The 288358-nt window shown below is 39.8% G+C and overlaps 16 protein-coding genes, 2 long non-coding RNA genes and 3 other non-coding genes across 43 annotated transcripts in view; 14 read left to right on the forward strand and 7 right to left on the reverse strand.

The window, feature by feature from the left end:
- Positions 1 to 25665: 25665 nt before the first annotated feature.
- Positions 25666 to 28063, forward strand: LOC106656799 (ankyrin-1-like). The gene is made up of 4 exons (XM_014377950.1): positions 25666 to 25799; positions 25860 to 26463; positions 26595 to 27260; positions 27350 to 28063. Exons 1-4 carry the CDS (start codon positions 25666 to 25668, stop codon positions 28061 to 28063), a joined length of 2118 nt encoding a protein of 705 aa, XP_014233436.1.
- Positions 28064 to 38121: 10058 nt separating this feature from the next.
- Positions 38122 to 40334, forward strand: LOC106656800. Of its 2 annotated transcripts, none has more exons than XM_023462988.1 (2): positions 38122 to 38338; positions 39838 to 40334. In XM_023462988.1, coding segments are annotated over exons 1-2 (360 nt in total). In that variant the 5' UTR covers positions 38122 to 38337; the 3' UTR covers positions 40197 to 40334. The 2 variants fall into 2 exon arrangements, with proteins under 2 accessions (XP_023318756.1, XP_014233437.1); XM_014377951.2 differs by lacking the exon at positions 38122 to 38338 and adding an exon at positions 39360 to 39429.
- Positions 40335 to 41555: 1221 nt separating this feature from the next.
- On the forward strand, positions 41556 to 47632 carry LOC106656801 (keratin, type I cytoskeletal 9-like). Its single transcript, XM_023463001.1, has 15 exons — positions 41556 to 41640; positions 41712 to 42392; positions 42452 to 42586; positions 42647 to 43060; positions 43162 to 43221; positions 43317 to 43373; positions 43702 to 43797; positions 43986 to 44111; positions 44198 to 44251; positions 44651 to 44704; positions 44813 to 44944; positions 45011 to 45130; positions 46248 to 46274; positions 46372 to 46434; positions 46518 to 47632. Exons 1-15 carry the CDS (start codon positions 41571 to 41573, stop codon positions 47630 to 47632), a joined length of 3204 nt encoding a protein of 1067 aa, XP_023318769.1. The 5' UTR covers positions 41556 to 41570.
- A 2390-nt stretch (positions 47633 to 50022) lies between these two features.
- On the reverse strand, positions 50023 to 52020 carry LOC106656985. Its single transcript, XM_014378211.2, has 2 exons — positions 50918 to 52020; positions 50023 to 50851 (listed from the first exon to the last, which is right to left on the reverse strand). Exons 1-2 carry the CDS (start codon positions 51779 to 51781, stop codon positions 50270 to 50272), a joined length of 1446 nt encoding a protein of 481 aa, XP_014233697.1. The 5' UTR covers positions 51782 to 52020; the 3' UTR covers positions 50023 to 50269.
- Positions 52021 to 53765: 1745 nt separating this feature from the next.
- LOC106656913 (cytosolic beta-glucosidase-like) lies at positions 53766 to 56216 on the forward strand. Of its 2 annotated transcripts, XM_014378097.2 has the most exons (7): positions 53766 to 53911; positions 54248 to 54487; positions 54545 to 54678; positions 54753 to 55429; positions 55514 to 55649; positions 55712 to 55953; positions 56020 to 56216. In XM_014378097.2, exons 2-7 carry the CDS (start codon positions 54283 to 54285, stop codon positions 56138 to 56140), a joined length of 1515 nt encoding a protein of 504 aa, XP_014233583.1. In that variant the 5' UTR covers positions 53766 to 53911; positions 54248 to 54282; the 3' UTR covers positions 56141 to 56216. The 2 variants fall into 2 exon arrangements, with proteins under 2 accessions (XP_014233583.1, XP_014233582.1); XM_014378096.2 differs by lacking the exon at positions 53766 to 53911 and having other exon boundaries at positions 54189 to 54487.
- A 1941-nt stretch (positions 56217 to 58157) lies between these two features.
- LOC106657033 lies at positions 58158 to 58882 on the forward strand. The gene is made up of 4 exons (XM_014378280.2): positions 58158 to 58297; positions 58380 to 58415; positions 58496 to 58602; positions 58669 to 58882. The coding sequence occupies exons 1-4, from the start codon at positions 58235 to 58237 to the stop codon at positions 58838 to 58840; spliced, it is 378 nt and encodes a 125-aa protein (XP_014233766.1). The 5' UTR covers positions 58158 to 58234; the 3' UTR covers positions 58841 to 58882.
- Positions 58883 to 63227: 4345 nt separating this feature from the next.
- Positions 63228 to 63847, forward strand: LOC106656803. The gene is made up of 3 exons (XR_002763652.1): positions 63228 to 63292; positions 63364 to 63453; positions 63535 to 63847. It is a non-coding gene; the product is annotated as an uncharacterized LOC106656803 (long non-coding RNA).
- Positions 63848 to 63890: 43 nt separating this feature from the next.
- LOC111693232 (cell surface glycoprotein 1-like) lies at positions 63891 to 65875 on the forward strand (the record flags this gene model as incomplete). Its single annotated transcript, XM_023463002.1, has 2 exons — positions 63891 to 65614; positions 65651 to 65875. Coding segments are annotated over 2 exons (1944 nt in total), but the record flags the coding sequence as incomplete, so codon positions are not given.
- A 1091-nt stretch (positions 65876 to 66966) lies between these two features.
- On the forward strand, positions 66967 to 67255 carry LOC106657048. The gene is made up of 3 exons (XR_001339502.1): positions 66967 to 67008; positions 67085 to 67126; positions 67216 to 67255. It is a non-coding gene; the product is annotated as an uncharacterized LOC106657048 (long non-coding RNA).
- A 2887-nt stretch (positions 67256 to 70142) lies between these two features.
- On the forward strand, positions 70143 to 71520 carry LOC106657071 (glycine-rich cell wall structural protein-like). Its single transcript, XM_014378353.2, has 3 exons — positions 70143 to 70310; positions 70387 to 70514; positions 70586 to 71520. The coding sequence occupies exons 1-3, from the start codon at positions 70232 to 70234 to the stop codon at positions 70634 to 70636; spliced, it is 258 nt and encodes an 85-aa protein (XP_014233839.1). The 5' UTR covers positions 70143 to 70231; the 3' UTR covers positions 70637 to 71520.
- Positions 71521 to 75178: 3658 nt separating this feature from the next.
- On the reverse strand, positions 75179 to 120672 carry LOC106657067 (tropomodulin). Of its 12 annotated transcripts, none has more exons than XM_014378341.2 (10): positions 120098 to 120672; positions 81059 to 81211; positions 80817 to 80984; positions 80497 to 80623; positions 80189 to 80409; positions 79947 to 80101; positions 79775 to 79871; positions 79553 to 79700; positions 77163 to 77242; positions 75179 to 75545 (listed from the first exon to the last, which is right to left on the reverse strand). In XM_014378341.2, exons 1-9 carry the CDS (start codon positions 120293 to 120295, stop codon positions 77169 to 77171), a joined length of 1341 nt encoding a protein of 446 aa, XP_014233827.1. In that variant the 5' UTR covers positions 120296 to 120672; the 3' UTR covers positions 75179 to 75545; positions 77163 to 77168. The 12 variants fall into 12 exon arrangements, with proteins under 12 accessions (XP_014233827.1, XP_014233825.1, XP_014233826.1 ...); XM_014378339.2 differs by lacking the exon at positions 77163 to 77242 and adding an exon at positions 78092 to 78184; XM_014378340.2 differs by lacking the exon at positions 77163 to 77242 and adding an exon at positions 78734 to 78775.
- Positions 112538 to 113436, reverse strand: LOC106657069 (eukaryotic translation initiation factor 6-like). Its single transcript, XM_014378352.2, has one exon. It carries the CDS (start codon positions 113261 to 113263, stop codon positions 112538 to 112540), a length of 726 nt encoding a protein of 241 aa, XP_014233838.2. The 5' UTR covers positions 113264 to 113436.
- A 1707-nt stretch (positions 120673 to 122379) lies between the features above and the next one.
- On the forward strand, positions 122380 to 125066 carry LOC106657065 (protein transport protein Sec61 subunit alpha-like). The gene is made up of 7 exons (XM_014378337.2): positions 122380 to 122678; positions 122793 to 122860; positions 123076 to 123141; positions 123242 to 123452; positions 123523 to 123947; positions 124045 to 124434; positions 124509 to 125066. The coding sequence occupies exons 1-7, from the start codon at positions 122675 to 122677 to the stop codon at positions 124770 to 124772; spliced, it is 1428 nt and encodes a 475-aa protein (XP_014233823.1). The 5' UTR covers positions 122380 to 122674; the 3' UTR covers positions 124773 to 125066.
- A 427-nt stretch (positions 125067 to 125493) lies between these two features.
- LOC106657068 (methylthioribose-1-phosphate isomerase) lies at positions 125494 to 127243 on the reverse strand. Its single transcript, XM_014378351.2, has 5 exons — positions 126934 to 127243; positions 126552 to 126784; positions 126263 to 126471; positions 125985 to 126193; positions 125494 to 125913 (listed from the first exon to the last, which is right to left on the reverse strand). Exons 1-5 carry the CDS (start codon positions 127066 to 127068, stop codon positions 125638 to 125640), a joined length of 1062 nt encoding a protein of 353 aa, XP_014233837.1. The 5' UTR covers positions 127069 to 127243; the 3' UTR covers positions 125494 to 125637.
- An 11476-nt stretch (positions 127244 to 138719) lies between these two features.
- LOC106657049 (longitudinals lacking protein, isoforms H/M/V-like) lies at positions 138720 to 203321 on the reverse strand. Of its 10 annotated transcripts, XM_014378303.2 has the most exons (6): positions 197778 to 203314; positions 181680 to 182227; positions 180686 to 180862; positions 178989 to 179112; positions 154654 to 154704; positions 149590 to 153870 (listed from the first exon to the last, which is right to left on the reverse strand). In XM_014378303.2, exons 1-6 carry the CDS (start codon positions 197821 to 197823, stop codon positions 153566 to 153568), a joined length of 1251 nt encoding a protein of 416 aa, XP_014233789.1. In that variant the 5' UTR covers positions 197824 to 203314; the 3' UTR covers positions 149590 to 153565. The 10 variants fall into 10 exon arrangements, with proteins under 10 accessions (XP_014233793.1, XP_014233789.1, XP_014233790.1 ...); XM_014378307.2 differs by lacking the exons at positions 149590 to 153870; positions 154654 to 154704 and adding an exon at positions 138720 to 140908 and having other exon boundaries at positions 197778 to 203316; XM_014378304.2 differs by lacking the exon at positions 154654 to 154704 and having other exon boundaries at positions 197778 to 203313.
- A 5436-nt stretch (positions 203322 to 208757) lies between these two features.
- Positions 208758 to 211109, reverse strand: LOC106656804. Its single transcript, XM_014377955.2, has 2 exons — positions 210773 to 211109; positions 208758 to 210658 (listed from the first exon to the last, which is right to left on the reverse strand). The coding sequence occupies exon 2, from the start codon at positions 210642 to 210644 to the stop codon at positions 209367 to 209369; it is 1278 nt and encodes a 425-aa protein (XP_014233441.1). The 5' UTR covers positions 210645 to 210658; positions 210773 to 211109; the 3' UTR covers positions 208758 to 209366.
- A 25444-nt stretch (positions 211110 to 236553) lies between these two features.
- The window catches only part of LOC106657108 (RING finger protein 17-like), a 155086-nt gene continuing 103281 nt past the window's right edge, over positions 236554 to 288358 (forward strand). Inside the window, exons 1-5 of the mRNA XM_014378417.2 lie at positions 236554 to 237439; positions 237795 to 238046; positions 238150 to 238232; positions 238303 to 238500; positions 238571 to 238651. Of these exons, the coding sequence (XP_014233903.1) occupies positions 237190 to 237439; positions 237795 to 238046; positions 238150 to 238232; positions 238303 to 238500; positions 238571 to 238651 (864 nt within the window). The 5' untranslated portion in view covers positions 236554 to 237189. The remainder of the gene's footprint in view (positions 237440 to 237794; positions 238047 to 238149; positions 238233 to 238302; positions 238501 to 238570; positions 238652 to 288358) is intronic.
- Positions 249433 to 253877, reverse strand: LOC106657110 (S-methyl-5'-thioadenosine phosphorylase). Its single transcript, XM_014378421.2, has 6 exons — positions 253380 to 253877; positions 252467 to 252627; positions 252179 to 252399; positions 251884 to 252086; positions 251595 to 251804; positions 249433 to 251515 (listed from the first exon to the last, which is right to left on the reverse strand). The coding sequence occupies exons 1-6, from the start codon at positions 253398 to 253400 to the stop codon at positions 251483 to 251485; spliced, it is 849 nt and encodes a 282-aa protein (XP_014233907.1). The 5' UTR covers positions 253401 to 253877; the 3' UTR covers positions 249433 to 251482.
- LOC111694528 lies at positions 266385 to 266503 on the forward strand. Its single transcript, XR_002763658.1, has one exon. It is a non-coding gene; the product is annotated as a 5S ribosomal RNA (ribosomal RNA).
- On the forward strand, positions 270505 to 270575 carry Trnag-gcc. Its single transcript has one exon. It is a non-coding gene; the product is annotated as a tRNA-Gly (tRNA).
- Trnad-guc lies at positions 274349 to 274420 on the forward strand. Its single transcript has one exon. It is a non-coding gene; the product is annotated as a tRNA-Asp (tRNA).

Genomic DNA, 288358 nt, shown 5'->3' on the forward strand with positions numbered 1-288358 from the left:
TCTCGCGTGCACTGCGTGCAGCGCCAGAAAGGCCAAGTATTATATATATTTTTTAAGAGGTGCTGCAGGTATGTTGCGTATATTTGAAACACCTACAGCGCAGAGCTGTATAACCAAAGAATTTTTCTATTCACTCTGTGCCTTCGTTATAAGCGTCATTTGAATTCGACAGGTGCGCTCGGGTACGGCACTTCTTTTGCATTCGAAAGGCTTGACGCTATATGCAAAAAAATACATAGTGAAAGATGAACGGCGCCGATTAGTAGGAAACAACTATAGCGAATAATTTTTGAATTTCAACCACAAACCTTTGCCTCGTGTGCGGTATTTTGACGTCGATTTGGCAACATTTTTTTCTTCTAACAAAGTCGAAAGAAATTTCCCACGCGGAGCATTGAGTTTTTATTATCGTCGGCATAGGTCGAACTTTGATGAGGCGTTTTAGACACACACTCCTTATTTCTCATTTCGCAGTCAGATGGATACGGGCGCGCTCTTTTGAATTAAAATTACCACTTGGTAAATTTTTCAACGAACCATCATTGAAGCCGGATGTCGTCGCGATGAGCAGCAGCAGCATCAGCTTTGCCTTCTTTGTTAGTTACATACGTGAGTTTGATTTTAACCAGCTTTAATCGTGGATATAGGCCCGACCCGCCCGCGTAAACGATTACTTTTCGGAGAATTAAGAAATGTCAATCGCTTCGTCCAGTCCAGTCGATGCGGCCATTGTGATCGTGTAGGCGCGTTCGTAATGAAAGAATCAACCCGCTCTTTTCGCGCGCGCGCAACATCATCGATCCTATACATGCAAAGCAGATCTCGAATTTCGAGCGATTTTTTGTATGTGCAGCAGCCTCGAAATCCTTGTGCACGATGGCATAAAATTAATAACGAGCACGAAACTTCAACTTCAGCTCATGCGGCACGTGTACGATATTTAATACAAAACAACGCCACGTATGTACGATAGTTCAAAAGCTTCTTTCGCTTGTGCTGCACATGCGCATGGTCATCTTTAGAAAGCAGTTTTATGCTTCAGTATGGGTTTGATGCTTTCCTATAGCTATAGGTAACTTTTGTTATAACCATAAAAATTATTCGTAAATTTCAAGTACTTACAAGGATATCGACTAAAAACAATGTTTTTATTTCATAAAATTTCGTTTCAATACTCGCATTTACAGTGACGCATTAGTCTTGCAAGTGTGTTGTAACGTATGTTAACGTATGTTCTTTTTTGCATAAGTTAACTCTAGATTCATAAGTTAACTCTAGATGGCGTTTGGCCGAATTTTTGGAGACCAAAATAAGAAAAGCATAGTTGTAGCATTAACTGCTTCATCGATCGGTGTATAATGAAAATCGAGTATTCATAAGTATGAATCTTATGAGAGTTATTAATCATGTATAAAATATAAGAAAAATACTGAGTAAAACTATACACGCAATAACAGTTACATAATAGGGCTCAGCTACACACAGTCGCGTCAATGCGATGATGCAATAAAATCGCTAATACGCGCGGAGTACCGATCAGACCGACACAATGTATCATTGACTGCAGTACACAGCTCGAGTCGAGATCGATCAAATAGAGAAAGGAAGAAATAAAAAATAAAATAGCACTCGCATACACACACACACAAATACACAGACGTGCGCGAACGTTCGTGGTTAATCATCCATAACGCTTTCCGCTCGGAAACGTCAAACTTACATGCGTGTGTGGTGTGTGACTAACGAGTCGTGCGCGCAAGCTAACGAGATTCGCTCCCTTTCTATGCCCGATCGCGTTGTTTAACATGGCCATTAGTTTTGTTACATTTGAGATTTCACATTCGTTTCACATTCCCGCGGCAAATATCAGAGCCAATCGTAACCATTTTTTACATTTTTCTAATAATTATATAATAACTTTTCCGTATACTCGAATTTTATTCGTCTGTCATACGCATAAATATAACCGTTGACCCCGAGGTAATCCAATATATTGGAGAGTTCCATCGTCGTCGAAAGTCTACGGCAGATCGTCTTGTTTCGCGTCCAGCCGCATCTTATACATAATGCCCGCACAGTCACGCACAAACCCTATTACTACTCCCTACTGCTGCTCTATATAACCGCAGTGTACGCCTCGGCTTGTAACTTGGCCCTTTGGAAATCCTTGAGTCTTTGGCATCGTCTTGTGCCCGTCCGTAACTGCTGTGTCTCTCTTCGTCGTCGTACAAGCTAATTTCAAGAGGAGTTGCTGCTGCTGCCACTGCGAATGCATAGAAATGCTGTCGAGCGCATAAGATGGCAAGACGACGACGACGACGATGCGAGCTTATAACGAGATTTTGATAGAGACAGAAGAGAATTGCGGCTCGAGCTCGAAGACACTGTATAATATAATACAATATATTAAATCTAAAGCCGGACCACGACGTCGACGACGGCAATGCTTTTCCCTTTAATGAACACTCGAAGCATGTAATAATCCTCTGCACCAGACGCACAAGCAACCTCTCTTTGGTCCCGCAAAATTAGTCCATACAAAGATCAACGTGGTGTAAATATAAGCACGAGCTGCTGCTGTATGTACGAGGAAACGTGTCGAGCTGCTGCTGCTGTGTGTCTGTATATATACATTAAACGTTATCTTTTGACTTTACAGAATTGTAAAGGGCCGAGAAGACGGCGTGCGGTTGTAAGGTATATTATCTAAGCACCGCACGAGCCGTTTAGATATGAATGCCCACTCGTTTGTGACGTCGTTGCCGCGTCGGGAGACAATGACCGTGTTCGTGTGCGTAAGTATATATGTGTTTACCCTGCGTGCCGTTGAAAATGGCTCTTTATACCCGCATATAATACGCGTACGTGACGAGATGTGCATTTTTTCTTTCGTTTCCTCTGCGTATACGCTTATAGAACGCTGGTTATAACTTTTGACCGAGCGTAAGGAAAATGATGCGGAGAAAATTCAATAAAAAATGTGCCATTAAACTTGTCCACATTTGCTGCTCGATGCGCTTAGAAGAAAGGAGCTCGTACACTCTCACGATGAAAAATTGTCATGCGTATCCTCTCTTAAAAATGTGATGACCTGACCGTATATGAATTTTAGTAATAATACCTTTCCAACATTGAGCGCGAGTTTTTAAATTCCTGATAACTCGATCGAGTACGGGTAATTTTTTCCCCTCTCGCTTTCTAAACTATCATAATGGATAGCTATTATCCGAATTGGGATTTGGAAATTCGCACACACAGGCGCAACAACAATAACGGTGGGTGGCATCGGATTGCCGAACGAACGAACCCGCGTAACGCAAAGTACAATATACATATTAGAGAGCACGGATAGATACAGGTATATAGGTATAGAGCGGGGGTGCCTACGCCGCTGCCGACGCCACCAGCGTACCGCAGTGCGGCTTTGCGTGGATGCGAATGCAAAAGGCTACATTACGCTATCGGTCGGCTTTATTTCGGGCCGGCGCCGTTGGCTACTGCGCATATACTACAACACACCATGATACAACTGCTGCTGCTGCTGCTGCCGGCGCCTACACATATAGATATAGATCACCCACACACACACACACACACACACACGCGCGCGCATCGTGATTGCAGCTGGAAAGAGGAGTAGACGTAGCACAATATGCGGCTCTTCCAGCTTTGCATGCTTTAGTCTGCTTAGAGGCGCAAAAATAAGCAGATAACGCGCGCGCGCGTTATAACGTGTCTGCGCGCAAGCTCTATCTCTCTTTCACTCTGTCCGACTGAAAATAGCCAGTCACCACCACGTTACGAGATAGAGTGCGGAGTGAGCGAGGATTTGAAGCGACTATACAGGGCGAAAGTAATTTGATGATATTATTGTCAGGCGGTGTACATTATGTCGCAGCTATGGTACGTGAGAAAAAAATTAAAATGAATGAAAAAAAAATGAGATGACCGTCGCGAATAAAACTTTTGCGGACGTTCTTTGTGTGTCTTATTGCTCTATACCTACTCTATACGTAAGATGTAAAAGTAGTGCGGCGTCGCGAAGAAGAAAGAGTGCGCGCGCGCCGACGATGAAGGGCTTCTTACCCTTTCACGAACTTAAGCAAGCGCGCGTATCCGAAGCCAAAAAAAGAAAGAGAACGAACTGCTGCAGCGTGCACGAACGTGTAATATGTATTACATATGCGAGAATCGATCCACACCGCGATCAATTGCTCGCCCAGTTAATAACGTTGCAATGATTATAAAGCGAGCAGATACATCGCCGACTCGTGACTCGTGTTGTTTGCATGTATACCGGAATTTTCTCAAATTAAATATTTGAAAATGCCAGCTAGTACCCGCAGTCGTCGGAATGCCCGTACGCAACGTTTTCCTTTCATTAAAAGCTTAATTTAATCTTGGGGAATTTCGATACGATCGTATATAATACGAGTATTGACTCGATCGCTCCTCCGAGTCTCGCATGTATACACATAATAGCCGCGTGGACCGCATCGATCTCTCGGCATGAGGGGCTTATATGAAAAATAGAGAATAGGGCGCGCATCAATACCTATATAACGTAAGGCGTGCAAATGTAAGCGCGCGCAAGTTCGTTTATTTACACTGGAATTAAAGCGAAAATCTGGCACACGCGTAGATCATTGAAAGTAATACGAGCGTGAATCATTGATTGTGCTAGCTGGCGACGCGCGAGCCACACACGTGTTTATGTATACAAAAATTGAGCTTTTAATCGTCCCACTTTATAAACGCGATAATATAATACGCATGTAGTATAAATTACGCGATCGTCGCTCACTGACGCCACCTCAAATATTTATCCGCGCGCGCAAAGGAGAAACAATCGACCGGTGTAATGACCTACTAAACGTGAAATATAGAGCACGCGCAGCTCGTGAAGCTTCTGCGAAAGCTCCGGCGCCCACGAGACCTTGAGGCGCTTTAACCGAAGTTGCAGCACACTGCAAAAGCACACGAAGGAATTTCTCGGGTTGAACTTGCTGCTGCTGCACACGTCGATCGATCGCATTCGCGTATACTTCATGTCTCGCATGCCGAGATTTATGCAGCCCCCTCGCGAAACCGAGAGCGAGAGCTAACTAGAGCTAGTTTTAGGATTGATGAATATTACCGCGAGCGATGAAAAATAAATGCATACACCTTTTGTGTGCTGAATGTCAACGTCTCTTCGAGGCTAATGAACTCTATATATAGAATCTACGCGGTGGATCGCTACAGCCACTGAATAACGCGCGCACACAATAGAGTATACGCGCGGAGCCTTTTTATATGCCACGCGGCCACACCTTTGGATTTAATACTTTTATACGGCATACGCACAAACGGCTAATTTTACCATCACACAAGACGACACCGAGAGACGACGCGTATAATAATGTTACTAGTACCGTTCAAATAAACAACGCCAGTTACACGAATCGAAATCGATCAAACGAGTAGTAAGCGCTCATATCAACTCCCTTTTATATTCTTTTTTTTTGTTTTAACGTCGTTACACGCCGTGCGCGAATAAGCCATGTATGTAATTGCCCCGCGAGCACGCGCAAGCCCAGCAGCAGAGAGTCGCTACAGGTAAGCGTGCAATTATTATATTTTTGTACACACGAGCCGGGTTATACGAGCCAGGCGGCAGCGGTAGCAGCAGCAGTTCGAGAAGATTAACTCGTTACGATGCGGCGTTGCATTTTAAACGGTGGTAATCATTTTGTCGCGCATTTGGCTTTTTGGCATTATGTTATTGTTATTATCATTATTTTTGTTACAATATTTTATTTTTTGATCCATAAATATCCATGACCTTTTTGGACATATTATTTGTACTCAAAATTGACTACTTTAATGGTAACATTACATTTGTAGAAAGTATTTTGTTTATTGTACGCCACGAGCCGGAGCCCGAAATGAAACATAAATAAACCGATTGAAAGTTTATCCTTTCGCGTGGATTTATTTCGAAAAACTTCGTATTTTTTTATAGATGTATCATATTTTTTATTTTAGATTGGTTCCAGAAAAGCTGTCACGATTCTTAACATGGGGGTATCATGTTTGGCTTATATCTATGAAAATATTCGTAATTGTTTTTTTAGTTTTCTATAGATTAGGATAAATACATCAAAAGGGCATTGAGCGAGCTATTTGACTGTTTCGCCTTTCAACTTTTTTCTCACACAATTCTATACTTATAAGAAAAAATACCAGAGATGAATATTTTTCAATAAAAAATTTGAGGCAATCAGTTTTCATTGACTGGTAACGCTTAATTTTTTCCTGTTTTCTTCAAGCATCACTCGCGGAGTGTACCCAATAAAAAGTGGAACATTGAGTTCATAACTAAACAGGGCCGAGAAAGAGAAAAAAAAGTTAGCCTATTCCGAGACGTTGCGAAATGGCAATGTCACAATTACGTTTGATTGTGAGCTCTCATTGTCCGTATACACATGTGCATACGATGCGTGTGTATAGCAGCGGCGCCGTCCGGAAAACGTATACACAACCGAGCGCGCGGATGTTGAAAATTGTTAAATCAATTCATCGGGCCCTCATAAAGCAATACATAGAAATTGAACGAACTCACACGGACACACGTACAGATGTATGTGAGAAAATATAGTCACGCAACGCTGCTATAGTCTATAACGCGCTGCTAACCATTTACCGTTTGCCATGCTCAATATACGTACTGGGGCAAATAGAAGATAGGCTTTTATGCAGATTCGTGTGCCGGGCTGTGCTGCCTGCCTGCCTGCTTCGCACGTGCGAATGTGTATGTGACAGGAAAAAAGTTCACTTTTGTCGGCATTGAAAAGCTTTTTTGGATTTCCCTCTACCACCGCAGCGGAGCGCTTATTTTGGGAAAAATAAAATATCGTTCGAACATATTTTTGTTAAAATATCGAGGGTTCGAAAATTTTTTTTCTGCGGGAGCTTTTCTGTGTTCGAAAAGTTTGAGGCTCCGTGGCAAAGAAAATAATTTACAGAAAGAGAAAAAAGATCGCGGTCCGGAGTTGACACGCTCTTTAGAAAGAAATTTTGCATAAACTGGAAAAAACGTCAGTCCAGGTATAAAGATAAGACTCGAATCGTCCTTTTGATATGCACTTTTCTTCTTTTTTTTTTGTTAAGAGGTTCTCATTGCGCTCAGATGCTATGAAATTCAAATTGAGAATCAATTTTCACTTGATTAAAAACAAATTGCCGAGGGATGAGCAAAGTAAAACGTTCTGGGTGGGAAACGACGTGCTTCGGCGAAACTGGGTTAAATTCGAGGTTGGAAGACTACTGCTACTGCTCTCCTTTCCACTTGCAAGTTCGCAATAGGCAATATAGTACCCTTATTTGCCGGTGAGCGAGTAAAATCAAAGTAACTCTCGCGAACGCAAACGGATTGGCAAACAAATTTCCAGCTGGCGATCCGATCATTTCATGAACTCGTAAAGCTCTACTTCTTATATGCGACGAGTCACTTTTTCCCTCAAGTACACGGTAAGAAATTTGTTTACTGCATCAAGGAAACTGCTTAATACAACTCGCAAACCAAAAATGTATGTCAACGTTAAAAAAAAATCTTGACAAATGCATTCACATTTTTTGGTGACTTGAAATTACATTTGAAATTGAAATTGCTGTAAACTAAATTTCTCTCATGAAATTGTTACACACTGTGGAAATACATCTCAATTGTCAAAGCTCATTGACAACACCGAATACTCCGAAAAGAAATCTAGGGTCTGGTTACAAATGATATTTCAGGACCCGACTCGAGAGCAGTGGGTAACTGAGAAGGTAATGGCATTTGACTGAGCCAAGCTTTACATGCTTTCTCACATTGAATTATGCAAACTTGAGAAAGCCCAAGCAGGGTACGCGTCTCTCTCTCCCCGAAGCCCACGACAAGCAAAATGAATACACTTACTTCTTACTCTCTGCGTGCGCGTTAAGATCGTATAAGCGAGAGCTGGGGAGAGTTTCGAAGTTATATAGTGCGGTATATGCGTGCTCTGCGCGTTAAAGGCGTTGTATTTCTCGCGCTGATGCAGATTTTATGGATACTGGATATTGTTTTATGGCCATACTGGTAGGCACACAACAGCCTTGAACGGGTCACGAGTGGCTTTTTTTCTGCGCAGCTATGTCGTCCAACAGTACACGGCTTCTACTCAATGGTCTGTTTACACACTATCCGAGCGCTCCGCGTTAATATTTTCGCCCTTTTTTACGTACGGCCCCCTCGCTACAGAGCTCTTTGTTTTTAATAACAACATTTCGAGCTTTTACGCGCCGTGAGAGTTAATGCTCGTCACTCGCGCTTACACACACATTTCGAGCGCCTATGTATGTGCGATGTCTATCGTTGAAAAATCATATTATAAGGCGTCGTATGTCTGGAAAAAAATTCTTATCCTCTCTAGACAACGACGATATATACTCCGTCAGTCGTCGTCTCGTGCACAGTCTGCTCGCAAAAGAAACCGATTCGACCTACATAATACTTCCGATCAATTTATGCCCCGCGCGCACGCGATCTTATTTCTTCATTGAGGTTAATATCGTCTCTCTCTGCTGCTGCAGCGCCTACGTAAAGGCAGCTCGGAGCTCTTGATTCTCAGAAAAATTATTATTCTTCATTTGCAGAACGACGCGTTGATTCTTGCGTCCATTCCGTCAATAAACGCAGTTCATTCGTATACCAGATCAATATGTATTATATACGATAAAATACAAAAATCGAGCCTCGAGCGTGAATTCCGTTGACGTGGCTCGAAGCGACCGTGTGACAAAGTGACACTGGTGAGCCGCGTATACGTACAACATCCGAAAAAGCCAATCGGCTCACGTACATGCATACATATGCTGTATACACAATATGCGTATTCGAGCATGCATATCAAGTGCAGCGATCAGAGCTGCCGCAGTTGCATCAGCACCGGCTAAGCTTAAATATCATCGTATAGCCCGAGAGAACGAGTGTTATGGAGAGAGAGAGAGAGAGACACAGACAGATATGACGAGATCCATTAGAGATGTATATACACCCGCCGCTCGCGCCCGTACAATATACACGACATAGTAAGCGCTCAGCTCGCGAGAGATGGAGGACGTGCACCGCTGCAGTTTGTGTGTTATAGACGAGTGTAGTACACGTATATGCGATATATGATGTGCTTCCCCCTCCCGTCGTCGTCGTACACAAACGACGACACGTACATGTACAGTATACAGCATCGCCGTGCGCACGCGGCGCGTCGCGCGGAGCGCACATATCGTGGCAAGTATAGTTAATTACTCGAGTTGATTGCCATTTAATCTCCCTAACAGCGTTTCAGAGCTAGCTAGCTAGCTTGCAGTAGCGGCGGCGTCACAACCGTTGTCTCATTAAACGAGCGCAACGACGACGACGACGACGACGACAACGACACATATACCCCCGCGCGCGAGCGAGCATTGAATTTAACCAATAGTATCTGCGAGCTTTTTTGTAAGTCATGTAGGGCGCCAAATACTACGCGGCTGTACACGGCTGCTTATATAACGAAACATTTTCAATTATTGTGCATATTACACTTTCGCGGGCGACTCCTTCGCCGGCGCGCATTGTTATTGCTCCTCGCTAATGAACCCGATTACGTATTATACAGGAGAGCGAGACGTAAATTTCAGCGCGCGCGCTCAGGCTCGAATGAATTGTCCATAAATTAATTAATCTTTCTATCCGCCGCTACCACCGACGCTACCACCAACGCTACCGCATGAATAGAGGGAGGAGCATTTGCCGATGATACTTGAAAACTGGGCTATCTGCTGAACGAATCGATATTACATTCGAGTTAAAAGCTTATGCAGCATTAATCATTAATAATTCACTTGTCAGTTCTCGGTGTTAAATGGGAGAGCTGCTGCTGCAGCGATCGCGACACTCGCAGGATATGATATATCCTATATGTAAGCGCGCAAGCACACCCGATCACTTGCACTCCGAGTTCATAATACGCCGCCGCGGCGGCGCGTCTTTATCTCTCGTTTCCGATGATTTTCGAATTTACACGTTATAATGGCTCTCGTAAAAGATTTTCCTGAGCGATAATAAGTCATATCGTAGTCAGCAGCAGCAGCAGCAGCAGCAGCAGCAGCAGTTGAGTACGCCTACATGTATGTACGAGCTTGCACAAAGGCACAAGGTACTGCATAATTGCGCGCGCGATACTTGCGGCGCGCGGAGCCCTCTCTCTCTCTCTCTCATTCCACATACCAAAATCGGAACGTCATGCGCAGAGGCTATATGTGTATAACAAGAGCATCGGGTGCATACGATATACATACACTTGGTTCGCTACTCAGTCAGTCGTATGTGTATATACTGGCATACAAGCGACACGACGAGGAGAAGGAGAGATACGATAATTGCCGCGATGATGTCTACGAACTCGTGAGTCGCGCGATGCTCATTCTCTCTTTGTCTCCCTCCATAGTGTGTCGTGCATATATGCGATTGTGTGTATGTGGCGGCGCGCCACTATATACATTATGCGTGCATCGTGACACTGCGACAACTGCGAGGAGGGCTTCGTCGTAGTCCGTGTATATTGTTTCGTTCCGACTCTGAATGAAAGCGACATCGGATGACTCTTATGTGTGTCGACGTTGAAGCTAGCGCGAGCCGCTTCTCATTCGAGCTCTATATACATCAAGTATCGACTTTGCTGCGGGCATAGGAATTTCGCATACAAGCATGACGTATACAGAACAGCACGACGACGACGACGACAACGACGATGGTTAATTGTCGCGAATAATAGTCGCGCGAATACGTCAACTTTAAACTCTTCCTCTCGATATGTGAGAGATTCAACGTGAATAAATCGCGCGCGGAATTTCGAGTATGCAGCTTCAAAACAACAACAACAACTACAACACCGACGACGACGTTATATTAATGCATCGAGAACCGCCAAAATTAGCTATCGTAAAATTTTGTCGAGTGCAGTCTATATACTCATAAGCGTGCTTATAAACATGAAATACCAACGAGCAGCAGCAGTAGCAACAAAAACGCAAGCACACGAGAGGTGGTTTACTTTGATGCCAAAGGCCCGCCGCCGCCACCCCTCATACGCACGGCCCCATTATTATTGTATACAGTATGCAACATCATGGCTGCTGCATGTGTAAGTGTGTGCTCGGGCGTGCTCGTGCTGAGCTTTTAGCCCTGTAAAATCCACGCCGCCACCGCCGCCGCTGCTATATAGTTGTTTGTTACGTGTGGTTGCAAGAGAAAGTATCGACAGATAACCAGTGTTTCACATAACTCCTTAACTCTAAAGGGAGAGAGAGAGAGAGAGAGAGCTGTATAGAAGGGTAGTAAAACTGGACACGTTCGAATTCCCCGATAAGTTTCCGATCTGCTATACACGTTAGTAGCCGTGGAAGTAGTAGTATCCCAATCCGGCTCGAGCGCGAGTTGAACCTTACCCCCTGTATAGATACATACGCGCATCAATACTACCAACTTGTAAAATTCATCGTGGTTTAGTTCACAACTATTCTATTTCTCTCTCTCGATCTCCCTTCTTCTCTCTTTCTCGCTCTTCACAGTGTATACCCATGAAAGACGTGCGCGCGCGAGGGCAACTAAAGAGGTTGTCAGTTAGTTTCTGATGCCAATCTTGCCTGTCACTTAAGTCTCTTTCAACTGGTGCGCGCGCTCGATGGGCTCTCTGTTGCTCGTTCTTCTCTCTCACTCTCTCTGCTGATCTCTCGTACTCACACTCTCGTCTCTCTCTCTGCCTCACTTTTACCCCCGCCGCAGGAGAATAGTAGCAGGATATAGTTCTATATATCAAGGAAACGTAGTCGTCTAGAGCAGCAGTTCTCGCACATCTCCGCAGTGTGCTGCTACGTGTAGTATATATAGCTATATCATGTGGAAGCTCCCGAAAGCGATGCTTTGCTTGGCCTTTTGTTCAGAAACAAGCGAACGCGTCCGATTCGCGCGCGCACACCCCCGGCCCCAGCTCCAGCACGACGACGTTGGCACAGTAGTGTATGGTGGTGGCTCGAAGAGAGAAGAGAGCAGGAGAGAGATGTACGCGTGCACAGAGGGAGCTCCAACATCAGCACCTCCACACAGCACTACCACCACTTGCTTGTACATATATCGCGTCGACTTGCGAGGAATAGAGAGAAAGAGAGAGAGAGAGAGAGAGAGAGAGAGAGAAGAAGAGACTTTGGATGTCTGGATTTCCGTTATACGCCCAGAATCGTATGTATGTGTGCATGTAGTCTCCGCTATCCGCGTATGGCATATTAGAGAGAGAGAGAGAGAGAATATGGTGTTATTTATGATTGGGAAGTTTATATCGGAGGGGGATGATTTCCAACTTATGTTCATTACGAATGTACAGCAAAATAATGGCATTTCGACCAAGTATAGAACTTGCGTTATACATTGAGAGTTAGATGCGTGTGCAGCGCGCACGTATTAACGGGCGCACACGCAAGTTCTGACAACTCGGCGACACAACACGACGAGTTTGTTATATCCGATGCGATGCGATGCTATACGACGCGTGCGTCAGGAAACAAATTGAATAATTTTATTATATAGTTTCGTACCGACATTTGCTGTTTAATTTCCACACAACTTCGACTAGTCTTTGATGATGGAATTGGCGCGGCGCGTCAAAGCGCAGCAGGGCCTAGAGCTCTTACCTGAAACACAATGAAAGGCAATTATTGAGTCGTAAACTTATGGATCAATGCGATTCATCAACGTTCGTTACATAAAGTGTGATAATAATTCTATAGTCGTCGTCGTTGTCGACGTCGCCGTGTGGAAGGGCTCGCGCGCTCGCGGATCGTTAATACATATCGTGGAAATGGAATAAGTAAGACCGACTATGTGACTCTATTATAATATACGTATCTATCTTTTGTGACTGTAGCTCCCGAGGGCTCGATACATTATTCCGCGACCATCGCCGAGAGGACGACGGCGGCGGCACACATGGCAGCGCGCAGTGACCGCCTCCGGGCTTTTACATATAATAGTCATATACGCGAAGAGACAGAAACGCCAGATTACAGATAAATATGTTACTCGACTGCAATACACATGATCGTGTTCGTTGTATGACTGTAAGCCTGCAGTCAGAAATGACGATGATTATGACGCGAAATTATCTCGGATGTGTACTCGGAGAGGATTTATACGTATTGGAATTTTGTATGCTGAAGCTCATACGAGCTTTTATGTCCGCCGAAACAAACGTGACGCACGTTTTTGAATATGTTGCTAAATGCGAGTGTACTTGGCGTCTGAGACGTAAACATCAAGTAGTTCATAAAATTACCCCCAGATGTTGATCTCGTTGATTAGTCAATCCCGCTAGAGGAAAATGTAAAGTAATACATAAACTAGCAATATACGATTTATGAACTTCGAAATCAGAGGCTGTAAATAAATTAGGTGAGTTGTTCGATTCTACTTCAAACTCAGCCCCTCTTTTGTACCTCCTGTTTGTGAGAACTTCAGCGCCTCACACGCACACACACACACACACACACACAGCCCGAAACGCCCACATACAACGATGTGTGTAACATAAATATTTTTTATTTTCATCGATGATACGAGATGATGGTTACGTATTTACGTACGGCCCCTCTATCAAAACCGCGAGGCAATGAATATTCCAATCTTTGCGCACATTTTTGTTCGCACTACCAGCGGAAAAGCGCCCGAGCTTGCACGAACTGTGTGGCTTTCAAACAAAGTATACGTCTATAGTTATAAAATAATATAAAGCGTGGCAACAGCAGCAGCAGCGTTCTCGGGGCTAACGACACGCAGACAATTCATTCGAGTGAAAATGAATGAAGCCAAATTGAATGAAATATTCCGAGCAATAAATACGGAGCGAATTTACGTGCGCCAGTTCTCGTGTTGTGTTGTGGCAGTGTGAAGCCATCGCCACTCATTGCTGCTGTATATATCGCCCGTGCGTAGCAGTACACTACACCATAGTGATATCGTAATAAACATATCACAAGCAATTCCCAACGCTTATACATTATCTTATATAATTTTCTTGTACCACGCATGCGGAGTTTCGCGGGCAAAAAACTGCACGATTTATATATGCACGATACATACACACAGGGATGAGCGACAGAGAGCGAGAGAGAGAGAGAGAGAGAGAGAGAGAGAGAAAAATAAGCGTATACGCACGACAATTGAGAATCGCGCGCGAGAATCCTTGGTTATGCATATATAGTACATTTATACGTGCGATACGTACACAGTTGGAAGCTGCTGCGTTGCTGCTATGCGTTTTCTCAAGAGAGAACGCAATAGAGTTACAACAATTCGTGATTCACGCGGGGGCTCTTTTTTTGCTCTCTCACTCTCTATACTCGCTTTCTTTTGCTGCTTGTGCAGTGCGCGCCCGCCCGCCCGCTTGCGCGTGTGCTCCCCAGTCTCGATAAACGCCTGCAAAGATCGTAAAAGCTCGGCAGTATGCAGTAGAGTAGTATACGTATGAGAAAGCGAGCAAGTGAACGCCGTAAAACGAGCAACCGCATGTATACACCTGTACAGGTGCGCGGCTCTCTCTCTCTCTCTCTCTCTCTGCATGCTATATAGTTGTATTGATGGGAAAAGAGTGGCAGCACACATACAGAACTCTCCCTCCCTCTTTCTCTCAAGGGAGAAAAGAGCAGCAGCAGCAGCAACTGTGCGCAAGCGAGCGATGCATGCGGCTTCGCGCTGCGCGCAGCACAACTCGTTAGGAATGGCTAAAGTTTGCGGTTTAATGAGGGTTGAAGAGTTCAGTTGCTGCTACCGTTGCCGCCGCTGTTGCTTATACTGCACTGCCGCCGCTACTGCTGCTGAAGTTGTACTTTTTTTTATGCACTTGCTGATACTGTGATTTTTATGAATGCAATGGGGAGAAAAAAGAGAGGGAGAGAGAGACATGTAAATATTCACGCGATTTTTAACGGGCTCGGTTGTTATAAGTTTGCGTTTTGCGAAATGTATATATTTTTTACTGCAACTCCCGCGCTATGAGTATTATACGAAGCTGTCATTCCGAGAACGTTAATGAAGACATTTTGCTGCTAGTATTGCTTATAGGCTGGTTGCACGAATTGTATATGAGGGAGCTAACGCTGCAGTGTTGAATCTTACTATAGACTAAAATTTTGCACGTGCATTTTTACGGCTAGTCTTCATAAGAGAGATAATAATTCATTTCACGCAACCACCCTGCGCGACAATAAATTGATCCGTAGTTGATGCGTCAGCGACATGGTATTTTTTTTTTTTTTTTTCAATCAATCGATCTCGTCGCGCGTTGCACTCGCACACGTACGTACACGCGCGCGTTATGCGTTACGCTACGCACTTACGAGCCCTATATACGCGGCTGTAAACAATCCGTCCGCACGTATCCGGAACAACTCGAAAACCGATCGATCGGCGGCGGTTCGAAAGCACAAAAAAACCACTATTGACTCGTTTTTTTTCTCGCACGAAGCTCGGACGCATGTGCGCTTCGACGACGCGCAGGACGTCCGGGAAGAGAGGCAAGAGTGAAAAATTCAAACAACGCCCGCATGATGCATCAATCATTCTCTCACGCGTCTCTCCGGCCGCTACACACATAAATAGTATATAGCAGCGGCGGCGGCGGCGGCGCTGTTTAGTGTTCCACACGCTGCAGGAGAGCGAGAGAGCCATTGGCGAAGGTCATCACGTGCTTTGCGCGCGTCCGAGACTCGTTTTGCCTAGGAATGTTGTGCAAGTATTAGTAGTTGTGTCGCAGTCGTCGCAGCGCAGCATAATAATACTATATACTCGTCGTCGGCTGCAACTGTGTCGCGAGCTCCGAGCAGATAAAGACTTTTCCCTTGGACGTGTTTCCGCTTTATTAGTACTTTTCTAGCGACAATTCTCACGGGCATACATGAGTAATGCACCGCAGGTATATATATGTATGAGCATAATATAAAGTAGATAATTCAGTTGGCAGCTCGTTTACGATTACACGCTCGACACGCCCGACTGTGTTACGAGTTGCGAAATCAATGTGTCGTTTACCTCTTGGAAAAGTCAGCGAGCAGATATTGCAATTTGTATTTTTGCTTATATTGCGCGCGGCAGCGGCATCAACAGCCAAGTCATGTTGTGCACATACAATAAACACATGTATATAAGTCGTTGTTGCTGCATATATGTATAGAGAGTAACTATATGTGTATATACAGAAGTAATTCGAGCTCCCTGACGTCGCAGCAGCAGTGCAGCGCGCATAAGTGAATTCGTACTGGAGCCATTCGAGATTCTTCGAATAATAGATGCTCAATTGGCAAGAAAAAGTCAACGAACTCATCAATGTTTTTTTTCTTTCTTCCTACTATATGCGCGACGCCTCATCGAGTTGCGAACGAATTAAAAAAAATATGCATATTATTGTCGCTGACAAAGAGCAAAGAAGAAAACAAAAATCAAATTAAACGTCCGAAGAAGCCCGACGAGGCTACTAACTCTCTCTCTTTCTCTCTGCTAGCAATGTGTGGATTCTGCACTAAGTTAGAGCGGAAGCAGCGAACGTATTACCACAGCGGATGCGTGTTTGCCTTGTTCTGTTCTCGTTACTTGCTCATGCACACAGCAATATTATACACACGTTTATGCACGCATGAGCGTATATCGGGAGAGAGAGAGAGAGAGAGAGAGAGACATTATGCTGCGACTTAATGAGCTTAATAAGTTGTTCATAACTGAATTTCGTTCTGTAAATGGGCAAAATCGGCTATGCGTGGCGCGTGCGCGATGCTACACTACTGCTGCGCTTGCAGCAGCACGAGACGGTTTAATGGCTAATTCAAAAGCTCGCGAATGAATCCCAAATATTAGTCCTCTCTCGGCGTGCCCAGCATTAAAGGCTCGCCGAATGTTTATTCGAATGCTAAATGCATCTGCGTAATAATTTATCGCTGCACTTGCATTCTAGTAGTAGCTGTACACCGCACATATGTGTACATGGGATGATTTTGTATGGGTTACGCGTAGTCGAGGGAAAAAAGGCGCCAAGATAAATTTAGTAACGTACAAGTGCGTGTGAGTATATCACAGAAGACACTTTTTGGTGCAGCAGCAAAAAATAAGAGCGACAGAGGAAAAATATGCATATCGAGACTCTATATGCATATTGATTGAATGTGTTATGCTTTATCAAAGGTACGTGTTTATGCTCACGTTTGTATTCGAGATGCTGTATATTCAATCGATGCAATTCTTTCTTTTTTTTTAGGTAGCGTGTGGGGATACGCTTCGACTTTTTCCCCTTATTTTTCATGATATCAAAGGCAACGTAACGTAGAAGGTAGCTTTGTTTTTGCGCGACGAGTACGATACAAGACAAACGTAAAAATAGTTTTTACTTGTGCATATTCAATATTTTGTTTATTTTATTTTTTTTCCATCCGACCATATAGATCATATACATTCAATAACGAAGTTTTATAAGAAAAATTATATGCTTTTAGTTCTTGAGGCTCGAATACCGCGAAGGCAGTTTCTGGTGCACGAAGAGAAGAATTCGGCGATAAAATCAGAATTATCTCCACACGAGCTCCAGTGGAACATGAAATTTTGAGCTTTTTTAAGCACCGGGAGCAATTAATGCCTACGTAATTTTTCATGCGGTTATAATCTACTTTTACGCCCTTCGGAGCGAGTGGCCCAATTTCTCACACTTGGCTCTCTCGTTCGTGATTTATGCAACTGCCTCGCGGTCGTCAATTGTATTTCTCGTCTAATACATCATGTCGGTAATGCGAACAGCGCGCAACTTTTTACAAAAAAAATTCTATTATCACGCATCATTTGAAAATACGCCAGAAGATTAATCTGGAAAATTTAAAGTTCAACAGTCCATGTCACCCGTATTATTTACGGCGAAGCGCCGAGTTACTCTCTCTCGTCTCTTTAAGAGAAGTTATTGCACTCGAGGAGAGCGGAAATTTCAAACGAGACGAGTCTTAAGTTGCATTCGCGCAAATAGTCACCGGCGCAGTATGTCTCTTTATTTTTTTAACATTTTTTTTGCTTTTTCTCTCCTTTATTTTTTTCGAACTTCGAACACACGCGTAATATCAACAAGTTGCTCCCGATATCTTTCTCTCTCGCTCTTGCTCGCGCAGAAGTCCATTTCCGTTTAATCGAGGAGTCTCTCGCGCGAATTCAAAGTTTTAGAACGTCTGAGTCGAGCTGCTGCTGCCCGAGAGAGCACTGCAGCCATACACCGCCATACCCGCGCGTAGCGCTTTCTGTATGACGAATGTATTTTCATGATTAATGCCCGAGCTGCGCGAGTGGGCGAAAAAGCGCAAGACAGAGAGAGAGCGAGAGAGAGAAGAACGTATTAGTTCTGTCGAAGAAATAATTGATGTACTACTGCTTTGCGGGTCAGCGAGGAGAACACAAGAAGAGAAAAAAAAGGAACGCGATAATAAAATGAAAATTTCATCCTTGCGTTGGGATACTTTTACAAATGTTTTACTATGGAAATACGTTATATGGTTCTCGATCTCTTTCTCTCCCTATCTCTCGGCAGCAGTAAAATAATATAAACAAGTTGATGGACAAATCCACTAAAAGGAGAGGAAGAAATAAATAATCCTGAAACGCGCGCGTGCGCGCAAAATGTCAATAAAATCGACAGCTGTGCAACCAGCGGCTATATGCCTCGTTAATGGACACGTAAACATTGCGACTGGCAATTCGAAAACACACGCGCACTCTGATACGCTGAAGCACAGACACTACTATCCCTATTGCTATACCTATACGCGCGCACAGTGTCTTGTAAATAAACAAAAGTGCACACGCAGGAAGTTCGGATACGCAGCAGCAGCGGCAGCAGCAGCAGGCGACCTTGCAAATAGCGCTGCATGCATATATCGCTGAACGGTATTATTATTTTTAAATCTACGTGGAAAGAGGTGAAATCGATCGCGGGCATCACACGCATACGTTTTGAATAATTGATAAACGCAATTTATATGCAATAAGGTGCTTACATAGGAAACGTACGTCACGTACAAAATTAATACCCGTGTTGTACTAAATGGCGTTGGTCAAGATCCGATCTTACCTATATCAAATATGAATTTCCATCCATGTATCATATACATATAATACGCGTTACGATATACCAATTTGCAAATAACGCACGACGCCGCTGTGTATAAGGGAGCCTCGAAGCCGGCAGGGCAGAACGACGCGAGCTGCGAAGTTTTTTAATTGTTAAAATCAACGTAAATCAATTTATGCGCCGCGCGCTATATGCAAAAGAGCGCGACATAATAATCCTCTTTATCATTCGGTATACACGCGTAGTTCACTCTGCCTCGATGTATATAACAGGGGTTTATGTGTGTAGATATATATACGCGCGTAGTATTAAATTTTGGCTCAATTTACGCGTGCTTACATTATATATTTTCCGTACACATAACACTCTCGAATTCGCGGGAAAAAATTCGTTACAAAATATTAGCGATAAAGCTGTGCGCTATACAGCTCTCTCCGAGCGCAGAGCGAAGGAAAACATTAAACGATACTTTAGCAAGAGCTATATAACGCTGCTGCTGTTGCTGCAACATCAACATCAACAACAACAACAAGAACGACGACGACGACGATGGCAACGAGGAGAAGGACGATAAAAAGCGCAAAAACCGCCACCTCGACATCGTGCCCGCAGCCACGGATGCAAATCATAAAGCGCGTCACGATTCTCTAAATCAACTCATTTTATTCGTGCAATAAAACGCGCGACGAAATGAAAAATCTCCGAGCTGTGTGTGAGTGTGTGCTGCTGAGCGCCAGACGCGACACGCAGAGTAGAGAGAAAGAGAGCTTTCTCGCTCGCGTACGTATATCGTACGACCAAAAGTGCGAGGCCAGGCAGTTGTGTATTTTCATTCTCTCTACGCGACCAGCGTGATTAATAATAATACGCAGCTTTTTCTGAAAAAAAATCTGCGTGAGTCAGAAGGGATCAGGTGCGCCCACACGTATGTGGATATGTAACGTACGTAGAGAGATAAACTAAAATCGGTTAGATGCGAGAGTTTCGATTTTGGAGAGCAACGAACTCGAAGATACCAATGAAAAAACTATCATTTATGGAAAACGTTAGCTTCGATCGTATAATAGAAAAAACCAACTATCACGCGGCAGTACTTCGATTTTATTAAACATACTAATGACCGTCCCTACAACCTACCTTCCTTCTTCGTAATAATGAGAGGATGAATTTTTTTCCCGGATTGCCTGACAGCCACGATACAGCAGCATCGAAATATCTTTTATTCATAAAGACGAAAAACCACGGCGATATAAATACCGATCATCATCAGTAGAGTCGCGCGCGATAGAGGAGCTCGACTGATTATCAACTACTGCCTGCAGCTCTCGCGGGCGCAAAATTGAAATTCTCATTGCGGCTTGCCGCGCTAATATCTTATAATAGAGGGCGGCCCCGCCGGTTGTATAGAGTATGCAAGTCCTCTCTTTTTTTTTCTCTCTCTCTCTCTCACTCGTTCTTATCGTTGAATGAAAAATACCGACGCGCGCCTTGGCACGAGGGGTGTCGGCCGCTCGCGCGCGACTCTGAAGACTCCTCTTCTTCTTCTCTTTTGTCATCTCGCACTTCTCTCTCTCTCTCTCTCTCTTATTCTCTCTTTTGTGCCGAGCGTAAAAAACGATTTATGAACGGTGACAGTACCTGCGCCCGCGTGCAACGGAGCACCGACGCCGCAGCAGTAGCAGTAGCAGCACTGCTGCAGCACCGCTTGGGCGATAACTTAAGTATGCGACTTATGTACAATGTACGTATATAGGCGGCCCTATTATCAAACGGACAAGAAGGAGCCGAGAGTATTTTTTTACGACGTTGGATATTATATTACAGGTGATCGTCCCCGTGACTTATTGTTTTACTGCCTATTGAATAATGCAGACTTATAATGTAGAGAGTTTATAATTTGTCAACGGTTAGTAGTATAGGCTTGGAGCGCGGAATCGTTAGAACCCGATGTGATAGAATTTATAAAATCGAACACGACTTTACAAATATTTTACTCGATATAGGATATGAGATTCTCAATTTTGTCTGTCCATAGTACGAATAAAATAGAAATGAAGATGGCGAATCCTGCTTCGCAGAAAAAAAATGTTTCAATTTCGAGCGAAAAAAAAATCTCTCCCGTTCTTTCTCTCGCTAAAAAAGTATACAAATATAACCGGCTACACTCAAAGAGCAAAGCCGTGTAAACAGAACGTCTTGTTGTTAACGTCCAGGATATTACTGTTTAATATTTGTACCTGGAAAAGTGGAGAAAAATTGCTCGCAAATCTCTCTCTCTTCATCCCAGGCTAATATTACGTTGCGACAAATGCTCTCTAATTACTCAACTGCGAAACTCATTACGTGTACGTCCTCTCGACTGTAATGCATTGACTTAGTTCTCGATGTGTAACGTATATACGCTCGTACGCACGATTCCATTGAGTATGTTATACGCTCGAGGTTCAGGCTCGATCAAAAGAATACTCTGAACGTCATTGCATAAAATATATACGCATTATTATACCGATGCTGCTGTAGAGCCGAGCTTATGTAACGCGCGCAAAGCATCGATGTGTCAACTGCGCGAGATCTTTTGTATCGCTCGCGTGCACACACAAGCGCGAGAGTCCGTCTGTTATATCTCTGCTCGAGGCAGTTAGATGTATAAAATCGGACGCGCTCGTTATAAGCGACGAAAAAATTGGAACGGCGTTGGGCCGAGATCGATCGTGTCGAATACTAATACGCAGAAACAACGAAATAAAACACAACACACGACGACTGGTCGCACACCGAAGCTCGCACGCTACTACACGGCTCCCGCGCGCAGAAAAAACGTTATTATTACGCGACCGGCGAGCAGCGCGTTGGATTGCTTCGAATTTGTCTGCAGTTCACGCGCGATCGCTCTCGGATTCGCGGAAAACAAAGTCGGTATAACGAACGACTCGTCCCCCCCTTTTTTGGGAGGAATTTTGAATATATCAACGACGATCTCGAGGAATATACCTTACCTGAGACAAGTCGGTGTCCTCGCGTATCTTGGCGTCGACCGATGGTTTGGCCGCTACCAAGTTGTCCTTCATCACGATCGCCGTCATCGCCAGCACGACGACGATGCCGAGGTTGCTGCTCCACATCCGCTTCATCTTCGTCGTTGTCGTTGTGTCGTCTTTCTCGAACTTTTTTTTTGTTGGTTTTGTCAATCGAACAACGAACACTGGTGTAGTATGCAACGAATATCAATATTCACCACACGATCAGATGACAATTTTGAGAAAACTAAACCAAAAAAATTTTTTAAAACAAACACCACCAATCGATGTTCTTTTTTAGCAAAAAAAGGTGACGACGCACTGGTCTCGCGATTATCTTACACTCGTCGTACAAGTTTATTCATTCATCATTTTTTTTCGTATAATCTTTTTTTCAAACACTCGCGCTACGCGGGACGATATAAACAAACTCTACATTCAGGGGCCCAAGAGAGAGAGAGAGAGAGGAAAAAAATTATGGCACGCGTGATTATAACAGCCGGCGTTTTTCAATGACACTCAAGAGAGAGAGAAGCCGCCTATCTAATAACACATGCACACACTCGGCGGCAAAAGAGAAAGGACTGAGCTGCGAAAGAGTTAAAGCGAATAAAACATATCACACAAGCGGCGCAGGTATATTATACATGTATGTATAGACAACTGCTCGGTGTATTTTATAGAATATAACGTACATATACGTGTGTATGATACGGACTCGGGAGCGCGTGTGCTTACGGCTCGGAGGATGGCGCGGTACTGCGCCCTCGAGTCGGGCCGAGCCCCCCTTACCCCCGCTCTCGACCCACCGACGACTTCGGGCGCAGTAGCAGCAGCAGCAGCAGCAGAGGCAGAGGCAGCGCAACTCGCCAATGTGTGCTATGTAGAGACTCACTGCATAGATATATAACCTATGCTCTCTGCACAGTCACGAATACAGTAGGACGGCAGCGGTTCGTTGTCGTCGTCGTCGTTGACTAGGTCGGGCTGTACACAGGTGATGCGTATTTTTGCTGCTCGAACGCATAAGATGGTAAACGAGTATTCAGCTTTTCTTATTACTTCGAGAAAATAGGAACAGTCGAGGCAGTCGTGCCTATAGATGTGTCGATTTTTTCTTTTAGACGATTATCACCGTTGGACGATTTGGAAATGGTTTGGTCGCGGATAAACATATATATGCGGGATTTTACAAGGAACGAAGAAGTCGAGTCGACTCGATATGCGGGCGCAAACACGAAGTCAAGTCGCTCGACGCGCTTCGAGATGCGGGATGAAAATCGACGATACGTGACGACGATCGCGTTCGTGGGTGAAGATGAATGATGTAGTTTTACTCTTGACGAGTCCCTTGCTCACACGTGTGTTTATTATCAAACGCAACGGGTGATTTTCATGCGCTCGTCGATCGGCTGCCGACGAGGTGTAACGAACGTTGGGCTGCACGGCATAAGTGTGAGAGTGTCAAGGCTGCGTAACTAATGATGTTTTCAAACGAAATCGTTCGAAAACGGTGACTTTTGTTCGCGGCAGAGCTGCGGGGTAGGTTCGTTTGGCCGGATGTACGTTATGTTTAAGTGATGAGGCGAAAATGATGAGATCAGCGGAGATACAATAGATTTTCATTTTCATTTGTAGTTACTTCAAGATGAGAACTATTTCGCACTAATACTCGATGCTTTAAAATCGAATTTGATGAAAAATGAATTAAAGAGTTGATTATTATATTTGAATAAAATTAGCAATGAACGTCGAATTTTTGAATTTTACAACGTAACGCTTTTTTAAATTCCTGAGATTGTATCCTTGAAACCATACTGATTAACACACTCTTAACTGTTCATCTCCAAATGCAATTTATTTATTCGTTTAAATGAACTGTTTGAGGTAGTTCAACACCTTACTACTTCATTCCGATGAAAAGTATAACATTTTTACCAAAAATTATTACTACAGCGAAAAAGAGATGATAAACAAAAATATTATATGAGGTGAGAAGTATAATTGTTATTCCTCTCTATCATATGAATTGTATCGTGTGTCAATTTTTGCGCTTTCGATATCGAATACCTTGAAATAGCCGACACTCAGAGGAGTTGTGTTTACATTAACCCATTAACGCGCAAAAGTGCAATTTTGTGCATGAATTTTCCGTTGTAAAAAAATTATAGATAAAGTTAAAATATTTTCTTGAAAATCCATACCCAGGGGTTTTTGGGTATGCTCTTTCAGTATCCGGTGTTATTTTTGCGATAAATAAACATTATCATCGTTTATTTTGCCATTAAAAACAAAAAACGTGATTTTTTGACTCAAAATTTTTTTTCAAAGTCGATTTTCTACCTTGCCTTGCCTTCGGAGGGTTCCTATTACACCAGAAATCGTGCACTTTTTCTCTGAACCTTCAAAAAATGCGCTGCCGCGATTTTTATCTTGCCCCTATATTTCTAAAATGGCGAATTTATACCGAGCAGCGATATGATAATTGCCTTATTTTTTATTTGTAAATTATTGACTTTATTAAAGAAAGTCATACAATTGAAAGTGTTCAAATTTGTTCAAAGGATACATGTGAATTTTTTTAGAATTTTTTAATAATTTTTTCAAAATTTTTCAGATTTTTTTTGGAACATTTTGGATTTTTTCGACAGTCCGGAAAATGGTCGTATTTTGCAAAATTTTCAAAGTGGTCTGAAAAATTCTGAAAAAATTCACACGTATTCTCTAAACGATTTCAAATAAGTTTTTACACTCCAAATTGTACTTTTGAGTTCATATTTAGCGCATGTAAAATAGGTTCTGAGTAAAAAATGAGTGGATTTTTATACCGCTGCTCGGTATAAATTCGCCATTTTAGAAATATAGGGGCAAGATAAAAATCGCGGCAGCGCATTTTTTGAAGGTTCAGAGAAAAAGTGCACGATTTCTGGTGTAATAGGAACCCTCCGAAGGCAAGGCAAGGTAGAAAATCGACTTTGAAAAAAAATTTTGAGTCAAAAAATCACGTTTTTTGTTTTTAATGGCAAAATAAACGATGATAATGTTTATTTATCGCAAAAATAACACCGGATACTGAAAGAGCATACCCAAAAACCCCTGGGTATGGATTTTCAAGAAAATATTTTAACTTTATCTATAATTTTTTTACAACGGAAAATTCATGCACAAAATTGCACTTTTGCGCGTTAATGGGTTAATATTGTTAAGAACCGCAGCTTGGCACGTCTCGAGAATTAAATGCGATAATACACAATGATGATGAGCAGATGGCAGCGCCACCGAACGTCGATTGTCGAATCAGTCGAGTCGGATCACGCAATTAATTCAGTGCACACCACGACGCCTCAGTGTGAACAAAGGAAGATCGCATCGACTGTCGTCAGTGATTCTTGTGAAGAAAGCGAAAAATATCTTAAATTAAAAGCGATTGTGTCCGTGTTTGTGTGTGAGTGCGCATAAAAATGGCCTGGTATGAATACGATGATGCATTCCGCGTAGAGATCGAGTATAGCCGTTACGCCGTAAAGCCTTTCCTCGAGCTGGGGCAAGATCCCAACTGCCTCGAGCAGAAATCGGACGCCAGCTCAGTTGATCTGCCGCTAAACCGCGCACTGATAAACAGAAAAAATCAAAGGGCCTAATTTCTTTTGGAAAGCGGCGTGGATCCGAACTTGGTCAACGAGAACGGAGTGACTCCTCTGCACTGTATTTGTGATATTGACGACGACAACGAGGACTTGGCGAAGATGCTATTTGAGATCAGCCACAGAAAACTTCAGTCGGTGAAAGTCAATACCGTGGACAACTCGGGTCGAACACCACTACACTATGCTCTGAGAAAAGGCTGTAAAAAACGGATTGTCGAAATTCTGCTAAAAAATGACGCCGACCCGAATGTGGCCGATGTGGATGGATCGACTCTTTTACACATTCTTTGCAACAGAAGCCGATATTGGGATAAAAATGAGACATTGTCCGAGTTATTATTTTTAATCAAAGACGGTACGCATCAACCATTGCAAGTCGACGCTCAGGACAAGTGGGGTCGGACCCCGCTGCACTTGGCTCTGATACAAAACCAAGAAGATGATCCAACTCTTGCTGAGACAAGGCAAAATCCGAATTTGGCCAATGCAAAGGAATCGACGTCTCTGCACACTATTTGCGAGAGATGTTACGATGATGATATCATAAAAATGTTCTTCGAGATCAACGACGAAAGACATGAAATGGTGCAGGTGGATGCTCGCGACAATTTGGTAATACGCCCTTACACTCAATTCTGAACTCGGGTGGGAGAAGGACGCTGTTTGAATTTCTGCTGAGAAGAGGCGCCAATCCAAATGCAGCCAATGTAGAGGGATCGACGCCTCTGCATATTATTTGCAAGGAAGGCTACGATGTGTTACATATGTTGTTCCGGCTTACCGACGACAAATATCAGCCGCTGCAGGTCAATGCTCAAGATAAGTTAGGTGACACACCGCTGCTCCTGCACCTGAATTTGGACTCACACTGGTACAGAGACAGAACCGAATATTTACTGAGAAACGACGCAGATCCAAATTTAGCCAATGCAGATGGATTGACATGTCTGCATATCATTTGCAAGAAAAACTACTATCATGATGACCAGATGATGATAAAGACGTTGTTCGAGCTTAGTAATGAAAAATATCAGCCACTACTAATTGATGCCCAGGACAATTTAGGTAACACACCGTTACACTATGCTGTGGCCGAAAGCTTTGAAGAACAGACTGTCCGAGTGCTGTTGGAAAGCGGCACAATCCGAATTTGGCAATGTGGAGGGATTGACATAATGAGCCAGAAAGCAAAAAAATTGCGTGATGACAAAAATAACTTGGAGATGTTCTTCAAGATTGGCAAAGATTTTCGACAGAAGTTGCAAGTCAATTCCCAAGATAAATTAGGAAACACAGCATTACACTTGGCAGTAGGCTTGGACGACGGCTGCAAGAACTTGGTCGAATTGTTGCTCCAGAATGGCGCCAATCCAAATTTACCGAACAAATACGACTTAACTCCTGTGCATGTTATTTGTGCAAAAAATGAAGTGGTGGTGTCTTGACGTTGGCGGAATTCATCAAGTTAATTGAAAAACTGGTGTTGGTCGATGCCCAGGACAAGAGGGGTCAAACACCACTACACTATGCTCTGCCTCAAGGCTATAACAAAGAGACTGTCCAAGTACTGCTAAAAAACGGCGCCAACCCGAATCAAGTTGACGTGGAGGGATTGACTCTTTTACATATTCTTTGCAACAATGGTAGAGATTTTGGTAAGAATGATGTTGATTTGTCCGATCTAGTTTTAATGATCAAAGATGGTACACATCAGCCACTAAAAGTCGATACCATAGACAAGTATGGTCGGACACCACTATACTATGCTCTGCTCCAAAGCTATAATAAAAGAATTGTCCAAGTACTGCTAAAAAATGGCGCCAACCCGAATCAAGTCGACGGGGAGGGATCGACTCTTTTACACGTTCTTTGCAACAGTGATAGATTTTTTGATGTTGATTTGTCCAATCTATTTTTAAGGATCAAAGATGGTACGCTTCGGTCACTAAAAGTCGATGCCATAGACAAATATGGTCGGACACCATTGTACTTAGCTTTGATCAACGAGAACATAGAAGTAGCCGAATCGCTTATGAGAAATGGTGTGAATCTGAACTTGGCCAATGCGGAGGGAATGGCTATTCTGTCCATCATCTGCAAGAGACACCAAGATGACTTTCTGAAGGAGTTATTCGAGATATGCGGCAGATACATCCAGCAGACGGTGCAAGTCGACACCCCGGATGAGTTGGGACGAACACCGCTTCAATGAGCCGTAGCGAATCTTATGCCGAATGCAAATGGTATACTCTTGGATCATGGCGCCGATCTGTCTAACTTCGTTTTTCCCACCGAGAGTTACTTCGCCATGGCACTGGAGCCAAGGTATCATATGTTTGATTTTAAAGTGGGTTTGGCATCTCGAGCTGTGACCGTCGTCGAACGCCTTAAAAAAAGAGGATATGAACTGGACCCTAGTGACGTCCTGACCATCATGCAATTTCTCGCTAAGTATGAATTGTTCAAAAAGTCCAAGGATGTTGAAAAATTTTGGTATGATGACAAGAAGTTCGCGAGAGAAGCGAAAGAAGTAATGCTGAATTCGAGTCTGTCGCTATACGACTTGATTCAATTACGAATCGAGGAGGCGGAACAACTACTCACATGTGAGGACTACTTGAAGTTCGCGCACTTGGAAAACTCATGGAGACTCCGCCTAAAATTGAGTGAAGCTTGTACTACACATCTGTGCGAGATAATTATGAGAAGATTTTGCCGCCGATGGGCACTGCATTTTTTCATGGAGCTTACACATTACCGGCTTTCAATTCTTTGCTGCGAAAAAATCATGAAACAACTGATGAATGAAGATTTATGTAATATTTGTTTGGCGACTCAACGCTAAAGCTCGCTTCATTTTCAAGTCCGTCTTGCAGACGAAAAAATTATAATCGGTATGAAAAAACGGAGAAAATGTATGTAATTTACTTAATATGTATACTAGGGTGGTTCACTTTTTCAAAAAATTTTTATATCTCGGGGGATCCATCGGAATCAGAAAGTTTGAGGTTTAAAATAAATTTTCCCGTAAACTAGAACCCAAAAAAATGATTTTAGATGGTGTTGATGGATTTTTGAAGTTCAAAAACGTGCTCCAAAAACGAAGTAAAATCGGGCTATCATTCGATTTATTTCAAACTCTGTTAAGAGTGTAAAAATAATCTTGACAATATATTTTCTTATATGTTTTTGTCTGCAAAATCGAATGCCGTAGTCAGTTTTGACCTAGGAGTACAATTTCATTCAAAAAAATTCACTTTTTCGATCGTTCTTTTTCGCAAACTCCGCAAAGTTCATTTTCGAGCGAGTGGCAAATGAACAGAAAAAATCTAGAAAATTTTTTGACACCACCAAAATTTAGGATTTTTCATGACGAATCCAATGGTATAAATTAGTATACACTTTGAAATTATTTTAATGCAGAAAAATACAACTTTATCCCAAAAAACGACATTACAAAAAATTGAAAAATCGAAAAGTGTATTAGTTTCTTCCAGGAAATGGCTAAGTAGAATCAACTATGGAAAAAATTGCATGAAACTATCTGATAGGTTTTTTTCTCACCTTTCCAACGCCGGTTTCAGAAGTAAAAAATTTGCAAGATTCGCTGGGATACAGCTATTTTTGTACGATGCATTTTTTAGGCTTAAATTCTGCTTCGCTGGTTTTTTAATGAACAGAGCTAGCTCAGAATGATTGAATTTTAAGCCTAAATAATGCATCGTACAAAAATAGCTGAATCTCAGCGAATCTTGCAAATTTTTTACTTCTGAAACCAGCGTTGAAAAGGTGAGAAAAAAACCTATCAGATAGTTTCATGCAATTTTTTCCATAGTTGATTCTACTTAGCCATTTCCTGGAAGAAACTAATACACTTTTAATAAACAGAGTTTGAAGTAAATCGAATGATAGCCCGATTTTGCTTCGTTTTTGGAGCACGTTTTTGAACTTCAAAAATCCATCGACACCATCTAAAATAATTTTTTTGGGTTCTAGTTTACGGGAAAATTCATTTTAAACCTCAAACTTTCTGATTCCGATGGATCCCCCGAGATACAAAAAATTTTTGAAAAAGTGGACCACCCTAATGTATACGCGTATTTGTATAGTTTCGAAACACATATTTCTACAAAAATAATAAATTTAAGAATATTGTGTTGGCGATGTTTTGACAGTTTTCTAAAATCTTTTTGTACAACCATGAGTATTGCAATGTCAATATAAAAAAGCCATATCTGTAATATTTCTCAATTTCTAATTCTGTGTATTATTAAAATCATTTAAATAAATATACTAAATAAATTAATGAAAAAAATCAATTTCGATTATCTTAAACGGATTAACACACGAGTGAATTTCAAACTAACTTTGCACTCTTAAAAGTATCTTTTTTATCTTCGTTTTAATACAAGAATTGACTTTGTTATAGCTACGGCCATCGGATATTTTGAAGAACCTGTCAATGAAATTTCAAGTGAATGAACTTATTTATAATTGCATTCTGCTTTGACACCAACACCAATATCGATAATCACATCATTATAAAAATTTACATTCTTGATGCGCGCTTAAAAATGCATATTACTTGAAATTCGTAAGCGCAAACTTAGACAAAGCCAAGCGAAATTCGTCACGTCAACCTGCCCCGTAGTAGTCGTCGTCGTCGTTGGTAGCACGAGGCGCCACACACAAACACATAGTTGGTCCTCAGTCCTCCCAAGAGACTACAATAGTTATATACCATATGCCGGGCGGGAAAAGGACAAGTTTCTCACTCTCTGTCACGCAGAGGTTGGAGCTTGCTTGCCTTGCGCCTCACGAGCTTCGAAGCTCGGGAGACACACTGCAGCAGCACTGTGTCGAACTTTCGCAAAACGTTCGTAATTGGTACATATATATATGGCCGATTCTCAGCCAAATCGAATGTCCTAAAAAAATTTTTTTTGCTTAAAAAACTTGTTATTTTTTATATCTATCGACGAAAGAGGATTGCTTTGAAAAATATGAGAAATGGTCGTTTTTTTAATACTATTTGATTTTTGGTGGTTGTTAGATTTGAAGTCCCATTTCAAAAATATAGGAATAATTAAAATTGAAAGAATCTGTGAAATTTTTGAAAACTTGAAAAATGTCGAGTCAAAAAGCTCGCTATCCCTGTTTTTATGAATTTCGGAACAACTTCGGGCTTTTGAAAAATGGCGATGTATAGCCTTAAAAATTCTAATCCAATATGGGAATATCTAAAACCACAATTTTTTCATAATAAGGGAAAATATGTCTTAAGGCCATTCGATTTTCCTGAGAACCAGCCATATATACATAATTTAATGTAACCGTGTGTAAATGTATGTAGGTGTGCGAATATGACTGGGCCAACTTTGGCTCATTCCATTGCAAAAGCAGATATCCTCGAATAAGGTTTCCACGTACAGGACGACAGAATAAAGCACGCCGCGATAGATTTTGCACAACGAGTCGTGAAAATAAGTTCACATATTTAGTATATGTTAATACGAACGCGACGTGTTGTTGTGAACTCCAACGATTAACTACCCTTCAAATAGGTGCCGTGCTTGGGACGTTAATTTGTTCAATGCATCTCATGCAGGGCTCATGGTGCTCATGAAATACATAATTAGTGCGTTGGTCTTATATGCAGCTCTTGCATTAGCAATGATTGATTAATATTAAAAGATTACAATAATACAAGCTTTTCATCTTATCACCTTTTATTGAGCCTCCTCGATGGACTTGACTCGATGGTGAGGGAAATGCATTTCACTCCGAATTGAACCAACGCGGTTTATTGAATATAAAATTAATCCCCATATCGACTTGAACGCAAAATTCGCCCACTTGGTTCGAAAGCAACGATCCCCATTCAGATCATAATATAATTATTATCATCAACGGTACCATCGGAATCAGCAATCAAATTGTACGGAGGATTGTAGTTGCCTGGTATATGAGTATCTACAAGAAAAAAATTGCAAACGCAGATTTTTCAATCTATGAAAAACTTTGTGAATGAAACAGATGGGAGAATTAATTTAATATAATAATAATAATAATAATAATAATAATAATAATAATAATAATATATTTGCCAAATACTCCTTCTCAGTACAAAAATTACAGGAAAAGGACCTATAGAGAGCGATATCGCCCGTACATAGGATTGGTCCAATAATAATGATAGAAATAATAAAAAATAATAAAAAAAATAATAAAAATAAAATACGAAAATCCGGAGATTAATTCAAAACAACAACATGTGTTACAATTAAAATAAAACTGTAATGTATATAACCTAATAGTGTTTCCTATATCACAGTACGAAAAACGGAAAGTGTTTAAAGCTCACGCAGACTATATAGATATTTTTAAATTTTTTATGTAATTTTTCACCTTCGATTTCACTGCACTATCACTTGTTAAGTTCTTTAAAGAATTTGGAAGTAGATTAAAAACCTTGGCAGCTTGGTATGCGCAGATTCTCTGACCGATAGTAAGCCTCTGTCTTGGAAGTGTTAAACTCTTGAATCTTGTATTGACCTGTTTATTGTTATATGCATAACTATGCTGACGGTAATGTTTTACTATTGCTTTTATCACGAAAGCTTGCCGCAGGTTGGGTGGTTTTACTGGGTCAGAATCATTTATTTGGATTATTCTCAGTATTTTTGTTTGTAGTCCCTGTAATGTTTTCAATGCAGTCTCGTAGACTCCACCCCAACCAATAGTGCCATAAGTGGCCACGCTGTGGAATAATCCATAATAGATTTGCAGCAGTTGACTTCGAGAAAGTACATGTTGTAGCCTGAAGAAAACATATAACAGATATTTTGTTCTATTTACAATTCTATCAACATGTCCGGCCCATCTTATGCAATAATCAAAAATAGCACCCAGGTACTTCGCTCTTTCAACTTTCTTCATTGCAACATTGTTTACTAGGACTATTAGCTTTTCCGCCAGTACCGTCTGCAGGACTTTTACCATGACCAGCAGCAGTGTAAGTCCACACAGAACTTGTCCATTTAAATAGATTACAAAAGTAATTGAAAAGAAAAAAAAGGACTAATTTTTGAACTGTGTTGACGATACATCGCTCTGACCACAAACTTTTCGGACATGTGGAAATTTCTGTTTTATAGATAACAAAACTGGTTTGAGATGCGCCCAAGATGCTGCTGCATCGTGATTGAGACAATCCGAAAATGTTGCAAACGATTGAAAGTCTAACTTGTTATTGTCATTTATAAAATAAAATCCCCCCGTTTGCAACAAAACTTGTTTTTTAGAAGCTCCGAAATGTACACTTTGAATTTCGCTCCCATACTTGCATAAATTATTTTGAGAGAAATCTATAATTATTAGAATTTCATCTCGTGCTAGATTCTCTCGAATGAATTTTAAATTTTTAAATTGATTCGTCGTTATAAAAGAATGTTTTGAAAACATCGGTAACATTTTATTGAAAATATCTACTAGTTCTTGATTTGTACAAAAAAAATCTGTTTGATCCGTAACCATAACGTTATAATTTAATTTTTTACTCCAGAACGAACGATCTTTTCTGTAACCCACAAGCGATACGTAGTCATAGCGTCAAGAGGAAATATTTGGAATAAATTTCTATTTTTGCATTTGTCGCACTGTCCAAACATATAATTTTTATTTTCTGTACTGCAAAATAAACTTTTTTGAAATGACGAAACCTTTTTCTCTCTCATTATGCCATTTAAACGCAATCTATTGAAAACAAAATAAAAGGTTTGTGTGTGTTTTACAGCGACAGGTATCTCTCGCTGAGCATTTTTGATGAATTACCCAAAAAGGTCACAACCTATAAAAGTGAGCTCGAGAAATTTTAATGTTTGAAGTATCGACAAACTTTTTATACAAATCATCGATATTTATCCACTCAGTCGATTTTGACTACATGCATTTTTTACCTTGTCTCGCACACAGATGTTAGTGTATTTGTTGTGCATTATGGCACAACAATGCTTAATTTAACACGAAGTGTAGCCATTCTTTTTAATGATTTTTTAAATAAATTAATCACTGACTTGACAGTACCAATATGAGTTCTCACACTCTGAATTTTGCACAAATGACATAGTGCTAAATTCAATGAGAGTACACACCTTCTATTGACCCTTTCATTGCTGCAGCTCCATCATAACCTTACCCAACAATATTATCATTGTTGAGACCAACTTTACGTATTTAATTGAAAATTGCAATGATTATAAATTTGCCTGATGCTTGTTCTAGACGGACAAATTCTACTACTTTATCACTTTTTTATGTATAGTTTACATATGGTCATTCGCTCATGACCCGATATATCCGCCGTTTTATCGTTGAAGAGTGAAAATACTTTTGCCTCGTTGATATAGCTGATAATTTGTTTTTCTATTTCATAGAAACGCAAATATCTATAATTGATTTTGAATCGTCGGGCTGGTATACATGGTATTCAAGGATGTATTTTTGTATGCATTTTTAAATTTTCATCGCCGCACTTGACTCTCACACGTAAAATTTCCCTAAAATTTTCATCATTTACAATTGGCTCTTTACCATTGAGCACTGTCGTCTGTACCCCCTAACGCAATTTCTTGACACTCGCACAGCATTATTGTGACAATGATCGAGTGCTAACCTATCTCTATTTTTTTGTACTTGATGCATTCTTGCAACATCGAAATCATTAAGCACATTGCGCGTTGGATTAGTAGTTGTACTCAAAATATCAGTGCCTGTAATCGTGCTTTTTTGTAATATACATGATTCCCGTATGATGTGAAAGTTTCAATGTCTTTTGTTAGAGGGAGCCTCCCGCCGTAGGCACAATCAGTGCGGGCTTGTCCTACACTTCCCTGCTACCCCCTCTATGTGCACGTGCTGCGTGCGCGGACCTGCCGGCTTGGCCCCGCACACGCAGAGTAACTACTACTCAATGTACGCCTGCCACTGTGTGCGCAGCGACGAGCCGCTAGATTGTTTTTATTGCCTCGCGCAATTTTACTTAATAAAATAAAGTTTTAATCATCGATACATAGTTAATCGTTTTACTCCTCGTCTACCCCTGCCCCCAGTAAACTTTACTCCAACATCTTTTTTCAATTAAAAGGCTCTTTTATTAACATCCTCAAATTCTGACGATCACTTTTTCCGTCCATGTCTCCGGCGAACCAAAACAATATTTACAAAATGAGCTATCTAGTTGAGTAATTGTCGCGTTTGAGTGAGTCAATTGAAGCGTTTCGACAAGTGTTGTTAAAATCTCAAATTTCTTTCTCCATTAGCTGGCAAATGTAATTGGGATCAAGAACTCGTGGTGATCTTAATAATTTTATTTCAGTTTCACGTTACATTTCAGAAAATGTCAAAGATGAAAATCGAACTCCTTAGAATATGTTTTTTTTGAAATCGCAACAAAAAACCGCGTAACTGCATACACGAATATGGAAGGATAGCCGCATTTACAAACTCGCTAATAAGCCAAATTCGTGAATACATAAACCGCTAATATGGAGGGATGTCTGTAATATATTTTTGATTATTTTGATTCATATTATTATAAGGTTAAAATAATCTCGAAATAACAATGAAGTTCAAATTGTACAAAATCGTTAATTCGATTTTAAAATACATCCATTTATTGGCACTCTTGTTCGCATTCCTCTCGCGTCGAGAACGCGTAATTCGGCACACTGGTCCTGAGACAATGATCCGCTTCCGGGTCGTAGACGTAGTAATCGCCGCCACCATCGGCTTGATAAGCTACTTCGAGCGGAGTATCGCACGACGCAGGTTCTGGGTGATCTTCTGAGCAGAAATGTTATTCATAATTTCCGTGATTGTTTTTAGATCGAATCAAGTATTGGGATATGAGTTGTGATGTATAAACCATACCTAATTTTGCTTGAGTGTTATGCAGCATGGAGATTGCGTAAATTACGCAGATTGAAAAAAATATCTTAAACATTTTCAGTAGTCTATATTTTATAATTTTTTATAATTTATAAAAACCAAAATTGACAATGATCGAGGCAGTAAAATTCATTGAAATTTATACCGAGCTTTAATAGTTTTTTGACTCACGAAATTTGTCAAGGAAAAGTGTCAAAAATAATAAAATTGTCATGAATCACGAAGTAAAATATTTGACTGCAATACTATCAACTCCTATTCGAATATTCAGGAAAAAACCAAGAAATTCTTTGACTAATTTCTATAAGAATGAAAAAAACATTCAAACAAATATTTTCGATGTATTTTTGTTGGTTGCGTCGCCATCTACCGATAAAACTACGCAACTGTACTGCTCTCTGGACATCACGACAGCTTTTCATCTCGCGAGCACCGATCGCATGAAGCTTTCACGTATTTATACTTGCACACAAAAACATATGCCTACGGATGCAAACCTGAAATATGGTTCCGCTGTCGCTTTGTCGACATGCCTCGCGTCGTGGCTCATTGTAACACGTTAATATATCTATACATTGCGTCGGGTAAAGTTTATACCGTTCACGAGCACGTGTATTATGAATTTATATATGTATTAACGCGCGGCGCTGATAACTTTGCGCTGCAGTTGCCTGTGCGTATATGAGCGAATCCTGGCTTTTCTCACGAGGGCTCGATCTGCATGTGTGTGTGTGTGTGTGTGTGTATGCATGCCGCGCTCGAGCTTGCACACGCGTATAATAATAAACATATGGTATACCAGCTGTACGTGTGGGTGCCATTGCCTCGTACGATCGCAAGTGCACACTTGGATTATAAGAAAATCATGTCACTGTAAATCCCCGAGCATTAATGTTAATACATCTTCGACGAGGCCGTGTAACGATATATATAACAGCCAAAGTGCAGCTGGTGGACCTGTATATGTGTAGGAGAGCACCGTGAAAAGCCACAGAACCCGAAAGCGATGCTGTTTTGCCTATTTTCCGGCTCCTTTGCTTCGCTTTCCGTTACTGCTGCTGCTGCTGCTGCTATACGCCTATGCATGTGGCGCGCGTATGTGTGGTATATTACAGAAATATAGGAAGGAAACAGAAGTTTCGTATTCACGGAATTCCGAGCGGTGCACAGGGCCATACGTTTGTATATATTATTCATCCCTGGTTTACTTTATCGCTTTTTATCGGTGCTGCTGCTTCGGCGTGGCATGCGTTTTTGCCCCTCGAGCTCTATGTCAGGCCGTTCATCCTTTTGCACCCTTCGCACAGGAATAAAAAGCATTATCACGTCGATTCGAATTTACCTGCCTTCGCGGCCAGCTTTTCGACAGTCGACTGTCGCGCAATGCGCTGTATGATAGTCGGCTCATCAATTTCCATATAAAAGCTCGTTGCGCACACGGAGCGTCGCTTGCGCATCGGGTGACGTAGGAAAATTTTGCTACGACGACGACGAAAGGACAGGTAATACAAATGTCCTGCACACGGCAGTTGTTATACAGTGGGTATACGCGCGCGAATCTCGGTGCGGCGCTGTATCGCATGACTCTCGTCGGCAGAGAGCTGAAGTTTCCCAGCAACTTTCGCGCAGCGACGTAATTATTCCTCGCTGGACGCACATCCTAGAGAGATGACATTTCTCGCTCTTTGTGTGCGTGTGCGCGTATGTACTTGTATATAGAGCTTGGTGCAGGCATATTACCCCCCGACAACGTAGCGACTCTGAGCTCGCACTTTTATATATAAGCGAAGGACAGAGAGACAGGAATATATTCCCGTGTGCATACGTAAACGCTGTATACTTGCGAGTCGCTCTTTTTTAATTTGATAATTCGGTTAGAAAGTTTTAACATATTTCGAAACGCGAGATTCTACGCGGTAGAGTAAGAGTGAAAGATTAATCAAAGACAAGTGATACTGTCTACAACGTTACTTAATATTTTTTTAAAATATTGGTGATGACATAGATGACATTACTCCAAATGCATAATTTCATTCGATATGACTCATTCACGCGCGGGTATGACTATTATTTGACGAGTAAAAGTTAGGAATTACGTATACCAGCGATGCGCTATAACGGGAAAAACCACTGCGCACTGTGGGAAGTTAACTTCCGAGTTTTCGAGCCTTCGGGAATAACCCTGATTTTTTTTCCTGCACTCTGCATCAGGGTAGGGACGATCTCGTGCGAAAGTATAAAATGCCCTGTCGCGGATCGCTCGGGGTTCATTTCTCCAACAGCCCGATCCCGTGACGGCTCTATCTCGGCGACTTGCATCATTCGCCTATTTTCATTCGAGTGATCTCGCGAAACTACACTGGTTCGAGTCGCATCTAGTCATCAGCGAGACTTCGTCATCTTATTGTTTTAATCGATCAGTCGTGACGCGCGTGCTAATTATTCAGTATAGAAACTCGCAAGCTCGACTAACTCGTGGCTGGATCTCGTAGGACCGAACCAGTTACGTTCGTCTTCGTCATCTTTAATCGTACAATTAGTAAGTGCACTACATTGTTCAAGTGTATTGTTAATGATTGTACTAGTAATAGATTATAATTAATGTAGCAAATAAAATAAATAATAAGTTATACATTGTACTGTTAAAGTTTATTATTTATTGTAATTCCTTTATGTTTTCACCTAAACTTACCTACTCCAAGTAATGCTCGAGACTCTCTATTATAATTTACATCCAGGCTTGTACTACACGGATATAAGATAACTCAATTCCCGTTCGATGTATATGCTGATAAATCAAATGTATTGTTTTCATTCGAATCCTGCAATGATTCAGCCTGCGCGTGTCGACCCAGTAAACCTTCAGAGAATTCGCGCGAAATCAAAATTCATCCAAATAAATCCTCGGTGGCACGTTCGACGATAGAAAAATTTCGCCGAAATTCTAACCATTTGTCCTCGTGCACCACCGCCGCACTATAAAAGTGCATCAATCGGCGGAAACGAGGCGCACGCGACGAAAATCGCTCAACACCTTTTCGTCGAAAATCGCATGCCCTGCATCCTCAATGAGGCTAGTAGTCGAAAGAATTTGGTTTTGCAGACTCAAAGTTAGTCCTTGATAGATGCTACTGCTGTGTAATGCAAAATGCTGAGAATAAACCGAGCTCGTCTTTAATTTCAATGAATGTGTGTTATAAGATGGATCTTGTAAAATTTATTTCTTTTGCATTTTGAAATATTTCAAAGTACATTTACTTTAGCATTTCACTTTTCTTTCAAAAAGAATTAAATTAAACTTGAAAATCATTTTTACATCTTACGATTCAAAGAAAGTTGTTTGTATGTCTCAGTTTTTGAATTGTTTTTGTAATTGAATTTTACATCAAGAAAATGAATATATTTTAATCTCAAGTAAAAACAATTCCTTGCAATGAAGCATTTTTAAATTAAACGAGCGACACTCTCTTTTATTATTCTTGAAATTAATAGTTTCGTCACGACTATGCGGGTATTTATAGGTGAGAAAGAAGTATCGAGTAAATTTCTCATATTAATATTTCAAAATGTGGCTTCGTTTATTTTCAATCGCTATTATCGTAACTTTTCAAGCCTTTCTCATTATTGATGGTAAGAGTAAACAACAATGTAAAACTTCAAGAACTTGAAAGAAACTTCGAATAATTAAATCGAAAATATAGTTGCCACTTTCGGTTGCCTACTTTCAATCACAAAAATAGTCAATTGTTTTTCTACATTAATTGGCACGTGGAAAATCTCATACTTTCTTGACGATTTTTTGATTTATTTTTGCACGTTAAAAAGCGGGCTGACTCTCATTATCGATATCACAACTTATTTATTCTTGGAGTTTGAGATTTATAATTAAATATTTACGAGATACAAGTAAATTTAATTCTAATGATTGGTCTATTTTCAATTGATTAAAATAGATTTTAAGTTAATTTTCTATAAAATCGCTCGTGTAACTTAGATGCCGATTTTTAATATAATAATAAAATTATTTTTAAATTTCAGTGAAAGCTGGAGTACCATTTAGAGGTGACATGGTCGAACCTATACCACCAGAGGTAGACGAGGAATACGCATCCGACTACGAACCTCAAAACGAAAACCCTATACCACCAGAACACCTTGGAGAGGACACAGTAGATAACGACGGAGACGATTCTTCTTCCGATGGAAGCCCCCGTGTTTCCGATGACGAAAACGCACTGGATTCTGACGACGATTCCGCACCAGGAGATGAAGGATCGGAAAATGAACAGGGTTCAAGAGTCGGACGCCGTCGAGTAATTCAATTTGAAAATATTAATAATGAAATTGGGCCATTATACATCACGGATCATCCTCAGAGACGATCAAACCATACGTAATTTCCAGTAATTATGTTGGAATCGTGAAAAAATATTTGTCTTATTCATATAGCAAAGTCTTTATTAGATTATTAAATTTAATAAATCAAAGTATTGTAATTAAACTTATAAGTCAATCAATTGTAAAATAAACATCATAAAAACTACGGATGAGGGATATTTACTTTTAAGAATCCAATTGCCTAAAATAAAATTTAAAAAAATACTAATAATGTACATGCATATTTAGTGAACGATCGATGTTCAGTTTAGGTCGTGATTATATACTTGATTGAGTCGATGCGTCGTAAAATAAGTGCATAAGTGCCTATGAGCTCGTAACCATCTGCCAATTGCCTATAATTCTAAAGTTTTTCGTCGGGTAATAAATGGTAATCCCATCTTCCATGATTATAAGAAGGGTAAACGAACACTACTTCATGAATCAAGGTCGATTTGATGATCCATTGACGAATGTATAACGAGATCTGTAATTACAGAATATTTAACACTGTTCTCACCTAAATTCCTACCTACATGTTCTTGATCCATTCCATTTTGAATCCCTTCAAAACCCCGCCGTAACACTTTTGACTAACCTCCATCCTAGTCCAACAAATTTGTCCATTCATCTTATGAGTTGTGAACAAATTTCTAGAACAATAACCGTGGAATACGGCCTTGACTCGTCCGCAGTCATTTTTGCAGAGAATAGCGTTTGTTTGTAATATATAATTTAAAATTGTCCCTAAATTAATAAAAATAAAAAAAATTGTTTTTAAAATGACGTTTTACATACTAATGCTGATTTGGTGAATATTTAACACGAAGCAAAAAAATTTTATATGAACAATTAACTAAAAAAAAAATCAGACTTTATTAATAACGACTTATAACAATAAATAAATGCCCAGACCAGTACATATAACAACGATCAACGGCAGTTCTGTCGTGAATAACAGAATTATCATACATTGTTCATATATTTATTCTGTTAAATATTCATTTTGTATGCTTATTATATTGTTTCTATCATTTTTATCATAGACAGTGAGAAAGAGGAATTTTAAATATATTCTCAACGTGGAAATCATTTACAAATTTTTGGCAAGTTTAAAAATTGTATTTCTTCGATAGTTATTAAGAACATCTAAGTTATGATTTTGAATCATAACTAGTGATAATCAACTTTTCTAGTTCTAACAATTGCTTTGAAAACCAGTTTCTGTATTGACGTGTGCGCTTTACGACATTTTTTTAGCTGCGCAAATCACGATTTAAACCAGTTAAATTTTCTCTTTAACGTCAATCACGTTCTGATGCTAAGTATTATAAATAGTGAAATAATTGAAATTAAATTGTTTATGAAGTAGAGTTTTCATTTCACCGCTAGCGATGGAGTTCAAAATAATTTTTTTCGGATTTTTAACAATTATCAGCTCAATCAAAGCTACTCATCTTTTACGTAAATAACAATAAAAATACGTTTGATATTTGCATGATCTATTGTAAAACTAACTACTGAAATATTTACAGACCGTCGTTTACATGGCGGCTCAGGTCGCCTTGGCCATTCACAGTCCAGTGGTAACTATGGAGGTTCGGTCCAAGAAACATTGCAGTATTCAGGAGGATCGGGGAATTATGGAGGTTCTGTTCAAGAAGTAGAGTATGGATCTTTATATAATGGGGGCTCGTTGCAACAAACGGAGTTCCAAGGAGGATCTCTAAATAATGGGGGCTCGTTGCAACAAACGGAGTTCCAAGGTGGGTCTTTAAATAATGGGGGTTCGTTGCAACAAACTGAGTTCCAAGGAGGATATTTAAGCAATGGGGGTTCGTTGCAACAAACTGAGTTCCAAGGAGGATCTGGAGGCGATCAAAGTTTTTTTGAAACAATTCAGTCTGGATCTGGAAGTAATGGAAATTCAGTGCAAGGAGTTGAATATCAATCTGGAAATAACGTAGGTTCCTTACAAGGAGGAGAGTATGGATTTGGAAATAATGGGGGGCAGATTCAACAAGTAGAATATAGTTATGGAAATACTGGAGGTACACTTGAAGGGGTACCAAACCAAGTTTCTCCTGGCGTTGGAAATAGCCAAAACGTAGTCGAGGTAAACAACGTACCAAACGAATTTAATGGCGTTGGACAAAGTCAAGTATCCAACGGTGGTAACATTCAATCTGTGGAAAGTGGAGGCTCTCAAACTCAAGGTGAGCTTTTTTATATTTCATATATTTTTCACACATAAGCTAATCTATGAAAAATTTAGGCAATGGTGGTCAAAATGGTCAAACGATTGTTACGAATGGTCTTTCTAAGTTGGAACAACATAGACTGAATCACAAACAAAAACTTGAAGCTCACGAAGCTAAAAAGCGCGAACATTTAGCTTCTCTTAAAGAAGGTAAAGAAACCCATTTCAAAAGCGTTGAATACTTTTAAATGAGAAATAATTTTCGTACAGCACATCAAAAAAGGCGCGAAGAACACGAAAAATTGAAGCAGGACAGAAGAGATCGTAGGAAATTAGGCCATAATCAACCGGGTCTTCAAACAGTTGGTCAAACTATAACTACAAATCAAGTATTAGGCACAGAAAATGTTCCGACGGGAAATATTATTGTTGGAAATGGCGGTGGACAAAATACCGAGACAGTGCAAACTACAACTACAAATCAAGTGTTAGGCACTGAAAATGTTCCCACAGGAAATCTTAATGTTGGAAATGGCGGTGGACAAAATACCGAGACAGTGCAAACAGTCAATCAAAACGTCAACGTTGGTGGAGGATCTCAAGGACCAACTACGAATGTTAATGGATATAATAATGATAATCCCAATTACGACGTGAGGATTGAAAATTTACCAGATAGTTCAAGTATGTTTTTATTATTTTTCCCTTAAAAACTTTCAAAGTATTGATGGATTGAAATAACAATTATGGTCAAACATTTTTTTGATATCCAACTGTGTTTACAGTACCAAATTCAAATATTAATGGTGGTGTCGATGAGGGTGTTCGCAATTTCCGTGGAGACAGTGAGTTATTATAATTTTTCCCTCAAAGCTCTTTAAATATCTATAAATTGAAATTAAAAGTCAAAATGATTTTTTATAATCATGTTTGTTTTCAGTACCAAATGAAAATGGCAATCTTCAAGGTACACAGCTTCGTGAAACTGTCACCAATAGTGAGTTGTTGTTTTTTATTTGCCCTTAATTATCTCTATTATATTTCGCATTATTTCCCAAATCTTTCTAATTTATTTTCAAAATATTCTCTTGTGTAAAATATAAATATTAATTTAAAATGAAACTTTCGTGGTATGACCGCGTGTACAATTAGATTAGATCCAAGTTAGTGTACATTTTTGTAGAAAATTTGTTATTGTTTAATTTTTTTTCTTTCAATTTAAGAAGTTTCACTTATTATAAAACAATTTTTATTCATCAGTTTTTAATTAATTTGTTAAAAATTTTTCATGAAAAATTTCAAAATTTGGACTATTGCCTGATTAGTCAATACAAACGTTCCAAATAGCCCTCAGCCAACTCAAAATGGTCAAATTATACAAAATGGAAAAATATATTTTAAACAACATATTCATCAACCAGGTAAAAACCTTTAGAAAACATGTAATGAATGTCACTTCAATTCGCTGTCTATTTTATTTTTTCAAATTCTAACTAATTTTTTCTTTTTAAATAAATTTTTTTTGAAATTATTTTTTTATAATTTTTTTTTTATACTTTGCCGGCTAGGTGCTACCGCACCTCTTGATAATACTTTATCTACTTTACAGGTTACCACCAAAAGATTCATGGCTATGTTAACGTAAATCAGCCAAATCATGGCGTCACAGATATATCGACTATCACTGACAATAATCAAAATGTTTTGGGTTCGCAACACCAAACTCTCCGAGAACGTAATTGCGTTATTTTTTTAGGAATTCAAAATCGACTATATCATTCATATTACATTTTTTATTTTATCATTCATATTGCATTTCAGGTTTAGCTGAGAAAAAAAAATTACTTAATGAAAAAAAACAAGGTATTCGACAAGGTAAATGTTTCCATTTATTTGGATGGCAATCCATGCATACTTGTAAACAATTTTGTTGGAATATTCAATTGTGGTATTTAATCGATTTTTTTCTTTACAATATTTTAGGTTTAGAAGAAAAAAAAGAAGCATTACAACAAAAATTACAACAAAAACGTCAAGGTAAATATTAAGATAATGTCAATTCATGATGATATAAATACACGAAAACGTCAAAAAAAGTTAGATTACTCTCGTCGGACATAGACGTGAATCATAACCACGACGTACATCATTTTCTCATCTGTTTTCAAGTTAAATTTACTATTCGTTGCATTAAAAAATCACTCACCATTTAATATTCGAAACGTTTTTGCTTGATGTTTTTGATTTAACGTTCTTTTCGAAAATTGATTTCAGATTTAGCGCAACGAAAAGAAGCTTTGCAAGGAAAATTACAACAGCATATACAAGGTAATTATGTTTATCTTTACAAAATGTCAATAGTATAATTTCTACGAAAATGATCTTGAAAACTCAACTATCACATCCAATTTAATATACGTTTCAAAATTATTTCAGACGCGGCTCAACGCAAAGAAGTTTTACGAGAAAAGATTCAGCAAGGAAAGGAAGCCTTGCAGGGAAAATTACAACAGCATCGTCAAAGTAATTATGTTAATTTTGATAGAGTTTCTGTAGCAAAATTTTGCAGTAATTGATCATGAAAGCTGAGTTGTTGATATACTTTATCTAATATTCGGTTCAAATTGAGTTCAGACGTTGCACAACGCAAAGAAGTTTTACGTGAAAAGGTACAGCAAGGAAAGGAAGCATTGCAAGGAAAATTACAGCAAGGAAAGGAAGCTTTGCAAGGAAAGTTACAACAACATCTCCAAGGTAATTATAATTATTTTTATAGAAGTTCATAGTATGATTTCTCAAAAATTTATCGTAAAAGCTCAATCGTTGAAATAACTACACGGTGTGTAAATATTTCGAAAGACAAATTTTAAAAAAAACATCAAAGCGAAAATTTGATTATTCGAAAAATAATATTGAAGTTGATTTACAACGTTCTTGAGAAATCATATTTTTTTGATTCTCAAAGTACGAAATCAAATTATTAAGGGCTCAAAGGGGGCTTAAATAATTATATATTTCTATTTATTGTATTAAGCTGAAAAAGTGAAAAAAAATTTTTTCAGAAAACAGGCATTAGAGCTTTTTTCAATATCCCATTTGAAAGTACTTTGTCCAGTTAAATACTTACAAACACATAAATTAACTTGTATCAGCCTATGACCCTTCAGCGAAGAGCATTGAGGATATCTAAGCTGTTTGTCGTAAGATTCTAAGTGATGGCTTGACACGACTAAGTTCTATGTCATTTCATTTTCTTCGATGGATCATTTTCCATCAACGTAACCTCAAGCTAAGCATAAGATCAACTTTGACTACTTCCACATACAATTTAATAAAATATTTTATTCATTAATGATTATTTTTGATAAATTTTAATAAAATATTTTATTAAATTGTATGTGGAAGTAGTCAAAGTTGATCTTATGCTTAGCTTGAGGTTACGTTGATGGAAAATGATCCATCGAAGAAAATGAAATGACATAGAACTTAGTCGTGTCAAGCCATCACTTAGAATCTTACGACAAACAGCTTAGATATCCTCAATGCTCTTCGCTGAAGGGTCATAGGCTGATACAAGTTAATTTATGTGTTTGTAAGTATTTAACTGGACAAAGTACTTTCAAATGGGGTATTGAAAAAGGCTCTAATGCCTGTTTTCTGAAAAAATTTTTTTTCACTTTTTCAGCTTAATACAATAAATAGAAATATATAATTATTTAAGCCCCCTTTGAGCCCTTAAAGCTGCAATTAAAAATAATGATTTCTTTAATCGCTTACTTGTTAACTATATCATGATCTGATCATGGATATTCTCTTTTTGACCCACTCAGGCAATTTTTATTTTATAAACGAATTCACTTGACTTTTTTAGGCCTGACTGGTGATAATGGAGGGCTTGGTAAATTTCATATTCACGAACACAGTAATTATCTCATTTTATTATATGGCGTTTATTATATAGCGTATGTATTGATTTTATCAAAATATGATTCTAGTTCATTCTCACCCAAGGCACGGGGGCCACCTGCATCAAACGACTCACGTCAAAGGCAACATAGGTATAACATATTCTAAAAGTATAAGATTAAGAGGCCTTTGAATGACACCTCTATTAATCATCATTAAAAAAACTGTCGATCAGGGGGATTGGGATCGCTCGGTGGTACTTTGGGATCGCTAAGAACCCAAGGATCATTGGGAACGCAACAATCGACTCTTGGTTTAAACGTCGGCGTTAACGGTGGCAATGTTCAAATTGGAGGCGGGACGAGTGGATCCCAATCGACTCAGCAACTCACTGTCGGTGGCACCGGAGGAAACGTTCAAATTGGCGGTGGTGGAGTAGATTTGAATCAAGGATCGCAATTGCTGAATGTCGGTTTGACCGGCGGCGCAGGTGGTTCCAACAGAAACTTGCAAATCGGTGGCGGTGGAGTAGAAGTAACGCAAGGATCGCCATCCCCGAACGTTGGTCTCGGTGGCGTTAGTCAAAACGTACAAATCGGCGGTAGCGGAGTAGATATAACACAAGGATCGCAATCGCCAAATGTCGGTATAACGGACGGCTTAGGCGTTGGTGGTGTCAATACAAACCTTCAAATTGGTGGCGGCGGACTGGACGTAACGCAAGGATCACAATCTCTCAATGTCGGTGGTGGTGGCGGCTTGGATTTAACTCAAGGCTCTCAACAACTCAACGTTGGGGGTAGTGGTCTTGATTTAAAACAAGGCTCTCAACAACTCAATGTTGGGATCGGTAACGAAAATGTGCAAATCAGTGGTGGTTCGAGTGGTGGTTCGAGTGGCGGATCGAGTAGCGGATCGATCACCGAGACAGTCAGAGGAGACCTTGGTGGTGGGAATTTGAACGTGGGAAGTTTGGGTTCGACTCAAGTATTCTCTTCGGGTGGTGGTTCTGAATTGGGCGGTGGATCCAGCGGACTCAATTTCGGAGGACTTCAATCGAGCGAGACGATCGTCGGAGGTGGGTCATCCGGTGGTTCTAGCTTCGGTGGTTCCAGCTTTGGTGGCCAGTCCGGCTTCGGTGCTCTGTCTTTCGGGGGTGCGGGTGGAAGTTACGAATCGAGCGTATTAGGAGGCCAGGTCGCACTCGGTCAATCGGGTTTCAAAGCTCGTCAAGTCGAGTTCGGCGGTGCTCTGCTGCAACAATCCGCATACTCTAGTAGCAGTAGTTTCTCGTATTCACAGGGGGGAGGCAGCGTAGGAGGAAGTTATTTCTCGTCTCAATTGGGTTGAGAAGAAATTGTAGAAAAATTAATCAATAAAGGTTGAAAAACAAAAACCGATCCAGAAATCATGAACGAGAAGTTTTTTTTATATATTCCATTATTATTTTTCGTTTTGCATGGGTAAAACTATTGCAAGTTATTATAGTATATCTGAATAAACTGGATACTTTTTCTTAGTGGATTACGAAATTCATTTTTCATTTATACCTATTTTTTATTTATCGCACATTGAAATTTACGATTTGCAAAGTCGACGTTGCCAGTGTTCTTGTCAATTAAATTTCTTCATCATCCCTTCAAACGGAGCTCCCAGAAACTTATTAGTCATTTAATTGGCTGAAACTCCGTCTTACATACAGCGCGCGCGCGTCGATTAATATCGCCCGAGGCTTCATTTCAGCGAAAGAAGTAAAACTCGAGAGTCGAGGATAGATATATAGATTCTTGACAAGCGAATCGCTCAAGGCCAATGATTTATTCCGTTTGCAGTTCGCGGCGTATAAGGAAATGAAAAGCGGCGCACCACCGTGGCAGTACAGTGGATTTTTATTCCTTGACTTCTTTTGAGATAGATGCGAGCGCGACGAATTTTCTAATCGATGGATTTTTGAGCATTTTTTTGCCACATTTGATCGATAAACTTGTTGTCAATCGAAAAAACAAGCAAAATCTCACAGTCATTAAAATTTTACAAAGAACAAAAAGCAACAAGAGCGAAGCAAAATTAATTCTTTCGAACTCTCCCTCTTGTTCCAATCTACCGTGGCTATGTACACCCTCGAACTCAAATTACACGTAGCTCGAGCAAAGAAAAATAGAGAAAAGCAAGAAGAAATAAAGAACGAGATACCTAAGACGAAAGAAATTGGCATAGAGCAGCGGCAACGGTAGCCGCCAGCAGAAGCAGCGGATCTTTGACTGGGTGTTGTTTGTAAAGTACGAGAAAAAAATCGATCGGAAAGTAAGACTCGGAAAAGGAAATTTCGCCATAATTTGCGCGCACACACACAGGCACCTCTTTCCTCTCAATCTATACACTATACGCGCGCTATACCTCGCGCGAGCATTTCACGTTGTTAAGAGATGTATACCAGTTTTATCCACCTCTCTCGCTGTATCTGCTACCCCCGCGTGTATCGATCCTCGCGATTCTCTAGCATCTATACAGACACTCAAAATTCATCGTTTATCGGATCATTGCGCAAATCCAAACGGCGATGCGAAAGCAAAAAAAAAAGAAGAAAGAAAGGGGATAGCAGCGCATAATATAAGAAAAATGCAGACGCGATCGTTGTTAAGGCCAACACATTTTTCCAGTGAATCGTGGCAATTTTCATCGATGTAAAAAAAATGAAGAACAAAAAATAAAAAATCATCCAATCCCCAAGACGAATGACGATAACGTCATTCACAAAGTAACGTCGCGGTATACGCACACGGGAGGCTATAGGGCAGATCATCAATGAAGAATGCGTATCATCCTACACATGTACTCGGGTACAACGTAATAAAGGCAGCACATATATACAGCAGCAACATCACCGCAGACATCATCGAGCCACCTATATTAGTCGCGCTTATGTACTCGCTCGGCAGCGGAGGCAGCAGCAGCTCGTCTAACTGCACTCGCTCGTTTGGCATTGTAACTTAAGTTTAGCCGGCTACATCCCACAATGCAATTACGCCACTTAGTAATTTCGTGGCTCGGTAATCCATTAGAGTTCTCCCTCCCAGCCAACCCTCTCGATATACCTATACACATGCACGTATGTGTATAGGCCTGCATCTCGCTACGCCTATACAATTTATATATATACGTGCTACTATGCCCCCTATAAACTGGCTATACCGCCGTACTACAATGTGCAACGTGCAAACGCGCTGCCCTGCGCACCACTACTAAGTTCGAGCTTGCACACATTTCGTTGTATCTGTCTACCTCTCGCTGCTGTATGCACACCCACACCCACACATTTGCGTAGACTATACGTGCGTGTATCAATAGGGCTAATCGCGATTTACGCCGGGATAGCTGCGAGCGATTGGTGTTATATCCTTAATACGAGGCTTATCGACTGCTCTCGTGGTCATATATTTGTGTGTGTGTGTGTGTGTGTGTGTGCGTTGATGTAGCATTGTGTACGTCTGTATTACTTGATCGGCATTATACGTTCGTTACAATAATTACATGTAAACATGGTTTTGAAACGCGATGCGCTGTGTAGCGTATATAGATACATCGATCCAAGTACGTAATAATAACCACCACAGTGCTACTTTTTTTTCTCTTTTTTACCTTCTTTTTCATCGCGCAGTTAATTGGAATTCAATTATCGTTTCGTATATCGATGCGGCCGCGAGGGGGTCGGGATGAGTGAGAGAAATTATACATTCAAATGTTCTGTCTGTGTATGTGTATTCAGAGAGCTTACGGCAGAAGCTCAATGGCTCATTGTGTTATATATTGGTTATATTAGTTATAAATTTACATAATACGTACAGCAACTAAACGCGTATGTCATAACATCGGGGATATATAGATATTTTAGATTTCTTCGCAAATCTATCATTATTATACGTCTCGCTCGACTTGTCGAGTTCAAAATATTTACAATTGTTTTTAGGGATGTAACAATAATTATTATTAAGTACGTTTATGTACGATCACTTTGAGCTTCGCGTCGTCGAAGTCCTTCTTCGCGAAGCACTTGTTGTAGAATCGCTTGAAGTAATAGTCGCGAAGGCTGGCGTAGCGGCCGGTATTGTGCAGCCTCAAGAGATCTTGCTTGCACTCGAAGCTCACGCAGACGACCTCCTCGTCGTCGTCGTCCCAGTGGTCGATGTACGCGGCGACGGCGTCGCCCGGCGCCAAGAAGCGCTGCACCCTGAACGCGTTGTAGCGCTTCTCCTCGGCTTTGCCGCGTTGGCCATCGATCTTGACGCGCCACAGCTCGTATATGTCGCGCTGGCTCTCGAGCTCGCGGGCGGCCTTGATCAGCAGGTAAAATTCTCCGTCCTTGCGGTAGTGCAGCTGGAAGGAGCCGATGTGCGTCTCGTGGTCCATCGTGAATTTTCGCGTGCTGTTCTGGCGCACGTCGATGTACAGACAGAGCAGGGACGAATTCGTTTGGTGGTGCTGGGCGTAGCAGGCCAGTGTGTACTCGTAATTAAACACGAATTGGAGATCTTTCCCGGTGATGTTTCCGGCCGGGAAGCTGAAGACTAGCTGCAAAAAAAAAAAGAACGATTCGTACAATCGTTGTCGAACGCGAGCGAGATCGATCAAACTTACATTAGGTTCCTGATGCTGGTAATCTATCATGTAGCCGTTCCACTCGTCCTGATTTCTGTCCAGCATAAAGAAGTCAAAGTAATTGACGCCCTCGACTCTGCTTCCGATTTTATGAGTGAGATTCGTCGTGTCCGCGAGATGCTTCATGAAGCACGTCGGGCCCACGTCCCTTCTCTCCTCGACGTCCCAAGTCGAGAGGCCTCTGCCGCCCTGTGGACACATATCGAAATCCGTAAAGAACGTGTGAAGCTCGCCGATCTCCTCGGCGAACACAAAGTCCTCCATGGGCTGCAGCTCGTGCTTGTTGCCCTCGTAGATCGTCTCGACTTTGCAGCCCGCCTTGTAGACGATCTGCACGGTCCTGCGCTGCTTCTTCGGGCCGGCGTCCACCGGCAGGCTTATGTTCTTCACGTCGTCGCCCACCTGGACCGTCAGCAGACCCACGTCGATCTTGTATCTCCAGTCGAGCACGAAAAAGTTCGGGTAGCTCTGCATCGCGAAGCCCGTGACGTGCTCGTACATCATGACCGGCTTGAGGTCCCTCGAGCAGTGGACGTGCTTCTTGCGCTCGACCCAGTACTCGTCGTTGATTTTGTAGTGATTGTCGGCGAGGATGCATCGGCCGATCGTCGAGTGGCACTCGATCAGTGGCAGCACGGCCTCCTCCTTGGACAGGATTATGGCGCGGCCGAATCGCGCGAACAACCTCTCGGTCGCGTCTTCGGGCGCCACCAGATGCCTGTAGTGCGCGATGAATTTTTTGACGTCGAGTGGCTCGTCGACGACGAAATGTTTGCCGTTGCAGCTCGGCCACCGCGCGGACGACGCGACGAGAAGAAAAACCAATAAGCTATGGAGCAACATCGTTGCGGCGATTACTTATAAATTATTGGATTTTACCGGCGAGTACCGTAGCTCGCGATCGTTACGGGAGATACTGAGCTTCGTGTGGTAATTGGCATATGGCTTATTACGAGCTCGGAGCGTGTGTACGGCGATCGTTTAGAATAATAAACACAAAATACTGGATGAGAAATATTGTTGTGTTACTACCGAATGTGAGATTTGAGTTGAGATTTTTCAGAGACAATAATACAAGTATATTTCATGGCTATCTTATAATAGTTTGGAGTATGCAAAAAAATCTTACGATGATTGAGTTCGAACAATTATACGCAAAAAAAATTTAAAACACAAGCTTCTTTAACTTTGCAAAAGATTTTTCCATGTATATTTAGTAAACACACCAAAATGTCAATAAAATTATCAAAACTCACTCGTCATTACTTATATAAGTCGACCGGTCCCCTGAAAACGATAACGCGAATAAATTTTATCGAGACGATCGGAAGTAAACATCCGAGTTTTGAATTCTTGGACGTTCATTAAAAAGTATTTACATGATACATGCTTCTCCCTCTCTCCATATCAGCAATTTCGATCTCAGTCGAGCATCGAAAAAATTCGTTTGTTTTTTTTTTTCAACGAGTTTCAAAGTTGCTTTCATCGTATTATCCGTCGTACGCGACGAATAGATACATAGGTGGCAGCCGTATTATACGCAAGTTCGCACATATACTACCGACGTAATCATTGTAAAGAAGGCATTGGAAACCTGGTGATACACTCCGCTGTATTCCGTAATAAAAAAAAATTTCGCTCGAGCTTCAAAGTGACACACAGTACGACGGCTCGCCCAGGGACTTTTCGGAGTGTGTGTGTGTGTGTGTCATGTGTGTGTCTATCTATACAGAAATTTCGTTCTCTCGAAGGATTATTAACATTGGCTCTCGGCACGTATACCTACATAAAAACTGCACGCGCGCCTCGCCTCGTTGTTTGTGTATGCCGGCGATGATATTATCAACGAGAGACGACGACGACGACGCTCCCTGGACCGGAAGTTGAAAGGTTCGAATCTGCATGGCGTGTACACGTCGTGTTGCTGCTGCTTCCTTTGAAATGCTAGACTTGTCAAAGCTCTCTCGCGCGTCTATATATTTCGAATGTGCATACATCAGCTTCTTTGCTCTGCTGCTGTTGCAGTCAGTATGTATGGTATATAGTGCCATCGCGAAGATTGACGCACTGTCAAACGAGACAATTCCTCCTTTTTTTCTTCTTCCTCTTCTTTTTCTGCTTCGCTTTTTTACTTACTTTTTTTTGCACGTCGTGCTTGCGCGGAAAAAGAGGCGCTGCTACATGCCTCGCAGCACCGCACAGCAGCAGCAGCAGCAGCAGATGCTTTGTCGAGGTGCTGCTGCGCTTCTCTTTTCTTCCCTCGCCTCCTCCTCCTCCTTCTTCTTCTTCACTTTCTATACCGGTATTAGGATGACTGAAGCGTGAAATGGACGTGCGGAGTCGAAACGCGAGTGAAATGACAGCCCGAGAGCGGCGGCGAGCGCGAATGTACGTATACGAGCGTACCGAGAGCTCGACTTTTGTATATAGTGTACTGCACATTATGACCCGACTGCGTCGACGAAAACTTATCAACGGAATTTATCGCGACGTAAATACTTGCTTAAAATGTATTTATTCTCGCTAATCACGATGTAACTTTAAATAATTTCATGACTGTCAGAAAAATATTTTCATTCTAACATCTCTCCGTATTATACAGGCACTTCCCGTCTTAATCTTTTTAACCTTCGACTACAAAGTATCAGTTTTACATGATCATTCAATCATTCAAGCGGAGATATTCAAACGTTCTATACGTATAAAATAGTAGACAAATAGTTCACATGGGATATCGTGTGCGGCAATAAGGGTTGAGTATGTGTGTCAAGAGTAGAGAGGGAACTTCGACTACGATTCCGATTTGCGACGCGTGAGCGCAACAATTGAAAATTAATCTCGATCTAGCATCAGTCAATAGCGGCCACGGCGTATATGAGCTGCTCTTCTTTCTCGTACTACACAAACTACTGTAGTACGAAGCTGTGCGCCGAGGTGCCAAATTGAGCCTAGTCAAGTTCGAATAGCTCCAAGGTAATTATTAAAACTTTTTGCTTAAAGAATTCGAATAATTTCTTTGTTTATTAGCTAATTTAAACGTTTACATTATCGAGATGGAATTTTCAATTAATTACTCTAATAATCTAATGAAGTTTAGTCTTGACTAAGATTATTGCATAACCTTAGATGCGCAACCGCTAGAAAATAAATAAATTAATGATAAGATTATAGCAAATCAATAAATGATAATATTTGCCTCATACCTCGAAATATATAAAACAAATGATAACTACTTTGTTAATTAGTTAGCAATTCAATTTTAAAACGAATTAACCATCAATCAATTTTTTGTTTATTAATTCTAAACAGGTTTTGAAACACTGAACGAGCATTTCTCGCTGTACATGTTGGTTTTTCTGGCTGATGAATCGATCATTATGTTGAAGATATTGATTGCAATTTTTTGTATCCTCATCGGTATTATCAAACATGGTAATTGCAAGCTCAATGAAGCCGACAACGTCGATAGCTACAGTATTTTTCCGGAAAAGTTTCTCTTTGGCACGGCGATGTCTTCCTATCAAGTCGAAGGCGCTTGGAATGTAGACGGTGAGCAAAATTTCTGATTATAATTGACGATTTAATTTATATGAGCATCATCTTCAGGTAAAAGCGAAAGCAATTGGGATCACTTCACTCACAAGTATCCTGAAAAGATAATCGACAAGTCGAATGGCGACGTGTCGTGTGATTTTTATCATAAGTACAAGGAAGACATTCAAATGATCAAAGAGGCCGGTGTACGTGTATTTCTTTCCTTTTGATGAATAAGTGATCAATGCATTATTTTATCACTGACGATTTGATTCAACAGTTCCATCACTTTCGCTTCTCTCTGAGCTGGCCGCGTCTGCTGCCCACCGGCTACACCGACAACGTCAATCAAAAAGCCGTCGATTACTATCACGACATCCTCGACGAGCTGGAAATCAACAACATCATTCCCTTCGTCACGATCTACCACTGGGACCATCCCCAAGTGCTCGAGGATCAGGGCGGATGGCTGAACGAGAGTATGATTGACGCCTTCGCGGATTATGCCCGCTTTGTTTTTGAAGAGTTTGGCCCTAGGGTGAGGGTATTCACGACGTTCAACGAGCCCAACGTCTACTGCTTGGCGGCCTACGGTACCGGAGCTTACGCGCCTGGATTGAAGCAGTTGGGACGCGGCGAGTACCGGTGCATGCACAATCAGCTGAAAGCTCACGCGCTGGCCTATCACGCGTACGATAAAAAGTATCGAGAGAAGCAAGGCGGCCAGATCGGCATCGTCTACGGCTGCAGCTACTTTTATAATAAAAACAAGGACGACAATCTGTCGGACAAGATCGCCTGGGAGTTCGAGTGCGGCTGGGGCGTCAATCCGATTTTTTCCAGTTCCGGCGATTATCCGGAACTGATGAAGCAGATCGTCGCCAAGAGAAGCGAGGAGAGCGGCTTGAACGAGTCTAGATTGCCGTCGTTCACCAGGGAGTGGATCTCGAAGATAAGGTTTAGATTCAATTATGATATAATCTAATCATTTAATTTAGAAATATTCACGAATCGTTGCAAAACATGTTGTTTTCTGATCAGAGGCTCGTCGGATTACTTTGGACTGAATCATTACACGTCGAAACTAGTGGAGCACGATGACAGCGACGAATCCGATCAAAAGCTTCGCCTGTCGTACGATCCAAAATGGTTGGATTCTGAAAGCACGTGGTTAAAAGTAAGGTTTTGTATTTGTAGCGTTGAATCTGCCAATTGTCTGATCATATCCAAATTACTCAGATCGTGCCTTTTGGCATCGGCGACGCGTTGAGAAAAATCAAGACCAAGTACAACAATCCACCGGTTTATATTACCGAAAATGGCATCTCCGATTCGAACAGTACCAGTGACCAATTGAGAATTCACTACTTCAATACGTACTTCAGAGAGATCATCACCGCTATCAAGAGAGATAGATGCGATGTCAGGGCTCATACAGCATGGAGCTTCTTGGATAGCTTCGAATGGGAGACCGGATATACGTACGCTAACTAATGATGAATTTTTATTAGGAATAGATATTGATATTTTTTCGTTCTTTTCCTCAGGGCTCATTTCGGTTTGGTGGAAGTAGATTTTAAGGACAAAGATCGCAAGAGAACACCGAAACGATCGTTGGCGTGGTTGAAGAAGGTCATTGAGAATCATAAGCTTCAGAATGCGTTTTAATGTAAATGTAAAAAAAAATATTTATTATTTTCAAGTTTTTAGTAAAATGTATCATAAATATAATTATGACGTAAAAACATAAAAAAATTGAAGCTCGGACGATTGTCGAGTAACTTCGATTTTTTTGATATTTACATGGCCAATTATTATTACCATTCGATAGTCAAAAAAAATTATATTATGATACACTTTAAACTATTTTTTAGATGATTAATCTTCGTTAATACAAATTTAAATATAAGTTGTCAATTGTAGGGAAAACTGATTGTTACATCATATTGTTGACAATATTACAATTTTTGTTGTTAAAGAATAAAAAGTTACGTATAAGTCTTAGTTACATTATATTTATAACATATTAACTAACTATGATTTTATTGACCTTCGGGTCACATCAGAATTTTTGATAGCCTAATTTTCAAAGGTCTAAACTGTGCGCTTAGCTAAAATAGCACCTTCACCTCTCATGTACTTTCGTGTACGTAATAATCGTTTTTTCAATTTATAAAAATTGTGAAATCTTAAAACTAAATATGAAATGTTTCGTAAACATCACAAAAACTCGAATGATAAAATAATTTACAAATTAGCATTCATTGCATTTACAATACTAATCCAATCATGATTCAGATCGATGCATTAAGACGTCTTAACAATAGATAAAATTAAAAAACCGTTGGATTAGTATTGCAAGTAAAAATTAATATAATCTATCCATATCATAGTAGATTATCATACAATTTTCTTGATAATCAATCGTTCGTAATTAAACAATACATTCAAACATAAGACGTACAACTGTGTACATCGCAGAATCACAGCGTCCAGTATAAGTACGACCATGACATACAAACACTGTCTTCAAAATTCGATCAATTTTTCGTGATGAAATGATATTTAACAATTTTAACAACAAATCACCGTACGATTCACGCGTGATTTTTTTTATAACAACTTAACAAAAATAAATAACAATTAAAACATTGCGCAATGCGCAACAATAACAAATAAGCACAGAGCAAAGAGCGCACAGCGAACGACCAATTCGATTCTGTCCAGAATTTCGATCAAGCTTCTCGTCGAGCCGTCCGACGCTCTCTTCACGAACTTCTTGTTCAACGAGCTGTCCTCCAGCGTACGCAATTGCACTGCGTAAGGGTGCCGAAGGGCTCCCGCGTCTTCTCCGTGGATCAACCAGTGATTCGGGTCGGCCGCCGCGACCAAATGGCACGGCTCGACATCGTCGCTCAGCAACGCGTGGACTCGGATCATGCTGTCGCGATTTCTTCGCGCGCACGCCGCGTAAAAAAGTGCAGCCCTCATGGCGAATTGTGATTCCGTGACGACGATCGACGACGACGGTGCGTGCGTGGGACTTTCTCGAATTAGGTTTATACGTTCTTGTTGCGGTCGAGCTTTTCGCGCGCTTTGAGCGACTGCTAAGTGAAATAACGATCGCGTATAATGCGCGATGTGCTGTCGTCGCGCGCGCGCGATCTGTTATCGCAGGCTGTATGTAATAGACGTCGTCTACAGCTGATCGACGGTCGATGACCCAAACGACTCTAATACATTTTTCAATATTCCATGTAAACACATGGAAACTTTTCGTTGCATAAATTATGTTGCGTCTGTAGTAAATGATATGTGGATAAAAAAAATGTTGGATAAGCGTTGAAGTTATATAAATGAAGTACGTTGTAACAGAAGTTTTTATTCGATTTTTTTATGATCTTTGCTTTACTCCCTTGATTGCTAAAGGTTTAAATCAAAAAAATGTGCAATTAAAATACTCCTCATTTATACGTTATTACTGTTTGTTTACCGAGTATTTTTAAACTCATCGTTAATTTAAGTAAAATATTTACTTATATTACAAATAATTACGTAACAATCATTTAAAAGATGATACTAATGCCCTCGATAATGAGTATCAACTTGCAAACGTCCAAGAGTGTGTCAGTAGATAAAAGAAAGAAAAATACGAATTATGCATAGATTCAAGATTCGCGCACTGCTCTACATAAAGTATTTTTGCCAACTATCAGTCGTCTTTCTATACTCAGCTTAGCTACGTCTAAATTATTCACTGCCATGAACTGTGACATAAAATTATTCAAATGCAGTTTTTTCATCGGATTAACTCTCTTATTTTTGGTAATTTGACATTATTATTGAACCCAATATCGAATCAATACTAAACATGTAATTGTGCTTTTTCATTCTTTCATGAACGAAGGTACAACATATTACTGCAACTAATTGTTCCATTGAAGTGAGTAAAAAATAAAATATTATTAGTCCATATATTAAAATTAAAGACGGAGACCGCAGCTAATCGTTAATTTTATTTAGGTCAGTCAGATACAACCATCAGTAGCTTTGAGTGCAGATGACAATAAAGAATACACGATAATTCAAATTCCAGGTTTTATTCAAAAAGCTACCGTTGTCAAGTGCAAGTACGGATTGTTTTCAATATTGTTTCATAATTTGTTATAAACATTAAAAAAACCATACTTTTTCAGCCCGAAAGAATCTTGTGAAGAAGGAGGATCTTGTGAGCAGAATTATAAACTTCATCAATTTTTGAGTTTACCCGCTGATAAAAGAGTTTTTGAAATAGATGATCTTAAACTTCGATTTTTTAATTTACCATACCAATGTAAATCTTGCAAAAAAGCTGATCAACAAAGCTAACGTAAAAAACAAATAAACCAATGCTAAATAAACGTTAATGAAGCAAAATATTAATTTACATATTCTTTTACGTTATCTCATTGAGCGAATAAATAAAAATCAAGGTAAATTATTGTTCAAGAAAGTTAAACGATCAATTAAATTGTCTTGTACGTATAAGTGAACAAATTTGTAATTTTCTCGTGAGCTCAAGGCAACATATCTTTAATAGAGCTGTATGTCTCAGTTTATTTGATACGATAATGATTCATAAGCACGCGATATGCAACGCTGAACTATGCTGAAAGTGCATCGCAATTAAGTACAAACAAAATATCATAAATTTAACATATTTTATTAGTACGTAAATTATTTCTTTTTTAGTTATAGAATCAAGAACCATCAAAGTATTATCACAAAAATATTATAACCGATTACATAATTTTTTTTCAAACTTGACAGGAAAATAATTTCTGATATTTGTATACTTTAAAAAGGTTGAAATGGGTCTTGTTTACTTTGTGTGACAATGTGGGCAATGTTTTTGCTATTTCTTTATAATTTATGAATTATAATTTTTCTAATTAATATTTTCGACCCATAATAATCAAAATAGTATCACACATGCAAGACATACCGAAAATTTAAACAAGAAAGTCAACTTAAAATTCATATCTACGGCATTCTTTAGAAAATAGCTCGGGTTTCCAGTAAAAGTTTTTGCCACGTTTTACTTACTTCGAAATCGTTTTAAAAAAAAGAAACATTTTTAAATCATTATGAATCATCATTTACACCAACCATATGCAAAACTATTTTAGAAATATAAACCAAATGGGTAGTTCTTTAATTTTTCTTCGTGATATAACCCCCACTTTCAAAATAAAAACATAACATATCAAATGCTCCAAAACTACCCACGCCATTTCTTTGGGCATTGTTAAAAATAGTATATTTTGTAACAAGTGCGCGAAGCAGTTGACTCATCCAAGAGTTGTTTTCACTCGAGCGTAGCGAGGGTGCAAAGACTCTTGGGTGAGTCAACTTCCTCGCGGACTAGTTGCAAAATATACTATTTTAACTCTGCTTGCGAGAAACTAGAGTTTTCTGACGCTTTAAGGTTAGAAAACCCGTGTTTCGCGCACGCAGTGTTAAAAAAAGAGATTGGAGAATACTTACCAAAGACTTTGACGCGACCACCATGACATACTATGATTACTATGACAGAATGAAATCGATTAGTTAGGGAAATAAAAAAATTTTTTATTAAAAAAATGAATATCTAAAAATCAAAAAAGAATTATTTTATAGTTTTAAATATCATTGCAAGTTAGCTTTTCGTTAATGATCCTACTCCATTATTTTCTCAGGATTTGAATTGCTTAATTAATGTTTTTTTATTTCAATAAATAATAACCTCAAAGGGTAAATGAAAAAATGGAAATCTTCTGTAAAATAAATCCAAAATTTATTGTTATAAAAATATAGAACTAAGAATTAAACTTCTTAATGAAAATATACATAATTTGAATTTTAAAAAAGTCAATATTTAACAAATAATAGAATTATAATAATCGAGTCATGTTAATTACTTCTACAAGAAACTTTTCATTGTATTTACAGTTCATAATTATATTAATAAGTTAGTAATATTTCATACTAAACTATAACTTTTGAGACATTTCATTGTACATTTTTTCTTCGGCGTAATACTGTAACATTCCACGTCTTCTTCTACTTTCATGTTTAAATTACATTCATCATCGACTTTCATCCATAATCCATTTTCTTCATCATAATACAGGTTGAAAGCAGTTTTAAAAACATCAACAAATTCGTTCCCATTTTTCACTTTTAAACCTCGAGAAAATGACGCAATGCCGACTTGATTTTGAGTCAAAACTTCAGCATACTTCGTCATTTTTCCTTGCTCATCGAAGAAAAGATTATAAAAATTTATGAAATTTTTAGAGGCATTTGATCCGGACTTTTTCAGTACTGAAAAAATGTCTGTTAAAGTCAAGCCGATTCCAAACAAAGCTTTCAAATGGATTGATTCTTCTGGGTTTACCGCACTCTTGAACACACATTTGTACATATCCATAAAGGATTTTCTCACCATTTTTGAAACACCAATGAAAATTTCGTGAATAGTATCAAAATCAACATCATAATTTTCTAATACTAACAAATGTTTTTTTTTTGCTACCGTCTGGATTGAACCACAAACTGAATAAACTTACTATTAGAGAGATAATTTTTCCTTGAGTACTACGAATAATTTTTGTAACACTTCTAATTGTGGCAGGATTATTGAGATAATTTGTAATGTATAAGCTCGGATTTCCTTCATGGTCAAAAAATAGTTTGTATAGTGAATTAAAGATTGAACTAATAAGTTTAGTACATGATCGTAGCAAACCCTTTGAATGTAATATTTGCCACAAATCATTTGGACGACAATACCATCTCCAAATTCACATAAATAGAGTACATAATCGGAGCAAACCCTTTGAATGTGATATTTGTCACAAATCATTTGGATACAAGAGTCACCTCAATCGTCACTTAAACAAAGTTCATAATCGGTAGCAAACCCTTTGAATGTGCGATTTGTCACAAATCATTTGGATACACGACTGGCCTCAATAAGCACATAACATCAGTACATGATCGTAGCAAACCCGTCGAATGTGAAATTTGTCAAAAATCATTTGGAAATAGGAGTAAACTCAAGAGGCACATTAAAACAGTACATGATCATAGCAAAAGATGAGCGTAAGATTTGTTCCGAGCGTAAGACATTTAGATACAATAAAGACTTTTATACTCACTCGAGGACGCCATATAATCTTGGAAAATTTTTCACGCGAATGTCCTTAAATTTTTTAAAGATCAATAAAATATTACAAACTGTTAGTAAACTTTGTTGAATTCGTTCTTTCAAATATTGCAATAGAACTGATCTTTTGATATTTTAACTGTCAACCGATCGTTTTCTTTAATATCTTTTTCCCTATTGGTACACAAGTAAAAGTTCCTGTCTTTGAAGCAGTAATTATTCTTTAACATCGCTTAACAACCTCTACAACTGATTTTCGTACATGTGGAAAAAAATACAATTTTCGATAAAAAAGATTTGCAAACAGTGACAATTCAGCCTACCCAATGCAAAATATAATGTGAAACTAACAATGCAAAGATATTATTTTGGAATTATAGCGCATACAGAGCTCATATGTAACTAAAAACAACGAATCTTTGATAGAAAAGTAACTCTCTAAATCTTGATCGCAATTTAGACAAAGCGCAATAAAGACAAATAATATAATCAAGACCCATCCAATGCGTGCTGCACGACCATAACTTTCTTTTACTTCCAAAAATAATAATTTTTTGTGGATTCATAACGTATACCATCGATATATTCTACATACATCTGCATAATTCTAAGAGAGGAATATTTTTTTTATTATCTCGTTGTTTACATATTTTTCTATTGCAGATTTCGGTAGTCAAAATATTTTCTTTGTACCAAGCATCACTTTAACAATTTAAATGAAAATCTGACACAGACCTATTTTTATTACCGTGCTCACATCGATATATTCAATGACAAAAGATTTCTTTCATCGGTGTTTTGTAATTGTTATATTGTGTAAATTTTATTTTTAATTGTATTATTAATTAAAACTGTACAAAATTAATGCATAAAAACAGCATTATAAAATCAAGTAAGTTAATAGCTATTCTTTGAACATTTAAATGTTTTGCATTTTGTAAAGTAATGAATTATTGTTATAAGTACGTTGCTAATCGTAAAATATGCTAACCACGATCAAATTGTACTGAAATTTGCTTCAACAAAATTACATGCATACGATGAAATTGAATTTTAATTTGCTATACAATTATTTTCTCCACGCTCAGCTTGATAAAACATACTGTTAATTTGGTATAGTTAAAAGTTTAAAAGTATTATCCCAGATTTGTATTTACAGAGATATTTCACCAAACAATGCCGCTGCATGTTTGTGATAAAGAATACATATATATTTATATCCCACATTTAAGACAAATAGAATTCCTGAGTTTCTAGGATTTTATTTTTCAATAATTTTCATATTATTAAATGAAGGGTTGACGATGAGAGCAAATGAAAAAGCGCTTTCGTGTGTAAATATTTTTAAACGGCTTATCTTGACATGCTAATTTTACTATTATTTCCATTTGAACGATTTTATGATTTTTACGTGTTTGTAGAAAATCACGATCTATAATGTCTTCAAATATGTCTTTAATGTGTATAATGTCTTTAATGTGTTTCAAAAATTTGTCGAACTGAAAATTAACAGACTATTCTTCAAATGAATTTCATTTAATACTATACTCATTCGACAATGAATAAGTTGATTCTCTTTGTTTTATTAAATGCATTCATAATACAGGGCATTAAATCTAAAATAATTTATAGTAAGTCACTGAATAGAAATAAAATTTCGAACTAATATTCCATAATCGAGAAAAATTGATTTACATTTTAGATCCTTACATATCAAATGATCAAATAAACGATTTACTAAACCAAGTAACAGCAAAACACGAACATGAAACCTCAGAAAAAAAATTAGAAGGTAACAATATAAGTTATTTCTATAAATATACTGGTAAAAGATAATGTATAAAAATAATAAGTATTGGGTGATAAATTTTAGAACTGGATTGCGCATATTGGCTTTTGCAAAATATTGTGAATATTCGTAAAAAGATAGCTGAAGGAAAAAATCGTGGTGATATACCAGATTATGAAGAACCAGAGCTTCAGAGTCCAACTGAATATTTACCTAATGAACTCGTTACTCTTACGCCAGTTCCACAGGAAGAAAAACCAGAACCTCAAACCGAAAATGTACCAATTGAAGTTGTAACTCCTTCTCCAATATCAGAGGAAGCAGAACCAGAACCGCAAACTGAAAATGTACCTATTGAAATTGTAACTCCTACACCAACACCTCAGAGTCCAACTAAAAACGTACCAATTAAAGTCGTAACTCCTACACCAATACAGGACGAAGAAGAACTAGAACCTCAAACAGAAAATGTACCTATTGAAGTTGTATCGCCTACTCCAACACTAGAGGAAGAAGAAACAAAACCACAAACTGAAAATGTACCTATTGAAGTGGTAACTCCTACACCAACACCAAAGGAAAAAGATCCAGAACCTCAAACCGAAAACATACCTATTGAAGTAGTATCTCCTACGCCAGAACCACAAACTGAAAATGTACCTATTGAAGTGGTAACTCCTACACCAACACCCGAGGAAGAAGAATCAGAACCTCAAACCGAAAATGTACCTATTGATGTTGTACCGCCTACTCCAACACTGGAGGAAGACGAAACAGAACCACAAACTGAAAATGTACCTATTGAAGTGGTAACTCCTACACCAACACCAGAGGAAGAAGAAACAGAACCACAAACTGAAAATGTACCTATTGAAGTGGTAACTCCTACACCAACACCAGAGGAAGAAAAACCAGAGCCTCAAACCGAAAATGTACCTATTGAAGTTGTTTCGCCTACTCCAACACTAGAGGAAAAAGAACTAGAACCTCAAACCGAAAACATACCTATTGAAGTAGTATCTCCTACGCCTGAACCACAAATTGAAAATGTACCTATTAAAGTGGTAACTCCTACACCAACACCAGAGGTGGAAGAACCAGAACCTCAAACCGAAAATGTACCTATTGAAGTTGTATCGCCTACTCCAACACTAGAGGAAGAAGAAACAGAACCACAAACTGAAAATGTACCTATTGAAGTGGTAACTCCTACACCAACACCAGAGGAAGAAGAATCAGATCCTCAAACCGAAAATGTACCTATTGAAGTTGTATCGCCTACTCCAACACTAGAGGAAGAAGAACCAGAACCTCAAACCGAAAACGTACCGATTGAAGTAGTATCTCCTACGCCACCACCAAAGAAAGAAGAACCAGAACCTCAAACCGACAATGTGCCTATTGAAGTGGTAACATCTGCACCAGAACCTTATACTGAAAATGTACCTATTCAAGTTTTTACTACTACGCCAGTACCAAATAAGAAAACTACTCGTTCACCATCGAGTGACAGGAATCCAGGTTCTAGAACTTCAACAACTTCTTCTCCAGCAAGAAATACATTGATTCTAATATCGACAATTCAAGATATTGGGAACTGCGTTGGATCTTGTCCTAAGTTCAATGGTTGCAATTCAGTTTATTTAGCTCACCGTAATTGTGAAAAATTTTGTCAATGTTCTAATGGTCGTCCGATTGTGATGGATTGTCCTGCAAAACTGCATTTTAATATTAGACTTAATGTGTGCGATTATCCCAGAAGAGCTGGTTGTCCAGAGATTAAAACTATACCCCCTACAAATAACTGTAGATCGTCACCAAAAGTTACTACTAGAACACCTAAATATCAGGGAATTTCCATCATTCGTCAATCCGAACGTTTAGAAACACCACATAATTACAACTTTAAGGTGTCTACAGAACAAGACTCTGATTATTGTAAAGGATATTGTCCCAGAATTGATGGTTACAATTCGGTATATTTACCTCATGTCAATTGCAGAAAATTCTGTCAATGTTTCATAGGTCACGCGGTCGTATTTGATTGTCCGGGTAATTTACATTTCAATACCAAGCTAAATGTTTGTGATTGGCCTCAAAATGCTGGATGTACGGGAGTGCAAAATCCGAATAATCAATTCTCTGTAGAATCGAATATTAGTTTGAAACCGTTAGTCGTGGTCAAAGACTCAAATTCACCAAAATATTGTCAGGGAACGTGCTCACAATTTGTCATTTACAGTTCCACGTATATGCCAAACGCATTCTGTAATAGATTTTGCCAGTGTGCTAACGGTCGTCCCCACGTGTTTGAATGTCCTCAGCATTTACATTTCAATCCTAAGCTTAACGTGTGTGATTGGCCTCACAACGCTCAATGTACTGGTATTGGTGGACTTGGTAAAAAATGGTATTTATGAAAGTTGAATAATATTGACGTAATACGAAAGAAATATATCTAATATGAGTTAAACTAAAAACAAATATTTCAATAATTTTTAAAATCTAGTAATTTACAATGAAACAGTCTATAATAAGATATAATTAAAACGTAAATAAAAATAATTGTTTAAAAAACTCTGAAAACAATTTAATGAATATTTTCCTTATACTCCATTCAGCATAATGTCACAGTCATAACTATAAGCATTTATCATCGATATTGATAAAAAACAAATTTTTTTGCAATAGTTTATAATAAAAAGTGAGTATATAGTTTTGTATATCCCTAGGTAAAATTATTTGATTATGTCAAACGTGCTGTCACCGCCACCAATTCTACATACTTATATTACACCTTAATAGCCAGCTAATGCGATGCTAATTTCACTACGGTACTAAACAATAATGATAAGGATTTAAAGGCATCTTTATTGATTAAATATTATTACAGCTTACTTGAAAAAATTTTTCGACAAGATAAGTCTTTAAATTGTAGATTCGTAAGTACGAGTTTTTCGGAAATTTCACGTTCAGTCAGCCATTAGTATTCGCCACAGGAGAAAACTTGACGTTCACCGTAATCATGATTTCATCTTATTCGTCAATAATTTTTGTTCTAGCTTTTAATTTCATTCTCATGAATATCGTTGCTGGGCAATTAGGTAAGTAACATTGCAACAAATAATTCACATAAAAACCCACGAAGAAAAAATAGTAAATTTAAAAAAATCAGAGTGTTAATGTTATACTTTAATGATGTAATTAATCTTAAAATAGTTAATAAAAACTCAATTTATAGTATTTTTTTCAATTTCAGGGGGAGTAGTCAATGGGGTGTTAGGTGGAGGGGGAAGCAAAAAAAGTAGTTCATCAAGTAGTAGTGCGGGTAATTAAATCATTATAATTTGAATAAATAATGTGATTTTTTTCTTCTAACTGAATTTTTATCATAAAATAGTAGGTGGTCTTTTAGGAGGAGGGAGTAGTAAAGGCGAAAGTCAAGGTAAATATTTTATTCATAGACTTTTAATAAACAGTTAAAATATAGATATTCATACTAAAATTTTTCCATAGGTTTAGTTGGGGGTCTTATTGGAAACAGCGAAGGTGGACAAGGTAAAAAAATTAAACAATAAATATTTTAGTAATTATTGAACATTAAAACAAGGAACATGAAAGCTGTTTATTTAAGGTGTTGTCGGCGGTCTACTTGGAGGAAATGGAGGAAATCAAGGTTAAATAATAAAATAACACTAACTTTAAGTTTTATAAAAAATTTATTAAGAATTATGAAAAATTGAATTATGAAAATTTGGATATCAGGTGTAGTTGGGGGTCTTCTTGGAAATAGCGAAGGTGGACAAGGTAAAAAATTGAACAGTTAAAATTCTACTAATTATTTAATAGCAGAACAAGGAACATGAAAACTGTTTATTTAAGGTGTCGTTGGCGGTCTTCTTGGAAATAATGGAGGAGGTAAAAATCCTATTCCATCAACGAGAACTGTTATTTGAAAAATACATATTGCTTATTTTAGCTGTCGGTGGTCTTCTTGGAAATGAAAAAAAAAGTTCCAAAAAAAGTAGGAAAAGTCAGTGACATTAATTACTATAATTCTTTTTAAATATCGCGTTTACTCAGACATAAAATTTGATTTATATAACAGACAGTTTGTTGACATCGCTCGGACTCACTGGAAAAGGTGACTCAGGTGTAGTGAAAGATCTTCTACCAATAGGCGAGGACCCAACCAACAGCCTTGTAGGGAGCTTGACCAAAGGTTCCATACAAAGTGTAGCAGAAGGTCTTGGAGAAGGTCTAGTGAAAGGAACTGTAAAGGGTGGCTTAAAAGGGGTAAATCTTTTATTTTTTAAACATGTATGATGAATCTGTACTTAATTAATTTCAATTTTTAGCTTACCGGTGGGTTACCCTTAGTAAATGGCTTGTTAGGTTGAAGAGATGGAAATGCATTCATAAATGATACTTTAGAATGGGAAGTATTTTTGACTTTTTTTGTAATAATTAATTATTATTAACAAAATAAATGATAATACTGCATAACAAGATTTTTTATTGTCGTTGAAATATAACGATATTTACCTTAGAAAAATTAATAACGGTAATAATTAAAACATTTAATGTAAGATTAAATTTTTAAATGCGTCTTAAAATTATGATTATAAATTTTCGTAATGATTTTAGTGAGATAAGGAAATAATGTGTAATTTTAATTATAGTGACAAAGCCTTGAATGATAAATATCGTAACAAATTTTGTTGTTTTCATATAGAATAAATTATTTCACAACATTTTAGGTAGAAAAGTTCAACATCCTATGACAGGACTTTGGCAACCTTATGAAGGGGTCAATAGATCTGAAACATATCTCCGTTCTTTTTTTAGCTACTTAATGACCATTTTCCATAAAATGAAAAGTTCGTGCAAATTAGCATTTAGACACATTTGCAATAGTTATTTTTAATTGTCAAAATTTGAAATGCAAAACTTCAATTGGATAAATTAAATTTGTCAATTACGAATTTAATACAATTTTCATTAACTGTACTAAGAAACGTGTACGTAGCAATAAATTTAATTACGTCGCATATATTACCAATAATGATAGTGATTTCAAGAGATTCAGTATTTTATCCCTGAAAAATTGTTTAACGGTGTTTTAACTTATTCAATTACTAAGGGGTGAACCTTCATAAGTGGAAGAAAAATCATAGAGTATAAAATATTCTATGTTAACTCCATAGCAAGATATTATAATGATTTGTCCACATAAAAATTGTGTGCTTATATTATATAATAATAATAATTATTATTATTATTAAACGTATACGTTACAAAATTGATTGTAACAAGTCCGACTCGATAAAACGTAAAAAATGTTATACACAAAACCTTCTAATTTCATGTATGATAGTTTTGTATAATTTTCACATATTGTATGTATAACTGATTCAATTATAAACGTTGCTATGGCAACAATTCATAGACTAGCGATTTTTTCACCAACAAGTACTTACCTCAAAATTGTTACATATATAAATACGAAGGTATTTAATTTATTAACTAGTTTTTCATTCACTTTTCTCTGTAAATTCATAGGACACCACCAAGAAAATTTTGATCTAGTGAAAGATTTTACTTAATTATAAATACAGACTTTTCTCACATTAAATTTATTTTAGGGTGCTACAAAACTCATTAATTAGAAAAAGTTGTATAAATTTATATTAATATATTATTAAATCCGGTAAAAGCTCGGAAGAGAATGATTCATAATTCCAATAGTAGGAAGTAACAAAAGTTCATTCAATATGCAATCAAGTCGTTTATCTGAAAAATAACTGTTTTTGGAAGTAAAAGAAAAGGTGATTGAAATTTTCATTGAAACTAATATTTGGCAAAATACCGATAAGCAATGTTATCTTTTCAGCTTGAAAAATCATAATTTTATGTAGATTATAAAGGAATTTTTCCAGCAAAAAGTAGTTGAGTAAAATTCGTTACATGATAAACTTTTTTGTAATATTCAATGAAATTGTTTCCAAAGTTATCTAAAAAATAAGCATAGAATCAATCAGATTCAATTTTGATTCGCTAAATAAATAAAATGTGCACTCATCCGCAAAAAGCCTATGCAACATTCAGTTATATTTACCATATTATAAAGGTGGCTTAGAGCGGAGAATAAAGCGATAACATTGTTTATCAAATACTTGAAAATCAAATCTCGAAATCTGCAGTGATAGTGCAATATAATTTTTCTCCCAAATCATCACCGTTGCGATGATAAAATGAACTTCAAATATTATTACTAACTTATTAATACAAAATAATATATCCTTGGATCAAAATATGACAATTTTATTAATGATCTGTTTATAAAATTTAAAATTGGGGCAATCATTGAATGTAGATAATCTCGAAACTTTACGAGTACAATCGAGTAACCAGAGCCGACAAAAACAAAACGTCTTAAGCGCAACCGAAACGCAGTAGAAAAAATGTTATTTTTTATTGTCTGACGCCTTTGCGCAAGAGCATACAGATTTTCATGATATACGACCCAGTGATTTACTTATAATGCACATTGTGCACTATACGTATATTTTGTCACACGCAGTTTTGTTGCTCGGATATCATAAATTTATAATGCAAAAGTCGTTTAAATATTATTACAATTATCACTCGACCCGAAATTCGAGCGTCAATAGTATAAAAGTAAACGACTTTGCCGCAGTCTGGCAAACCGAAGCAGCAGCAGCAGCAGCAAGTGAATTCATTGTGATTTTTAGCCGTGAAAAGAGCAAAAGTTTCAATAATGAGGTCCATCGTGCTTTTCGCGTTCCTCGTCATCGCCGTGCTGAGTTTTCACTCGGAGCCCGTCAACGCTCAGCTAGGTCATTATTGAGAGATTCTCTCGTCGAAAGCTTATTGGACAGTGCAAATAACGTCGTATACATTTTACATTTGCAGATCTGTTGGGTGGACTGTTGGGAGGTGATGGTGGCGGTCTCTTGGGCGGATTGTTGGGCGGCGGTGGTGGCGACAGCTCTGAGGAAGGAAAGGGCGGCAGCGAGGGTGGACTCGGCGGAGTTACCAAGGTAAAGGTTTTTTTTACATCAAGTATCATGCAAAGCTTTACATGAAAAATAAAATGTGAATGTGATCGTAGGTTTTGGGACCGGTGACCGGCATTCTCGGTGGACTGGGAAAGAAAAAATAAGCATCCTGTAGGATTTTACAATTTTTACGGAATTCTTAGCGCCTTTTTATTCATTACAATCATTTTAGGAAATTTGCTATCAAGTTTATATTACGTCACAGACGTATACTGAAATTTTCATCACATCGTCATATATATATCAATGTCAGTTACTGAACATACAGAATAAATATTACACATAATTTACAACAAGTGATATACCTTTTAATTTAATTTAATACATTTTCCATTTTTTTCAAACTTTGTATCATATGCGTATTCGATAAAAATGCATTTAAGAATAAGTCATAGACGGATCCTGATTTATTGTTCATGATTACTCGTAAAATAAGCTAACAATTAATTACAAATAAAATTCCTTTTTTCGAATCAATCGGTCTCGAGGCTACCTCTGGGCCTGCTAAGATGTCCAATGGTACAATTTCTCGGTGCTCGTCCCGTTCTGCGCATTCGGCCTACAAAAAATCAAAATCAAAATTTGTGACATCGATACATTTCGTGATAGGAAAACTTTCCAAAACTAAAACAAAAAATTTATTACGAGAATAGACTAAAAAAATAAAAGAATCGACTATTCGACGAATTTTCTCTTGCAAAAATCGTAAACTAAAATTTGCGTTTTTCGAACGAGGACGACGACGACGCCCCACGCGCGTGCATAAAACCGTATCGCAAATTTTTGTGCTGTCGCAGAGTCGTAATATAGCGTGAATTGAGTAGTGCGACGCGATAAAACAAACTCTGCGAGTAGCTTCTATCATGCGAATGCGTATACGTGCAAAAGAATAACGAATGCGAATTCGATTCGTATTTTGCTTTTTTCATCCTTTCAAACGACAAACTGCGTCAGGTAGCGGCGGCAGTGTGTCGATGATGAAAAATCTTGACTCGACGTTGGTCTAGTGCTCTGCGTGTACGGTAAAATTTTTGAAACTTCGTAACAAACTTTTTTTTGGGTAATAGAGTACGCAGGCCTCTCCGCTTATCCGAGTAATGTACAATAGGTTATTATAAAGTTTTTAGGGTAAAATGAATTCCTCATTTTGCTTCATAATAGAAAGAAATAATGATGGACTATTCATCGGTAAAATAAGGTATACAATTTGACTTTGTTTTCTTTTGTATTATGAACATTTATAAACAAGCGAGTACTGTTCCTAAAAAGTTGATAGATGGTGTATCGCGTTCGAAAGTTCGATGTAACCACATTGAAAGCTCCATTGCTCGCACTTGTTTTAAAACTGATACCCGGTGGTGTAAAAGAGAATTTACCAATTTGTAAATAGAATCCTGTACTTTTTATCTGCAGGGACATGGCTATAGTAAAATGAATTCTTGTAACTAATGGAAACTGAGAGACAACTGCGCGAGTTTAACTTTCCGACGCCCTTTTTTACCTCAGTTTGCACGGGCAAAAAATACATTTTTACCTGCATATAGTACTATTTTTCAGTTATCCTTGGTACATACGTACATAACTTGAGTTTATCTATTGGCGCGCCTTTTCCGGAATGCATAAGAATGTCGGCATGTGCTTTTGTGCTATCCATTTTTTCTTTTTTCTTTTTGCATCATGTAACGGAAATTTTTCATGTTCTCTCCCTTATAAGCTCGACGCTCTTATACGCGCCGTTTGACAAAAAGAAAAAATTTTTAAAAAAGATCGCTTAGTTTCTGTTTGGGACAAAAAAAATATCATCTCTGCATCGAGGAAAATATTTATCTTGCACTTGTGCGCGCCCGCCTCAAACCCGTCCTGAATTGTGATCACGACCCGAAGAACCAAGCTCATTACGAAATGTTATTTCTTTTGATAAGATATAGTACGTCGTCGATTTCGCGCTGACAATGCGCGGGATCGATTTTTTTCTCTCTCGTGTTATGCATAAAGACACCGAGACACGTCAAAAAAGTCTGAAAATTCGCCCGATACGTATACGTTCTCGCGCGTCTAAGGAGTTAACTTTTCTCTCTCTCTCTCTCTCTCTCTCTCTTGGCAACGTATCATCACGCAAAGATCAGCGCCGAAAACTTTCCCGAAATCTAAAGCGATCGCGTGTCATTGCTGATTTACCCTTCATCGCCCGGTATGCCCCCGCGTCTGTGTATATGCACACTCGCGTGTTTTGCCTGATGCACCGCCGTCAGCGAGTGACGACGACTGCGACTCATGCGACGACGCGATTACATTATACATATACTTTGCCGGGGAAAACGAAACGGTTTTACCGACAGACAAAAGCTATGAATTCCGAGATATATATACCGAACAATAGCCAGTCGTGTGCACAGGGAGGATCGCCTAGTTTAACACCCGTTTCCATGCGTCCATGCGAAATTCGCCGAGATTGCGATCCGAGTAAGATATCGCACGGATGTATAAACGTCGATGTTTTTTCGATTTTATACAGCGAACGAAGGTAATACCCGACAGTTGTACGTGTTGACAGGGGGGATGCTATGTTGTATACAGTAAACGAATGAAGAAATAACGCAGTCGAACGTCTTTCGTTACCATGTTCGATTTTATTGTATCGTTTTATTTTTTTCTAAGATATATAATTTATACTATTCTACTGAAACTTTGGTTAGTCATTCTTTTTTTTGTGGAAGTTTCTATAAAATCATGAACTCATGTATACTTATTTCAACGTTTATTATTCAATCTTTTTTTTTTCATCTATTTATCTGCGCACATGAATGGGAGAGAAAAAAAAATGAATCGTAACAAATCTACGATATGAACAACTTATAATGTAAATGTATACCTGCAACAAAGTGTTAAAAAATTTCTGTCTCCCTTTACTTTTCGGATATTACAATTAAGAGCAATATATTCACGCAACGAAGAGTAATCTTAGATGTAATAAAAAGTATAATAGTCGTAATAATGAATAATAATCATAAATCGTAAAATAAGTAATAATGTAAACATTACAGATACTCTCTCTCTCTCTGACTTATATAAAATTAAAGTGGCGCATCCAAGTTCCGCAAGTATTTTTATTTTTGCATTATGCAATGAATACGGAATTAAAATGAGCTTGTGACGCTTTCATATTTCTTAGCAATGATGATACTTTTTTTATATTTTACAATTATAATAAATTTATAATATAATATTACGCTTAATGTTACGTTCAAAAGTAGGCGTTATTACATCATGTACTTTTTCTATTATAATATGTATTTCGTTATTTGTGTTTAAAAATTTTTCATTTTCCAAAGCAGTGTGTTGTTTTGTATCATAATTTTTCATTTAATAATTGTCTCTTGAATTAAAAGTTCTGATTAGGTGGAAAATACCTTTGTACGTCAACGTACACATAAAACATTTTTTCTGATGCAAGATGAAAATATTCTCGTGTGTAAATATTAAGCTTGGGCGAGCATAAAACATTGATTTAGTCGTTACATTTTCTTCGATTAAACATTTAACAAATAAAAAATAAAATTTCTTACATCGTAACAAAAAAAAATGAAGTGAGTACAGCAGTAAATAATAATCATGAGGGACGTTACATATCTCACGGACGATTGGCAGTCAGCAAATATACGCTCGACACAATTGACACATAGAAAGCTGCTACAACGTTAATACTCTTTTTTAAATATGGGATAGTAAAAAATTGTTACAACGTGTTGTGTGTTTCATTTCTTTCTTTCGTAATTTTTTTTTAATTCGAGCTTATTATCGTTGCATGTCATAAGCTGGGTCTTTTTTTTGTTTAAAAGCGCAGTTTCTTCATTAAAAAATCGAAGTAACAAGCACAAATTAGTACAATCGATTTGTGCATATTGTGGTAAAACAATTTTGACATCATCGGTGCATTAAAAAATTTCGATAACATGTGATATTAATTTGTTCTTTCAACATTGACAAAGGCACAGCCTGATTATACACATATACACTCAACTATGATATATATCTTTTTTTCTCTTTCTATGTCACCCTCTATCTCCTAAATATTTCGTACAGCAAAGCTCAGCAGCACATGAATCGCTTATCTTGTATACACGTGTACATAAACATATACAATCACGATACACCTGCAATCAAGCAGCACGCGTGTACGTGTATGTGAGCCTGTGTGTGTACGTGGGTGAGGAAGAGAGTGAGTGAGAGAGAGTTAATGTCAGAAACGATGCGCATGTAAGGCGTTGATTGGGCTACATTATGTATTCCATGGTAGATACATTTAGTCTAGCATACATACATCAGGTAGACCCAAGCTTTGACGTCGTCAACATCGTCTTAAACTAAAAACACGCCACGTATATATTATGGTGCAGTAGTAGATATGCATAAACACATACATACTAGAGCGCACACGTAGACCGACACACGTACAAGTAAACTTCGAGGTTTGGTCGATCAATAATTAAAAGCTGATTTATCGCGCACGAACGCATGAATATTAATCATTGTAAATATAGATATATTATATCTAGTTAATCCAATTATTTTTCGGTATTTTTTTTCGATATTATATAATGTATATAAACTATTTTCGTTAACCGTGTGTAATTATAATATTTTTTACGTGTTTTCAACTTAGCTTTTTTTCTCAAAAGAACAATATATAGCATTTCATAATTATTATAATAATATATAATAGTAGAAGTGTGCTAAAATTGAGTAGTTCATAATAATTATAATATATACAGCAATTCAGGAGTGTTTCGAGTAAAAAGTTTAAGCTTTTTGCTTGTCTCCTTGCAATTATTACACAATACAATATATTCTAGGCGAGTGCAATTTTTTTTCTTAGCATAATATAACTAGTCATAGTGATAGATTATATAGATAGGACAGGCAACAAATGTGTTGTGTTGATTGTTGTTGTGGTGATGGTGGTTGTTTTTTTCTAGATTTAGGATGTCGCAACCTCGAGCCGGGACTGCCGTACTGCAACAGATACCCCCAATTAATTAGAACAGAAAGCTTAACTTGAGAGATTAAAGCTTGGTTTTTTGTGCATAATCAAAAGGCAAAAAAATATTAATTTTAAGCTGCTTTAACAACGTTTTATATTTAATTGAAACGCAGAAAAGAAACTAACTTAAGCTCTAGTTCAACATTATAACTCAATCGGAAAGAAAAATATCTTTAGCAAATGCGGAAAGAGTACATTTAGTAAGTCATTAAAAAATATAGATTTCAAGTTGTAAATTTAATACATGTCAAGTTAATGAATTTTCTTTTTTTTTTTTTTTCATTTTACTTTGTTGTTGAAGCAGTTTAAAATATATAATCGTATTACGAAAAAATATACTATAATGTATAGTATAATATTTTACAAGCCTGGAAAATTGCAAAAATCGTTAGTATTATTATGGTAAATCGTAAACATAACACACATTTCATGTTATAATAATCAATTGTTATTTTCATCTTGGTACTCATTCTAGAAAACAGATGCTGTTAATTAAAAAACAAACCAAACTGTTAATTTGGCCAAACATAACAGGGGTTGAATGAAGTAAAAAGCTGTTAAAATTCGATACAAGTTCTTAGTTAGTACAGCATGATAGCTAATAATTGTTCGATGCAATTATTATCTTGCTATCTTGGTTCGAATATTTTACCTTTTCTAAAGATAAAGTGAAGTCGACATTCGAATGAGAATTTTTTAATTTATAAAGAACAGAGCATGAACATCGGAACACAAAATATAACATCTCCAGTCAGCGATTCTTGTTTATAGATACGCTCGTGCTATTTATCGGTCGAATGTAACAAAAAAATAGCGTAGAAAAAAGTTAAGAAGCTTTGTATACTGTTTCCTTTTCTATGGTTCTCAATTTTATGACCCAACCATTTCCGATTTTCATGCTTTGTAGAGAATAACATTTCTCGCATGTGCTCCGAACTAAATAGAGTTTCAGTCTGTAAACAACGGCAAAAAAAAGATAAAGAAAGAAGTTTTCACGCAGTACGAGAGCTTTCCAGTCTCGAAAATGTTTGTTACGTAAAATAAAGATAATCTCATTTTTAACGAATGAAAGAAAAGTTACAAAATCGAAACTTGAAATCAAAATATTATGATGATTTTATCAATGATTTATTATTGGTGAGTTTTCAATTTTTAAAAATTTTAAAAATAAACAATAAATAAATTTCAAAAATATTGGATGTGAGTTGTTTTCTTTTTTTTTTTTGAAATTGCATAGATAGAGAGAAGCTGCATGCGAGTAAAAAAACAATGATAGAACAATTCATCAATGTTCGGATGAATTCGAAGAATTACTTTACATGAATTTGAGAAATTCATAATGTCTCAAATGTTTTAATTACTGAGCTAATAACTCATAAAAAGTTTTATAAATAGCAAATAAAGAATTTTTGAGTTTACATATGGTTTATAAAAAGAGCAAGATTTATAAATATCAAAATAATCATCATCATAAATTAAAAAAGTTAAAATATCAGTTATAAAATCATAAAAGCATGAATGTTGTCAGCGATAAAAAATACAACATAAAATATCGAAAATCTCAAATTAAGCAGGAGTTTCATGAATACCTTCGTTTAATAACGGGCAGCTTTCCTCCGGTTCATGTTAAAGAATCGGAACTGCAATCGCAATTGTAGGTCTTTCCGTACTGTTGGGAAAGAGTAAAAAAAAACAAAATGATGGATTTTGGTCTTGAAACGAATGTAAGCGATTTTTTTATTTCAAGTAAAGGAAGAAAACTTGATTTTACGAGAAAGTTTGATAAAGAGTTCTAAGTGTTAAAAATAGATAGTTATTGTTAAGTGAAAGAATTTCAACAGCTTGATCTTAGCAGAATGTGTATATCAATTACAAAGACTACATTTGCTTGAGATACAAATAACTTTCAACTAAACGTTCAGTTGTTGCTTTTGAAATCCTTCCAAAGTACTTTTGTTTTATAAATATATTATACATATATTCATGACTTGTTGACTATGTTTAATAATTGTAAGTAAAATATGTGAGCATCTGAAAAAAATGTTTGTGTCTCCTATCCATGGTAGTGTAGCGCGAACTCTTGATAGTTTATCCTCCTATTTTGTTATGTGTACTTAAAAACTCAAAATAAAAAATTATGTTCTAAATCTAATTGTATAACTATATTATCTAAAAGTAAAAATAAACGGCCCTTACTTAAATAAAAATTAAAAAAGGAAAATTAACTTATTTTGCTAAACGAAACTTGCTTATGCGAGCTCAATCAAAAAACATAAAATGAAAAATGTTGCTTTTTGACCTATTGGACGAACAATTATTTTAAATTAAAAGATGCATTAATACTTGCCACTAAAGAATTAATTTACGTAACAAAAAAATTTGTGACTAAAAAGAAAACAAAAAATATGAGGCTTATTAACTGGACATGAAAAATTTGAACAAGTCAACACTTTTTCAATCATTTTACAGTATTATGAAACTGACTTCAAATTGTATATTTCACATTTATTCTACTCACTGCCATTCCAAACTCATTTATTCGTGTCAGCTTCATTTGCTTCATGTCCTTGTAATTTTTTTTGTCTATAACTTTTTTTCTCAACGCGTACAACTAAACAATTTTAAAAAGTAAAAAAATATCCGAATCAGTAGATTTCATCAAAATTATGATGAATTGTTGATTAGTCGTTATCTTAGAATGCAAAATGAATTTTTTTTTAGAAATAGTGAGTAAGAATAATTCTTTAAATGCATTGAATTTGAATGAACTTATTTTGCTTTTTAATCAATGGATAACTATTGTGAAGATCATTTTTACAAATGAATGAACAAGATGTTCAAACTGAACAAACCATATCAGTCAAAATAATTTTGACGAATATATGATATATTTAAGCCAAACTGATTTTTTGAAGTAGAATTGAAGGGATACATGAAAGTAAGTTTTAATATTGGAGAATATCGACATAGATAACAGGGGAGATTCAAAAAGCTCGAAAGCATAAGCAATTCTAATACTATACCACTGTGACTCGATCAAAAAGTACATATAAATTGAGAAGTATCAGAGAAAAATCGGGTGGATTTCAGGATAATCACTTGAAAGCTTGAAAGGGGGAAGCAAAAATATATTTCATATAGAAAAAAATTCGTGTCCTACCAGTATAACTAACGGTATACTCTGGATTTTTCAATCGTTTTACTGAAATAAGAGGAAAAAATTTTATTCCAGTGTAAAAAAATAATTTACGTCAATAATTGAAGATTATCAAAATGCCTTCTTCTTATTAAATCAGGATAAACCTATTGTTTTTTATAATTACTTGGTAATTAGTCACTTCATTCTTAGGAGAGCAATTTCAAACAATGGTATTGTTTGAATCAGAAAAAAATTGGGTCACAGATATTTTGGAAGAACATAATTTGGTTGTGGGGTGGGGCACATGCCATTCCAGGATTATATAATTACCTCCAAGTCGATAGAAAAGTAATGGAGATGAGATAGCGGGATGAATTTGCAAGTATAGTGAATTAAAGCTCAAGGTGTGGTGACTACGAAGCAATTAAATGATTCAGAAGACTTAGGAGAACATTTTGAACATGATATCTTCGTTTTCAGCCATACAGTTGCTTCCATCTAGTAAAAAAATAGTTTCAAGCTTGTATTATAGAATGAAGTGAATCGATTGATCAAGCTTGATATTAATAGACTGTTTATGCTATTGAAATGCTTATAAAAATAATGACTATAGTTGAAATGTATCCTGTAAATAATAATGTCATTAAAACGTAATTTAAACACGATTAAGATGAATATTCAGCAGCTCTCCAGCCAGGCTATATCTAAAATGTAAGCTTTGAATTGTTATGAATTATCATAAAATACCTTATTAATAAAGTAAAATAAAATGTTAAACTTATTATTAAAATTCATTAATGATTTGCCAATAAATCGATTTAAGAGAAATATAACACTTACTCCTATCAATGTTTCGCTGAAGATGCGCTGCCACTCTGTGTCTAGCATCGTTGAATTCTAGGTGGAGTCCAAGTCTAAGTAATGTTGGATTTTGCTCTACCAGTTGTGTGATTTCCATTTCAATTTTATTGCCCAAAACTTGAGACCTCTGTAAAAATAAATGAAAAAAAAGAATTACTTTTTATTCTTCAATCAAAAAGTAATAAATTATTTAAACCATACCTGATTTGAGCATCTGAACTCTTCAATAGCCTTTGTATTTAAAAGAGACTTGACGAGTTTAACTATCACAGGTGGGCTTATGAAATTAGTTTCCACGCTAAAAAATTAAAAATTATTGTTATTTGAAGTTTCATATTTACTTGATTTATAGCATGCTTTGTTAAACACTTACTTAAGAACACGCAGAGTAGAATTCTTTTCTAAAGCATCTGCTAATCTTTGAGCAGCCTTATCTGTAAGCCCTACATTTGTTAAACTGAGTGTTTCAAGATGTGTATTATTCTCAATAGCTTCAAAAAGTTGCATGAATTTTTCATCTGAAATATTCTGTAACAATAAGTAAAATATTGAAATTATTATTTGTTGTGGATAAATATTATTATAAAACAATAATAATACACCATTCAATAGTACCTTAATATTATTCCAGTTAACGTCAGCCAATAAGTGATCATCCTCACGAACTCTTCTTATAGTGTCATCAACATCTGTATCATTAGGGGGATCCATAGGGAAAACTTTTGGTTGACTTGCTTTTGTTATACCATCCCAACCCATACCCAAGGGTTGCCCAGAGTTTAATAGAGATGCATGGTATTGATCTTGGTTCATCATCGAATGGAAACCAAGAATAGCTAAACAACACAATGGAAAGAGTAAGTTTCACTTTTATAATTATTTCAAAATTTAACTTTTTTTTATTTTATAATAAATTAATTTACCGGCAAGATCAATGATTTCATCTTCAGTGGCATTAGATAGAGCTTGCTCATATTCATCACCCAAATCAATGGCAATTTGTTCGTTTACTTCTTTTTCTTTCAAACTTTCTGTGACAGGTGGTATCCACTAAAAATAAATCAGAATTTTAGTATTTTAGATAAGTATTAAAAATATTATATCTAATTTCATATAATTTTGAAAGTCTTATAATAACAATTTGAGTTTAAATGCATTGATAAAAGTAGAAAAGATGTGTAATTTTATTATATAAGATCTGAGGTATGGTTAGAAAATATAAGTCAATTTTTCTAATACTAACTTTCTTTCCTCTAACAACTCCTGGTACATAAGGCTTTATTTCTGGAATATCAGGTGTTTCCAGTGCTTGTTTATTGATGTGCTCAATCAACTTTTTTCTATTTAATGGTCCTGTTGGAGTCTTAGTGCACTCATAGCTACAACGCTGTGAAGGTGGCATAAAACTGTCCTGAAATTATAAAAGTTGAAACATTAGTATAACTAGCATAAAAGCAATTGTAATACTACAATAAGATCACTTACATCTGGATCAACTTCTTTGGCCAAAATATTGATCTCTTCAGGAGTGAGCTGAGACAATAGCTCATCTACGTCTACATCATCGTATTCACTCAGATCCTTGCCATATAATTTTGCGGCTGTCGTCATGGTGGTTTTTTTAGTTGAAGATGATGTCTGAAAATAATTAATTTCATTAATAAATCAAATCTTTAAAACGAATCATGTAATAGATCTAATTGATGATTATGTTTAAGAGTTTGAAAATAGATCATTTATTTTGGCATCAATTCTTATCTATTTGCCAAACATTTTAATTATCAATAAGACATCAATGTGTCATCATTTAAATGTCAATTTGATCTGAAAACTAAACCATTGACACAAATTGGTTTTAGAAGTAGAAGATTGTTTAAAATCATTTTGTGTAAATATAAGTCGTTGGATCTGATAAAAAAAATAAATTGAAATTTTTGAATCCTTAATTTTCATGAGATGAAAAAGAGGCGTAAACAAGATTCAACGAAAAATCCTTTACATATAAAATTTTTTAAGAATTTTAGGTAAACTGTCAAACTTTTAATGTCACTGCACTCTCACGTCGAATAAATATACTATATTCCCCAAGCAGAACGGGATCACCTCTCAGCAATAAAATCAATCGTCGAAGTTCACGTTACGAAGAAAGAAGAAAAAATAGGTACAACGACCGAATCAACAATAAAAAAATGACTGTACTCGATAATCGATAAGAAAGAACTGACGAGCTCTTTATCTCAGACTGCTATATGCGAGTGTCATTCGGGACTCGAGACGTCGTCGTCGGTCGAATCGTCATCGATCGTCGGCACCTTATAATATACAAATAAACGACGAGGATACGTAATGTTGTTGGGCGTATAGATCATCAGCTCCGAGAGAGAGAGAGAGAGAGAGAGAGAGAGAGAGAGAGAGAGAGAGAGAGATCGGAGCGCGCGGAATACCTCGGGCGTAGATCCAAAAATTTTATTACGGCGTGCCTCGGGCTGATGCCCTTTGGCCTCGTATTGATTTTTCTCGCGTATCGTCAACACACAACGCACAAATAGTATACACACAGCCCTCTGTAGCTGTAGCAGCCGCCGCAGCCGCCACCGCTGCTCTTCGCGTGTTTCCTTTATGTAAACTGTTTCTGAAAGATGCTCACCTAATTAGAACAACAAGTTACGAGATATCGTTTGTGTAACGCAAAGCTTATTTATGCGTTTTATTATTGGCACTCGACCGAACTGATAGAGAGACTACACGAGAAACACAACACAGAATAAGACAGCAATATCGTAGCACTGCACGCACTGACACCGACAGCGCCCTATCTCGCCTCGGATTTTTGATAGTCCACCGACTGGTTTTTATGCGTCGATGACAACGCTCTCCTCGCAGATTTTAAGCGTCTGTGTGTGTGTGCGTGTACGAGTGTGCACGAGTGTGCGTACTCTATGACTCATAAACTATCTAGCGCACAAAAACACCGTGTCTGTGGAGTATATATGCGTGCGTGCGTCGTCGAGCCTCGCTCTATGGAGACGAGAACAGTGAATTGAGCGAGGTTAGGTAGGGCGTCCAAGCACACTGCAATATTATACGCGAATGTTTGGCGTATTTTATCTACTATATGTATACTAGTATAGTACAGTACAGCAGAGGCTCTCGGTACACCGGTGCGCGTGACCGTTAATAAACCCACGTTCGCATGCGTCTTTTTACCGTCAACCGGTGTGCGTGCGTAAATCGATATATACGTAGTGAATTTCGTTTTTTTTTTTGCTCTGCAGACTCGCTGCGTGGGAGGCAAGACGATGATATCGGAACTTGGTCGGTTTTTCATAAATGAAAATTTTCGTCTTGGATTTTTCGAAGATCGATATGCTTATGCTCATATTACTGAAAATGCAATCGTAACGCACACCTGAGTGTACACATCATGACCCGATATTCGATTGCGATCGGTCGACTTTTACCCGCTCGATCGACTCGATAATCACGAGTGCAGGCGTTGCGAGATAACTTATGCACGGATTTTAATCCTCGCACACATGCGTACATGATTAATCGACGTAGGCTATATCATTACAGAAATCGATCGATCTGCTCGCCGTGCTCGGCTCTCTTTGGTCGCGCATCGGAGCGCAACCGATCGCTACATACAATTTTTAAGTTAAAATTAATGTAAGAGTCGAGAAAGGCGATCTTTTGTACAAAAGTTCTTCGATTAAACCTCTTTGATTTATACAATTATTTTGATTTTGCCATTTACAGATTTACAGATGAAGGTACTGGCCATCTCGTGGAGGAAGCTGGCTTTAATTTTGATCGAATTATAATGGATTTTTCAAAGAAAAACTTTAACCAAAATGTTTAAATTTTACGAACAGAATTAAATTTTTTGGTTTATTTCTCGTTTAAAAATAACGTATTTGATTGCATTTTCCGATTGAACTGCTCCTCTTGTATACGAGCGTAACTTTGCGTGGGCTACTTCCGTATTCAATAATTAAAAATACTTTATGCAACTTTTTTAGACATTGGCGTAACAAAAGATTAGAGTTGAAATTTCAATGAAATTTCATAAATTCATTTATTAATACACTTTAATGGTGTTAAAAATTTACATCATCACACCGGATATCGAGAAATATTGTTGACACAATTTCTTTATTTTATTAATTTCATTACTATCGTCGTAAATATAATCATTATTTACATATTTATCGAACATATGAAAAGAAGCTTCAAGTTCTGAATTCATGTTTCTTTCGTGTAGTCTCATATACGAAAACGCGTGTCTCGTTGCAGCTTAATTTTTTTGGTGTCCTCTAAGACGTTTTTTCATCGGGCAACGAAACGGCGCGATTATTATTTTTTAAACATATCGTGCTCGACGAACCATTTCACGATCTCGAGACGTCGCTTTGTTTCAGTTCGTATAATATCCTCTGTTCTCGAGACTTTCGACGCGGGTCAGAGCGCTAGACGCCAGCCTGCCGATATTTGGAAATACATTACTATACTTATTAACGTGTTTTAAACTTTTTTGTTACAATCATATTACAAATGTTAAGTGTATTTCAAATTACTTAAAACAACAATTTAACTGTTTCAAAAAATTTAAACCGAAAACGTAAACAATACTTTGAAAATTCACCACTAGATGGCGAGTACCTTAACCTGTAAATCTGCAAGTGGCAAAGCAAATATAATTGTACAAGTCCAAACCACTTTTTCGGAACGATAATTAAAATTACAAAAGTTTTGGAAAAATTGTTTCGAACTTCTCTAAATGACGAATACGTCTCAACTGTCTATGTTACGTAAATTAAATTAAATTATCGATAGGTGGCCTGAACTTTCATGCAAGCTAATAAATCTTTTTTTTTTACGTTTGATTTTTGTAAGTTCTCAAACTGCACGTATAATAGTACACTTATGTGTAAAACTCAAGCTTGTATCGTATGATATCACGCGCATGATCTTGTGTCAATAAAAAAGAACGACAAACCCCTAGATTAATAGACGCATATACAGTAGTCGATTGTACAATTTGTGCGCCGCGTGAAAAATACGTGCCAAGGTCTGTTTGTGCCTTTAAAGTGAGAAAAGATGCCGCGCCGAGTCGTCTTATTATTATTATTATCATACACCTATAGGTATATATGCTCTACAGCCGGCCGTTCGAACTTGGCGTGGCGGCTGCTACTGTTGTTGCAATTATATACGGCATCACCCGCGCCGCGAGAATAAATAAATAGCAGCAGTCTCCAATTTAATACGTATAATTTAGATAATCGCGTCTGGAACGAGGTAGAGGAGTCGTAAGTTACATAATACATATAGGTAATGATCGCACCATTATGTGAAAAATCATTTTTTGAGTTGTCTCAAGCTGCCAGGGGATAAAACGACGTGTTTTGTGTTTACGACGCGCGATGCATATCCTTCATATGAGTATAATAATATAATACATATAATTATGACTGGAAAGAGGTCGTTCAACTGGCCGATATTTTGGATGAAATTTAAAATAGAGATCGAGTTGTGCGAGCTCGATGCAACGCCTACTTTTTTTTTCACGAACGAAGCGCCGACATTTTGGGCATGGAATTCTCAATTCGTCCTTTAGGATACTGATCCCAAAATCAAAGAGCCTCAACGAAACACACAGCGCAGACACGAAGATATCTATATGATACGTTCGTTCTTTCGTTCCGTATTACGTACGCGTAAGTTACTCCGCGTCGGTACACGAAAACAAAAATAAATATTACCTATTCTCTTACGTCTTAAATCAATCATCGCCGCGCGCGCGCGGCTCTATCGCTTCCGAATACATACATATGTATCGGCCAATGCAATTGATTGATAATCTGCACCAGCAGCAATGACTATACTAGTAGTGCAGCGAGCTGTGCACGTTATAAACGGGAACGCGGAAGTTCCGCAATGCAACGCAACGGCAGCAGCGCGCGTAGGTTTGTGCATGTGTATAACGCACACGGCTCGTATCATAATGTGATTCACGCAACGAGCGACGATGTGTCTTTCGACACCGTCAGCGGGTTAATGATCGTAATTTCTTCTCTTTTTTAGCTCTCTCTTACACAATATCTTAATGATCGATATCATAATATCTGAACGCCTTCGTAAGGGCCTTCGGGTAATACTGCTGCGCATTGCGTGGGTACTGCACATTGGCTTTTGCAGCGCCAAGTTGATCTTGGAAAATCGCGACTCGTTCGGCGCGCGGAGATTTATTTATTGGTTCGTCGACGTTTTTGTGTATACGCATGTCGCGCGGTTATCTCCCGCGACGAGTCGAGCGAGCGGATAAATAACGCGACTCGCGCCTCGTGGACGATTCCGATGCTGCTGCTGCTGTTGAAGTTTGCTCTGCCCGCACACCCGCCCACGCAGACGTAGACACACGCGCAAATACACGTGCAAATATCGGATATTTTTGGCATTTTATATACTGCGTGCGATTATTTACACTTGAAATCGCCAACGCATCGTGCCTAATTTTCTCTTGCGTTTTGCATTATACATACGTAAATATCATACACGAACGGTGCATCGAATGGCGCAAAATTTCGGGTCTAAAAATAAGTACAATGCATCACTTATCGCATCGACCCGCTCGCAATCTTACAACGATTTTATATATAAAAGAGATTCCAACCAGTTTTCGCGCGTATATAACGCTAGAGCTCGTCCAACCGGCTAGACTCGAAATTATATGTAGCTCCGATAGTTTTGTAAAGAAAAACACGCGTTAGGTATATAATCGTTGGGCGCGCGCACGCACAGTTGCGACGTTCTCGCGCGTCCACCTTTTAATACGACAAATAACAATATACACCCACGAAATATACATACGAAACCCGACGTCGTGTATAGAGGTGTGTGTGTCTGCGAGGAATGTGAGCGAGCTGCGACTCCGCGAGATCTCTCTGTCTCATCAAGGTTGGCGTTTTACACGCGCGAAATATATACGTGTATATATTTTATATTATATATTGCCGTATAAGAGAAAGAGAGACAGGCCGATGGATGGATAGACGATCTCTAAGAATAGTGTAGCCGACTAACGTGTGCGCACAGCACAGCACAGCACAGCACACAGACGTGTATGGCACATACTTGCGCGTAGTGTATAAAAATTTTCCGATTATGTGTCTTTTCTCGCTGAGTGCAAGAACTGCATGATAATGCATACAAATACTCTATACACGCACGATAGTTGATTCTAAGCATGACATGCACGAATTTTGGCGTATGTACGTCAAACCAGATTCGTCGTCAATTATTTTTGGGATCAACTCGATTTGCATGCTTTAATTTATAATAATATTATGCGAATTGCGTAAGACTCGATGTACCCCGGGCAACAAAGGGCTATTAAGAAAGATTTACACTGCGTTCGGCTATTTTTCGTGAACGATCGTGGGGCAATTCCACGAAGATGGTCGAGAGTAATAATAAAATTCAACAAAGCCACGATAATCCTCCTCGAGCTCGCCCGCGCGCACGAGTACGTCGTCTTTTTCTCTCCTTTGTGCGCCAGACTCGCATACACAAATATGCACACATGTAGTACACATGACAAAGGAAGACATCATTTTTAGCTGGTGCATGCAGCGCGCGACAAAAAAGGGAAATAGAGAACGTGACGCGCTTGTGCGATTCGATATACATAAGAGCTTTTTTCCCTCTTTTTCTGCTTGCATCCTTAACGCTGCATGCATGTACAGGAATATATAATCGCGATTGTTCCAGAGTAAGTAATGCCATGCAATTTTTTCGATTCGTTTCGATTTAGCACTGCCATATTTATTAACGTTTATTATAATTATCTCCGCGAGCCACACAACAGTAAGTAAAAGCAGCAGCAACTTCTCGTCGCAAGCACGTGTTGAGTGCGGTGCGCTGTTAAAGTAATGGCTTATACATTTTCTATTAACGAACTCGAGAACATCAAACGTATACAGCAGCCGACGCGAACTCGCGGCGTAAAAATAGACCCGCGCAAAACGTCGATGGATCGCGTCCGAAATTATACCTTTTTTCACCCATAATAACGTACACGACTATAAGTGGATGAAAGAATCGATTTCTCTGCGAGCGCTGGAGTCATGAATACATGCCTCGTACGTAGCTGTATACACAGGTAAGCTCAGCAAGCGAGGTCAAATTTACGTTTTAATCTTGAAAATGTTTCAATGTCATCTCTCGTTTTTTGTTGTTGCTGCTGCTGCTGCTACTACCCGCGCATCTCAATGGATCGTTGGTTCATCCTCTCTTTGGCTCTGTGAATCTCAAATTCGTGCGGGGGAATCGGTAAGCTCGCGTAGATGGCGCCCCGCTCGCGAATCGTGTGTAGATCTCACCCTTTCTGGCTTCTGTGCGATCGGGTTCGGCAACGGGCTATAATACCAGCAACAACGCGGGCGGCATCGGCAGATACATCTGCAGCTCTTCTCTCTTTCGCGCGAGCAAAATCTTCAGCATTGCAATACGCAGGAACGAGAGAGAGAGAGAGAGAGAGATGCTCGCTAATGTCTATAAACCCCCTCGAAATAGCAAAGCAGCTCGTCGTCGGATCGGCCTCGTCGAGTCGAGAGTTGCTGCTGTTGCTGTACTTATGTGAGTGTATGCGTGTGAGTGAGTCGGTGTTTGTATACGTCTGTCTGTGTGTGTGTGTGTGTTTCGCCGCTCACTGGCAACGTACCAACGGTCTATACTTGGCCATCGTCGTGCGCTGCGTATAATTATTTATAGATGAAGAGCAGAGCTATAGGTGCTCAACGCACACACACACATACATGTAGCGAGAGAAAGAAAGAACGAACGAGAGATGTATATATTTGCAGAACTTCATAAGTGTATTATATAGCCGCACACAGAGAGCTCGGCCACTGGCCTTCCTTTTCCTTCCCTTGTAGTGTGTGCATCTCATGGCGAGCTGCTGCTACCGTTGCTGGTGCTTCTGTTAACTGCATTGCGTCCAAGCAGCAGCAGCAACAGAAGCAACGGAGAGCCTCGGCATTGCGAGTAGTATATCGCGCATCATCGCGCGCATAGAGAGAAGAAAGAGAAGAAGGAGCACTACTACTGCTCGGCATATAGGCAGAGTAGTGTGCATATGGTATAGCAGCAGCAGAGCACCGCCCGTGACCTAGGCCCGTATTAATAATGTGTAATAGAGACGACGACCACGACTACGATGATATCTCGCTGCATGTATATAGCTGTATATGTATTATATGGCAGTGCTACTCGAGATCTTGCGAGCTGCCATATATTACCGAAATTTAAGTCTCTTCGCTTTTGAGGATATTATGGATCGACCAATAGTACCGTGCGCGTCGATCCGGGCGAGCGGATCTCGCCTTATTTTCTTATTTTCTGCCTCTTTCGGCATGTACAACCTTATCCTACGAGTCCGTCGAGAGAAATCGGTGAATATAATCGGGGGCCTCGAAAGACGCCCGAGCTTTTCATCGCGGTCTTCGTTTTTGCCGACGCAAAGGCTCGTCTCGCGCACCGATCTCTTTGTGTGCAAGCTCTACCCTCGACACAATGGTGCGCAAAAAACGAACGTGTCCGTACGTATACACGCACGCGAAACATTTCCTTTTTCATTTTTCTCGAAACGCCGAGACACCGATAGAGACAGAGACAGAGACAGAGAGAGAGGGACTCAATCACGAGCTTTCGAGCCGTGCGAGCGCCGAGACGCACAGACGCGTGTGTGCCAAAATACACTTTTTCTATTTTCGTTTATTTTGATATTATATACGCGTACGCGCGGGGCCTTTGCGAATACGTTATATACCGCGCGGGATATCATCTCTTTGTGCATTAGCGCGCGCAGTGTGATACGAGAGCGAGAGGAAAAGAGAGTGACACATCTCGTCGACTGTCGCTACTATACCGCAAACCGTATAAACGTAGAAAGACCGCGTATTCCACGACGATTCTCGGCTTCGCTTTTGGAGTTTATATATGGATCGAATTCGATACAAGACATTTCCAAACGAACTACGGCCGCCACGGAATAGCGGAAACTGCTCTGCCTCTGTGGATTCGGTTATTAAGAACGATCACAAAGTAAGCCTACAATGCATCGCGCAGCACGCGCAGAAATTAATCCGCCACTTTCATCTTTATAATCGCTCGTCTCGGTCTACTTCGCCCTCTCGGCTTCTCTTCTGCGCGGCTTCTCTCTCTCTCTCTCCCTGTGTACAGCCGCGTAAATGTCAATTAAATTTTATCCAATTGGACAATTTTCGTACTTGCTACTGCTACTGTTTGCCGCAGAGCTTGAAATTCCGCCTCGCGCGCGAGAAAGACGTTCATCGCTCGAAGCTCGTCTGCGCGCTGCACATCGAAATAGATGAATGAAGTTATGTTATGTACTTGCGGTGGGGGGCAAAAATTGTTGGATCGTTCGCAAGTGCACACGCGCGGACACATGCAGTCGAGCTTTGACACGAATCCAATAGATATAATTCTCTATACCGATGTTTACGACTAGAGTAATTTTGCACTTTAAAATTGATGATCTTCCCCGCGACTCGTTTTACTGTCTGATTTAGTTGCGAGAGATAAGTGTGTAAATTCGGACAAATTGTGTTGTATTATAATTTTTGCTGTGACACTTTAGCCTTTTTTGGTTGTTCATATATTTTCCAACGCAACGAGCCATGTCATCCTTATTTTAATTATGTATCTCAACAGATCGTTAACACGTTGAAACGCAGCAGCGATTCGATCTTTCATCCTCGCGATAATTAAAAGTCAAAGCCGGCTCGACGACGACGACGCGTCGCGAAGAAGAGTTGAACGACCGCAAAACATCCCCGATCGTCTATGGTCTTTTCCGGTGATACATACAGCAGGCAGTGCTCCGATACACGGAATTGCGACGCTTGCGTTTCCACTTCGGTATACGTAAGTGTGTGCGTTTACGACTTCCTTAAAAGTGCACGTATGCACAGAGAGACTCGACCAAATCGAGCGAAGTACTTCTTATTTGTACGCGCGACGTTGCCTATTTGCAGAAAGATACTTTTTCGAGAGACACACATCCGAGCGACCGAAACTTTGAAGGTACTAAACCTTCTACACCGCCGATCGAACCGCGAGGTTAATTTTAAAGACCATATTTATAGTTTATAAAAGAAGTAAAAATAACTCCGGGTCCCGTGACACGAGGTCAGTGCACTTCATGGTGTACGAGCTTGCTCCGCGCGTGTGGATCTCTGCGTGCGTACGCGTAGTAAGTACTATATATACTTAAATTTTATAAACTTGAAGCCTAAGAAAAAACCTCGAGAACGCTTATTGAAAAGATAGGCTAATCGAAAGTATGACTCGCGTGAACCACTTTAATGTAACTATGTATGGGTTCCCACTTGCCGGTTTACATGTAATATGATCCTCGCCACCTTGCGGTGGAAGTCGATATCAATTATTACTAAAATTTCATGTCAAACGATCTTGAGTAAACTCATTTATCGGTATTTGAAATTTTTTTAAACTGAGCAATCGTGCGAATTAATGCATTTTTGTAGATTCTAACGTAACATATTCTAATATGGAATTAATTAAATTGAAATTTTTGTCGAGTTTTAAGTGAAAAAAATTAAAATCAATTGTATCGTAATTGAATTTAATACGCCAGTTTATTAATATCAACACAAGAAAGTGTATTAATAAAGTAATAAATTTAAGACAATTTTGATCGGTGTAGGTAATCATTAACTTTATTTTCGTTTTCATTTTCTTTTATTGCAGGCGCGCGCGCGTGCGAGCGAGAGATGTTCGAGTGCAACGAACCGAATCCGTTGCGCAACATATTATAAATATAGAGCCACTCGGGGCAATTATCCCTGTATAAGTATTAATTGCTCGCGATGCTTATCTCGACCGATACTTTTCACGATTCGCGTGTATAGCCGGCGCGCCGCTGTATTCGGTACATTTTTCTTTCCCGATGGATACATGCAATTACGTGTATTTTTACAGGCTTTGCTTCGATATTCTCTCCAACTTACAAGTGAACATATATATATAAAGCAGACGTTGCACAATGGTGAATCATACAATTTATTATATACACACGAAATCATGATGTAAGACTTTCGATGGAATATTTACCGAATGCAGGTCGAGTTGAAGTGGTTGGTTAAAGAAACGAAATGAAAAAAATATATCAAAATGACCACGGGCTCGCGGCAACGTACTGCGTGGTGTAACGAAAACAAGAACAACCTCAAGTGTCGTGATTCGCTCGTTACCGGGCATTTTAAAAAAGGAACGATCGAGTGATGCGTTACATTATATTTCAACGATGCGATTGAAAAATTCGAACCGGTTGTTATTTTTTTGTTCGTATTTCTCTCTCGTAACTTGTGTCGATTGCTGCTGCTGCAGTACATGATGTATCATGTATCCAGCATGGTTATCGACCTCCGCATGTGGCACGCAGGCCGATTCGTAATTCAATCATTTACGCGTGTTATTCTCCTATAATAATTATAGCAATAATCGGCCGAGCAAAATCGATTCTGTAATTTGCGTATTATAATGCAATACGCCCTGAATTTGCACGGATATCTTCAAGCAACGTTCGGATAGTTTAGTTACCGATCAGTTTTGAGGTGAATTTCTCAAACTATGGTATAAATGTTCAGTATATTTATATTTGATCATATTTATATCTTCAGCTTTACACCACAAGACTTCGAAAAAAATTCTCAGAGTTGATTTTTCACAAAAAATTTTAACGTTTTTTTTTGTTTAAGCAACCATTACTTTTTCACGAAGCATCAAATCTTAAATTTAAGCCCAGATTCGAAAAGGGCATTAAATTTTCCAAACAAATATTTATGTGAGAAGTATTTTCAAAGCTCAAAACATGGAAAAAATCGCATCGATCAAGAACAAAAAATTTCGTCTATCTTAAATCTACAAATAATCTTAAAATTCTGACTTATATTCAATTATTTTCATTAGTCACTTGTAGATTTACAGGTAAAGGTACTCGCCATCTAGTGGTGGAGACTGAAAATTATTATATAGTATTAAGAGTAGTTGAAGGCTGGTTCCCATTTTTTGAAACAATTAAATTGTCATTTCCAAATTTTCTCAATTGATCATTTTTTGGTTATTATGCCATTATTAATAATGAATATTTCTATAAAAGCTGCATCGATACAACAACAGTAGCAACAATGAAAAAAAAATCTGCAACTAAGCTGTCCCAACGATTTACGATGTTTATCTCATCGTCATATATAAATAGCTGCGCGTACGGCTGCAATTGCCTGCGATGTGTGGCATACTACTACACAACGAGAGGCTCTCTTATAATTGTGTACCGCTATAGCATAAATAAAACTCATGCATAGGCGAGAATGAGAAAGAGAGAGAGTTGCGCTTAAACGCGCCCATTAGAAAATCTTTTAATATTATAATTTACGAGACTTTGTCGCCGACACATTCGCTCCGCTGCTGTGTTGATGTTACTGCAGTGTAAATGTACCCACAGATGAGGCTCGCGAGAGTACCCCACGACGTTATTATAATGCTATAGAGAGGAGCTAACCCACAAACCCACAAAATCAGCAAGGCGCGTACACTCGCATGGCACACAGGTCTCTCTCTGATACTCGTGAGATACACAGGCGTACGGGCAACGAGAGAGAGGAAAGATAAAAAAAAACAAATCTTTTAACGCCGCGTCGTCTAACGGTTTATGTTTTACGCGCAAATCGAGACATGCGGTTCGGCGCTAAGGAATATTAATACATGCATACGTAATACACGTATATATTTGAAAAAAATCTGCAGTATCGATCGATCGATTGCAGGTACGTATCGCGCGATATTCACGCATCGCGCTGCCCACTTGGAATTGAAAAAAAATCACTCACGCCGCGAGTAATAATGCAAATGTAAATTATAATTTCATATTATATATATACGCGTAGCCCGCGGAGCGGAAGTACGGCTCGCGCGCACATGCCGCTTGGAATAATAATATAATATATCCGAGGAATTTTCGAAAGCACGCGAGCGAAAAACCGAGGTGTTGCGGTAGTAGTGCCGCACCATAAAATGCGAGTATAACACATCTATTGCGGCTATTATATCGATGTGTGTATATATACGTACATGTATATTCAATGCGTCCACGGGGAGAGTCAACACACAAGCCACAATTGCCTGCGAGCTAGCGCGATTTATTTATTGTTTATACGATCAGCGGTAAAGGTATAAACTTTTTGCGGGTCGAGAGAGAGATAATTAAAGCACGCGTATGTATAATAAAGACAGATACATGTCCCTCTCGTGCGTGAGAGAGATCGAAGACTCGGCAATTTAAGAGTTTTAAACGGTGGTTGTTTTACTTTATTATTATTTTTTTTTTTCAATTTCCTTATAGTTAACTTTCTCGGGCATCTTGTGGCAAATGATAAATGCGCAGTGTACCTATATGAGACGGCGCAAATTTTCACTCGAGCCGTAGTACGGTTTATAATCGATTAAATTGGAAAAATTAAAAAAATTCGACGATGAAGACCTACTTTGGGTTTGATCTCTAATATATATCGGTACATAATGTAAGCGAGAAACACTCCTATATACGCCGGCTTATATACAGTCGTTAACTTTTACCCGGCGTGGAAAGTATATCGCGGACGAAAAAAAAGATTGATTGTGTGCAAGTATACGTGTGTATATCGCGTAGATATATCAAAACTAAATTAAAGGAATCCGAAAGTTTTCCTTTTTTTACTCTCCGTGTGTGAAAAATTCACATCCGCTTAGAGGGATATTTTGTTTTTTGTTTGTCCTTTTTTTCACTCCTAGAAATTTCATATTTGTTTCCAATTGAATATATCTCATGCAAAGCGCGTTGTTCTCTCTTTTATCTTCGTTTCGATTCCGAATGGCGCGAATTATTTCTACGCTCGCGCGACACGCTGATCTGATAAGAATATAAAAAAAAAAACGCATGGAAAAAAATAGTCCGTATTTTCTCTTTCGTTGTACGGTTTCTACTGTTACAAAGAACTCCCGTACCTTTTACGCGCGTTCGAACCTTGGAAAACGAAATCAGTGGAACTAACTTCGAGTATTGCGAAATGATGCAGTAGTAAATACTGGTAATGTTTATTTCTTCTTTTTTTTTCAAGCTGTCTCTCGAAGAAGATGAACGATCGATGTCACGATTGGAAACTCGACGGATGGATATAATATAATACGAGAAATGATTGTAGTTCATCACGAAGATAATATATAATCATCGTTGGAATCGTCGCGGCATGCCGGCTCCGCCAATACCGCAATCATCAATTCTATTCCCATTTTTTCCCCTCTTTTTGCAGTACTAAAGCACAGAACTCGCGGGAAATGTAAAATAAATTCAATGTACGCGTATTATTAATTGCGAGTCTATAAATTTCTGTCTCGACGTGGATCGGTCGAGGCGTATTACAGCCAGAGGCAACAATGAAAAGTGTGCTTACAGAAAGACAATAGTTTCGTACGCGCCTCGTATCGAGGTAGAGAAAAATCGTTTACCCACACACACACAGTACACAGCACCATGTCAAATCACAGATTTGATAAATAGGTGACTGTGCATGGTACACGAGAATACGAGAAAACAACGGCTACTCGATATATCCTTGCGCTGCAGCGAATCGCTGGGCACACGTAACGGTGTCTATCACAAAGAACAGCAGCAGCAGCAGTAGCGGTGGCGGCTCTAGGCCACGCGTTGATAATAAAATGCATGCGAAGCTAAATTCTTTCATGTGCGAATTCAAGCCGACAGCAACGCGGCAATACCTGGTATGTGTGTGCCATTAAACGTCCGCAGGAGAGCGTTTAATTTGAATACGTTTGTGCGCAAAAAATCGAGACGAAAAGTAGAGCTGGGTTATTTTCTCGGGCTTCTTTTGTTTCGCCGGGCCTACGATACAGCGTGTATCTAGATATCTTTTGCGCAACGTCGATACTTTTTATACACGTATATCGTTTCTCTTATCAAATGAGCCATCGCGGGAAATACACTCAACATCGATTCCGTGCCCCGTTTGAGTCATTCAAAGCAGCTGAGAACTTCGTGTGGCTCTTTCTTACGTACATACATACATTGCAGAGCTTATCGAACGATATATTTCTTATAAACTCCGATGTCACGATCGCAGATTATATATACACAAGTCCGCGCCCATATGCCAATGATTCACATTTAAGCCAAATCCGCGGCATGTATATTTATACAATTGCATAATAGCGACACGATCTGCTGGGCGTCGGGAAATTATAAGTCGTCGCCGTCACCGAGTACATCATCATTATTATTATTATTATTATTATTATTACTCCAAGATGCGCTCGCACAGCACGAGGAGAATGATATTTTCACCGAGAGCTTACGTATGCGTATGTGTGCACAGCTTTGAAAGTGTAATATATAAGCGTCGGATCATGTCAATGACCTTATACGCTGGTCATCGTCGTCGTCGCCTCGGTGATTGCACCGTCGCACCGTCTAATTGTGCGAGGCCTTGTTAGCGTGTATTTATCCGATGTATGTATGCATATGTACCGCAGCATATATCATCACGCTTGCCCGAGCGCAAAATAAAGAAGACGGCCGAGCGAGCTTAATATTCTATACTCGTTGTTTTTAAATTGGAGATTTTTAAAAATGGTGATTGGCGTATGATAAAAAAAAACATAAGTTAAAGAGGTCTGATTTTTTGTTCAAGTAAAAACACGTCGAGTACGTAAACTAAAACGTAAACCCAAATTTTGAGCCATGTACTTACCGATGAAAAAATGTTTACGTGAAATCAAACAGCGAGGAAAATGTATCGATACGGACTCAGCAAAATTCACGATCCCTACAATCGCACTCACACTTGCAACAAATTGACAACAACAGCAGCTGCAGCAGCAAAAATCACTCTCGATCGCGACTTGCGCGCAACAGGACGAAATATCGCATACAAATGTTATATAGCGGGACGACGACGAGGAGCGCGCGGTCAGTGCGTTGAAAGCCAACTGAAGGCCGAGTCGCACACGCTCGGCGCGCGTACAGCCGCTTACAACTCGTGTGTGCGCGATAAACGCTATGCACTTTTCGTATACGTATAGGTTCCCTTCTCCGCCGCGTCTGGCATATATATACGTACGTGTATAAAAGGATATATACCTCCGGCTCGCGGTAGTGGCAATTCTTTTATGTGTGTGTGTGTGTGCTGTATACTTTCACTCCTCCTGGCGACGTCACGTGCCTCTGTATACATATATTTGTTGCAAGAAGCTCGGCCAGAGAGAGAACAGAGAGGCAGAGCGAAATTTGATTGTACGTTTAAGCTTGTCTCGATAATATCGCAATAAGATGCGCGCGTGAGCGATATATGTAATAATAATAAAAGGATGCGGCCGTGTCCTGCGCGGACGCCGGGGACGTGCTCGAGTGATTTTTCGTCGCTCGGCCGTCTCTTATCTCTGTTTCTTTGTTGACTCGAGTATTACCAAGAAATTGCTGCCGCCGCTGCACCAGAGTGTGGGTGTGTTTTGTACGTTCACAAGTTAAATGAACTTAGAACCAAGTCCGTTAAATTAGAACGTCCTAAAATCGTTAAGGTGCGAAGTAAAAAATTTCGAGGCCGTAATTAACGAAATTAAATATCGACGCAAAACATCTCTCCTTTTAACGATCGTTTGACCTCGTTGACAAAATCATCATCGTCTGCTCGCGCGGCGCGTTTAATGAACGAACATTACAACAACGGCCGTTCTGTGTGCGTATGTATAGAATGTGTTTTCGTTCATGAAAAAAAAAAAACTTTATTCATCGTGGCTCGTGTACACTATACACACACGTTTGTCCAATCAAGCGAGTTCGACCTTCGTATACACTTCGATGATACAATTTATACACGCAGACGCACACGGTGTGTTACACGTATTTACACACTCGACAAGTTCGTGTGTATCCCACATTTAAAAACATTACATCAACGGATGAGCATCGGAGTCGACTTTTTATTCTTGCGCTCGAGCTCGACGATCGTATTATATACAAGTGTGTTTTTATTTTTGTTTTTCGATATTTCTGTTTACACAGAATCATATACGCGTGGGTTTACAAAATTATGCAAAATCTTTGGGTATTTATAAAGAACCTGCCTATAGCGCCGAAGTATTATGAGCCTTGCATCGATGCTCGACGCTTATATTTTAAAATCACGTGTCGGTAATGATATAAATAAAATGTTGAGATCCAATTGTTTTTTCGACTCTTCACGATGATTAATATGGTTTTCATTGTCCTCGCGAGTACGAAGGTTGAATCCCGCAGCTTCGTTTCAAACTGTTTTGTAGCGAAGCAAGGACAATTTCAGGCTTCTCGCGTGCTCGGTAAAAACGACTCTGATTTTTACAATGACCAATGAACAACCAAAACCCTCGACTAATTCCTCCTTTTTTTTCTCTCGAAAACCCTGGTAGAAATGCTTAATATCAATAATGGCGTAATGAACGGAAAATGAACTTTTAAAATTATTCCAATTACCTAACCATTAATAGGTTTATTAAGGCGACTTTTCTGTTAAAATGATGTTACAAATATTGAGCGCTATATTAAAAACCTGAAATAATAATTTAATTTCGCCAAATATTTAAGACCAATTTTGAACGACATTCAATACGATACTCCTACTTTCAACCTCCACCGCCAGATGGCGAGTACCTTTAATAATTAAATCTGCAAGTGGCATAATCAAAATAATTGTATAAGTCAGTACACGACAAACTGAATGTAATCACCAAAATTACTGTTTAACAATTAAATAATGTTTAAAATTGTCGGATAAGGCAGCATGTAATTAAACAATCTGTATAAGACTAGTGGAAACATAGGCACCTAAAACAAGCCATAGAAACTGTCAATGCAACTGCAGAATAACTGTGCCGCGCACGCACTCTGCTTGTATCTCCAGAAATCCAAATAAAGAAACTCTATAAAAGTAAGTAAAAGTGTTATGAGTATTATAACATCTTATTCGTCTACATTAAAAAGGTGCGGTCAATTATATCTAAGTGAATCCAATATGTTAATTTAAAACTTAATTCGATTTATCTGCTAATCGACTATTATAGAAAATTGAAAATAACTATCGCAAAAAGTGTCTGATTGGTAATAAATTTACACGAATTTTGAACTCATGCGCAAGAAACTTTTTCGTAAGCCAAAAACTAGCCACAGAAAACCTTTCAAGATTTTTCAACGCCCAGCCCCAGTACGAACGAGTCGCGATCAAACAATTGTAACGACACAATTGTAATTCGTGCGCTGCGACTACGGGCAGCCACAAGTACTGCGCTTTTTTGTGCAACGCACGCGATTTCGACGTAAGCGAGTACAAAAAGTACCGTCGCGTTTGCTCGCGTGCACGCATGCATATTCTGCACGTGCGAGAGTCGTGGCTTCTCTTTAGATGAACATAAATCATTGCAGCTCGAGTTTCGCTTTTTTTCAGAAGGTGAAACCTCAAAAGTTTTGTGCGCACGTGTGTGTGTGTGAGTATGCACACGCGATGAGACTGTTTTTTTCGCGCGCGAGTCTCACTTACACGTGTGAGAACGCAGTACATTATTGTACACGGCGAAAGTGCGAGGATATGCAAGAAAACAATATGCAACATGAGTTTTCACGCTATAATCAACCAATTAAGTGAGGTATCCATCACACGAAGCGATGAGTAGGTATGTTGCGTTGACATATTGCACGAGCTTTGGGAAAATTAAATTCGTCGAAACGACGAAGCCGTTCATTTTCACGGTAGTGAACGAAAACGAAAAGTGCTTACTTTTATGCTCTTTAGAATGCACGAAAAGGTATTGCATTACGTGAAAAACGAGGAATAGCAAAGAATACACAATCGACAATCGTTGGGTAAAAAAGTTTTTCGAACAAATAATTCATTGGTTTTTTAAAAATAAATGCGCAAATGTGAAACTTGATCAAAATTTAATAATTTTCCGCGTTGAAAATTTCCATAGACTTGCGATTTCTCGATACAATAATGAAATAAATCGTATTTCAGCGAGATTTTGAAAATATACAGTCATCGTTATATTTAACGCTACTAATGATCAATAGATGCCGCATGCCTTTCCGAAAACGATTTAGTCTACCTGCTCTAATATATATCACTTCTTGGTAGACCCCATTGTAAGGTAACAATACTTGCGAAAACCCTCCGAACAAAATTCCGATAATGCGCATACGATATGCTCAAAAAATGAAGAAAAAACGTATATCTCCCTTGAAGTGTAAAGTGTAAAAAAAAATGCAAAATATACGAAATTGCTTCACAACTTCCGATTCGAAAACTCTTCTTCTCTGTGAGGAGGCAGACAGAAAAAATTGCATTAGAAATATATCAGCCGATCGCACATGGTACCCTGCACACAATATATATATATATATATATACAGCCATAATGCAATATTGCAATAACGCGTAACCGCGAGCTATTGCGCAAACGAACGCGAAAAACGATTATAAAGAAAGTATATACGTATTATAATGTAGATTCGATCGAAGCCTATATAACCCGTTGCGCTGCGCACACGTCGAGATCCATGGAAAATAACTGTTAACTCACTCGCGAGCTCGAGCTGTATGTAAGTGTACGTATTCGCGAGCGCACGTGGCTACAGCACTTATGAGCTGCTGCTGCTGCTGCACCCATCTAGACTTTAAAAAGAGAAAAATCACGACAACTCGCGGCATTGTGTGTGCATATATTCATGTAGGGAACTTTCAACTCTTGGGTATTTACAAGCGTGGGTCGCGGTGAATTACAATGAAACGAACGTAGGCAGTTTCAGGAATTGTGCGGTATTTATTGTAAAAACGTCAATTATGCCATACGCTGCGATTCTGTGCGCGAGAGTCAACGATTGTTACGGTTTTCAAAGTGTCACATCCTTCGCGATTGTGAGACGATCGTATGCGATATATAATAGACGTCGACTTTCGCGCCGCAAAATCTAGGCTCGACGTCGCATAAATTTGAGCATTCGAACGATTTACTAATGAATATATATATTCGCTGCAAGAGAGTTGAGATACACACACACACACATTGACGTGCGCGAGGTCGCTGACCTTTATTCGTGAAATGAGCATATAGCAACTGTGCGAGTCTCTTTGTTGTGTCGTTTTTTTTCATTATTGTATGTAGGTTGGGAAGAATTACGGCCAAGCTGACGCAGATGACTCCCGGACATTGCGCACCCAATACTCGTGCAAGAAAATTAAAAGGCAGGAACTTCGCGCTCGGCTTATCGTCGATGCAAGATCGAGGGAAGGGTCCGAGTTTCTTTGTTTCTGTATCGTGTTGTAAGCACAGCTAAGTGTATAAGGAGGTCGTGGCTCGTAGAGTCATCTATATATCCTTGTTAAAATAACTAAATTTATCAAGTTTGACCGAAAAAGAAATTCATCAAATCAAAGCTTTGAACAAGTCGAGATTTTACGGGATGACAGTACGCGTCGTTGTTAGCGAAAGATGTACGAGGTTCTTCCGACAGGACATTTTGCGCGCTTGGACTGATTAGTTTATAAATCGTATATCGTTGAGATGTGAATCACATTGACAGGCCTTGGCTTACGAAGTGACGATTACTTTGGCATTTATGCACGCTCGCGCGAGCTTTTTAAAAGGCGCTCGAGCACGTCGGATTATTGTGTATCTTGGCATTTGTGTTACAAGAGCTCGCGCGTACTTGCGCACGCAAAAAGTCGTATATTTCAGATCCGTTTATCGCGTGGCGCACTATATTCTTCAAAGTCTCTCTCTCTCTCGAGAGAGAGAGAGATCGGATACAATCGTTCTCTTTCATCGAAATCGTCGTATTATAAATATGCTATTTCGCTTTTTTTTCTCTATTTCATTTCGACGTAAGAAATGGCGTCGTTTACCGACAAACGTGACTCGCCCGCGCGTCACTGCAGCGTATATCCCCTTTATCCGTCGCACCGAATTCATCTGAAATTAATTCATATGCGGTACAACGCCAACGTGCCAGACATTTTTCGCCCCGCACGCGGGTTTTGCTCTCTCTCTCTCTCTCTCTCTTATTCTCGGCAATTGCCAAAATCGCGTCGGAGCCCGTTCCAGGAGTGGATAGAACGCGTGTGTAGAACAAAAAGCTCGACATTTGCCAGCAAATTTCTCTCTCTCTCTCTCGCGCGCAAGCTCTCAAGCTCGCTTCCAAGTGTATACGACACACATATGTATAAGGCAATTATATACGTTACACAGATCTGCAACAAGGAAACATCTGATTCGAATAGCTAGCAGTGCGCGCGCGGGGCAAATTTTCCCACGCGTCGAGCAAGAGAGAGAGAGAGAGAGAGAGAGAGCTTACGTCCGCTTATAAACTCTCTTTTGGCGCGCTTGCTTTACGTACGTGTGTAGTTATAACGCGCGCGGCTCGACCTCGACTCGCGAGCGCGAAGCAGCAGCAGCAGCAGCTCTTTGATGGTATATATAATGCGTGTACCTCTCGCAGGAGAATTGCAGCCACCCGCAAGCTCGCTACGCCGATAAGCTTAATTCGCGACTTCTTCTTCATCTTTCATTTTTTTTCTTTCTTTTCGTTATACTCCTATCCCAAACGTTACTTTATTTATCGCTTTGATTCGTGACAGCCGCGCGCGTGCTATGATTTATGATGCACGAGGAGGCGTGTATTTATGTGGGTATGTGTGTGTGCGTGTGTGTTGTGCCGCGTGTGAGTGCGCTTATTGAATCAGTTTATGATTAATTAGCCATGATTTTACGGCTGTTTGTTTCGTAAGCTCTCTCTCTCCCTCTTTCTCTCCTGCCTGCTCTTCTCTCTAGCGTGCATAATATCATGCGTTTATTTTTGAATGCGACGAAAATGTTCAAACACGGAAAATTCGTGTTCTCTCTCTCTCTCGCAAGCTCGGCCGTAGGCACACTCTTACAATAATAATTCGCTAGGCTGTACGTGTATGATTTTACCGAGAAAATTTTTTGACCGAGACAACACAGGTTGAGAGTGTCTCTACGTGTATAGAGATGCGATAATGCACACGTGCATTATATATTTTGAAACAAACATTCGAGCGACGTGATTTTTTTGCCGCCGTGGCTGCTGCGTATGCGATGTAACAAGTGCAAACAAAAGTGCAAATCGACAAACGAAAACTTCCGGTGTTCCTGCTTCGCGTCGAGTATGACGCCCGTGCATTATGTTACTAGGCATTTTGTTTCAACGAAAGCTCAGCACATTATTATGATTTCGTTTTGTAAATAATACACGAGCGAGGAGAAAGCTCGGCATAATGATGAAAATATGAGGGGAAAAATTTTGAAATAGTTTGAAAAAGTTCGCGTGAAAAAAACCCGGCGTATACGCAAGCTCACGCACAATCGCTCATCATCGTTAAATGTCCAAACTTACATAAAGCCGGATTTAAAAAAGAAAATCGAACACGACCGCTCGCGCGCGGCCACGTTAAAACATCATCACCTATCGAGAAAGCTCGTGTGTTATAAAAATACTCCAAAAGCGCAGTTTCATCCACTCTACTCGCTATAAAACACAACAAAAGTGACATTAAAATTCAGTTTTTTTTTTCGCTACCCTCTCTCTTTCTCTGCAAAAGCTGCATCTTGTCTCGCTGAGAGAAGAGCTTAAAACTCTCTCTCTCTCTCTCGGTGTATCAAATTTCATCGCGAGTCGTCCCGCGAAAGCTACGCACAATATTTTCGTGAGCTTCTCCCCGCCCGGCTACGCTGCGTTGCAGCGCGGAGTGTAGATTTATACGATGAAACCGGCTATTATAACAAACGCTTGCGATGCCGAGGCAGCCGATAATAGTCGCAAGCTCGGAGAGCAGAGCAGAAACTACATTTACCTCTTCTCTGCTGTCTTCATAAACATCTCGTCGCGTGGTCCTGGTCCTGGTCGTGGTTCGCGTAGTTTTCCGCGAAATCGACGTGATCTCGTGCGGATTGTCCCAGTCTTGGAAAACTTCCGTTGTCGCCATTTTTGCTTATTTGTTATGTATGCACGCCGCAAGCTCGTAGAATATAACTCGTTAACTCACACTTATTTATTTATCTATATTTTACTTTCTCTTTTATAAAAATAGTTATGCAACTTCTCATGACACTGTAAACGAAACAGACGCAAAAGAGAATTCCGTGTAAAAGCTCGCAAGCTTCGTTTGCGATACTATCGCATCATCGGAGAGCAGTGGCAAAGTGAGCTTAATGCTTTTGCCTCGTCGTCACCGTCCATCTCGTTGCGGGGTACAAAAACGTAAATGCGTATTCTCGGTAGTGAGAGCCAGCCGAGATATGCGCTTATGTTATACGCCTGTACTCGACGCTTATGCGATACTTTTGCAGCACTGTACACTGGGTATATAACGCACAATTTATTCAGAAATTTTCTTCTCGTGCACAGAGCGAGAGCGACGGAGCTACGAAAAATCGTCGACAGTCACGGCTTTTTGGAAAAGCTGACAAATTGGCAGAGTTACATAAACGTAACGTTAATCAATCGACGTCGACGCGCGCGACTTTCGCAGTTTTATTTTCTCTCTCTTACTTGACCGCAAGCACGAAAGCACGTACGATTTGCATCACACTTTTCGATCAAAATCAAGTAACGCCATCAATAACAATATATTATTACACATTTCAGAGATTCCTGTTAACCGATCATCACACTGGATAAAGCCGATTTTTTGAATTTTCAACAACGATCTTGGACACAAATAATAATATTAATAATAGCGTGATGCTACGCTATCTCGAGTCGAGATGTTAACAGCGCGAGATGCAGGCGAACGACTAGCGCACACGTCTCTACCCTCAAGATCTTTTGCATCTCTACACGCACACACGCCACAGTGAGAATCTACCGGCAAAAGCGTAACGTTGCGAGAGGGAAAGAGCGAGAGAGACGCGCTGAGAGTGCCCGGTCCAATTTCCAGAAATACGGAGATAGAATCGCGCGAGAGAGGGAGGAGGAATATGCCGCGAGCCGCGACTAAGCTCTGCGCCGTAGCTATACGCGTATGCGCGTGTGTGCGTGTGTATATGCACGCTTGCATACGTGCACACGCAACGCAGCAGCGCGTTATAATATTAGGACGCGCATATAGAAAGATCAGCGTTGGTGGTGGCTGCAGCAGCAGGCCGTTGACGTCGTCGTCGTCTTTGTCGACTTTGTCTCGGAGGATGCGTCATATTGCATGTTTGCACATCTATCTTTTCAAGCTTGTACTTTTTTTTGCATACACAATGGATTTTTTTTTGTCAAGAGTAATTTTCGTACGTCAAATTTTCGATCGTAATCTCGTAAACGTATAAGAATCGCTCTCGAGCATCGGTCAACGATTATAAACATGACGAAACACGACGAAATTTCGAGCTTTACAATTGTGAACAAACGCGCTTATTAAAGTCGGCCACGCTCGAGGTGCGTTAGACGCCACATAGATCGTTATGTATGTGACACAGCAGCTGCCATTGATTATTGTATACCGAATCGAATCGCGTTATTGCGCGACGCAAGATATCGTCATCGTTCGCGGTTGAAGGAGAAAGAGAGTTAGCTATACGAAGAGCTAGCTATACGTAGCGCATGCATGTCGCGAAGTAGCAACTGAGCATGCCAAAATTTTACGCGCTCGAAGCAAGTTCAAGAAAATTGAACCTTTGGAGCGTGAGAAAATGCGCTCGCAGCTCTTATACCTGTACTCGGTTGCCCAACAACGATCATCGCGCATACTTTGTCTATCGTGTACGCGTGCTCGAAAACTTCCTACACCCTCGACATTGCCAAGGTGTACGTGTACGCGCGTGTAAGTAGCGGCAGATGTTACATGCATGATTACCTGAAACAGAAAAATAAGGTAGCTCGTTAGTCAACGTTCTCGCATTGGCGTGAGGATGAATTTTCGACGAAATTAAATTATGATAATTTTATGCGCGCGTAAAAATATCGCCATCTATTGCCAACGAAATAATACAATGTATATGCGATCGCGGCAGCGAGCTCGAACACCTCTGTGCGGGCAACTTGCATCTCGCTCAACGACCATCGTGCTCGAAACTTCGGAAACAATATTCATTTCGGGGTAAACAACGTTGTCAACAGCGTTTACATTCTGCTTTTTAATTCAATTAGGTTGTCAATTCATAAAACTAAAACGCAAACTTCGTCGTACGGGGATGCTCTTTCTGCTCGAGCACTACATTCAATTCACGAAAGTCACGTTCGCAAAAGGGCGCATATATTGCGATTGATATAATTCAACTTGACATTTCAAAAAAAAAAAAAATGGCTACAAAAAGTAAAGTTGGATCTGTATCTTTTTTCGTTCGTTATTATTATCAACCTATCACGCGCACATGTATCTCTGCCTGAAGCATCGCGAAGTAAAATACCTAATCCTCTATTTGTCGCAGGTTGACGTTCCGTTGAAAGAAAATCACGTATATTTGGCACTGCGCGCTTGTACACTAGACTCGCGTGCATATACCTCGGCATATACATATGCGCGCACGTACACCAGGGGTTATTAAGATGTTTTATCGTGTTTTCAGTTCCGCGTTCCAAATTTCGTCATAGCTGCAGAAAAAAGGAGCATTATATATATTACAATATAATGTCCACATAAGGACACTCGATTGAAATCACGATCGAGAAAGTCTCATTATAGAAAAGTCGATGCTGATTCGACTGCATAATATAATCTACAGAGATTTACGTGTAATCACGCGCGAGAGGGTCCGCAGTAACCAGTACCATAAAGCCTGGCGCATAAACCGTAAAAGGTAATGTACTTCTTCCTCGTTCCGGCCTCGTTCGTCGCAGAAGAGCACCGTAAAAGTAGCCGCTATACGGCGAGAGAGAGAGAGAAGCGGCATTACATATACAATCGAGGAACTAACCGAAGCCGGCTTAGAGCTGCGCAGATCTTGTATAACGATCGCGGGACTTGACTCGAGAGTGCAGACCACGTCCGATTGAATACTTTTGCCGCGCGAAATTTTAATTAAGCCCCTGCACCCGCGCGCGCTTACAAAGTTTGTTATAGAGTTCATAAATCTTGAGCGGACAACGGACGTGTGCGCGCGCTAGTGCAGCACACAATAGCTCGTACATATAGGTACACGCACGGCTGGATGACAATCGAAAGCGGCGAGCGATCTTTAATTAAAGCACCCGCAGACACACCTCGAAGTCTGAGCGCGTATGCGATAGTGCGTTGCGAATTTGCATCTCTTCGGTTTCCATACACGCGTATACGAGTGCGGTGCAGTTTGTAATATAGGGAATACTAAAATAGTTTGTGTCGCGCGCGCGGGCGCCACTCGAGAAGCGACCAAGAGAGAGAGAGAAAGGTACAGAGTGAAGTTTTGCATACTACTACGTATGTATACAGCCATCCCTGAAGTGATGAATTTACACACCGGGCGGAGGCGCATGAAGTTTTGGCGACGCGGCGCTATATATATTATACACATTTGGGACGGAAATTTTGCGTGCACGAGAAATCACCCATGGATAAATGGATTGTGCAGTTGGGGACTAGGCTGCGCGTGTACGAAGTCGAGGTTGCTTCTTTCTAATATGAATGCCTTTAACTTTGTCATTGTGTCTCGGCGGTGCACGATATGTACGAAAAGATGGATTAATGGAAGAGGGCCAGTTTGCTACAAACTTTTATGCGACGAGCCTATAAGAAAAAATAGTCGATTCTTCACTACTGATGGATCCGAGAAGGAACAATCGCATTGATAAATTTCAGAGATCTCTCCGTTACCCGCGGCGAGTTTATATTATCGGCGGTTCACGCGCGATCGCAGGTGGCAGCACGCGAAATGATCCCAGATCCGTGCCGATCTTCCGCCGCTCAAGCTCCGTGTGCAGAATTCCGTAATCGTAGCGCGTTCGCAGCTTGCGACTTCATCCGGCAGATGGAGTGCCTCTCGACGCGTAGCCCGCAGCTTTTTGTCTTCGGTCCGACAGCGCGACACATTTAAATGATCTTTTGTATGAATTGAAGATTTTGAATTACATCGTTTTTTTTTTTTTTTAACAAGAAGAAAGAGGGATAACTACTGTATCGTGTTCGGCTTCTATTGTTCGTGACTGAGATTTATATCGAACATACATACACGCGACTAAAATCGTCAAACTCTTTTGTGCTCATATTCTGGATTTTGTTAAGACAAACGCTGATTTCGCGGAAGCGGCTCGAACGTCATGCATGACACGGTCACACGCAGAACCTCGAGCAAGATTAATCCTCGAATTCTGAAAAATTCATTGAAAAAATCTCTAAAATTGGTTATCCCCGTTAGGTCCCGAAATCTTGCCCGCGCGTAAACGTACACATGACGCTCGCGTATCCCAAAGAAAGAGATAGAGGGAGAGCGAAACTCGCGGGCGGCGGTGTTTACACGAGCGACGACGGAAAATTTTTCCAGCTCTCGCGCCACTACACTACGCGCGCATCGGGCCAAGAAAGTTAAAATTAGCGCTATATAACAGCGCGTGAAATAGTGAATATCGCCCCCGTGTTCGATTGTAATAGACGTAAGTATATAGTTTTTCCGTGCGCACTTTGGCTTGTTCTGACATTGTCAATGCGTTGAGATAGAAAGAGAGAGAGAGAGAGAGACGAGGCACGATTATAAACAGCTTGTAAAAAGCTCTCGCGTATACTTTGTAGTTTTGGTTATAATAGAAAAAGCTGAGGAAGTAGCACGTGCTTATATACCGAGAACGTCGTGGGTGGGTGTCAATGTATCTCATTGTTTCCGTTATCGAATTGTGTATAAAGTTTCGAAAATAGTATTTTATCGCGAGTGGAAACGCTTTGCCAACTACATACAACATGCAGTGAAGCTGGCAGTTAAAAAAAGATTTAAGTGCATTCGTATTTCCTACGCACTTTGTATGTGACGCTTGATTACAAAACTTTCTCTCTCTCTCTTCACGTAGACGATTTTATAATGAGGATTTCGGAACATTTTCATTTTTATTTACTCTCTTGTACGTTTGACTGCTTCTTCATCACAAAGACCCTATATTTTCACAAGTACCCTGAGAATCAGCGTTGAGTGCTTTTTACGAACCTACGACAGGGGAAGACTGCTCGTAAAATTAAAAGTATCATATTCCGGACTCTCTCTTTCTCTTTCTTGTATAAGCTCGTGCAGGAAAAAGTAACAGCGGCAACGGACGCGCAAAGCTTAACTTTCTGCTTATATCTACTTTGCTATGTTGTAACGCTTACGTTTTCTGCAAGCTCGTTAAATGAATTCGCAATGTCGCACGAGCTCGGCCGCGCGTATATTTCATTCGTTTGTTTTCAAACACATCCTCCTCGTGTGTGCAGGTGCAGCGCGGGCGTATGCGCACACCTCGGAGAGTGAAAATAAATGCCATCTCGATTAATCAAAAAATCCCCACGAAAAAAGTGTGACGCGTAATAATATAAGCCTCGGGGGAGGGCGAAATTTGGGTCGTTGACCGCGGAACAGGCGCAATATACACCCAGAGATAAAAAGAGTTCACCGCTGAAACTGAAAGAGTCGACTGTTCGAAGCTAGCCTAGGTTTCGAAGCGGCCGATTTTCCGCGGATACTTCCCCCGAAAAGCCCGAGCTCTGTTCGACGCAAATGGCCCGTAAAAACGTATATACGTGCGTGCGCTGCAGTAACGGCCCGACGTTGCGTATACGCGCGCGTGTTGTGTCTTCGGGCCGTGCATTTCTTTTGACTTGACGCGGCGACGACGAAGATGATGTCACCCTGTAACTACCGTATACGCGGGGAGATTATTAGTGTGCACGTGTGTGCGGGAGTATTTAGGCTGAAGTAATGATTTCGTTCGAATTCATCGTAATGTAGGTCGGATAAAGCACGGGTATTAATTGTAATTGTTACAAGATTTTACTACTTCTGGATTTCGACTCGACGAAACTCGACTATACAGCGGATGTATAGGCGCAGGTGCGTGTCTGTCTTCGAGTCGTATACTCGAAGAGAGCCTAGCACGACTGGCAGCAGACGATCGACGTAATCTATTAGTACCTCGTTCGCAGTCTGGGCACAATTGTCGTCCGCGCGCAATTTTTCGCACGGCAGCGACGATCCTCGAAAATTTGATTACCTTTGCTCGTGCACAAGTGTTCCCCATTTAGAGCCAACGAGCCGCGAGAGAGAGAGAGGAAAGTGTCTATGTTCTCTCTCTCGCTCTGTGTCGCGCTGCACGCGAGAGCGATTCAATTAGCGAAAATGTAAAGCTCGAACGACGATGACCCGCGAGCCGTGCATGCAGTGGCTGCAGGCATGGTTAGGTATACGCGCGTGTCGGCTCGGCTGCGCGCGGCCTATACGTAAATATAGATAGAGGCATCGCGGGCCGGCACTGTACGCGCCGCGTGTATAACGTGCAGTCGACCGAACGATTAATTTTGATACGTTTCCGCGGTGGCAGAGCTTTTATACGTGCGTGTAACTTTATTTCGAGACATTTTCGTCCACTTTTTTTCTTTCTCCTCGAAATCTCTAACGCGCGCACGCAGGCTTACGCGAATGTCGAGCGAAACGCGCCCCTAATCCCCTGCACGCAGCAGCAGCCGCAAACGCGCTGCACACGGATAGACAAATTGCAACGCGCGACCGAAATCGTTCGCTTTCCAATGGGTATATTCGTGTGTATACGCGCAGCTTGCGAGAGAGAGAGTGTGAAAATCTATATTCTAAAACGAGCGGCAACGAGCGAAGCAACGCAGCAGCGCGCGCGGGTAAACGAGTTTAAAGCTCATCGGAGCTTAATCTCCGATGTTGCGCTGACAAGCGTATGAATCGCTTCGCGCGTTTATAGACGAGTTACCGCCGCGCGCCGCGCATATCCTATATAGCGTACGTATATACGTACGACACACGTGAAAAGTGCGCTACAAGAGATTTTCGATGTACTATCCTCGTGAAAGCTCGCGCGTATTAGAAAAGGAAGATAAAAATAAACGATTTTTTGCCCACGGTACGTGATTAACGCAGACAATGTGAAAATACGTAGTAATTAAAGATGATCTGCGCGAGAATTAACGGGGCTTGCAATGAGATCCCGCAAAGCTCGCACCAAAGCTCTCACTCTCTCTCTCTCTCTCTTCTCTCTCTTTCCTCTGATGCTGCGGCGCTCTGAAAATGTCTCTCAGAGTTTATATAATACTTTTTGGAACACGCGGACGCTAAGCTTGATTTTCCTAGCGAGAGTAGGCGAATTACATCGCGCGAATGGCTCTTCGGGCCGCGTATTAGCCTAAACGCTGTGTAATATCGCTCTCGCTCTCTTCAAAAGAGTTAATTATGATTGCCGTTTACTCTCCTTTTTCCTCCGCACACACGCGACACCATACGACTGCCGTTACGTGCGTGTGTGTGTGTGCGTGTGTGTGTGCACGCGAGCGCGGCGACTTCAAAAGTTTTCTGCGCGACGGTATAAAGTAGCATCAATCTCTCGCGATTAATTTATGCTCTAAATTTCGATGCTTACGAAGCGTCAAAAAAATCTGTCTCAACTGTTTATTAATTCAGGTAAAATAAATAACGATAAAGGGATTGAAGATTGAATTTTGAATAGGTCCCTGCACCCAAAAAGATACCGATCACGGAAGCTCTCTCTCTCGCAAGCGTCGAGGCGGTGGCGAGTGAGCATAGTCGGCCGACAGATAAGTCAAAGATATTCCGGGTGGCGTAAAATATATATTATATGTCCCGCGTATACCTATATAGGCGCACACTCGCCCGATGCATTTTAATGGCAGAGAGAAAGAGCGAGAGAGAAAGTCGCGAACGTTTATGTATTGCCGGACAGCTGCAAGGGAGCCATAGAGTCGCAGCCGAAGCAGCAGCAGCAGCAGCATCAGCACGTAACGGGCGCGCTGCAAGCCGAACGAGAAAGACAGAGAGCCGCAGCGAAAGATCGAACGGGCTTTTGTGTAATATAGCACATCTCCGAGCGACTTTCTCTGCGCTGCACTGCGGCGACTGCTCCGCTGCGACGCGGGCGCAGCTATATATTATATACCCGCCGCGCTTCTGTTGCTGCTAACTAGTACTTTGCTGTTGAATTAATCTTCGTCGTGGCGGCGTTTCGTTTCTAATTATTTTATTGCGTCTGAAAAATGTCCTTTTGCATTCGAGTTCTGCGCCTCGCGATTTTTCGTAAATGAATATAATGCCACAAGAGGCTAATGACTTTTTGTCGGATCGTTGCGGGAAAAAGCGGCTCGCGCTATGAAAAATGCTCCAATTTGGACGCCTCGTTTTATTTGCCGCTCACCGATAGGCTTGTTTTAAAAATTTTATTTATTTATAGGGCAGTGATGGAAACCTAGCGAGAGTTTGATAGATATACGAATATAAAGTTTAAAGCGTTGAACTGTGTACGGAAATCAATATCGCGTTGTTACCACTGCGGTGCGCATGAAGCAATGATAAATCAAGAAAATTAATAAGCTTAAATTGTATTCAATTGTGCCCAAAAAATTTTCGGATCAAAGTTTCGGATCTTTACAAAAATGATTACTTTGTAAAGATATAGTGAATACTCATTATTAATATTGTGTACATCACTTTAATAGCATAGTGGGATTTAAATGTTGATAATGAATACTAGAAATACAACAACGAAATTATTGTCTAATTTGTTTTATTTATTAAATATCAATTCACTTAATTAACATTAAGTATGATAATCAAAACTATACTTATTATACAAATTTAAAAATTATTTTTCAGTAAAAATATATTTTCAAAAACTAGACTATGTTTCCAAAAGTAATGTCAGTCACAACATGCCTTCAATGAGTGCAGCACGCATACAGGACCCAACTGGTTCTTGCAGCTTGAAAATATTTTCAATCACAGAGATTTCTGTTGCTGTAGTGTCCATACCACAGAAAGAAATCCAATCGTTTACAAGCATGCCACCTCCAATGACTTCGCTACCTCTGTTAACTGTGCCAGCAACCAATGGAATTTGTAGCAGCGACGAGAGCTCATCTTGATCCTGTATGGATGTTTTAGGGTGAATCAAACCACCTTGATTCGAAAGTACTGAATACGAGCCAACGAGAACATTACTGGCTATCGTCTGTTTGAAAACATCAACCTGGAGCGTGTCAGCGATGATTTCTTCTGTCTCGGCATCCACATCAGGATGTACCAAGGCTACGTAGTCATTGCACGATATTACATTACCCAGTGCAGATAATCTGTCTTCCACTCGCCGGACTCTGACTGAATCTGGCAGGCTGTATCTTAAGTTCTGCAGCTCTGAATCTGTCGTGGTGTCCGGCACGAGCAATCCATTTCTGTTCGCCACGCACATGCGTCCGATTATCCTGCAACCGGCCAAGGAGGTGTGAATGACGGGAATGGCCTCGTCCAGCTCGGCCTCGAATGTACTGTAAAAATTTTCACTGCCACCGATTGCAACCAGACAGTAGGTGTTGGTTAATTTGGCGAACACCCCGACCTCGTTGTTATTTTCAAATTGCACGCGTACAGCCATGTTGTAAAATTCACAATGTAATACAGAAAACAGTCGAAATGTAATGTAATTTAATAATCAAGCTGAATGACACACGAACGCGGCAACGACTCTTAAACAACTGTTGTTGTAACACGAGCACATGGCGGGCGGTGGTAGCGTAGTCTGCCACAAGGGGGCGCCGCCGTGATAAAACGATACCGCCACGCCGCTTGGCTGTCAATTTGCGTACTAGACGGAAGGGGGAAATTTTGAAAAATAAAATGTGTTTTCATGTGAACATGAAAATAAATATTGCAAACATCCAGTTTGGTATTTTTATCACTTTTAATTGAAAGTTCATACCTTCATATGAATTTAACATAAATCGTAGGTGGAGTACTTGTGTACGAACGAACGATTTACTTTATTAGAAGAGTTACTTTTTTTAAAAATGTAATAAATTATTGATAAAATAAATAAAGTATTTGAGGGTATCAGGGATCCGGCGAATGGCCCTATATTTGTATTATGAACTATGCTAATACATCTGCGGGTACAAAATTTTAAGCTGCTGTACGCCACCTATTGAGCATTTCTGACTAACTAACGGAGATCACGTCTACATCAGCAGCAAAATATATTGTATAATTATGAGCATTAAAATGATCAATAACATCTTTGATTGACTAAACTTTTGCTTGGTCGGTTATTTTATGCAAAGAGACAAATTGTTGGAAATGACAATTTGAAAGTACAAGAGATGACAAAATCTGACAAGACTTCTATCGCAACGTCGTACGCTGTGTATCACTTCATTCGAGAGAAGCAAGATAAACACCGAATCAACAAAGGGTACAATCACAAGTGTAGACAAAAACAAGACGTCAAAGCGGAAAAAGACGGCAAACCGGAACTGCGATGACGCAATAATTTACGCGCGCGAAGCTCGTATACAAGATGAGATTCGCGAAGCGAGTGCAAGCTGAGCTTTATAACCACGCGCGCTCGCTCGAGAGCAGGTAGCACAGTATATGTAAAGAGCGAGAAAGAAAGAGAGAGATGCTCATCTCGATCCTCGCTCGAGGCTTTTATGTAATAAAGCGCGAGATGACATATCTTATAAAAATATGTTACACGTTGGCGCGCGTGAGCGTGCGTCGTATTTTGATTGTTTTTATGCCTGATTATAGTTTCCGGTACATTAATCTCGGCTTTGCAGCGAAAGAGTTTCAGTGCAAAGATTTGCTTCTAGTTATGTATCGGAATTCAATTGTGTTTCACCAAAAAATTGAGTCATTACAAACAAAATTGACCTGTCGATTGAACCGATGTGCGCACCCGAGATATCTCAGCTTTTCAACGCAACGATATTTTGAACGTTCGCACGCGTATTTGCTGCATCTAGACAAGCGCGCGACTCGACTCTTCGTAAGCAATTTCGTATATTTAGGAACTGCGCAGACGTGTGTGTGTACGTACACGTTAGGAGCCGTTTCAGCCGTTTGTGCGTATATACGTAATACAATAAACAACGTGAATTTATATACGTCGTTTTCGAGACAGAAGTCGAGCTCATGAGTTGCGGTCGAGTTCGTTAACGCGTACACGGGCAAATCTTCCGTACACGAAACTCGCTAGCCCACGATGATCGATTTCGTCGCTTACAATGATATTAGAACACTTTTTTCTCTGCACGATCGTCAATGTACCGATCAGTCTCGCGGAGACGACTGCAAGAGACGATCGCAATGACTCTCTTGTGCAGCGCCAGCCAAAAAGAGTCTATCATTGATGTCCGAGAGATCTTCAGACGAATGTTCGGATCATTAATTTTGCCATTAACTTGCAATATTTATTTCGCAAACGATGTTTAAGATTTCTGCCAAATGTCATGTTTTGCCGTCGATTGGCTGTTTGAAAGAATCGTGCCATTTGTTATCTTTTCGAGTGGCGCACGGGTATGTAAAACGTTTGGTCATAAGGCTTAGAGAGCAACGAGAAAAAATAATCGCGAGCATTTGTCTAGCTCGCGCGGTAATCGTGTTTATATTACCTCGAATAACCGTGATTTATCAAGCTCGAAATTAAATTTTAATTTGTCTATAATACTTCCCGATGCTGCGCATATTAAACTCGTTAATAAACTATCTCTATACGCGCATGTATGAAATTTCATAACGCGCCAGGCCTCGCGCGCGCATTGAAACAACACCGAAAAAGGCGGCAGCTTGTAACTGTACTTCAGAGATAGATAAAGAGGAGGAAATCCAAATATTCGCACACGAGCGATGTATAGATATATAATAATAGTTTATTTGCCCGTCGGAGCAGAGAGTAAACGTATATAACGAAGTAAGAAATCGCGCGGCGAGCAAGAGAGAGAGAGAGAGATAGAGGCGCGGCGCCAAAAATCAAGGAAGCTCTGCTCGGTATCCGCCGCTGACAGCTTTTTCACGGTCAACCTGCGATCTGCCGCTGCAGCACCGAAGATTTAATAACAATCTTAAATTTTCGATTTAATTGTGTTAAAAAGTTGTTTCTAAGATATAGAGAGATGACAATTCGTGAATAATTTTTGAGTTACAGTTTTGGCCCTGTGTACTCGATACACGAATTGCTCGAGCTTTACGAGCTACCCACGCGAACATTTCAGCTTCAAGTTTTTTTTATTCTCAAATAAACAATCGCGTCAAAAATTTCGTTGTTGTACAGTCACACGCATTAGTCAAACCCTTTGACCTCCGAGAAAGAGAGAGAGAGAGAGAGAGACGAAGACGACGTCAACGAAGAGGAACGTATTGCCGCTCGCGAGATGCGTACGTGTGTATATATGGCCACGAAGCCAAAAGTTGAGCAATTCTCGCTGTGCAGATCGGCATGACCTGCCGTTTTACTCTCCCGAGCTGTGAAGCACACGCGGCGGCACGAGCTTGTGTGTTGATGCGGTATATAGACCCGCGAGAGTATAACCTTTGCGCCGCCGCCCGCGCGAAATATTATGCTATTCTACGTCGACTTTGAAAATTTGAGGCCAATGCTAAGGCACGCGAACGCTTATACGGCGGCGCGTTATAACGTGCGTTGATGCCACGGGCAAACCTATGATGATACGCGAAACGATGAAGCTTTTTGATTTATATCTCTCTCTCTCTCTGTCTCTTGCCCACGCGAGAGAGAAAACATCGTGTAGAGATGTGTGGACACTCTTTTTTGTTGGCAATTGCGAGCTTATACACACCTTGCCTCAACCATGACTCGCTTACGAGCTATTTACCTCGACGGTGCGGAGGCAATTTGCACGCTCAACGGTATGTCCCCCCCATGCGTGTGCTTGCGCACGCGGGAAAAATTGATTAACTTGCGCGCGGAAGCTCGCTAGTGTGATGTATTATTATATATGCCTGCCTGCCTGCCACAGTCACAACGCGCAGAGAGCTCGAGATCGTATATAAAAGCTTGTGCTGCGTGTGCTTGCGTGCGTGCGTGACTCGGTATGATATAATGTCCAGAAAGCTATAATAGCGATCGGCTTCTCGACCTCAATGCTATTTTAAAAGTTTCTCTTTGGATCGACTTCGATTTCGACTTTAGCGAGCTTTCCTCGTGTTCATGTGTGTGTGTGTGCTGCCCTGTATTGTACGGTGTTCTGCCGCGTGTATCCGAACATTTGACGTGCGCATGTATTTTCCAGATGTGTTGTGTTTAAAGCTCGTAGCAGAAACAACGAATCCTGCCGATATTTATGATTTTTTCGGCCATGCGTTGCTCGATGCGTTTCGTTTCGTAATATTTATACATAAAAGCTCGATCGCACTGCGCGCATCTGGCATCTTTCAATCCCGCAATTATCAGGGCTATTATTGTACATCTGTGTACAGTCAACAGTGCGCGCGGCCGAGTTATTTTTTCACCGCAGCACGAGTCTATATAGTACTGCGGTTGAACATAAGCGATTATCTGGAAAAAAAAACTTTCTACCGATTCTCGATGACTTCTCGAGCATACACACTCGCGCGAGCACATGCTGCAATAAATTGAAAAAAAAAAGAGGAAAAGAGCTTGCACATAATTTTATGCATAACTTCCAGTATATTATAAATCAAGCACGCAGAGCTTGCGAGAGAGAAAAAGAGTGGCATAAGCTTGCGCGCGGCACGTGTCGCCGCCACCGCCCGTCGCGAGATTTGTGTTATGTGTTGTCGATGACGACGACGACGGCAGCGACGACGATCATAATGATTTCTCGAAGTCGATGATGTTCGGAAACCCGACGATATTCTAAAATCGTCCGCTGACAGAGAGTGACGTCAATCGCGAGCGAGCAGCACACTCGCTCATATTATAACTATATACTGCCCAGTAGTATACCGCAAGCGAGGCGCGGGTCTGTGTATGTATGCGTACACACAAACACACACTTACATTACGCGCACACACGCACGTACTCTGAGATTGTGAGAGCTTTTTTCGATTTTTTTTCATTTTTTTTTTTTTTTTTTTTTTTTTTTTTTTTTATGTACAACATCGTCAGTGGCGACCTTGTGCGCGATGGGTAATTTCCGATGTTGAAATGCACGATTATTTTAATTTATTTTATGGTACAAGTAAATCGTTGGATTAACACCATTGAACGACATTAAGAATTGAATTCTTGTCGAGAGAAGGAATTTTTTTTACACGACGTCGACAAGCGATTAACAATAATCGTTAAGCGCGATTATCGTCATTCAACGAACGGAGCGCGGTGCGATGATATACTCATAATTCGCGCAAGCTCGAAAAATGTAAACAAAATCATTTGGCATGAGGAAAAATATAATGAGATCGCCCCTGCGTGTCCATATACGCAAATTCGTTCAACTGTTTCTTTAATCAAAACGTACTGCGCAGCACAAAGGTGGAAAAATTTTATTTTCAAACAGCCACAAGTCTCCACTGGGGGGTACATATAATAATAAGGCGCAGCACACGATCGGCTGCGCGCGCGCGTGCCGATGTAGTTGGCAAGGCACTGCGTCTGGTGTGCGCTTGCAACGGACGAGCTTCTGCAGAGAAGAAAAGAAGTACAGTTTTAACTCTTTTTTTTCTCGCAGACTAGCTTTATTTTTCCTCCGCTCATTTTCTCTTTTTTTTCTTCTCTTCTCTCTCGTTGACAAAACAATCGCTCGTCAAGATTCTATTTTTATTGCGAAGAATGCGCAAAGGTTGCAAGTATCAAAATGCAAAAAACAATGAATTCGCTAATTAGATCGGGACGAGAGGAAAAAGCACGAGAGCTTGCGAATGTTGTCGCGGTTTTCCGAAAACGCATGCAAGTAATATACGAGCTGCGCATCATACGGAAAATGAATGAGAGCTTCAAAACCATCGATTCGCTTTTTAAAAATACAACGTTTTTTGGAGAGTCGGGTACATTCGATATATCTAGGTGATGGGTATTTTCATCAAAAGTAGATCTACAACACTCGTTCGCATATGACTATTATATCTATATTTTGTTTCGCTCGGACTGTTTGTAGCACAGTGTAAACAAGCTTAGAAAAATATTAACTTATCAATTTGAAATACAGAACCTCATAACCATAAGCATATAAAGCTATTAAAGCTCCACCACACGATTTTCTCTCTCTCTCTTTCTCTCTACTCGAGGCTAAAAATTTGAAAATCTTTTTTCGTTAAAAACGCGATCGTTGTTGAAAAATAAAAAAAAAAAAAACATGAAACACGCGCGCGTGCGCGCGCGCAAGTATATCTTCAACTTTTCTAATTAAAAACCGTACCGACGACTGAAAACGAGAGCTAATGTTGCACAAAATGAGACTTCAGAATTAGCGTCATTCTTTGCTTTATGCTGCAAAGGAGCGGAAAAACCTTAGAAAATTTTTTTAATGCTCTTACACGACGATCGAGCTTTTTTTACTCGGATCTCTAATTCCGCGTGGAGCGATCTACGAGAATCAGTGATGTGTACACAAGGACATGCGGCTGTCTCGGCGCGTCAAAATTGTACATCATCCGCTTTTCGGTGAACGAAACTCGTCGTATTATAATAGTAAACACGCGCGTTCTTTATTGACGCGTCGTCGTCGTTGTCGTCGTCCCCGCGGTACATAATAGCTCTACTCGGTTCCGGTATCAAACTCTTCTTCTTCTTCTCTTTTTTTTTTCATTCGAGGATTTTGCTCACAGCGGTGGCGTGCGTGGGCGGCAAAGGTCATGAGCCTCTAGTAGATTCGTAGTAGAGTAGCGATACTAGCTGTAGTATGTAGCAGAAGCGGATGAGAATCTTTTTTTTTTTATCCAAAGAGTTTCTATTCGGGCGCGCGGCGTCCCATATCTCAATGTCAAAATAACGTGTTAGCGGGAGATTATGCCAGATCGGCCGAATTTAGACATTTTTCGGCAAACGAAAAGAAAACGATCAATTTTTCTCTCATACATGAACGTTAATTTTTCACTTCACTTATTTGAGAACAAAGTATATAATAATAGGTACGAGGTAGGTTATAGTCATTATTAAAGTTGGTAGTTTTTTAAATTATATATAAAATGTATAATAGGCGCGCGTGTCCAAATCGATGCCGTTGAAACAACAACGTTTTGGTCATTTATTTGTATTTCTTTGGGCACGCGCTCGCTAACGCACACACACCCGCGCCTGTCCGTTACAAGACTGATGCTCTCTGCCACGCGAAGGTTGAGCTATCTTCGTTTTACAGCCTCTGCCTCGTTTAATTAGTCCGTTTTTCGCTGCCATTCATACTACACGCATACGCTATATATCGCAAGCGCGTATCTTTTGTAATAGAACGAAAAAAAAAACAGATTTCCTCCCCGTAATCGAGCTCCAATTATTTTTGCAAAAATACCGACCTCTTGTATCCTGTACTTGGTCCGCGTGATTTTTCGCCTCCTCGTGGTCATGGTGATGTCGTCGTCGGTCTCGGTGATGACCGGATCGTCGTACTCCACCTCGACCGTCGGCTCGTCGTAGATGATCTCTACGCCGCCCGAGTCCTCCTCCTCCTGGTCCTCGCCCTTGTCGGGCACCACCGCGTCCATCACTTCCATCTCGATGATGACTTTTTTCTGTTTTTTTTTTTTGGGGGAGGGTTTTATTGGGGTTTTCTTACGCCTTCAGTCCCATAACGAAAGTAAACAACAAATAACAACAACAAACAATTTTCAACGAAGCACACTGATGATGATTTCGTCCGAGCGACAAAACTCAACACTAATTCTTTTTGTTTTTTTTTTCCTTATATTTTTCTCGCCAACTAAAATTAAAAAAAAAACAAGTAAAAACGTCTCGTCGCACACTTTTTCGTGTCGGGGGACCGGCCCGAACTAAAGCGACGCGCGAGATCCGCGGAGACTCGTGCGCATGATGATTCCGAGATAAATATATGTGCTATACGTGTCTACGACGAATGGTACACTGCCGCCTAGCCGCAAAACTGCCGATGTTGCTTCGCCGAGTTTTCGTGAGTGTTTTTCTCGCGTATGTGGAAGTATATAAGTATGTAAAAATGTATGTATGTGTGTGCGTGACGTTTTTTGGAGGGGAAATACGGCCGCGCGCTCGCGGAGGAGAGAAACACGCGGGTAACGGCGGCGCGGGTAGCAGCTTATTCTATCTCGCTCTCGTAACTCGCGCGCGCATATCCCGAAAATAACTTTTAGAGAGCTTTTAATTTTCCCCGCGACTCGTGCGCGTAAAAGAGAGATAGAGAGAGAGAAATATAATATATACGATGCGTAGCAGAACATATGCTGCGTTGCAGAAGCTCTGCCCCGCTGTCCGTTTCGTACAAAATTTTCTATAACTCATGTGATTTCTCATTCATTTTTTTCAACGTATTTTTGATTGATTTCCAGTGCGCTAGTTGGACAAATTGCCACGAATCGAGCCAGATCGACAATTGCTTCGCGGAATACGATTGCGCCAATCGAGTCCGTTAACTTTTGCGATCGTCGCGAAATTCGAGAACAGAGCAGACCCTTTCAGCGGCGGCGGCAGCAGCAACGAAATCGACATCGGTAGTGGGTACGATCGATCTCTGCATTATTCCCTGCGATGCGGCTTTGTATTTTCATCGTCGCGAGCCGTCGTGATACGTTACGCAAGTGAAAAAAAAGAAGACTTTGCAAAACGCGAGATTAAAAAAAAAAACAGATTCGCGCATAATTTTCGCAATGTATTCCATGCCGATATTATAAAAGTGAAAGTTCATGAGAATATCTAAAGAGGACAAAAAAAAATTGGTCGTTTCAAAGTCGAAACGAGAGCGAAGGAAATAATCTCGTATTATGTTTAGATGAGACGCAGTAGCAGCAGGTGCACGATTCCGAATCAAATTTCCAAAACATCGACGTGTCAACTCGGTGTGTTTCGTATACATATACAACAGAAAGACGCCCGCCTCCACTCTACAACGGAAAAAATATGTCGAATCTCGATAAAACCCGATTGTTTTGTTTCGGATTTAACATGAATGTATACTATTGTGAGTCTCGTTTTTCGAATAGAGATAACGACGACGACTCGCATCTCGACGGGCCGAAATTAAATGGAAACACAAACAACGACTTGTCTCTTTCCGAATCATGGCGCATCAATCGTGAAGCCCACACTGTAAATGCACCTTATCTCTTTGCCAACCTATGCAACGAGACTCGAATCGCATAACCGCTGCCTTTCTGCTGCTGCCCTGACTGGTGCGCACACGGTGCAAGGCCGGCCGCGCGGCGCACAGCAGCGAAAATCTGCACACGAGTGCACCTTAAAATCCACGCATACACACACATATATAATACAGGTCTCTCTTAACACGTGTATATACACCGTGACGTGGTAAGTATGCCCGGTTCATACCGCGGCACACCGGACCAATGAGATAAGTACTGTTATAACTGTGTACATCGCCAAGCGAGAGAGAGAGAAAGAGAGCGATTGTATTATTCGCGCTCCCATACACACGTATATCGAGGAGAAAGAGTCGAGACAATCTTGGGCCAGATATATATTCAAGTTTTTCGACTGCGGCCTTTGGCACGTCGTCGTCGTCGCTGACTCGCTCCCACTTTTGCTGAATCGTGCGGCGCGTCTACATTGCTCTCAATGTGTGCGTGAACGCGCGTACTTGTGCCGCTCCGTTTGTATATGTGCGTGTATTATCCCCTCATTCGCGGATTCGAGGCAGCAGAGCCACGTCAGTCGTAAACAGCGTTCGCGGACTGTGTATCGTGCTCCGCACAGCGCAACGAGAACTCCACTGCTGCCGCTGCTGCTTCGTGTGTTACTTCTTATCTGGGGTGCTCCAACGCAGCATGCCACAGGCGTGAGGGACACCTTTTCTTTTTTTAATCTTCCGACAGTTGACAATAATTTTCCCCGATTTTCACGGCTGATCCTCGATAGACCCTGAGCAGGTCTTCCACAGCATCAAAATGGGTGAGTCGGCGACCTTTCCAGCTTCATTCACATTTTTCGCTTGACTCTCTTTTTTTCTGTGTGCGTGTCTACCTACTATCAACTGACTCCGTGCGATTATTCTCTCTGTTACAGTCAAATTTCTCGAGATTATCCAACCTTTCTGCCAGATCCTACCAGAGATCGCCAAGCCACAACGCAAGGTAAGTCCATTCCATATGTCTTGCAAATTTTTAATTCATTTTTGGCAAGGTGATTTTCATCGGCACGTACCAGCCATATGGCAGTGTCTCTTTCTAAATTTTGGATGTACTATGCGCGCAACCATCTGTTGTGCCAAGTTCGGCCAAGCCGCTTAACCAATTAGTTATGGATTTTCCCACATTTATTTATAGAAATTCTTGATTTTATCTTGCAGATCCAATTCAGAGAAAAAGTTTTGTGGACAGCGATTACTCTTTTCATCTTTTTAGTATGTTGTCAGGTAAGATTGAACTTTAAAACATCTACTGTTGTGAACATATGTGCTATTTATTTCTTTATGTGTGAGTGAATGAATTCTCATTTTGACTTTTCTTTCATAGATTCCACTTTTCGGTATCATGTCTTCGGAGAGCGCGGATCCCTTCTACTGGATCCGTGTCATCCTGGCCTCCAACAGAGGTACGCTTATGGAGCTGGGTATTTCTCCAATCGTTACCTCAGGTCTGATTATGCAGCTGTTGGCTGGTGTCAAAATCATTGAGGTTGGTGACACGCCAAAAGACAGAGCCCTCTTCAATGGAGCTCAAAAACGTATGTTATCGAGTCTAACTTACTTTTTGTTTCATCTCAGATTTTTTAATAAATAAAATGAATATTTCAGTCTTTGGTATGATCATCACTATTGGACAAGCCATTGTTTATGTCATGACTGGCATGTATGGTGACCCATATGATATTGGGGCTGGAGTTTGTCTGTTGATCATCATTCAACTTTTTGTTGCTGGAGTAATTGTTTTACTTCTTGATGAATTGCTCCAAAAAGGATACGGTTTGGGCAGTGGTATTTCACTCTTCATTGCTACCAACATCTGTGAAACCATTGTCTGGAAAGCCTTCAGTCCTACTACCATGAACTCTGGCAGAGGAACTGAATTTGAAGGAGCTGTCATTGCTTTGTTCCACTTGTTGGCTACTAGACAAGACAAAGTTCGCGCTCTGCGTGAAGCTTTCTACAGACCTCACTTACCCAACTTCATGAACATCATTGCTACTGTTTTGGTGTTCGCCATTGTCATTTACTTCCAGGTATGTCAAAAAAATTTATAACTGATTAATAATATAAACATAACTTGAAATTATTTTTTATTTATAATGTCACATATTAATTTAATGTTAATTTTAGGGATTCCGTGTCGATCTTCCAATCAAATCCGCCAGATATAGGGGTCAACAAAGCAGCTATCCAATCAAGCTCTTCTACACTAGCAACATTCCAATCATTCTTCAATCTGCTCTTGTTTCCAATTTGTACGTCATCTCCCAAATGTTGGCCATCAACTTCAATGGCAACATTTTGGTTAACTTGCTTGGTGTATGGTCTGATGTAAGTGGAGGTGGTCCAGCTAGATCTTATCCAGTAGGCGGTCTTTGCTACTACCTCTCTCCTCCTGAATCTGTTGGACACATCCTTCAAGATCCAGTCCACGCCATCTTGTACATTGTCTTCATGTTGGGATCTTGTGCATTCTTCTCCAAGAGCTGGATTGAAATCTCTGGAAGCTCTGCCAAGGATGTAAGTATTTTTTCGCTAATATTTGACATTAAAAACTACTTCTGTGTTAACTTGATTTTTTATCCTCATTTAAGGTTGCCAAGCAATTGAAGGACTCGCAGATGGTCATGCAAGGTCATCGCGAAAAATCCCTCATCCACGAACTCAACCGTTACATCCCAACTGCAGCTGCTTTCGGTGGTCTTTGTATTGGTGCCCTTTCCGTACTGGCCGATTTCCTCGGTGCAATTGGTTCTGGCACTGGTATTTTACTTGCTGTTACTATCATCTATCAATACTTTGAAATTTTCGTGAAAGAACAAAGTGAAATGGGTGGAATGAGCACGTTATTGTTCTAAATGCTCGTTTGATTAAAGACTCACATTAGCGACGGTGTCTCGCTCAACAAAGCTCGCTCATGCATAGATGTACATTATTTGTACGTTTATTGTATTCAGCAGCAACAAATAGGAATATGTATATATATGTTTTGTATTTAAATCTTTTTTATTGTAAGAAAAATGTAGTATTTATACATTTTTATAAAAAATTCCATCAGTTTCATCAAATCTTTTATTGCATTTAAAGAAATTTTTTCAATGACCGATTGTTCAACAGTCAATTGGGTTATAATAAATGTTACAAAAGTTTAAGTTACAGTATATACAAAATTTTATTTCAAATCCTTTCTTGAGAATAATATTATACCATTAAATTTCATAATTTAAAAAAAATTATAGTTCGATTTCGAGAGTAGCTGTGATTATTTTTCTTAAAATTAATTTTCAGATTAATTTTCAATAAATTTTAGGTATGTTGATGATAATATTGAATGATAGATATGAGTTTAGAATGTTTTTTGTACTTTCAATCTCATTTTTATTTATAACAGTATAAAAATCTATGAACGTAGTATGAAAAAATCTTCTATTCAAGTAGCATCATTTATTAAGTATAATTATATTATACAATAATTATAATTGGATTTTAATATGGAAATAATTGGTATGTAAACTTATAAAATACATTTTTTATAAATGTTTGATCTCTGGGTATCTGTATGCAATATAAAAAATAAAGTTTGTTTAGTTTTTGTTTAATTATTGAGTTAAAATTCACTTTTTACTTCAGCATAATTGTAATACTTAGTTTTAAAGCACAATTTTATCACATATATCAAGATTCACATGTTTTCAAAACATTATTATAAAATTAAATAAAAAATTATTCTTTCGCCCTTAGATTTGTAAGTTCACTTGGTTTGTACACTTTTTTCTCTGTGATAATACCCGTAATAAGTTCCGCTGGAGTTACATCAAATGCAGGATTCCAACAGTTTATTCCATCAGCAGCGATTCTTATACCGTTAATATGAGTTAATTCGCTTTGTGGTCTTTCCTCTATTTTTATATCATCACCGCTTGTTATTGAGAAATCAATAGTAGTAAAGGGAGCAGCAATGTAAAAAGGGACCTTATGATATTTTGCTAATACAGCAATCTATAAAGAAAATTAAGAATTAATTTTTATGCTGAAAATGAAGCATTTTATACAAAGAAAAGAATATCAACCTGATAAGTTCCAATTTTATTGGCTGTGTCGCCATTCCTTGCAACTCTATCAGCTCCGACAACAACAGCAGATATATTTTTTTGTTTCATAAGCGATGCGACCATATCATCGCAGATGAGAGTGCTTGGGATGTTATCATGTACCAATTCATATGCTGTTAATCTGGCACCTTGATTGTAAGGTCTTGTTTCAGTGCAGTAAACTTGTTCTAGAAGATTTATAATATTTAGATTTTGATAACAGAGAGTTACAAACAAGAATCAAGTTTATTAAATACCTAATCGGTTACTGTTGTGGAGAGATCTAATTACTCCCAAAGCAGTGCCGTATCCAGAAGTAGCTAAACTGCCAGTATTGCAGTGAGTGATGATTCTCAATTGACTTTCTTTTGGATGTGTCCTCATTATTTCAGAAGCTCCATGATTACCAATGGCCATGTTATCCGCTAGATCCTTTTCCAGCATCGAAACAATTCTAGTAATGATTCTGCAATGGGTTGTAAATTTACATCTTAAGTAAGATTTAATTGAAAAAAAGTAACTCAAGAGATTGTATGTGATCATTACCTTTCTTTCATATCAGAAACGCTGGTCTCTAAGTTGCTCACTTTGGTAGTAAGAGTTATGAGTTCATCAGCTGCAAGCTTGATATTTACAGCAGTTGGCCTTGCTGTCACAAGGTATTCCAATTTTTCCTTGATATCGTGAAGTAAAGCCTTTTTATCTGCGTAAGACTTGTGCTGAATTTCGACCACCAAACTCAAGCATCCGACGATTGCGATCGCAGGAGCTCCTCGAACCTATTGCAACAACAAAATAATAATGAATTTGACATTTCAAAAAACTCACGAAAGAAGGGATGAATTTTCATAAAATCAAGCAAGTATAAATTTGAATTAAATAAAATGTCGAGAGGTCCTTGAAATTAAAACTTGTTATCACAAAGCACCTGCATATTTTTGATCGCGTCGTATCCATCCTGAACTGAACCGATCTCGATGTACTTGGTGACATGGGGCAGCAGCAGTTGATCGAGAATCTGCAGTCGGCCCTCGCTCCATTTGATGGCTTGCAGCAGCGACATTTTATTTTTATTGTTTGTTCTCGCGAGAGCTTGTGCGCGATCGACTCCTCTGTTCGAGTACAATTGGCGCTATGCGCCGCTGCGCGTCAATTTAAAACATTTAGCTCGCAGCGTTTAATGCGCCTCAGGCTTGAACGTAAGTATAAAATACAGTATAATAGCAAACGCAGGCGCGCTCGCGATAAAGTGACACACCGATAAGCGCACTTGTTTGCCATCGGAGCAGACGTGACGCGCGACTTATTTGCCGACGACTTTTCCTTGCGCGCGCGCGCAGACTTTTCGCGGGCAATTTCAAAAAAATTCGGCAGCTCTGCCCCGTCGAGCTCGAAAAAGAGAAGCAGAAAAAAGAAAATATCCAAATCCCACGGTTTAGTAGAACGAACGGATTCGAAGAAATTTAGAATACCCGAAACTCACGTTAATGATGAAAAACACTTAACGCGAGACTCTCCCGAGTCAAGCCGCCGAGAGTGTGTAACTGTATATCGTGGCAATATTATTATATAGCAAAGAGAAGACTCTCTTGATCAAAAGCTCGGGCAATGCATTATTAATGTACATATATGCGCTTATAAGCAGTCGCACCCGAGCTCCGTATCATACGTACCTATACACATATATCTACAGTTGAATTTATAATGAGTTTTAAAGCGCTACGGCGTAATATACGCTTCGTTATATTCCATACTTATACACATGTGCGTGTGTGTGGCTGCATTATATATATTATATGTATTACGTATATGACGAGAAAGAGAAATGGATGAGAATACAGAAGGAAAGTCGCGAGAGGTTTGAGATTTTCCAAAGGGAATTTCAGGCGTTATATTCATGCATGATGAATCGCAAGCGCGACGACGACGACGACGATACGGCAGCACACATATCGCAACTTACTTTGTGGTGTGCGGGTGATGTGCTGCTTGCGAGACTGATTTCCAAGGAATATTTTTTGGGGTTGTACAGTGAAATTTAAAAAAAATTGGCACTACGAGGTAATGATGGTTGTGGGTAAATAAAAATGATCCAAGTTTACACAAATTCATTAATCATTTTAATTAAATATAATCTATATACAATATAGGTACACCATAGTACATGGATCGTGGGAGCAATAACTGTACAATATTACAGCGCTTGCATTTAAATTGTTTGGTTGTCTTATTAATTATTGTTACATCATTTTGTATATTTTATTTAATTTTTTTAATAATAATCATCCGGTACTGGGCACAAAAATACATCGTTACTTAGAGCGAGTAAATAAGTCACCGTACATTTATTTTGACCCATCAGCTCTATGATTTTACGTGACTGAGGTAGGGTTCAGCAAAATTAACAATAATTTTTTTTTGATCTAACAGAATTTTTTCAGATGATTTTTCTTTCCTTGGATTTTTTTTATTTTTCCTCGGGATAGAGAAATCAAAGCAAGCTTTGTTGTTGTTGTTGTTTCTTACTGCGATATACTTATTAGAAACTAATTACTTATTCGTTCACTATAACGCTCGATACGATAATTCGGTTGCTTTCGTTCTTTACAGCTCGTTTTGTTTTATTTTTGTTCTCGTTTTAATTAATTCTATATACTTTATTTTCTATAATATTTTTGTATGTATTACTGTGAGTGCATGTTTGTGTGCTTCCGTTTTCTGGGGGTGTTATTTTTAATTTCTGTTGCTGATTAATTTTTTTTACCATTAATTATTCGTGTAATCGATAAACATCCAGGCTTCTTAAAAAAGATTAGATATTAATTGCAACGGTATTTTCGTTTATTCATAATTACTTTTATTTTTAGTTACTTTGGGTAATAATTGTTTAAAGTGAGCTCCGAGCTATCAAGAGAGCGGGATGACTGCATTTGTAATTTTCTTCTTGTCTTTGAATTTTTCATTACCAATTCATTGTACGCGTTTCGAATTGAATTTCACAAATTTTCTTATAATACAAGAAGGGTACATCCAGCTATCTTGGCGCCTCTCGAATATATTTCAATCATTTTTTGTACAAAGGGGTGCACGCGCCCGTTTTATTCCGAGTCTTTGCGCGCGTTCAAGATTCTCAATTGGTTTGTCAGTTAATAATTACTTTTTTTTGCTATCTTTGTAAAATAGTTGTAACGACGGGGACGGGAGTTTGAGTTTAGGAAAACGACGTTTAATTAAGTATACCACCAAATAGACATGATATTGACATTCTACTTAATTTATTTTCTCTTTTTTCCCCTACTTTGACTGACTATTGAATAATTTTATTTTTACTAAGACTTGTGTACTATATAAGATTTGTCTCTTTTTTGTGTGTCTGCATAATCGATTACATTACTTTACTTTAATTTTTTTTCTTGTGCTGAAGAAAAACAGTTAAATTGGTGAAACGTTATTTTGTTTATAAAGTTTATACTTTTATAATTACATTTTACAACTATATTTGTGTTTTTATATTTTTATTTTTTATATTCATTTTCGTAAAACATGTAATTCGGTATTTTTTTTCTGCTTCACTCTCACGAATAGCTCAAATTTGTTGTAGCCTATTACTTTTCCATAAATAATGTACGGAAACGTTGATGCATACGAAGAGAAAATTTGTAATGTGATTCGCAAATTTAAACTGCTATACTGGAGCTAACTAACTTCTATATCAATGCTGCTGCTCGCGCGCGAAACTTTAGTGAACATTTTCTAACTTTTCATTTTTTTTTACTCTCTCCTTAGAATCAGCTGACGTATTAATCAGTCTTTCGTTTACAACAGCTAATTAACGCGGTTTATAGTCGAGCAAGACTTTTTCAGAATTTCTATAAAACTTAACTTTTCAATCTCAGGATTTGTTTTTTGTTTTCTGATTGAAAAATCGAACAACTCTTAGAGATTCGTATTGCGAGCATCCAAACTTGCATGATAATACAATTTATTTTTCAAATAATTCCGAAAAATTAATATTAAAAATTTAGCTACTAACGTCTTGCGCGTTTGAAACGATGTATAATATAATGATTATAAAATTGCTTTAAATATTTACACTTCGTATAATGTAATATATTCACGAGCGAATGTAAAAACGATTCGTTTCACTTTTTTACTCCGTCAGTATCAACATTTTGCTTCGTATATACAGTTTTCGGATATGCCGATGAGGACGGCCTTACACCTTTCATTAGTTTTTCCGTTTTTTTTCTAGCTAATTTAAAATCAATCATTTAATTCATTTATATTTTGTAATACTCTATTGTGGCTTATCAATAAATATCTCGATAACGTACGTTATTTTCTATTTTTGTAATATATTTTGAAAAAAGTGCATGAACAGGTATAGTAAGTTCTCGTTATCAAATTTTCACGTGTGCTTCGATGTGTTGTTTTCGACGCAATCGAATACTCGTCGCGAACAAGAGTTGCATGAACGTGTTTTTCTGGTCTCGAGTCTTGCTAAAAAATAAAGTGTACACAGCTTACATTTACAGGTGTATACCAATTTGTAAAGGTGATATTGATTTCGGATTGTCGTCAAATTTTCAATAGATCCATGCAACACTATTGAACTGTGTTTTTTTTTATAAAATTTTTTATTAATTCATCACGATTTTCAGAAAAAAGAAACAATTTTTTTTGTTTAGCGACGACTAGAGCACGCGCGCAGATAACATCAAGAATCTTACGATTAACGTATTACGATTATTTATTTTTTATTTTTTATTACGATTGACACATATTTTTTCTCGTTAGCCTGTATATAATTAATAAATCGATAAAAATTCTTGAAAAATAGCGATCATTTTAGGAGACATTTGAAGTTTCGCAGAAAAAACAAGGATATATCTGTGAGAGTTCAAAGATGTTCGTCATATATTAGTGTAAGTAATCAATTTATTTCAGCATCCACGCTTTAGTTCGATTAAACGAATTCCAAGATGGAACTGTACTCTGTGTTTATGTTTTTCTTTTTTGTAATTTAATAGAAATAAGAACCCTTACAACATTATAATGCTTAAAATTTGTTGAGCTTCGAGGTTTTGTTTATGATTCTATTCCTGTTTTTTCCAAGTTTACATCTATATTTATTCACACTCTAAAAAAAGTTTATCATACAGAAAACTCCTGGGCAATCGATAAATTGCCTCTTCTTTTTTTTTTGCTCGACGCACCATTTTCACACTCACTATTTTTTTATTTTTATTTTTTATTTACAAACGCAACGTTAAATAATATTGAGGATCATTGTTCGTCGGTAAAACAGGTGAATAACATTGAAAATCATTGAGTATAAGAAAACAAGGAAGAACGAGTTGGAAAGCCTCGGCCGATTTTTCTTTTTTATTTCCATTGATAATAAATTCGAGCGTCGAGGGCACAAACGCGCACATCAATTTAAAGTCTATAGACGTACATTTATTATATCACTGGCCCGGTGTACACACACACACTCACCACCATGCAATATACATATATATAATGTACCTTTCATTTTCTCCTCTCTTTGCTTTAATTTTTGCATTAAAAAGTTATTAATCCATTCACTGATTAGATTAGCCCTATACTCTTTTTCCTTTAGCGTGTGCTGGTGTTGGTGCTGTGCTACGCGCCAGGCGAACTGCTGCGCGCGAGAGCTTTTTGCCTCGCGCTCTCGGGCGTTTCACGTTCATTAAACTCACATTGCCTCTCTCTCTCTCTCTCTCTCTCTTTTCCTCACTCTCTTGCTACAAAAGATACTTTGTAATTCGAAATTCATTGCCCGAGTAATTCTTCACGATGAAAAGGGACAAAGTTGGAAGAGACCTCCCACGCGCGAGAGAGAGAGAGAGAGAGCGGAAAATGCAGTACATTATTTTTATTAATACTAATTTGGTATCTCATTAGTATAGCAAAGTCTTCTTCAAACATTGACGAAGAGTACAGAATAGTTGGGGAAGGATAATGATTAATTAATATGAAACAGTCGTGTGTGCGCGGCTTTCATCATCGATCCGATGTGGCTTCTCCCGTGTTTGTGATGTATTCTCACAGTTCTTAAATTATAACGAGTTAAAAAATATCAGATCCTCTGAGTTTAACAATAAATCGGAAGACATTGTAAAGTATAAATGTCGTAAAATATTAATTGACGTACTTAAAAGTAAACTATATATAATAATAAAACATCGGGAAGCCTCCTGTTTTACCGATTATTACGTTTTTTTCCTTTCTTTCATTACAAAAAGTCGTTAAAAATGTGTACAGAGTATTCGCATTTAGGTAACTGAAAACAGTCGAAAAAAAAATTATCAACTACTTGTAAATACAAATATAATCCACGTGAAGACTAGCATACAGTTTTATAATTGGGCGCAACGACAACAAGTGCCACCTTTTGTTTTTTTTTCTCCTTTGCATCGCGCGCAACATATATATTATTTGTATAATTATTATATCTATACGATTTTTTTTCTCCTTTCTGCATTCGACTACATATAGGAACCGCAATTGTACATTATATGCTGTTTTTTAAGTATATTTTGCAATCGTAAAAACACACAGAACGCGCGACCAATTGTTTATATTATGACTCATTATGTAAAATTCATCATATCGATTTTCACAATCGATTGAAATTTTGTACGAGTACAAACACACAAATGCGATCGTTAAAAATTTTTTTCATTTTATTGTATGGATGAATTAAAAAATAGACGTTGAACTCAATAACTCGCACCAGTGAGAAAACGCGACTTTTTTTTGGTCAAAAATTTTTCTCTTTCAATTCTTTAGTGTACATTGATTTATTTTTTTTTTTTTATATTATTTCAAATTGGAAGAAATTTACAATTATTATCGTATGACTCGCTAAATTACACATCGAATACGGGCTACGGTGTCGATTGTTCACCTTCGACTATCGGGATGACGCAAGTTTGTTTTATGCAACAAAAATCAGAGAGTCACTACCATACGATTATTTATTTTTTATCATTCATACGCTACTGTTCGGCCTAAAAAATTGACAGAAAGAACAGAACGATTGAGAGCAACAATGGGAGACACTTTTGGATTTGATCGGGTTACATTCGCTTTTTTTCTTTATCTGGAATTCATTAGTCACGTGCAATTGAAAAAATAAAAATAAATAAATAACGCGTTATACGATCATTCGAAAATCAGTGAGAATATCTAGCCTCTTTTCTCTACCTCTCTTCGTCGACGTCGTTGCCGCCCGATACCCCACTTGTGAATATTCAAAAGCTTCGATCGAGAGGGAGAGAGAGGCAGGTCGGTTATTGTGCACCTCATAGAGAGAAAAAGAAAGAGAGAGAGAGGATGGATGGAGAAGAAATTCGAACGAGAATCTGTTTTCGTTATAAATCTCTCTCCCTTTTCGATTCTCCGCGTCTTTCCGATCCCAAGAAGAACTCGCAAAGTAAACACGGCCCACTCTAAAACGTACGGAAAATCCACCCACGCACACGCACACATACATACACACTAACAGAGGTATATCCAGTCATCGATTAGGTCGAGTAAAAATAAATCCTTTCACGAGGGCGCGAGAGGCCTCGAATAACCAAGTATTATAAAAAATTCGCTTCGCATAACCCTTTCATTCTCTCTCTCCCTCTCTTTCTCTCTCTCTCAAGCGAATGTATTCCGTGTAAGTCGAAAAAAAGGGAGAGAAACGAGGAAAAAACGAGAGAATGAAAAATATGGCACATACGATTACTACGGTTGCGCAAAAAAATTGTTTTTCGACGCATGACGCGATTGTATATATTACACAGAGAAGGAGATATAATATGTAGAATCACAGCCGCTCGATTATACATTGAACGGATCAGTCTAAACGAATAATCATATATCAATAATATATATCGATAAATGTACAGAGACACGAGATAACAAAATTCTTTTCTTTTCTCGCAGCGCGACACACATAACTTTGCAACGTTATACATTGTTATTTAATAATAATATAATAATAGAGTTTCGGAGCCGCAATACTGACTAAAAGTACAAAAAATCATATGTAAGCGGGAGAGTATAATAATCCAAATTTTGGCTCATCAAGTCATTGCTCTCGCGACGTACAATAAATAATTATAATATGTTTATAACATATATATATATATATCACATTGACATGATAACTAGGTAAGAAAAAGAAAGTATACAGCAACGAACTGCAATCGCTGCGATTACCCATATGCATGAGACATTTCAGCAGCATAATGACGTTTATGTCGTGTATGAGCATCGTACAGTACACATGTAGTAGTACAAATGAAAAAATATTTCACACAAACTTATCTCGACGAGGGACGCGGCGGTGGGGGGAGGATTATGGGAGACAATGAAAGTAAAAAGAAGACGACGACGACGACGACGAGGAAGGGAAAATTAATTTAGAGAGCCAACTGCAGGCGTCTGCGCCTCCTCTCGGGGAACGGCAGGCCGAGCGTGCTCTATAAGGCGCCCTTGGCGAAGAGCATCTCTCGATGCTTGGCCCTGATGTGCGAGCGCAGCGTGTCGATGCGGCTGTAGGTGGCCGGGCAGTACGGGCAGAACGAGCGCTGCGCCGTGTGTATGTGAAAGTGGTGCCAGCGATTCGTCACCTGCTTGCCGCAGGCCCGGCAGCGCCACATCGCCGGCGAGCCCAGCGACACGGCGAACATCTCGTGGTAGGACAGGCCCACTGCCACGCTCGGTATCGCACCTGTGGGCAGCAGATGATCAGCGCCAGCGCCGAATTTTTGCGCTAGTAATTTTGTTCGTTATTATAAAGTAGATGATTTTTTGTTGTCGTTGTTGTTGTTAATTGAGAAAAAATTTGAACGAAAAAAAAAGCAACACAGATGGTCGTCGATTTTGGAAGAGCAGATAATTTTTTTGGGGTGGGGGTGGCTTGGGAACTTTTCAGGAGCAATGCAGAGGGAGCACACTTAAAATCGAATTACCCCCTCGTCCTTCCCATACTCAAACTAATAAAGCTCCGCGCGATCAAAAATGCAAGCTCATCGAGTTTGGCAGAAGCCTTTTAAATTTTGACTATTCAAAGCTTCCGCTACCGCTACAACGCAGCATGTAGCACTTCAAATATTTACCACTGCAACTCCGCACGTGCATATATGTAGCGCAACGATTCACTCCCTGTCTCAAGTTTGGGTATATATGTGTGTGTGTGTGGTCTGGGCTTGTATATGTGTGTGAGTGTGTGGGCGAGCGAACGACAGATATGCAGTGTAATGACAGTATGTCGATACGTAGTTATACATCATACCAAACCCTCACTGCTGCTGCTGCTACTGCTACTGCTGTCGCTGAAAGGGGTTCGCTGGTACTGCAGTGGTTATATAGGCAGGTACTACTCTGATTGAGAGGGCACAAATGTATATAAGACCAGATGTTTATCGACATAGAAACGACATATTTCCCTAAAATAGAGTGCCGCATGCCGCGGCGGCGGCGCTGAAAGGACGCACACATGCACCCAACCGGCTGCATGATATAGTTCTATTTAACACTTTAGGAAGTTTTCTTTTTTATTTCAAATTCCCTCCGGTTGCCATGGGTAACACACGCAGAAGGGCGCAAGGGAGATTGAAAAAAAAGTTGGTACAAGAAAGTTAAATGGACTATACAGTGGCGCGAATGGGATTGCATAATTGACAGGTCGATTGAGAATCGTCGCGATAAATTATTCACAATTATTGTTTCTATATTTATCCAGTACTATATAAAAGCTGCGAGCTTGCAGGCGTAAAATGAAATCCGAAAGGATCATTTTGAGTTAATGATTAATTTGTATTTTATTGTGCATAATCATGATTGGCAACTGACTTTTCACATGTCGAATGAGAACGAACGTCATTCATTATGAGAGCTGGCACGTGAATGTGTGTGTGTGTTTGTTGAGCTTTGAATTATTCACGCTGAACGAAACGAATTACATATCCTATTTTTACGACGATGGAAAACGAGGTATATTTTTTTCAGTGATACAGTCAAAAATATGGTCGCACACGTCAAGTATCTCACGCGACTCCAGTCGTCGTCGTTGTCGTCTCACATTTTGTGCGCGTGGAATTGTTGTTTTTTCTTTTTTATATCATCGCCTACGTAACGCAACTTTTCTTTTTTTTCCTTTTTTCTGTTATTGTTACCGTTGTTGATTCCCTTCACAGTTGCCAGTGAGAGAGAGCGAAAGGAGAGAGAAAAAAAACCAGCACGAGGAAGAAAGCAGAGGCGAAAACTTTTTTCCGTTTGGACTACGAAAATACCGTGATACATGTGCGCGCCGAGGCACGGCGTAATATGCGTAAATACATTGCGAGCCAACTCACGTCGAAAGGAGAAAAAAAGACTTGTTTTATATATAAATAGGGACGACACGTACCATGTAAACGCATATACGTATGCACATTTCAACATTATAACGTTGGACTTTTTTCCAAGCAGCTCTCTTGAAAAAATTTAAAACGACCTGCGAGCTCTCTCGTTTCTTTATATCTAAAAATCACATTCCGCGACCCTTCGGACAAAAAAGATATACTTATAACGATGGCACTCGCTGTGTACTTCGCGAGCAGTGATGTCTTGGTCGAGTGCTCGAAGTGCGAGAGGCCAAATGTGAGCGTTACGAAAGACTATAGTATCGATAACGTCCGGAATAAATGAGAATTCACATGCGTAGGTGCTTTGAGAGGAAGTTATTTTCTCGCGACGTCCCACGTGCTTTTAGCATTACTATTACCCTTCTTTATACGAAGTTCAATACTGACGTAAGCTATCGGTGTAAGCCATTATGATACTTGCGATATGTACGGGTACGTTAGAATGAAAAAAATGGTCTGCGCGAGGACACGTGGCTATGCAGTCATAGTAATTTGAACTTTGGCCCGATGAGCTTTTTCTCCCCCTTTTTTCTTCTCTAAGAAAGTGGCAAAAAAAAAATGATAAACGATATGTACTTGAAAGTTTTTCACTGGCATTCGTACACGAAGCAGACGCTCGCACGCAAGACTGTGAGAGAAGTCCCTGGTTATATAGCGCCGAGCGCGCGCGCGGAGGAGAAACTTGTTTGTCATGTGACACTGACGCAACTTCGGAGTGACAGCAGCAAGGCGCGGGGGTAGCTGCAGCTAGCTAGCTTGGCGTATGGCTTGTAACACCAGAGAGCACAGAGCCCGTCGTGTCGGGAAGAGTGAGAGAGAGCGCAAACCTTGTGTGCCTTGCGAGACAGAACGTTGGAAATATTTTGTCAGACAAATCATAGTTTACATAACAGTTTGCGCGCGAGCTCCTAAGCAATTATGCCCTGACAAACTTGACTTTTAGAACTTGCGGAGAAGGCAACACTACGATGTTTAAAAGAAGGCGCCGCTCGGGAGCTTTTTGGCGCGATATTCGTCAAGATGTGTGTGTGTGTTTTTTTATAATATATATAGCGCGCGCGATGGATGCCAGCGAAAAAAAGTAGAGAATAATAAAAAAGAAGCCAATGATAACGAATTGAATTTTTACGACGCGAAACGCCGATGCGCGCACGGGAAAACAGGAGCGAAGAACGATGCTGCGTATACAGATACGCGTTTCGAGCTCTTTCTCTGCGCCGCGCTGTCTGTACGACACACAGATTCGGTAAAGTAAAATCAACGAAATGGAAGGTCAGATAATGGAATACGCTTTGGTTTGGCCTGGTGGTGTATATATAGCTCGAGCACGAGTGCGTATACACACGCTTCGACTATTCAAAGGCTTCGAGGCAATCTACCCAGTTTCCAGAATGTATTTTACATCTTGGGCTCTCTCTCTCTCTCTCTCTCTCTCTTTCTCTTGCACGCAACTCAAGTTTAAATGGGAAAACTGTGTCGAAGTGTGTATGTATCCGTGTGTGAGTAGCGTTGTTGCTTCGCACCGACAAACCGAGAGTTGCATTGTTGTGGGAATCACTTATTATACTTGTGTCGACAACGATGCACCAACGATTAAATGTGTCTTGCGAGCTTTTGTTTTTCTGCTCTCGTAATTTTGCCAAGTAATACGGATAATTCTTCTCGGTGCCGTCGCGCGCGCGCGTTAGTTACAATGTCTATATGGGTCGCGAGAGCAAATTTAAACGTGTATACTTTCCTGGAGGAGTAGAGTAACACAAGCGATTGTCTTATTGAAATTCCGCGAGCATCCGCGGGCACCGCAAGTTTGAACGGAGAGTAGCGGGGCGGAGAATAGAGAGAAAAAAAATGAAAGAAAAGTTCGGAGCAGCAGCAGCAGCAGCACTGCAACTATAGGCAACGTGTGGTGTGTTCAAGGAAAGAGATATAGAGAGAGAGAGAGAGACTGAGCCGAAGGGAAAAAAATCACATTCCATCCACGTTTCGGTATACATGCATCAATCTTGTTTTCTGCGCCCGTACACAAACCGTATTATTGTAACATCGCGAGGCGCAAAAAACACGCCGCCGCTGCTGCTGCATCCACGCGTGTAACGAGATTGTGATAGCTGCATATCTGCACCGCCGCCGCTGCTGTGGTTGCTCCACTGACGCTATGTACGTACGGCTAAGCATGTATAATGTGTGCGCGCGACATTATAAGATCATCTGAGCTTGAAAATTTATACATTATAGGAATTTTTCTTGCCAGGCATAATATTTTTGTGAGATTCTGGGGAGAGGGGTTGACTTTTACGTATCGCTGCTGTTCTTCTTCCCTTTCTTTTTAACGAAAAAAAGAAAACAAAATTATTATTTTTATGTTAGATGATCACGCATGATAAATCGTAACCTTCGTTTATTTGTTATGCTTTCAATAACCTTACACAATAATAATAATTAAACAGATAAAACATTACAATAATAATGATTATTATTGCATAATATTCAATAAGATTTATCATCAGTATATTGGAATGATTTACTTCTGAGCTACCGAAAACGTAAAAAAATTAAAGCGTCACTCATTTTTTACCTGCAACAATGGTTCTTATTACATACAATAAATTTTTTTTGGCAATATAACGTACATTCAGCTTTTAAATCATTTGTACTTTGTCTTACTCTCCAGCCTAATGAATCCGTTGATTGAACTGTAAAATCTAATCGGCGATTATTTGTAGAGTAAAAGTTTTTAACTGATTATTGAACACATTCGAAGAATCACTATTTACAAATATAATAGATACTAAATATATAATGATTTATATAGTTTATCTTTAAGCTAGAAGTAGACGGTGTCCGAAAAGCTTTTAAACTTTGTAACAAGTGACATTAAGTTTTTTTTTCCTTTAAGAGACTAACATACGCTTATCACATTATTTCATTTTTTAACCGAGATAGGTAGTATTCTTTTAGCTTTTGCTCGTTCAACTTCATACAAGACAGTTTTTATTTTTTAATTATTGATTTTGTGTGCTCAGGAACATTTAAAAAATCGCTAGTCGTCACAAATTCACCTAATGACTGAAGTAAACAGATTTAAACAAAAATCATATCTTAAAAATTAACAAAATTCTAAACATAACAATAGGTTTGATAACACAGTACAGCAAATAATTTTCCAGTAATGTTGTAAATATTTTATCATGATAACTGTTTAAGTATTCATCGATGTTACGTTTTATAATTATAACAGTAGTGAGATCATAAATGCTGCTTTTATTAATGTATAATGAAATTTACGACGAAAATTGATTTTTGCTGCACTGTAATATTTTTGGTTTTACAAACGGCAAATTATAAGTAAAACAAGTTACATAGTTTCGTATAGAAAAAACGCAAAAGGTAAAAACAGAGTTCAGAACTATACATAAGGTGAAGGTTTTTGGTCTAATGGTAAAACAGTAGATTAAAAATATTGACAAGTATAAAACCAAAAAATTACGCCTGCTTAACACTTTGATATATAATAATATATAATGTCGTAAGGGATATGAAGTATTCACTATTAAACTAAATCAATCACCACGATAGGTTTTCTCAAAATATGAAATGAATAATCACTGGTCAAAAACTATTAACTATACAACAGCCACAAACCAATAACAATTTAAAGTCAATAATCAAGTACTCGAAATGGTAACTGTAAAGTCGTACTTCGCATCCCTTTTTTGAAAGAAAAAAAAGAAGTAAAAATTAAGAGAAAGTTAAAATGTAAAAACAATAGTTGTCAAATAATGAAGCCAAATTTAAAACAATACCTACAATACTTATGGAAAGCATCAACGATAATTGGCAAAAAAAATCTTCAGAGACGACATCTCGCGGGGCTACAGAGTTTTCCGTCTTTTTTTTTATAACTCCTACAGTTTTTCTTTTTTGTGTGTATCAAGCAAACTTGATGACGACCAGCTTAGCAAGTTCCTGCCGTTAAGTTTTGCCTGTACCAACGTGTACTAATGTGTAAACCATCCACGCGCGCGTGCATGCATGCAAACAAGATCACCGATTTTTTTATCCAAGATAAAAAAAATCTCCACGTTTTATTACAACGAGTCGACAGCAATGTTCATAATTTTTTTTGTTTCTCAACTTTTTGCAAAATTTTCTCTATTTTCTTCTTTTTTTTTTGTCGGTCGCGATCGTTCTCTCCTCGTGTGCCTCGAGAGTTGCCAAAAAAAAAGGTGTGCTTTTGACCGCGCCACGCGCAAGATCACGGATACTGGCCGTGCTTGGTGCGCTGATGCGACAGCAGCGTGTCGCTGCGCGTATAAACGGCCGGACACTTGGTACAGGCGTACTTGCCGGGAAAGTGCACGTAATAGTGATTGCGCACGTTGGTCACGACCTTACCGCACAACGCGCACCGTCTCCTCTCGTCGGTGCTACTGTGCCGCACAAATATCTGCGATATCCGACGATTTTTCAGCTCTGCAACAACAGAATATCATTGATTTTGACAAACAGTCGACTTTTGAATTTTGTTTGGTTTGTTTTTAAGCTCAATTTTGTTTGGTTGCCGTTTTTTGTGTCTTAATTTTTTTTTGTTCATTTCGTCAACTGAGCGTCTGTCAGAGAGTTTGATTAAAGTAATGGAGAAGATGTATTATTTTAATGGAAACACCATGTATAATAATTACAGCTAATTGAATGATGAATGTAAATTAATGATTTGCTGGAGTTAGTCCACGAGTTCGCTTTTGGCTAATACAGAAACTACCCTTCGCTCCGACGTTTGTGCTGCTGCTTTATAGCGTATATACCTTTGCTTTTGACCAGAACTTGATGATGAAAATGTCAATGATTTTAAGTATTATTTATGGATGATATCGATCCTATCGATTCCATTAAATGCACTTTGCTGCTGCCACCCAGTTCTGCGTGAATATTTTGTATGTATGTAAGTATATTTTTTATATTTTATTTATTCGCAAGCTCAAGCATTATGTATATATTATGTATGTGTTTACCAAAATGAGAGAAAATACAGATGGCGCGGGTAACAAAAGAACCCGAATGTTTATTATGATTTATCATGTGATTACGCTTTGTCATTTATTCATCCAAATATACATAACACACACACACACACACACACACACACACACACACACACACGATCGAGAGAGAGAAAACACCCTTGAACCATCTCTCCCCCCGGCCTCTCTCGCCCCTTCAATATACCGCGAGCGCTACTCGATGTATATAGCGTATACACGTAAGCTCCTCATTTCCAGTTTAAACATAATAGCTAACTGCGTGCCAATTAACGGCGCTCCTTCTCGCTCCTCCTCGCTGCCTGTATACAACCTACTGTATTATATATCTATGTACGATCGCACGCGCACATAGCCGGTGAGTCGACGCATTCCGAGCGCCTAGTGTGTGTGTGAGGGCGGTAGTAGCTTGGCGGCGGCAACGGAGCTGCTTCGAGACTTCGGCACGAAGCTTAAAGAGCCGATCTGCCGAGCGTTAGCAGCGCAAGGCGCATACATTATCGATAGAATGCATGGCTCGTGGCATGTAGATATATACCTACATACATAGACATATAAGAACGTTCGTGCGCGTATAGCCAGCAGCAGCAGCAACTATCGTGCAGGTGGTGTGTCACGCGCGCGCGAGAGTATGTATGTGTGTGTGTACTTGCTGCAAGCTCGCAATCGCTAGCAAGGGCTGCCATATTGCTGATACTATGCTGCTGCTGCTGTTGCTGCATCTGCGCGTGGTGGCGCAGTGTTGGTTTATTACTTGGAACTTGAATGATCTTCTGTCTCTCTCGCGCTCTTACCCTACCTACCTACCTCGCTCTCACTCTCTCTTTTTCGCGATGAAATATAATCGTTATATTCTCGCGCCCCGCGTATATACGCATATCGTATTATATCTATGAAGGAGTGTGTGTGTGTGTGTGTGAGCGAGCTCAAGTGTCTGGATTGAAGGGCCGTCGTCGCGTTATACACATATACCTTATGCAGTACTACCTATATCCCTACGAGCCGATATATATGTATACGCCTCTGCCGAGGCATTCATTCGTTTTCCAATTAGACTTGCCGAGAACTTGTCGTTCTCGTCGAGTTGCAATGGCTGCTGCTACTGCTACTCTGCTGCTGCTGCCGTTGGTTTTCATGAGCTTCGCAGAGAGAGAGAGAGAGAGAAAGGCACGAGGTACCTGCAGCACTATAGATATGGGAGAGATATATAGATTCGCGCGCAAGCTCAAAGTTGATCGGTGAAACTGACAATCAGATTCTTCCTTTTCTTTTATATTTTAATAATGAACGAACGGTGATGATACGTCGAAGTAGCTACGAGATTGTACAATAATAAGTGAAAAGTTGGTTGTTTACACTCCAGTGTCCGAGGCAAGGCAAGAGAGAGATAGTACATAAACGAAACGCACAGGGCAGGGTCGATCCGAAGGCAACAGCACAGTTCTCGCCCGGGATGAGTTGACGTTAAGTTTACATTAGCAAAGTTTCGTTCCTCTCTCTCTTTCTCGCTCTGGAATAACGTTCGATTGCAGCTTTACGCTCGATATACGTGGGCGTTTATTTATTTGTCTTCAGAACGAGCGATGGAGAAACGCGCTGACCTTTACATCCGTGTGTGTATTATCTATACGAATGCAGAAATATTACAGGCGTGTTTCGTCGTTGGCGGTCACGAAAGCTCCAGAAATTCGATGTATATACGTAAAGCTCTACCGTTGTTATTTCTGATGTAAATGTCATTCGTTGTCAAAATTCAAGGATCGGATAGCTGATAACTTGTGTGGGGTCGAAAGATACAATTTACATACCCGAGCCATACCTGGTATAGAACACGAGAACAGAAGAAGCCTATTTCACGATAGATTAACGCGGAAAATTAGTTGACTCGAGCTGCTAGTGACTGTCGAGCTTGCACATGTATAAACGTGTTTGTGATTGCAAAGAGTGGCGTACGGCGAGAGAGAAGGACACACACTCGTACACATATACAATCAGACACGCTATATAGTGGATGCACTCGGCGAGCGAGCAAGAGAGAGAGAGAGAGAAATAACTGAGCGCTCGCCTGTGTGTGCGCCACGAGGCAAAAGAGCCCAAAGGGACCCGACCCTAGGACTCGCTTTACATTAAGTGTCCATTCACTCTCACTATATGGGAGCTTTGAGCGCCGCGCAGCACTGCGCTTGCTTGCAGCGACGGCAGTAGCATCAGAGACGCGGCAACTAGGTTTATAGAGAGAACTCGCTGGGATACGCTTTTAATTGAACTCGTAGAAATTAAATTCCTCCTGGCGGGCGAGAGTGAGAGAGCAGCAGCTAGCGCAAGTGCGAGCCAGAGAGACCACCAAGCTGCTCCAGATATCTTGACCACACACACACACACACACACACACACACACACACACACATACACCGTTGCTGCTGCGCCCGTTGGTATGATGGAATTGCAACTCGTATGAATGTTAATTTCGAGAAGCTTTGGAATCGTCTATTTTATGATCGATGGAATGTAATGAGAGATTGTGATGATGAATGAAAAAACAACAAAAAGCAAATGAAAAATAAAGATCTCGAAGCTCGCAGCTTTTTTTGCGCTCGGCGCTACTTTTCAACGGGTAAATAAAATATATTTTAAGAGTATGCTCGGCGTGTAAACGCGCGCCTCCACCCCATCCCCGCGCAAACATCGATTTAGATAAACAAACAGTGATTATCGGACGGGCCGTGGATAAATAATTTAGCCCCGCTAAAGCGGAAACGCTAAATCATGCGGACGACGCTGCTTCCGATTTGCGGTGGTGGTTTGTGTATATGTGAGTGCGCTTTAGCCACAATATATATGCGCGCGTGCGAGAACTAATCTATCCGTCTCTCTCTGTCTCTCTACCCATAACCGTCGTGCACCATAGTACGGCACACGCATACACAGCTCTACGCAGTGGATTTGCAGAACTGTGCGCCACTTGTTGCGCGCCATTTTTTATTCGCGACATACCAGTGTATACGGGCGCACGAGCTTACTGAAGCGCGTATATATGGAGTGAGAGAGAGAGAGAGAGAGAGAGCCGAGGGATGATAACGAGCGCTGCTCTACCGTCGCATACCTAGCGTAGTTTTACGTGAACCCACGCGAACTGCTGCTGCTGCTGCGCACGCTGCGCACGCTGCTTTTTTTCACATGCGGCGGATGGGATTATAAAAGGTTGGGCGGTATATTATGCCTCCTGTAAAAAGCTACGTGCAAAGAGGGGTGAGATAGAGATTATGCGCGACGATGAGAGAAGAATGACCTTTACTTACGGGCAAAAGATGCGTTTTTCTAATTCCTTCGCTACGCGTACGTGTGCGAGCGAGTGCGAGTGTACGCTCGAGATTTTAATTAGATCAAAATGTTATCTTTTCATTTTAGAACGAAAAATATGAGACGAGTAGTAGAGGGGATGTATATGTACATTGTGTGTACCCAGGCAGAGAACATGCGTGAAAAAAATTAAAATTAAAGTCATACTCGCTCGACGTCGAGGACCACTACAACTACGACGTCGACAACTACCACGCTTAATTGCTAAGTAAAGAATGCTTGCGGACAAAATGAGAGTCGAGACCAGTTTTTTTTTTTTTTTAAGTTTTGTATTACAGAATTGTTTGTTTAATTGCAACGAATATGATTCAAATACATTGAAAAAAAGTACATGATCATACGTAAAATTTTTTTTTCCAAGAGTGTCGTTATAATTTACACATTATATATCATTATATATATATACGTGGCGCGTCGTCGATCAGCGGTGCGATCCACGTACGAAGTTCATTATTACACACTCATACACACCATTATATATAAGAAAAAACGCCTCTCGGTGGAGAAGATCGTGTCTGGCACTCGAAAATAAATTAACCCCCATATTTGTTTCTTTTTATATTACCTGTTCCCTAATATACACGGTGTTATATACACATATTATTTACGAATATTTTTTAATGTATGTATATTTTGAAATGACAAATCGATATTTATATCGTTTACTATATAATGATTTTTTTTTTGTCTCATACAATGCGTTATTATAGAAAATATAATCATTATATGAGCTTATAGTGGAACATCGCTATTGTTTGTTTTGTATTTTTTTTTATCATAAATCCTTGATGCGTGCGCATGATTATTTTTTTCGCATGTGTGTGATTGTGAATATATATCATAATATACGTAATAAATGTGCACGAGCTTTGTTATTTTTATACATCGATTAGTTACAGCGAATTCGGAACTTTATTATTTTTTTTTTCTTATCTCTTTGTAAATCCTACTTTAATGGATTTTAAACGGGACTTACAGTACAGAGAGAGACGCGTCATTTGTGTAGCAAATGATCGTGCTTCAAAGAAGCGCGGCGCATCTGCCCTCTCCTTTATGTATCGTAGAAAAATGTAGAAAGAGACGTTTTACAGTGTAAAAGAGAACAAGAAGTTACTACTGCGTTTTTATACGTAGAAAATAGAATAGATCGACATTGCACGTGAAAAAATGATAAGCAATCAATTTCTTTTTCTCTTCTTTATCGTTTTTTTTACTTTTCATTTTTTTTCGTTTTCATTATTTTAACTATAAAAACATCTTATAATCATTATAATCTTAAAGTACAAACGCAACATTTCTTTCTCCAACTATTCAATAATATGATATTAATAGCAGAGATAAAATAATTCGATGTGGCGATGTTGTTTAACGACACATACGCAATGTCGAGAAAAGCTATGAGTTACTATCGAGACCAATTTGCTTATCCAATTAGTTTTGCTCGTTCCAAAATTTTTTAAATTCGGATTCGGTACTATATTAGACTGTAATCATAAACACTTTTAAAACAAAACAATCGATCCTATAGGTATATTTATTTATAATTATATCATCTATATCATAAATCCCTGTTTGGCAGTGCACGCAATGAGCGATGATTTTTCTATATTAATATGCAGAATAATCATATTATGTACAATGCATTTATACACTTTTTTCTGTTTAATTTAGCAAATTGTTTCGATTTAGTTTTTAAATACCGTGCTACGATTGACAGGAAAACAAACGAATGAATCTTTTCAATTCATTTACTCGCTGTGCCTCCACGAGGAAAGCTATATGAGAGAACGAAATATTTATACTTATGGTTGGCATGATATCTATGTCAATCAGTATGGTCGGAGAAGCTCCGAACTTACTGAGACCTGTACATTGAGAGTCTTTATTCAACGCTTACTTTCTCTTTCTCTCCCTATACCTTATGCGACGGTGTTTCGGTCGATCGATAACCAAATTACCTTTGCAAAATCTCAACCGACCTAAACAAACACGAGCCACAATCTTCCGGATTTCGGAGGTGCCCTCTAGAAATTTCTCATCTGTTTGTACAGATAAGTCAACATCGATTGCTTGCTCAAAAGTGAAAATAACAAAATATAGAAATTATGAGATAAAAAATAAAAAAACTACTATAAAGGGATCAATATAGAACAGTGCAACGAGGTGTGCATTATCATTAAGATGTTGTGTATGTGTGTTTGTGCGTCTGTATCAAACTAAAAAAAATTGAACATATCACCGAGATGAATTTTCAGTATAAATTTTTTTTATTTTGCAAGAAAAAAACATTTTGCAGGTTAATCAACATTAAAATACAAGTATCAATTTTTTGTATGTCGTTTCATTTATATTTATAAAATAATAATCCGTACCTATTCCGTTATTATTTAAAATTTTTATATAATATATAAAATAATTATTATCATTTTCTTACCAACATTCTCTCCTGGTTTCACTCACTCTTTGCTCACGTGCTAAATTTAACTACTTCTTTTCTATTTATATTTCTCTTTCGCGGCTCTAATTTTCTCTTTCTTTTGTTGTTTGTTTTTATTCTTTTCTTTAGTAAAAGTTTGGCATTGCAGTCACAGCATGTAATATATGTAATTGCGTTTCACGACGACGGATTAAAAAAAATATAACCATATCACGATTATTTTGTATTTATTAAAAAAGATAGAACATTCAACTAACATAAGTATGATAGAAATTACTTAAGTAATCAACTGATTCGAATGATTTTTAAGTCATTTTCAAATGGGCGGTAGTTTTTATAATACCATTCCATCTTGCAAGTATTATTTTATCGTATTTATTAAGCATGGTTTACTTATGTATTTTATACAATTTCAATTTTTTATGGTTCATAGCTGACTCTTCTCCTCACTACCTTTCTTCTTTTTTTATATCTTAATATTGCACGATATAATTGCGTTTTTCTTGATCATAAGTTTTTTCGTCATTAAATAAATTAATAAAATTCACGATTTAATTTCAAAAAAGGTGTTAGCACCAATCTATTATATCACAATATTTCACTCCACACCACGCAATTGTAAATTTATAAATACCTATAAATAATTGTATAGCAATAATTCATTTATTTTTTGTTTATTAGTATAATAGTAGTAAGTAGTAGTGGTAGTGGTAGTAGTAGTAGTAGTAATAGTAGTAGTAGTAGTAGTGGTAGTATGAGAAGTAGTAGTAATAGCGATAGTACTTGCAGTAATAGTTGTAAAGTTTCGTCATGTGATTTTATTTTCAAGACAAAGTGTATTGAAAATTTGTCAAATCGTAACTTTCAGCCTGTACGTCATTTGATATTAATTTTGTCCCAACTGATGTGTCAAGTAATACGCGTTTTTTTAGTATATTATAGATGTACACGACCATTTGCATTCCAATAACTGTACAATAAATTTTTGATCTTATCAACTTAAAATTAAAATTTTGTAATGTATAAAAATAACCAAAATTTGTTTATGTTGTTAAAATTTTAATGAAATTCTAAAGATAACGATGAATTTTCAGTGAATTATAATTAAAGTGAAATTTTAATTCGAATTGCAATCCTGAGAGTGACTTGCGCATAGTATTAAAGACACAAATCTCGGATTCAATTATCATCTACGTTTCCACCGCGATACACATAACTTTCGTGAATCGTAACTTAAAAACTAAAATTTTTGTATAAATTATAAGTTTTGAAAAAATATTAAATTTTCAAAATAATTAATTACATAAAATAATCTGAAATAAAACGCCAGCTTGTATAGTCAAGGTAGATACATGCTCTTTTGTCGAATACAACAAATAAAATCGTACATAAATAGTGAACGTCAATAATTATAACAACAATTGAAAAAAATTTTTTTATGAAAATGCACAAACGAATTGATTTTTATTATTAATTTAAATAATTTTACCTGTTGACATTTATGTAGTCTAATTCTAGTACATAATTTTGTTGTGATAAATACATTCGAATGTGCGTCATCATTAACATAAACTTAAATAATTGTCAAAAGAATTTTCAACAAAAGTGATACAATAATAAAAATAAAATTTCCTACGAACTACAAACGAATCATTGCAACGCTTGTTAAGCAATCATTCTGATTGACAAACGTAACTCATCATTTTATATACAATTCACATGAATTTTTGTGCTTGCAAGTAGTTGAAATCAATATGAAATCAGCCACTCCTTGTACAATCTTCGCAACAGGGTACATATTCAGAAAGTTACGCGCAATAACGTACGAATTAAAATATCATCTGCGTGAGTAACTTCGATCTCGGTGGAAACGTAAAATGTTTATTTTATTGTTACAGAAAGTACTGCTGCCCTTACTAATCAAACAACGCTTTACACTTCGCTAATATTAATCATTGCACCGCCGTACCCGCAATTACAATATTCATGTTTATCTATACTTTCTTCCATTAAGTAAGCAAAAAAGACTTTAATACGAACGTTAAATTCGTTTCTTTAAGATGAATTCGTAAATCGCTCAGCGATTCGTTTCTGTTATTTCTTTAAAATATAAAGAGAAAAACAGACAGATATATAATATATCGGCGATAAACTCTAAAAATATACAAGTAGCGTAAATGTATAAGTAATAATAAAAAACGACAATAATATTTGCTTTTCTCTTATAAGTAAATAATAATTATAAGGGCTGCAGTACAATAAATGAATGTCCATAATTACACAAATAATTACAATAAAATAAAAAGAATGAATAAAAGCACACGGCCGTACTATACATTCCTTTGTATTGCTGATAAGGGAGCAATGAGCGTTGATATTGACTTGCGGTTCATATTCAATTAGTCAATTATTTTTTATTGTCGGCAAAAGAAATAACGAAATATTAAAGCTATACATTTACGTAAATTAATCAACATTGCACAAAAAATTTAATGGATACTACAAAAAGTGCAGTATGACTTTCTGCATATCCTAAGTCGCGTCAAGATCATAGGCCTTTCATGTGGTGCGTAACGGTAAATTATTACTCTTTTTCATTATTCTTTAATGTAATTCATTAATATTGCAAAAAATATCGACATTGCCTGATTATTTTTGCGCTTACTTTACTTAGAATTATTTACAATGATAAAAAATACAATATAATTTAGAATTTATGCAAAAGTAAAGAAATATAAGTGTTTATCTAAGTGTAAGCACAAAAAAGCAATATAGATGGGTTTAGCTGTTGTCTATGAGTAATTATAATTATTATTAATATAAATCCTTTTTTTTATCATTTTATATTCTCGTCAACCAGTAACAACAGTTTATATAAAATCATTAAAACGGTAACATAAAATAAAATAAATCCAATTTGTAATATATATTGTATATAAAGGGATTAGCGAATAAGAATCTGCGCAATAAATATTTCAATAAAATCTGTTCTGTCAATTATTTAGCATTAGTAATTAATTAATTTATATCCACAATTTCTTTCGATACTCCTACATGTACTATTACGCTTTAGTTGATTAGCATACTTTTTTTTGGATAGGTGATATTTAAAAAGTGTGCAGAGAGAAGTGGGTTTTTTCGAATACATTTAACTTCAAATGTACTAAATCTTTTGGATCAAGAATATAAAACAATGACAAAATAATTTTTTTTTCAATGAATCTACTTTTGAAGATGCTGCACGTTAACATGATTTATTCCCTCTTTAGAAAATTCAATTTTTTTCGTCAACTTTTTAAGAATTCGGTACCCGCACTGACGACCTATAACAACCACGAACATATACATTAATCGCGCTTTTTATCATCTACAATAACAAAAAAAGCTTTGATGATGCTTTTCTTCGTGTAATAATGTAAGTGTAAATTATGTATGTGTGTGACTATTATTTTGTCTTTTAAATGTAATATATAATATTCAATAAATTAATCTTTAAGAAAAAATATATAAACAAAAACAACGGATTGCACCTTAACCGATGGAAGTTGAACAAAATATTAATAATTATAAAAATCAACGTGCAACGACATGTTGTGACTATAAAGTTTAACCTCCCCTTAGATAAAATGATATTCTGTCGATAAAATAACTCTATCGCCAACCAATAATAAGTTATTTTTCTTTAAATAGCTTCTGATTACATGGTGTATAAAATATATTACTATAAGTCATCTTCCAATAGACAATTAGAACGGAAACCATTTGTATATTAACGGTGTTCTTCTATATACGCACATTTAAGTCCCCGGTCGTGGAATGTTATTATTCTTCATTTCCACTATTATTTGCGGTGTGCAGTCAACATAATGTTTTATCCATAATATTTAACGTAAGAATCTAAGCGGTTATTTCATTACTATTATCGTTTTTTTATATAAAAAACTGCATCAATGTTTTTTTACTGACAACTTTCAAATTATAGTTTAAATTACTAATAATTCAAATGTCTGAAAGATGAATCATCTAAAAAAACATACGCAAATACAAAAAAAGTAACAAAGCGTAGTTTTAAAATTCGTTGCTAGGCGAATAACACCCGTGATTGTTTCAACTTTCATTTGCTAACTCTTATTAATTTATTCATAATCATATGTCATCTTTTTCTATCATTTTTAAATGAAAATATTTACAAATTTCCAAACTTGTGCGAATTTGTCATAATCTGAAATTTCCTTTCAAGCTGAAATCTATTTGAGCAGATTATATCTCAATTGATTAATTTTGTGGCAGTTTTTCAAAGTATCAGAAGTACAAACAAATGAAAATTAACTGCAAAAAGTTATTTTATTTGTATGTTACGATACCGAAAGCCAATAACCACAGCGACTATGTAATATAAAGTTTAGATTTGAGTTTTAGCAAAAACAAAATGTACTCAGCTCAACTTGTGTATTTGCACGAGAAAATGAATGTTAACCTACTGTTAAGAACATTAATATAAATAATTAATATATTACTTCGCTTTTTTCTGATTTCTTCACATAACGATTTATATTAGTAATTAATTCTTTTTTTTTATATATAAAAATCTGACAACTTATTCACTTTCAAATCCCCAGTAAATATATTTAAGTTTCTAACTTAGAAGTGCAACCGAGAGGAATTGGCACCAAGTTTGCTCCCGATATATTGCGTTCTCCGCTTCTTACTTACGTCTCTTATCGTCTTCGCCGAAGGCTACATATTTAATGTTCGCGTCAAAATGAAAGAAGAGAAAATTATTTTCCTCGATTAGATTTTCATCGAGATTTTGACTCTCGCATTTTTTTTCTCCTACTACTACCTAGATCACAAAAGCTCAAAAAAAATTGACAAAACTCTATCTACCTAAGTGTGTATAATTAAGAAAAATAGCAGCGATCAATCGATTGATAATCGCTGCTACTTTTTATTTTGGCAACAGCGCTTCGCGAACCGGCTTTACAGCAATAACAAAAACTATATAATCAATCCAAATACAACAATTAAATGCATCCTTATTTATACGGTTCGCTTTTCCACTATTGCTATTCTAAAAACATTTTCATCTTACTCGAAAAACAAACAATCACTCCTTCTCCGCTTGGGACAACAGGAATCAACGCAGTTGGAAAGAAATACCAAGTAATGAAAGAAAAATTCCTAACTAAGCGCAGCTTTTCGCGCGTACACGTTCTTAAAAGCTTTCGCCTTTGGCGCGGAACTTGCAGACTTGCCGCCTAAAGAAGGACGAATCGGACTCTGACTACTAGCTCGGCCAGGAGGAGACCCGATGAAGACCAACAGTGCTCGATATTTCGCTCGTATAGGTCACGCTTCAAATATTGATGTCTCGATTGACATACGCTTAAATAGGCACATCACGCATATCAATATTCAATATACAATACATTCTATACAATATACAATAAATCAAATATCACATTGTGTACTCGGGACCAGCGTGTCCCAATCGACAAAGTCGAGAAAGAGAGAAAGAGAGAGACTGAGCCCAACAACGATTTGAGAATCTGTTTGGTGATTTGGTTGTTTGCAACGAGCCGTTGGGCTCGAAAATATCATGATTGCTGCATGTGTGCGCGCGTGTGCAAGATATATAAAATAATATCATTAAAAAACAAACAAAATAAATCTTCAATAGATCACGATTAAAATTCAATGATGAGCCCCCTGAATAGTCTTCTTATGTTAAGAAAAAAAACTATTAATATCGTTCTCGATCTCTATCTTGGAGAATCGAGCACCATTGAGTAATCATCGCGCACGCATTCGTCCATACTTGGTATTTCACTCTCGTCAATCGCACAAGGTTCTTTCTTTCTTTTTTTTTTCTTTTAATCATTCTCTATTTTTCTTTCGGATAATTGTTATGTTATTTCCTCACGCACCGAAGTACTGATGGTAGTAATAATAATAGTAGTAGTAGTTATGATAGTTGTAGCAGCTCGACGAAGAAGACGACGAAGGCGACGACGGCGACGACGACGACGAGGGTGGCGGCGGAGGAAGCGGCAACAACGGCAATGACGGCGAGGAGGGCGACGACAACGACGACGACGACGCGCCTACTAGCAGCGACGACGACGTTGCACGACGACGATGATCAGCACCGCCTAGCGCCGCCGCGACGTTAACGCTCAGAGGAGCACTACTACTACCATGATTGTTGTTGTGTTTTTGTTGTTGTTGTTGTTGTTGTTGTAGTAGCATGAGGCGTCGTCGGCGACGGCGTCGGTCACGGAGAAGAAGACGGCCTTAGGAGAGCGTGTTCATGGTGTCGTTATGCGCCGTCGCGGCGAGTTGCAACTGAGCGTTCGCGTGGTCTTTCGTGTCGGCGTTTTTTTCGCTCTCTGCGCTATGTTTGAATTTAAAGTGCGTGCGAAGATTGTCGCTGCGCGTGTAAGTGGCACGACAGAGAGGACACTCAAACCTGCCGGGGTAGTGGACGTGGTAGTGGTTCCTGATGTGCGTCACGTGTTTGCCGCAAATCTTGCACCTGTGTAGGTTGCAGCTGCCTGGCACCTTGTCAAAGGTCAGCCGCATGTGCCAGGCTTTAGAACCTGCAACATCAACACAAGACAAGTCACTAATTTTTCGTTTTTTTAAGGCTTTTAGTTTTTTTTTTTTTTTTTTTTTTTTTAAACCACGCACCATCNTTTTTTTTTTTTGTTTTTTCTAAACCACGCACCATCGCGTTTTTTCTCGTGTTTTTTTTTAATTATGATACGAGGAAAATAGCGAAGTTGAAGTAACAAAATTTAATGAACTGCGATTTTGCGGCACTCTTTGATTTCAACTTCGCTACTTTCTTTATTGAGATTTGAACTATTCTTTGGGAAGATTTTCTCGAGCTTAATCGTTTAAAATCGTTCAAGTTTTTTTTTTTGGTTATTTATCGCGACGCAACTGACGAAGCGCGTTATTAATTTTTAATTTTTTTTTAAGATAATTTTAAGAGTATCTGAGTCAAGTTTTTAAGTGTAAACAATTTTGTTTCAACAGAAAAATAATACAAAACAAATCTCGTATGATAAATTTTGATGGTGTGTGTTGTGAAAATGTAACGATGAGAGAGAAGTGATTTCAATTACTATCTTCCATTTTCAATTCATTAATAAAATGTATTGTTCATTTTTTCAACGACAAGACTTTGACAAAGATTTATGTAAATGGAACTACGTATTGTAATGAATAATGCTCGATTGAACTTTATGAACAATTTGATTAACAACATGTTTTTCACAAAAACAATAGTTAAATATTTAAATTAAGCTCACTTTTCTCTCAACGCAAAAAAAAATTGATATGTGTAATAATGAAAAAGATAAAAAAAAATTAATTACAAGCACTATCACGGGGAGAGGGATCGTAGATTCTTTCAAGGTGCCTCGTCACTATATATCCAATAGATTTCCATGAAAAAATAAACGGTGATGAATTAATTTTTTGGTAAAATAAAATTAACAAAACAAATTATATTGTCCTAAAAAAATGATAATTGGTGATAAAAAAATTGTCAAAAAAAAAAATAAATAAATAAAAATTATCGAATAAAAAAAGTGTTGTTAATAACGATGAATAAAAAAAAACAGAATAACTGTGCTCACGAGCTAAATTAAAATGGCATAGAGCTTTATAAAGAACAAATCACTTGAAGAGTTAAAAAGAGTAATGTAGCGTTATTGAAGGTCTGGCAATTCTGAATTGAACGTTTGTTGTTTTTCCCGACTGAGAAATGTGTTTAGTATGAGTTCACAATAGCGATAATATAATTAATTATCGTGATGATCATCCAAAATCCATTCAATCGACGTCGCAAGCACAGAAGAGACGCTTAGAGGTATTAAAAAAGAGAGAGAAAGAGCATATTTTTATGCACAGGAGAGAAAAGAAAAAGACACAGAGATCCGTGTAAAAGCCAGCCGCGTGTCGTCGACGTACACAAGATGCACCATTGCAAACGCGAGCGTGTCTGTGTGTAGTACACGATTGTGTGTGCAGCAGTGTAAGCTATAAGGTATATATTATGTGGATCTTGAACATGAAATTTACAGTCGAGAGAGCAAAATTCCAAGCCAAGGAGAAGCGACGCTCGGCCGACATCCGACGCTGCTGTTGCCTCGCATCTAGGTATATGCGAGAGTGAGTACGCCTCTCTATGTCTATGTGTGTGTGTGCAGAGTAGTACTTCGGTGTGTGTATGTATGCGTGTACGTGTGTTTATATTGCTCGCTGCTCACGAGTATGAAATATAACTGCAGCGATTCGAGAACGACGATTTTATTGCATTTGACTGGTGTGTATGTGTGTACGTACGCGTAATAATATTCGGTTGCCGTACGCGCGCCTGCATACAGTAATACATGCACCGAAACGAAATAGAGAAGTAGAAGTATCAAAAAAAAAATTGAAGAGAAGAGAAAATGGAGGCACGGCACTTCATTTCGTCCGTGTACGCGCGCGCGCGAGAACGGCCGAGCGTCACACGAGTGCGCAAACACATGGAAAAGCGCAAATATTCACCGGTGCATACATACGCGCGTATGCATCACGACGTTTATATGATTGCACGTGCATATCTAGGCGCGCGCGCGATGTACATTTGCCAATTCTTTAAGTTCGCGAGCCAATAGATGGCGCTGAGATGTGTATGTGTGCGCTAGGAGGAACCTTCGAAACCGAAGTTACGATGCAGCAGCAGCAGCTAAGCAAAACGACGAAGCGAGGAAAAACTGCCGCTGCAGCAAAGCCATGCAGTTCGCGCGCTGGCTCGACCAAGTACCGTACGTTACGTGTATATGCTATGCCGCGGTTTATAACTACTATCAACCGCTAGTCGACTCGCAAAGGCTGGTGGAAATATGCTCGGCGCAACGAAGGCGCTCATGATCTCTCTCGCTCGACACGGAGCACTTGGCAAAAAGAAAAATACAGGAGAAACACAGAGAGAGAGAGAGAGAGAGAGAGAGAGAGAGAGAGAGAGAGCAGGTAGAAGAAGTGTTGTTCGTTATAATTATTAAAAATCTAATGCATAAGAAAATTTTTTACATCCGACTTTGGTAATCGATGTGTTTCTACGAATGCAACAATTTATTTATCACCAACTGAACTTATTATATAATATTTACATTGTAAAATTTCTCTTGCCCAACAGTTAGATTATTTTATTGTAATTTTTAGGTGTTAGATAAAGTAGATAATATAAAACGTGAATTAATCACAATTTTTTGTATTTACACGATATCGTATTAGCCAATAATTAGTGGTTATAAGAGAGAGAGAGATATGTTCGATTGTCCTTTGAGCGACAATTCCTTATCATTGATAGGAGTATAGAAATTTGTACTTAGCAAAAAAAAAAAGAAGAATAAGAAGAGAGACAGAAACCCATCATATAAAGAGTAAAAAAAAAAAGTAGACAAAAAAGAGAAACGAAGAATACGCTGCAATTATTTATATATAACGTGTATTTTATATATTATTATATGTATGTATATATCTAAATATGGTGAAAAAATTCTTCTAGGCAGGCAGTGTTCGTGCTTTATGCCAGACGCCCTATACACAATAGCTCTGTACAAGTTTCAGTTATTTTTTCCTTTTTTTTGCTATATATACTATACACATCTTTTTATATATATATATATATAGATATTCTTTTAAGAGAGGCATTTTTACAGATCCCCATCGCAGAGCTCTCGTAGCGCACAACAAAAAAGGAAACGAGACGATTTCCTTTGCACTTTTATAATATCTCAAGGTACACTGCAGTAACAAACCAAAGCTGTCTCTCTCTCTCTCTTTTTCGCTCTTTCTTTCTCGTACACACGCACATTCTTCGCTATTATATTTTACTTTATGCACGAAAGCTCGAATGACGGTTTATATATAAAAAGTAAAGTAAAAAAAGAAAAAAGTAAGAAAAAGGTAAAGCACACTTTCGCTCTTATCTATTCTTACTTGCCATCGCTCTTCGTGCGATTTAACTTGTCATTCTCTTGCTATACACTTAAAATTACAGGGGAAAATGTTGATTTATTTTTTTTTACTTTTTTTCATCTAATTTATTCGATTTCACTGGCAGAAGATTCCTGTGTTGTGTTTGACATGCTACCTTGCGCACACGCATACATCTACACACTGCACAGAGCTTAATGCATTGCGCTGCGCCGCACACATCTGCATCGCGCGCACAAATACAGTAGAGTAAAGAAGTTACTTAAATACTTAAATCGCAAAACTGTATTATATGTACACGTCTCGGTGTCGCGTGCAGGGTCCATAGAGTTGAAAATTACAAGTTTAATTTGATGCGCGCGGGCTCTGCTCTGCTTTCTGCTCTGCTCTGCTCTGCGCGCGGGGCATTTCACAAGGGACGCCAAATGTCGTCGTTTCTCTGTCTTTTTCGACGTCAAAATCCTGTGTGAGTGCATTATTAGGTGCGCGCATATTTCGTATGCACGTACACACATAAACAACACACAAATACCACCAAAGTGTACGTATGTACGAATGCGCGCATGCTCGTGAACTACTGGTAATTAAAGCCTCGAGAGTGGTGGCGGCCGTCACTGCCGCTGATGCTGTTGCCGTGGCTATATGTGTGCAACAATCGCGAGACGGAAAAACTTCGTGATTAACAGATGTTTTTCTTCCAGCGTACATATAACACACACACACACTCATGCACACGTTATATAGCATTTATATGTGTTTACGCGCGATGTGGTGAAAATCCAATTTAAGGACTATCAAAACAGTATTGCTGCGGAATAGTTTTTTTTTCTGGCTTCACGCGCGCGATTGGAAAGGGTTGCAGTAGAGAGAGTAAAAAAAAAAAAAAAAGAAAAGCATAGCAACTTTTCCACGTGATTACGCCGGTCGATTTCTCGATTCCGAAGTAATTTTATTATTGCTCGTTTTTTCTTTCTCAGTTCTTCTTCTATTTTTTTTTTTCAAGGTTTTCAGCAGCAGCTTTGAATTTTCCGATGAAAACCGGTCTCGTGATTATTACTTATATGTTGGCACGTGTCTCTGCAGCAGCACAGCACGGCTCACACAGCATACATTAACGTGCGAAACGTGAAACTCTCGGGCCGAGGCACGAACGATGTGGCGGTGATGGTGGGGAGGGATAGTATTAATTATGAAAAGGTAATAAATACCTTTTTCTTGTTGCATAAAGGCAATCTAAGTTATATAAATAAAAAAAGAAGAAGAAGAGTATCGTCGGCTGTCCTTCAACTTTTTCTTCTTCGCTGCTGTGTATATTGTGGATTTTATGGAGTGATTACATAAAGATTAGATGAGTTAAAAAAATTACATTTTATTTTTATCACGTCTCTGTACACACATGCCACTACTATACATGATAATCTCGTATTTTATGCGAAAGGACAAAAAAAAAAAGCACGTTTCAAAAATGCACTTCGATCGATCGACCAAAAAGAGACGACGAGGAAAAAAATAGAAAAAAAAATGGGAAATGTCTCTCATAGAGCTAGTTCGCGTTTTTAAATCCTCATCCTCGTCGACAAATATTTCGTCCTTATAAGAACCAATATACAACATCTATATCGCTCATAAAAGCCGTTCGCTGCGCTACCGTTGCTACGAGTATTTTTTTATATATATACCTCTCTCTCTCTCTCTCTCTCTCTCTTGCAGCTCAAAGGATATTTTTCATCTAACTTTTGGGATGTAATTTTCAAGTTATATGCGCGCAGCAGCAGCAGCAGCGGCAGCAGTAGCAGTAGCAGCACCGGAATATAGAGCCCGTGTGTATATCCATCAAAAGGCTGAATTTCGAGATAAGTGAGTGCATGAGCGATTTATTTCGTATACAGTTACATGACTCCTAGGTAAAGACTGATCTTTGCTCGCGCGCGTCGTGCAGCGGCAGCCTATCATATTTGCTCTCTTCTTCATAAAATCTGTCGCTTCTCCTCACAATTCATTCGTCCTTTTTCGCTGCTGCTGCTCCCTCTCGGCTAGGATTACAGAGTAAATAATCGAATGAGGCCGGGAGAGAGAGACAGACACACAGACTTTTATTAAAAGGCAGCTGCGTATCAGTACGAGCGACCGTGGAAATTTAACCTTTGTACTCCGAACTTTGCGTGCCACGCATCAACTTTTTATTTTAGTAAAACTTCGTCATTGATTATTATCGCATTTAATTCAATAGTTAATTAAGTATACAAGCATTATCGCTGTAAGCTCGCTGCGCAAATACACTTACACGGCTAGAAAGAGAAAAAAATGGGAAAGTAATGCCAACGCTCGTTGAATGAAAGAGTAAAAAAAATGAAAAAATCGACATTAAGCAAAACGAAGCGAATGAAAGAAAAAAACTGCTACCTCCACAGAACAGCATGTATAGATGCGCGGTTTATAATTACTCTTTTACGCTCTTACGCTTGGAGATGAAGAAATAAAGCTAAAAAGGAGGAAAAAAATGAAACCAGAGAATAAGGTAGAGAGAAGTCGATCTAAAGGGTACGAAATAAGAGAGAGAAAGAAAAAAAGGCGAAGAAACTCTCTCTCTCTCTCTCTCTCTCTCTCTCTCTCTCAATTGATCGATCGACTGTAAAGAAATTGCGAGAGTGAAAAACTGCAATCTACAGTGTAATTTATTCAAATGAAGAGAGAGAGAGAGAGAGAGAGAAAGAGAAAAAGGTAACAGGCGAAGCTTCAGCAGTCAGAGAAACCACGCGCGCGAACGAAGATATATCAAAGTAAATATCGAAATGTTGTATTTGTGCTTGGATAAGCTCGAAAAGGGAATGATTGTTAGTCTCTTCAAAGGGCACGCGCTGCGAGGCGGTGCGCATCCGCGTTTACAAATTGGCACCACGTTACACGCGCTCGCGCGTTTACGCCCGTTTTAACGCGTGTTAAAGAAGAAAAATGTCTCTCGTCGCTTTCGATCAAGATCGAACGATTGAACATTTAATAATAATTTCGTACACTTTATCGAGTGCACATGCATATATATCGCGCAAGTCTGCACGAGAGAGCTTACGAAGCAAGTGGAGGAGGAGAAAGATGAGGAAGAGAGGAGGTGTGTAGGAGGAGCAGCTGAAGGAGGTGGGCGAAGAACGCGAGAAGAGAAGAGGCCAGAAACTCGATTAACCGTGTATTTGAGCTCTGCTGACAGAGATTTACTTTTATTGTACCACAGAGATAGATGAACTACTGCGTTGGGTTGTAGAGTCGATTCTAAGTCAACAGTAAAATAGAGCTTCTATAAACAGCGCGAGTAAGAGAGAGAGAAAGCGGGAGAAATGGGCGAGAGTGTACCAAGTATGCCCGGAGAAGCCACACACACACACACACACACATGCACAGACAGACAGACACGGTGGTCCTAATGTGTGTGCATAACGATCGCGCAAAGTCAGTGTTTATACTTTTATGATTTTAGATATGCATTTAACGTGTATCGGAGACAGAGAGCGAGAGAGACACTCTCGACGAAACTTTCGTATGCATCCTATATATAAAACCGAGAAGAGAGAGATAAAAAAAAAGAAAAGAGAGAGGAGAGGGAAAAAGTTTCAATGCCTTTTCCTTTTAGTGACATCTGTTGAACGAAGGGTGCGCGTCAGAGCTCGCCTCGTTGAGAGAGGGTGGAAACCATCGAGATTGGAGGAGAAACGAGAAGGATATCGAAGCAAAGTGAACGAACGAACGTACGAAAAAAAAGGAAAAAGGCGAAAGAGAGAGAAAATATGTGCCAAAGTGTAGCGAGATGGCGACACTATAAGAGATTGACCCACTCGCGCGTGTGTCTCTCGCAACTAGCTTGACAATAAATCGTTACACCGCTGCTGCTGCTGGCCCGTCATAGAGAATCCTGTTTTTCACCCGTCATATAAGGCATCTCTTGTTCTCTCTGGAGCGGTGCTTTTTATTTTTTCATTTTTTGTCTTTCACTTCGAGATCGTGAGTACAACACGCGCTTACGACAAACAGTTGTGGATATACATAGGTGGTGCCCAAGACACGCAACGTGAAATTATGAATATATAAATTCGCGCGGCGCGTATGCATACTTTGTGCGAGAACTGCACTGAAAACGTGTGTGTGTACTATGTGTAAGTGCACAGGAGAAAAAATGAGAGGGAGAAAGCTACGACGACTACGCATACGGGCAATTTTTTGTCTGACGAATCGTCGTTGTGTTACGTACACGTATACGGATACACACACACGTGTGCGCGTACCAGAAGCAGCGAGAGGAGAAGAGAGCAAGAGCGAGAGCAGCGTCGAGAAAGAGATTGGTAGTTAAAGTGTAACATACGCAGGAGGGTGAATGAATATTCTTTCGTGCGACGCGCACACACCCCTTGCGAAACGCTTGGTTTAACGGTCTATGCGATTCTCGCTTCTTTCTTTTACTCTCTCTCTCTCTCTCTCTCTCTCTCTCATTCTCTCCTGTACGTATACGGTACACACACATATGTGTATATGTATGAGTGTGTGCTCGACTGCAGCGTAACGTCTCGAGTGAGCGAGACGAGAAAATATTTTACAGAGCGCTGCGCAAATGATGAAGATGCTGTGCGCGTATTACGCAAAATAAATTAATAAGGATTTTTTATCGTATTATAGCAGAAGTGATTCGGATAAAGGTATTGACATGAAGCAGCAGCAGCCGCCGGCCAGCGAAGAGCGGATATTATGATATGTGTTCCCAACAGATGACGGTACATCAAGCGCAGTAGTATAGTAACGCGCGAGGCTGTCGGGCAGAGATCAGCGATTTCTAGCGTACAAGTGCATAATATCGAGCGCCTCGATGTGTTTACACGGAGCGCGTCGAGCGCCGGCGCGCGAACGAACGAGCGAGCAATAACGATAATGATGTATAAAACGTCGAGTTTTCCAATCTCATCCCAAGGCAAACGAGTTTTCCTCCCGCGGCTCCTCCTGCTCCTCCTCTCTATCGGCGCACGCCGGCATTTATAATCGCGGAAAAATTGAGGCGCTTAATAAGCATTCGGTATTTCCCATCGTTTTTACACAATGTAAAGCTCCGAGAGAGAGAGAGAGAGAGAGAGAGAGAGGGAGAGCGAGAGCGAACGGAGTTTATTAATGAAGAAGCAAAAAAATATATAAAACAATGAAGAGAGCGAGAGAGAGAGAGAGAGAGAGAGAGAGAGAAGAAATAAAAACAAAGGATGAACGATGCACGCGGCCTGGTATACGCAGTTTACACACAGGTACACGGTAGTAGACGAGCATCGCAGAGCGAGAACCGGAGCGTTGAGAGAGAAAGAGAGAGAATCATTGGAGAACAGATGAAGCCACCCCAACCCCCCTGGATTTTTTTTTCTAACTAGTCGCGCGCGCACGGCACTGCCTATATATAGCAGTATACGACGACGCGCTAGCCAGTTAGCCAGCCTCTTTCTTTCTTTCTCTCTCTCTCTCGTTCTCATCGAAAAAATTTTCCCCCTTCGCGCCGAACACCGGCACATACACACGTGAACACATACTCAATAGCAGGCCGTGCTGCTGCATTTATATGGTAAGTCCCCAAGCGCGTCCTCCTCTCCCCGTTCTCCTTTGCTGCTGTTGCTGCTGCTTTCCTCCCCTTTATAATATGCGCGCGTATGTGCATTGCACACGGGGTACACATGTCCACAATCGATCACTCCCTTACGCAGTGCGTACGTACGCGCGCGCCAACGACGCACACACACACACACACACACACACACATGAACACATTTGCGCGTCGTCGAGAGTCGTATTATATGAGGGAGAGAAAGGAGACGACTACCACTGCGCGCCGCTCTCGCATAATGCACCCGCGTTCAGCGAGTATAATCCTTCTCTCTTTCTCTCTTATATACAGAGCCTGATATGTTTGTCTGGCCTTTGTCTGTGTGTTGCGCGCGGGACCTTTAACCCTCGGCCAGGAGAGAGAAAGATAGAAAGAGAAAGATAGAGCCAAAAGCACTTTTTCTCGGCTGTCGTATATAGTATAGCAGCGGTAGTAAGAGAGCGGGACGTTAAAAGAGTTTGTGTGTGTGTGTGTGTGTGTGCGGTGCCAGTCCAGGACCCGCAAATATTCAATTTCTCGGTCAATTTTTTGCGACTGCCAAACCATTAGGTCGAGTCGCGTCCCTGAAAATCAATTTTGCTCTTTTTTTCTTTTTTCATAAAGCGCTTGCTGCTGCCGCTGCTCTCGACGAAACAACCTCGTAGTTTTCGTCATCTTTTAACCCCCGCAGGACGTCGAGTTACGACCAACAATAACAATCAGAATTAGCAGGTTGGGCGCTAAAACGAATTTCCATATAAATTGTTTCGTCACCCAAACTCTGTCTCTCTCTCTCTCTCCTCTCTTGCATCTCTACATCAAAGAGGTCAAAAATGATAATCGTGCATTCTCACTCGCTCGCTAGCACAGCCGACCACTTTGCTCGACTACCTAAAAGTATTATATATATATATATATATCGCCGCGTGTACGGTTGCCTCTTGCCACACACATACAACACGTAGCCTAGCACATAGAACAACCCACCCAACCTACACGTTGTCCTGTAAAATTTTTCTATTTTGATCGCACAAAGCAAAAGCTAATGGAAAATGAACGAGAGCTAGAGAGAGAAAGAGAGATAGACCGAGAGCAGTGTAAGAGGAGGAGAGAGTGAGAGGAGAGAGCTTGAGAGAGAGTTAAACCACTACAGCAGTACACCGCACACCATCAACGCTGCCGCCACTGCCAATGTCGTCGTCGACGTCGTCGTCGTCGTTGGCGTCTTCTTGTGCGCACGTTGCACAGCGTTACTTTGGCTCTGCATAATGAACCAGGCGAGAGAGAGAGAGAGAGAGCGAGGCATGTGCGAGAGAGGCAAAAGTCTCACGAGCGCACGGATTCTCTCTGATGCACTATATACACATATATCGACTATAGAGCGAGCATGTTCACACCTACGCATACGCACACAGATACACATGTATACGCGGGGTTCTAACTTACTTATTCAAGTGTGAAAATGGCCTTTAAAGTTGAATAAATCATATACATAATAATATAAGTCCTGTAACGTGGCGCGCTGGCGTAAATTTATCGAATAAATATCCACATTGAAAATTTGAATATAGTTGCTCTATCTCTAAAACGAGAGCAACAATTACACCTATCGAGATATTTTATCCCTTTCCCTCGCGCAAAACGCATACGCATACACGTGTCCCATAAATATCAAGTAGAGAGAAGATGAGAACGGGGCGAGCAGAAATGTTTTTTTCAGATGAAAATTGAAGTTTGACGTAACGCACATTTTTTTTATGGCCACTCGATCCTGCGCGAGCAAGTATAAATCAAGCAACAAGCGCGCGAGCGAACAAATTACATTTTTATATGTATCCGTTTCAATCGAGAATTTTGAAGAGTGGAAAAAAGCAACAGCATCGCTCTACTTACAGACAGAAAGAGGTATAATTTTTTTTTCATTAAATTGACGTTAAATGGCGACACTCGTACTACTGCTACTACTACTACTACTATAGTGGTATTAAAAATCTTCGGATGATCATAACTCGATCCATCCTATGGGCCAGAGAAGGCGATACACCAGTGTACTTGTCGCGCGCGCGCTCTCGAGCGTCAGAGAAAATCCGAAATATATGAGGGGAAAATCTAATTTCCAGTTTCGCCAGAAAACCTCCGGTACTTGCAGCTAGCTGTAGCTGCCACCATTGCGCTCACAACTCTGCTGCTGCTGCTGCTATATAGTACACGGTGCTGCTGCAGCAGTGCACGGTTATATACAATAAACGGGTTAATGTCATGATTCATTATATATGATGCATCTTGGTCCTTATTATCATCAACGGGCAACAATGTACTAAACTCCAATCAAGGCCTTTATACTCTCTGATACACTCTCTACACGTACACCTCCTCCTCGCCGAGGGACACACACACACACACACACACACACACACATATCGTGGGAGTATATATGAGCTGCGAGGCAATGTGTGGAATATACACATTGATAATCAATAGGCTGCTAACGACTATTTTCGTCCCAAAGAGCTTGCACACACGAGCGCGCGCGCGCGCGCGTATGTGTGTGTGTGTGTGTGTGTGTGTGGGCTAGTGGATCTATATAGAAATTTTGTTACAGCAGCAGTAGCAACGCGAGAGTATATGGAGCGCGTGCCTGTGTACCTTAGGTCAATACAGAGCTGCTGCTGCTACCGTTCGTTCGCTCGCGTTTTGCCAGCTGACTCGGGTTCGTGCACACTGCAGCACTGTGTGTGCCACCGCGCCACAATGGGCAGGAAAATTTAGGAGCTACGAGAATTCAAATAGAAAGTGCGTAGGCAAAACACAGGGCAGAGAGAAGGATTACCGATTGCTGCTGCTACCTCTGCACTTCTTGGCTCGCGGTTCTGTTTGTGTTGATACTAGCGAGTTTTCGGGGCTGTACTGTATATAGATGAAGCGTGAACGTTTTAGCACGTCGTCGACGTCGGGGCTCTCTTTCTCTGTATAAATCGGAGTAGGAGGAGAGAGACCTACAGAAGAAGAGAACATAAAGTGTGGCACATTGAAGAATAATAACTTGTTGGCATGTCCCACGAGAAAAATGAAAGGCTCGTGTGCCGCTGCTGCTAGCTGTTCGTATATAGCTCGTGTGTGGCAAACAGGAGCAGCGTATAATTGACCACGTGTCCGCATGTGAGAATATATAAAGGCAGCAGCGAGCAGCCACACACAGGCCCCCCCGCGCACCCTCTTTTCTATATCCTATATAGAGACGTGTGTCTAGGCGTTATAGCCACCGTCCAAGTACGTGTGTATACGTGTGTGTGTGTGTGTGAGTCTGTCGTAGGTAAACTCTGTATACATAGATAGTTGAAGCAAAAAGAGAAGCATTAAGTATTTGTGTTCGTGTGTGTGTGTGCGTTATACTGATATCTACAAAAGAACCTACCAAGCATGTAACAACTCTCGGCATCAGTGGTAGCAGCAGTGCCAAGCAACCTAACTACATGTACTAGTAGTAGTGGTAGTACCAGCAGCACTAGTAGTAGTAGTACGAGTAGAGTGAAAATGAATCGATCGATCGAGGGTGGTTTTGAACGTAGGTTGCTGCTGCCGCGCGCGCCGTGTGCTTCCCTTTGATTCACTAAGCCTTGTCTCTCTCTCTCTCTCTCTCTCTTTCTGTTTTAGCCCCCCGCCTACCCTATCCTCTCTCCTCTGTCTCTCTCACCCTTCTTCGCCGTCTTTTTTTTTTTTACTTTTCGTTGCACGTGAGTGCGCAAGGGTCTCTCTCTCTCCTCGTCGTTCGTTCGTTGCTGTATATAATGCTTATACGTGTGTATGTGTGCGTGTGTGTGTGTGTGTGAATGTGTGTCGGTTACAGGCTTCGCACTTGGTTACCTTGCGCCGCAGCCGCCACACTTATGGATGCGCGCGAGTAACTGCTCTATGTGTGTGTGTGTGTGTACGTACGTGTCCTCTTAGTCGTCGTACGTTAAAGCAGACACGAACTATACCACACCAATGGTCGTATTACTAGCGCAAATTTTTAAATTTTTCATTAAACGTGCTTTTTTCGTTGTAGTTTTTTTTTTACGTGGTACGGTGTACCTCTTTTCTACTTCGATGTACATGGTAACGTTTATGGTGGATGATTAGGCGCGCGCGCACATAAAAAGACAGAGCTTTTTTTCTATATAAAAATTAGAAAAAAAGAAAACGTTCCCAAGGCTTGATCCTCTTTTCAAGAGAACAAGAGATATGAAATAAGGAGCGCGGAGAAAAAATGGTTGAAGCACAATTTTTTTTGTAAAGATGGAATGAAACGAATGATTTTTATCAGATGAAAATTGAATCATCGATGAATAATACTTTTTTTTCCTCGCTGTAAGGGCTGCCGCGAGCCATACAGGCGAAAAAAATCGTTGGTAGTAGATATTTTGAAGCTAATAATCCAGAAGGTAAAGGGACTCCGCTGAATAGCTCGTGCGGAGGAGAGAGTATTGATGTGAACTATTACTATAAGGCAGTGAGCCTCCGTGACGCCAACGACAGTGTACATAAGAGGCTTAGCGCTTTTCCACTGCCGCGGAAAACTCTCGGGTATGGCAGAAATTTTACATTCTCCCATTTCTCTATTGGAGCTTACAGTTTTCTTCCCTCTCGTTGCTTGATTTTTTGCAGCACGAATTTAGTCGCAAAAATTTCTCCTACGGTGCACACTGCTGCATTTGAGAATCCGTGTGCGCGCGCGAGATTTTTGTTGACATCGGCTGTCGGGTCAATTTCTGGCGTTAAGCAGCAACGCACGGAAGGATGCCAGCAGTACAAAACAATTTCTTCCGAAGAGAAAGAAAGAGGAAAGATGAAACCAGAGTTGGAGAGAGAGAGAGAGAAGTACGCAAGAGACAGGAAAGAAATTGTGTATAATATGAGCGAAAGAAATAACGTCGCGTAAAGGAAATCAAAGAGGACAAACACACGCTATATACGTGGCTAGGAAAAAAGGGCTGACGTCGGACGTCGGACACGCCGCGGCGTTGTGTGTTTTCGTAGTAGCTGCTGCTGCTGCTGCTGCTGCTGCTGCTGCCGCGCCCGTTAAGAAACGGACAACAAGGCAACAGTAGAAGTAAGAAAAAGCCCCGAGACTCCTCTGGCCGATGCACTATTATACGGAAGAAAGAGAGTCCAAAAATTCTGCACTTTTTCTCGCGTATGTAAGACGGCTCTCTCAGGCCATTATGATTGGCTCGGGGAAGTTTTATCGCGCACCTCTTCTCTCTCTCTCACTCTCTCGTTGTCGCGTCGTCATCGTTTCATGCTTTTAAGTTTCTTTCTTGCTTCTTACTCTACTCTTGTGTGCTGCTGCGCGCCTGCACGCCGCCCATGTTGCGAGCCAAGCGTAAATATCAAGTTTTCAGATATAATTACTAGGAAAATAAATGGATGAATTGCGAGAAGAAGAAAGAGAGGGAAGACACAGTAGTACGGCTGGCTCGTGTGTGCGACGAGGAATTTTTGAAAAATTTCGAATGTGTGAATGAGAGAAGGAAAAAATCAATAACGAACGAGCGCGGCTCGTGTGCAGCTGGCCTCTCTCTCTCTCTCTCTCTTCCACGTAGTGTATATAAAGTGTCCCTTCCTCAATAACACGCCTCTTTCTGTCTCTCTTTTTGCGCCAGGGCATGCATGCATGGCCCCGCACACAATTCACAGATATACTGTATATACAACGCAGAGAGGCGTGCTTCGTTGGAAAAAAGGAGGATAGAGAAAGAAAGAAGAGAGAGAGAGAGGAAAAACGTTGTATACGCTTACATCGAGTGGTGTAGTAACCGTTAAACCTACTCAGCGAGAGAAAGAGCCCTCAGCTGCGGCAATGTATCAGAGTAGTATATATATGAGTGCGCGCACACGTGTGTATACGTGTGTGTGTGTGTATTCAGTCGCTAGCTTATAACAAAGGTGCAAGCAAGCTGCAAGTCGTCTACACTACTGCTACTCTACCTACCTACCTACCTACCCCCCTAAAGACCGGTAATCTCGGGAGCCGGAGCCGAAGCAGCAGCAGCAGCAACGGCCCTATTTCGAGGGTTAAGCTTTTTTCAACGAGCGAGCGAGAAAGAGGAGTTTTGTAAAGACCCTCGAGGGACGGATCTTGAATTTCGATGCAAGCTGAGAGCTCATTGCCAGCTGGGATTTCTCTCTCTCTTTCTCTCTCTCTCTCACTCTCCACCGGCTTGCAGATGCGCGCGCGAGAGTAAGAGACGTCTCGCGAACGATTTTTTTTCCTTTTTTATAAATAACTAGCTCGTGTGAGCCTATGTGATGCGCGCCAGACAATAACGCTGAATGATTTAAACGCGAGCGAGCTTATGAATTTTTTACATCGGACACACGTATTTTTCTTTTTTCTCCTTGATCTCTTGGTGCGCGCATCAACATCGTTGACGATCAGCCGCAACGTATTTGTATGCAGACACGGTGGGATAATGTACGTGTGTGTATACACAACGGCTCTTATCGAAAACTTTAGATCTCGCGTGTGCTGCGTGCGCGTCGATTATCTATGCATAATGGCACTGCAGTCGAGAGATTGTTCAAAAGTTAAAATCAAGCGAATTAATGTTGCTATTTAAAAATAATATTTTATTATTGGCATTCATTGGTGTGGGTCCTGTCCATTGTACAATTTACTAATAAAATATAATTCAAACGACAAAATTTTTCACTCGGTACAGACAATAAAATGTAAACCTAGATTTTTTTCATTCATATCTGATTTATTATTGATCAAAGACAAATACGTATAATCATACTTATAAAAAAATTTTTATCTTTCAATCATCATTCCTATCAAAAATCTTAGTCGTACAATATATAAATATATCAATAGAAATTCTTTGCATCGCAAACAAAAATTGATTGTGTCTCGAACCCAGCTTCGATGCGTGATTTGTTGAAAAAAAAATTATACACTTAGAAAATAAAATTTTGTACAAATCAAACTTATTGAATAAAATCTACGTAGATAATTTCTTTTTATGGTGAACCTAGGAGCTTAGAACGTAATTATTTCAGTACATTATAACGCGAGATCAGTACATTTTTTTAAAACTAAAAATAAGAAAAAAAATTTGCTACGACACACCATCGCCTCTCTCACGCCTCTCGAAGTAAACTCAACACAGTTACGTGTTTATAATCGCTATTTACTTGTATATGCATGTTATAATGTACGAGGGTCAAGCCGATAAACGACTTGGTTGGGGTTATGGACCTAATAATGTCTTCGTTCTATTTTATATCGTTTTATGCTCATCTAGAAAACTAGACATGTACGAGAACGAGAGAGGGAGTGAGAAAGAGAGAGAGAGAATCTGCCGCTACAGCTGATGCTTGGAATGAAGCAAAAATGTTGGCGTGACCTACTTTTCCACGTACGAGATCTCTCTCTCTCTCTCTCTCTCTCTCTCTCTCTTTCTCCCGCACTCGCTCTAATATGCCTGATTACTTATTTGAATTTGCAACTGCTATAAATAGTTTTGGGTAGAAATCTTCGAAGTTTTGTGAAACGCGTATAGAGCTGAAGAAAATCTTGCGTTAGAAGCGTGCGCGCCCGTAACGACACGCCACTGCCGCCGCGCTTCGGCTTTATAAATTTGGCTTCGCCAACACACAATCGGGAGAACTAAATATATTCACGTAACGTTCCGAACTCGAAATTTCATCCGAACTCCGATAGTGTTTGTGGGAGGTTCAAAAAAAAAATGTCAATAACACAATAAAAGTATGGTTGAGTGAGTCAAGATTTAAATTTAATGATTGAGATTTTTCTATTCATACATTTGTTATGACACATTACAATTGTAAACTTGTACTTATAGGCGAAACAAATTAGAAATCTAAGGCACCATAATCAGGACCTTAGTTCAATTTTCACTGTTTTTTCTTTATCGAATATAAAAAAAGTATCGCAAAAAAGAAAAGAGATAGCTAGTCTGTTGCGGACTCTCGGACTAGTTTAGTATGACTACAAATTTTCCGAGCCTCCACGACCCGAAATTTTCATGATCAATCTTCGGCTCTACTTAGGTTCCCTAATTAACTTCGTTACGTTACAAAACAAAAAATTTTACTATTTGCTAGCTACTTCGTCGCAAAGAGTTACAACGAAATTCGCAAAAGTTTCGTGACGTGAATTATGCCTTAATACTGATTTATTGCTTGTTTAAAGTCCCAAGAGAAAAAAACTTTGAGTGTTATTGATTGTCGTTTTGTAAAGTAAAGAATTGATGAACTTCAGGAACGTAAGGCGAAAGTTGGAGCTTATATTCTGGTCTTTTTTATTTTGATATAAGCACTGCTGAAAAATATTCTCTTTTTGAATTTATAACAGGAAAATCAAGTTGATGATGATATCAAAATAAAAAAAAGGTATAATCTCCTAATTCCCGCGTAGAGCCTTCCGACTGATGACGAATTTTGAAAGCTCACTTATACTTTAATTTCCTTAAACCTTAGTGGTAATAAATTTGGCACCGTTCATTCGATCTATGGAAATGATTGTGGAATGCAGCGCAATTATGATTATGATTAATTATTCAAAACGTAGTTAAAATTGATATAAAAAGTGTAAAAGTTTTTCTTTGTCAAGAAACCCCGAGATTGATTGATTCTACAATCAAACGTTAGAAATTTTTTTGGTCCTTCACAGTTCAACGTTCACCGGGGGATACTTATAAAATGTAGATATCCGAAAAACATTTTTCATATTCTTCTTATTATCTAAATATAGATAAAATGTTCGCACCTATCAATGGTATGTAAATATATTGTTACGTTTTATAATTTTTTTTTTTCAAAAATATCTCTGTGATCTTTTAAAAGTTGGTTACATGATAAAAAGCTTTTTATATTTTTTCACATATAAAATAGAACTCTTATATAGTTGAAATTTAACCGCCTCTAGCGCGATGATATTTTAATTCATTATCTTTTTTTTGTAAAATCTCTTTAAGAATTTAACTTTATTTAGCGAGCACTTTAGAAGGAAAAATAAGATTATTCTGCACGCGATCCTGTAAGACACTGTATTATTCATGAATGAAGGCCTCTTTAAAACTTTATACGTTGTGCGATACATACTATACAATTTATATATTTTCTTTATACGGAATGTGTATTATTTATCTCGGTTTACTAATCCGATCGAACGTTGCTTTTTTCGATTTAAATCTTTAATTAGTTTAGTATCTTGTTTATAACATATAAAAAATACGAGCATCAATTTATTAAATATTTTTTTCAACGTTAAAAGGCTGAAAAAAATCTTCAATTTTTGAACTGATGTTGCTCTCCTTTATCGAGAAAAGCGATGAAGGGCGAACTTTCAAATCAACGCACAGTAATCTGTTTTTCGTCAATCAAAATATTCATCTCATCTTTTTTCTCATGCGTCAGAGAACAAATATGACATATTTAAAATAGTTATTAAACACTACCCTAAGTTTAATATAGAAAAAAAGACAAACTTGCACACATTCCTACGATTAGATATAAGTTTATAATTAAGTCTTGGAATGAATCAAGTCAATAATACACTTCATCACTCGCCAAGTACTTAGGTGTACTTAAAAAATAAAGAAATAAATAATACTTTTTTTCACATTCGCAATAATCACGCTCATAACCCGCAATAGTGTCACACTTAAATTATTTTTTAACTTAATTTTTTAAAGTAAATATATTTTTATATTTATAATCGTATATGAAAATATATTTTATCTCACTTTATCGCTATTCTATCATTAAGATATAGTTTTATTTTTTAAATTTATTGAGTATGCGTCGAACTCGAGTTGAAATTTTCATCCAAGCTTTAAATCCCTCGTATACACATACGTCAATGTAAGAAATAATATGGCACACAGATTCTCCCTAGTAAAGGCGGGAAAGAATCTCAAAAAATGTTAATGTATACAAGAAGAGAAGGTGAATCGGATGAGGTTCAATGATGCAGCGACAGCAGCGACCGTTGCTGCGCCATTCAAGCAAGATAAGGTGGCTCGGACTTGGCCAAAAAGTGTTTGGGTTCGAGGCTGCGCATGAAGGACGCGCTGAGAAGCGAGGCCGCCGACGCCGAGCAATCCATGCCGTGCTTGAGCTTGATGTGGCGCTTGAGATTGTCCGAGCGCGTGAGCGAAATCAGACAGATGTGACACTGATACTTGTCGGGGTAGTGCGATTTCATGTGCTTTTTAATGTTGGCCACACTCTTGCCGCACAAGTGGCACTGGCCATTGGCTACCTGCTGTTGTTGGGACTGGTTCGAGGGATTATTATTTGTGGACTCCTTGCACTGATCTTTGTCCTGCGTGGAGGCGTTCGAGCTCGCGACGTTGATGCTAGTCGTGTCTTTCGACGAGGTTAGATGATGCGACGTCTGGTGATGGTTGTTTAAAATCGGCGTTGATGTGTGACGGCGTTTAGAGTGTAGATGCAACGGGGCGCTTCCTCCTGCAAATAACGCAAGCAGAAAAACGAAGCGTTTCCGCCGTTTAGTGATGTCGTTTTCAAACACGTTTTTGTAAAAAAATTTTTTTTGTTGTAAAGTTTTTGGAGCTGAAAGTGGCACGCTGCACTATGAGCTGTTCACTAGCGAAGGCTCGTGAATCTCATTAACTATGAAAAAGTCACAAACCAAGAAAAACAAACTAGAAACCTTGGTAGCAATGAAACATTTTTCGGGCATGAGTGTAATAATTTTTCTAGCGCTCATCGGTCATTAAATGATCAAAAAATGTTAGAAAAATCTTTACACAAATGCCCAAAAATATACCATTTCTACCAAGGAGAAAGAAGATAGAGAAAAACCAACAGGCAACACAAGCAACTCTCGAGTGTTCAATCTTCCGAGCTACTGTGATTCTGAATACTGATGCACAAAAAGTCATCATTGCACTACTGAAGTTGGCACACATTAGATATTTCTATCTTCATATCGATGTCTTTTTTTATGTTGTTGGGTGATTGCACTGAGATGTGCCGATAGAAAAATAGAAGAGAGCACACACATAGGCTGGTTAGTCGAAGTGAACCGCTGCTTTTATATCAATTTATATTTTGGCGTCACATTATTTCGAAGTTGATACGCTGGTGGTAGTATTGTGCATCGCGACGTTGTTTCTATCTTCAAGATGATCATCCTGTTGCGACGATTGTCAGTTGCAGTTGGAGTTTCGATCTTTTTTTTTGTCAAGTGAGCTATTTAATTCCTAAATAATTGCAATTTTATACGGCACACACGAGAGAGCAAACTTCAATCAATTACTATACAAAAAAAAGCAAAAAACAAACTCGTAGAAGAGTGTGTCCAAATCAATCAATCTACTTTAGCCTAAAATGATGTACAGAAAAGCTGTCACACCAAAAGTCGCAAACTGATGCCTTAATTTCTCAACATCTCTCTATATAGGAGCAATTGTTTCCAAATTTTTACTTCAAACAATACACTCGGCACCGCATTTGCGACGCGCATCAATGTCTACTTTCAAAAAAGATTATAGAAGTAAAAAGGTATAGAAATAGTCTTCAGAGAGAAAAAAAACTTCGTTTCGCAAGTACATAATACGCGTTTTTTTTGTAGAGATAACGTAATAGAAAACATGGCAAGGTACAAAAAAAATCCAGAATATATCAGTCAAGGTAACTCGGCTGCTTATGTTTTCCATATGCAGCGCGCGCGCACGAGGTATCTGAGTTGTAAATCATGACGAAAAGAAGGTATATGCATAAACGCCTCTGTCGAGGGAAAGAGATAAAGAGAGAGGGAGAGAAAAAAAAATTAAATCAGATCGTATCTAATAACGTATCGCATGTTAATCCTCTCGCATATTTTGTAACGTAAATAACCGATCATCGCTCGATCGATGATCATGTGTACGAGAAGCCTCTCTATATAAGACTCCTTCGAGAGATCTCATTTATGTAACGCAGCATGTGTCAATGACACATGCACACACACACACACACACACACACACACACACACACACACACACACAAACGCACATAATCGTGTGCATAATAATGCGCAACGCAAAAATTCAAAAAAAGTCGAGCGTTTATTTTTTTTTAAGTTAGATCTGACAAATTCATCTTATTCTCCTTCTTTTCTTTTCTTTTTTTTCCATACATTCACGTACCGGTACTATTACTGTACAGAGAGCACTGCGCGCATTCGATTTAAATTCGAAATTTCTCTCTCGGCACGAGGACGACGAACAAAAAGAAGAAAAAAAAAGAACAAGTTATATATTCGGTACAGATGAGTCCGTGATGCACGTAGTACATACATACTCGGTATGATATTTTACCGATCATACTTCCTTGCGCGAGCGGAACGGAAAGTATTTTGCGCACTGGCAAACAAAACACTCGCGTTTGCGTTATAATATGCTACGTACAGAAGAAAAAAAAATTGACACGTGTCTAGAATTCTGGAATAACGGAGCTCGATGCATATAATGTAATTACTCCGCCCATTGGATATATGTGTGTACCTATGCATGTGAGTATCAACATTATCGAGCAGTCGAAAATATCGACGCTCGCAGCTTTCAAGCTCTCCGAGAGTGTAAGTAATGATGTTTCGCTCGGCTCGATATAAGTCCTTTATGATAATAATATAATACAATACGCCGGAGAGTACGCGCGTTAATTATTATTATGTGGAAACAGTGATTCGATAATGAAATAATGCACTCACGAGCTCTCGCGCGCGCTCTCAGAAAATTAGTCATTCTCTCTCTCTCTCTCTCTCTCTCTCGTCGCTCGGCGGCTCGTTGTGTTACAAGTCGAAGTATAAGAGAGTCGTTGGCTTTTTGTACTTCGAGAAAATCGGCTCGCTCAATTTTTTTTGTCGATAAGGCACGACGACGCGTGTGTGGCGCGCGTCGTAACAAGGAAGAATTTTTCCTAGAAAAATAACAACAAGCCTGCAAGCTTACGCAAGTTTCGCTAGAATAAAACAAGAAGAATAACAAAAAAAAAAAAAAAAAAACAAATTTTACGAAGGGCGTGTAATCCGCGCGCGCGAGGCTAATTAATTTGCAAAAGCGCGTCAATAACGATGAGTCGATGAAATTTAATCAAGATTTTTATAAAACTATTATTCCTGCCTTAGAGGTGTATACGTATCGCCAGGCATTATCATCATGATAAAATCATCGTATTACGTCGTTTATAATGAGAAAACAATTTTTGCTTCTCCTCGCTGCTGCGCTGCACACAGCACACAGCACAGCACAGCGCAGCGCAGCCTTTGTAATGATGAACGTGATCCGAGCGAGTGCGCTCACACATGCGCACATGCTTACGTACGTAAGTACGACAATTGCAAGGATAGCAAGAAAAAATAAGGACGAAGGTCTCCGTGTCTCGCTCTCTGTCTATGCGCTATGTACAATAGATAATGCATGAAATAACAGAGTCGTCTGACATGCCAAGTATATGTGCGCGAGAGCCGCTTATATAGATGGAGAGAGAGAGAGAGACGGAGAAAAAAAATCTCGGAATAAGCTGATAGAGATTGGTCTATAAATAAAAAGTAATTAACAGATGCTGACGAGATGGTGCTGCAACTTTGCTGCAGCAGCGAAGAACTGCTGCTGCCGCTTGATGATGAATAAAAAAAAGTTTGTAACATTGAGCGTAAAAAATATCGTTTCGTTTTTTTTTCTTTTTATTTCAAACTTTTATATACCCGATGTAAAGCTTTGCTCGCTCGCGGATCGAATTGCAGCAAGCAAAAACGCTCGCAGCAGCAACAACGGCTCGATTTGTCACCTAAGATATTTCTGTCTCATCAGCAGCAGCACCACACCACAGGCCGCCGCTGCCGCGCGCGCGCATATGAATTATTAAAAGAAAGAGAGCGAAAAAATGTCTTCGGATGCACATTACATTTACGAAATGTACGTAGTTAAAAAAACTTGACATGCATATATACAGATATATATGCACGAGTGTGTGTGTGTGTGTGTGTGTGTGTGTGTGTGTGTGTGTGTGTGTGTGTGCCTACTACCTACATGCACGCGCGCGCGCGAATTGCGAGCGTCTGCTCATTTTTTCACCAACGATTAAGGCAAGTTCAGCGACCCCTTTTTCTCAAACTATTCTCTTTTCGCGTCTATGTGTGTTCGTATGTGTATGTATGTGTGTATGCGTGTATATGCCCGAGGAAAAATTCCATGCGCTGCGCTTCTTTTTCGACTCTTGAATATATAGCAACACACATGCGCTCGGTAAACAGCACAATAAGCAGTACTAGAGCAGTTTTGTGTGTCTGTGAGTGTATGTGTGTGTGTATATGTGCTGTACTTCTTGCAGCATGGGTTTTCTTGCCTGCCTGCCTGCCTGTCCGCCACGCAACACAGCAGCAGCAGCGGCGGTGACGACGACGAAGACTACGAGTACGAGAAACGTGTTAATCCCTCTCCTCTCCTTTTTTTTTCGTCGTTATAAACCAAGTATATGTGGTACACAGGCAGAGCGAGCAACCCTCGTATTTTTCCACGTACAATAGACGAATGATTCGTGTACATGTGCGTGTGCAGTAGTGTACGCTAGCTTGGTTGGCAGCTTTCAACCCTCTTCCCCCCGTCGACCCTCTCCCCCTTTTACTTTTTTTTCAAATCGTACATAATACGCGCGTCTAGTTTGAATGTTTTTAGCACGTATTTCATATTTTAGTTTTTAACACGAATAACGGAGTAATTCTACGGAAATTTCGTTGTTTTTTACGTTTAATTAATAATTTTCGATGCGCTCATTTGAGCATCAAATACATAATATTTATGTATGGTAACGTTTTTCCATTACGCTACATTCGCTATCAAGAACTTGTCTGTGCGATGAAGCAGATTTTTTAGGGGTCCTGTATATTTTTGACGGATAACCCGTTGCATATGATCGCTTTCCATTGTAGCTATACACGTCCAATGTGGAAAAATAAGCCAAGAGAGCAAAAAAAATTGTTCTTTGTCTGCCTACAGGCAGAAAATCGAATTGTTGTTCCAAGTTTCTCGACCGGGTCTTTTTTTCTGAGTGTTTAATATCGTTGAAATCCACAAAGAAAAATCTTACAGCTAATATGTACGATCTATATATACATACACGATAAAAAAAGATTCCTTTTGGTTGGTGCATAATATTTACACGGAACATATGTAAAAGACCGTTCCACATATATACAATTGTTAATTTAAAAAAGTACATCTCAATTGTATATTTATAAATACCAGGTCTACATCATTTTGTTCGCAATGAGTATTCGCAATTTATTCTGCCCCCGTATTTCTATATGATACTTTTATACACAATATGCTAGGGCGGACATTTTTTAAGAGAAGGAAGAGACCAAATGCCTGTTTTTTTGTTTGTTAATTATTATGGATTAAGTGCTCCGGCGATTTTTTGTTAGGATAGAAAATTGAAACGAAGTGAAAAATGAAATTAAATTGGAAGAATGCAAACGAAATTGAAAAAAAAAGAAATAAAAAAAAAGAATAAATCCAAGAACATAATAATGAACAAACTTTCACACTCACTCGTAACTTAAGAAAAAAAAAGTAAACTACCACACAATGACAATATAGAAAAGAATGCACGATAGTTGAACTACCACCAAGTTTAAGAAAAAAAGACCAAAATGAAACTGAATTATATAAATAAATACTGAGGACAAGAGATATATGATGGAGTTAATCAAAAGTCGGATTCAGTAACTTTACTGAAAATTATATTACATTATCTGCTCTTCAGGTACTTTTTTTTAAAAATCGACTAATGTAAACAGCTTTAGAAATAGAGGGACTAAAAATGAAATTCAACAAAAATTTTTTTTAATAACCTCAATGATTGAATTAGTTCAAAGCCAATATGAATTTAATTTGATATTTTTTTTCGTTAAAAACCGATAATTTCCCTCGATTTCTTTATTATCATACACTTTTTGTAGAGTATTACCGAATAAATCTGGCGTATGTAAGCTACTTTGAAGAAAGCATAATAGCAAAAAGATGTTAAAAAGTGTATGATACATATCGTATACGGTGAAGAAGTAAAAATTTTCAATTGATAAGTAAAATTATATTCTCACCATCAAGTCCGTCAATGATTTCTCGAGGATTGTGATGTTCGGGCGCTTCCAGACTTGCGTTGCTGTCGTTGAGCTGTGGAGGTGCAGGACCACTATCTTCGTTTAATAAACTGACTGGGTGGGTCTGTGATAAAGGAGCAAATTGTGAATTTAACTACCAATGTTGGATTAACTTTGATAATTTTCTAACTAAAATTGCAACAAAATACGCTGTCCATTTCAATTCATTTCATGACCTTTATTGTACGAATTACAATACAGTGCTACAATTTGATACAAATTTTACTACTACAAAGACTTACATGTAATACTTGTTCGCGTATGTCAATATAAAAAAATTAGGGACAAGAACTTCGTATGGTTAACATCAATGATAATCAATGACCAATTAGACACGTTCAGTTTTTTCGTCTAAAATTCGCTTAAAAACAAGACTATAATATTCTCAGTAAAGTATCAGTCGATAAAAATAATTTAAAATTTACTGAGTCCGATATTTAATCTACATTATTCTTTTTCTCCTTTCATTTTCTCTTCGAATTGTACGCTCGTCTTATGTACACGAGATTTCTCGTGATGAACGATAACTTCGAATCTATAATTTGGATTGCCGCGCACGAAGGTACTTTTTGCCGGTTTAACGTGTTTGAGACAAGCTGTACAGAACATTTTTTCGCCGTCATAGCTTAGCCATGGAAATTCTTGCAGCCAGCGCGGTCGGAAAATTCTGCTGCGCAGACTGTTACTAGGCCGATTCAACGATACGACGTTGTTAATAACAATATCGGAAGTTTCACATTCTTTCGGTTCATTACTAACAATATTAGAAATTTCCAATTCTTTATTTTCATTTATAACTTCCATCGGCACTGGTTCATCGATTATTAAAATCGAGCTTGAGTCCGAGTCGTTATCATCGTCCGAGTCGGTCTGTTAACAAAGAAGGAAAGGAAAGGAAACGAAAGGATTGTTTCCGCTTTATTGAACGTTAAAATTCTAATTCTCGATTTGATTGAGATTTTTTGTCTTTAATTAGCGATTTTATTCCTTTCCTCCTCGTTTAAAACCGACGAGGAATAACCGAAGTCTAAGCAACGAGACAAAAACCTATGTCTACAACGAATTACTGTGTTAATGTACTAACAGTTGTGCAGTTGTTACACAATAATGAATGAGAAATCAATAACATTATTGGTCTGTTATAAAATCAATAAATGCTGCATTCATTGTCAATTATCACTTTTTGTAAATCCATTGTTACTTTTCAGTTTTACAATTGTATGAAACTAAGAACTTTCGTTCGAATTTCCAATAAGAAACAGCATTTGTGAATTTACGGAGAGCAAAGATTATTTCGAACTATTGTAATTACTGTCAACTTCAAGTAATAAAATACAAAATTAAAACAGCTCAAATTGTTAAAAAGACAAAAAAAGTCAAACAAAAATAATTACAACTAGAAATTCAAACATCTACACAACTATTTGTAAGAGAAACATACTGCAATTTACAAATTAATTGTTAACATTCAAATTTAGCATTTTTCAGTATCTTAAGATTTTAAAACATGCTTAATTATTTAAATGATTTATGGTTGTAATCAATGGCAGTATGCTTCTTGTATATCAGTGAAAATTTGGCATATATTGGAAAAACCAACTGTACTATATTAATGATTTTAGTAAACAAATACTTACAGGTAGCGGCAAGCTTTCATGGAAATCAGATATTTGATGTTCAATTTCCTGTTTTATGGAACCTTGATTGTGTGTTGCTGGAGAAGTTGAACGTGCACTATCATCTAAATCTCCTGCCAATGTGTTGTTTGTCTTTGGAACTGTAGGACTTGATTTGTAGCTACCTTGAGAAGATGCCTAAAACATAAATAATAAAAAATTTTGATTATTCATTAAAAAAAAATCAGTTAATATTGAACTATATAATAGATGAATTTTTGTTAAGACATTTTTATTTATTTGAGCTTGAAATTTCACCCAAAGATCTCTCGTTACATTGATTTGTCCGTTACTGTTTTTTACTGTGGCACTTGAATCAGAAGCTTTTACATGGATCATTTTTATTTTAGTGTTACGCAAGATTTGATAAAAAAAATTTCAATAAGTAAAAATGTGAAGTTTCAAAACATTCTAAAAATTTATGACTTTACATGAATGCATCACAAAATTAGGTCAAATAAAATGCATACAGCTTATGAGTGAAAGTTTTGAAAGTTCTAGTACTAGATATAAGTAAATAAAGCACACGATGCCACAATGATGAGTTGAGACATTATGATGCATGTTCTCATAGAAAAATGATTGTTGGCAATAATATTTAGTTATTTACACAATTGAAGAATAAGCTTATTTTCATTTTTTATGTTAAAATATCATGTGCTTCTATTAATTAATAAAGCCTAGCTTCTAATTTGTCAGGTTGCTATTCTTTGTTACACAAAAATTTTCTAAGAGTAATTATATCATTAACACATCTGTATAGTTCTATTTTTATAGTAGTTTATTGCAAGGATTTCTAATTTTACATTAATAATAGAATTTAAAATAGTTATAGTACAGCTTCAGATTCACTTATTAGTGACAGTTTGTTCAGTTACCCTAACCTCTTTTAAATACGATTGTCAACTTTCAAGTCAAAATTGAAACTATCAATGAAACAAACAATTTTACATACCTGAGAATCTGAATGGAATCTGTCTCCAGGTATTAGCATTGGGTCATAATTTCCAGATGTTCTTCGTTTTCGCTTTTCATTTGTACTATGGCTATGCGGAGAGTCTGTGGGCCTTTGAGGAGGTTGTGTTTCAGGTTCAGGGCTTGGGCTTTTGCCATCGCTCTTGTTTTGTACACCATTGTCAGTGAGACCTCTAATTTGCAATGCTTCAGCTGTTTTGAGAAACATGGGTAGCAAATTTTGACTGACATTGACTTCACCCTTGTACATAAAGTGCAAGAGTGCCCTCATTTCTGTGTCATTGACATCCTTGAGGAAGATTATTGGATGTGGATGAATGTTTGATAGGAAGATATTTTCGAAATAAGGGCTGCATGCTGACAAAATTGTTTGGTGAGCTTTGAAGGTTTCTCCGACACAGGCCAAAGTGACATCGCAAAGTGCTTCCCTAGCCAGTAGCGAGCTCAGTACATCAGTTAAGTTAGCTGGATGATTGTTCCAGCGGAGGCAATACTGCTGGTCCATCTTGTTTATCTCCAATCCCGACCCTGGAACATAATAATAAAATTTTACTTTTCCATAAAGTCATCATTTTAAAATCTAGAGGGACATATTGAACATTTTGGATATGAGAATAGTAGTTTTGTTAAAGAACATATTATACACCAGTTGGTTATTGCTTGTGTTATTTCTCTTTTTGAAATAACAAACAACAATAGGCATAAAAAGAATTGGCATAACATTGAATAGTTGGTAACTTCCATTTTCCTCTCTACTCTTCTGAACTAATAGCTCAAGGTAAACAAAGAGACAAACAGTGTACCTTGAACGAGTACTCATACACAGAATTATGAAGAGGAAGCAGAGAAGTGCAGAATGAAAAAAAATTAAATAAAGTGTATACAAGTGAGCCAGCAGTATACACATAATGGTCACTGCAAAAATAGCAAATGTAAGAATCGAAGAAGTACGTCTTGTTAATACTCACATACGCACATGCGGGAGGCGGGGTATAAAAAAGGCGTAGTGTAGACAGATTATTATACAGAAAGAAGGAAAACGTCTTATTGGATATACGTTGCTGCTCGCTGTCGGCCGATTATTATTAGTAGATACAGAGTTTATTAAGCGAGAGATACGAGAAGGACTATATACTATTCCAGCATCATCGGAGCACAACAGTAGTAGCAGCAACAGCGATGTGTTTAGCAGCAAACATCAGCAACACATAGGCGCACTATATGCCACGCTCTCAAGGACGCTAAGTCACGTACACGCACACCAGCTCATGTATACAACAGCAGCGGCAGCAGCCCAGCAGAGAGGCGCGCATACGCCAAGCTCACAACATATATATAAATGTAAACGCGAACACATGTACTTGTGTTCGAACCTATACTACATGTATATGTATTTCGCGTCGTTGTCGTCGTGCCGTTTCTGCGCGCTTTTATACACACGTATTTGAACGTTTGTATGTATTCGGCTGTGCATGTATATAGAAGTGCACAAGTAAGCGCGAGTGCGAATGGTTCGTGCTGCTGCTGCTGCGCTGATCGTCGTGGTCGTCGTCGTCGTTGCGTCGTTTAATATCATCAACACACAAGCGTGCGCAGAACGTGTATACGTATGCACATTGCACGCGCGCATGTGTGTGCATGCATAACACAGACGTAGACGTATATAGGTAGGCACGCGTGTGCAGTGCAGTGGTGTGGCGTATAGGTTCTTATACTCTGCGCCAACACATGTATCATTTTCCACCTTGGGCATGTAATATAACCATGTGAGCGCGAGGCACAGTTGTGTATGTAGTGTGTATGTGTATATGGAATATATAAAACGCGCCTTGTCTCTCTCTCTCTCTCTCCTTCTAAACCTAAGAATTCGCGCGACGGTATCTATCTCTATCTCTGTTTTCCCTCTCCTCGTGCTTGGCGCTGCTACTGGTGGAAGCTCTCCGACTCGCACACTCGCACAGATAAAGCAGAGACTCCGTTTAACGTGCAAAAGCGTCAGCGCGCGGCCAGCTCAACTCAGCGCAGCAGCAGCAGTACACAGTATCGAGGGAGAGCGAGAGAGAGAGACTTAGGAGGCAGAGCAGCAAGAGAGGAGTATCAGCAGCAACAGTACTCATATCTCTATCTCGCTCTAGCCTTTACCTCCGCGCCTATCTCTCGTATAACTGGTGTGTATAGTACTATCCCTTCTTTTTAACTAGACTCTCCGTATCTCAACGCTTATACGTTCGACGAGCATGTCTAAGCTATATGGCACAGCAAGCAGTCATACACACTCACATACACACACACACACACACACATATCTATGTGTACGCTCGTGTGCAGAATATATAGATGGGCCGCGCTGAATAACTCGCGGAGCAAGTGTAGCGTAGCGAGGCGCGCAGGCAATTTCTATTCCTTCGCATTAATAAAACTCAAGAGAGTAAGAGAGAAAATGTGAACCTTCGTTTCTGTGCGTGAGCATGTGTACCGCTGCGTTAAATGCCTCGCTACGAGTGTAACATGTACGTACATACCTACACGAGAGGAAAGAAAGAAAAAAAAGAAGGGAATCGCACGCACCCAAGAGAGAATGACCGTTTGTGGCTTGAATTCGAAACCTTTTGCGCAGGTATACCCACGCGCATACACACGTATGCAGCATATAGTACTGCACCATGACACAGCCCACGAGGGCATCATATCATAGAGAGAGAGATGCTACTGCTGCTGCGCGAGAGGAAGTCGGCATGCCTGTAAAGCGGAAATCGGGAGCTGCACATCAAACCGAGAGAGTAGGTACAGCTGCAGCTGACCTTACGCACTCTGCTTGTTAAAAAAAAAAAAAAAAAAAAGGTTAAATCGACTCGCGCGCGTGGCTCGTTCTGCGTGCTTTAAACGATGCGTGCGTGTGCTTGCGCGAAGTCGAGGGAAAGAGAAGCGGACATTTTTTTTCTCGTCGTGGAAGAAAAAAAACTTGCCTACGTAACTGAGCACACGAGTCCCTCTGACTTGTAACGAATGATGTAATAGAGTGTATAGTACCGAACCAAAACGAAGAGGGCGAAACTTGCCTTATGGCTCCGGTTCTACTACCGCTATGTACTACCATTATAGAGTCGTTATTAAATCTCGACGTTTGAATCAAACACGCTTCCAAGTGTGTATTAAGGAGATAGAGAGGTAATTAAAACCCGTTGAACTCGTAGAATCGTATGAAAAACCGATGCAGAGTGAAACATTTCAAACGCTAACACGAAAAAAAAACAAACAAAACATCGGCGCGAAGCCTATATCTAGGGGCAACGACGATCGACGACGACGACGATGACAATCATTGCACATATAATTCACACCATTGCGACGCGATCGTGCACGCTAGGAAAAAGCGCGACGTCGACGATTCGTCGTCACATATATTCACAATAATATAAATCAGCACTTTGAACGACGACGAGCAACGACAACGATGATTTTCATTTTGCACACGAGTCTCCTATATAAAGAGAGAGACAGAGAGAGAAGAAAAACTTGCCGCTGCACTTATACGAGCGCGAATCGCGGTTATATCGCCACACACACGCTCGGCCACCAACTTACTTAATTTTATATGCACATACACAGAAATCGATGGGAGACGATCGGTGGAGAGATTTTTGTGAGAAACCAACTCACGAGATATAGACAGAGAGAAAGGGTCGAAGACACTGTAATTTATTTTTGTAAATACTTGAAACCAATTCAATACCTTCGTTATAAAATCTGTTCACTCGTTCGCGCGAGCATGAAATTCGCGCCGCACCAGACAGCGTAAACACGGTTCTTCCTCGCACACAACGCACTCGTCGTAATAATAAAGGTAAGAGAGGCACACGACACCAAGATAATGTGCACACTTATAATGATACTATCACAAAACGGGACGATGCGCGTCGCAGCAGCTGATGTTGACGACGATGATTCTTCACACCTTTTTTGTTTTTTTTTTCTTATTGCATAAAAAAAAAAACAAAAAACGAAACAAAAAAACACAAACACACAGAGAGACGACGAGATCTTGTGAGTCTCGTTTCGCGTATACGTGCGCGGCACCGACTGAGCGAGACTGTAGGCCGTGTGTCGAGTGCAAGTATGTGTGTTAGCGCGATATTAACTATCCGCACTATATAGACGTCGTCCCAGCGCGCGGCGCTATATGGGCTATAGGTATAACGTACAACAGCACACACGGAGCTGCTAAGACACTCGCGAGCACACTTACACAGAGAGTTCAAGTGTAGTAGTAGTCACGCACACCAGTGCAACGGAGTGAACTGCCTGTATGAAACACCAATGAGGCTCCTTCTATATCTAGCTGCCAATGTGCCACATTGGCCAGCAAGAGAGGCGGGCAGCGGCGCAGTGTAGGTATTAGATGTGTATAGTCGCAACGTCGGCGAGTGAGTGTGAGTTATTCTCCGTACCTATATAGATATACTATAGACACGCGCGCACACAGACACCGAAGTGGGCCCCTTTAAGATGCGTGCCAAGGTGCGCAAGAGGTATAGTATAGGTAGGTAGTAGTGGTAGTGGTACTAGTAGTACACAGCCCGAGAGGCAGCAGCACGTTATAATAGTCCGGTGTGTAGCCTGGCGTGGTAAGTATAACTGTAAAACCCTTCGGAGTTTTCTTCTTCTTCTTCGGAGCAGCGGGCTCTTGGTCGCTTATAGCAGCAGCTAAGGCAGCGGCAGCGTCAGCGACGACGAGAGAAGAGGAAAGAAGAGGCAGGGATAATGTGTATAGCGCGAGCACAACATTCAGACTACTACTGCAAACTTGCCGGAAGGCCCAGCGAGAGTCGCTAACGTAACGTTTCTCTCTCTCTCTCTTAGCGCTGCGCTGGACTGAATGTAGAAAGAAAGAAAGAGAGAGAGAGAACTATATGTTCCTACCTTACGAACTACTGAGCTACGCGTGCATGTTATAGGCCGAACTTTTTTTTCTCTCTCTCGTTCCCTCCTTATATGCCATCAATGGCCCCTTTGATGGGTCTCCCCACCCTTCGCGGGGTACCTTATGTGCTGCTGCTGCTGCTGTCTCGAATACACACTCTTGTGTATTGTGTGCCTGCCATACATCCCCCTCTGCCCCTTCCCCCAGCAGTAGCAGCAGGCAGGGGACCCTAGGAGAGCGAGACTCGTCGCATTCGCAACGCGCGCGAATTATTGGCGACGTTACGCAGCAATAATACATATATACATATATATATATATATATCGGAGAGAGCCCTAACCTTCTGCTACCGTTGCTGCACACGATTATACGCCGTATGCACGCAGGAGAGCTTATAAGTACCCCTACTCCTCCCGTATAATATACAACGCCTCTCTCGCTCGATGTTGTTGTTTTTTTTCTTCTTCTTTTCCTTTCTATAATACATATAAAGAGTTGCACATAAACGCATAGCAATAGCGCATATGCATATGCAACGCACTTACGCATGTGCATGTGCAGCGGCGGTACTGTAAAAAAGGTTAGGTATGTGTTGCGACGAGTTGAAAGATTTGTATGCGCGCACGATGGCATGGCCCGAAGGCACACATATATATCGTTAATACGTATTCGAAGAGCCTCTCTCTCTCTTTCGCTCACTCCGGCTCGCTAGCTTGGCCTCTCGCATGGGCGCGGTTGGATGTTTCTCTCTTTCGCTACTCTACAGTCTCGGCCCTTACGCAAACTCACGTGAGTCGCGACTGCCGCCGAGCTAGCGATCCTGCGATGATGTCACCGCGTGTGCGCGCGCCAACTCGTATACACCGACTGTATTAAATATATTTCGCTCGTGCTTCAGATTGTTGCTCCGAATAAGCCAGCGGCAGGTTATGATTTCCGCGAAAAAAGATTCCTCTTTTCTTCATACTACCGCGATGGTGTACTACAAGCGCAACTCTAAAAAGTGTCATCCACGCGCGCGTGTGGCTTACACGCGGTAGCATAGTAGCATGAACGAAACAGCATCGTGTCACGGAAATTTTACTCTCTCTTCTTCTTCTTCTTCGTCTCTCTGTCTCTCTCTCTCTCTCTCTCTTTCTCTTTGTTGTGCTCGCTCATTTCGTCCCGAGATGTGCACTGTATGTAGGCAGCGGCGGCGTACGGCGAGTGAGCTTGTATTTAGCACGCCGAGCCATGGTACTTGGTAGCAAGCACGACGACGATAGGGTCAGGGGGAGAGAATAACAGAGAGAAAGAGAGACGAGTAGAGAGTGGAGTAGAGTTATAGAGTGAGCAGATGGCACGCAGGGAGTTGTCGGCGATCGGCGAAGAGAAGCAACATATATATACACGCGCGCGCGTGCGACCGACTCCGTTGTTCGGAACTTTTGCTTTGCTGCTACTGCTGCTGCTCTGAGGGGTGAGGGGTGAACGTGTGCCCGCTCGCGCGCGCGCGTATATTTATATTATATATCGTACCCTAGCGGAGGATCAGCGCTGCGCTGGGTTATACCCCGATAGCCGAGTGTGTAACGCGCGTGGAAAGGTTACATTTACGTATATGTGTGAGCCAAGGGAAAGAGCAAGAGCACACACATATACGCGAGGGGGAGAGAGGCTCTCTTTGATGATGATGACGACGACGACGAAGATCGTAGTACCACATGCACATTGGAATAATGTGTGTGTACTCTGTATACACAAGCTAAGGTTTTGGGAGTAGTATTTCGAACGAAGTAACGCTTTTTGGAGGCAGCAGTATATTTATTACGAAAAGGAAAAATCATGAGGAGGAGACGACAAAACTCTCTCGGCTTTCGTATATTATATTATTCAGGAGATAATTGAGAAAATCGTATACGAAAATCGATAATGGGCTAACTCGCACACGTGCACGTGTTGCTTTCCGAGAAGTCTTTTGACGAATTATGTTCTGCCATCGTACTCCGGCTACGCGTCGATTCTTCTTTGTTTTTCTTCGCTTCCCACTTCTTCATTGTACTTTTTTTTCTTCCAAAAATCAGTATTTATACCCAAACGAGGTAGTATTTTACACTTATGAAGCGATTAAAAATGAGCGCTCTCACTTGTGTCAATCGCGAATCTCAAACAATAACATCATCGAGCCCAACTTTCGGGAGTGAGAGAGAGAGAGAGAGAGAGCCACCGATTATCGCTATACAACGACACTTTAACGATTACAATCGTTTAGATAGAAGGCCTTATACATTGACGATGCCTTGAACGACCGATTGTCAACGAAGAATTCGAGCGATTTTATATCAAAACAAAAAAAAACGACGAAGAAGAAAAAATTTGTCGATGATAGTAAAAAACCGAGTAGCTCTGTGTAATAAGTACTCGGGGCTTCGAAGTAATTTTTTTGTTTCATTGGCCTGCGCAATTAAGTCGGCTGCGAGTTTAGAAGTTTTCGATAATAAACCGTGAAGTCAGCCTGCTCATAAGTCGGCCCTGATGATAACGACATTATAATACTCGTCCGAGTGTACACAATATCTCGTACTTTAGAAATTTTTTATTACCCGCCCATTTGGCCGACGTGAGTAGTGAGTGGGCTCAAAAGGCAGTATAGGCTCGAATACGACTCCACGTCGGTACTGGTCACGATGTTCGACGTTCGACGTGGTCATGATGAAATATGGAAAGATACGATCAATTCTTAGGTCGTTTCCTCAAGTTCGTAATAAAATTTTTGTCTTTTGGTACAATTGTAGGTAAGCTCCAGAGAATTGAGTTCTCAATCTTGTACTTGAAGAAAACCATACAGAAAGTAAATACGAAGTCAATACGAAATCTAGAAAGTGTTCCATAATCTGAGTTTTGATCCCTTTGAAAGTGATGGAATTAAGAAAACAAAAACGCCTATGCAAGGCCGTTCCTGTGCTGTATCCAGTTTTAAGTGGAAAAAGATGCATCAGATAATTTATAATGAATATAGTTTTTTTGATTGACTTTACTGCGCACAAGAACACATCTGTGTGTAATTATTTGGCTTTAAAATGAATGATGCGTTCATCAAGGCGTATGATACATAGGCATTTTTTAAATAACCTACTAATGCATTTGAATATATGACGTTCGTTTCCAAAAAACTGGATGATCTTTTTTCGTCTCCTGTTCAATTCGAATTAAGAAAACCTCATTGTTTCACACATGCTCGATCTTATTTTCGATAAAGGCGAAACATTTCGACGTGGACTTAGAAAATCGAGCCGAGCAGTAATAATACGTGCTGCTACGAGTACGTTGAACTTCTCCGCATACACCGTTGGGCCCTCCGTCGTCGCTTCGACACGTATTACATACGTGTGCACAGAGCACGAGGAGGAAGAAGAAGAAGAAAAAAAAATGGTTCCATGCATCGTTTATGCTTACAACTGCATCTTTTTCCTCGCGCGCAAGGTTGCACATACTTTTATACCATACACACACATAAAACGTATAGGTATATAGAATATATATATTGCAAAAGGCGGTCGCGTGCGAGCATTTCACCAGCTGACTGCTTCCGCGTGAATCTACCGTGTATAACAGTGTATATGTATATTACACATATTTATAAGCGTTCGAGTGTGCGTGTTATAATACAGAGAAGAAAACGTTGCGAGCCGCGCGGCTCCGAACGAGGGCGCACTTCGTCATCCTCGATTCTAAATTTGCAACAAGTGCAAAACGATTGCAAATGCTTATATATATGTGCTGCGAGTGCATACACACACACACACACACACACACACACACACAAAAACACAAATGTGTTATAGCCCCGAGGCGTGCTATACTGCTGCTGCTGTGCTCACACTTCGGCCACGAAATGTTTCCAAGAATCTGAATCTATAATACTCTTTCTCTTTCTCTCTCTTTCCTACTGTTTCGACTCGCAAGTCAAAACACGAGAGACACGTATTTGGGCTGGTCATTTTTCGACGATAGATGAATTATATATCTTATGCACACACGAAGTACGCGCATTATTGAAAGCATAAGTGAAAGAGAAAATATATGTTATATATACAAAGTACGACGTCACGCGCTTGCGAGCCGTATACCGATTAGTGATAACGGACGAGAGAAATAAAAGTTCAAGCGAGAAAAGACCCATGTATGTAAGCATAGTGCGTCGTATTATAGTCTCCCTCCCCCTCCTGCCTTTTTATTTTTCCTTGTCATCGTTGATGCTGTGGAGCCCTGTGTCTACACACATACATACATGCATGCGTGCGATCCCTCCACCCTCGAAACTGAGAGAGAGCAAAAAAAAGAAGGCGCACACACAATGGAAGCTGGCATGCCGTGAAACATCAGTAGGAGTGTATATATATAATATATAAAAGCAAAGCTGGAGAGAGAGAGAGAGAGAGAGAGAGCAGAGCAACAACTGCCCTATTTGGGGAGGGTGAGATCGGAGCAGCTAAGTAAGAAAACGGCATGTGTGTATATGTGCGTTAGATGCTACGGCTCGACGCGTGCCCGGCAACGGGTCCGTCGTCTCTCTCTCTCTCTCTTCTCTCTTTTCTCTCTTTCGTTCTTTTGATTAGTCGTAAAAATTGAAACAGTATTATGTGTACTGCCAAAGGTACCGTAATGCGCAACCGTACGTTTCTCGAACGGTTAGTACCTTTAGGTGTGCGTTTTTACGTTTATATCATGTTGTTTATATAATATATATAAAAATAAACAGCTCCGATTATGTGCATACTCGGTACGTACGTGTATATAAATACATGCATATACGAGGTACCGCAGGGTAACGTATTTATTCAAATATACTTTTTAAAGGGACATAGCCGCACTTAACGGATCTGCGCTCTGTGTGTGACGGTCTCTGCAACCGTCACCACGGCGCTCACGACGACACGATTTTTTTTCGCATTCTATACACATCGCGCATGTAAGTAAGGTGAGTCTGCATCTTCTCGCATCGTTCAGCTACTGCGTCGCACTGGTATACATGGTTATATATAATATGTACTAGCTCTGTACTAGACCTTCGCGAACGTTCCGTCGACACCTCTAAAAACGACGTTCTCTCGCGTTCGTCGTTTTTTTCCTACGCTCGTACACTATTTTTTCTTTATTTTTTCGTCGGAGGGGTTATACGCGGAGAGAAAGAGAGACGACTACGACTTGAAAGAGGAACACGAAGAACGTCTTGGTAATAAAAATAGATCCGCAGCTACAGGTGGTTTATGCATATGTTCGCCGCACCCACGACGACTAAGACGACGACGACAACAACGAAGAGCCACGAAAACGACGCACATACATGCTGCAGGAGGGCACGATGCATATTATGCTCACGAGTAATCATTTTTGCTTACTCACATGCACTTATACGGTGTACTATAATACGAGTTTAAAGTGCGAGCCGTGGATGCACAGATTCGCGGGGCTCCATATCGGAACAAACGTTGTGTCACACACATGCAGCGCCTTATTTTTCGGCGTTCGTGCAGTATGCAATATACGTTCGGCGAAAACAGCTGTTACGCCGCGAGAGCAGCAGCGGAAAAAGAGAATAAAATCGGAGCGCAGCGCTCTTTAATGGGAGCCACTGACATCGGCACCAAACACGTGATATATATACGCACATATGACTGTATTTCACGCCCGAATATGTAGCTGTATGTATGTGCCTGTGATACATACACACTTTTTGAGCCATGTAAGGTGTACATTAGCCGCGCTCGAGACTCGAGAAAACATTAATCGGCGACTCTATGGTAGCTCGATTCTTCATTATACGGCACACGAACGGTGCGCGCCACACGCTCATAGTAGCCGAACGTATCACTCTGTACTTGTCACAATTAGTGTATACGTATGTGTGTATTTAAGCCAATACGAGAACGCGCGAATATGTGTGTGCGGGTATGGTTTCGTGACGGTCAAAATCGAGCGCTCGAGCTGCGCCGAGTTGCGCCGCGATGTGGCGCGCTTTACCGGTCATGATATGCCTGCAGTATATAATAGGCAGCGCAGCCAGCGATATTCGGCTCGGGGCTCCACGTTGGGCGCCATTTGCCACGATACGTACGTGCGCACAACACCGAGCGAGCGAGCAATGATGATGACGATGACCGACCGTAATGTTACTGACTCTGCGCGTGTCCGTGTGTTATGTATACGTGTGTGCGCGCATATGTATACACAACACATACGCGTGGGGCGACGAGTGTATGCGTGCCCCCAAGAAGAGAGAGACGTACATGATAGATATAGATATAGACAGATATATATGAGAGATTTGCAAGGATTGCGAATTATGTGCGCCTTTATAGATCGGGCGCAGTTATGTTAGAGAAGTTATAAAGGTGCATGGTGATGGATAGAGTGATCTTTTGCTGGAAGAGATACGTTATCACACAAAACTTTTTGCACACACAGCGAGAGAGACTTACCTCGTGTAAGCCTTTTGCCATTACAATACTACACACAACGCGGCACTGCCGTCCCTTAACGTCCACTGGAGTGCCAGCGCGAAGAGCGCTGGTGCCTCGCGGATCACAGGCACACTTCTCTCTCTCTCTCTCTCTCTCGCTCTTTTTCTCTCTCTCTCTCTCTCTCTCTCTCTCGCGCGCTAAGGCAGTTCTCTCTCTCTCTCTCTCTCTCTCTCTTTCGCTCGGCTCGAGCGTATATACGTCTCACTACATGTATGTATATGTATATACGTGTGTGTACGTATTATATATCGTACCGTATAGCATAGCATACGGCGCGGCCTTATTTTTAAAATACTTTTGACCTTCGCGCATCTGCCGTTGGTCGCGCGCGCGAACGAGTAGTAGCCGAGCGAGAGAGCTCGAGCTCTGTGCGCCGCTTCTGCTTGCCTTGCTGCTGCTTAATATTGCTATACGGCACACTATAAGTGTTCTGCGCGCTGTGCTTCATGGAATGCCCGACTTAGAAGGCGCCTTTATACTTTAATACACACATACACTCCGAACGCAACGCGATGACGACGACGACGACGGCTTCTCGCTCTCTCGCTCGCGTTGCGATGTGTTATAATTATAAAAAGGTGATTTAGCAACGCAAAGGCCGGAGAAGCACTCCGAAGAATCGAGAGGAGTGCTGTTGGGCTACTCAATGAAGAGACGAAAACAAAAAGAGCTTATGCCATCATTTTTTTTCCAGTAATACAAATATAACCATTCGATATTCTGGACATAGGGCCATTACGCAGCATAATGTAATTTCAATAAGCATCGAATTCCAGTATTTACTTCATTTTCTCTCTAATACAAAACGTGATCGCGCACGCATCACCTACGCATGGAAAAATTTTTTATGAATCATGTATTCTCTCGTAAGAATTTGAAGTAAATAATGAGAAGTTAACTTTAAGGTTTTAGGTGATGGATCGCACTCCATTCAGCTGTACTGACCTGAATTGATACTTTTATTCAGAGAGTAGCAGCCCAGCCCGGATGCACACAAGGCAGGGTCTATATAGGAGGTACAATACAAGCGCAAGAGCCAAGGCAGACTACTAATTGTTCATTTAACGGATTACTTTAATTTCTATGATAATGAGCCGAGAAGGAACGAAGAAGAAGAAGAAGTTCGTTGGCTCGTCTCATGGTCAAAATTAAAATATACCGATCTGGGAATTGCCCAAGCACATCGCGATCTTTTTCATTAAAAAAGAAGCGTAAAGGCGAAAGAAAAGGTCTAATGAGATCTTTTTCCGAAATGCTACAAAATATATGAGTGTATTATTTACTCTCGCTCACTATCCTCTCCCTCTCTCTCTCCTCGTGTTTACGCATCATATTATAGATGTAATAATTCGAACGAGAAACAGAGGTCGTGTCGCGTTGGTCGAGTCGAGCTTTCGGAGCTATTAGATCATTAAATTACGCACAGTCGAGCTAATTCGCACCACAACTTCGTAGTTTATAAACTACGTAATTGATTGAATTTTCGTATATTAAGAAGCTAAGCTGCTGGGCACCGGCAAATCTATATATACATAGTCATGTACTCGTGGCCGTAAATGAGTAAGCTTTCGTTGCACAATTTTGCCCAAGCAGTTCGTATAAGAGGCCGAAATCAAAATGCGAGCGAATGAAATTCACGCGCGCAGTCACAGCCGAGAAGCTACTTGTCCAAACGCGCGCGATGACTATCTTTTAATCGACCTGCTGCTCGGCTGCATTTCTCTCTTTCTCTTTCTCTCTCTCTTCCTTACTTGACCGGAGATAAAATCAACTCGACGCGAGGCGGCGAGTAGGTACTTCCTCGCCCGATCAATCTTGTATGTACGCAGGGCGCTTATATTCGAGAAATGTAATGTACTCCTCGCGTGATTTCCGGAGTGGCTTTCATGCCTCGACGAGTTTAAAAATGCGCCTCGAGTGAGCGAGGCAAATAAGGTAAAATAAACGCCTTTTTCACTTCTTGGCTGCTTTTTTTTTATCGTTTACGACCGATTAGTCATGCATTCTCTATGCGAAAAATGGTCTCGTATCAGCCAACGGCAGTAGCAGCAGCAGTCCCTTCTCCCCCTTAGCGCACGACAAAATACGGTTTTTGTGCAAGAAAAAGATGGTGAAAGGAGTCACCAAAAAACATCGTCAGCAGGACCGGTCGGAGAAGCGTCTGGAATGTTGCGTATAGATTACCTTACACGTTGGTATTTATTTATCTAAAATTGAGAGAGAGACAGACGTTGTATCAAAACTCTCTTGGGTCGAATCGATTTTTTTGTAAATATATATACCTGGCCTATACCTTGGCTCTTTTGGGCTATTAGCATACGCGATAATGAATTATTCATACTTCGGAGTTCCATCAGGGACATTCATTATGAGATTCTAACATTTTTCACTTACTTGCGATGATCATTTTTTTCGATGCGCGCGCCATTCATTGTTACCTAATGCATAAAGGATATTTAGTGTGCTTCGAGGCGTTTTTCGTCGACAATTTATTTTTTGTTTCAGTGACATAATCCTTCCTTTTTAAAGTGTTATATCAGAATATTTGTAAATAATATACCGATGCATTAATTTTTTATGACAAAAAGCTGCTGCTCTTCCTTCAAAAATGCTATCTCGATTTTTACTGTGCAAAAAAATGGCATAGCCCAAGGACTGATTTCACCTCGAACTCCACGGCGGGAATTAAAAATGCTCGGGACAAGACGTTAATGTTTCTGTCTCTCCTTCGAAAGGCATTAATAAGGGATTCCAAAACCACAGGGAGATAAATTTAAAGGACGATAAAGCCTCGCAGACGTCTTGAGAGTAAAAAATTCTCTTCTGCTCTATGAATCATTTGCAATCTTCACTTTCTAAATATTCATCTGTTAATTATAGGATCTTTTGAAAAAAAAAAATTACGTCAAGAACTCGATGATAGCTTTTACCCTGGCGTACATAGCCCTGGCTTCAACTATATAAAGATAAAAAAATTAATTAACAACGCTATTCAGCATCGAGAGATTTACCCAAGTTAAACTTTGAAAAAATAAACGAGTACAACACCGTGTTCAAGAAATTTTTTTTTTCGTTCTAAAAAGCAATTACCGTAAGCTTTTACCTCAAATCGTTACAAAATTGATCCTTCGCAAGAGTTTCTAATTGTATCGCTCGAGCCTTGGCAAAATAAAATTGCTAACTTGAATGACAGATGAGGGCGCACTGCTGCGTAACTCAACTTGGAGAGGAGCATTTTGCTCAAGTTTGTAATTTGTATCAACTCAATTATTATTACTCGCATGTTAATTTTGGAAACAAAAAATGTAATTTACCTCCTTCAGCGTATACTCGCGTGAATATTTCGCAAAGGCACACTCGATGTTTCTATTAGTTTTTCTATATTCCTTTTTTATACTTTTCCACGAACGAGCGAAGAATCGAGCCAGGTCGAATTTTAATTAGAGTTCGGGGCCCGAGAGAATGGATCTGTCTTGTCGGACCAAAAATGAATTTATAACTATGAAACGATGAAAAAAAAATGAAAAAAAGGAGTGAACGAAATGTACTCGAGCGTTTGTACTTTCTCATTTCTATTATCGACGTTTAATTCCGGCTGTACAAATTTATGTAATTACGAGATCCGAGATTTTAATACGTCGTAGTCTCTCACTATACATCGAGGATGCGTAACTCATCTAAAGGGTTTTTCATCAAACTGCCGTTGCGCGATACGCGTTTTTTTTTTCGAGGAAAGCCTTTTGAAATTAATTGTGAGATGGAAAAAAATATATATAAAAAAAAATCATCGAAAAAAACTGAATTTCGAAAGAGATCAAAGCGCGACAAAGACAAAAAGCTATGCTGCGCGTGGACTGAATGCCTTGCGGCAAAATTACTACTAAAGCTATTTTCACGGCAGAAAAATATTCTCTAGTTTTGTAATCTCTTTTACTCTTTCTACCTAGTAGTACCTATGTAGTGAGCGCGCAGCTCTACGCGAACAGTTGCGCGGCACACGCGCATGGGTATATGACGTTGGGGTTTTTCTTCTCTTTTTTTTGGTGGTACTAGAGAAAACGAGTGTACTATGGTAGCTTTCTCTCTCTCTCTCCTAAAAAGTTTGAGTGTCCCTTGGCATGCCTGCTCAATTTGTAATTCAAAAGGCTCGAAGAAGTACGCATGTAATTGATATACTTTTGTGAAAAAAGATTTTTTTTCCATTTTTTTGCAGAGTTAAATGGTTGGGAGGGGTGGGTGGGTATGATATATTCCATTGTTTCAGATTGCACGTATCAACGCTTGTTGCTTGTGCGGAGAAAAAAATTCCAAGCGTCGCGTTTGAGTGCACAAGGAAAATAGCATTTATGTCGTTTTTATAACAACGTTGTAAAAGCTCCAAAAAAATGTGCGGCGGCAAAACTTCGGTCTGCTGCTGCCGCTCGACGGAATAGATTTAGGGTAACTGCAAAGAAACGCTGTCGGGGAAAACCACTGATGTATACATGTTCTTATATATATATATATATATATATAACANTTGTTGCGCAATAAAATTATGGACGCATACCATGGAGCATATAAGACACATTCCTATGTTGTATAATTATGAATAATTAAAATATGATATAGTTAATGAAAAAGTAATGAATATAATATATGTATATATATATACCTTGGTCCACCAAAAGGGAATGCGACGAGCACGTGCAGTGGCCCATAAAAAAAATATATCGAGCTTCACAGCAGGTGGCATCGTCGTCGTCGTTTCGATTTGTCAAATCTTCAAATGATGCAATTATTTTCGAGTCGCAAAACGCGGCATCCCGTCGTCGCTCTTTCGTGCCCGCGAAAAAATAATAATTTTTATTTTTCCAGCTTATTTATTTTTCGCTTTGCAGCTTACGCTCACGCGATCGCGGACGCGCGCGCGCCATACGCAGATCGCTCGCACAACACACGACGACGAGACGAGGGTTAGAGGCAAAAGTGCACATGCATGCGACGACGACTCCTCGACCTTGTTTCACCCTGTCCGTCGCACACACGTCGCTGCCGTTGCTGCACTGCGAGGAGAGTTTTTACCCCCTCGCTTATATGGTGGAGACGATCGATATGTGTGTGTACAGAGTCTCTTTCTCTCTCCGGGTTTCCCGAGCTTTTACAGTAGCATTTACGATTATGCACAGTTTTATTTTTTTTTTTTCAACGTTTTTTTTCATTTTTTTTCTCAAGAATATATTTAGACGTTAATTGAACGATTATTGGTCCCATACGCTTTTAGCCACGGATTACTATTTAAGTATAAGAAAATACGAATGATTTGTCGTGCATTTTTCATACGGATTAAGTCGGTAGCAGAGGGAAAAGGGAAAAATTCGCAGTTCAGCGCCCAACACTCTGCTTCGGCTGCTGCAGGGTGCGCTGGATGCATAGATATCTTCAGTGACGACACATTGGATGGGCGACATACACACACAAACACAAACTCGCACATACACGGGCGCACGCGCACACACACATGCGCGCGCGATGAAAACGTGCATGAGCCATCTTCGAAATGTCGTTGGATGCTTTCGTGCTTTTAAGTGTCTCTGCTGAGTGCCCTTTTTTCTTTTCTTTTTTTTTCTTTTTTTAAGCCTTTTTTACTCTCTTACGCGCGCGAAGCTTTCTCTCCGTATTGAGCTGCTGCGCACAAGCTACATCGCGCGATCATTGGACCCATGTTTCTAGCTGCTATTTTTTCTGTTTATTTATTTTTATTTATTTTTTTTTTTTGTTTTACTTCACTACATGGACGTATTTTACCGATTATCTTCATTGTTTTCTCAGAAAAATATACGTATTATGCCTCGTTCGAACGCACAGAGGGAGGATTCACGGATTGTGGGGCCGTTTCTCTCTCCTCGCATATTTATACACACACACAATTTTGTAGAACGTTATGTAGTATCAAGAAATATACATAAAAATTCCGTTCGCGCTATATAGTAGAGTACGCTAATTCCCCTTTTTTTAAAAGTATACACAACAATATGTAATTGTCATAGATCGACCGCAAGTACTTATTAAAGAATGTAGTAAGCTCGTTTCACAAACACGTATGTATAATAATAACGCGACTACTACACGATACATAATTGAACGAAATACAGTACAGTACACGTTGTTGTAATCGCAACAACTCGCGCTCATACACAAGCTCATACATATCGAAACGTACGCATACACATACAAATATATACGCGCGCGCAAGCTCACACAAATTAAACACGAGCAATTAACAAATTCGTTGTTCCGCCGAAACTTTTCCCCCGTATAACTGCATCTCGTGCAGAGTATTATATTTATATAATATATATAGAGATGCTATATCATAAACGCATGAATATGTACATATCACAGCCTATACATGACTTCGTTGTCGTTAATGTAATTGTTGTTGTTTAATTGTGCGCGGGGCGTGTGCGTCGCATCGTCATCGTCCCGCGCGTCCACACAACTGCTACTATAATACTACGGCCCACGCGCGACCCGCTTGCCCAAATGAGTTACTACTGCACATGCACCGGCGGCGGCGTCGGTGGCGGCGGCACACGAGAGAGAGACGTATGCGTGTTATGAATATCATAGTATATTTCTGTTTTTGTATGCCGCGTACGGTGCAGCGTATCCCAAGCTCGTACACCCATAAACGCGCTGTACTAATTGATCTAAACCCCGAGAATACGCGATTCGCGCGGGAGGGCTGCAAAAATAGAGTGGTAAGAATTTGGTCAGGTTTTTTTTTTTTCAATTTTTTTTCGAGATTCGACTGTATTCCAGTCATATTCACGTACACACAGACACGCACACACACTCGTTCTCTAACGTGCATGCAAAATTTATGCTTTTTCTGCTCTCCTGTATATACTGCTTTACCTTTTACCAAAATGTGTGTGTGTACTTACAACTCGGCTGGGAAATCAATGTTTTCCGGTTTTGCGCGCGGTACAGTACGGTACAAGCAAGAACCGAATTTGCCACGACCCGAGTACTCGAAAAGCACACCGAGTCGTGCTTGCAAGCTCTCTCTCTCTCTCTGTCTTTCTGTTGCAAAACGCGCGTTGCGCCCCGCTCGCTCACTCGTTGCTGCTGCAAATATATGTAAATATACACAAAACGAAGTTGATCATTTGGATAATGTTCTTATTCGGCGTTGGCAGTTTATACACGTGTATACTCGGGATGCTGCTGCTGCTGCCGCACGCGCGCGCGAGAGAGAGAGAGACCTCGTCGAGCCCCGAGAGCTGTTACTTGGGCTCTCTATCTCTCTTGCTCTCTCTCCTGCCCCCTCTCTGTCGAAGCTCTAAGCGCCCTGCAACTCCTTCTCTACGCGAAAATCCGATGAAAAGTTTCATTTGCTCTACACTCGCACACACAGCGGTAACCGCATTATCTCTCTCACTCTCTCTCAGTAGAGAGTTTAAGCTCGGGCTACGTATATATAGGTAAACTCGATGCAGCTCGCGCGCGCTCGCGTTATATTAGCCCCACGTGCTGTACGTATGTAGGTGTGTGTGTGTGCGAGCAAGGCTACGAATTTTGTGCCCTATAGCCTCTCCAGCAGCACGGTATACCGACGACGAGTAAAAAGAGCCACGAGTTCTCGTTGAATTGAATTTTCAGCTTGCCGCGGAGTCTCAGCAGCAGCCGTCGTTGCTGCTGCTGCTGCTGCTGCGACGATGACTGATTCAGCGTCCCGCCCAAAAGAATGACGCGTTGAATAAATGAGCGCTCCATAGCCCCCGCGAATCAGTGAGAGATAATAGACGCGAGTTATATATAGTGAATCTTCCTCTCTTTTCCTCCTTTTTTTTCAACCAACCGCGTATACGTATATTTTCCAGCCGAGTAAGCTCACCTCATAACTCATTGAGTTATTTCAGTGCAGACACGTACGTTAGGGAAAATTTTCAGGGGAGACAGATAGATAAGACCTCGCGCAGAGAGTAGTAGTAGGTAGGTATAGTTTGACGGGGAATTAATTCCCAAATCCTCGAAGAATTAGCTCGGGCAAGCGCGGCCGAAGGAATCAGGTAAGAAGAACGACTGTAACAGCCTCGTGATGGACTTTTAGTTTGGCGAGCGCGCGAAGAGTTCGAGAGAGAAAGAAAACCTTGCCCTTTCTCTCTCTCTCTCTCTCTCTCGTCATTTAAACTTGTTGAGTGCTTGCGTCAACAAAACTATTACACATTCATTGCTCTCTGTGTATATATAAACGCTAGCCCATATACGCGCGCGCGAGAGCTAGGCGAACGCGGACGTGGATACATTCAACTTTTTAAAGCTTACTCTTCTTTCCTTGACTTGTGTTTGTCGACATTTATTTCCGACGAGGGACTTGAAGAGTCTCTACTTCTCTCTCTCTCTGTCTCTCTCTGTTTTTCCTCCCGTAATTACGTGTCTGCACTATTTTCGCTCTTTCGCTATGTACAGAAGGATCCAAATTTCGTATATACTGCTACAGTATCTAATATGTAGATTTCATATCAAAAAGTTGAGCGTAATATTATTAATTGTTATTGAAAGACATGCTGGCGGGGGTGGTTTCATAAATCTAATTATAATGTGGGCTTTTGCTTTTTGCCTCACTTTTGACCTCAAGAGGCGTGTCACAAGATTTGTCGCGACTCCGAATTTCTCTTATTCGCGTCTTTCATTATGAAAGCCCGTCACGTACCATGAGTGATAATGTTTTATACGATCTTGAGGCCAAGGTAAATTTATACATCATTTGGGATGCAGGATGCAATGTTAGTATGAAAAAAAACAGGGTCTAAGGGATAATATCTATCGAGCAGCTAGTAACGGAAATTCTCGCATGCACGAGTATCAGAGCTTTTCCAAAAATTTGAATCGCGTTCGAGGTAAAAAGATTAATTTAAAAAAGCTGCACCCAATTCAGCTCGGCACAAGCATTTTCATATACACATGCATTTTGCGCAACTGATACGTCGCGCGCGTGCTGCGAGAATTTCCACCACCACGGCTCGCGAATTTGACGAGTGCAAAAGTTTAATCTACGTACTTTTCAGCGTGTAATTCAACACATATACACATACATGGAGAGAGAAGAAGAAAAAAAAATAATAATCCGAGTAGTATATCGATTGCTCTTTGGCTCGCTTCGCATGACAAGCTTTAGCTCGGCGCACGACTCGCTCGCTCGCTCGAGTTCGGCGCGCTCCGCTGTTTTTGAACCACGCGATCAGCTAGCTAGCTGCTGGTGTGCTGCTGTTATACCGCTGCTGAGTGCATGGGGCAAAAACTCATTGCACACATACGTACAAAGACACACACACACACATGCGAGCGCGAGTTGCCGTCGCCGCGGCTGCTGCTGCCACTGCGATTAGAAGCCAAAAAAAAGAACACAAGCAAAACCCGCAGCCCCTGTCATGCATAAATCATTCATATGTATATACCATTCTCGCGTATAGTCGAATCTCGAATCAGAGGAGAGAGAGAAAAAAAACCATAACACGGAAGAAAAGAGATACATCGCGCGCACGGCGGTGGCGGCAAAAAAAAAAGTTTTAAGAGTCAAAAAAAAAAAAGAAAGAAAAAAAGAGGAGGAGTGAAGGTGAAAAAAAAAGCTCTCCCGTGCCACGAGAGAAGAGCAAAGCGCGGCGCGTCGAGAGAACGGGGCGATGGCTTGTGCCAGATTTTGCAGCCCGACCCTACGTTTATATATGTATGTAGTACAGCACGAGCGTGTATATAGGGCCGCACGCACACATATCACGCCCGCGCGTGCTGCTCTCTCGGCAAGAGTTAAAGCTCTCTCTCTCTCTCTCTCTCTCTCTCTCACTCGCTCCTCTCGTCCCCGGTCAAATCGATTCTCAATCTCTGCCTCTCTCTCGCTCTATATAGACATATATAACGCAGCACAACAGCCGCGCACCGCATGTGTGCATGAGGCGGCTGCTGCTGTTGCAGGTATTGTAGCTAGTAGTGGATTTCACATATACAGAGTTGTCGGTTAATACGATTATCATCGATCGTGCGAGTCGCGTAAACGACGGCTCGAAATTTGGCGACGACGAGAACGACTACGATGGACACGACGCGCCCGACAGGGATGACGTCGATAATAATAATAATAATTATCGTGATCGAGTGCAAATGACATTTTTATGAATTATACGAAATTATAATTTTTGGCTCTTTGCTAACTCTGATCTGAGTAGTGGTCGATTGCAAAATCGTTACCTGCTTTACACCTATGCATGAACATGAATTTTTGTCAGCGGCCCCGCAGGACGGTGCCGCAGGACCCGGTAGTACGGAAGGCGTACGAAAAGTGCGTTATTTGTTTTGGATTGGGAGGCTGCTCTCGATCTTCCTGCTGATGATATCTTCGACTGATGATGACGAAGGCCAGAAGAGATGAGCTCTGCTCGCAAACTCGATGATGATGATGATGATGATCTTCGTCCTCGCCGCCTTTTTCTCTTGATTTTGCGGTTTTTTTTCTCGATGAGATTATATTATACAGTTCTAGTGTGATTTACGTAACACGTTCATATAGATATACGGTTATAACTCGCGCACATGCGGGTGGAGCTTTTACCCGAAAAACAGTTTGAAAGCTCTCTTATACTCTCGCTCGGAGACGATCAACGATCGATTTATTTTTTACTTTGTTTTGATTGCTTCACTCTGTTTATTCATTTATTTTTTATTTTTTTAGTGGTCGCCAATAGCTCGAAAATAATTGTCAATAATCGTCACGCTTATCAAGGTCTCGCAGAAGACTGCGCACACTTAGTCGCCGTTTCCAGTCCATGCGTAATGTGTGCCTACTGCTGCTGCTGCTGCTGCTGCTCGATGACGTCTGCACGTATAATGTATATCTTCTGCTGCTGCTTGTGAGACTGCAAGACTGCTATACGAGCGTGCAACTGTTAAAGTTTTCAAAACAACCGCTCGATAATGTTGTCAACTTGCTGTCGAGCTTGCGGCCAATAGATCTCTCACTCACTATCTCTCCAGGGCCCCCGTAGGAGCAGTTTCGCTTTGAGAATCGTTTATACAAGTCCAAAAGCGATTCGATATACTGGCAGTACTAGCCGAGCTTTCTATGCTGCGATCGATGCTTGTTTACTTGGCGCAGTACTTTTGGATCGTGTGCTACTACTGCTGCTGCTACTGCTGTACTACTGACTGCAGCAGTGCCTCTCAAGAGGTACGGAGGCGCAAGCACAGAGATAGCACAGAGGAAGGTTGGTTGGTTGGTTGATTGGTTGGTTGGTCGGTCGGTTGGTTGGTTGGTGGAGAGATAGATAGATAGTCCTGCTGGTGCTGGTGCTGCTGCAAGAGTGAGCGCTGCTCTGCTGCTGGTGTGACGTAAGCTACGCGAGAGCGACCACCTTAATGAATACAGCGGGCACGTGCGAGGGATTTTATGTTGGGCCACCCTCCACAAAACTCGCGCTGCCGTGAACGCGCGGCTGCATGGAAACGGAGGCGCCGACGTGGTGGAGAGTAAGAGCCGCCGCGAGCGCCAAAGCGCAGCCGCGCGCCAGAGCTGCAACTCGCACACGCACCCACACAGACGGACGAGAATTTGCCAAGAGTATAGAGAGTAGGTACTCGGTCCTGAAGAGAGGGTGTGTTGGTGCGCGAGCGCCAGAGAGAGAGAGAGAGAGAGAGAGACGGAGAGAGACCGATGTACACCCCTCCCTTGCAACTACTACTACTACTACTGCTGCTGGCAATCCCCCTGACTCGACTCTAACGCTCTATTATATGTGCATGCAACCCGTCGTCGTCGTCGGGGCTACTACCACCATCGGTGTGGTGCAAGAGCAGTACTGAAGCTACTATCCCTCCGTGTGCAGCAGCCGCGGAGTTTAAGCTGTAGTACTCAGCGCCGCCACCGCCGCCGCTGCTGCTACTGCGCTGAGCTATTACTACGGCTCCTCTCTCCAAGTAGTACATACATCCTCGCACAGGCACATATATAACCCCGCGGAGAGAGCGGAGAAACCAATCGGCTGCGCTGCGGCACGCGCGCGCACCCCCTGCCCCTGGCGAGAGTAGAGCTTGCAGGAAGGCGCGGGAGGGATACGATGTGCTGCTGCTGCCTCCCGCTGTGCGCACGACGTATACGTATACGTTAACGTGGAGCATCCCAACGTTGTTGCTGGCAGCAGCAGCAGCAGAAGGGGTAGTAGTGCAGTGTTGGTTGGAACGTATAATAGTAAGCTCGACTACTACTACTACCAAAGCTCTGTTACCGCTACCGCTTGAAGCTGCATCGTGGCGCCCTCTCGACTCGCCCGTGAAGCATTTTCGCGTGTAGCATACTACTCCGGGGCGGCTCGAAGATTGATCGTCGCCGACGCCGCAGCAGCAGCAGCAGCAGCAGTCGCGTTAATCCCTAACGATCAACTGCTCATTTGCTTTATATCGAGCTCCTCTGTGTGTATATATGCCAAAGGCACAACTGTGTGTGTAGGTAGGAGGCTGGTTGCAGCAGCAGCAGCAGCAGCATCACACCGAGTCTTGCCGCGCGCTACAAGTTTGCCCTCATGTAAGACTCGTTAGGGAAACTTACGCAGCAGCAAAACCGATCTCCCCTGCCCTTTTCTTTTACTTCTCGTCTTCTTAAATATACTTTTTTATGATTATTTTGCAGTCTAGAATCGAAGTTATACTGACGATGATGACGATGATATAAAAAAGAAACGAGCTAGTAGAACTAAGTTGAGCTTGCAAGCTCGCGAAGCCGGCGGGGGTGGATAGTATAGCAAGGGAAAATGTTTCTCACGAAATACACGCAGATATATAGTTTAGAGTTCGTTCGAAGACGATTGTTATCCTGTCTCTCTCTCTCTCTCTCTCGCGCTCCTCGTCAAATAAGATAATTATTATACTCGCGCGTTAGGATGAAATTACAGCGCGCGCGCCCGAGACTCTCGCGTAAATTTTGTTCTGATAAATGATTTATAATGTGTAACTTCCTATTTCTCTTTCCTTCGCTTTTACTTCTCATCCGTTTCGCAAAGATCGCGCGTACACTGCTGCTACTCGCTAGCTAGCTACAACTACTACTGCTGCCGTTGCTACTATTTCAAACTAACTTTAAATAAATGTTGCATGTACAATACAAGAAAGAGAAAGAGGATGGAGAGCTGGAATGGGAGAGAGAGTGAGAGCGTTACACAATTATTTACTTAAAACTTCCAAAATCCTTGTGAATCTTAAAAGACGATTATAGGAGGATATTATACTGGGTACATATTATGCGAGAGAGTGGGAATGCGCTTAAAGTACTTCAACTGTCTATTAATACTTATATTAAGAATGAAACAGGTACTAATTTTGGAAAACTATTTCAAGTTTCTTAAAGGGTATAAAGTAGCTGTAGCTTGAAGTTGACTAACGTGTGATTTGTCTTTCGAAATAGTAATCAAGATTGATTACAGAAAAAATTACAATCAACGTCTATAAAAATTTTTTTAATTACTCAGCGTTCATAAATTACAAATAAAATTTTCATCGAGGTAGATCCATGCACTTTGTGTAAACGGTATCGTCGCAAATAGCCACGAAACAGTATCTCGAGTCTCTGCCCATGTAAAAAGTCTGCAGCTCTCTTATATTGCAGAAAATCCGTCCGATCAGCGACTGTCTGCCGAGCTTGTAATCGGCGTCGATCAGCTGGACGAAAACCGACACCCCGACCCGATAATTGAGCGGGTCGACGGAAAACAGGACGACGGCCCCGCCCTCGGCGCGATTGATCAAGCTGAACAGGTATCGGCGGCTGAACTGATAGCCGAAGAGCTCGTTGCGCACCGCCAGGTAGCGCTTGATCCTCAGCTGGTCGTTCAGAAAGATGCAGTTCAGCTGGGCCCTGGCCTCGATGTAGTGACAGGTGGTGAAATTGCCGTAGGCCGTCGAGTAGACGTCGTGGCCGAAACGATGATACTTGCTCGGCTTGAGGTGGGCCGAGGCGAGCACGCGAAAGTCCGGGCCGACTTTGCGCACCATCGCGCTCCCGGTCGGTGGCTTGACGTGCACGTAATAGTAGCCGGCCGCCGGGCTGTGCGGTCGGATGCTGTAGAAGCGGATCGCGTCCGACGTGTAAAACGGCCTGGAGTCGATATCTGCGGCACACGATTTATTTTCACTCAAAAATCCCTTCTGGATAAAAAAGCTGAAAAAAGATGATTACCTCGCATGGTGGGATTAACGACGGTGGAATCGGGCTCGCCGGCGTCGTCGAATCTGTAGGCGTGATTGTAGCGCACCTCTAGGCCGTCGTCCTCGGTGTCGTTCAGGCTCGTCAGCAGCACGTCGAAGGTATCGTAGTACGGCACGACGTCGATCACCTCCACCGGCTGCGCCTCCGTGTCCTTCATCCTGAAGCTGACGGCGGCTTGGCAATCGGTCGGGTCGACAATGGCGAAGACCCACTCGCCCGTGTGTTTGGCCTCGAGAGGAGTCAAGCGATAATTAAGCAGCCACACGACGAGTTTGCCGTTGCCGAGGCCTACGGCGCGCCTCGACTGTCTCAAGGGATGGCCCAGCGACAAAGGGACGCTGCAGCTTTCACCACGAGCCGATAATACCAGCCGCAAGGGATGTTTGTTTCCATCTTCGTCGTCGTCGTCGTCGCCCTGTACGTCGACTATGTGAATCAAGCTGCCGCCGACAACACTGCTGGTATTGTTGGTGCCGTTGAGCTGCTGCAACTGCACCACAAGCGGCAACGAGGAAGACCGTTGAAAGTGACGGACGATCGACCAGTCGCGATCCATTATGGAGTCATTGTCGCTTACACTCCGAGACTCGATTGTTTCGATTACTGCTGCGAATAACACGAGCAACAGCAGTAGCAGAAGTGGATACATGCTTTCGGTTCGAGTTTGTGGCATTGTCGATAGAGAGAGAGAGATAGAGAGCTAAAAATAAAATCGAGACTTCGATTAAGTTTCGTATAGTGTGCACGCGAGAATCGCTGCTGTGCAATATTGTATGTTGTTGTACGTCGTTTACTATACCTTGTGTACGAAGGGAGACGTTAGCGTCGTCTATGAAGCTCGTTCCTAGAGTTCCAATCGGCGTCGACTGCCCAAAATTTCCATTGCTCTATGAGTTTAAAGAAACTCGTCTCTCTCTCTTTCACAAGCACAAACACGGTCACGCGCACACGAAATCATAATATATCGCCTGGCAAAAATTTTTGAGCGAATTTCTTTCCTACTCTCTTTCTCCGGTCGTCGTCGTCGTCGTCCCCGATAAGCGATAATGTAGACTCGCTGTCTCGAAAAGCTTCGAACCAAGCGTAACCGTCTTGCTTGATAATTTTTCGGCACTGGTGTTGTGGTAGCGAGATTGTGAAAAATGTGCGCGCCGGCCCCAGAGCAGCAACAGCACAGAAATCGACCCGATAAAAATGATGATTAGTGCGCTCGTGATGATGACGACGACGACGACGACGACGATGATGATATGCGCTTGTATATGTTATAAAAGTGAAAAGTCCAGAAATAGAAATGACATATCGAAATTTGAAATGATATTTTTTATTTTACCTCCTATGAAGACTGTACAATAAATATACACAATTACACTGATCACAGTAAATATATATCGGACACATACAGGGGAAAAACCTTAAAAATAAAAATTGATATTTAACATTACAATTTTTAATATACTAAGCAAGTAGTTCGGCCTCAAACCGATCAATACTAACAAAAAAACGTCTGTACAAGTGAGGCTTTTTACTTTTTAAAAGCTCATGTACAATTACTCTGCAGTGTAGTGAAATCATGTCAAACTTTCAGAAATCAAAATATAACATAGTAATTTTTATTTATTATCTAAAACACTATTTTTCACTAATGAAGTGAATTTCAAGCAAAAGCACACAGCTACGGTAATCGATTTTATATTTTTCCATTATCGTCAATAACATTTTGAAAAATCGATCCCTCATTGTTAGTAGCGTCTAGTACTAATTTTTGACGCTACACGACGTTAACAAAATTTCGGTACGATGAAAGTGTGTACATTCGAAATTTGCAAGCAGTCAAAATATGCTCTTATAATATATAAGCATGCTGTCCCTTAAAGTATAGCATATATGTAAGTGAACTTGACCAGGAAATACTTGAATAGATAAAGTTCTTTTCACTAACGCAGCACTACATTGATCTAAATAAAGTACAAAAAAACGTAAAAATAAATAGCATCATCAGTAACGTCAGAGAAGTTTGGGCGGTACAATACACTTGGTCTGGATGGAGTCTCTCGTCGACACGGACACGCAATAGGACTCGTCTCGCATCTCGAAGTCGTACACGCCGTATACGCCGCTGGAAACTTTGCCAAACTCGATCAGTTTGCCGACCACCGGCTCAATCGGAGCACTAGCAGCAGTAGCAGCTCCTCCCTGTCCTCCTCCTCCGGAAACTCGAGGAGCGGCAGCAGTATCAACGAGCTGCAGGTAAACCGAGCAACTTCCGTCCTCGTGATCGGTCGCGTAAACAATGACGACGCCACCCGCCGGCCCGCCGAGATTTCGCACTCTGACGAAGTGCACGTCGCGGTCGAAGGCGATCCTCACGCTCGAGGCGGGCTCGGCGGCGTTGTTGTCGTCGCTCGAGGCCCGCAGATCGCCGCCCACGAGGAGACACTGCAGACTCTTGCGCGACTCCTTGTCGAAGTAGCAGACGGAGAAGCGGCCGTTCAGCACCGAGTAGGCGTGCTCGTCGTAGGTGATGTACTTGGAGTGCTGGAACTCGTAGCGATTCGTCACCTCGAAGCGCGAGTTCAGCTGCTTGAGGACCGACGAGCCGCTCTGGGGCTGACTGGTCATGTAGAAGTAGCCGGCCTCGGAGTCGTACTCCTTGGCCATGAGGATCTTGAGGATCTCCTGATCGGGCAGCACGGGCGCCTGGTATCCGCCTCGAAGGACCTCGCCCCGGTCGTTGTAGCTGACCACTCGGATGTTCTTCGGTCCCTGCCAGCTGTCCATGTTCTGGATGAGCAGGTCGAATCCGTCGCGATAGGGCAGCAGGCCCACGAGCCGCTTGCCGGCACGGGCCACGGTCACGCTGCGGAAGGTGCAGTCGCGCGGGTCGACGATCACCGCGCGCCAGTCGCCTTTGAGAATCGAGATCAGCGGACTGGTGCGCGGCAGCAGCTGATTGATGAGGAACGTCACGACGATCTTGCCGTTGCCGAGGCTGTGGGCGCTGCGCCGACTGATGGACTTGTAGACGAGATTGAGGGGGACGCTGCACTGCTTGCACTGCTCGTCCACGAATTCCAGCTTGACGCTGTTGGCGTTCTCGAGCGAGCCCGACACGTAAATCAACCGATCCTCGGCATTCTTTACCGGTATCGGCACGTGCTTGAGGCCGTAGTTGCGCGTCTTCCACGGCAGACTGAAGTTGTAATGTTCGAAATGCGCCGCTTCGAGACTGCCGATCAAGCTCGAGACGAGCAGCGTCGCGATGATCCCGAAATTCAGTGTCATCTTGATGAGGGATCCTGTGCGACACAACAAGTGTTGATGATTGTTGATGACCTTTACCGCGCATGTATAACACCGAACGAGCTCGATGAGCGGGAAACAAAAAACAAAGAGAATAACATTCGACTTACCAGTTTTGCAACAGCCAAAGACGAAACGCCGAGAAGAGCCAAAAGTTGAAAACTAAACATATACCATCGACGTTGATCCGCGCAGACACAGCGACGACGCAAAACGGCGCAGATCGTAGTAGTAACCGATCACGATCGAGAGAGTGTATGTTGTGTTGTTGAATTTGTTTCAATTGTCAGTCCTAATTCGGCGTATTAAAAAAGTTTTATTATCAACGAGGCCGCATGTGACTCGCGTCGTCGTCGTCGATGCTGTTGTCGTCTCTCTGTCTCACTCACTCCGCAATCTAACTATATATATGTCGTGTGTGCACCGAGCCAAAGAGCCAACTATTCATTTCAATTTATCGAGTGACACTGCGTCGAGCTGCCGCGGCGTCTTCGGCACGTAACGTATCGCGAAGCGCTCTCAGGCGCGCGCGAGAGAAAGAGAGAGATCTGCGTGCGTATGCCTGTACGTAAATTATGTGTATGTGTATAGCATCTTACTCTGGAACGCGTGTATCTTGCTGCCGATGAGCATCGCGTCGTTTGTGCTTGTGTGCGAGAGAAAGAGAGATTAAGTGTGCGCGGATTTTTTTCTCCAGATTTCGAGTATTATAATGCCGCACTCGTGCTAATGTGTGCGTGCTATACGAGCGCCCGAGAGAGGACGGCGGCGCGCTCTGTTTCCGCTGTAAAAGCCCACCCGAGCGAGCTTCGAAACGGAAGTTTTTTTCGATGACCGACCAAAATTTTGCTGAATAATCGTTTTTGCGCATGGCCCACTGGCCAATGATTAATCACTTCCTCGCCGGAGATTCCCGATCTTCTTATCAATGAACTCAAAACATGCGTACATTATAGGGTCAATTTCTTCCCGAATAAATTAGAATCGATAGCGTAGATTTTGGGTAAATGATCTCATTTATTATCGCACGTGCATGTATTCAAAATGCAGGAAAAAAAGGTCTGCGGAGAGAAAAAAGTACGTGACAATGATGAGGCAAATATCGTATTGACCATTAGCTATATTGTGTATGATTATATAAATACACATTTCCGAGCGAACCTTGAACTCTCGTCGATTGATCGATTTATACATTTGTTTTAAAGAGAGAAAATACGATTGTACCTTGTATCCTTATCTTTACGGTATACGCATTAAAGACTTACACTCATATTCACATAAGAAAATACGATAGGTCGCACACAGAGAATCAATGTTTTTTCCTCGATCGATTGTTTTTTTTTCTCCCCCCAAAACAACAATGGCAACAACAAACAAGTCCGAAATCGCGCGCGCACTCGCGGCGTTGCAATTATCGTCTGTCAGATTATAAAGAGCTTTATTGCTCTTTTTCCCTATTTTTTTCAACAATTTTTTCTTTTATTTTCATTTCTTTTTGCCGAACATTCTCGCGTGCGCTACGAGCTTGATATCGAGCTAAAATTTATCGAAAATAAAATACTCTCTCTCCACTGCTGCTACTGCTGCTCGCACAGAAAAATCCAGACGAAACCATCGCATCGAAAATAGTATTTACGAGGAGTAAACTCAATGTAAGAGAGTTGCATTGTAAGCCCGAACGAGGGCTTGGGGGATGTAGCCTTCCATTCCAATGGTAGAAAAATGTGCTTGGGTAGTACATTTTCCACTCCCAGCTCGTGTGTGTGGGTGTAGGTACTCTATACCTGTGCACACTGTTCTATACACATACGTGCCAAAATCCTGAAATCGTATACATAGCTTTTTGTTATATATACGTACGTACAGTACGCCAACGAATTGAGTTATGCATGAGTTCGAGGGAAAAAGTTTTATTTGATTCTTTTTGCCTGGTGTCCTTTTTATTATTTTTCCTCCTTTTTTTTCGTTGCCTGCCCCCGTTGTTTCGTAGAATACTAGACTATACAACGCGCGAGCCCTTGAGCGGAAAAATCTTGCTAAAAGCTCGAAGAATTCGCTGTTTTCTCAGCCCAGCCGCCCCTCAATAATATGGCGTAGAAGTTGAAAAATATATATAACGCGCGCGTATAGGTGTCGATCGATTGGTCAATAGATCAACTTCGTGAACGGTACGTTTCTTCGTACTCCGACCGCATACATCAGGGCAGCGGCAGCAGCAGTAGCAGGGGGAAAAATTTCGCAAACACCAAAATTGATATATAACGGGCAGGGAGAAAATATTCAGCCTCCGGATTTTCCGTGGGGACTCCCTGTTCTTACACACACACACACGAAGTCAGTACGATGCAACAAAATTTCGCTAAGGGCTAATATACGATGTATAAAATGGCCAATACACGTGTTCGAACTGTACGCAGGTATACCGTTCTAATACTCGTACTTGTTTCCATATATCAGTTTCTCTCTTGTCGCGCGCAGTGAACGTTTTTTTTTCACGATGTACTACGATGTATGAATATATATTTCTCTACCGAAGGGTATCTATTCCGAAACGTTTGTAAAACACAGGAATTGCGCAGAGGGTGAATCTTGGGATATCGCTTGCCGTCACATTCGGTCACGCAAATACTTCCGTTTTTCAATCGAAAATCGTCTCTCACTACGTATACGTATTATGTGTCATACGTATAGAAAGAGAAACGCCCCACACACGCATCAGAAGTCGTAATGTAAAAAAAGCTCAGCGCATATTTATCGAATCGGATGTGTATAGCGCACCGAGATTGTTACAAACGCGTTTGTGTGCGTACATGAATGCGTGCGTGTGTGTGTGTGTATGTACCTCTCGTTCTTTCTCTCTCTGCGCTCGACGGTAAACAGCATCACCGCCACCGCCGCCGACTGAAAAGCGAACACCGAGCACAAAAGCTTTACAACGGGCCCTTGTACAGTTTCTATTGAAAGCTCATGTATATACTACACGCACACAAACACACTACACGCACATAAACACATGGCGAACGAGCTTGCACTTGTGCAAGATATACGATGCGCGAAAAACCGCAGAATTGCGAAGTATTGTCTTTCTTTCTTTCGTTTTACCTCTATGTGTGTGTGTGTGTGTGTGTGTGTGTGTGTGTGTGTGTGTGTGTGTGTGTGTGTGCGGGTGTGGGTGTACGTGAATGGGAATAGAGGGAGGCTGGGGAACAAAAAAAGTATAATAATAATAATAATAATGATAATAATAAAAGAGACAAGCTTCCGGAAGTTTTCCACGCGCGGCGTTACAGCGGAAATTCGCGCATGATGTCGATTGTTGATGAGGATGGAGAAGCTTTGTTGTGTGCGTGTATACAACAAACCGAGGCTCGCCGCGCGCGCGCGCATGTGTCGCAAATAAAAACGGAGCTCGCGTATTACTGATTTCTCCTTTTTTTTCTGCAGCATTTTTTTTCTTTCTTTTATTTTGTTGGGCTTTTTGCGCAGGATTTTGCAGAAGGTGACTTCATCCACATCGCTCGCGTAAAATAGATTGCAAAAATGTAAAAAAAAGAAGGAAAAAAAAGGAAGAGAGAGAGAGAGAGAAAAACGTAATTGCATCAAATAATAAAACGGTCGATTCTCATTTACGCGATTATTTCAATTACTACGTGGACTGATTGATTTCTCGATAATTTGGCGTTTCGCGAAACGACTAATTGAGAAAATATTCGCTAGATATGAAGTACAGGGATTGCCCATTGCGTTGTACAGAGCTAGTCAGCGAGAGAGAGAGAGAGAGAGAGAGATCTTGAATTACGAATATACACTCGATAACAGAGAGTGAGAGATGTAATAATAGAAATGCGAGACGAACTTTGCAGAGAAAGAGAGAGAAAAGAAGTAAACGAAATGAAAAAAGTTGAAGGAGGTGTACGATATCTAGTTTTGTCGAAGTTTAGAGCTTTTATACGCTGGCACGCGTGTAAAGCTATACTACTCAGAGAGAGAGAGAGCGAGGCACGAGCCCGCGTTTGACGTTTTTTTCCATTGACGTCGACGCAATATTTTGAAATGCAATTTTTTTTATAAAATAACTTGTAATTTCAGGCTTTTTATTCGTAGCAGCGGCGAGAGTGTGTGCGTATACGATTTCTTGTTTAAAAATATGCACTGGTGCAAAATCCTAGTTCACGAACGAAAAAACTGTAGTTGTCGCACAGCGCGCCTTTTTCTCACTCTCATGTAAAGTGTGTACACGAAAAAATGAACAAAACAGAGAAGAGAAAAAAAAGAAGAAAAATGAAATTAGTATTATGCATGAGAACCTTTACTTGTGCGCAAGCTCCCGTCACTCTCACTCTCTCACTCTCTCAAGAGAGAAAAAAGAAAGAGAGAGCCTAGAGAAGCACATACACACGCGATGCGAAAAATAAAAAAGCTCCTGTGTCTATGAGTTGCATGAGTGAAAGGTGTAAACGACAACAACAGTGGATGACGTTTTCTCTCTCTCTCTCTCTCTCTCTAACTCCCTTTTTTTTGATACAAAAAAAAATGGTTGTAAAGTAAGACTGCGTAAATATCACGTTTTCCCACCGAAGCGCATCCTCCTCTGTACGTCGTATTTTGACTCGTCATTATACAGAAAAGAGAAGCAAAACAAAATTACAATAAAACTTGAAACATAACTGCTTTTTTTAGAAGTAGAGTTGAGGAAAAATTTTCCCTGGCAAAATTTTTAATGAAAACTTTATGAAAGAATTTGTTTAATTTATGAAGACAGAGAGAGAGAGAGAGAGAGAAAAATTGCATACACAGATAGATCTCGCATATTATATACAGACGATAAATTAAACGTCCACTGTTTATCATATTCAATGAGCAAAGATTTTAATATTATATCTGATCAGTAACTTTTGCATCGCTCAAAGTTTTTGATTAAATATCATTTCGATTGGTTCTCTCTCGCGTTATTTCTCTCATTTTTTTCGTGAGCATGCAGAGAGATAGCAAAAGTTTTGTAATACAACACTCTATGACGCGCGGTACGCCGACGCGTTTATTAAAAATGCAACCATTAATCAAAGCTTTTACCTGCGTACATACATACACCGCGCGCGCGTATGTATTCATAATTGACGCTCGCATTTCGAAATCACGAAATTTCAAAGGGTTTCGAAAATCGCTCTCGGTCAAATTGCCAACTCGTGCAAGCGAGCAGCAAAGACACATTCTGGCTCTATTTTTTTCTGCCTATCCCCTTGCTTGCCGGACTTGGCTATTAAAGCGCTAGCTAGCTCTCGTCGAGCTTGGTTAATTCACCCTTTCCGACGTGCGCTCAAGGTGCGGTGGTTGTGCGTTGGAGCCGTGCTGTATACGTACTTGAGTTTTAGATATTGCGAGGCTAGGGCCTAAATGCCATACGCGATTACGCGTAGGTTTGAACGAAGAGAATTCGATATGTATATCGATGTAGTGTATACAGGCGCTGGTGGCAGCGGCAGCAGCAGGGCTGAATTTCTGCGCTGCTGCTGCTGCACACACACAGACTCGCGTATACATCACAGACAGATATAGTAGTAACGCAACGAATTTATTCACTGAGCGAGAAAGCATAATTAATGAAGTGCATAGTCAAAGTATCGATCATCGCTTCTCTCTCTTTCTCTCTCTCTCTCTCGCTCTTTCTCACTCCCTCGCAGCAGCAGTAGTGCACAGCAGCAACGGCACAGGGGGTATATAGCCCGGCGCGCACATCGCTACCTACTGATGTTGCGCAGTGCCAGCCCAGGACTCTCTCTCTCTCTCTCCCTGGTAATTGAATTATCATCCTGCAAGTACTTGGATGTGCAATATTGCATGTAGAGGAAGAGAGAGGTGAGGCGAGGGGAGGGTCGGAGGTCTGCGCGTGAATGAGTTTGGTGTAAGAGAAAGAGACTGTGTGTGTGTATAGGTGGCTCCCACTGGTTTAGTCTCGTGCACCGCTTGTAAGACGCTGAACTTTGTGAAATCAATGTTCCGATCGAACTGATATATACCTGTATACATTCGAACTATTTACGGTCGAAGCGCTTAAATTCTGTACCGTGCAAAATATTATATTTACATGGGAGGACGAAAAAGAAAAAATCATGAGAAGAAGAAAAAAGAAGAGAGAGAGAGAGGGAGAGAGGACGACGCAGCGCCCAACAGCTTTATGAAAAATGCAACGAGAGAATAGAATATTACATAATATCCGGTACGAACGGTAGTGCGGAGAGTCGGAGAAAGAAAATTCGAGCTTTATAAGTAGACAGAGCGAGAGAGAGAAAGAGAGCAGGTATATGCTAGGGCAAAAAAAGAAAAAGCCGAGGATGAAAAAAAACCGCGCGAAGGATAGTTCAAAAAGAAATTAAGACTTTGCCTGCTCTAGCGACCCTTTTCTATTTCCCTTTTCACAAGGATTCCTTTTTAAATGAACCTTATCTTCGCATTGATATAGATATAAATATGGAGACAGCTCGCGGGCGAGAGACGAGCTTTTGCGCAAAACCTGTCGCGCGGCTGCGTTGAACTCGAAATTGAAGCTCGGTTCAGCACCTCTGTCTCACTCTCTCTCTCTCTCTCTGGTTGTGGGCGTGCAAAACTAAAGCAATTTCCATGACTTCAGTCATCTCTACCCCTGCGCAATACGTATATAATGTGTCAGCGGTACAATTCGATCATCTCTAGCTCTGTGTCCCTCTCTCCTAACGTCAAGGTCAAGAACTTGGTCTAGAGCTGGCATGCGTACGTGGACAAATACAACACATTTGAGTTCTGTTACATGGTTCATTTTCGAAACACGTTTAATTGAGTATTTATTTTGGACCTCGCCCTACCTGCGTAAACAATCATAACATATGCACAATAATGTGTACACTCTTTTGTCACTCTTCGACTAACGACATCGCGATCTAAAGTGCTCGCGGAGAAGCGCTTACAAATGTACGCATATGACATAAGCGAATAGACGCAAAGCTATTCAAATGGTTTTGCTACGTGCGCGAGGGCTGCTCCGCCGTTGCCAATTAAACTGCCAGTTCTCTCGTCGAGCTGCTGGCTACTACTACTACTCGCTTTTCGTTGATATTATTGAGATAACGCCCGGTTTAGCAGATGCAGTACGCCACGTATCATTATTCGCGCATGCCAGTGCTCTAACGTCGTGCGTAATGCGCGCAAACAACATTTTCTTGCGCTTTTACTTCTGCCAGTTAACTTTTTCCTTTTCTTACATCGCACTTCGTGTTTATGAAATCTCATCGAAGTAAAATTAATTCACGCGCAATTCCTTTTTTAACGAGTAGTAGGCAGAGAAGTCGAAAACTTTTTCAACGCGCGCGACCGTCCTCGCGTAACTGTAAAACTTCGGAGTGACAACTTTTTTTCCGGTTCGGTACGCGGCGGCGGTGGTGATTGGTGCTCCTTATTATATGTATCTGTAAGCGCGGCAATTTTCGCATCGCGAGAATCAAAGAAATGAACGAAATCAAGCGAAAAATAAAATCGAAGAAAGCTTCATCGAATCCAACGCGATACTATCACTGCTGGCGTAAAGCACGCGAAATGAAAGAGGAGGAGGAAGAGTAGGTATACGAAAAAAAAGACGTACGTATATACACGCGAGTCGTATCTGTTCGCAAGCTCATAATACACCCTTACGGCGGATCAGAAATGTATTTACTGTTATGTGAACGTTTTTTATATGGAGAGATAAAGAAGGTGGAGCGAGAGAGCGGTAACCAGCGGTTGTAGCGCGTAGCGGCAGTGGTGGCGAAAGAGCGAGCGAGCGCGACTCCACAAGTGGTGATAAATAGTCGGAATAAGCTTATTTAGCTCGAGAATTTGCTCTCTCTCTCGCCGTACTCGGGCCCGGCGCACCCCAGCTTACACAAAACAAATGAAAAAAAAATTGCAGGCATTCTTTGCTGCACGGTGCCTTATCTTTTATTATTATTTTTTTTTTCATATTTTTAATAACAGTGTACATTATGGAGAAATAATTAATTGGATTTTAAAGATACTTGAAAATGATTTTTTCCTTTTTTTTACAATCAAGTCGACAGTTATTTTTTAAAACGAATTTTTTATACAGCATTAAAATCATAATTATTTTAGCCACGTGTACAGGGTACACGCCTGTGGAAATTGCAAAATTCTGCTGCTGGATAAATCGTGGAGGCTGCATTATCGATCGATGCGAGATAAAAGATAAACACAGGAAAAAATCTGGAAAGTCTCTTTTTTCGCCCCATCACGCGAAGTACGTAAAAGAGTTACACAAAGTAATAGCGCCAAGTACGCAGAGAGTAAGAGAGAGAGAGAGAGAGAGAGAGAGAGACACACGTGTGCGCATGCAGAGAGATATAGCTGCAAGTATGATGGAGTTTGCTTTGAAGCAGGACAGAAGGCAAGGAAAAAAACGCATAATGTCGACTTAGCATAATACCCTTGTGGAAAATCAGTCGGTGGAGTAAAAAAAAATAGATAGGTAGGTAGGTAGAAAGAGAATGAGACCGAGAGTGAGCTCGGAAGGTAAACGCTACAAATTTGAGAGCCGAGAAGAAATAGGAGGTAATACACGGCAGCAGCGGTGCAGCCAAAAAGAAGTGGTGTGTGTGTGGGTCGGCGGAAAAAATCTGGTGCTGCGCTTCCCCCGGGCATCGCGATGATAAATTTTTCAACATTTGCATGAATTTTCGAAGACACAGTGCGCGCCGTTATAAATAGGTACAAAGCTGCTGCAGCTGCGTAACAACGTATTCTAACGAAGTCTTCCACGATTCGAAGTGTATAGCTCGATTTTAATTTTGAGACACTTCCCGCGCTCGACTGCGATTTTGGAAGTGGTTTATTTTTCAAATGCGTCAGGCGCGCAAGATACACAAGCTGCGCTCACTGCCTCGTTTGTGACACCATTGCGGCTGCTGCTGCTGAGACGGCATGACATTCAAGACGCCCGAGACAGAGAGAGAGAGAGCTGAGCACGAGAGGATAAGACATATTTGAGATTCAAATTTTGCCAGCCTCGCCGCGGCCTGGCATGAATCATGTAACAGGAAATTTGAATGGAAAGCCCTTTCCAAGCAAATAATAATTCTGTTGCGTGTTATTCTCTTTCGTTCGTTCGTTCCCTCTGTTCTGTCCTGTCCTGCTTGCATCAGGTCGAGCAGAAAAGGCTAACGAGATGTAAGCGCTAAAAACATTGCATTTTCTCGAATAACCGCAAAAAGTAATTTAATTGAAAATGAAAATTCATGAAACTGTAGCAAGATTACAAAAAAAAAGAAACACGTTTTATGCTTGTTCTAATTATAATTGAACGCGAAAATTTTTTTTTGAAAAATGTATACCGAAATATATAAATGACCGTTTACAATTTTTTTTTTCTTTAGAAAGAAATATAGATCGTACGTTCGAATTGACCGATCGCGTAATCAAAGATATATCATTTACACATTAATATATTGAAAACTGTGTAATTTGGGATTCGTATAAGAGTTGCGTAACGGTTGAAAATTTATATCTGCTCGAACGCAATGAACATTTTTGCACCTTACCTTTTTTCTCTATAAATTTCTGCTATTAATTACGTTTGACCCGTAAAAAGGCGCACAAAAAAAGAGACAGAACCATTATATTTTTCCTCGCGTCCGGAAGAGCTCTCCTCTGTGCGCCCTTGTAAAGTCAATATCTCGTCGCCCACGCGTAACGGCGCGAGTAAATTACATAAATTCATCCGGGCGAATAAAAAGGACCTCGTGTGCGAGCTATTTAAGCTTCATCGCGCTCAAGCGCAGGAGAGAGTTGGCAAAAATTTAAAGCTGCAACTGTCATCAGAGCTGAGCTAGTGCGTATGGACCACTGTGAGCAGCAGCAGCAACAGAGTGTGTGTATATGCCAACTAGGGTCACACGAGGGATTACGAAAGTTAGAGTTGTGAAAGCACCAAAAAAAAAAGGAGGAGAAGGAAAAAAAGGAACAGCAATGTGCAGTGTGCGAAAGTTTACTTAAGGGAAGAAAAATAATTTTTACATAGAAGAAAGACTATTCAATATTATTTCAATTGCCCGGAAATGGAAATGAAGCTGGCTAATATTTCCCAAGCCCGTAAGAGCAAGCGAGGGAAACTGCCAGTTTGGAAGAGTAAAAGAAGGTGAGAAGCTCAAGCTCTCCTCTCTCTTTCTCTCTCTCTTTCGGAACGTGATAACGGAGTATGCGAGATACTTACAAACATATATAGACGTGGGTGTTCTACACACACGGCTTCTACTACTCGCAGACTCGACTCGCCTCGTACGTACATCGAGGATCACGTTGAGCAAAGTAAGTGAAAGAAAAATGGCCCTTATACCTATTTCTCCTTGCAAACACACGCACACACACACACACACACACACACAGACACGTGTGTGTGCGCGCGCTGCAGTTCAAGCTCTCTGCGCGTATACTCAAGCGGCCGCTGCTCCATAATGCGCATCACGTACTCACCGGGCGCTGCTGAAGTTACATAGAGAGAGAGAGAGAGAGAGATACGCGCTGCTGCCTGCCTTGGAGCCGCGCGCGTACTCGCGGATAATACAAGACTTTTTACCCTAAGCTTTTTCCTATATATCAGATTTCTTGACCTCTCTCGGCATACGGCAAGCGGGCCTCTACTTCCTCAGCGTGCGAGAGATGCGAAAAATTTAGCTCGCTGCTGCTGCTGGCTACTACTACTCGAAGTACACGAAAAGAAACTTGGTATTTGCAATGAGTTATCAAAACACACGTCGTATATGGAGGAGGATATCGTCGGCCGCACGAGAGCTGCGCGTGCAGCGCATGTGCATGCGTGTAAGCGACGCAGCCCGATGCCCCGAATCGATCTATATATCCCCCTGTATACATAGTCAATTTGAGCGCGAACGAGCGAGCTTCGAGCTCTCGATTATAAAAGCTCTAGGCGATACACAATAATGCACGAATATAGCGCGTCGATCCAATGTGGAGAAGGTCCAATTTGGCAAACCTAACGAGAGTATATATGTACGCTATAACTCGTTAACTTGCGCGCCAGTACTTTTGCTCTCTTCTGAAAAGCTTGATTTGCTGGAAATATTTTCTGGCTAGCGCGTCGCAGTAGTAGTAGCAGTGGTACTCTTTGAAGTATTTGCGTTGTAAGGCAAAACAATTCGCCACTACCGCTACTGCTACTCTCTTTGAGGCAGCTGTAATGGCAATAATAACAACGAGGATGATTAGGAAAGTTCAGCTCGGCTCTGGCGCGCCGGAGAAAATGTGATAAGCATAAGGCGAGGAAAAAAGATATCCTCTCTTTCTCGCCGCTATACGTCGACAGTGATGTAGCCGCACATTTTGCTGGGTGACACTGGCTCTGTGCTCTGCGCTGCGGCCGTAAACTATATCATGTGTGCTGGGCGCGCGCGATACCGACCGCGCGTATACCTATACAGTCGCGATTCGTTCCGACGTTAGGTTTAATTAATTAAGATGAAGTTACATTTAATTAGTGCTGCTGCTGCTGCTGCTCTCGTGGACACACGTGCGCGACTCGACGCGCGGCCTACAGAGAGAGAGAGAGAGAGAGAGAGAGAGAGAGAGAGAGTAGAGCCACGGTGAGTGTGTGTTTCGGCACGGGGATCACTGTGCTATATATATGCGACCGGGCTTATATTAAGCAAGATGACCCTTGCGCTGGTGCTGCAGCTTGATCAATATAGTTAGCCTCCTGCAGCGAGCGGGGCTTTATATTCGCGACGTAAATTTCACGGGCGTATAATGTACGAACAGGGCCGCGCGCGGACGAGAGAGATATATAGAAGGATGCGAGAGCGGAGCTAAAACACAGCGTATTAAAGTTTCATTCGCTTGTGTGCAGCGCCACGAAATTTCTGCGGGCGCGTGCGCACGTGCATGCATGCACCGGTGTCTTTAACCCGGAGAGCCTCGCCGACGCGCATCTGAGCGTCTACATTCTTATAAACCGGAGCCAATTGCACGCGATCGTGTGCCTGGCCTCGCTATCTATCTATGTGTGTTCATGTATAGGTACGAGTGCAGCAGGAGCAGTTTATGTGTGTGTCCATTTGAATGAGTAATCCAGCCAGTGGCGGCGGCGGCGTGGGTGGCAGGCAGCGGTGGCAACGGTGGCGGTGGCTGCTGCTGCTGGCGCCCAAAAGCCGATGAAAATTTAAGTCCGCGGCTTTCGGCTCGATCACGCCTCTCGCATTATTCAGTATAATATACCCACTCATCGTGTCTGTGTATGTGTACCAACCTGCAGCACACACACACACACACACACACACACACACACACACACACAGACACACAGATACGACATTCATATATTATACACCTGCTGTGGTGGTGGTAGTTAAACCAATTGACGAATTTATTTTCATTTGCTCGGCGGCGGCTGCGGAGGCGCGTGTCAAAAAGAAGATTACGACTCCGAATGCTGCTCGAGAACTGCGCGAACGGCTGCAGCTTCTCTTTCTCTCCCGCCTCTCTATGTTTTTTTTCTCTTTTATTCTCTCATCGACGCGATAATGTACGAAGAGCTCCTTTGTCGCCTAGCTCGAACTTCCCAGCGAATGCCGAATTATTGCAGATACATCGCACAAAGCTCTCTTCTTCTTCGTCGTCGTCGAATTTTAGCATAAGAAAAGAGAGAAAATTGTAGCGTTTACCGTATTGTCACGAGCAGTAGTGTACTAAAGTACTACTAGTAGTGGTAGCAGCAGCAGCTACACCAAAGTCGTTTGTAGCGATGCCCGCGCGCGAAGCTTACCTACTCTCTGCTGCACCAAGTCTCTCCAGTTTTCCCTTTTCCCCAAGATTTACACGAGTCCCGCGTGCGCGCGTACCCCCGGGCCGAGTGCTGCGCCACGCTGAGTCTCGCGAGTTCAAAGCGCCCGAAATGTCGACGAATTTGTTTTTCCTTCTGTTTTTACCGTTATATACGTGTATACGTATCGAGCATGAACGCGCTGGCGCGAGTTTCCCTTAAAGTGAACATTTACTTTTGCACGTCGCGGTGGTGTATACAGAGTATAAGTATAGACGAGAGAAACATCCACTTTTTGCCCTCGCGCGCGCGTCGCGTCGCAAAAATCAGGCGTGTACTTTCCTTCTGTTCTGCCGAGGCATCATAATACTCGCGCACGAGCAGCAGCAGCAGCAGCAGCATCAGCATCAGCAGCAGTCTGAATGACACAAAAGAATATATTTTACGGCTTATAAATTCAATTTCCGCTGACCTGATTTTAGAAAGCTTGGCACGCGCAATATGTAAAAAACACACAAGCCCAAGCTCTGACATACTCCTCGGCGCAAAAAAATAAGGACGTTTATGTCTTTAAGGGTATATGCATACGTGTGTGTGTGCAGTGCGCTGCTGCGTACGTGCCACGTTTATGTTAAGTTCAAGATTTTTCTCAAAGAGTCAGACAGTTTGATGGATTTTCAAAGAAATCCCGCGGGTTCTTCCTAACTGACGGCACACACCCACACCCGCGTACACACGAGCAAACCTTGAAATAGTACTTGCGCGCATGAAAGAGGCTCTATACGTATATCCATGTAAAAAGTTTAGAGAGTAAGTTTCTTTTCCTTACTCTCTCCTACTCCTTCCTACTCCTCATATTTTTTTCTCTCTCACTCACTCTCTATCAGACAAGGGAAGTTTTTTAGCGTGTTGAAATTTTAGTGTTTCCTTCATACTTTTTAAACCCTATGCTAAAAAATTTTTTAATAACTTACCTCATAGTTTTTTACGCAAATCTGCTCTTTCATTTCTCTCACTTACGACCGCTGCCGCGCTTGTTTTAATGCATCCAGCGATTCTCACCATTTCTTCGAAATTAAATAGCGGGGTGGCGGCGGCGGCGTTTCGATGTTGGCGAAAATGCGCCAGTGTTAAAAATCGGTAAATGGTATTTGAAAGCCGCACGCGCGCGTACGTATATAATACGCATAATACTTTTCGGAATCTTACAGATTTTGCACCGCCACAGCCGAACAGGAGTGCTGGATCAAGCGAAAAATTTGACATTTGATGAGCAAACTACTAATATTACCGGCTGCGTCGAAAACGATAAAAAAAAGGAAAAAAAAGATGAAAGCTCGAGCCATATAAAAGGACGTAAAACTGCAGAGAATCTATAAGAGAGGGAGAGAGGGAAGAAATTATGCGCGCAGCAAGGCAATCGCTCTTGCTCTTTCTCTCTCTCTCTTTCTCCATCGTCCGTACCACTTGCGTGTCGGTCTTTGGAATTTATTCCACGAGGCTCTTTAGGGATCAGAAATACGCGAGGAAAAGAGATGAAAACTTTCCCAGAGCTCGTGGCGGCGGCGGCGCGAGCGATTTCCAGGAGAAGGTAATAGCTCGCGAAAAGAAGCCGGGCAAGGGGTAGAGGGTGTACGAAGGGGGGAGAAAAAAAATTTTTATGGACAAATCGATGCCGCTGCTGCTGCCACCGCTATACAGCCTCGGCTGCAACAGTCACGATGCATTTTCGCTGATATGACTTTTACTCCTTTTTTTTTCATTCTGTCGATGCTGCGCTGCCCACACGTGCTCAAAAGCTCACGAGCGAGCATACGTATTTTGTAATAAATATAAGTATAAGTATATAGCATATATAAAGCAACACACATTGGCTCTAGGAGTTACTTAAATCGTGAAATCGAAAAAGAGGGCGTATGTGCGTGGAAAATTGAATGAAAGGAATAAACGCCCGAGCAGTGAGTGAGTAAAAAAGAGAGCAAGCGAGAGAGAGAGAGAGAGAGAGAGAGAGAGGAAAGGCAAGGAGGGTAAAAAACGCGGCTCACGTTGAGGGAAACAAAAAGGATTTAGCTTGGGTGAGAAAGAGAGAAAATAGAAGAATAAGGTGGCAGAAAAAGAGTGCGTGTAAATAGTTGAAGGAGGTTGGGTATGCGGGTGTAGCTCTGTGTGTGTATACGAAACACATAGCCGAGATATGACTGTATTGCAGTGGCAAAAAAAGAATAAATAAAAGAGTAAAATACACAGGCAGCATATATATGAACTACTTATATAATATAATGCTAAATGGAGATTAAAGAAAACCGAGCGTTAAAGTAAACTAGAGGGAGGGAAAAAAGAGCCAAGGTGTCGAGAGACAGAGAGAAAGAGAGAGAGAAAGAAGCAACGACAATGGAGACCGTATTGTACTTTTCAATTGTTTGGTTTTATTCGCCTTAATGCAAGCGCAAAAATAAAAAGACACGCCGTGAAGATGACAGGCTGATCAGTCAGAGCCGTGGATGAAAATGATGGTGTGAAGATTACAAGGTATAAACAGAGAGAAAAAGATAAAAAAGGATAAGCTGCCGATACAGATAATTTGTAAACAATTTAATAAATAGAACGAGGTTCTAAGAATGAAAGTATATTCGCACCTTCGAGTTTATAAAAAAAAAAGAATGCGAGGAACGTTATATAAGATACGAGCGAGAAAATGAAGCAGCAAAAATGCAACTGCGCGCGATGACGAAGAGCGCGGGGACGATGTTGCGATATGCATATCTTTACGCACACATACACGCAAATGGGCTCTCAATGTACCTAATAACTCAGGTGGAACTTTGGTATTATTTGTAAATCACTTGCTCTTATGTAAATATTTTGACTTTGCCACTTGCAGATTTACAGATAGAGATACTCGCCATCTATCGGGAAAGGCTGACTTTAATTAAGATTGAATTTCCATGAACTTTTTGAGCAGAGTATTACAGTATTACAAAGTATTACAAAAAAATAGTTCAGTATTTATATTCGAGTATAAAATTAAACTCTTTTCGTTCACTTTTGCAAAAAAGTAAAGTATGTGATTGCATGTTCATGAATTTTTGTGCGGTTTATGTAAAAATAATAAGTCAGAATTAATATATTAATTTTCAAAGAAACTTTCGTGTAAAAGTACGTTGAATAAAATTCAGTATCGATAATTTTAATTTTAATGTCTGATTTCACATTTAAAGTTAAAAAAAACCCCCTTTTCGAGAAGAGTCTTTTGGTAAATCGTGAGATAAGAAAATGTTCGAGCTTTTCATTAACTTATAATTAATTTTTTGCCAAAATCACTAGATAAAACCAAATATGCTCAAGTTTAGAAGTTGCACTTTACGGATAGGCATGAAAAAAGAGTCGAGCTCGGCCATCAGCTTGTATATTTTAGAGAGATGTAATGCCACATTTTCGTTGCTTGCCCTGCTGCTGCTGCTGCTAGTGCAGTGTGTGTGCACGGCCGTCGCGCAACTGCTGTTGCTGTCTGCCGTCCTCACTGTAACTAGTATGTGTGCGTGTATATGTGTGCATATTATGAAATATGCAAATATGCCCGGAGGATATAACTTGCCCGAAGAGAGAGAGAGAGAGAGAGATAGACTTTATTACAGAGGGAGAGAGGACACACGTATATATAGGATAGGCGTTCACGTGCAACGCGTAACTGCTGTACGGGTCTATATACACGCACGCATCTATATAGAGATAGCTGCGCCCAGCCAGCTGCCATGGGATGGAAAAGACGAGAGAATTTTTAGTGCACAATTGACGGAGAAATTAATATTCCGGGGCTGGCGGGCGTCAGCGGAGAATATAAAAGGGCGCGCGCGCGGGCGGGTGGCAGCATGAGCACCGTAGTACCTAGGATATGTAGAATATGTATATCTATGTTTAATCATTATGTGCATTGTTGTACATATTCATTTTCTTCCTACCGCGCACATATAATACGTGTACGTGTGTGCACTGGGGGTTCGATTATTAATAATGTAATCTACGCGTTGCACTTTGAAAACGATTCAGCTCTTGTAACTCTGACCGTGACTGCTGCTGCTGCTGTTTATGGATGAGCCTGATTATTTCATCATTTTCCTCGTCGTAATCCCTCCAGCGGCAAAAGGAATTGATTTTCGCCACAGCTTTGTATATATAGCAGTATAGTATCCGCGGCGGTGGCGTGGCGCGCGCGTTAATTCGTTATTAATCATTTTGCAATGATGGCGATTAAAAAGAGGCGAATAATAAAACGAGTAAAGGGTGTGTACAGCTGCAACGTGTGCGGTTTATAAGAATAAGAAAAACACGCGGGAGCGCATTAGAGCGCGTATATAATAAACGTGGCTATGTGTGTGTATGTGTACGTGCACGAAAGCCACGAGTGCAGTAGTGTGGCCGAGTGTTTGCACAGGCAAAAATGGATAGATGAGCCTAGGTTGCTGCTGCTGCTGCTGCTGCTGGGCTGCCAACGGAATTCGATAATGCTGCCAGCGCTATGTGTCCGGGAGTAAGAGAGACAGAGAGAGCAAAGAGTGGGCAAGAGAATATAATGTAGAAACGATATGGGAATAGCTACTGCTGATTTTCTATGAGCAAATGATGAGGCAAGAGGCGAGGCTGTACCCAGCAGTATCAGCAGCAGCAGCAGCAGCAGCAGCAGCAGCAGCAGCGAGAAAAGAAAAAAAAGATATGTATACGTACGGAGCAATGGAGAAAGAAAAAGGTACAACCTTTCTATATCTAGCTCTCCAGTACTACCTATAGTATAGGTCGTCGAGCAGCAGCCGCAACTGGAAAAAAAGTTGACAAGAGACGCGCGTGCCACCGAGAGAGAGAAAGAGCAGTAGTGCCTGAGCTATGCAATGTTGCGGGCAAAACCCATTAGTCGTTATAATAAGGCATATAATAAAAGATGCAACGGCCGCGCGCGCGGGCAAAAATAAAAAAGTATACTGCTGCTGCTGTTGCTACTGCTCTAGCTGCGAGAGTAGAAGTAGCAGCATAGCGCTTATTCGGGGAAAAAGCCGCCGGGTTTTAATTAGTTTCTTGTACATAACGCGTCCATATATATGTATATATAGAGGAGGAGATACACAAATCAGCAACAGCAGCAACAGAAGCAGCAGCAGCAGCTGGAGAAAGTGTAATTATGATCGATCGCGTGTATATACATAGCAGCAGTAGCAGCTAGAATGAAGCTGTAAAGGATAAACTTTGAAAGTGACACTGGCTCTTGTTGCCGTCGCTGTCACTGTGTGTGCATTATACCTACTACGCGATATTGAAAAAGATCTATAGATATTATATATATATATTGTACAAAGCCCTAGCAATCGACCGATCGCGATCGCGCGCGATTAGAGAGATAGATATGTATATTATGCGCGCATACCTGCGCTCTACCTCGGCCACTACTGCTACTCGAGAGTGAGGTAGGATAGCGAAGGACGCCCAGGCAAAAGAGTAGAGTAGTAGCAGCAGCGGCGGCGTAGATACATTTCAAGCTGATGATTCAATTTAATAATGCGCGCATTGGCCATAATATAGGTATTATTGTATATAAAACTCGAATCTCTTTTTCTTTTCTCTCTCTCCCTCCGGATAAAAACGCGACTTGTGAACGACATCCGACGTCTTTATCGTTTGTCTTTAGCTATATAGATTTACAGCCTTTACTCAAAGACCAGATTGCTTGTCGTTGTTGTTTTTTTTTCCTTTTTTTTTTACATTTCATTTAAGGTTCTTCCTTACGACACATTCGTAAATTATACTTTGGAAATTTTGAAATCTCTCCTGTAGCTGCTACGTTGTAGAGAGAGGAGAGCTTTTTGAAGTTAAAATACGCGCGCGCGCGTATAATATTAATAAATATTCTAGCGTGTATAGTACCTGGGCATTTTGAAATGAAACTTTGGAAAGCGACGTCGCGGGCTCTCGGGACATCTATTCGTGTGCAGCACAGCACACACACACACACACACACATACTCTTACCTATCCCTTCTCTGGCCTTTTACAGCTAGGTTGCAACAGCAGCAGCTCTGGCTGGCTACAGTACAGCAGCACTAGACAGCTGCTTGGCACAAGTTCCTTCTTGTATATATTACAAAAAAAGCTCAAGGCACAAATTGCTCGAGCAACAATAACGACAATAATAACAATGAGTATACTTATTTATGGTTTTTATGAACGTAAAAACGGCGGAGGGCATCGTTCAATACGAGTGAAAAATTTTACAGAGAGCTGCTGCTCGGTGCTAGTTTAATTATGCTGTAAATAATGATTCGTTTCGACGTAGCCAGCTATGGCTGTCGCGCGTTTCGCTGCTGCTACCTGCGCCTCATGGGCGATGCGCAAAAGAATCGAGACGCGGAGATAGAGAGAGAGAGAGAGAGAGAGAGAGAGAGAGAGAGAGAGAGAGAGAGAGAGAAAATGAAAAAGAAAGGTCGTTGCTCACAGTCGAGCTACATTTTTATGCCAAGCAAAAATATATAAAAGAGCAAAGCAAGTTATATATGTACACCGAGTGTTGCTGGTAGAGTCCTAGCGATAAAGCGCAGCTGAGAGAGAGAGAGATTCTTGGGTCAGGCAACGGCTGCAATATAACGCCGCCGCCGCTACTGCTGCTGCTGCTGTGGCTAATTCAATTTCCTTTTACAGTTATTATTAACTGAATAATAAATGAAGATGCTCTAGAGGTATGTACGTGTGTGCATTTGCGACAAGGGTAGCGCATGTATAATATATAATATAAGCGAATGTAAATATATTTATTGGCATATCGTTACGAGCTATAGCTCTTTTCTCTCGCTCCCGGAAAATGTCAATTTGCGTTTATTGCTTCGTTAAACTTGAAATCGTCTGCGATTAATTACCAATTACAAATCGATATTTTGGCACACTCTGCCAGGGGTCGAATACATATTTTAGCGCGTACGTACACACACACACACACAGACAATATCTTTTCAAGCTTGTGAATCTTTACACAAGCAAAAACTTTTCCGATCCGTTACGAAGGTAATAGCAGCAGCAGGTCGAGTATGCATTATGTGCCTGAATACATATACAGTACAAGAGGCACACAGGCTTGCCTCCTCGCGCGAGGCTACGTCATGCCTTTGCCTCTATGTATACGCGACGACGACGATCGCGTTGGCAACGCAGCATCGCAACAGCCCGTCGCGGTATCTAGATAAGATATAGACGCGCGAGTTTAGCAGGCAGTAATTCGCCATATTTGCAATATTGAGAGAGAGAGAGAGAGAGAGAGAGAAAGCAGCAGCGCACCTGAAGTCGCGAGATTAGATAGCTCCTCGATATAGCGCACCGCTCGTGTACTCGGCGCGCACACAGGTGCCAAGTCTAAGCGTTCGAGTCGCCACCTGTCAAGAGAGCTCTACTACAGTCTACAACACAGCACACTCTCAAGCTCGCGGAAGAAATCGGCCGCCGTCGTCGTCGTCGCGTAGGTAGCTATATGTATATTTCATATGGATATAGTCGTGGCTCAAAGCCGCGCGCATATTTTCAACCAAGTATCCGGATGGGACGAGTAGCTGACGCTGCTGCTGCTGCTGCTGCCTCAAGGTGGGGGGCAAAAGTAAAGGGCGCGCAAGCAACGGCACTCCTTCGAGGCAAGCCGTATCAGCAGCAGCGGCACATATATAGACATCTATATGGAAAAGGAAGTGGAGGTATATAATAGGTATGCGGCACGATGCCAAGTCTCTGCTGCTGCTGCTGCTACTACTGCTGCTGGTGGGGGCTGAATACTAGCGCGACCTTGGATAAAAGCTGGACTAGCCTAGACCTTGAGGATGTAGATGTGTATATCGCGTACTCACTCGCGCAGCACAGCTCCGCGGCACTCGCTCTTCGTCGTAGTCGTCGTAGTTGCATAGCTATACATAAAGTGCATAGGAGAGGGAGAGAGAGAGAGAGGAAAATGTTATGATGTTCGGATGTATACCTGTGCACTATGTATGTGCGCGAGTGTATATATAAATGATTCTAACGGAGTCGAAACCGCGCCTAGACCCAGATAAAGGAGAGGCTCTCCTTGCTGCTGCATGTGCCGTAGGTATGGGGGATAGACCTGCATGCCTGAGCATTCTTCAAGTGTATACACACACACATACATGTTACGTCGCGAGCATGTGCTCGTGTATAGAAGGAGAAGAGGAGGAATACCTGCGAGAGAGAGGAGAGGGACAGAAGAAGTCGACGCTGCTGCTCGGCGATGGTCCTACTTTGCGCTCTCTCTCTCTCTCTCTCTCTCTCTCTATATGTGTGCCTGCGCCTTTTGCGTTACAGGGCCTCATAGTTATATATAGAAAAGGATATATAAAATGTATGCTGCGCCGCGGAATGGCATTCACGCACACAGAGCGAAGAGAGAGAGAGAGAGGAGAGTAGTTGCTTCACTACTTCTCTCTTTCGACTCTCTTAAAGGAATGTTATGATATGACCGAGAGCTATATATGTAGCCGAGAGCGAGCCATAGGCCTCTACGTATAAGCTAGAAAGAAAGAGAAGGAAGCAATGACTCGGTGTATTTTAAATGAAAAATAATCCTTTTCGAGGCTAGGTGGACGTGTATGCACTCGTATACGCGAGGAAAAAGAGGGACTCGCGAAGGACGTACCGTTATAGAGCTGCGAGCTCGCGCGACTCTTGCTGCCTCGCACGCATATTATATACGAAAATTTTCCTATAACTGCTGCAGCACACTGTTGCGCTGCGCGCGCGCTAAATAATTAGCAATTCTCGAGCTGTACTGGGCACGCGGGCTAGCAGCAGCAGCAGCAGCAGCACACACGCGTCGAAATTTCTCAATATATGTATGTATAACGAAACGCGCGATATAACGAAATCAATTGTATGCAGGTTGATAAAACATGTTCGTTCGGCCGAAATGTGCTCGCGGGGCGACACGCGTCGTCGTCGCGAAAGCGCAGAGGCACGTTCATACGTACACACGTCTGTGTGCGTGTGTTTGTGTGTGCATTATAGTGGCGATAAAAAAAAATCAGCCTTTGCCAGAGCGGTTTATTTTCAAGTACCGCATAATAATACTTTCAAAACTTATGAAAACAGGAAAAAAAAAGAGCAAGACGACGACCGCGACTGGGCGCTGTGAGCGATTAAAAAAAGGAATGGTAATAATAATGATAATAAATATATCAAGGAGGAAAGAGGGAGAGAGGAAGGACAATAAAAAGAACGAAAATAACAACGCATCAGCGCGAAATCGAACTCCGGCATATGTGTGTGCATTAGATAGATATATGCCAGTCGGCAAATTTTTTTTTTCTTTTAAATGGGACACACGTATAACACACACACACACACACACACACACACACACACACACACACACATAGAACTTGCGCGAGCGATAGCAGCTAGCAGCTAGCAGGCACCAGTGGTATTATATATAGGTAGCGTCGTTGGGTTATAAAAATGAAACTTTTGTTTTTTAACACACACTGCGGGCTATACACGATTTTGTTTATTCAACAGCGTCTGATGCTGCTGCGACTAATTAAATGCACTTTTGCCGCGGTTCGTCATCGCGTCTCTCGATCGCGCGCACTATCTCTCACGTACTAAAATTCCGCGACCATCTAATTATTGATTTCTATTGTTTATTAAATGATGAAGCAGCAGCAGCAATAATCACAGGTACAGACACACGTGATGATGAGAGCGCTTCGAAGCCCAAGTAAATGCTTAATAATTAATAAGCGTCCGATCGAAAAAATAAAGGATTTATGGTTGACGGTCTAGTCGGGCTGCAGAATAGTAATTCTCCTATCCTATTAAATATATCTATTCTCTCTCTTTTATTTTTTTTTATACTTCATCGTATAAGAATCAACGATATCGTGCGCTCGCCGCAGCGTTTTTTTTATTTTAGAGAGAGAGAGAGAGAGAGAGAGAGAGAGAGAGAGAGAGAGAGAGAAGGTATATCGTACATTATGCATATAAAAAAACGGTAAAGGCTGCGCGCCGTATACCTAAGGTTTACTCGGGCGAATCGAGAGCTTCCGTACTGCACACACATGCTTTTTTTTCTCTCTGCCTATCTTCTGCCTATGTGGATGCGTTTCGTTTTCTTTGCCTCCGTATATAAGGCTCGTATGCATTTATAAAAAATGTGTGTGTGTGTGTGTGGATATAGTACACAAGGCACACAGCCAAGCGCGCACGTATCTGCAACGAATCAGGATGTGCAAGTACGCGCGCATTTTATGATTCGCCGTTAGGTAATCTGTCGAGGCCGCCTCGGCTTGTGAGCGCGCGAGCCGATATAATACATGTACGCGGATACGGAGCTAAGAGTGCATGTGCACGGCAGTGATAGAGAGAGAGAGACTTCCAAGATGATGATTGTGCATAGCCGAGTGCTCGAGAAAACAGACTCGGTGCTGCTATCTGAAGGTGGAATTATGCAGCGTTGCAGATCGGTATGGATCTTGAATCGAGGCGACCGACGTTCGAGACAATTTTGCGAAGACCTGGACGTAATGTTTTTGAACGACAGCTATAGTAAAAGAAAACTTATGAACGAGGACGGTGAATTATCAAGCTTGAGAAATCACGAAGATGATGGAAAGTACCAACGAAAAGTACAACGACTTATCGATCGAAACAGTCATCTGATTTTCCACGTGATATAGCTACAAGCCGAATGAGCGCGACCACCAGCAAATATGCACGCGTGAAGTTCGTTTAGCCGGAGCTGCAGGGGTTATCGTAGGTATATACAACGATATATACATTTGCGACTGATCATTTTCAGAGAGCAAAAATGAAATATGAAAAGTAAAAGAAGGTTCATTTCCGTTTAATAAATTGCCGGAGCTTCGTCCAAAACACACGGTACGCTACATTATCAAATTACAGCTCGGAGCAAACATTTATAAAAAAAAAAGAAGGGAATAAAGAGAAGGAAGTAAAAAATATAACGTTGTAGCAAACGTCGATGTAGCGTATAGTCGCAAAACGGGTCGTTTTTAGTACTACGAACCTTGGCTCTTTTTCCCTTTTGTAAATATACAATATACATCTTTATTCTTCTTTTTCACTCTTTACGCGCGTACCACACACCTCGTCGTCGTCGTCGTCATCGGCGCACGTAGCCCAGCTTCTCTCCCTCTCAGGCTCTTGCCCGGAATATGATGAAGAGAGAGAGCGAGTTTCAAGATACTTCGTGAATATTAAAATTCCCTTAAAAAGGTGAAGGCACGAGGATAGAGAGAGAGAGAGAGAGAATAAGGTGGGTGCCGGGCGGTGCGCACACACCACCGTAGCCGTCGAGGAGAGCTCTAGCTGCCGGCTTAGATATTAAATACGGATCCCACGGAATCTTGTTTATCACAGCGACACGATCTTTTTTTCGCGCGCAAGCAAGCAAAGGATGAAAAATGACGCGCGAGTCTCTTCTATATGTGTGTGTGTGCTTGCGCCGAGGCCGCTTTTAGGATATGCCGCGCTTCGGAAGAGGAGAGCTTCAGAAACATTGCCGAGGCACAGAGAGCGAGTTGGGCTCGAGAGTGTATAGAATTTTTGGTGTGAAATTCCTCCAAGCGCTATTTTCCATCCAACACCTGCGGCTCCTTTTTCTATTATATACATGTGTCTAAACACAAAAATTTCGAGATAAGAATTTTCCGTAGTTTTTATCCTTTTTTTTTTACCTGGGACTACGCACGAGACGAAAATGCGTAAATACGCGCGCAAGACGCGACGCGGAGTTTTCATCAAGGATGCAATGAAGTGAGATTTTATCGAGTCATCGTGTATAGCGGGGACGTGATACATTTTCATTATTAAGAGAAAAGAATGTGACCTAATGCGATTGCTGTTCAGCAAAAAATAAATAAATTAGATTACAACATTTTGATTCGTCGCGATAAGAAAAAAACGTCTCATTATATTCGCATAATATCACAAAACATCCCTTCTTGCATGCACGATGATTCAGCGCAAAGCCAACTTGAATTTTCCCCGATACACGCTCAGTACGGGCTTGAAAATTTTTTCTAGTAAATTAATTAACACGATACACGTACAAGTGCACGGGGCAAAGCGCTGCTATAGAAGCTCGAAGCTTGCAGCCGCGACTCAACGGCATCGCGCACAGCACACGAGGTTGCTGCCTCTCTATCTCGCGACTCGAACTGTTTTTTCTCAAGCGTATATAGCATCATTCGTACATTACAAAAAGGTTATCAAGTATCCTTTGATACATCGCACGCTGTATTATGTACGTAGAGGAGCGTAGTTTAGAATACACAAGCCCCCCGCGCGCGTACGCAAATGGACGAACTTCGAGGCTAAAACCATTGAACGAAAAGAGGATCCGCAGCAGCGGCAGGAGCTCTTTACGCGTATTATTAATAGTATTTATAAATACGCCAAGGCATAATATGCACGAATGTTATAGACTGCTGCTGCAGCTCCGACGCGTCTTCTAGGTAGGTAATATACCTAAGGCTTCGAATGCAGCGAGCAAAGCCCGCGTTAATTTGCTCTACTCTCTCGGTGCTGCTGCTCTAAACGCTTGATGTTCTGCTGCATCGAAAACTATACACTGCTAACTGCTGCTTAATACGTTGCTGTTTACCCGCATCTCGCGAGATAAAATTTATAGAGACGTGTTGTTGTTTGCTCGGCATCAACGCCGCCCATCATCGCATCGACTCTCGCAGCTCAACTGCAGCGCAAGAAAAACAACTTTTGCTTCTTTATAAGCAGTGGCAGCGGCAACTCGACTTCGATAACGTCTGTCTAACGTATATTCGAATGTCGAAGAAAAAGGACCTATTTCTATAATAATAATCCATTAAAACTTGACTCACCTTGCCGACGTATCTGCGTGTGTTTTATTTCTTCGATAGGGTCGTTCGAATCGAACAGCATTATACCGTTATAATTCGACACTTTACGAGACACATCGAGAGAGTTAATCTGCAGAGTTTTGTTTACATTCCTTTGTCTCGGTCACTTGGGCAGTGGGTTATAAAATACACACTCGCGCGCAGTACAGTCTGAAGTCTCGTGGCGCGCGACGTTGCGTTACGCGTGCAAATTCACACCGCTTCGAGCGTTCGAAGCCCTGCGATTGGACGTCTCGAATCATAAAATTTAAAAAGTCGAACGTCTCGCTCGCTCGTACACCAACGCAGCACACGAGTACGATAGACGACACTCAGTGTTGGACCAACGAGTCATCTGCACGTCCATCTAGGTATCACGCATTCGCACTTGAGCAGCTCAACCGTACTCAGCAGCAGCCGTGAGTTCGGCAAATTTGTTTTTTACTTGGACATTGGCGCTGTTTTGTGTGTGTGCGCGCGCGTTCGTCTATGTGTGTCTGTCCATCTATGCTTCCGAGCACTACATGCGTTGTGTTCCTTCGTTGCCGGTCCTTGCCTGCACTTCGTCTCTTACACAGCAGCAGCAGTGAGTGAACCTCGAGACGTGGGCATTTCGCTCTTTTTCATTCGGTGCAAGATACAGTCGAAAACTTTCAACGTTCCCGTAATCGTGTAGTGAGGTTTTATCCGTAGTTTTCTTCAATCGTTTTTCTTTAATCGCGAGTGTTTTCAGTGCAGTAGTGTATATATCATTCCGAACAAAAGCTTTCGCGCGTACAGTAGTCGGTGCGACAAAAAAACCACCTTGTGTGTTCTGTTCCGTCGTCATGTTGCGGCATTGCAGCAGCACGAGCAGCAACGAGGTGCCCTTCGGCCAGATGAGCAACGCAACGGCCACCTCGACCATGTTCAAACATCAAAAACCGCAGCACAAGCATAAATCCAAGCATCTGAATCATCTGCAGTACCATTCGACGAGCCATCCGATAAAATATGCCGCCACCATACCGAGCGTCAGGCCCAAGGATTTGACCTGCACAGTTTGCAATTACAAGTTTCACTTGATCACTGGAAAAGGTAGTAGAGCGTTCGATTTTTCGTTTGAAACTCGTCGTTTCTTTGTTTTCGAACACTGATTAAAGAAAGCCAAAGATTCCTAAAGTTCGCGTTCTTTTTGAGTTTCTCTATGCTCGTTGCATGTACATGTGTAAATTAAAAAAACAATCGATAAGCGAGCTATCTGTAATTCGAATGATCGTTGCAAACGTTACTAGCCGCGTTCGATCGAATCATTTGAATTTGCATTTAGCGGATTCTCTGCTTTCGTTCGAAAAATCATGTCTTCGAACGTCATCAACTGTGCATTGGATTTGGTTTTTAGATTTCCTAAGATACCCTTATAACGTCATCTCCTTTTTATTTTATGTTTCAGATTTGAAATTACAATCCGCACCACTGCTATTGCCTTGCAGTCACGCAATATGTATAAAATGTGGAAATTCTAAAACCCCAATAATGTGCCTTTCGTGTAACATCAACTATGATCCAGCAGCCATTAAAAAATTGCCTTACAATGTGCACATGATTGGATTATTGAATGTTGTTAAAGCAGCCCCACTCTTAAATTACGAAGAGCCAGATGTATCTTTTTCAAGACCATTACCAACTGTGAATATTCAAGATGGTTTGTATATTTATTCCTTATATTCATTTCATGAAGTTAATGGATTATTAAATGATAAAAATTTGTCACCGAATAAATTAATTATTACAAATGATTTTTACAGGATGTTGTCATGAATGCGGAATGCCAGCTAAAAAAAATTGCATTTCTTGTGATAAAAATTATTGTCGCAACTGTGCTGCAAAGGTTTGTATTTTGAAAATTTTTATTGTTTTCCAACTCAAATTGTTGATATTAATTTTTCTTTGCATTTCAGTTACATCGCGTTGCTTTGCAGAATCATACTATAGTCAATTTAAATAAAAATTTCATTGAGTTGATCGATAACCTATATTGCCCTTGTTCAGATGAAAAAAAAGCAAAGTATCATTGTAAAAAATGTGACAAAAATGTATGCTCTGACTGCGGACTAGATTTTCATAAGGATTGTGAACTTATATCCATTTCAAAGAAGGTAATGATAATGTATTTCTTATATGTACAGCAAATGAGTAGAGCATACTAATTTGATATTTTTCTCAAAGAATGAAGAATTATTGCCTGACTATCAGGACGCCTTTGATAGTATGCAGGACACCAAACAAAGAGTTCATCTAGCTTTAAAGGTATGTGGTCTTATAAAAATTTTTTAAATTTCATGTGTTGACATCTTTTATTGATAAGTTAATAAATATTTATAAACAATTTTATAAATACTTTGAAGTTGAATATTTTTTTCTTAAAAAAAAATTATAATGACTTTTTTTTACACATTACTTCATTTGAATGTATGCATATTGGTAAAAATATTTTCATAAAAAAAAGTATCGCTAGATGAATAAACGTGTTATTCACATCTCTCAATGTTATAAATTTTTATTAAAGTCTAAACTCTACAGTTCTTTACGACAGAATTAGTTTTAGAATTGGGCATAAAAAAGTTACTTAGTAATCAATTCTAAAAATAAAATGACTAGAGGTCTAGTGAAAATGCGTTCTGTTGCATTCAATCTTAAGCTCGTGAATTGCATCCAATCTCTTTCATTCAAGCTTATTAACATCTATTACACTTTTACGCATGTAAATGGCAAAATTTTCAATTATAAGTTACGAAGGTATTTTCAAATCATTAATTTAAAAATTAATGATATATCTTAACTGATATAAATTAGTTGCATACTAATTGCAATAAATTTTCAAACTGTTATAATGAGATTCAGCTGGAAAAGGAAATTACTTATCAAGCTACAGAAATTATTTTTTTGAATCTTCAATCGACTGTAAGGTATTGACAAAATTTTTATCTTTATCTTCTTCTTGAGCTTTTTGTTTTTTTTCTTTCATCTTTTCTTCCATTTCTTTGAATTTTAGTTCGAGATACTTATCAACCTCTGGTCCCATAAAATCTTCAGGAAATTTAGGCATTATTGGTAGAATGTACTTGTAAAGTCTTTCGTTCAATACATAGAGCTGCATCGTTGATTCGCATTTGACATTGAACCACCAATCGCATGTCAATGCAACTTGACTAAATATTGTGCCATTTGGGCACAAAAACGACGATTTTCCTCCATTCAAATCACAGTAGTGCCAAACCTGAAACGTTTCAAAAAGTATTTCGAATAATTTCCATACCTTCATTACGTTATTACATAAACATTGTTTACCTGGCAGCCAGTATCCGGATCGCCAAAGAATCCTTTGTACCTTTGCTTCTTGCAACTGAAGTCGGTTTCTGGGATTTCCGTATAAGCTGGATAGTCAACATGTGGCTTCCCTCTAGTAGCTCCGTACTTGAGTAGTGGCGGAATGTTTTGAACTTGTATAGGTAAATTATATTGTGGCCTTTCCGCGCTGATTGGTATCGTATATTTCTCGTCCTCTAGTATTTCGTCATTAGCCTTGGGAACCTCGTAATTATTTCTCGTTGTTTCCGTTCGGATAGGAGAAATTACGCGTTCCTTATCTGATTAAAGAATTAAAAAAGGCATTTATAATTTCGTTAATCAGCAAATTACTTGACATTATAAAAAGTCGAAATGTACCTGCGGAATAAGTAACACCCTCGTCTATGTCCTGAACGACTGGCACGTAATACTCGACTATATCCTTGCTCTCCGTACTGGGAGTTTCAGTTGTTGGCACTACAGCGGGCGGCGTCGCCTGCGCCACGGCGGTGGTCTGATTTTTTATTATCTGCGCCAAATACCTATTGACAGGTTTAATCTCGACCACTTGCTCCGCTTTTTCTTGGGGTGGTAATTGTACGGCGCTGGCGGCCAGCGTAACGTAACGATTGGCCGGCTTAATCTCGACCACTTGCTCGCTGTTGCTGCGCTGCGGCGCCGCCGCCGCCACCACCACCGCTGCCATCGGAGATTTAATCTCGGCAAAGTAGGGTCTTACAGCGGGCGACGACGACGACGACGGTTGCTCGCCTCGCGACGGCAGCAGAATCGGAACTTTATGTTGGCTTATGTAACGATTCGCTACTGCTGGAGAGTGCTGGTGGTGATGGTGGTAGTGGCGGTGCGGCGATTCCATCAGTAGTTCGTTGTGAGGTGTCACGGCGGAAAACTGAGTTGCCTGGTAGTTGGATTCGGTTATAACTTGAGGTTTTGCGTGCGCGCTACTTCTGTATTTGTCATGCACGACGGCGGCGTGAGCTAAAAAGTTTCAATTTCAAACGCATATAATACTTGGACAGTTGTTGACAAAGTCAACACAGAGAACGAGAGAAAAACTACGTATAGACTAACCTGGTTGATATCGATCTCTCTTGCCCGCGTCGAGTATCCGTAAAATTTCCACGAGTGTTTTTATATTGCCGTCGACATTGTCTTTAGTCAATACTTCGGGCAATCGACTAGTCAATCTCAGCCCTTTGAGCACTTGATTTATGTCGAGTCTTACTAGAGCTGGCTGCTGCTGTAGCTGTAGCTGTTGTTGTGGCCTAAGCACCGGTGCCGGATAACGTTGCAACAATGGGGGTGCCTGAGGCAACGGCAGAGGCAGTCGCGATTTAAGCGTCTCTACTGCTGCGGGTGGCGGCGGCGGCGGCGCAGGACTCGACGAAACGTAACGCACCGACTCGAAGTTTTCCACCGGACCGTAATCTTCGTGCAACAGCTTAGCCGGCGCCGCTGATACATGTTGCGGCTTTTGCGAGCTGGTCAAAAAAGCCGCCGGATGAAAAGCTCCAGCCGGCGTTGCCTGGTGATGCTGCTGCTGCTGCTGCTGCTGCACGTAACGAACTTCGACTGGATTTCTGTAAAATTAAAATTTCATTTTCCCGTTAGACCACTGCAGCTGCTTCGTGCGAGGGTAAAAAACGCGTTACGGAGCAAAAAAACTCACGCGGATACGGGTGGTCTGGGTGTCGGTGCCGCTACCTCATACCCATTGTAAATCTGTGGCAGCGGGGATTGTTGTTGCTTCTTCGCGAGGCTACTATACCTCAGGGGCAGGAAAAAATCCGACTGCTGCTGGGGCGCAGGTCGCACCTCTCTCGGGTCGTACTGCACCGAAGGCACAAAGCCGCTCTCTTTGTATCTGCTACCGCCGCCCTTGTTGACTATTTGAACGGATTGACTGTGTACCGCCGCAGTCGCAAATTGATGTTGTTGTTGCTGTTGCTGTTTCAATGGCTGACGAGGTCTAGCGGCTACCGCCACTGGACTTCCGTCGATAGCCGACGACTGCTGCTGTTGCTGCTGCTGACCATTGATGTAATTGTTGAGCATGTAGTAAGTCATGTAGGGTATCAATCGGCGATATCGCTCGTGCGCGAGCTCGAGCGCCTCGGGTGAAAGTGCCGACGCGTCGACGTCGACGTCGCTTTGTTGATTGATGGTTTCATTGCTTGCTGCCTCTGCAATGCTGCTTGTTGCTGTTGCTGCTACTACCAGTTTGACGCTGCTCGCTGGTTGACGCCACACGACATCTGCAATACACAAAACGTGACGTACGCGTGTCAGTTTTATTTTTGTTTGCGAATTGTTGAAGAGTTATTGAAAAATTGAAACTGACGCTTTTTGAGTAACATAGACCAAATTTCATCAAATTGTAAGGTTTTAAATAGAAAGATAGTTTATATGTTTTTTTTTAATGTAAAGGTCGAAAATATAGCGGGGGCGTAAAGTAAAGTTTCTCTTTGACGCGGTCGTACATTACACAAAGTGTTTATAGAGTTTCCTTCAGCTTCTTTTCTTTTCTTTCTTTTTTTTTTTTTTTTTTTGGCAAACCAAAGTTTCCCATCGATTGGCCGGTATACGTACGTCGAACATTATTCAATGAATTTCGCTTCTATATACAGGACAAAGTCACGGGGGGTGGGATGGTATTTTTTGTCGAAATCGCATAGTTTTCCGGAGTCGATGGCTTTTTATGAAAAACAAGCTTTTGCTATAGAGCTATTGCTTTTTTTTCGCACGATTACAGAACTTGTTTCTAACTTAACTCTGCACGGCGCGTCTGTGCACTTTTGAAAGTTTTTCATACTATTTGGGATAGCTCGTGCAAGTATGCGTTTTTAAATATCGAGTCTATATCGTGAAATCACGAGCGATTTACGCGTTTGCGATAATTTACAATTAGGTAACTTGTTTCGTGAGATTTTATAAAAAAAAATGAAGAAAATAAAAGGAAAAATATCGTGCTACTTGCACGAGTTATATCCTTTTGGCAAATGTCCAGCAAATTACGATAGCCTCTCGTCGATACATTGAGTAAATATCCCACTTACACTCTACCGTCTTTGAATTTTACCCACGTTTATTTGCTCAAGCTCAAAAGTTGATTTTTTTTGTCAACAAACCTAATTGCAGCCATGTAATACTAATTTTCAATCATGCGATTAAAGGTTGATTTTTACAACCATTACCGGATGCGCGGCATTTCCAAGTACGTGGAAATTACCGTAAAAGCATTCTTGCCATCGTTGGCCACACAGGCGTGAATTGTTCATTCGTATCGGTCGTAAACTCGAAATAAACGAGCACTACAACGCAGCATTCAACGACTTTTTCCGCATGTCTTTTCGCGCGTGTAGTAAGCTTACAACAAATGTGCCGCACGGGTTACAGCCGCCGCAATGCATATAGAAGGACGCGTTTCGGTGTGAATTTTGGATGCGAAGAAGCAGCAGCAGCAGCAGCAGCAGCCATAATACGACCCTCGAGCAGCTCGTTCGGAGGCTCGGGCCATAATAGCGCGCACTCGTAACGTTGGCGTAAACTCGTCGCTTCGCTATCTACTCGTTTCTGGGGCGCTTGAGCGCGCGCTTGGTTATACACCTATATACGTATACGGCGTACGTACTGGCGCGATGTCAAAGGGATGTTTCGCGCTCGTGTGTGTGCTGCCTGCGTATGTGTATACAGATCGCAGCAAAGCGAAAATTCATTTCAATTCGCTTGTAGCGTAGCGCCGACCAGAACGAAATAAGCGGCCTTATTAATATCCCCCCACCCGCATTTTCATCGCGTATGCTAGTTCTCATTACCTTTTTATCCTGCTTCTCTTAAATACGTTTCACTTTCTTTCTCTTTCTCTCTCTGTCTGCGTGTACTGGGTAACCTGATTGAAAATTGCCGTGCTATGCAGGTCGGTCGTTTAGCCCGATCGTCTTCGTTGTTGTGCCGTGTGTTGTCGCGAAAAGCGTAATTTTTATTTTTTTGCTCTCTTTCCCTCTCCCTCATGCAATATGTATAATGCGTGTCAAAGAACTCGCTATATAGCCGGCCTCGTGTGCGCCTTCGTATATATAATAAAATGAGATGTGTTATGCGCGTGGTTGGTTTTCAGCAATATTTTCGTAGTTTTTGTACACTCGCCTTTACGTCGGCGTGTGCGCGGCTCTCTGTATCCGTACATGCCCCAAAATCGCTTAAACTTGGTAAATTATGTATATAAGACTACAAACGCACGTCATTTTGCCGGGGCTGTTTTACGCGCGCGCCTCTCGCTCTCTCTCTCTGCGATTACGCGTTTTGGTGGTGTACGGCGTATAGCACATACCTGCGCGCCCGCACAAGTATGTGTAAAAGCAGAAATGCTTTTATGATTACAATTTGCTACGCTTTCATGTAGATTCGAGAGAATCACGAGACTTGAATATGATTTGTATGTGTCCCCGTAAATAAGTTTAACGAAGATGTTTTGCTACGGCAAACCTCTCTAAAATACTTTTTTTTATCAGGGATAATGAAGGTATTTTTAATCAACTTATGGAAGATCGAAAATTACTTATGTTCAAGGTACAGCTCTTTTTATTTAAACCAAAATACCAAAAAGCAGTTTGTTGAAAAACCGTCAATAGGTAAAGCTTTATATTTATTCTAAATTTTTATCATAACGAAAAGTTTCGATATTTTTTATAAATACGAATACAACTAAAAGTATGCCGAATAATGAACACGAGGGTTGCTTCACAATTTTGTTACATGAATGTTCAAAAAGTATGTTAACAATGATTTATAGCAATTCCTGCTCTTTTATTCTTTCAAAGATTCGGCTTTCAAAGTTCCCTTAAAAGCCTTTACCAGTTCTGCTTTTGAAGCATAAACAATCCTGACGTATAAATCATTGTTATTCCACAGATCGGTTAGTACTCCATATGGAACGTTCACCGCGCATATCTGTCGCTTTTTTTAACACGCCCTTGAAGTCGATCAATTTCACAACCACTCGACGCACGGATGCACATCAAACGGAAAAAAACATTTTTACATCGTGGCGTGTAAAGAGAATATCACAGATCGGGTAGTGCGAAGGTGGAAAAGGATGAAAGCTATTGACGACGCATTTTTTGTTTTCATAGATATTCCACCCTTTCCGATACATTGCTCGAATGCAACATTGCAGAAGCGAATGATTTTGTTTGTTTGAAAATAGCCTCGTATATGGCTTGAGCTTCATTGTTTTGTAAGGTTTAAAAAGTTTATTGACAATGTTCACTTTCACTGTGGACTTTGCAGCATTTTTAACAAGTATTTTATCGTTGAGAATTTATTGTATTTTTGGAATTGCAGAAATATAATTCTTGTATTAACCGATTAAATATAAAAGAAAGGTTGGATAGGAAATGAAAGAACTGAAAAAAAATGACTTGAGAACGCTGTGTAACATTGACTCCTATCTTTTTGAATATTTCCTATAAAATAGAAATAAATCTTGGAACGCGTGGATAGGAATTTCACACTTCAACTCGACTACTTCATGATTATTTATTGAAAATGAAGTTCTTCTTGTATCTTGTTTTTAATGGATTAGTTAAAACGAAAGCATACCAATTTAAATTCATTATGTATTGTCTATTATTGAGAGGAAATGGTAATAGATCTTGACAAAAACTATTACTTTGTGAATTAAATTTTTCTATTTTTACCTTTTCGCCGAGCCTCTAATACCATGAAATTCATGCACTTACTGCTCGAAATACGCCGACTAAGTGTCATTTGAATACGTTTATGTGAATACACGTTATGCCGACGTCGTTACGTTATATCATACATCTATACAATTCAATCTTAAATAAAAAAACATTCCTTTGAGGCGACTAGTATTCTCTGCTGAATTTTGCCTCTATACATTTCAGCGCTATTTTCGCTATTTTGACGGGTTTTAGTGCGTTTCGTATATTTGTGCAGCGTGACATTCTAGCGCTTTTACCACGTATTTTGGGTGCACACGAACTGTCATTTAATCTGCGTGCGCCGCAGCGAGGCCGCCGCCGCGATCACGTAACTCAGAAAAACGTTAATTATCTCTCGGATTCATTAATAACATGCGATAACGATCGATTTCGAGCTCGAGTGCCATTTCTTTTTTTGTCTACTCCTACATTAGCGATTATGATCATTTACATATACTTATTTTTCTACCGAGAATACAGATCAAAACGAATGCAGGCAAGCGTGGCCCGATTAAAATGTAATTGCTCTCATCTCTCTGTATCAGGGCGTAATCCACCGAGTTTTGTACGTTCTCGCGCGTGCACCCGCGCTGCAGGCGCACAAATGCATTAATATGCGTGCATAAAGTCATGTGCCCAGCGTGTATCCGTGCGCGCGCGCCGAAAACTTTGTGCGTTGTATATAAAACGATGCAATGTTTTCTCTTTTCAATATTCCGCGTCATTGGTCCGAGTTTAATGCGATTCATGCAAAATACTGCCGCGGGGACTATAAATATTAAATGTCGAGCCGAGTCTTGCGCTTTTGCCGCATTAAGAACACAACAATGTGCGATGGAAAGTATTATAGATGCGTCCATTATGGGCTTTTTTTGCGTTGCTTCTTTGCCGCGCATTGTCGTCGCCCATATGCGTGCATATGCGCCTGTATGTTGCGTTGTGTGCCACGCATGAACGAACGATATTTACTTTCGTTTGGGTATTGATGACCATAAGACGCAGACACCTGTAAAACAAGCAACCGAGAGCTTTTACTTCGGCGAATGTTGCACCGCAGCTTTACTTGTGGATTCGCAAAAATCAAAGAGTACACGCATCGATGTAGCAACCTGCTTATAAGTAGCTTATGTAATTGTGTGAATTTTATTTTTGAATTAACGCTTCTCATTAAATCCACAATTGTTAATTTTATGATATCATAACAAGCCGCAGCTGTATTTGTGCTCTAATAAGTTGGAAAAATTCAAAACAAGGCTTATACATCGAGTAAATGACCGCGGTTTTCCTTTTGCAGTTGAGCTTATTCATGGCCGTAAACTCGAAAAAAAAAAATCTTTATGTAAACGATAAATCGAGAACAATGGACTTAACATTGTCGAAACGCGCGCAACCACGCAACTCTTGTGCATGGCATTGTAACAACTGTGCGACAACATTCATGAATTGTGAAGTACCGAGTCACTTGAAGTAAGGGTTTTACTTATAGTAGAGATCGGTACATTTTAAGCCATGCATACCATGTATTTATGGGCGTATTGTTTTGTTATGATTAGTCATATTAGCGCAGCATACGTTAGATTCTATTTTCGACGACCGCAATGACTTTCTTGAACGAAGATTTTTATAAACTTAAGGGGAGCCATACACAAATTCACTCCTTTTTGTCATTTATGTGATATAAACCACAGTTTAATGTCAATTTACATTTTCAACATAAAATTGACATCTTTGAGCCCTAAAAAATGTGAAAAAATTTGCAGAATAGTCCTTCGCACCTTAAATAGCTTATTTTTGCTATTTTAGCCTTTCGGCACTGTGCGCAAGGTTCAGATCAGAGTTATTCAAGTGGGAGTCCCTGATAGGTATCAAAGTCTTCAGAAAAGTATCCTTTATGGGCTGAGTTTTGTGGAATTTTGTCAATTTTATGTTGAAAATGTATATTGATATTAAACTGTGGTTTATATCACAAAAATGACAACGAGGAGTGAATTGGTGTATGACTCCCCTTAATGAAAGTCAAAAAAGTTAAAGTTAAGAATTTACATAAGGAAATCCAACTGAAAATACAAACTCTGAAAATTTCTTGTTTGTTTTCAACTTTTACGCTGTTTATGTTTGATTCTATAAAATATTTAATAGAAAAATTAAATTCTGAAAGTTTAATTTTTTTTTCAAAGTTTGTCGCTTTCTTATCTAATATTTTCTCGCGTTGTAACCGTACGTATTGAATCAACCTGTGAAAAATTTTGTTCTCTGAGGAGAACTATGTAAACTTTGTCTGCTCAAACACGACCGATTGCTCACTTCAACTTTTTTTTCTTAAAAATGAAAAGGTTGATGCTTGTTAAATTTCATGACTAATTTCTATTGAATTAAAAACCTAAAATTACTTTTATACTTATTCTTAGGTTTCATTAATTTTCATTTCAATCTGATATCAAAACATTGTCAAACCAAACAAAGATACAAATGACGCATTGATAAAAAATTGAAACAAAACAGATAGGAACAAATGATAAAAACATAAGGTTTCCTTCTCACTCCCTGTGCCTGTGCGAATATCTGGTAAATCCTGATTGACACGCTTGTAGTCGAATAACTTAAACAAATCAAAATCGAACAGCTAAATCGACAGACATATGGACCAAAGCGAATGCTCAAAGAGAGCGAGAGGGAATATGGACCATGTACATACAGAGAGAGAGTGTGCAACTCACACACTCTGCACGTAGAGAAACAGACAAGTATACCCCCGGTGTATAACTGTTCGTTCGGGCGCGTGCACGCACCGTAAACGTAAAAAATCCACAGTTACGTACGCTACAGAGGATATATGCAGAGAGCGAAAGAGAAGGAGTGAGAGAGAGAGAGAGAGAGAGAGAGAGAGAAAGCTGTCAAACCAAACGAAGAATCTATAACCAAGTATGCTGCGCTGCTGCTGCCTGCTACCTTTTCTCTGCTGCCAGTTGAAAAACGCCAATCGCACATGCACAAGCTACAAGCACACGGACCATCCATATAGCCCGAGATATTTTGTGAACATGGAAAATTGCATTTAGATCCAGGGGTAGAGCAACTTCTCTCTACCTACCTACCTGCTGCTGCTGTTGCTGCTGCTACGTCACTTGGGGCTATATTCGTTTTTGGAAAAATCACCGAAACATTGCGCGCAGCAAGAGAGAGAGAGAGAGAGAGAGAGAGAGAGAGAGAGAGAGAGAGAGAGAGAGAAAGAGGGACGAGAGCCGGAGTGCACGGGGTGTACAACCGCCCACACGTGCACACACACACTCACACACACGGTTCATATGTCTGCAGGATATGTACGGGAGAGACTATGATTCGAAGCGGGCATAACGAACGAGGATACACTGTACACATGATAAACACAATACAAATGAAAAGAATTTGATTTGTTGAAAGAGAATAAATTCTTGTAGTGATATACGCACACACGCGTGTAGAAAGAAAACGCCATGTATACGTTTCGTAGAATCTAAGTCAATTTAGATACTTTAGATAAACATACTTGGAAAGGTAAATTTGACTTGCTCTGGAATCAGTAATTATGAAAATAGTAAAAGTATAGGATATACAGCAAAATTGAAAATTCAGTCAGTACACAGAGAAAAATACCTAAAAATCTATGTTCATAATAAATGGTACCAGTTTACTAAGTCAATTTACTGTGTACCATAATAAAAATTGCATGACACACTAATTTTTATGAGAAAATGTTCATTATATTCCACGGTTACTTTATTATGAGATATTTTTTCTCATCGTATAACTACGCGGATATTGAAGAATACCGCAAGCCATGATATGGGCATCTTGTGTATACGATACCAATATTTGTAAATACTCGCTTTGTTGGCGCTCAGCCATAATACACATCAGCTCCGGCGTAGTGGTGTACAGGTGTACACTGCACGAATTTCAATTGTCGTTTTGACTCGCGCACGTATATAATCGCGCGCACCGCGAGTTCTTCAATTGTAAGAGAGTTTCGAGCGAGGTAGATGAATGTACCCCCGGAAACTCTACGACTGTCAAATTAATTCTCGGTGGCTGAAATTGTATTTATATAGTATGAAATGGGTATATAAACACGTGTATATTGTCAAATTCTGAAAGGACGCATCGATGGAAACGCGCCTAGGCAGCAGCAGCAGCAACAGCAGCAGTAGCACCACCGAGAGAGCAAGTCTTATTGTACCATGGGGCCGCCACGATTTGTGCCCCGTTACTTGCAAATTTCACAAAGAGCCACGGTGGTATAGATAGCGGTTGCAGATGTTTACACTTTTGTCGCATTAAAGCTCTATACCCGGCTTGCGTAAATGAATACTAGGAGATTTCACACTCGTGGACGTAGAGATAATTCCGGGGGCGAATATTTACCCTCGCATGCGTGCACGTGTATTGAGGGGCGAAGAGACTGAAGAGTATACTTGCAGCGTGTTGTGTGACACCTGCATGAGTTGAAAGAATCAAACGTTCTATAACCTTTAACGATATCTGTAAATTTATATTGATGATTGGTTCACTATTATTTATTTTTATGACTAATACTCTATGTTTTTATTGCTTTAAAACAATCCGAAAGAACTAACATTTAAACGTACTTTTTTTTTATAAAAAGTTCATACCATACCGTCAGAGCAAGGAAAAAATAAATAATAAGTACATTCGAAAAAAGAATAACGCAAGTACAAGGAACTGAGCAAAAAAGCATCGAAAAGTCAAATGAATGTCTACAGTGTACATGGAGTTTCAGAAAAATTTATTACGTTTATTAATATTTACAGAGCAAACAATTTCGTCACAGTTTTAACTATAATAAACTCAGCGACTGCTAAATATTGAGGCTCGTTCTTTTAAACCCAGCAGCAGGCTTGTCACCTCTTCGTCGTCTCTGTTTTCACTACCTTAAATTTTAATTTAAATCTGCATGACCATCATGTGTGCGTAAATATGATATTTGAACATGAATATTCGCTAATTAGTCTTTTTAATTATGCAAAAAAACAGCCCTCCTCGTTGAATGAGAATTCCTATATCCATCGTTGTCCTCCAGCTATTTTCAGTGTAGTTGGTAATGTTTGGTTGACGTTTTTTTAATAATTCGATTGTTCGAAAAATTGTGCAGTTCTAATTTTACGGGAATGTGGAATAATTTACGACACAAAATACTGTTCGTTCGAACATTAAGCTTAAGACTTGTGCAAATACACCCACTTGTCTCTTGTATTCGTTGACATTAATATGCTTCTTTGTTTTCCATCTAACTTTCCGTTCCAAATATATAACTTGTTCTCGAGGTTTGGTTTACATAGATATGGGATGATAGTCAAGATTTCCTACAATTGGAAACTATATCCAGTTACCAACTAGTGTGACAGGCTAACGGCAGCGCAAACTAATTAAGGCAGTGAATCGCGCTTAACGTTGGCTTTCTACGCATTTCTATAGAACGCAGGGAGAGAACGTAGAGCCCGGTGTGTTTATGAAAATTCATCTTTCTGTTTCTTCCTCTTTCTTTCGTTCTTTCTTTCTTTCTGGGTTGTAGTTAAGAAGAAGCAAACGTAAGTTGCTGCCTATAAAACGACGTCATTAATTGGGTGTTCAATTAGACTGTTCTCAGTTGAACGCTGTCATACTTGCAAGAACTGTTTCTCGATTGGTCATAGGAAGATGCTATTACTAATTAATACTGACGAAAAATTCTATGGTTCGCATGCTAGAAATATAGTATATAAGAAGCTGTGGAGCTTGCACACACTTGATAGATTGTTTATCAACCGTTGAAACTATAAAATATGTACTGAAGTAAGTGATTGATTGTTGATTTGACACATTCGAAATATGATTTTGTATGTTAATAACAGTATTTTTTCAAATGTAAAAACGATATTTTATTTTTCTTGAAATTTAAAGCTTATCATGAACATTTTTAATTTAAAGTTGCCTAATAATAAAAATATTAATCAATAATAAAGTCTACTTCTATCACATTTTATGGTTTAGGAGCATATTTTTGCAATTAATGAGTCACATTGCTATTCTTCACCAAATTCTGAAAAAATAAAACTCATTATTAAGACTTGTTTTATAGATTATAGATTTATGTTCTGTTTACTTTTATAAATCTATACCTTAGCATTAGTAATACTCTGAGTCCAATCTTCTTGGCCTATCAACTCAACACTTTTGATTAAAAGTGAGGTCACTTTTTCAACATTTTGTTTAAAAATTGCCAAAACATCTGATACACAGACATTGTCTTCTGATTCTTTCCAACAATCGTAATCAGTTGCTATTGCTATAGACGCATAAAGAAGGCCTGCTTCTTTAGCTAAATAAACCTGTAATTTTTCGATGTCATTAATAAAATTCGAAATATGAACCGTATTTTTCTTGACCTGTTAAATTATGATAACCAACCTCAGGACAAGTAGTCATATTTATAAGATGACCACCCCACTGACGGAACATATTGCTTTCTGCTCTCGAAGAAAAACGAGGCCCTTCGATGGTTACAACAGTTGCTCCTTTCATGACAGAGATTCCGAGATTTTGTGCTGCTTGTTCAATCAAGTCCATTGTTTTACAATCGAATGCTGGGAACATGGGAATATGTCGAACTCCTGTAGACAAAATTCATATTTTAAGTAAAATTATTTTGCAATAAACAACTTGACGTAAAAAACCGAACATAAATATTGAATCAAAGCGTTACCTTCATAATATTCAGAAGTATTGTCATAGAAAGTATTTTTACGATGAATAGTTCGATCGATGAAATCGTTAGGAATAACCAACTGCCCTTTAGTTATGTTTTCGGCTAAAGATCCACAAGCAGTAGAAGCCAAAACGTGAGTGCACCCGAGATTCCGGAATGCCTCCAAGTTAGCCCGGTAGTTTATTCCAGTGGGCGAAATTTTATGTCCTGGACCGTGTCTATAAGAGCATTTAAAAATTATACATCTCTACCAAAAGCAAAATAGTCTATGATAAATTGACTTACCTTGATAGTAATACCACTTCGACACCTGATATCGATCCTACATATAAATGACTTGATGGTAATCCGAAATCGTTTTTTGCATCTTCTCTCTTTATAATATTTCGTGGTTGGAAAATTTGCTTTGATGGGTCGTCTAATCCAGATCCACCAATAATTCCAATCTGCGTTGAATATAAAATTATTATTATCCACTCAAATTGATATCAAAATGATTAATAATCTTCGATTAAATAGCTCTAAATATTTCAGTTGAGTAAAATTAGTGAATATTGTACATCAAGTTCTGATAACTACCTAACAATTAATAAATTTGAGATATTTTTATAATTATTGAAAGATATTTTTAGAACTCTTGAATGAGTTTATTTAAAATTTTTTTTAAATTTCGAAAATATTTTGATTCGTTTTGCTAGTAGCGCCCTCACATATTTTTTCACTGTTGGTCCAATTAATGCACGTGGTCGTAAACTTATGAAAACAAAGAAACTTCATCCCACTCAAACGATATGACAAACAAATGACAACAAAGTGTTGCCAATTTTTGATTGCCTAAAATGTATCTACAATAAAAATTATAGTTTCCATCGATAAAATAAAAGAAATATCTTTCTATTCACTTCATGTAAAGTCACTGATAAATTTTAAATAATTGTTTTTTCATTTCGTCCGACCGATCCTATAAAAATCAGCAAAAATGACATTTTTTAATATCTGTTTCGTAAAATGTTTATCAATATTGACTCAATATAAAATTATCAAGACAATTAAGCATAATTTTACTCTGTAAATTCCAAGAATCTGAAGAGGTTGGTAGATATAAGTATACGATATGTTACAATACATTCATTCTAAAGGTCATCTTTACACTAGTTTTAAACACAAATATTCATAGTAACAAGCAAATTGTACTTACTTTAACTTTTGGCCCCGACATTGTAGTAAATAGTTATAGAGTTGTGCAACGTGAAAAAATATCAATCATACACTCATACACAACAGTTCACGTTCTCACCAACTGATGTCTGTTATTTTTTGAGTAGCAACTGTGTAAGAACACGAGAGAGATCCCCTCCCCTTGTCTTGTCTTGTCCCCTCTCTCAGTTGATCATTATGGCATTAAATAACTTGATATTTTGTAAAGAGTAGCAAATTAGTAAACTGCTTATCTTGAAAAGTGTATCGCAAATTTATGTTGAGTACAATTATTCTGACAATGTATTATTAGATTATTAATTTTTTATCTATCAACAATTTAAACACTCGAAGAGGTATTGAATATTATTGTAGAAAAAATTGTCGTTTTCTTTTGATACAATTCATATTGATGCGTTGCTTGGTAATTCATGTTGTTCTAGTAAGATAACTTGATAGAAGCTAAACTGAAATAGAATGCACAAAGAAGGAAGTATATCGCATGGCAATCGTGATGCCAATTAGATTAATTGACGTCAATTGCATGTGAATAAATGTAGATAAAAAGTCCACGTTCTCACGTAATAAAATGATACTTACATTATTTTTTAAAGTATAGTCATTGATTATATGTTTACTCACAATACTTAAAATACGTCTAATGAATTTCAGTCGGTAAGGTAGGTGTTAGAAAAACCATAGTAAAAACTTTTTGAAATTTGTCGAGTAAAGTCGACACTGCAGTTTTTTTATGCATATATAGCACATTCTACATTTGAAGCAGTCTCTCGTTTTTGAACTATTGTAATTTCTCGTCTCTTTCTTCGAAGAAACCTGATTTAAATAACTTCAGCAATTCAACACGCGAACCAAAATTGATATACATTACAATAAGCACCAGGGGGCTTGAAAGAAAAAAAAACGCATATGAAAAAAAGTAAAACACGTTTCGACGCTGATAGCGCGACAGTTTGTTCACCAAGCGTGTGCTCAACTCTCTGCAGCGTACACGTGCACATATACACGCACGGGCGAGTTTTGCAGCGCGCCTAGGCTCTAAATTACTGCCTTGCATACATACATGCATGTGCGTTGTTTGTCGTATGTATATGTGTTAGTGTGTGTCTACTCTCTTTAACTCCTTCAGGACTTGTCACTCTGATATTAGATTTCATTTCGCCAACTTTGTTTTCCTATAAACTTTTAATGTCGCCACGTTACTGCCTGCGTTACTTTTGTTTAATGCCGAAGAACTTCTTGCCATGCTGTTGCTGCTGTTGCTGCTGCTGCTAGCGACAATTATGCGCATGCAATGAAGTGTGTAACAATGCCGTACATACTTGGGTTCATGTATATTCCTATTGTACGTATGAGAAGTTTGACCAATCACAAGAATTATATATACACAATCGTAAAAATTTGCATTATATCAGTTCGCGTAGTTTCTCCTGCAAAAATTGCCCCGATGCAAATCTTATCAGGACTTGATGAAGCAGTTGTCGCCGAACTTCAAATTTCATTTTCTTCCGAATGCTCTCGACGAAAGTATTATATCGCGCGCGTCTCGAGTGACCGCCAGCAGCAGAAATAATCTCATCGTTAGCGAGAACGAATATCAATTGATAAAATATTCGCTCCGTTCGAGCCGTGTATATATAAATATATACACGCGATATAACTTGCTCCAGTTCCGGTATATGTATACCATGCAGGGACAAAAGTTCGAAGGAAAGCTCTAAAAGGCGTGAGGGGGGAGGACGACGACGACGACAACGACGACGACGACGACGACATGGACGACGAAAGGCACGAGATATATTAATTAGTACTAGTGCCACCAAGGAGTTCTCTTCAGCTTCAATATATCAGTAATTGGCGCAAACCACGCGTTAGTCAAGTTACTCAAGTTCGTCGCGCGCGCATACGATGGCAATGGAAAACAACTGCCTGCCTGCGAAACAGCTCTCCGCGCGCAACGCGGCGCTGCAGCTCGTAGCAGAGAGTAGTTTGACCCCAATCTCGTCGCCCGCGTCGACGGCGATGTGAGCTATCTCGTCGCTAGCTAGCTCTCTCACAAACTGTCATGTAATTTGCATTACACACGATGTGAACTTTGCAACACAGCGTACGGAGTACGACGACACTGCTGCTGCTCCGCCCTAATGGGATCTTGCGCGAGACCCTTTTTTCTGTGCATGTATAAACACGCGCGCCCCGTACATTTTCCCTCCCTTAGCGCGCCAACACAACTGTCGCTGAGCTCGGTGCAGCTTGCGGAGTAGCAGTAGTAGTATTAGTAGTAGTAGTAGTAGTAGTTGCAACTTGGAAAACTGAGAAAATGATTGTCAATGCTAATAAAGTATAGTTACTCAAAGAGGGTTGGAGAAGTCTCGTGGTGCAGTTTCTCTCTCCGAGGCACTAACGACTCGCAAGCAGCACACTCGCAATATGCGCGATACTTCTTGTCCTCTCTTCTCGCTCTCAACTTTTGGATCGTAAGCACACTCTGTTCTGCTGCTGCTCTTTATGCGCTCTTGTAGCTTGTAATGCCTAGTAACCGGCTGAACTTTTCTCTAAACGCCAAGTTCCGACGCTTTACGTATGTGCTGTGTTGATCTACGAGAGCTCACAAACGGGAAATTCGGCTCGAATTTTGCTGGAGTAGATAAAAAAGAAAAGAAACGTTTGGTAATTCTCAATTGCTCGTTCATCAAAAGATTGAAACTTAACGTGAAGAACTGAAAAAAATTCAGCCGGAGAGCCCAGAGGAGGTTAAGAAAAAGAAAAGAAATTGAGCAAATATATCTCGTCTTTTCCGATTTTTTATGACTAGCTCTCTCTCTCTCTCTCTCTCTCTCTCTGTACGGCTCGGTAATATTTGCGTTGCAGAGGGTAAGGGGCACGTACTGCTTTTAGCAGCTGTACGCGCGCGCTAGCCTATAGTAGAATACTATATACATCCTAACAAACTGTCAGAAACGAGTAAAAGAGCTCTTTTTCGTAAAAAATTTCAATTATTCGCATCGTCTGATTTTCTCGCTCGCTAAATTACGCGGCTATAAAAATCTCGCTCTTCATTTTCGTGCGCAGTTCTAAACACGATAAAAATTCACAGGGTAATTGTGTAGAAATAAAGTCTCGCTGTAGCTCTTTTTTGGCGTTTTAAGGCCGTGTCATTGATATGCTGTAAAATAACATAACTTGTGAAATTCTTATTTAATGTTTCCGTGGTGAAAATATTTCATTAAATGAATTGCCATGACATACGTCTTTTTAAGAAAATTAAATAAATTTAGTAAACTTAGCATAGTTATTCACGGTTATTATTAAAATTTAAGCAGAGATTTAATTTATCGCTCTGATTTTAACCGAGTAAAACCAAGAGGCACACAAATCCAACTGTTATTTTTCTTTCTATCGCGAAAAGAGTCTCCAATATCAAATTTTTCAAAGGTAGACTATACTTTTTACACTTGATCTTTTTTCTATTCTTCGTCGTATAAAAAATGAAGAAGAAGGAAAAAGAGTAAAAAAAAACGTTTTACAATCCATTTCTCGTTCGAAACTTCACTATTTTTATTCTACTTTATTTCCGATCTCTTCATTCTTTTCTCATTGACCGAATTCAATTTCGTTTCATCCTACTTTCTTCACTTTCTTCGCTCTTTTCAGTACTTGTATCGGGCGCGCGAATGAGTCTCTTCTTTCCAACGAAGGAATGCCTTTTTGCTTCTGCATTCGGGTTTTAACTGTGGATAATCTTCCTTCGGATTTTGAAACTGCAACTCATATTCTTCATTGAAATGTTGTGAATTTGAACCTTCTTTTTCCACGAAGAAAATGTACTCTTCTTTCTTACTTGATTATCCTTGTCTATTTTTTCGATTAGATTTGATTTAAACAATCAAAGTCACAGCAATTGTTTAATCCATGTACAACGGAGTGCATATTGTGATTTTTCTGAATCATCAATAAACCCACAAAATGCATGTTATTTTATACATCATCCCTCAAAATAGGTATATCGAGGGAGAGAGAGAATTGAAAGCTGAGCAAAGCTCTGGTAGTACCTACAGACGGTCAGCCAGAAGCAGCGGCAACGTCACAGCGGCAGGCAGTATCCGAGCCGGAAGTACCGTGGGTGCGCGCAACAGGTATACATAAATATATACACGTTTATACTCATTGAAACTAGTCGTCAGGCCCTATGCTGCTGGCATCAAGCCAGAGTTGTTGTTCGCTTCCACTTCCTTTCTCTCTCTCGTTCTCTCTCTCCTCCTGCCTCTTATTCGAGCATAATTGGCAAAAGCTATCGGCATCGAGTACACTAATTATTCCTCCTCTTTGATGCGGAGATTTGGCTTTTCGCGTTGACGCGTGAGGATCGATGCTGCTGCTGCCGCTGCTCCAAAAGTGGAGAGTTTCCCTGTGCCGTTCGTTCGGCTAATATAGAGAAAGAGAGAGAGAGAGAGCCGAAAACAATTGAATAAAAAAATCGAAAGACGCGCGCGGGCGAAACTATCGATGCAGAATTAATTAAGGCCGTGAACCAAGCGAGCGCGTGCGAAGAAGAGCCCCGCGCGTGTAACGACGCGCTGTTGCTGCTGTGCGCCAGCTGTGTAGCTGCCACTGTTTGACTTTGATTGCTCTTGAAAAGTTGTCGTCGTCGGGGATAGGCGCGTCGTCGCCTGCTGTGCGTATATATAATGTATATACGTGTGTTGACTTTCGAGAACACGAGAGTAGAAATTGTTTGTTGAACTTTTTTGCGCGCGTGCACATTTCGATAGCACGTACGTAAACTTGAACATTTTATAGCCCAAAAGTGCTCGCATGCTTTCGGTTAAAGATTCGAAAGATTCAAGACGACGACGATGCGTGTGTATCGTATACAAAACAATAATTGCGCATTTCACACGCTAGCGATTCACTTTCGATTTCGTTACTTTTTGCCTTGACGTTTTTTTTTACCTCATCGTACGGTTCTCAGAATTGTTATCATCCTGTATGGAAAACACAGGAAGCACTTGAGATCGTGCAAATGAAAGCCTTAGAAAAAGACGATAGGCCACAAATTGAAAGATTGAGGATTTTTTGCCCAATGGCGGGGGAATGCAACAGCTGCTGCTGTTTCCTACGGTCTCTCTAGCTGCAGATATATACAGCACTTAATAGATCGTACGCAAATAGCTCGGCCTCTGCGTTTCACTGGGTTGTGCACGATTTTGTAAAATTTAATTGCTACAAGCTCGTTCATGCTACGGTACATTCAATGAGAAATGCATACGTGTGTACACAGAAGCGACGAAGAGAGATAGAGAGAGAAAGAGGAGGTAGGATAGGTAGGAGGAGGCACTTGCGTCGTTGAACGACGTGTGGAGTGCAGCAGCGTTATATAGCACACACACACGCGCGCGCGCGGGCGGCCGGCCGACGGCGGCGGCTTATTGTACATGCGCCGTGATGAGAGCTCATTTCACTCTGGGGAGCTTTGCGTGAAATCTTCAACTGTCCGCTGGTGCTTGACGCGCTTTAACTCTGCGATGGACAGGTTGCATATTATACAGGAGGCTGGTAGGCCTGTGCGTCCGTGCCTGCGCTGGCTGGCCAGCCGCTGTCCGCGCGCGCTCCGAACGCTGACGGATATTTTCTCTCCCTCCGCGCGTTTATGTTTGCCTTTGAGGTTTAGCCTCGCCCGTTTAGGATTACGCGTGTATTTATCATGTATAATATTGCGCGCGTGCTGCACATCGACGACTGTGCGCAATGCCAGAATGAATTAACTGATAAATTTTACCAACTTGAGTTAATATGTTGCACACACATCCGTGGCCGCGACTCTGGGATTCGGTGCGCAGGTATACGCTCGCGACGATATAATGAGCGTACATTAATCGAGTGTGGTTTACGAATGGTCGGGCGCGCGCTCCGAATTCGCGCGGGCTACGCACGCACGCGCTCGTACACTACCGTGCAATTCGAAAAGATTTCAAAATCGTGCTGGAAATTATCTTTGCACCCACTTGATGGCTGACCATAATGTGAATGGATATTAAAAATCAATCAACTGCACTAATATTTGGTCTACAATGTACCTCTGCTGCGCATCCTGCAAGCAGCAACTCGTCCCAACTATGTCAATTTCGTTCCACAGTTTTTTGTTGCGATTTCGTTTCTCGCTAGCTATTACTGTCCGTCGATGCGCTCACGTGTGTGCAGCGTTGCACTTGTATCTCGCGGATATAGTTTCATAATTCCGTTTCCTTCTCGGGTATCTCTCCCGCGCGCGTGTAACACCGTTTCACGAGTTGAGAACTTTTTTTTTTATATTCCGTAAAAGCTTGTATGTGTGTACGGCTCGTCAAACGCTTTGCAATTTTGCGTGGACTTTCACTGAGCAGCGCGCGGGGCGCTCTCTCGGTGAGCTGCATACAAACATTCATGTATATATAGTGTAATTGTATAAAAAGATTGTTCGTAATATTAAACTTCATCCGCGAGACAATGCAAAAAGGTAATGACTTGATTTGTCCTCTACTTTCTTCGGCGCGCGCGCGTTACTTTACCTATTCTTCATCGCTACAAAAGAAGTGAAAGTTTTAAATCTTTCTCCCTCTCGAAATAAGTTCAAGATTAAAATGAAGATAATGCAAGTATTTTAATAGATTATTCATAAAGAAAAAATTGGATAATGAGATCTCGTTCCGTGGACTAGTTTACCATAGCGATGTAACGCGTCGATAAATTAGATTATAAAGTTCGTCCCTCCAAAAAACTTATTCGAATATGAGAATACTATAGCGAGTCCTTTTTTTTTATTAATGACGAATAGAAGCGTACAAATGTGAGTACACATTGCCCGAAGAATAATCTGTCGCGCAACGCAGCGTTTCCATAAAATCACATTTGCATTCATTACTCATTCTCTCCCCGCATCCGTCGGTCTATTTTTCTCCGTATAAATCACTCTCTCTCTCAAAAGTGTGTACTTGACTATGTGCAGTTTGGTGCTTAAGTATTTGTGTATATAGACACACAGCTATTTCTCCGCGGAGCTTATTACGCGCGGGGCCAAACTGAATGATCACACTCGTTGTGCTTTGCGAGCAGCCGCGTTGTGCATATACACATCGCAAAATCTCAAATGCAAATTGATGAAAAATGCAGTTACCAATCTCTGGCCCTCTCTGCTTAATGCGAGCGTCAGCCTGTGTGTGCTTTGCGAAATCTTCAGTAATTTTGCCTTATCAATCTTCGCCCAGCATTTCGCTGACATATTTTTATCTTGCGCTTTTGAAGCAATCTCTTGTGTCCGCTTGAGAGTGTAGCGAACAACAAGCCCTTCAATTTATCTCGTATCGGTTGTAAAACAAACATGCCCCTTTGATTGAACCTTCCTGCCTGGATCTTCCTACAGCGAAATTACGTTTAATCGAATGCGGGACTGCGGACCTCAGTCGTTTCGGGGAGATAGACTCATCTTCTTAGCAGGTGGTTAATTGCGCACACTCATCGATTAATAGGTTTCTCCCCGTTCCAACGTGCGTACGTTAGCCTATACGTACTGCGCGCTTATTTCGCGCTACAGCATGATCGTCGTCGTCCTTCTGGACATGTCAGGTGTTGTATTATATATCACACGGTCTCGCCAATATACATACATACATGTATAAACGTGGGAGCTATTATACAGGAGGAAGGTGTGCATAAGCTTGCGCGCGCGCTAGCGACGGAGTACTCCGCTACGTCGAGGAACAATAGGGCGCTACGAGCTTGTAGGGGCTATTCAAACAAAGACGACGACGAGCGACACGCGTGCGACAAAGAGAGTGAGTAAATCATCAGATTATGTTGGTAGACTAAAGAGGTGGAGAGAGAGCGAGTGAGAGAGAGAGAGAGAGAGAGAGAGATGGAGAGACAAATAGATAAGTCGGGAAACACGGCCAGCGATACATAATTGTTGTGAAAATTTGAAACAAGACGGGAGATCAGCGAAGAAAAAAAGTACAATATATCTTTTTCCCAGTGATTGAGTGCTTTTAAAATCTTGCGGATCATGATCCGGCAGTCGACCGTGAATGCATTATCACTTACTTAACGTTCTGTCATTATTCAACAAGTGAACCAGTCCGTACATGCACACACATGCGGGTACTGCTGCGTCATCGCCAAGATCAATTGATTCTTTTCCATGTACATATTCTTCGCTTGTAAAGCTCCTTGTCATGCATATCCGTTCGACACATTATTTGATCCCTTTTTTCTTTTATTTTTTTTCAATCGAAAGCTCAGTTCATGTAACAATAAGCAAACCGGTAAAGCAAAAAAAGTTGCTGTGCACATTGCTCAAATTACGCAAAGGAAATCGAGGGAGCTTATTCTCTCCGTACCATATTATACAACGGCGCATCAAAAGCAACGTTAAAGTTTCAATCTGCCGAAGCGATTCCGCGTTGTGGTCAACACTTTATAGTTGCGCCCTCCATAGAGTGAGTGAGAGAGAGAGAGAGAGAGAGAGAGAGAGAGAGAGAGAGAGAGAGAGAGAGCGAGAGCTCATAGAACAGAGCTACAACAGCGCGCTCGGCAGCAGCAGCAACGCCGGCAGGCAGGCAGGCAGGCAGGCAGGCATGCAGAACAGCCCATCAGCACCAGACTCGCCCACCTGTCTGTGTATATAAGCATTAACTGAATTCAGCTTTAGGTTTCGCAAGCTGCAACAACAGCAATCCAGAGCAGGAGCAGCGATACACACACACACACACACACACACACACACACACACACAGTGTTATTTTTCTGTACATGTACACATAGGCGAGCGCGCGCGCAAGCTCGTTCTCCTCTGTGTGTTGTGTACGGCGGCATGGCCACGGTGCGGCGACCACCACGTCAATCAGTTGAAAATTACATTCTGATTGGTAGATAGAAAGAGACAGACAGAGAAAGTGGCTATCTCTGGGAAACCTGGAGCTGCTAGGCTGTTGTACGCCGCAGCGGCAGCAGCTTTTTCGAGGCTCGCTTACAAATTGGATGAAAAAAAATGGAAGAGTCGAAAATAGATATAATAACTCATTCCTTTATTTTTCAGTAATCAAGTACTACAATTATACGTTTCAATGTCTTTTAAACCATAAAATATAAATACTCGATAAACTTGTAGTTAAGAAAATGCATAAATGTATGCAAGAAACGAACATGAGTTGTCAATTCTATCACCTTTTCTCGTCGCAAAGTTGATTCGATGTGCGATACATATAAATAACCAACCGCTAGTATCACATCAATTTCTATTTTAATTGCATGTTTCACGGTACATGAATGAAAAAATTGTTTTAAATCTCGCCTAGCGGAACAATCGCTCCTAATCCTTTTTTTTTCATTTCATAACTATTATCCAAATTATCTTGATCTTCCTGTTTCAATTACTCAGCGGCAATATTACCTCGCCGAATGCATAACTTCGTTAATCAGGTGTCAATAATTATCGCATTGGATAATACAAGCAATCAATCAGTATCTAAAACTTGTTTTTTATAATTAAACTTCCTGCAATTTCGTAATGTGGAAATACCGCATCGGATTCTAATTGAATTTATTTCCATTTGCATTACGCGCGCGCACACAACTCTTTATAACGTAAAGGCATAAATTTCTCCTACTTGTGGCTCGTGTCCGTCACTGCCAAGATGCTACAACAACAAAGCTTCATTTCCATAGAAAGTAAAAATACCCGCGCTCCCGCAATGTTTGCGGCGCAATGCGCGATAATGTTAATAGCCTCGCGCGCGCGTTTACTGCGCGGAGCAAACCATATATCCTCGCAACGCAGTGTAAATAAGGTAGAGGCACCTCTTTTCGCGTACGCGCGAACGTAAAAAAGCCATGTCATATCATGATCGCGCGGGGCTTCTATACACGTTCACAGCGGTATATACGCGTGCTGCGCGTCTCTTCCACTTTCATCTATTCGACATTCTATCATCGTCTCAACGATCTGTGCGATGGCACTACCGGCATGCATACGAATGTTTATGTGTACATTGAGGAAAATACAACTTACTAGTTATAGCACATTGAATACCTGTGCGTTTCAAATAATAATGAAAAATATTCTTCTAATACTTCGTCTCCTTTTTCTCTCGGCGCTAAGAAAAAATAAATAAAAAAATAAGCGAACGAAAATAAAATTGTCGCACGCACATATATATAAGTTGTGCAATGCCTCGCTGTGCACGCTGCATGTTGTATGTTGTATGAACGCGGCAAGTGCAGGTGAAAACGTGTTATGAGAGCGCGTCGGCGCCTATATCATATTTTTATGGCTTGCCGGAGAGTAGCGCGAACGCGCGCGCGCGCGCGGAGAGGCGAATATATTGCGTTATGAATTTGAGAATTCCTTTTTTCATTTCGCATTATACGATGTGTCGGTGAGCCGCGCGCGCGCGCAGGGCAATGTGCGTATGGACCCCAGGACTTAATATAGCGATACGCAATATTCTTAATCTGAAATATATTTTGACTTATATACTGGGTAGTCATACCTGATCTCGCATGACTGTGTAATGCGTTTAATTTCCAAGGAAAGGAAATGAACGTAGGCGATACATTTCAATATTTTTGTCGAATTCAATCTTTCGAAGGTCGTGATAAATTGTAAAAAAACCTCCAAGGCTTAGTAAAAGTAAATACGAACTCGCCTTTAATTAGTAAGGAAACAAGAAGTTTAAAAAAAATATAGTTTCAGAAGAGTTTTTATAATGTAATCCACAAAGTAATAGTCATGTGTAGGCTCTATATTGCATCACATAAAAATTAATACAGAAAATAAATCTATAATAATAAAATATAACTTCGTACACACGTGTGCAATTGTACCCTTTTTTGTTTCAGGTAAACTTTTTTGTTTATTATATCCAGTTATCATTAGTAAGTTATCTATATTTTTTTCATTAAAAAGGTTATTTAAAAATACTTTTATATTATAAATATATATATTTCTATACATTCTCTTTTGACGAGATCAATACTTCTTATACAACATTATAACTATGGGTAGCGTGTCTATCCGCGTTAGATTAAATTTTGTACGTACAAGATTGCTGCAACTTTCGAGCTAGAACATTGACGCACGTTGTTGTTTGAGTGAAAAAATTTACGACCTTATAGAAATATCGTTGTCACTTGTTGATAATAATACATCAGCATAAAACTATCACAATCACAACTTTCGCTGCAAAACGTGCAATTTTCTAATTTTAAAACATGCGGATTCTGAACATTACCTTATCACGCTACTAATTGGTTTTTTTTTATTTTAAAACTCGATGAGCCAGACACTTCCTGTACCTTTTCCGTCTTCAACATTTTTGATATACAATCTTGGGACCAAAAATGCAGTAATGAGATTTCATCGTCGTTTACGTTTACTTGATTTATTTCGAGAAGTGACTTGTTTAAGCGTATTAACTTGTCTCAACAAGTGTATGAGTATTATATGGCTTTTCTATGACCCTTCAGTGACAATCAAAATGAGTTTGTTTAGACTAACTGATCGCGTAATACGGTATTCATTCTTCATTCAATATTTATGTTCTTAAATGAAACGTATCTTGATTTAATTGGACAGTCTTAGGCCGCGGTTGATCGGGTAGAAAAACTTGACTTGAATCAGCATTCTCTTTATACATTGAATTTAATTGATGAATATTCCAAACCGCACACATTTTTCTCAGAAGCTTGAATTCTTTTCTATTGGTATGCACTAACGAAAACGAGACTTCTATGTCCCTGATTGCATCTAAAATCAAATAAGAATTTTATTTTTCTCTTTTAGTTTTCGCTTGAAATTAACCATGAGATTCCGAAGTATAAGTTAACGATAACGCAAAAAAGTTACTAGCTTGTACAATTTTTCACTTATTTCAATATTTGTAAATATTGAAGTATAATAATCAATTAGTTCCAAATTTTTGATTTGTACAACAAACTATTATAATTGTGAAGTTATTGGCTTACTTGAAAGTGTGTCGAAAAGATTACAAAAAGTACCAAAGAAACTGAAATTTATCTTTAAAGTATTTTCGTTCAAAAAAATCAGCGGCGTTGAACTTTTTATCGTCCAGTTATTTTAAACTTGTGAACTTTTTCACATATCTTCTTTGCTGGACAAATTCGACTGAAATTTTTTTATTAAAAGACATCGGTTGGATATGAAATCCTTGAAATTCGAAAAATTCCATTCGCTTTTGGTGCTTTGAGATACACAAGGTCGACACAGGGGCTTGCGTGCTCACGGGCGCTAGATTTTGCGACAAAAGAAAATGAGAGCTCGCATTGCCTGGGCAACGAATGCTTGGCGTGGTAACCTTTTTTCCCATTGATATTTTTAACATCTTTTAAGATATGGTGGTTCGATATTCGTTCACTTTATCCCTTGCTGCTAACTCTCCATGAAAAAATGTATTGGAAAACAGCCGAGCTCATTCCACGCGAGCGTGTGCAGATTATATCTATGAATATTTTGAATATTAAAACTCGAGAGAGAATAATATAAAAAGTACAATTTTAATCGATTCGTAATTTAAGACGCTAGAAAATTTTGTGCGTTAATGGTATGATTTTTGCCAAGAAAATATTTAAAATGAAAGCCGTAGAAGACTTGCAATATGAACAATGTCCATAGTAATAAATACATAAAGCACATTGATGCATTTTGGCATTAAACTTTGCGACTCTTTACATTGTGTTCGTATCCTTATTGAAAATTTGGTAGAAAATTGAGTAGTTAAAATATTTAGGTCAAAACTGGACATTCATTATCATTTTACTAATCAATTCCACCGTTAAACTGCTAAAAAAGTGTTAAATTTATGTAAGGGTGAACACACATCGCAGGCTTACTGGTTATTACTTGCTATTTTACTATTTTCTTAGAAATATGTTATTCATAAAGCAGTTTCTTCTATTTACATTGTAAAATTTGGACTTCTGCTCGAAAATTGGGTATGTCTACGTCCATATCACTTTGAAAACTACGGTTCTCGTCCGATCACCGAATATAAGCAAAGTTGAGCGCGGTTAGTACTTGGATGGGTGACCGCCTGGGAACCCCGCGTGACGTAGGTACTCCTCTTTTGATTTTTTTAAGTAAAATATTTCATTTCGTCATTTTACCTATTATTTTTTTTCTTTAATATTCAAAATGTATGCACTTCATGAATCGATGCCCTCTGCTCCAAAATCAAATTGTCAGATTTTAACCTAATTATCGTTGTCTTCGAAGTCTTTTGAAATTTCATTTTAAAAAAATTTTTGAATTAGAAAAATATTTACACTTTTCATATGATTTATAGTTATAAGTATTTAAAAGCATGGTTTATAATCTCATTCTTCAAGTTGACGTGCACTTTAACACTATTCGATTCTATACGAGTCACGGTCTTGTTCTTGCGCTCGACGGCGAACACACGCGCTCTCTATATACGGGTTTTTACGCCACTTTCCTCTTTGTATTTGTCAATACATATACTTGTAGGTAAGCAAGTTTGCTTTTTTGTCGTTCTGTAAATCAACAAGCACGTACGCACGGTTGACTTTGGCGCTGCGGCGATATGACTCTCTTGCTCACGACTGTTCGCGATGGCAATGAACTATTGTAATCGTATACGTTCTCTTTCATATCTTATTTTTTTTCGCCATTTATATCGTCGGATTAGCGCCAATGTTCTTAATTGAATTTTCATAAAGTTATGCGACTCAACTTTCTTCAACGATAGTTTAAGCGGATTCTTGTTCATAGTTCTAAAGCTAAACCGACGTTGTCAAGGATAAAATCAAGAAGCGACAGGTACCTTATAGTTATGACCACATCGGCGTACATTGTTAGAGTTACAGGTTCCCCAGTAAACCGCCATAGTTCACCTACGCTGTGTCAACGTCGCAAGGCTACTTATCGTATCACCCTACTGTTCAATTTTCTCAAAAATAATATAGTAATGTTTCAATATTTAGTAATAAGTATTATAACTTGAAGTTCATGGTCAAGCGTTGCAGAGTATTTTATCTTCAAGTTCATTCTAATCTATAAAGAGTTTGCAAAAAACTGGTTTATATGTTTTCGTTTTGCATGTCATTAAGAAAGTTTGATTTTGTTTATACATTTTACTTTTAATTTATTTGCTCGAGTTTTAGACTAGTAGTACTTCGTTAATGACTAAAAGAGAAAATTAGATGGGTAATTTATTACCATTTTTATTACGTAAATCAATTTTTAAAGAAAAGTCGTGTTCTATTTTTTCATATTGCCGCAATATGAAAAATTGACAAGTATCTTGTTGAGCATTATATCAAATGCAATACTAGTCTTACTTAACATTTTGTCGTATAAAAATAATTTTACATGTGGAATTTATATCAATTTAGCATGAACAAATTATGAGTCATTAACACTCGATAGCCATCGGTACTAAAAACGTTCAAGCATGCGAACTCATTAAGTCCTAGTGGGGTAAAAATCGAGTCACTCGAGCTATTGTGACAATCGACTATTAAATGTAGATCATCTAATTTATCATTCATTACGTTCGTACTCGAACTTTTTGTATATGTATTTAGTAAATCAACTATTACTGCACGGCATCAATGTAATTTTTTACGAAATCAAAATCGATATATGTAATTCGCAATAAAAATCAAGGGCGTGTATGTGTAACAAATGAAAGTAAACGTTGCATGACGTTCTTTGCGACCACAGACATCTATGCTAATTTCTATTTAATACAATTCTATGTCCATTTAATTTTTGTAATGCAACGATTAAAAAGTCCTTATTTACAGATATTTAAATATTATTCACAAATTGCCCTGTAAATTTTTTTCCCAGAGAAATTTATGAATAACGATTTGTTTTCAAAAAATAGATTAAATAATAAGCTTAAAAGATAGTAAGAACTTACTTATGGCAACGATGATTATAAAAAGCTTGAGATGTTTAATCATGGTGCCTTCATTTGATTCCTGCAAGTTCAGGAATCATAAACAGTCACTTATTTTGCTGATAATTAAAAAACAACACCAACTACTGAACTAATAATACAAAATTATTTTAAAGTATATTGTTATCTTTTTTCAAAACTGGAAATGCAATGACAAGTTCGACAAATTTCAACTTTCTATAAATACTTGTCAATTTGAACAGAATTGACCTATTTCTATACACTGTTTTCATGTAAAACACTTTTATTTCTTGCACATTTTTCTCACAAAATAATAACTTTTTGTAAACACCATGTAACTTCACTTATTGGCATCTACACGGAAACTGAATTGCGGTGCAAGACCCAGACATATAAGTCCCATAATGCAAGTCGAATGCACTGATCTTGTTGAAAGAGGTGGGGAAGAAGGAAAGGACGCGTGTCGGACGCCCCTCTCTTACTTTGGATAGCGGCCCACTTCTTTGGGTTCCCATAACATAATCCTGCAACAGCAGTCACTCTCGCTCTCTTTTGTTCAAGTCATCCGGAAGCCACGCGTGATGAGCTTACAAATCCATTTGAACTTCTTTTCATACTTTCATTACAAATGCAATGAAGTTTACATTTCGAAGATCAACCAATGCTCTTGCTTTGATATTATTTTCATTATTTATGTTCAACCCGTTAAAGAAAACTTCGAAATTGAACCTACCAAACATCTTAATGTTATTATGAAAAATCCTTTCTTGAAGAAAAAGCCTAAGCTTTAATAATGTAAACATTGTAAAAAATATTAATGTTTCATCGGGAAAATTTTTTTTAAGGCCTCATATTTCACAATTTTTCAGAAATGATTCGGCTCATGTTTATATTTTATGATTGATAAATAATAATTTAATTTTTTAAAGTTTTAAATGTATAAGCAGCTTTGATTTACAAAAGATGTCTTCATCAACTTCATGATTAAATTTTTGAAAATTCGTAAAGTTCTCTAGCAGATAAAAAAGGAATATTATTGAAAATATATATCGTTAGTCACATTAGTGGTAGTAGTTGTTTAAAATGTATAATTCGGTGAATGAAATGGTTTTATGAAAATATTTTACCATTTCGCCCTTTGAATAAGTAAAGGGACTGTACTGATAACAAGCGAATAAAATTTTCTTCAATTATATTATTGACCTTACATAAAATAACATAACTGCCCAGAGCTTGGTCAAAATATTCATTCATAATGTTCTATTGCATACGACGAAGATTATGAATACAAAACTTTCATAAATTAGCTAACTTATTGTTAGAACATACTCATTCGTTTTAGCTTTCTTAAAAAAATCGAGTGAAAATTAATTAAAATAAGTGCTACTTAAAATCGTTGCAACAACATTCCAATGCGAAAGAATATTGTCAAGAGGGTACGAATTAATGAAAATCCTTTCAACACTATCTGCATTTCATCCCACGATGAGTTACATTTTCCGCGCTCTAAGGTCTCAGTTACACGTTTTACTTCTAATACAATGTGTTGGTGCATTGTATAATGTTGTTTCAGACTGTCGAAAGGGTCTTCGTGTGAATCTTGGCATTGCCACACGTGCATTCCACGGGTATGCACAAGATTCATATTAATATAATATACGAGAAAATAATTGAACACATTTTGTAAATTTTTGTTGGAATCAAAACTTACTGTTTTCCAAATTTTTTTGTCCTACCCAACTTGAACTCCTGTATTTTTTATTACAGTTTCTTAACTCAATAATATGTGCTATTTATATTTCCATTTATTTGAATTAAATCTCATTCGGCCTACAAATAGAACTATTTATATGCTATATTGAGTAAAATTGAAAAAGTAGTTGATACTAATAAATTTATAAAAATATAATAGCTAAAATTGAAATAATTCAACACTGGACTTTTAACTAATGATTTTAATGGTTTTTTTACTCGGGTATTTTGAAATATTCATACGTTTTTTAGTATGATCTTGACTCCATGCATGACATTTATTTCTATTTTCGTATTTAATATTTCGGTCACTTACCCATTATCTTAGGTATAACTTCTTTTAATGCTTTCTCAGCGCACAATAAGTATTGAAGTACTGAACTACTTTTCTGAGATTCGTGGAAGCTCTCTTTCATATCAGCATCGGTGGTTCAATGGTAGAATGCTCGCCTGCCACGCGGGCGATCCGGGTTCGATTCCCGGCCGATGCAATCTTTTGCAAAATTAAATTCAATAGTCCTTATTTGACTATTGAAAGGCAACATTTGTTTCAAACAAAATGTCCTTTAATAGTTTCGAAGCTAAAAAATTTTAGAGCAATTTTTTTTCTTTACTTTTGGAGTCGAAATTGTTTAGAGGCTATTTCATGTATATAATTTTGGAGCAGATTTGATGCTCTACTATTAATAGGAGAAAGTATACGTTTCGGAGCAAATTCCATTGCACAATTTTACTATAAATTGTTAATATTTTACTACGGAGAAATGTGAAATTTAAAATACAATTTTACAGACGCGCAATTCAATTGTTTCTTATATTTTATTAATTCATAACCGGAGAATACAAAAATCTAAGAAATTGAATAAAATTCACATTGTTAATATAAAAATGAAGAAAAAAAATGTCAAAAAGTTTAACACCAACGTCACGCGGGGTTCCCAGGCGGTCACCCATCCAAGTACTAACCGCGCTCAACTTTGTGATCGGACGAGAACTGGTGTTTTTTTTTTTTTTTTTTTTATTAATAAATGTTTATTTTGTTCAAAAACTTTTACAATAAAGCTGGTAATTAAACATTTACACAAAACCAGTATAGTTACTTTTTTTTTGACACAGAATGGCTTAGCGTTAGCACTCGCTGTGATATTACATAAGGCTAGGTATTACAGACATTTGACGATTTATGCTAATGTGTACATTAATAATAATAATAAGCCTCTTAGAAAAAATAACATTACAAAAACTAAGCTTTGGCTACAATTTAGTTGGAGACTAAAAAAGAAAAAACAGAAGTAACAAAGTAGAAAAACAAAAAATGATGACTTATTTGGTATATAGTATATAGTATCTTTACATATTTAATGACATATAATTTATTTACTAGATTTTGCATAATAGCTAAATTTTGAGAGTAATTCGTAATCATACTTATTTGTACATATGCTATATTTACGTGAGCTATTGTTAGGAGTAAACACTATTTTTTTACTGTTTTTTTATCGAGGCACGTGATATAGAACATGTTTTTGATTTTCGTCAATTATATAATTTGATTCATCAAGATGTTTGTAACTCTCAGGTGGCAAAAAACCCAGTTCCATGGAGGCCCTATAGTAACTTTCACGGGGGTAGTACGCTCCCCAGATTAAGTAATTTGATTTATTGCTAATCGCATCTTTAACGTAATTTCTTATTAAATCGATGATAAACGTATCAATTCTTGGGATCATAGCCTTTTCATATAAATATGAATTTTTGTATCGTTTTGTGTAGTCACTGCTCGACGTATAATTTATGTGAAGACAATCTCTTAATACTTTGCGTTTGAAGATTCTAAATCTTTCCATAGTGCTCGCTAGTATATTAAACCACACTGGGCAGCCATAAGTTAAAATCGGTCGGATAATGCACATGTATGCTATAGTTTTAGCTTTTGGTTGTAGGTGTGTAGAGAAGAATAGTTCGCTCAAAGCTCTAAATACTCTCATCGCTTTTAGGAGTTGTGTTATGGTGTGCACTGAAAAATTTAGGAGGTCATCTAGCCATATACCTAAGTATTTGACCGATCTTTTGTATACAGCAATATTATTGGTTTGATCATTTATTTGGAAGTTTCTCCAGTTTTTTCTCTAGTAATTCTCTTCGTCATTTACTGGTCGTCTAAATAGGATCGTCTCACATTTACTTGTATTCACTGACAATTTCCAATTTTTATAAAATCGTATGATATTATTAAAAAATTTTCTAGATCACTTTGGATGATTTTTTGGCTGGTATGATGCGTATATAAGATCAGGTCGTCCGCCAACGCTAAAGCTGATATTTTTCCCGTATTGAGTTTAAACAATCGTAGTAAACTTGCTGTGTAGATATTAAAAAGTAACGAAGAGGTCACCGTTCCCTGCTGAAGACCTTTGGTGATGGTAAAGGTAGATTGCGCCGTTACTCCATTCATTTTGAGTCTGAATTGTCTGTTTGAAATCATGTTGTCAACCATGTTTATTAAGTGTAAGGTCAATGGGGGTATATTCGCTCATGTACCTATATTCGCTCACTTTTATGATCAATCAATTATATTAATTTTTAAAGTGAGTAAAATGAAGAAAAAAAAATATAGGCTTATAAATAAACATTTCGAGATGTACACCCAATATTTATATACTTAAATTAAGTTCTACAATTTTAGAAAAAAAATCAATTCGCAATCAACTTTTGCCACACGAGTTATAACTACGGGCATCTTAAGAACTAGGCTAAGATATGAGCAATTTTATTTTATTTTACTGTGCTTTAAAATAAATCATATCGTTAATGTTAATGTTTTATCTGATTCAAAACATGTTTATTAATGTATCTGAACATTAATTATTATTTTTTTTGTCAATATTCTTTATTAATTTAGCTGAGCGAGAATAGGTACACTAATATCTACATTGTCGGTATTTTCGCTTACCTCGTTTCGCGTGCAAATTTCACAGCTGACAGGCCAACATAACCCAAGAAGCATAGTAAACACGCGTATGTATCTCCGTCTTATCTCTCCTTTTTCGATTGTAATATTATTATAATAATAGTAATTTTAAGATTAAACATAATAAAAAGTTCGTTTTTGATTCTAGTAGAATTTAAAATATGTTTGACGCAAAATTTATAGGTAGGCGAAAATGTGAGCAAAAGGTGAGCGAAAATACAAACGGGCATTTTTAGAGTGAGCGAAAATACCAGCACAGAACTCTTAAAGTTTATATTTATTTTTTTATTGTAAATATATCGAAAAAATTTTTTTTTACTGTGCAGTTATTTAGTTTAAGGTATGCTCTATCGTATTAAACAATCAAAAATCTCGATTTTACAATGAATATTTTCTTAAGTGTCATTTTTATTGAAAGTTGGGCTTAAGTGGGCGAATATACCCCCCCTTGACCTTAAGTGTATGCCTGATTTGGAGAGCTCGAATAAGAGTCCTTGGTGCCAAACCGAATCAAATGCTTTTCTGAGACGAGAACTGGTTTTTTCAAAGTGATATGGACGTTGGCAGTAGGCGTATTAACGAACGAACTTTTTCGGAGCAAAACAATATTTGGAGCTATTTTTACTATTTCAATTTGGAGCTAGTTTGATTTTTTATTTTTGAAGTTTATTTCATATTTAATTTTACATCAAATTTCATTTTCAAATTTCGGAGTAGGTCGGTCAAATCGAGTATTAAAAACACGGTAAGTTATGAAATAAGAAATGTTATTGCTCTTACTCTACCAAACAATGATTGTTCCATTTTTTACGGAGTCGCAATTGATGCAAATTTTTCGATATACGACTCCGATTTTCAAGTCTTCAGTAGTGTATTTAAGCCATTCTCTACATATACATGCTATTATATTTAGACAATTTGTAATAAAAAATGAAAGCTGTGTAAATGAAAGCTTTTATTGCTTTTATTGCTCCGAAATATATAAAGTATGGCAAATGCTCCAAATTTTATTTTATGCTCCTGAATTAAATAAATCAAATTTACATGAAAAAAATGCTGCTCACATAGACACTTCAATTTTTGACTCCTAAAACAAGAAATCGCTCTAATTTTACTTAGTTGCAGTTGCTCCAAATAATTCGGAGACCCATTGCTCCGTATCTGATCGAGTCGCGATAGCTACGAATTTCACGAAATAGCGATTTTTCCGTGTTTTTTAGCGTCGCAATCACTCTAACTAGATCGGAGTCGCTTCTGCTCCATATTATCCGGTATAAAACTCCGTTCTCCAAATCTTCAGTAGTATAGTGGTCAGTATCCCCGCCTGTCACGCGGGAGACCGGGGTTCGATTCCCCGCTGGAGAGTATATTTTTGCCTATACTTTATTTATCGTGAATAAATAATTGATCGCAGCATTTATTGTAAACATCCGATCTAACTGAAAAATTTAGTCTACTTGATTGAAAACATAGAAAGTTATTTCGCGACAGCATAACACATTAAAAGTACTAACATAATATGATCAATTATTATATTGAAATGTGACTGTCTGTGTAATTAGCGAAGATTATTAGGCTTTGTGGTGAATTGAGTCGTATGGTCAACATTTTATAACCAATATTTTATTTTTATAGTCCAAATCATCATCAATATTATTTATAGTTTTTTCATAGTCAAATACCAACATAAATTTCAATGCAACACTGCAATATTGAAGTTGTTTGCGTTAGTTCTATAATGCGAAATCAATTAATAATCATATCCTCCAATCACACTTTCATCTATACGAAAATACCCAAGAGTCGTTCGAAGTCTAACACGTGCGCGCATGCGAAACACGTTGCAGTCCAGTTGTAGCCCTCTCGAAGAGAGAAAGTTCTAATTGATACTAGGTTTGCGTATCTCACGGACGCTTCTCTCGTTCAATGCGTTCACTTTAATAACATTTCTCGTAATGAATTTTTTTCACAAGGCATTCTTAAACTCGCACAGTGGACCCTTTTAAAACACCGTGAAATTGACTTTCACACGTGTTGCGTGTTCTAGCGCAGCAGTATATCCCTAGCAATGATTGTAATTTAGAATTTTTCGAAGCATCACTTACTACTAACTACCACTTGCTCTCGCGTCGAGGAAGTCGTCGGATGTTCTCTACGGGAATTGAAAGCTTATCTCGCGGATACTTGTTTACGTCAGATGTTTGTAAACGTAATTTATTGATCTATCTGAATGACTCAACTGCGAATGCAAAAGTATGTGCGTATATATCCCTTGCTTTATGATTGCAGAAATAACGTGTTATCGTCGTACTTTTAAATTTTTTATCCAGATCTATGTATGTAAAATAATTTCCGGGTTCAACTTCAATCGAATAATGTTTCCTTAAAGAGAGAAGAAATATTATGCTGACACCGGCAGATGCAATCAAAACGTCATAAGTAAATTATCAGTTTGTCAAGTGCTTTACACCACGTTAATCGTACACTTACGTGTGAAATGATTGCATAACACATGGTATTACATTTTACTTTCATCATTCTTCAAGTTTAATTATTTCCAATGTGAAAATAGGTCGAAATATCCGATTTAAATAACATCTTGGAAAACTGGTTGGTCTTGATAGTTATTCATCCAGATTTAATTTATTTGCGTGGTCACTTTAAGTAGTTACAGTGCTCGAAATCGGAAGCAAATGAAAACCTCGGATAGGTAGATCTACTGTCGGTCCAATCGCTTCACTTTGAAACGCTTCATTTCATTACATTTTCTGCCTTGCACTCTTTTCCTCTCGTCACATCACACCGGATACTTGTTTCAAAACTCCATTTACTTCTTTCTCTCTCCGTCTAGCAAAATAAACTGTCCTGCGTGCTCTTCATCATTCACAAGGGTCATTTTATTTGATGATACGCTTGTTTGAATAAAGAAACGCCTCTTTATGCAATTAAGTAATTGTTACTTTGAAATGAAATTGTCGCAAAGAATTTAATACGTGGTAAATTAATTTATTTTATTCACAATTGAATAATTTTTTTAATAATTCGTTCATTAAAAATTAGAATTATGCATATTAAGAATACTTTAATTCAAGAATATAGTAATAAGAACGTATTGAAAACCGAGTAGGAAAATTGCGGCGTCAGATTCACTAGGCCGAGTTGTCTTGCAAATGTCGCTCGGAGCTTAAAAGGGATGGTACTAATGTTTGAATGTACATTAGGGTGGTTCGCTTTTGCAAAAATGTTCAAAATCGCGCATACGTCATGGCGATTCTGAAAGTTCAAGTCTTTACGAAAAGAAAGCCGGGTTCAGAACCTAAAAAAAGTGTCGGGAACCGGTGTCGATCGATTTTTGAAGTTTAAAAACGTGGTCCAAAATAGGAGCTAAATCGGTCAACCATTCAATTTATTCCAAACTGTGTTTCGAGAGTAAAAATAATATCGACAATACATTTTCTTACGTATTTTTGTCTGTAGAATCGAATGCCGTAGTCAGTTTTGCTCTACGACTTCGTTTTCATCGATAAAAATGTACTTTTTTGATTTTTTTTTCGCTTAAAAATCCAAAAATCGACTTTGCAACGTTTAAAAAAGAACATAAAAAATCTTCGAAAATTTTTGACACTACCAAAATTTAGGATTTTTTGTGACAAATCCAACCGTATAAATTAGTATATGCTTATTAGTATATGCTTTAAAATTGTTTTTAATTCATAAAAATGCAAATTTTCGATTTTTTTTGGCTGAATTTGACGAAAAATCTCGAAAACGAGATGTTTTCGAAAAAAAACGCTTTTTTCTAAAACGATGTTTTAGGACCGAAATCACAACGTCATTCAATTTTACAGCAAAAAATACAAAAAAAATGTTGCAGCGGGATTTTTTAAGAGCACTTTCTCGCAAAAAGGGCGCGTTTTCGAGATTTTTCGTCAAATTCAGCCAAAAAAAATCGAAAATTTGCATTTTTATGAATGAAAATAATTTTAAAGTATATACTAATTTATACGGTTGGATTCGTCATAAAAAATCCTAAATTTTAGTAGTGTCAAAAATTTTCGAAGATTTTTTCTGTTCATTTTTAAACGTTGCAAAGTCGATTTTTGGATTTTTAAGCGAAAAAAAAAAATCAAAAAAGTACATTTTTATCGATGAAAACGAAGTTGTAGAGCAAAACTGACTACGGCATTCGATTCTACAGACAAAAATACGTAAGAAAATGTATTGTCGATATTATTTTTACTCTCGAAACACAGTTTGGAATAAATTGAATGGTTGACCGATTTTGCTCCTATTTTGGACCACGTTTTTAAACTTCAAAAATCGATCGACACCGGTTCCCGACACTTTTTTTAGGTTCTGAACCCGGCTTTCTTTTCGTAAAGACTTGAACTTTCAGAATCGCCATGACGTATGAGCGATTTTGAACATGTTTGCAAAAGCGAACCACCCTAATGTACATGTACTGAATATAATATAGCGCATTAAATTAGCATAGAACTGATTTTATGATATGGTATTATACTGTTACCAATGGCTACTTGCAGAAAGTCGTGGAAAACTTGACGCTTTAAGATGTTAGGCGTAATATTCGTCTTGACTTTTTGGAAAGACTTGTTGACATGATTAAAAGAAAGGTCTACAAATATCTTTTTTAATGCATTATTCAAACTCAAGCTTATAAAATTCGTATTTCAGCATTAGGTAATTCTCTTAATAAAGACTTGAGTAAAACTCTGTATGTTCCCAGTGCAGATGCATCGCTCCATTTTCGGCACGCTGGGATTGTAATAAAATATTCTTAAATCATTAACTTTTACGCTATGTTATGGAAATTGAATTATTAAAGTCAGCTCAATATTGTGTAGGTAAACTAATCGCGGGGTGTTGCAAGCATTAAGCTCGAATTTGATTCATCAGAATCTATGTATGAATTGAAAAAATTACTCAATTTATTTACTTTAAAGTATTGATCGTACGTTTTTGAAATGAAATTTCAAAGTCCTCTTCCTTGGTTGAATTTTCTTTCTGGAATTCTATTCAACTTTTCTCAATTTTAAATATTTGTTTTTTCATTAACCTTCAGAAGGCTGGGAAATCAATATTTTGGCACACCAATGAATTTTTTTTAAATATTCGTTTTCGATTGAAATATCTATTCTTACAATAATATTACTTAATTTTAATACATTCAAGGTAAATTTACCCCTCGCCATCCCTTTTTATCCACCCCAATCAAACAAAAATTGTATTTCCACCTTACATTACAGAGGAATAGTAGCTTCAGCGCCCAAAAACACATAGAAACATATATTTGAATTAGAAATCGATCTGTTACAGTGGTGTATTTTAAGTTTTCAGTTTTTACAATCTCAGATTTCGATCCAGCATCAAAAAAAATACTTGGAAAACTTATATTTGTGTAATGAAAAGAGAACATTTTTTCAAAAATTTCTTATTTTCCATGCCATTTTTAAACTTTTTAAGATTTTTGCTCTTTCAAATTTTAATGTTTTGAATTAATAAAATATAAGTATATTTTACTTCAAATGGCTATCCGTAGACAGCTAACGTAATATTTTTTTAATAATATGTGTTTCTGTCTTCATGTGTTATCTAAACAATTTGACCACCTAGGCATTCATTTAATGTAAGTTGAATTGGAATAAAATTACACATGTTCTATAATTAATCATTGCTTATGAAAACCTCATTAAAAAAATATCCGAAAATACGTCAAATTCTAACGAGTTGATGATATTATATCTCCGTTTCCTGATATCTACAGAAACTTTGCGCTCAAGCTGCGGCTGAGCACTTTGGCTGGACTGATGATGGAATTGACGTTCATCAATTCAAATGGGTATTAGCGAAATAATAATTGTATTTAATATATTTAATTGAATTTAATTGTACCAAGACCAAAATGTATCTTATATTTAATGGCTTCTTGACACCAACAAAAATATTTAAAAAATAATGGACTTCCAGAGTCACTTTTATTTAACAAATGTTAATAAAGAGTTGAAACATTAAGAATTTTTGGCAATACATACACGTACACATGTCTGCCTCTTCTAGCCACAAACAATAAAATTTGCATTCAAATAATTTCAAAATGACCGTCAGTACCCATTTAATTTTTCTATCAATTGTTTCCATTTTTCCTTTCCATCTTATTATTCCAGCATACTCTTCGTTGGATTAATGTGTCTTAACTTGAAATCCGTCTCAATTTTCTGTGCTCTCTGAAATTCATTTAATTCTACTCAAAAATAAATGGCTCACGCTTACCGTGTGCATAAAGAAAAAGCAACCTTGTCTTGTGCGTTGAACGCAAACCGGCTGTCTGTGTATCTCATTGTAAAATAAATTCACGCAGTGAACTCCTTGAGGTGGAAATTACTCCCGTCGGGTTCCGTCATTTTACAACGACATGCCTCTATACTATACACGCCCGAAGCTCCTTGCGTTATAACATTTGCTGTGCCCGTGTGCGCGCACGACGACGGTGTCGAATGCCTCAACATGTATAACGAGCACACGCCACTTCCATGAAAACTTATACATATAGATATTTCCTGCCGCGCTTGCCCGTTGTTAGAACGAACGAACGATGTTTCTGAAATTCCTGAGATCTCACCTTTCGGCACTCAAGAGTAAAAATTACCAACGTAAAATCCAGAACGATTAAAAGTGCACTTCTTTCTACCTAGTGTAGTATTATAAGCTTTTTCAAGTACACAGATGTATACATTCTTGTATATATGTGTGTGTGTGTGTGTGTGTGTGTGTGTGTGCGCGTAAAAACAAGGCAAAAATGGAATATTGGCGATTTTCTTCTTCGCTTCCAAGTCGCTCTGTATTTCTCTGATGCAAGTAGCTAAATATCCGGCGTGTACTTATTTTTTTTTCCTACTCACCCTCTAACAAATATACCTTTTCTTCTTCTTCCTTATACCGATCTGCTGCTGATGCTTCTTCTTGAGGAAAATTTTCCCCTTTTTTCCGGGTGTCGGGATAGAAAATGTTTTTGTTGAGGAAAGAGAAGAGAGAGAGAGAGAGAGAGAGAGAGAGAGAGAGAGAGAGAGAGAGAGCAAGCAAGAGAGTTGGGTATTTGTTCTGATTTTCGAAGCTTTATAGACACGTTTTCGCGTTGAGATTGCGCTTGCACTCTCGAGACAGCTTTGGATAGTTTGGCTGTCGAAATGTTTTGTATGAGCATGTCTTTTCAATGAGGTTCTTTTGCTTGGACATGACTGTGGGGCTTCGTCTTAAAAGACGAGGAAAGACAAAATACGTTGGAACTCATTGAGTAAAGTCTTCAAAGCTTCTGAGTGCGATGTAAAATTGTTGTTTGAATTATTGACGATGCATTGCGCTTTAAGAAACATTGTACATGATCGAATATTCTAAATCCGATGCAAAATAATTTAACTAACTTTTCATCACGCTTCTTTCAATTAAGACCCTCATTTATTTATAGACAAATCAAAAATGGAGAGGTGAATAGAATTTTCAAGCAGAAAACAAAAAAAAATCGATTCAAGTAATGCTAGGAAAAATTTTATTATTATGACAGAGAGTAACCAATCTTAGTTTATTATAGAAAAATGTTGTTGTGTTGGAGGAGTGTGTTTACGCGTGAAAAGATTGCTCGAGCAATTTCCAAGTTCTTGGCGCTGTGGTTATGGATGTAGTTTATCGCTCAAGTGCTGCATGAGCAACGGCTGTAGTAGTAATCCTCTACTCTTTTCATTTCCAGCTAAGAGAGAGGAGGGTTGATCGTTTGAAAAAAATCAGATTCACGAGCTTTTTCTTTACAATTCAAATGGAGCGACCCGGAAGGTGGATACCACTAATGTGTACACAAACGTCGAACGCAACTCAGTCTGGCTAATAACCCGATATTGTTTTTTGTACTTGATTTCCCTGCATTCGTGCTTACACTAGTATACACGAGCTTTCGACTAATACACAAACGACGCCGTGATCACTGCAATATACGTGTGTAGGGTTGCTACCAGATTTCCCTTGCGTTTATGCAACAATGAGGCTTGTGGAAAAAATGATTTTTTTTACTGCTCCATGCCTAGCCTCACCTTTTGTTTTTCATATTTTGTGTTTGAAACTCACATATATGGACCCCTTGTACGTGCAGCGGGTTTAGTGTGTGTACCACTTTCGAACGGCAGGGGGTTTTGAGTACTTTGGAATTCCGCACACTTTGAGTAGAGTTAATAATCAAAATAATCGGTATGCAGGATGCATTGCGTTTACCCAGAAATTCACATGTTTGTTATACTCACATGTATAGACGAGCTTATAGGTAGGATGTCGATGATGATGATGGCGATGATGATGATGATGATTTTCAGTGCTGCTACCTCCGATTACCTATGCCTGCGCGCTCTCTCGTCAATGTCGAACGGAAAATTTTCTTTCGTTATGCAGCACATACCAATCATTTCATCCACACTCAAGTTAAGAACACTTATTTTATTGGCGCTGTTCGAATGAATTTTCATTTTTTCAATTTTGAGGTGGTATGATGCAACAGTACTCCGATACAAAATCCTGACGGGTAACTTGTGCATTTCAGCTCAAAATATTCCGATTGTAAAAAAGTATTTCTTTCTGCTTTTAAATTGAAGTATTGTATTTTATTGAAGTATTGTTGAAAAAAATTTGAGATTATTTACTGCTCGTTTAAAATTGACATTTTGTTTTTTTCAATGTTCGTGTCGTTATAGTTACATTAAAATAATGTTGTCTTCAACAAAAGTGTTAGAATCCAGTTCGAGGCAACAGACAAAACACGACGAATGCACATCCGCGCAATATTATATAGGAACGTGACGAATAGCGCATCTCTTCTCTCTCGTGCAGTATAGAATCGATTATAATTACTACATACTTGGCAATTCAAAATAACCGATTGACGTCCCATCATTGAATTCCCGTATTATGTGTATTGCTACACGTGTTTGTGCGAGTATTTGCATGTGTGAATCGCGCCCGCGCTATCTCTAGCTCGTAGATTAATCGCCGCCGCGCAGGGGGCCAAAATTAACCTGTGTACAAGTTCCAAAGGTCGTTTTACGTTTATGTGCTGTAGCACCCCTCTCTCTCTCTCTCTCTCTCTCACTCTCTTTCAACAGCACGTATGCAATTAACGACGGGCCCGGTACGCGCGCAACGATTTATCTAAATATCTAATCAAATGTAGCCGATATAGAGACGAGGCGCGCGCGCGTGTGTATATGGATATATGAATGATCACGACGGAAAGAGAGAAACAGGGAGAGAGTGAAGTTCGCAATTAGACTGGTCTACGCACAACCGGGCTTTGGTATAATAGTCTTATAGTATATACAATGAAAGCCCATGGAATTCCGATACTACTCGCTCGCATGCCCGTTGCCAAAGCAGAAAGACACAAACGTTACTATTGCTCTTGTGTATCTGTGTGTCTGTGTATGCTGAGAGCTACATGCTTGTATACCCTGAGAGAGGTGAGCAATGTCTGTAAATTGCTCTACTACTACTACATCATCACCGGCCAATGCTTCTCTCTCTTTCTCTCCCTACCTAGAACACGCGTACCGTATACGCATTGCGTATCGGTAGCATCGTACTACACACTTTATAACATGTGTGAGCGGGCGCGAACGAGCGGGAATCGTTTCGAACAAGTGTGTGCAAACATACCCTGCTGCTGCTTCGTTGTTGTTTTGAGATTTGGAATCTCTTTATCTATAGCAACACCAACCACCATCACCCCCCCCCCCCCTGCTCCGCTCTCTCGTCGCGCATCAAACGGCCGGATATCATACGCGCTTTGCTCGTTTAGCTAGTTTGCAAGGCAGCAGCAGTTTACAGGGGATGATGCGGCGCGCGCAGTGTGTGCGGTCGAACGCAAATGTACTTTGCCGCCGATGCCGCCACCAACGTTGCCGCATTAGATGCGGGTTGATATATACTTGAAGAGATGTTTGCGTGGTATTAGCCGAGCTATAAGGGGTTTCGTCGTATTATTAAGCACCGTCGAGAAATTTTACAAACTCGTATGTAACAGCGATTCTCTCGCGCGCCTCCGTTTCTCAATATGCACCGCGCTCGCGCGATTTCACTGGCTTCAATACGCAAAGTAGTAGCAATTGAAAAAGAGTAAACACAAGCAGCAACGAACGACCTTCGCTATGCACGTGGAAACGACCTTTCTCACGGGTTCCGGCTGCCGTTCAATGGGGAGTAGCGCGAGCAAACGTATGTATATACCAACCAACGTGTTGGATATCAAAGCCGACGCGATTCTTGCGCGATTTAACTCTCGAGCCTACTTCGAGTGTGCGAAAAGGGAAAGGTTCGCACATTGTGCATGGCCTGTACTGTTTACTTACTTGGCGCGAGGTAGTACACAGTACGTATACATACGTATACGTGCGGCTCTTTTTACGCTCAATTAAAAATAAGAGATAGAAGCCTTAGAATTATGTCATCTGGTTTATAATAATAGGCTCGTTATGTAGGTGGTATTTGTATCCAGCCTTGCATGTCCTATATGACACATTCTCTGGCATTGTACTCCTGTGCAATTTAGCTCGTATGTGTGTGTGTGTGTGTGTGTGTGTGTGTGTGTGTGTGTGTGTGTGTGTGTGTGAATTAAAAGGAGCATGTAAAAATACGATCGGTAGCCGGTGATTTTGTGCAAGTATTATTAACAATTTAAAGAAAAAAACGAAAACATTTAATAGTGATTTTACTTATCATTGCAGAATGGATTATTCTTGGAAAATAAAATCCATTTTGGTTTTTAGTTCCAAAATTTTGTCATTATCCGCTGCTGTTTCCCGTAATAGCATACGCAACTATTGTGTGTGTGTATTACTTAACCGATCTTTTACGACAAATAATAAACCACTCGATATGAAATATGAAACGTCATCGAAGAAAAAAAGCAGGAGAATATTACAAGGCGGTTCTAAACCGCAACAATCATCTTGGCCACAATTTTCTTGCGATCAAATCCATATAGTTCATCATAATTACCGTGCGCAATCGTGTGCTGCGCGCCGCCACACGCTGCCGTCGCTCAAGCGCAATTTTCCATCGGCGTACGAGTAAACTACTTTTTGCCATTTGCATTGTGCAAACCCCCAACACCGAGAAAGAGAGAGATAAGTTATGTTATTAAACACTTTCACCCGGCACAAGCGGAGTATATGTGTTCATATGGAGATATTATGTGTCGACTGCCGTAGCGCACACACACGCTTGGAGCGCCGCGTCGAGTTGTAATATGAGAGAAGATTTGAGAGAAAAACTGGATTAGTAATGATAGATGATAACCGCGACGGAATTCACATGCAGCGACTCCGTCTCTCGTAGGCGTTACATTTGAATAGGCAGGCGAGAAAGTACGTATTTTCACACTCTTTTACATTCTCGTGATCGATATCTCTTCAAGAGTAAAGAAAAAAATCGCTCCACTATTGTATTAACGATTATTCAACTGCTTTAAATTTTTTAAATCAAATGTTAATCTTATCTTCGAAAAAAAGAACCAAATTCAGGTGGCTGTCCGCTGAACACGCTTAATGCTCGAAAATTTCACTTCTATTGGTACTTTATCGAGAAAGATATTGCTTCATTGACCAAGTATTTCCCATCAGATATATAATGTGTAACTCGAGGTTGTAATCCATCCTGAGCGCTCGAAACACATCATAAATCTCGACTTTTTCACACAGAACAGACAAACGGGGTATAAATGGCATTACAGCTGGCATCGGCTATAACGTGCCGATATACAGACAGCGAAATATCAAAACAACGTCATGAAAAAAGGTACAAAATCCTTCGAAATACTTCCACAGGGCGTACGGGATTAAAAATATATTTTATTTCTTTTTCTCATATTCTGCATGCGCGCCTATATATCACGATTTAGCATTAAAACTGCCACTATGCTCGAACTTACAAAACCTGTGTGTCTATGTGTGTAGGTATTGGATTCGACGCACGCGAGTGCGAGAGGATGAAAAAGAAAAAAAACAAGAAAATATGAATAACTATGCTTCAAACTCGGATGCGCGCGCTCGCATCTACATGCATGTGTGTACATAAGCTGCGTATGTAGCGTCGAAAATTGATAATCCGAATCATCCTGTACGTATACGAGCTCGCGCTTGTTCGCTGCTCTCTCGTGTGCAATAATAACCAGCGATAATTCCCTATTGTTGCTGTATTGGCCCCGTAGGCTACATTCATCGAATAAATGCAGAGGGCCAACTGTGTGTAGGGTACACGTGCGTATACGTATACGCGCATGCCACTCAACTCCACCTCCTCCACCCCCGCACCGACTCTCCCTTTCTCTCATCCTCCCTTATTTTCATTGTACTGCAGCTATTTACCGCCGCCTCGCAAAAACCCTGAAAGCCTCGAGCTTCACGCGCTTTTGCTTCGTTTACGAATTGCGCGGACTGCGCTTGGAAAGAGAGTATCTCATGTTTGTTTGACTATCGAACTCTCACAATCGACAAAGAAAATACATATCATCGTTATCTTTAGTCAGCACTTTACTTTTACCTCAGATCACAGGGTACAGTGCGGATAACTTCAATCGAAGCCCTTTTCGTACCTTAAAAAGCGTTAGAGAGAAAAACGATATTGCTCAATTATGAGCTAGGATTATATATTTAAATAGTTCCAATAATTATTTGCTGTTACGTAACTTTTGTAGGTTATTTTTTGTCTATATTCATAAAATTAAAACTAAAACTACATGTGTGATTTTTTGTTATGTCTTTATGAAACTTGCCTCGCTAGTTTTTCTGTATTCGAGAAAATTCGATAGTTGAACGGAGTACTACATATAGAAGAAAAATTCTAAAGTTACCGGAAAATTGTATACTCCTAAGCAAAAAATAAACAAGCAGAATACATGTTCAACTATAAAGAAACCATGAAAACTTATATTTTATATATATTCTCCTGAAAACCTTTCATTTAATAATATCGACTATACGGTTATAATAACTATTGTGCAGTTTATCTAGGAAAGACTGAAAAATATAGAGTAAATTTTGTAGATTTGCAAGACCAAAAATTACCATAAAGTAAAGTGAAAAATCGCATAATTATACAGCCACCGAATGCTTACTGCAATTGTAACGTAAATTTATTCGTTTACTCGTATAGCATTTTGTCGACGTACAAAATTTAACTTGGTTGACAGTGATTGGAAAAATGAGCAAACGTAAACGTACTTCCCTAAGTGTATATTTCAATTTAAAGTACACAAAAGATTAATTGATAGGATGGCAAGCTTGAGAATGAATCAATCGGCTTCTGCGTAAAACAATGTCTGTCATGGGACTCTAATTGAATACAACAAATTATACAGAATGAACTTAGCAAGAAAGATAATATTCTTCGTTGAGGAAAAATTTATAAAGAAACAATAGATACTAATCCCAATGTGCTGGAAAAGGCAGTAGATACTTTCAAGGATTTTGTGATTTGAACGCAATACCATTTACGCAGGTTAGGAATAATATATAGATTTATAATGACATCTTGCAAAAATAATATTACGTAAGCACTTGAAATTTGTAACGAGTTCCCATCCAATGGGCAATGTAAACACAGCTGTAACAAATATGCCTTTTTTCAAACATGTAAATAATCGACGCACGATACAAAATTATGCACAATTTATCGAAAAAATTTACTGATTATACGCGCGCAGACGCGTTAACAATGTGCACGTACTCGACACCGAGACTTCGATACATATCGCCTGTGCCATATATATAGATATAATCAACTTAGCAATGCTGGCCGAGTTTTCGTTTCCTTCTCTCGACGGCACATGTATAACAGCAGGCACGAGTCTCCGGCTGTGCTAATGGCATTAACGGGTTTCGGGGCGCCGCTGCATAAATAAATGGTACCTTTCGCTTCTGTACCCGGGGCATATGTGTATAAACGCCACGCGAGGTTCTCTTTCACCGCGATGTCTTATCATTTCGCTCTAAATAAATACTTGCTTTCGGTCTCGAAAGCCACCGCCATAACTTTTTGGTGTACAAATTTTTTGGCGGATGAGCTTTTCCAAATTATGAGAGAGAGAAAGCCACATTTCGGTCGGTGAAGTATTGTGATTAATTGAGAGTCGATGAGAAAAATTACCATGATTTATTTGCGAATAATAACCGCACGTATAGACGTGTGTTTACAAGATTTTACTGCATCGATAAATTATTGAATGGATGGATAAAGAAATTATGTATTTCAAATAAGCTCGATGGGTAGCCGTTCCAACGAGATGCCACATTGCGATAAAATAATAATTGCCGTTGGATTATGAAAAAATATACGAAACAGATTACAGTAGCTGATCTAGAACGGATAAGGTACCAACTTCAAGTAGCAGTAGATCCGTGCTAATAATACCTACCGTGCCGTTATTTGTGTATTTTAACGCGATTTATGCATCGCCATATTTTTGATGTCTTCTCGAAGATGAATTATATTATGCAGCATGTGTAAGCGGGTATACTCACTGTTGAACTTTCACAAATGATACGTGCCGTGCACTGTGTACACGATGTTAAAAAATATTACCTACCACCCACTTTTCCTTTCGCACGTAGAAACGAGACCAAATTGGTCTTAATGTACAATAACCACCATTTAATAGCCTAATGTAAGTGTGTGTGTGCGCAATCCACGTGTGCCACGTGTAAAACTGCACACATAAATAATAAATAGGTGCACTTTCCAGGATGTATAATTCACGCATTATAACAGGAACAAAGATATCCTGTTACATTTTTAAATAGTTGAAGCCCCGCATCATTGGTTTATTAAAATAAGCATCGTTTCAAGATGATTTAATGCGAGCATTAAAGGCGAGAGTGGTCGGGTGGGTCAGGGCAGTGAGCGCAAAGTCGACACCCGGATTTTATGCGGTCACCGTGTAAATGTACCGGAGCAGGTCTGCAATTACTTTTCTTTTTCACGGGATTAATCAAGTGGATTTATATATTATGCTTTTAAGTGGGTGAGATTAAAATGTAACCACTTGATTTTGACATGGTACTTTCGTGAAATTGTATAAAATAGCATATAACTCTTTTGCATTCGATGAGAAACAATTATTTTTTTGTTAAATTTGTTTTCTATTTTTTTATAGGTATTTTTGATATTAAAAATATGCCATTCATTTAGTTTTTTCACTAAAATTCAATTCTCATGCAAAAATAAATGTAACAATAGAGCCATATGTCATTTAAT

This window comes from Trichogramma pretiosum, unplaced genomic scaffold (assembly GCF_000599845.2).
Source record: "Trichogramma pretiosum strain Unisexual culture from Peru unplaced genomic scaffold, Tpre_2.0 scaffold14, whole genome shotgun sequence".
In the NCBI taxonomy this organism is placed as follows: domain Eukaryota; kingdom Metazoa; phylum Arthropoda; class Insecta; order Hymenoptera; family Trichogrammatidae; genus Trichogramma; species Trichogramma pretiosum.

Bases quoted from the DNA above. Each gene is read 5' to 3' on its own strand.
- LOC106656799 (XM_014377950.1), top strand. From the start codon at position 25,666: ATGGCCTGGTATGAATACGATGATGCATTCCGCGTAGAGATCGAGTAT. The intron at 25,800-25,859 runs GCCGCTAAACCG...TCTTTTGGAAAG, and splicing joins GACGCCAGCTCAGTTGATCT to CGGCGTGGATCCGAACTTGG. The intron at 27,261-27,349 runs GTTATTTGTGCA...GTCGATGCCCAG, and splicing joins ACGACTTAACTCCTGTGCAT to GACAAGAGGGGTCAAACACC.
- LOC106656800 (XM_014377951.2), top strand. From the start codon at position 39,366: ATGTGGCTTCGTTTATTTTCAATCGCTATTATCGTAACTTTTCAAGCC. The intron at 39,430-39,837 runs GTAAGAGTAAAC...TTTAAATTTCAG, and splicing joins AGCCTTTCTCATTATTGATG to TGAAAGCTGGAGTACCATTT.
- LOC106656801 (XM_023463001.1), top strand. From the start codon at position 41,571: ATGGAGTTCAAAATAATTTTTTTCGGATTTTTAACAATTATCAGCTCA. The intron at 44,945-45,010 runs GTAATTGATCAT...AATTGAGTTCAG, and splicing joins TTCTGTAGCAAAATTTTGCA to ACGTTGCACAACGCAAAGAA. The intron at 46,435-46,517 runs GTATAACATATT...ACTGTCGATCAG, and splicing joins TCACGTCAAAGGCAACATAG to GGGGATTGGGATCGCTCGGT.
- LOC106656985 (XM_014378211.2), bottom strand. From the start codon at position 51,781: ATGTTGCTCCATAGCTTATTGGTTTTTCTTCTCGTCGCGTCGTCCGCG. The intron at 50,852-50,917 runs GTAAGTTTGATC...TTTTTTTTGCAG, and splicing joins ACCAGCATCAGGAACCTAAT to CTAGTCTTCAGCTTCCCGGC.
- LOC106656913 (XM_014378097.2), top strand. From the start codon at position 54,283: ATGTTGGTTTTTCTGGCTGATGAATCGATCATTATGTTGAAGATATTG. The intron at 55,430-55,513 runs GTTTAGATTCAA...TTTTCTGATCAG, and splicing joins GAGTGGATCTCGAAGATAAG to AGGCTCGTCGGATTACTTTG. The intron at 55,650-55,711 runs GTAAGGTTTTGT...CAAATTACTCAG, and splicing joins CTGAAAGCACGTGGTTAAAA to ATCGTGCCTTTTGGCATCGG.
- LOC106657033 (XM_014378280.2), top strand. From the start codon at position 58,235: ATGAACTGTGACATAAAATTATTCAAATGCAGTTTTTTCATCGGATTA. The intron at 58,298-58,379 runs GTAATTTGACAT...TCATGAACGAAG, and splicing joins GATTAACTCTCTTATTTTTG to GTACAACATATTACTGCAAC. The intron at 58,416-58,495 runs GTGAGTAAAAAA...AATTTTATTTAG, and splicing joins CAACTAATTGTTCCATTGAA to GTCAGTCAGATACAACCATC.
- LOC106657071 (XM_014378353.2), top strand. From the start codon at position 70,232: ATGAGGTCCATCGTGCTTTTCGCGTTCCTCGTCATCGCCGTGCTGAGT. The intron at 70,311-70,386 runs GTCATTATTGAG...TTACATTTGCAG, and splicing joins GCCCGTCAACGCTCAGCTAG to ATCTGTTGGGTGGACTGTTG. The intron at 70,515-70,585 runs GTAAAGGTTTTT...ATGTGATCGTAG, and splicing joins GACTCGGCGGAGTTACCAAG to GTTTTGGGACCGGTGACCGG.
- LOC106657069 (XM_014378352.2), bottom strand. From the start codon at position 113,263: ATGGCTGTACGCGTGCAATTTGAAAATAACAACGAGGTCGGGGTGTTC.
- LOC106657067 (XM_014378339.2), bottom strand. From the start codon at position 120,295: ATGGAAGTGATGGACGCGGTGGTGCCCGACAAGGGCGAGGACCAGGAG. The intron at 80,624-80,816 runs GTTAGTATTAGA...ATTTATTTTTAG, and splicing joins GAGTTGTTAGAGGAAAGAAA to TGGATACCACCTGTCACAGA. The intron at 80,410-80,496 runs GTAAATTAATTT...TGTGTTGTTTAG, and splicing joins TGAAATCATTGATCTTGCCG to CTATTCTTGGTTTCCATTCG.
- LOC106657065 (XM_014378337.2), top strand. The intron at 122,861-123,075 runs GTAAGTCCATTC...TTTATCTTGCAG, and splicing joins TCGCCAAGCCACAACGCAAG to ATCCAATTCAGAGAAAAAGT. The intron at 124,435-124,508 runs GTAAGTATTTTT...TCCTCATTTAAG, and splicing joins CTGGAAGCTCTGCCAAGGAT to GTTGCCAAGCAATTGAAGGA.
- LOC106657068 (XM_014378351.2), bottom strand. From the start codon at position 127,068: ATGTCGCTGCTGCAAGCCATCAAATGGAGCGAGGGCCGACTGCAGATT. The intron at 126,785-126,933 runs GTGCTTTGTGAT...TTGTTGCAATAG, and splicing joins ACGCGATCAAAAATATGCAG to GTTCGAGGAGCTCCTGCGAT. The intron at 125,914-125,984 runs GTTGATATTCTT...TTTTCTTTATAG, and splicing joins ATAAAATTGGAACTTATCAG to ATTGCTGTATTAGCAAAATA.
- LOC106657049 (XM_014378296.2), bottom strand. From the start codon at position 197,823: ATGGGCCACTGCACGTGCTCGTCGCATTCCCTTTTGGTGGACCAAG. The intron at 182,228-197,777 runs GTATATATATAT...ATTATGTTCCAG, and splicing joins TTCCCTTTTGGTGGACCAAG to GGTCGGGATTGGAGATAAAC. The intron at 180,863-181,679 runs GTATGTAAAATT...TTTATGTTTTAG, and splicing joins GATTCCATTCAGATTCTCAG to GCATCTTCTCAAGGTAGCTA.
- LOC106656804 (XM_014377955.2), bottom strand. From the start codon at position 210,644: ATGACACTGAATTTCGGGATCATCGCGACGCTGCTCGTCTCGAGCTTG.
- LOC106657110 (XM_014378421.2), bottom strand. From the start codon at position 253,400: ATGTCGGGGCCAAAAGTTAAA. The intron at 252,400-252,466 runs GTAAGTCAATTT...ATGCTCTTATAG, and splicing joins GAAGTGGTATTACTATCAAG to ACACGGTCCAGGACATAAAA. The intron at 251,805-251,883 runs GTTGGTTATCAT...GAAAAATTACAG, and splicing joins ATATGACTACTTGTCCTGAG to GTTTATTTAGCTAAAGAAGC.